The 288,358-nt window shown below is 41.8% G+C and overlaps 3 protein-coding genes across 4 annotated transcripts; 2 read left to right on the top strand and 1 right to left on the bottom strand.

Annotated features, from left to right (window-relative positions):
• Positions 1 to 67,079: 67,079 nt before the first annotated feature.
• ADARB2 (adenosine deaminase RNA specific B2 (inactive)) lies at positions 67,080 to 183,013 on the top strand. Its single transcript, XM_075706579.1, has 9 exons — positions 67,080 to 67,101; positions 75,378 to 76,285; positions 119,030 to 119,144; positions 135,908 to 136,076; positions 143,017 to 143,168; positions 161,461 to 161,629; positions 173,400 to 173,581; positions 179,777 to 179,955; positions 182,837 to 183,013. Exons 1-9 carry the CDS (start codon positions 67,080 to 67,082, stop codon positions 183,011 to 183,013), a joined length of 2,073 nt encoding a protein of 690 aa, XP_075562694.1.
• Positions 183,014 to 227,240: 44,227 nt separating this feature from the next.
• Positions 227,241 to 273,310, bottom strand: WDR37 (WD repeat domain 37). Of its 2 annotated transcripts, none has more exons than XM_075704578.1 (14): positions 273,275 to 273,310; positions 265,616 to 265,793; positions 261,514 to 261,610; positions 258,851 to 258,946; positions 258,618 to 258,682; positions 253,215 to 253,350; positions 251,734 to 251,805; positions 249,640 to 249,684; positions 246,335 to 246,411; positions 244,734 to 244,971; positions 244,066 to 244,207; positions 232,262 to 232,396; positions 231,468 to 231,582; positions 227,241 to 230,074 (listed from the first exon to the last, which is right to left on the bottom strand). In XM_075704578.1, the coding sequence occupies exons 2-14, from the start codon at positions 265,751 to 265,753 to the stop codon at positions 229,943 to 229,945; spliced, it is 1,488 nt and encodes a 495-aa protein (XP_075560693.1). In that variant the 5' UTR covers positions 265,754 to 265,793; positions 273,275 to 273,310; the 3' UTR covers positions 227,241 to 229,942. The 2 variants fall into 2 exon arrangements, with proteins under 2 accessions (XP_075560693.1, XP_075560694.1); XM_075704579.1 differs by lacking the exon at positions 227,241 to 230,074 and adding an exon at positions 231,363 to 231,416 and having other exon boundaries at positions 231,528 to 231,582.
• Positions 273,311 to 281,914: 8,604 nt separating this feature from the next.
• IDI1 (isopentenyl-diphosphate delta isomerase 1) lies at positions 281,915 to 286,839 on the top strand. The gene is made up of 4 exons (XM_009489428.2): positions 281,915 to 282,075; positions 283,102 to 283,194; positions 284,528 to 284,658; positions 285,786 to 286,839. The coding sequence occupies exons 1-4, from the start codon at positions 281,934 to 281,936 to the stop codon at positions 286,101 to 286,103; spliced, it is 684 nt and encodes a 227-aa protein (XP_009487703.1). The 5' UTR covers positions 281,915 to 281,933; the 3' UTR covers positions 286,104 to 286,839.
• Positions 286,840 to 288,358: the final 1,519 nt, after the last annotated feature.

Here is a 288,358-nt window from a genome sequence, read left to right as displayed (position 1 = left end):
TAAAAAAAACCTCAAATCCCCAAAGTCTAAACCTTGACAAAAGTAGTTCAAAAATCCTGTAGCATCCAGCTGTTTCCATGGTTTCATATCCTGTGTTCCAGTTTTTAGGGTGCTATACAGGATGTGAAAGCAGCCTGGAAAAAACACCCTCCATGAGAAAAACCTTTATTTCAGTTCCCTTTTGTATTGTTTTGGTTTATTCCAGCTGCTAGAGCTGGGGGGTTTTGGTTGGGTTGGGGGAGGGGGGTGTCCCTTCTCCCTCTCTCTGAAAAAGCACTGTATTTCAATTTGGATTTGAATACTTCAAAGCCCTCAGAGATCATGGGGCTGTTCCCACTGTAGACAATAGCAAAACTCTCATTGCCTTTGGTGGAATCTGGACTGGGCCCCAAGAAAGAAACTGAGGGAATAAAGCAACATCTTTTCACAAACTCCCTTTCCCCCCAGAAATAAGCTAACATAACCACCCTGATGCGACAAATTTATTAAAAGCAAATAGTCATCTTGTGCTACAAATCCTTGTGAATACAATGTTTTGACTAAATGACATTTAGCAGTTTTGTAGCTTTAATGGTAAAGAAAACACTAGCAGCTCAGTATTTAAACCTCTGTCCCATGGTGAATATCATTTTCAATATCCTGTAAAAATTCTTTGAAGTGTTTGTATCCAGACTGCCCCAACGGATTTACTCAGAATTAGTTAATAGTGAGAAAGCATTGAACTAAATTTATCGGTTACGGTCTCTCATGATCGCATAAAAAATAAAATTAAAAGGAACCCTCTATAGAATACTTTATCAGGCTTGGTAATGGCATCATCTCTGACAGTGAGGCAATAAAAGCATATTAGTGACCCCCTGATGAAACATGTTTACAGGCAAAGTCAAAGAGATTGATCATTCTATCTGGAAAGTGGCATTTTCCTTCTATGCACTGTTACTGCTAGTCGCGGAAGCATACTGATTGGCTAACACATGAAAAGAAGGAAATGAGTGAAAGGGGACACAATTATCAAGTTCTGCTCAGCTTTTCAAGGAAACTTGGGAATCTTTTCTGTTCCCAGCATGAACAACCTTGTTATACCAGTAATGTTGCTAGCGCTATGAAAGAGAGCCAAAAGGTCATAACCAAGACTCCAGGTGTTGTTGTGTTGGGTTTCATACAGGTATCATTCCTCTGAGAAGTGTTTGCAGTATAAATAGGTAAGAGAGACAAGATGAGAAAAGAAAAGGGAACAGTTAAGGAAGAGACTTTCCCAAGATCATAGGAAGGCCAGGGAAGAATCCCTCCTCTAGTGCCATGAGGCCATGCTGGGCAACCTCTCCTTAGCAGTCAGTGCTGGGGTTTTCAGATGTGATCTTTGGGATATTTTCTACATTTTCATACTCTCATATTCAAAATCCCAAGCCCTAGTGACACACCGATTGTTTTCTGCAGTTGCATTGTCTTGTAGAGTCCTTTTGATCTGTTGCAGTGTCATGGTTTAACCCCAGTCAGCAACTAAGCACCATATAGCCGCTTGCTCACCCTCCCCAACCCGCCAGTGGGATGGGGGAGACAATTGGAAAAAAAATAAATAAAACCCATGGGTTGAGATAAAGGAAGTTTAATAAAACAGCAGAGAAAGAGAAAATAATAATAATGATAAAAGAATATATAAAACAAGTGATGCACAATGCAATTGCTCACCACCCACTGACCGATACCCAGACAGTTCCCGAGCAGCGATCATTGCTCCCCGGCCAACCCCCCCCCCCAGTTTCTATACTGAGCATGACGCCATATGGTATGGAATAGCCTTTTGGGCAGTTTGGATCAACTATTCTGGCTGTGCCCCCTCCCAGTTTCTTGTGCACCTGGCAGAGCATGGGAAGCTGAAAAGTCCTTGACTAGTGTAAGCAGTACTTAGCAACAACCAAACCATCAGTGTGTTATCAACATTCTTCTCCTACTAAATCCAAAACACAGCAATACACAAGCTACTAGGAAGAAAATTAACTCTATGCCAGCTGAATCCTGGACAAGTTGTTTTTCTCATTTTAAATCTTTTTCAGTCTGTTACTCTGTCTCTATATTTTTTCTTTTTCTAGTTGCTTCATTTATTATTTGGGCCAAAAATGGCAGTTTTTGTATTGTATACATGACAGTGCAAATCGCATTCTTTCCATTTTAACAGCTCACTTCTCAAACGATGGACCAGTGCTCTATTAGGAATGGATTGGTCTTGCTCAGAAACTGCCCTGCTTTCATTCACTCCCTTTTATAGTTTCTGTAAAATGAAACAAAAAAATCTATGCATTTCTGAACCCCTCTTGGCCCTCAGCTCATCTCCTATCTAAATAAGTCAAACATCACCTGGAGTGTTTCACAGTGCCTCTGAGCACAAACCAGAACCTCATGCTTTCCCTGACCCTCATTACACAGTCAGTGTGGCAGGCATTGCTACAAAAGAGGGTTCTTAATGTAAATATATTTTTCCTGCTATAGTTTTCACAAATAATAATTGCTCAATGATTAGCCAAGTAGAGCTATTACTGCTATAAAGCTCTCTTCCTTGATTTTCTTGAGCCGCCTTCTTCTGCCATGGAGAAACCTTCAGCATCCACTCAGCCCTTCCATGTGGGTGTGTGTTGTGGGGTGAGCAGGGGAGATGGGCAGCCCAGGCTGCATGCAGGACAGGGAAAAGGATAGGCTCAGGTGGGCTGTCTTTGGAGCATGACAGTACATGGATTGGCAGGGGGAACAAGACAGGATTGTGTGTGTCTGGCAGAGCTTGGCAGGACTGGGGATAGGTCAGCAGTCAGGGCCCAAGGACAGTAGCACTGGGAATTCATGTGTGTGGAGGAAAAGCTTCAAAACATTGAACATTTTTAAAACCTGCTCTTTCTGTTAGCGTACTGATTGTCTAAAAGTCAAAATGATCACAATTCTGGGTTAGTCACTCACTTCGGTGTCATCATCCCTATTTCTTTGTTAAGGTCCAGCTGAATCATTGCCTGGCTGAAATAAATAAGACATTAAATATGAACCACATAGGTGCAGGTAAGAAGAAGAAAAAACTTTAAAAAATTGATTAAGACAACAGTTTTCCCTGTTTAATGTTTTGCCAGGTCAGCCGGGTCCCATATACTTTGTTGCTCCTGAGTGCTCAAGATGTGTCTAAGGTAGAAATGCCGCCTTCTAGCTAATCAAGAGGCTGCATCTTTTCCTGCCATGTGGCAGGAAGATCAACCAGCCTCGTGTTTGTCACCTTGCATTAAATTACTAAGCATTATTGTACAAGGGGTTGATGGAGAACATGATGAAGAGGATCCAGATGGCCCAACACATGGTGACCTGTCACATCAGCAACACAGATTGATAAGAGTTGATCAGTTCAGTTCATCACAGACCACCCTTGGCTCCTTGTTCAGTACTATGTTTTATTTTTAAGACCTTTATTTTCACAACTTTCAACCGCCTGGATCTTGACTCTTTCCTTGACCCCATTTCTCACTGTGCTGATCACCTATGGCAATAATCATCCATGGCAAGAAGTTCTCTGGAACAACTACTGACAGATACCAGAACAAGACATCAACAAAAATGACAGGACCTTCTAAATGGACCTCGAACCAGAGTCAAGGCTAAACATCAAATCAGCCATGCTCCTGGCAACATCTAGAATGAGGTATAGAACCATATAAAATACGCGTTTCAACATGTCATTTCCAAGACTCACAGTCTTGGAAATTTTCCCTTTCTCACAGGGAAATGAGAGAAGAAAAGAGAATATTAGTGAGAAAAACAGGTACAGAAAACCAAGCAAAATTCAGGTTCTCCCTGAAAAATATTTTTAGAGGGACAGAAGAGAATCTGCTACCTTTTAATATTAGCAGACTTAAAGCTCAAGTGGTGAAACAGTCACCCTTTGTAACAGTGGCTGGGCAGGGGACAATTTGGTTCATATATCTTAATAAGGAGGATTAGGAAATACAGAAAACATAAGCCTTAAAAGCATTTTTAAGCAGAACTTTTCCAAAGACTGTCATGAGGCTTTTGCTTTAACGCTTTATTACTGCAGCACAGTGTTGTACTGTGAAAAGCATTTCATCATTTGCAAGGCAGGAGGTTGTTGGCTCCGACAAGTGTCATTATCAAAGACAATTTTCACAATGCATTCAAAAGCTTCATTAAGTGCCTGCCTGACAATAATATTGGCCCTGCTATGTTCAGGCACTGGAATACAGATCCATAGCTGACTACTGTTTCAGGCATAAGAGGTGAATATCCATCTTTGACTTGCAGATTTATCTAAATTCGTCACATTGCCTGTAAGACACAGGTCAATGTTAGTAGGTCTGTGTGGCAAGAACCTCCCAGTAGTGAATGCTTTTTGGCTAAAACAAAAAACAAACACAAAATTACATCAGAACTGGAAAGTAAATTAATCATTTCTTCAATCAGAAGAGAGCAACGGGAGACAAAATAACGGCAAAGCTGTTTAAGGTTTAGTAAAACTCAGTATATCAGATCTTAAATCCTTTCCTTACCCCACACCTCAGCAAAAGATGACCAGAAATCACAGAAGGTTATTTCCTCTATTTAAGTAACTGTTATGTTTAGGGTTTACGAGAAATGAGGAAACACCAAACAAATATAAAGCGGACATACTCGGAGAAACAAAAGGGGGTTATATATCCAAATTAAAAACCATTTCTGGGGGATTTGGATACTGTGGAATCTGTGGCTTTAAAAGAAAATAAACAAGTCTCTCTGAACATACATTTAGCTGGGACTGTGGACAAGTCACTTAATCTTGTGTCTCAGACAGGCTGCACAGTGTAAAACGAATCGGAGCCATGTGGGCAGGGCTCATCAAGTAATTAAAACATCCAGGCTTGTCCTCTGGGGACTTTGAGTGGCAAAAAAAAGAAATAAAGAAGTAGGAATAAGGGGACAGATTTGAGTGAAGGGGAATGGAAGACTCCTTTTGAAGGTTCATGAAAAAGAAGACTGATTGTCTTAAATGCTAAAACTTCAGTGGATTAAGCCCAATTTAGGGCCTGATTCAAGTTGTGTGAGGTAGAAATGAACTTTATTGTCCTCAGTAAGACAAGAGTGAATGTGATCGCTAATGAAGAATTGGTATATTGTGCCATTAGGCTGAGAAGTGCTGGTATGACAGTCCAGGTTGAACCAAGGTGAGGAGTGTTTCTGCACCCGTTCAAAATCCACCTTTCCCCAGCATTACAGGTTTCTGCTAGATTTTCCTGGAAACAAACAGTGATGCTGTTTGTTTCAACAGTCTGGAAGCCAAGAACACCCACTCCTGACCTTGAGGCTGGGATGCAAAAATCTATGCCGTTATCTCAGTTTGTCCTGAAACAAGGTGGAGGAAGTTACTGAGAAGTATAGGTTGTATCTAAATTAATTCTTCATCAAAAGATACAAGAGTTGTCCAGCCAAGCTCCTGTTTCCATATCATAAAAGTGTACTAGAAAAATACTCATGTTGAGTTGTCCTTTCAGCAAGTTTCTGAGCCCTACATGAAACAAGATATTCCCACCTCCGTTCTGCAGCTAAAGGCTTATTCTGATAACAGACTGCTCTCTATTCCAGCTCACTGCACAGTGGAAAGGCTTGGATTCAGTCTTTAAGGGGCATTTTCCTTCCAGCCTAAATAGCACTTGTAGTCTACTTAGGTTGTGGATTATGTATTTTGCTCAAATGTGAACTCCAACTAATTTTCTTTTATTTTAAGACATCATAAATATGTGTAGGGATCATATTTCCTTCTTATATATAATTGCCCTGCATTTTATCATACTATAGAAATGATACTTTGCACTCATTTAGTCCCTCATACTCCGGGGTCTTAAAGGATAGATAAGGACTCTTTTGTTGATACTAGGAGAGTCAAAACACATTGGGGGAATTTCAGTTGGATATTTAGTCCTTCTGAGCACTTGAAATTCCTCTATGAGTCATGCACATCTTTTGACAACTGATGCATAAACAGCATGCCCAGGGTTGCACAGTAAGTCCCCTGGTAGGATACAGGACCAAGCTTAGAAGATATTAGTCATATGTGCCATAGCAATTGGTTCATATTCTCCTACCTAGAAAGCATCAGACAGCTCATCACAGTCATCCTTCTTGTGGTTTCAAGAAAGCTAAATTAGTCTCATCTTATATTTAGAAATCAGAGTATACAGAAACCACTTTGTCTTGATGCAAATAAATATATTTAAGAAAAAATGTTCTAATGCTTAGTAGCATTGGTACCACCCAAAACCCATGAGTTTACCAGAAGATCATCCTTCCTTTTTATAGTTCTAATAGCAGCATTGCCCCCTTTATTTTTCCAGATCCACTTAGGACATGCCCACATCTTTAACTGTAATGTCTGCAACTATTGCAAATTGATGGGGGCAGAGAATGGCAGCAGCAAAGTTGATGACATAGGCAGAAAGCTGTGGCAGCTGATATGACAGTACTAATCCACTAAAATGACACCAGTTTATTGCCATTTTTCACAGAGTATTACCAGAATAGCTTTTGCTACCATTTGTGAGTAAAAAAGGAACAGTATGTTCATGGCCTTTACAAATCTTTATAAGCCTATTTTTGTTTTCTGGGGCTCAGGAATAAACCTACCAGAGCTTTAGTCAGCTAAAGGTCATCTGTCAGCTAAAGGTGCTGGGCCTTAACTTTACTGTCACACTGTCAGAAGTTAGCATTGGGGAAACTTGCGGTTGCAGGGGAGTCCAGTATTTCAGCATTTTATCACTCAGGCTGGCTGAGGCACTGTAATATTTCTTCCTAGCTTAGAAGATCTCATGGGATGCTTGAGCAAGTGTCACCTGTACTAAACCCAGCACTGCAAGTCCTGGGGGACATGTTTCAGAGATGCTTGTTCTGGTCCCAGTTAATGAAGGTAGGTCCTAGTGGTCACTCCCAGCTACCTCAAGCTAACATCAGGTGAAAATCACTTTGTCTAGCCAGAAGAAATCTGGTCTGGTATCCATTCTATTGCATAGCATGAACACTCAGTGTTTCGCCTAATTTTATACACCTACACTGGGAATGTCCAGAGCTGAGCTAGTGTCCCCTTAGTCTTAGGTGACAGCAGGTCACCAGCAGTTTCCTCTGTGGTCAGTGAAGAGAAATAGGCACTTTTCATGTGAGATTCATCTTATCTATTTTAATTTACTTCTTTGAAAGGAGACAAATCATTCCCAATGCTGTTTTGAGTATATTGACTCTTTGGTGAGTTGAGCTGATTGAACATCCCAGGGTGCTCAATTCATCTGCATGGGATTAAGCTGGAGATGAGGCAGAAAACACCACAGTGCCCACAGTGACACTGGACACCTAAGTTTAGGACACTGCATCCCACTCAGCCTCACCTCTATTACTTGCTGACTGCACGATAGCATTGTGCTTTGTCAGGTTTTACCAGTGAGAACACCAGCACAGATGTCAGCCTTCCATGAGCAGCCAGGTAGCAACCACACTGGCTCAGACCAATCACTTATATTCTTCATATTCTTCAGTAAATCATCTCTGATGATGGCTCTATTGGATGTCCAGGGAAGAGTATAAGAATAGGGAATGGATATAGCAATAATTTCCTGGTGTACATTCTCAGCTTCCTGTGATCTGCAGCTCAGGATCACAAGTCTCTGTATGACCTTAGTCACTCCTGTTAGAGTTTTCTTCCGGTAATTCATTTAGTTGGTTTTGGAAACCATTTACTATGCACAGCATCCTACTGCAAGAATTTCCACAGCTTAACTATGCATGGTGTAAAAAGTGTCACCTTACTTTGTATAGTGTCTGTCCTGACAAACATAAGTCATTAGCTGTAAGTAGCTAGTGTTTTTCCCAAAGACTGAACACTGGATCCTAAGGGACCACGTCTACCTCTGGGAGCTAGATCTGTTCTCCTGGTTGTGCGACTAAGCACAGATCTGCTTTTATTCATGCAGTAATGAACAGGATGCTGTGGGTGCTCCCTGGTGTTGCAACAGCCACTCTGATGTCCTTGAAGATCATAGTTTTCCAACAAATGATCCCTGGCATAGTACTGCTATCAGGGCCTAATAACTGCACCTCCATACATTTTTGTGGAGACCTGGATTTGAAAACACCACCTGTTAAAGTCTCCGTTCGGCTACACATATGACAAAATATACAAAGAATAAGAACATGTCTATCTATACACACAGTTTTGTGTTTGTGCTTTTCTATCTCTGGTAAGCAAAGGTTCACTTTAAGGAAAAGAAAAAAAGAGGAAACATGGAGAGGTTTAGAAGGCAAGCAATGAATCGTGGATGCGAGGGAGCCCAGCATGCAGTGTTAGAGTGCTAGATTCAGGGAAACCAGCTTGCATCTCTCAAGCATATGCTGCTGGAACAACGGCTCCAGTACAGAGAGCTCTGCTCAGAGGCCCTTTAGAGAGGCAACCTATAGGGCTGCCATCTGTCCCATTTCAGGCAAGGAAAGCTTGTCTTTTCACAGGAACAGAAGCTGCAAACTGATTGCAATCATGTGGGGCTGGGGTTTCCTTGCTGGTTTATGTTTTTAAGAATGACTGGCTAGATAACCCACTGTTTTGGATCAAATTATAAACGTTCACAGTTTGACTAGAATGTTCACATTCCAGCGATCAGTGTCACGCAGGTACCCGAGTCCTGGTAGCTGGTTAAAACAGTTATGATCTATGTGGCATTATGAGAAAATCCTACACTGGCAATGTGTACTGGCTTTTTGGAACAGTCTTTTAAAAATAATTTAAGAAAAAACAGTTTCTTCTGGGATAGTAAATGGCAGAGAAATGCACTAGGTGACCTCTTGAGGTCCATATCCCCTGCTGTGTGGTTATCCAATAGCTAGAGTTCAGGCCCAGGGCTCCTTCAGCTTTTTCCAGAAAATCTTCCTGAGGCTCTGAATAAAAAACACTAGTGAATCAGAGAAGAAAAAATAATGCCCAGAATATAGCTAATATGTCTTATGTTCCTGTACCAGTACCCAGGTTATGATGAACCTTTGTGTGGTTTTCCTGCCTCCTTTGCAGGAACCTTGGTGTGTTCAGGAATCATCAGTAACTTCCCAGCACCCTTGTGGATATAAACCCAGGATGCTGGCATCACAAAGTACAGAAGAACCAGAGGAAGATTAAATACTGTAGTTACAATTTACTCCCGAAGTAATGGGAATACACTTAAAACAGCACTCATTTTCAGAGTTGTGATATTATTGCTTTGACTGCAAACACTGTCTCCCTAACCAGGTCATCTGAGTGTACAGAAACATGCTCTCTTCCTTATAGGATACAAGCAAATGGGTGAAATTAAGGGCGTGAAGATAATAGCACACATCAGGGGAAGAGAACTAAGCTTTTGCTTCAAAAACATTTTTCACAGAAGGGTCTAGTGGGATTTGAAGTTTTCTTCTGAAAGTAGGTAAAAGTTAGAGCTTTCATTTGAGTTTCACTTTATGTGTTCATTTCAACCCACAGCTCAAAGTGAAACTCCAGGATTTGGGGAAATGAGCAAAAAACTGAAGATGTGCATTAAAATGTCACGTGCAGAAATATTCCAGTTGGGACCTTAAGGCACCATCCCTTTTAAAACTACAATGGAGTTTCGATATTTGACCTACAAAGATTTGTTTGAAACTCCAGCCTTAAGCATCCTGTCCATCACAGGGCAGCTGTGAGGTTGCAGGACCGTCTCCTTCCTTTCCTACTGCAAATGTGTCTTATGCACATTGAAGTTGGAGCAGGAAATGCAATAAATGCTAAAATACCTGTCATCTCCTCAAAAAAGTGTTTTCCAGTAGCAATACAAATGATATACAGACATGAAGGCTTGAATTTTTTATTGGTGTATCATGATACTGGTTACACTAGAAGCGTATTTGAGTGTGACGTCCGGCCGTGTGATAAAAAATCATATCACATTGAATATGCATGTAGAGATAAAGGGAAGAGAGAACAATGTCTGTGGGGGAGTATCACAGTTCAGCAGCAAGCAAAGACAAAGAGATTTGGAGAATAATGTTTTACATGCATTCTGTTAAAGAACGTAACGGCCTTGTTCCAAAAGGAAAAAGTTCCTTTTCCAGCTCAGGAGCCTGAGCAACCTCCTCCAGAAACCACCTGGGGTTGAGGAACTATAGGGTGGGTTGTTACTGAGGAGGACAGAGCACCTTAAATGCTCTTGGGTGCTGGTCCTCTTCCCATGTGTTAGAATCACAGAATCATAGAATCGTTCAGGTTGGAAAAGACCTTTAAGATCATCCAGTCCAACCATTAACCTACACTACTGTTGATCTTTTCAAGGCAGCAGACTTTTGCCTGGATAAACAGGAATTTCTCGGTCTTGGGCAATTTCCTATCTTTTGAAACGTGCAGGTGTGTGAGAGGTCTTTGTGCCTTTAGCAAGCTGAAGTTCAAGTAGAGGAGCGTTATTTCTCGCAGCATAAAATTTCATGAGCTCTTATTGTCCCTTCAGTGAGAGGCTGATAGGACTTTATATATCAAAAAGAGGAGAGGCTATTCCTTCTTAGGACAGAAGTCAGATGATAATTTCCAAGTTAAGATTTTAAAAGAAATGTCCATAAACACACACACATTTTTTATTTTTATTCACAACTATTCAGAACATGGTGAGAGCTGGGATAATTTTTATTTATGTTTCCTCCCATCAGCTGAATTCAGAAATTGTTGGGATTTTATCTACAGGCTTGTTTTCATTCAAAAAGGCTGAATGGGAGTTAAAGATTACAATTCCAAACAAGCTTTCTTCAGGAAGAATTTCTGAGCTCCAGGGGGGAGTTTCTGGTCAAAATCAAAGGTGCTAAAATAATGCAGGAAGCAGAAGACCCAGATCCTGTTGTGTTGTTCTTGACAAGATCTGTTTTGTCCCATGTCTGAATAGAAACAATCTACGCTGTGAAAACAGCTGTTTCCAGCAGAGCTGTACCAGTCTACCGGTGCCTTTGGCCTTCTTCCTCCACTGGTACTGAAGATTCCTAGACCTGTGTTTTCCTTGTCTTCCCCATCTGTTTCTTTCAAAAAAAAAAAAAGTCTTCCTACAGTATTAGAAACACTTTGCAGTTTACTGGTTCCTCTAGTCCTTCTTCTTTTTTTTTTCCCCCCTTTTCTGTTCTCCTGTTCAGACAGATAAAGTAGTCCAAAGTCAGCAGAGGTTCAGAAAAGCAGATTGGCACACCAAGGATGGCCCTGGGCTGCATCATTCCCACTGATGACTCCCCTCAGCAGTTACCATGTTAGAAACTTTGTCAGAATTATTCAGTGAATAAATATAATTTCCCTGCTAATCTGAATCTAATGTTGTAAAAGGGGGGATGGAGACAAAAGAGGGGGTTCAACACTGCCAGCCAGAAATAGGAAACCAACAGTGCCCCCTTCTTTTATTTAAAGTCAGTAGACAAGAGGGAGAATCTGCAAATTAGACCATTGCAGCCTCTTCCAGAAGCCTTGGTGTCTTTGGTGGAGCACAGTCCTTTTCACCTGTGAGAGCAGCACCACTCAGTTTATAAACCTAAACCCTCTTGTTTGTGCAGTTACTTAATCACTGTAAAACTGCGCATTACTGTTGTCACACGGCTATACTAAAAGGAATATTTAAAAGCAAACGGAGCTTAAGGGTAAGCTAGGGTTTGGTGATCTGCCAAGCTGAAAATAGCATTTAACAGGCTTTTAATCTATTTCATAGGTTATTGTCCCCATGAGTGCTGTTATAGTCTACAGATAAGAAAAATGAGAACAAAGGGTTATTTTCACTTACAATTCAGCAGCTGCTGGTATTATTACTGTGTCATTGGTAATCAAACAGAGGTACACTAATAATTGTATCCTTTAAAATGCAGTGTGCAGTAAATATTTGTTGATTTAAAAATAAGCAGGCTGTAGAAATTAGACAGCTCTTTCTGTCAAAGTTAGCAGATTAATGCTCACAGAGCCAAGAACCACCAAGAGAGAAGTGCCTGGCGTTTGTGGAAGATTTTGTTGATCTCTGCAAGATTGCTCAGGTCTGTTAGCACCGGGGAGAAAAATAGATGTTTGAAGTAAAAATGCAATTAAAATCAGAATTAAACACATGTTTTTGCTTTTGAATCCTAATTTGTAGATAGTATGTAATATAGTGTTTTATACCTTAGAGATAGGCAATTACCAAAATAACCCTCTCCTTGCATCCATTTGACTTGCTGTAATTACCAGAATACACAAAGCATGAGAAGACAAACTTTTATATCTTTCTGCTCATCAGCCCCACTCAGGATGGAGAGCAAGGCTTTCCCTACACGCTGCGGAGGTGTCGTGGTTTAGCCCCAGCCAGCAGCTAAGCACCACGCAGCCGCTCGCTCACTCCCCCTACCCCGGTGGGATGGGGGAGAGAAGCGGAGGAGTAAGAGTGAGAAACACTCCTGGGGTGAGATAAGAACAGTTTAATAATTGAAATAAAGTAAAATAATAATAATAACAATATGCAAAGCAAGTGATGCACAATGCAATTGCTCACCACCCACTGACCGATCCAGACAGTTCCCGAGCAGCGATCGCTGCTCCCCAGCCAACCCCCCCCAGTTTCTATACTGAGCATGATGCCATATGGTATGGAATAGCCCTTTGGGCAGTTTGGACCAACTGTTCTGGCTGTGCCCCCTCCCAGTTTTCGTGTTTACCTGGCAGAGCATGGGAAGCTGAAAAGTCCTTGACTAGCATCAGCAGTACTCAGCAACAACTAACCATCAGTGTGTTATCAACACTGTTCTCATACTAAATCCAAAACAGAGCATAATGCCCGCTACTCAGAAGAAAATTAACTCTATCCCAGCTGAAACCAGGACAGGAGGAGAGGCAGATGGCCCAACAGGATGGTTTTCTCCATGTTCAGCAGCACAGGGAAGCTACTGGAGACTTCATTTTGCTTTGTAAGGGCAGGAGAAGGGAAAAGAGAATTTCTAGAGTCTGGCAGGTTCCTTTGCTTGCAATTGTGCCTCTCCCATGGAAAAAGCGATACAGTGTAGGCTGGGATGGCAAAACATCTTGTCCTCCTCAGTGTCTTACAGTTGTCTTCTTAGGACTTGCTCATGCTGCTTTTGAGTGTCACATCCTGGAGAACCTGAAACAAGACAGGAGCACGCTGTGTTCATGGTGCAAACTTGTAGGGTTGGACAGGCCTTAGCAGAGAGAAGTGACTCTGAGGAGATCAGATGTGTTGTTATCTTTGTTGCACAGCAGGACACAAGGTGTATGAGTGCATTTAGCTTAATATTAGATGCCTACAGTGCAGACTTCCCCACTGGAGCTGTCTAGAGTCAGTGAGGAGAACCTGGCATTTCTGGTGCCTGTGTTGGCTCTTCCTCATGCAGGAGAGGATGCGAAGAAGGATCTCGGGGAAGACAGATGAGTCGTGTTATACCCATGCCCTGTTTCTGGCCAGTAACTGTAAAGGAAACACAGAGTAACTAGCTCAGATGAGTTCCTTCATTCTGGAAGTGCCAAAATTATTTAGGAGACTTTCCCTCATTTTCAGAAATCACTTAAGCACATATAAGCCTATATGTTATTAGCAGTCAATAGGATCTGGGTTCTGAAAATGGCATTTCAGCTTTGAAAGCACCACACACTTACAAAAATGTTACCTAAGGTGACTTGCCCTGGTCACACGGTAAAACAGGCATAGCTCTGAGCCGCAGAACACTGCTTTAACAGCCAGCCTGGCTTTGCTCTCCACACTGTCCAAATGCTGCAATAGCAAAAAGTCTGGCTATTTTGATTTGATGAGATTTCTATTAAACACCTTGAAATGTTTTGGGGTCTTCGAAATTTTATATGATAGACATAATAATAATCATCATCATCATCATAACAATAATAATAATAATACAGCAGCAGGCTCCAGACAGTGTTCCTGCTGTGCTCCAAGCTGCATGCAACAGCTACTGCAACTTTCAGTAGCCAGGGATTTTCCCCCTTAATCACCCTTTGGTTTTGTAAGTGAGGAAGGTTCAGACAGTAATAAACTGAATCTGAGCTACACATCTGCTTTTTCAAGTAGTGTTTGGTGTAGGGGCAACACTGACAGATTTCATTACAGCCTCCTTTGCAGGCGTTGATGTATTAACACTGTCATCTCACATGCAGTTTGGATGAGAGAGCCCCTGAATGAAGCTGAGAGCTTCTGATACCAATGTGGCAAATGATTCAGCGCAGATCATTATACGCATTGGCCTGTTATCTCCTCGACGACGTGTGAGGCTGAGAGTGAGCTGTCTCTTTGGTTCATTATTTATTTTTCCTTAGCTCGGGGTTCTGCCAGCCAAGCAGCCTGGAACAGAGCCTAAGAAGCTGTTTCAGGTACGGCACAGTGCGTGGAGGAGACGGTGTAAGATCGTGGCACTCACAGCATCTCCACTTAATCTGGACCGCTGACCCCATGCCTCTGGGAAGCATGGATGTCTTGCCGTCTGTTTTTTCTGCTGAGGCTTTTACTGGGGCCAATAGCAGGCATTGTGGTACGACGCTTCAGAGAAAAGGTCTGCTCTCATCATCCTGTGCCTCTGTTGCATCTTGCATAAGGGCAACTTCAAGCTTTTTGGCAAACATTAGGCCTTTCCCTGCTCCCCTCGGATAAGCAAAATTAGCTCTGTTTTGTAGGTGGGGAAAGTGTAACAGCAAGATGAGGTCATTTTATTCAGGTCATGTTTGAAGAGCAGTAGCAGAACTGGGAATAAAAAGAGAAATTGCCCAAGCTGCTGCAGTGTCCAGCTACACCAGGGATGAACCCTGTCAGGCTGGAGACTCTGGGACATGCAGGTGAATATTTATTTACAGAAAAACGTAATGGTTAAGAACTATGAGCACGGGATGTTAGAGCATTTCATGCAAATCACTTGGGCTGGTGCTCCAAGTGATGCCTGCGTTGTGCCGCGCGGTGTGTCGAGGGCCACCCACAGGCTAGTGCCACCAGTGCCTGGCGCCCAGCACGTCCCCGCGGGGGGCTGGAGTGGGGCTTGGCTGGTCCGGCAGCTCAGGCTCCTCCGCGCGTGCCATGCCCTCGCCTCCTGGGCTCCCGCGCTCTCTGAAAGCACATTGTCCTCCTTGGTACAGCCAGTCCCTTGGCTCGTGTAAACTGATAGCGCAGTCTTATTTCAGTGGAAATAGGCCGGGTGAGTCTAGCCAAGAGTCTGGTTTGTATCTCTCACAATAGGCTTTAGCTTTAAAAAGCCAGGGTTTTTCTGCTTGTCAAAAAAAGCAGACAAAAGCTCCGTCTCTGACAAGAGCTCTCTATAAGCTCCAGCAGATTTCATTTCATCTTTGCCCATGAAGAAAGCTGTATTGTAGAGCAGGGTGGGGATAACTCATGTCAAAAGCTTTTTAAAAGTTACTTTGAAAGTATATTTCATCTTCAAAATTTAAGTGGCTTATCCAACTTGTGGCAACTGAAATCGGCTTTCCTTATCTTGGTGTATGGTGTCCCTCAGCCAGTCACCAAAAACTGTTCAGCTGAGGCAGCAGTCTGGGGACATCAGAAAAGCGAGCCTGGAGCTGGCACTGCTGAGAATGTGTGTGTCGTGACATGCCACAGCCCTGGGAAGGGCATACAGGTGCTGGCACTGTATGCCTTCTGCTGGTGTCTCTGGAGATCAAATCCGAGCCTGGATCTGCAGTGGGAGGTGAAGCTGGTGGCTTTATCTCAGCCCCTGTGTGACCACAGCACAAAACTTGTAGGTGGTTTGGCAGTTTATTTTGGGTGGAAGAAATAAGAAAAGCCCATGTCTGGCATCATAAGGATGTTTCAGCTGAGAATTCATAGCAAAACAACCAGGAGATATTTGTACACATCCCACTAGCATCCTGCATGGCTGTAGCTACTGTTACAAACACTTTATTGTAATAGAGTAGGGTTAATTTGCTTCATAATTGCTGTCTACAATCCACTTCTTGCCCAGCCAAACCTGCCCGTATGCCACTGCATGCTGGGTACAGGGAATTATTGATGAAAGCTGAGCAAGACACCACATGTGGCGAGCTAATTAAAGGGGTCCCAAAACAGTGACTATCCATGAGCATGGTAAAGTATGGACGAACAGAGCCCAGGGGAGTATATTCTGAAATTAGATGCACAAATTTCACTGGAAGTAGAGGAGAAGCTGAGTAACTGAGCTCTGCATGTCAGGTTGAAATCTCTTTCTGTACACATTAAGGCTGACTGTTTGCTGAAAATGCCTCACAACTCATTCCATAATAGCAGCAAATAATCATTGTTTGTGTAGACAAGATGGGGAAAGGTACATATAACTCTCTTCCACAACTCCCCTAATGCTGTTAGGGCATTTGTCTATTTTTACACCAATCTAAAAATGCAGTCCCTGAAGGTCACTCTTTAGGAAAGGTCTTAATTAAGATTTCTGCCTGCAGCAAATCGTATGAAGTATAATACATCACGCTGTAGCAACCTAGATACAGATCATTGGCTACCTTGATCCAGTCATGTGGTATAAGCAAATATTACCATTTTCTTATCATCAAGGATCATTTTACAATGTGAATAAAAAAATAGCAGCATCCAGGTTTTTTTAAAATGTCCATGAAAAGGCAGAAAAATATCTGCCATTCAGGCTAAATAAAGCGTTCACTTAGGGAATGAAGGTCAAATGGAGACATATACTTTACTGACAGAAAATGCAAATCTTCTTTGCATCATAAATATTAAAAACAATACTGTTTAAAAGGTCTAATTTATTTTTATTGAATTAATTTCCTTCCATCTGTTTTTCTGCTCTTTCCCTCTGGAGCTCCAAGGGCTATACTTCCCAAACCAAGGACAAATCCTCTCTGCCTGCCAAGCCTGAAAGTTCAGTTTGGATACATTTCCAAATCAGAACTTTTAAGCTCTTTTTTCCAAAGAACCCAAAGCTCTAGCTTTGGTCAAAGGCAAAAGCACCTATGCAGTACCTCATTGCTGTGTCCATCTCTTTAACCCCTTCCCCTCTGACTTCCAAACCTTCCCCCACAGATTTTTATGGGAGATCCCCCATGCATTCGTGAGGTTGAACATACATGCAAAATCCACTCCTTCAGAGACAGTTGCAAGATCAGTGCCGTAATAATCACCCCTTTCAAGTTTTCCAATTTACATTTCTATTCAGCAAAAATCTTCCATTTTTCCTTGGGATATTCCTGTCCGTGCACTACCAGCCAAATAAATATTTCAGTTCTTGTCCTAGTGAAATTATTTCAATAGTGAAAAGGAGCTTATTTTGGAAGGCTCTTACTTCCCCAGAATAAATTTTTTCTGTTCAGACATACTCAGGGATACTAGCTGGAAACACAAAAGCACTCACCTATTGCTGATGTGAAACTGCAATCCCATTGCAAGGAGTAAGGAAGACATGGGTGCATATTAGCAGAATGGGTGAGTGGTTTAATAAAGCATGAACTAAACCCAGCCATTACTCTGAAAGGTTGACTTATCAGGGATGATTAAATCAGAGGCAGGGGACTAGAAAAATTCACACAACTACTGATCTTCTTTCCCCTGCACAAATGACAAGGTAGAGTCAAACCAAGCCCCTGTGGCAGGCTGATCGTGGAGTTTGTTTTCAGCTGGAATTAGCTATCAGCAAGACCAGAGGATATCCATCTCCCTGCTTTGAAAACAGGCAGCTTGCTGGGGGGAGGAAGAGGGAAATCGAAGCTTTCTGCAGCTGTGATCTCTTCCCTTCCAGTCTCTCATGTGTGTTCTCAGCACTGCTGAAGTCCAGCTCCATCGCAAAGCAGAAAGGACTAAGAACTAAAGAAAAAAGCTTTTCTTGCAGATTTTCCTTCCTAGCCAGATATTTCCCTGAAGAATCTTTTTCACTGAAACCTTTCCACCGAGTAGTTCCATGTTACCCCAGTAACACTTTTGCCCAAAGATTAGTATTTCCCAACTATCTGTCCTTCCTCTTCCCTCTACCACATCGCTGCAACTGTTTTGGCTCTCCGTTTCCACTGTCACAGCTGCAATTACAGGGAGCTGGCTCTTGCAAGAAGATTCATGGGTCACTTCCTCAGAATGCCTCCAGAAAATACATGGCAGATATCCACTGACTACAGGAATATGCAGCTACCTTTCACAGATCCCACCTTCCCCTAGGAATATTAGGGATCCCAACCTACTAGATCTGGCCTGGTATATATACCAGGAACAAAATGTTCTGGAAGGGCAGCAAAATCTGAATTTGTTAGGAGCTCACCGGCAGGTGTTCTAAAACATCTAATATGGTTGAAATGCCTGGGAAAGGCAAGAGGGAATGTGCATTCACACAGAATGGCGTCCGCATGGGTCTATATCCCAAGCCCAAGCTCTGTCCCTTCTCTGAGTTGCAGAGAGACTGCTACTTGCTCTGCATAATATGAGCACTTGAAAGGAAAGGAAAGGAAAGGAAAAGGAAAAGGGGAAAAGGGGAAAAAAAAAATCTGTTTCATGTTTAAAACTAGAACTTACTTTAAGGTAGTTTTCCTTTTTTATTTATTTTGCAAGAAAGCATTTCTCATTACCAGCTGACAAGACAGTGAAGAACAAGTTAGTGTTTTAGCCTTGTGGGTCATAAGAGGCCAGTAATCAACCACCCCTAGAGTCCTGGAAGCATTTAATATTGAATCTTTATAAGGCATGGCAGCATATGTGGCCTTGAAAATGTGAGGGTGAATAACAGCAGTGGGTATTTAAAAGATGCCTGTCTTTAAAAACAGGACAGTATTCTTCCTTTCCTTGTATGCAAAATGTTCTTGTGATACGAAGCAGTTAGAAACAGATGACAGTAGCATTTCCAAGCAATCAGGAGTACAGCAGGCTAACTGCCTTCTTGCCTTTCTTTCATTATTTAACTTCACTGTCATGTTCAGGGAAGGTTTTAGTAAATGATGTTCTGCAAGAAAGATGGGTGATAGATAGATGGATAGATAGATAAACAGATAGGAAAGTCTTCACATGAGCAAGAGGCAGTTTACCTATGACTTTCTTGCATGTCACTTTTTCAAACATATTTTCAAGGATTTTCTTCTCCCCTTTGCAGCCAAATGAGAGAAATATAGCCTGCACATGAGAGATAATATTGTCCTGGGAAATATCCAGTGGATTAATGTATTTCTACTGAAGCTAGCAGGAAATTGTGTTTCAGTTTGTGCTTATGGGCTTATTGTGAATACGTCATATTGAGAACAATTTGTTAAACAAGAAACATAGGGTGTTAAAAAAATCAAAAGGGAAAATAAAACAGAAATGTCAGGTTCTATAATAGGCTTGATATGTATCTGTATTGTCAATAACCCTGATGCCAACGACTGACTCCCTTCATTCTTGTTTCATAATGAAACAAAACCAACTGTGGTTTTGCGTGTTATTTATGGTCCATCTCTAAGCTTTTCTATGTAAATTATTTCAGTGCTGTACTCTAGCAAACAGCCTTTTGATGACATCATTATAGACAATTAGTTTTATACCTTAATTAAGTAATAAAGCTTTATCTGTAATGCAGTTACTTTTGAGCAAGATTTACCTTTGGGATGGGAAAACTCTGAGTATGAACAGGAGCCCTGAGGAGTCAGGTCTGAGTCAGGGGCGTTAGGGCACAGTAGATGGATGGCCCTAGTGAGTCAGGCTCCAGAGAGACGGGATCAATAAGAAGTTGAAGTAAATTGTGTGCCCAGGGTCAGCCACTTATATGTGGCCAGGATTTGATAGAAAATGGCTCCTTTTTTTATTTGTTTTTGGTGAAGCTACAACATTGTTCATTCCCTACTTGTAGAACATACTATTGATGGAACCCCAAATGTAGTCACTATTGCAGCTGGGCGAGATGCTTCCATAACCACCTCCTGCCTCATGTATTCTCTGTGCATGAGACTTCCTAGGATTTTTTCAGCTTATCCAACAGCAAATGGGCTTTGCAGCATGTGATTAAAGCCTTTCCTATTTACAAAACCAGATCTTGCCCTTTTGTTGTAAATTTTTATATATATATATATATATGTGTGTATATATATATATACACACACATATATATATATGATATGAAGCCAGGGTAACCCAAAGTAACTAATGATGCTGGGCACTCACATTTTTTTCCTGCCTAGCACAAACTATGTCTAAGAGGCTTGATTTACAGAGGGCAGAGGATCTGGTCCTCCTGCTCTCCCTTTGAAAATCTAATATTTTGTTTCAAACCACTGACAGCAGATCTGCATTGGCACTTTGAGCTCTCAGAATGTTCATGCTGGGGTGTCTATCTGTGTTGGGTGCCAGTTCCTCTCTGTAGGTGACACCTTTAAGTAAGAGTTCTTCCTGCTACTGACGTGTCTGATCCTGTTTCCATGGAAACCAAGGTCAGATAACAGAAGAAAAGGTTAGGGGATATTTTTTTCTTAATTATTTTAAAATCTTCACATTTTTTCTTCTTTCTGCTGCCCATTTTCATAGAAAAGAAATCAAATATGTTCTATTTCTATGTATTATTTATGTGGCACGTCCTATATGTGGGCACACACACACACTCATGCACACATACGTATATCTATATAATAAGAGATCTCTCCAAAGTTTACGTGGCATTTAACAGAGAGAACCATAAGTCAGCTTCAGATGTTTTTTCTTGTTTACATCTCTATCTTCAGCTTTAAAAGCACAATAAGACATATGATGCAATGCAACATGAGCAACGGTAACCACCCCAAGTTATAATAGTGCTTGTGTAGTTTTGACTGCTCAGCAGTTGAGACAAGTTACTTTGACATTGGAATTAAACTAATTACTCCAGACCAGGATCATTGTACCATGTGGGGCAGTTATAAGGACCACTTCCCTGTTGCATCATCAGTCAGGTTCAATCTCTGGTCCTTCTTCCTTCCTTCCATGGAAAAATGGCCTATTTCTAAGGGGCCTGAGAAAAACAACTTCTACTTGCTTCTTAGCAATTTGGGGATATGGCATTGAGAAAGTGGCCCATGTCACCACTGGAAAACAGACTGGAAAACATGTCACCACAAGAAACAGATTACTAGAGCTGATAGCGTATGATATTTTATGTGTTTGTGATGGGCTCTGTCTCAGCTAATGTTAGGCATGGGGTCTGAAGAACTTTTTTCTGCAGTAAAATGATAAGGGAGACAGACAATTCCAGAGGGAGTCTGCCCTGTCCTGAGCCAGAGGTATTGAAGGCAATTAGCTTAAACATCAACCTTTCAGGTGGGTAAGGCCAGATAAAATAGTAGGGTAGGATTTCAGAAATAGACACTGAACAGTACATAAAGGAAATGGGTAGAGATGGCACATACATTGGAAAATCATCCCTACAGATATCTCTAAATTGGGCCGAATATTAAATACCAGAGCTTACCTTCATAAATGTAATGTCTCACATTAGCTGCATCACATATTTACCCTTCTCATATCTGTCTATGGCAAAAAGAAAGTACTTTTCTAGATCGGTCCATACAGAAGATTTCCCATTCCTGAATAACTGATTTTTGTAAAAAATAGGAAAGATGAGGCTTTGTCTCTGCTTTCATGCTGGCTGGCAGGAGTTTTTATATCTTGGCTTTTTATTTTATCCTGAAACTCATATTGCTATCAAGGGCACACTCTACACTGCAATCAGTGTATAAAAAAGCAATTAAATTCCTCCTGGGTGTCAGAAAGTAACCTGGCTGTCAGCACTAAATGCGCAGAAAATCTCACGTCAGTCAGTAATATCAGACATGTGACCAAATGGACAAGGTAAGAGAAATGAATGTAAGGGGCTGATGCTTAACCTGTATAAGTTCTTTAAGTTTGCAACCGGCCAAGGAAATGGAGTTTTTGGATGCAAGTTTTGAGAGGGAGGATAGTGACTGTGGATGTTCTCATGTGCCGGGGATCTAGTCGGTGCAAGAAGAGAAACAAGTAGTCATAGGCCCATCTATTCTGCCAGGTAGATGGCCCACCTTTGCAGCTCTGAGTGCACGAGCATGCAGGAGGCTTCCCCTACACCTCAGTCCTTTACATGTCCAAGAATAAATGGAGACAGTCAGAAAAAACAGGTATGGGACAGAGTCTGTAAGTGTCCATTAGCTGGCTGCGGACAAGAATAAACCATTCTCGGTGTTTCTGGGTAAGCATGATGGACTGCTGGGATGTGTTGTCAGTCTGCCCCAGAGACCCTTCCCTGAGTTTCAGCCTTCTCCCTGAAAATGCTCAGCTGAGGCAATCTTTGATACAAGAAACTAGTTAAGGTGAGTGTCGTCAAATCACTGAGCTGGAACAGCACAGAAAGCCTCTTTGCCTGCTGAATGAGCATTAGGCTCAGCCGGAGCCAGAGCAAGGGAGCGGTGCAGAGATCTTTTGATGAAAACTGTATCATTGGAACTTTGAGCTATTGTATTAATTAATTGGGTATGCAAGTCAGGATTTTCCAGCCACTAAATCTTCATAACAGGTTATTCATGAATAATTTCAACCTGTTTTTCCATTATTAATAATTATTTGTGCAACAATATGACATCAAAAGCCTTAATAAATGTAAGGCTTCATTGTTCTGGACACTCTACCAACAATATAATAAGGGACAACCTGATAAGTCTTATTAGTGGGCTGAAGGAATTAAGCAGCATTACTGGGAAAAAGTCTGTTACCATAAAAGGACTTAACTGTAGAAAAATGTTCCTTGTGTTTCCCACAGAACTGTCTGGAAGTGCAGAAGTGCCTTGACCCTACTTCCAGAGGAATCTTAGGCCTCTCAGGCTGCCCAGAAATATCAAAAAGAGGTGCAGGGACAGGATGACACGACACTACAGTGATGGGGAAAGGCAGCTTTTGATAAATCTGGAGACATGAGGTCTCTAAGCAGTCAGGTATGGGTTCAAGCCTCAATACAGACCAGGAAGGTCAGACTGCAACATAAGGAAGATCTTTTGTAAGATGGACGTTACTGTAACTAGTGCTATCTTGCTTTTTTTCCATAGGAATTTTTTTCTCTCTTTGGCCATAGACTCTACACTGGGCCGAAGAAAACTTTCCTGATGGAAAGTTTAGTGTTGTCTAAACTCTTATATCCCCACAGATAGCTTTGGTTTTATCGAGGTGATGATTTTATCCAGGTGATGCTTTCTTACAGCCAAACTTAAAAAAAAAAAACAAACCCACAAAAAACCACATGGCTTTCTCTAGAGCTAACTGCATAACAAGTGTCATTTTTAACACATATTTCAGCTAGTGATAGGAGAGACAGGTGATCTGGGTAGCTCACAGGTGATCAGATCAGAAAAGGCAACAAACCCATCCCTGAGACTCATTATTAGATGACTACTGTAAAACTGTAGCCAAAATATTACATTTGAAGAGAGTTTAAACAGCCATTTTCTATAAGGTGACTGGACTCATGGAGTGGTACAAAGTGCTTTGGCTTGGTAGACTGATCTTGAACCCAAACTTACTGTCTTAACCGTGTTACACATCATGGTGTTTTGGTTTTAGTGGGCCTTTTTTTTAATGTACATATCTTATTCTGATGTTCCTTGTACCTCATTACGGAGGAAGGACCAAAACTAATCCTTTCTAATCCCGATAAATTTCACAGGATCTTTTCTTTCCTTTAAAAATACTATAAGACTGTAAGCTGTAAAAATAATTTGCATTTTTCTGCCAGTTTAGGGACCTTATGCTCAAAAAAGAAAAAAAAAAAAAAAAAGAAAGAAAGAAAAAGGATTGTTTCTGACAACCATACCGTCCTAACATATTAAAAACATATTGCCTGAGAACTGATGATTATAAGTAGCTGGCATTGTAGCTCAATACATTAGTGTGCTAGTCTTTGATTCCTCTATAATTATAGAATGAAAGCTTCAATCACTGCATTGGGTGAGCACTTAAAATTACAGCTGAGGTAGTAAATTACTGGTCCTCAATGTCCTAGTCAGACAGATTGCTTTCAGTTCATAAAGAGAAATTCAGTGTTGTGTCAGAGGCAGATTCCCCAGCGAGCTTATTGTCTTCTATTTAAAACTAGTAGGTGAACTAAAGGAATTATTAGAATATTTTACAGCATAAGCAACATTTCTTATTTTCAAAAACAAGCAGCACTAGTGTTGCCTCAGAATGTTCACATTGTTCATATTGATTTTCGTTTTACACATCCCCAGGAACAAAACGTACCAGCTAATAGATTGGTTTTATTAGTTTCACTGGATGCTGTATCAATAATGGGTTTAACTCTTGCATGAAGGTAATGTGCTGGGCCTTTTGAACCTGTTGATGGACATTTGGTTCAAAGTGTCATTCTGTCAGTGGGAATCCTAAGAAGCACAAAAAAAACCCCAGGAAACACGGCAGTGAAACACTTGTTCTAAGTTTAGTCTTCTGACAAATTATTATCTTCTAAGGATTGTTTTTGAAACATAAAATAAAAATAGGTATCAGTCCTAGAGGTTAATTTTACCCTTTTAAAGTACTGTAAAATTCTCTGAATGAAACCCTTTTGCCATTGTCTAGGGCAATGTCTGACAATAATGTAACTATAGATTGAGAAAAGTCATATACGCACTGCGTCCACTTAAGCAAGACAGATTTGTGAGTTGATCCAAAAGTGTATTCTCTTAAACCCATATTTAGGTGTGTAAGTAGCTACCTAACCTAAAACTGAGTAAATTCAATGGGCAACTTCCTGTTGAATGTCCTGGCTTACAGTGTAAATGGTCCTGATTTTCACATCAACATGAGTTTGAGATCAGCAGCACTTCAAAAACCAGAGGACGTGGGTAATTTGAGCCTGACTTCCATCGACAAAGTGGGATGCTCCTGCTGTAGCTCTTGGAAAGGCAATCACTGCATCGCCAGCACAAGCCTGTGCTCTTCTGCCTTGAGGGCACACAGACTTGAAATGATCACGGAAGGCAAATGTGCTCTGGATATGTTTGCTGAAAAAAAGTATTTCCACGTTGTTCTAATTATGATTCAGTCTCAGCAGAAAGGTCAAGAATTAACTGGGCAATGAGATGAAATTACTTTCAGAAACAGCTAAGTTGGTGCTGAAATATATTTGTGTGGTGCTATGAGGAAATGTTCAAAAATTCTTAAAGGACGCAGGAAAACCTAAGTGCCAGTGGAGCTTGCCTATGAAAGTTAGAAGTTGCTTGGGATTTTTTGGCAAATAGACCAGTACTTAAGTAGTCAGATATCTACCTTATGAAAAAAAATCTATCAGATTAAGTTAAATGAAAGCTCAGCTAAGGACACATACTTTTCAGAATGCCTGGTATTTTTTCACTGTCCTGTACTAATATGAAGCTTATGTGCAAGTAGTAGTAGTTACTGTCTCAGATCAGTTAATATCTTGAATCTTTCATCAGAATTATTAAAAAAATAGTACATGACTGTAGGGATAATGCAGAACATAATCTTGAAAGATGAAAAACTCAGTTCTGAAACTGAAGATATTTTAGATACAGTATTAAATTCACAGGATGATGCCTTTTAACGGGAATGAGAAGGAGACTTTTTTGAACAGCAAAACTAGAAGATCAAGACGGCCAATCTGTCATGAGATAATTTCAGCCATGAAGAAGCTAGGCATCAGTTCAGATACTGTGAAAAATAACTCTGTAGTGTACGCTGTACACTCTTCACTCCACAGCTGAGGCCAGATAGGCGGCTGTGTCAAAAACATCCATGTAAATATACACAGAAACTTGCCCAAATGCCTCACCAAGAGAACAAAAAGGCATATGTATGACCAAGATGCATGTTTGCATACAGTCACAGTGGTGAAAACAGGGCTTGGTGAGGTATTTTTTTGTGAATTAACAGAGAAGGTTACATATTTTGCAAGAAGAAAGTACAGTAACAATACTCACCAAAAGATTAATTCAGCTCTTATTTTGCTCTTGGTTCTCTTTATGCAAGCATTGGCTGTGGTATGTAGAAATGAAAAAATATTGCTCATCTGGATGACCTTTCACACGAAAGGTCTTTTGATAGTTATCTGGTAAAGTCAAAGGATCAGAGCATTGTTCTAGAAGAAGGTGGCTGCTTACAGTTTGAAACACCTCTTTTTAGCTATAAAAAGTTAAATGGGAAATAAAACAAAAAAACCTAATCCTTTTAAAACAAATACCCATTGTTTTTCAACATATCAAAATAGGCTTGGGAGCTTATCTCTTTTGCTGTTAGACTGTCTCATTTTTTTCAGTGTGCTTGTAACCTCATTGTTCTCTTAATCTGGCCTTGTTGGAAGCCTACACTTAATACCAACAGAGCAAAAGCTACTACCTTCCTATATAGAAAAACCATATTTGCAGTAGAAAGCATTGCTTCTTTTCTCTAGATTGGGATGTATGTAAAAGTGCTAAAGGAAGAGACAGGAAACCTGTAGTGATTCCATAATATTCTGAAACCATAAACAAATTTGATTAAATTCCAGGCTGTTGGGATTTCTTTACACATAAGTTTTCAAGTCAGAGAAAAATTCTTACTGCTCAGGTACATGGACTAATGGTTCTGAGGTCAGTGTTCTTGAGTTTGCTTTGGATTTGTAAGCAAGAGCTTGCTGGAGAAAGGAAGGGAAACAGGCTGGTATTTTATTTTGTTATTATTACAGGCAGAAAAATCCACTTTACTGCAGCATGTTTTATGGAGTGAGTGAGATGAATATAATTACATCTGCCCACGAGGTGAATGACTTTTTATGTATTGAAGATACCTACTAAATGATAAAGAGAAAAAGTTAATCATTCCATAAGGCTAAGCTTAAGTTTCTATTTACAACACATACCCCAAATTAATAGAAACTTAGCACAGAATAATTTAGGTTGGAAGGAACCTCTGGAGGTCATCTTGTGCAACCCCCTGCCCATGTTGCTCAGAGCCTTGTCCTGTCAAGTTTTGAAAATCTCCAAAGACAGTGTTTCCACAGCCTCTCTGGGCTACCTGATCCAGAGCTTTCCACCCTGGTTGTGTTTTGTTTTCTTCTTTGTATGGAGTCAGAATTTCCCTTGCTGTAATTTGCAGCCTTTGCTTGTCCATGTTTCCACTCTGCCTCTCCCAGCATATTCTGGCTCTGCCTTCTCCAAAACTCCCCATTAGGGAACAGGGACAGCAAATCCCTTCCCCTTGTGTTTCCCACTCCCATTGACCTCTTTGCATCCATCGTGTGTGCCAGCTCAATGCATGAATACACCAGCTGTGTATTTCAGATGCAGCTTCACAAGTTTCACAGAGATGGCATAACCACCTCTCTTGACCTACTGGTTGTGGTCTTGCTAATGACAAGTCTTTCAGCAAATCCTTCTGCCTCAGCACTTTTCTGCTTGTGTAGGAAAAAACCCTTTAATGGAGATAACTCAAGACTTCAAGCAAAACTAAGAATGAAATGTCAGATTGTCTTAATTTTGAGGATAGTGAGAGCCACTTTTGCTGTCCCGTCTGAGACACTGGAAATGGATGACAAGAATTTCCTGCATGAATTCTAGCTTTAGGTGCAACAACAATGCTTACATTACAGCACACATATGAACCTTGGTTTGAAATCACCAGCAAATCCCCATTACCTTGATTAATTTGTTCCAGCTGACTGTTTTAAAAGCGTCATTTAGTTCTATTTTGAATTTAGTTTCAACTTCTAGACTTGAATTTGTTTAAATATCTTTATCTGCAAGGTTGAAGAGTTGTCTGAAGTCAAATTTCTGTCCCTCATTTGGGTTCTTAAAGAGTGTAATACATTCTGTAATTGTCTCTTTACTTAACCAAATACTTTGCATTCCTTAAATAATGTATAATATAGCATTCTCTCCAGTCTCAGAACCATTTTCATTATTCTTCTCTGAACCTGCTTAAGATATCATCTCTGTAGACACCTGAACTTACTGGAGCTCTCTGGCACTGGCTGTACCACATCAAATACCATGTACTACAACTTTTCTACTCAGTGCTTATGTATCCCTAGTAATTCTTTAACCCTTGCTAGTTAGAAGTTCATGCTGATGGCTTACTCACTGTTTCTTAGGACAGAATCCCCTATCCTGTTAGCAGAGTTGGCCTTCCTTGTTTCTCCCTGTTACATTTGAACAGCTTCCTCAGAACAGCTGTAGTTATCCACAAATGACCTAAACTCCATTTACAGTTGGTGGAGAGAAACTAATAATTTTAAGGTGCAGTTTATCTCTTTATAAATTAGACATCTTAATTGTTTGAATGAATCACACACTAAAATTTCCTGTATCTCCCCATTGCCTCTTCACATGGTTAATGTGTTCCTTTCCCTGAGGAGAACAGGAATCTCTTCCATTAATTTCTGTAGAATTTTTATATGCCTTAAATATAAATATGTATGTGTTTGTGTGCAGATACATAGGTGCACTTACAACTATACAGACAACTTTCTAAGTGTGTGTAGGATTGAAAAGTGATGCTATGTCACACTGCTGAATGCAAAGATAAATAGTTGTTGTGCTGGAGAGCTTCTGTACAGCTTCCCTGTACGCACCAGCAGTACGAATCTGATGAGACAGTTATCAGTTTCGTACCAACACTTACTGTCCTGTGAGCAGCTTGGGCTGATAAGATGCTGAAACAACTGATCCGAAAATATACCATAATCTTTCTCTGCTCTCTTTTTTCAAAGTGACCTTTAGCTAAGCAGCTATTTAGTTCATTTCTCAACTTAAGTAAAAAAATAGTAGGGGAAAAATAACATGACTTTTAATGCAGGTCTTCTAATTTTCGAGAAATGAAGTTAATCTTTTACTATCATTCTTCAGATCTGCGCATTTCTTTCAGTTTACTTAATTACATTTCTGTAATTAAGCAGCATATAGAATGAGCATTGGAATAGTTGAATGAGCATATAGAAAGAAAATGCCTTTTCCTGTTTTAATATTGTCAAAAGCCTCCAAAGTTTCTCTTTACTGCTTCTGTTCCAAATACTTGAAACACCTTCCAGTAATTAATATACTGTCTAGTCGATGTCATCTATTATTCCCTATGAAGACCAGTCCTGCTTTTCCTACTGATTTGTTCTTACTAGTGACTTCTGTGGTAGCAGAACTGACCCCTGTAAATACACGGAAGTGATGATTATACAAGGACATTTTTAATAAATATATATGTCAGAAAAAAATCTAAATTGAAATAAGACTAAGTGTAACTGTATGATCAGATTTTATGAGGACAATGGTAGTTATTAATTCCTTAATCATTATATATTTACCAATCTGAAATATATTGGTACAGCTTACAGAAAATGCCTGAAAACTGGAAAAAAACCCCAACTATTTCTCTTTAAAAAGTATGAAATTAGGGAAAAAGAGACAGGTGAAACTATGCGAAGCCATATATTTCAATGGAATTTTCACTTACATTCTTAACATTTTATTGCTGCTAGGTTGTTTATGTCTAGCAGCGGGTTAGTACAAAGTGCTGGCTTTGCACATGGGATTTATTTGCAGGAAGTCTTGAGTGTAGGCGCACTCTGCTCTTGTTATGGAGAGTTGCAAAGAGTCACAGATATCTATTAAGGACATAACAGGGAATCTCAAAAGGCAGTGATATGTTACTTTGTCTTTCATCCTAAGGCCAGCTGAGGTGTTTTGTAATGGTAGCAAGCGAAAGAAAGAAAACAGAAAAAGAAAACTGACCTTAAAAAGTCTTCGTTAAGCTAAGCATGTTCCTGGCTGCCACATTTGAAATGCTCTGGGTTCAGCTTTGCCTTTTCAAGCGTTTATGTCAGTAGCCCCCAAATGTGCTGCCTCACGGACCCCAGTCTTGAGCAAAGCAAGACATCCAGCAGCACAAGACTTGGTGCTTCCCTTTATCCTCAGTTTTAAATTCTTAATGTCTTCTGTCAACATCTAGCTTCAGACAGGCTCATAGGCAGCATCCTCCTGGCATGGGAATGGGGAGTCACTGGCTCTCATATTTGCCACTTCAGCAAGCGCTGACAGGCGGGAGAGGACCAGAGGCAAAGCAGCTCCTCGGCTCCACCCCTGTTGGCATTGGCCAGCCTCCATACGGCCACGCATTGCACAGTCACATCCTCGTCTCCACACTGCATCTACACCTACAGTCTTTCTGGCTTTTTCAGGCTTGGCTTTCCTCAAGCGAAAGACCTGAATTTCATCAGAAACCTTAGCCTGACTTTTTCTGTGGATGTAAGGTTTTATTATTATTATTATTTTCAGAATACATCAGGACTATAAGAATTTTGAGAGGAAAAATCTAGTTGGTGAGACGTGATTTCCAGGAAAACATCATGCCTGGAAATCCAACGAACATAATGCCTTTTACTGTGTCCCATGCTCCTAAAACCTGCAAGAGGTGGTGTCTTATCCTCTTTGTGGTGAAACTGAGAAGATTGTGTTTTCCCTTGCATCAAGAAAGATTTAACAGGGGAAGGTTCATGTCTCTTGAAAACCTCAGGCAAACCTTTCCTTTTCACTTTCCCTCAAGTTTTTTCCCTTGACTTTACATCATACCCAGATGCCTGCTTGCTTTACCATGATGCAAGGGCACTTCTAAAGCCACATCTCTCTAACTTACAGGATGTTTTGCTTCACCTTCAGGGGTCAGATTAAAAAGGAAGGAGAAAGAACCATTGTATTTAAAACTTTTCATGGGTTGAAGCCCTGAAGCTACACTGCTACTGTAAATAAGTGATAACAGAAAGTCTCTGTGACTTTACCCATTTTTGTAGAGCACATATGACATGGTTAGAAAATAAATGGGCATGAAAGTATCTGTGGAGTATCAATTAGATAAAGAGAAGGTTAAACCAAAAAAGGCTTCCTCTTTTTTATAATGAACTTTCATTTCATAAAATACTAAGTCAATAAATTAGATTGAAACTCTTTGGTCTTCTTGTAATTATATATTACAGATTATCCCATCTATTAATTATCCAAGAAGAGATCCAGTAATATAGTAATCAGAGCTGAATTACGCTCTTTGGGAGCCGAATCCCAGTCTTATAAATGAACTCTTTTCCTGGAAATTCTATTTTTTCACTGTTGCTGATATATGGATTCAGATCAGTCCTGTGGGAGAAAGGATTGTTATATTTTTAAGAGGCAAAGGAAAAGGAAACTTACACCATTAATGATGTTCATTTATTCCAGTTTGAATAACTTATACAGGATATATTTCACTTAGACTCAAGTTTTCTACTTTGGATAATTCTCCATGATTGGGTTTTTTATCTCGGATGAAATTTACTTATGCTTAGAGGTTTGCATTCACTCTTACAATACCTTTTTCTTTACTTATAATAAACTAAGGAAAAGACAAGTAGCCTTATTAAAAATACAGCCCCAGGAAGGTAAAATGAAGGCATTGTGAACAATTCCCTTAAGAGATCTTCAAATTGTCACATTATGGTGAGATAAAATATTAATACAATGAATACAGGTGCTTTCTCCAGCTATTAACAGGAGCTTAACTTTCCATCAAGAGCCTAAGTTCAGCTGAATCTCTGTGACCTAGAATCCACCATGTCCTTTATTTACTAATAAATATGGGAAGGGATTGTTGCTATTTTATTGTTTCAGAATGACAATGGCTGTTTCATTTGCAAACCTAGACAAGTAATCAAATATTATAGCCACTAGCAATACCACTCACAGCAAATTAACATTGTATTTCCTCATCAATTACCTACTCCTTAAAACATTCCAAATTAACATTTTAAATTCATCACATTGCTGTTTTTTAAAGTAACATCTAATGAATAAATTCCTGCCAGGTGGTGTCTGATATGCAGCTGGCAAAAAAATATCGAAGCAGCTGCACTTTAACAAGTAGCCTTCTTTTCACCTGCTAACAAGCATCTGTCATCTGGCTGTATGGATAAGCAGGACGTGGATTTTGCTTGTAAATAAATTGTACCTGTGAGAATCGTGTGGTGCAGCTCTTCCCTCTACAGGATAAAAAAGAAGGGAAAGGACCCCTTTAGGACACTCTTTAAAGAAGTGTTTCAACTTTGATGTAAACTAAAGTCCTGCTAACCTAGATCTTCTACAGCCCCTCTAATAAATGGACAACTTTCATGTCAAAGCCTTTAAAGGACAGAGGGCACTGGAGAACTTAGAAAAAGGGAAAAGGGGAAAACACAGATATCACAGGTTTTTGAGGGGAGCTAAGGCAGAAGTTGCAGATGTGGAAAGGGAAGTGTTTTTGTTCATTGCAAAAACAAAGACCTTATGTAGAAGAAAATGGATTTGAATCCTTCATGGAGACCATCTCAAAGCTTATTCCGCATTTTAAGAGCCTTTCTTTGGCTTTTAAATAGATCTGAAATTTTCCAGAAATTATTTGAGGGTCCATGTTTAAACTCTAGGTCCTGTCATAAGGTCACTGTGGCCCAAACTCAGATCATCTGCTGCCAGTGCCCGTATAGTCTCAACGCTTCTCCTCTACCTGTCTGGGCAGCCTGTGATAAGCTGGCTGCTCGTTTAGTTGTAGCAATCAAATGAGGTAGTCCTAGAAACTGCTTTGGATGCTGTCCTCAGTTCTCAGACCTCTCTACACTGTGAAGGGTCAGAATAAATTTATTGGAGCAAGGACTGTGCTCACTGTCTCAAAGGCTTTATTTGAATTTAGGAAGGTCTAAATTCTGGAGAGGACCCAGAAACTTAGGTAATGTCCACAAAAGGAAAGTTTCAATTCCTACCTGCTTTTCTTTACCCAGCAAAAATCTGGGGAAAAATGACTGCAAATGTGTACATCTTGGGAGTACGTAAGATAAAAAGCAAGGGCAGCTGATAGTGATTGCCTGCAACAGCATCCACCCCACATAAATCCCCCTTCTCCACCCTTCACCCCAAAGTGCCAACACACAGTCAGTCACCATCAGCATCAACCTGCTTGGGGAAGTCCTCCTCAAACGCTGCAGGGAGCAGGCCTTGCTCTGGCTGCAGAGCACTCGGGTCTGGCACCCCAGGGACAAACATCACATTTTTTCAGAGATACCAGCAGTCTCAGGGTTTCCACACCTCTCACAGCATGCTCTTGGGCAGAGGAGCTAGCATAAAGCTGTTGAACTAAGAAAACCTGTGTCATGGAGAAGCAGTTTTGAACATGTATAAAACAAGAACAAAATAGAAGAGAAAAAGTAATGGGACCACAGAGCAGATTCCCAAGTAATTTTCAAGTGTGATAAAGAAGGACTGGAAAAATCTGGCTGTGCTCTCTGTACGGCTGGTGCCTCCACTTCCATCCTTTGCACCCTCACCCTCCGCCTCCTTCAGCCCATCTTATTTTTGTACCATCACTCCAGACACCCTATAAACAAAGTCATGCTTAAAAACCAGGACAAAAGCTTTCCAGCACCCAGTGGTGTCCCAGTCGGAAGCTTTCTACCTAAGCACAGGACATTTCCATTGCAACTTAGGAAAATGTGAACCCGTCACAAATATCGAAGCCAATCCCTGTGAGTCACTGCTGCATGGTATCATCATTAATTGCAAGGATCGTTGCAACAGCTCATAGCTGGTTGGGGGGGAAATGGTTATATTCAGCTGTTGTTTTATTGAAGGAGCTTTTCTTTTGGCACATAGTGTTCAGCTTCGCAAAGATAAAATGCCATCAGTGAGTTGACAAAAGACAGGTTTGAGGTCAGAAATCCAGTGTAAGCTTTCTTGTCTTTTTGCATAATAAAATACTCTGTGGCTTCTTTCTTCATGGCAAGCTGCTAGTCAACAAAGCAGATCATAATAAAAATATTTACACTAATAAATAGGAAAAATAGCTAAATGTCTGTGTATTCTCACTAACCATTTCTTTCTCATGATAAATTATATTCAAGCAAAAGTAAATATCAGGTCCTGAAGGTTACTTTAAATAAATAGGTAATTTAAATGCAACAGTAACTTCCTCACTGCTTGGTGTTTATTTTTAAAAAGACCGCTTATCAGGAGTATGAACTCTCTTTCCTTTTTCACAGCATCTGAAGGCACATACCAAGGTCGCTAACTTTTGACAATGTGATTAAAAGTCTGTCCAGCCTTTTTCTAAATCTAACCTGAACGAAAGATTCCCTAAAAATTATTTCCCTTTTAGAGGGGAAATCAATTGAGTTTGAGAAGCTGGAAAGTGTAGATTTTTGCTTGCAGAATAAAAACTTTTCTAGTCTGCAACCATGAATGCTTGGTTGAGTATTCAAGATTCAGGTAAAGAATGGTGGAGGATTAGAAGATGTTTTGATAGACTGATGACCCTTGCACAAGCTCCATCAGCCTGGAACACAGACACTCTCAATTTCAAGCTGTTTTCTACCAAAAGTGGGAAGGGCAGCCCTCAACAAGTCATATACTTTCTCTTGGATTTACATGGGCTATAAGTACTGTGGGTTTAATCCTACATACCTGCCCAGGGCATGGCAAGATTTAATTCACTTGTATTCAAAAATATTATACATAGATATAGATCAATAGATAAATACACAAGAAGCTCAGCAAGCTATATGCATGTTCTACCTGAAGCTTATTAGTAAAACATAAGTATGGTGCTGATACCCAGATAAGACTTCCACAGGATTTTTTTAGCTCTCCCAGGTCTATTTGTGTCAGAGTCGTCAGAGGCGTACAGGAGGGAGGAGAGGAGAACCCTCCTCCAAGGGCAGCTGGGAGTGGTGCAGGGAAAGCACAGCCCTCACTTTGGCAGTTTGCAGTGTCCCTTGAGACAGGTAGGAACATCGGTTCAAACCCGCTTGAGTTAAAGGTGGCATTACCACCTTGATCTCACACTGCCAGGGTTTTCCCAGCGGTATTTCAATGTTAGGGAACAAGCGAGGTGATGGATCGCCCTCTCAGGTGTAGCGGGAGCCCTCAGAGACCAGCTGGTATTTGCAGCACGTGCTCTTTTGACCCAGCAACATCAGCTTACAGGAGTGCATCGCTCAGGTCATGCTTGGCCTTTTCTCACGGTAGGGCTTCAGAGGTACCATTAAATTTTCATCAAGCGACTCTGAGGAGGTGCCATTTGTACCTTAGCAAGTGTGAATTAACATATCCATGACGGGTCAGATTCTCCGGGGTCACATGCAAAGGGAAATGGGAGCTTGTTTTTCCAATGCAAGTTCACTTTGGTTTTTGTTTCGCCAGATATTCCAGGATTCAGAGCCTTCCCTAGGTTGATTTGTTTAGAGATGGTATTATCAACGGCTCAGGGCTTGCACCACTTGCCTGTTAACTTATATTGCTATTGTAGGGGACTCTGCCATTCCCCACACAGCCTGTGAATGATAACAGCTGTTTTATCTGAGGCTGTGCCTTCTCCGCTTTTTAAGCTCTTGTTCAGCAAAAACTGAGTTTAAACTCCACAGTTTAAACATTACTTATGTTGCCAACTGAAGCTTTATTATTATTTATGAACTTATAACTTTATAACTTCACCTCAGATAATAATTCAACATCTTAGATAGGTTTTCTAATGCTGTTTTTGTGTAATTTATTGCAGTCTTGATATTATTTTACCATTAAAATATAATATTACTCCCTACTTTGATTATAATGATTTATATTTCTGTTTTTAAAGCTGCCTGTCTGAGTAAGACTTGGAAAGACATGAGCAGAGGAACAAAATGTTTTATAACTCTTTATGATTATCAGGAGTTTATCCCAAGGAAGTTCAGTAGAGTTTCCTTTAAGGAGATTGTCCTGTTTGTGATTTACAGGAGTGCTGTTTGTGTAGTCAATTTTTATTCCCCCGGTGTTTCAGAAGATGATATAGGAATCAGTGCATGTCATTTCAACTCTTTTGAAGGAATTCATGAACCTTCAAGCTCTTGTCTGCAGTAGATTACTTCTTCGCCCATTTGGGAGATAATCAGCTACCCAGCTTCATGTCATGATAATTTTCTCACTGTAGGTAGCATATGTAACTGCTCTTGACCTTCATCCCCAGGCCTGGCTCAGAATTTGGGCAAGCCTAGCAAGGACACATCCCACATACCCTACGTGGTATTTCTGTGGCCTTGCCAGTGAGCACTGCTTTAGCTAATGGCCTCTGAGTGTTTGCATTATAAAACCCGCTTACAGAGGTTGATGAGTTCATGGTACCTACATTTTGAAGCTTCATATATGTTGAAAGCTGAGCAGTGATCCATCCCTGGGCAATTGTTTTACCCAATCTTTTAGTCTGAGTCTTCAGACTGCTACGAACCCTTATCTGTGCCTTGTACGATTGTATTTGGTATTATGTTCTTTCCTCTGTCTGCAGTTAAGGTTTTATAGCAGCTGTTGGAAAGCTGGTGTTTCAGCATGAGAATTTTTTTACAACCTGTACAGCAGTGCATCCCTAGTCTATCAGGAAATGTGTGTTTATGGTCAGAAAGGTGCATCCACCATTCCTAGCTCTTTTTGACATGAATAGCTGTGCTAAAAGATTTCAGGAGGATCTTCTCATCTGCTGTGTCAGTGGAGCTGCTTGTACTTCTGTCAAAGTTCTGGCAATGATACAATAAATATCAAGGCCCAGATGGGACAGAAAACTGCAAATGGAAGACGCTGTGAAATCACCAGGACCATCTCTTTGTCTGAGCACAGTTCATGTCAGTGCCATGTCCAGAGGAGTTGCTGCTCCCCATCAGGAGGACATGGTCCAGTATTTCCTCTGGAAGCAAAGAGAGAGAATGATGTCCTGCATAAAAAGAACTGCTCTGATATTAAGTCAGGCCACTGAGCCTTTTCAACACATTTCTTGTGTTTTTCTCTCAGTATGAAAGGAAACAGCCATGGAAATCATATGAATCAGAATGAACTTGCAGGACATAGCGTGCAGGGCTCTGAGGGGTTTTTGTCACTGCTCTATATGATAACATTGTATAAGATCTGGTTAGAGTTAAGTATACAGTGAATTAATAACCTGCCCAGCTTCTTAATCATACAAATAACAGGAGTTCTCTCTGCTGCACATGGAAAGCAAATTAAATTTTCACTGTCTACCTCTCTGTGGCCCAAGTTCTCCACAATTCGTAATGCACATTTCTTTTCTGAATTACATAGTGTTTTTTGAAAACAAGCCCAATCACTGTTTGCAATCTAGGGCACCTGGAAGCCTTCCTACCGGAGTTTCTGCTCCATAGGTTTTGCCAGAGTGCATCAAAATGTCCTGCTAGTGACCCAGCTGACTTCTGACCCATAACGCGATGAACACCTCCTGCCATTCGTCCTACTTAGCGATGGGAGGGAAAGCAAGGCACTTTCCTCAGCTATGGCAAAATTACACTGATCAGGACTTGAGGATAAGCGAGTATAATGCAGGGTCTGAGATAGACACTCATCATCATCTCAACTGCTGTTGAGATTAAGATGCTTCTTCAAATCCAGAGACAGAGGATATGAATGTAAATTACATTTATTATCTGAGATGTCTTCTAAAAATAAGAATTGTATAATAACAATAAATTACAAGCAGCACCCTCTTCTAAAATTACCCATCTCATTTTACAAAAGTGCTAATTTGCTTTGCGTGTGCCCTTTTAAGTAACTGGGTAAAAAATTACCCATTAAAATAGTTTCATGTAAACATAAGCTGTTTACAAAAGGGGAGGAATGTCATTTTACAGTCTTCTGATTTTCTATAAACACAGGGATTCCCTCCCCTACACATTTGGAAAAAGTGGTGTATGGGACTGATATTATTAACTAGTCTATAACAAATGAAACCATGTAACAACTATACAGAGTCTTATGCTTGTCTGCTATACTTGACAGTTTATACTTAGCAGTGATTCAACTGACACCACCAAGCAAGCTTAAAAACTAGGCTGTCACATTATGTAGGGAGAAGGTTTATTCCTTAAAGATCTGTATAGAAGGAGCATTTGTAACCAGCCCGCCCTATTAAAACATGTTTGGCAGTATTTGGCTTGTGTGCACAGCAATAAAAAACCTTCTTATTTCAGTGCATCATATTTTATTAACACTATATATAAAATATTTCCAATATTTATCCTAAAATACCATGATTCAATATATACTGTGCTAGAATACATTTTGTTACTGAAATATCTGATTACAGACACATTTTGTTTGGAATCTGTATCTCATTTATCTTTTTTAAAAGATTTTTTCTTTGTTTCTTTTATCTTTTTTCCTATTCAGGCAATAAAAGGAGAAAATTGCATCTTAGCACACTGGTATAACAACATTTTATCTTAGAAATGGCCTGACCATATTCCAACAACACAATTTTGCAGGGAGATTTTATGATTTTAAATTCAGGTCTCCAGGTGAAAGTGCTGAAAAGACTGATTTAGTGAGATTGTTAATTTAAAATAGCTGCTTAAAGAGTAATTTAAGAGCAGCTAGGAATCTTAGGTGTGTTTAAGTTTTGTTTCTTTCTCACCATTCAGCTGCTTTTAAGCCAAAATAGACGTTGCTGTGAGAAGGGAATTAATTCTTTTTTAATATTGATCCTGCAGTAACAATTAGTACATCCCAGACCATTATATTGTATAGACATATGCACAACCCAAGTGAGGCCTAGCAACTATATAGTACTGAAAAAGTCTTGCTATTTATTTAAAGTATGGCCCTTCTCTAAGGTCACTGTTTGAAGTAGACCACATTGTGCTCATGCACGGTAGTAAGGATGGCTCCCTGATTTCACTGAGCTGATGATATTATTAATGGCCTGTATCGCATTTTACATTTTCTTATTATATATGAGCATGAATTTCATCAATTTCAGGCTGCCCTGTTGAAGAAAGACCTCAGGTCATTTGTTTAACTGCATGATTTCTCCTCCCAGGGGAAAAACAGAATCCAGCAATGAATCGCATGCCCACTCAGTGTGAGAAATCACAGCCAGTCGTCAGCCATCCCTCCCCATTTCTTTTGCACAAAGTGTTTCCTTCAAAACCAGAGACAAAGAAAGAAGTGGCATCCAAGAAGGACAAGTGGATTTTCCTTCTAATTTGGTCTCTTTCTCCTGGTTCATAGCAGTACTAGGAATCACAACTGTGGTGTCCTGCACAAAGTAGCAATCAGATGGTTAGTATACCAACCCATATCTTGATTTTGGGCAGTACAGTCTGTTGAGGAACGTTATTAGGCATTAGAGGGTATTAACATTGTTCAGCTTCAGGTATTTATTTAGATGCCTATTGGTCCCAACAATCCATATCTAACTCATATTTGCTGTCCTGTGGTTCATAGTCCTTCCCCAATGGCCAAACCATGTGGAAGTTTATGAGTCTGTTCAACCTTTGCTTCAGCATAGCTGGATCTTTTTGAGCAAAATACACTTATCATTCAAAATTAAAAAGCATCAACCTTGTTTCCATCATAGCAACACTGATTGTGTAAGTATGTAGTCTTAGAAAACTTCCTACTTCTGTCTTCTCTTCAGAGAGCCATACTCCACTACCACCATCCATTTTTGATTTACTATTAGAGCTCAGTTCAGAAAGATTTTGACTGCATATTAATAACACTGGAGCTGTTAGGACAGACACTTCCTTAAAAATTAATGTGAGCTACAGGTATGGCACTTCCAGTTGTTCCAGTACAAAGGCAGGTTTTCCTGTGTGCACAAGTGCTTGCTGGAATTTACAAAGTGCAGTTTGTGTGTTGAACAAAACTGGTGTTAAAATTGGTGAGAAGCTGTGCTAACCAACCTCAGGAGAGTTCATCCAATTTTACTGCATAATAATCCTTTCTAAGCCATGATCATACAAAGGTATATAATGTTATAGGTTTCATTTTAAAATTTAATAGAAAAAGTGCAAGGTTTTTTCATCACTTAAAAAGCAAATGTAAACACTCTCAGCAAAAAGAGATGTTTTTCCCTTCAGAATGCTGTTGTGTTTTTTTTTAAAGGTACATCCTAAGCCTAGTTTTACTGACAGTTAGATACAGGTTCAGAAAAGTAGAAGTGGAAACTTGAAAATCTTTTTGTTTCTCAATTTGTGTGGAAAAGATATTTTTCAGATAGATAACTTTTCTCTTAACTTCTCTAATAGCAGACAGCAGAGTAGTTTATTCATGTGAACACAAAGCATTAAATCCTGCAAATGTATTTATCCAAATATGTCATTACCTTATTTTCCATCTTTTCTTCCCAAATTTCATGGATGCAGATATGGTGAGATTAATATAAAGTGCTATGTAGCAAGAATGAGTGTAGAATGTCTTCTTAAGGAATCTTCTCCTTGAAGGAGTATACAGTCAGTAATAAATCAACATGCTGCAGGGTTACCTGAAGCAGCTGTATTTCCATCCCAGAATATAGAACCTTTTTATTTAAATGAAATAGCTGATTTAAAGGAAGAATGTAAAACTTGAAATGACTGTCAAGTCATCCCATCCCCAGGGGAAATTTAGATGTACCAGGATACTTTAAGAGTTCCAGCACTGATTTTTTACCCCCTCAAAGCCATTGCAATTTAAGATACATTCTTGGAAGTCCCAGATGAAGTGTTACTTCCCACCAGCATATTTGTCTTAAGAGATAGTAAAAGCCTGTCCTCACTGTTGTCAATAACAAATTTCCTGTCAGCTCCAGTATGGCCAATGTTCCCTTGTGGCTGCTGCTGTAAGAACCTTAAGTCTTAACAATTTAATCATTTCCATAAAGACTGTAGCAAAATTACAGGGGCAGGGATGTGACAGTCCTGAACAAGTACATGGAAGTCATAGGAGCAGAGGAAATTTAAGTGCCTATGTATTACATTCCACATAAAGAACCACAAGATTAGTCCTCAGGTTTAAAGATATCACTTAGTAAATGTGCTATCACCATGTATCTGAAGTACGTCGTCCGTGTTATACTGGTTAATAGAAGCAGACAAGTGTTGCCTACTGTTGCTTATTTTTCTTCTGCCTTTACCAAATGCCAAAGGGATTTCAAATCCCAGCCCTAGGTAACTCATAGGTGATCTTTGAAGCAGGAATAAAAATATTAAACTACAGGAAGTCTGTAGTGGTTTAGCCCCTGTCGGCAACCAAGCACCACACAGCCGCTCACTCACCCTCCCCAGGTGGGATCAGGGAGAGAAGCGGAAGGGCAAAAGTAAGAAAACTCATGGGTTGAGATAAGAAGAGTTTAATAATTGAAATATTGTATAATAATAATAATAATAATAATAATAATAACAATAATAACAATAATGAAAAGGAGAACAACAAGAGAGAGAAACAAAACCCAGGAAAAAAAGACAAGTGATGCAACCGCTCACCACCCGCCGACCGATGCCCAGCCCATTCCCGAGCAGCGATCGCTGCCCCCCGACCAACTCTCCCCAGTTTATACACTGAGCATGATGCCATATGGTATGGAATAGCCCTCTGGCCAGTTTGGATCATCTATCTTGGCTGTGCCCCCTCCCAGCTCCTTGTGCACCCGGCAGAGCATGGGAAGCTGAAAAGTCCTTGACCAGCATAAGCAGTACTTAGCAACAACTAAACCATCAGTGTGTTATCAACATTCTTCTCATACTAAATCCAAAACACAGCACTATGCCTGCTACTTAGGAAGAAATTTAACTCTATCCCAGCTGAAACCAGGACAGGGTGTTTTAAAGAAAATAAAAATTCAACCTTGAGTTCTCCCATCATGCACCAGTTTCAGCCTATGGTACTTTTGTTTTCTATATTCGCTAAAAACTGACAACTACAGAAGCAAATGGCATGATCATTTCCATAGGTGCTATAGTCCTTTTTCACAGCCAGCAGAGGTTATAAAAAGCCCTAACACACAGAGTCCCCCCAGAATTAATCCCTGCAGGAAGAAAGGGTTTTCAGAAATGTCTGTCGCATCAATTTTGCACTAAGGCAAACAGAAGTAGACAAGTAAGGAATTTTAAAATAAACTTTTATTTGTTTGACCCTGATGGAGTCAGTGTATGACACTGAGAAAAAAATGTGCCCAGACTTGTAATGTCCTATGAAGTTTAAATCAAATGATGCTAAAATTGGGTTGCCTCTCAGGTTCCTGGCTTGTGCTGTCTAGCTTTGGCTTTGATTGTAAGCAGTATCAATCAAATTCTCTCTAAACTGACCCTGATTTTCTGTTCCACTGAATGTAAAATATACAGAAAGGCTCCTGGTAAAAGCTCTTCTCATCAGATTTCCTCCAAGGCTTTGCAGTTCTACAAGGAATGGGATGAGTAATAGAAAAACCTGCAGGGTAAGGAGAGAAGGGGGAAAGTGAAATCTCTGGGTTCCTGGAGTCCCAGCTGCTCCACTGGGATTCTCAGATGAGATAAGAATTTATTTCTGGTGTATGTGTAACCACCTGCTGAAAACCTGGGAAAAGATTATCTTCCTATGTGAAGGTCTCTCTTAAACTAGAGGGTAGGAATTGGAGAGCCAAGGCAAAATACTTTGGCACAGACGTTACTGACCTTATGCAGCCTTCCTCCATTAGCTTCCTGCTAACATGTCTGCCTCAGCCCCACAATGTTTTTCCTGGGCACCTTGAGCTGCCACTGCTTGGACCAGCTTTAGTTGTGGAGTCTTCATCCATGGAGATATTCCAAACCCAACTGGACATGGTCCTGGGCAACCTCCTCTGGCTGCCCCTGCTTGGGCAGGGGCATTGGACTAGATGCTCTCCAGAGGTCCCTGCCAATCTCAACCATTCTGTAATGAATCCTGCAACCACAAAGCTGATTTTCAAGCCAAGACCAAGAAGTGAGAGACTTGGTGTTAATCCTATGGTGAAAGAGGAAATAATAAAAGCAGTTGTTTTGTTTTGAGTGTTACAAGGATATAATTTTGATATAAATGCAGAGTCCAGCATCATACTGCTGCTCTCCACAACAGCTAAATGTTCACTGCAACCATTTTTTAGAACATAATCTCATTTAATGCATACCACACCTCTGTGTTTAGCAGCCATCTGAAAAGCCTAAATTGTGTGAGAACACTTCATTATCAAATTAGACTTTCTGTGAAACCAGCTACATTATGGGCTGTTTAATCCTCAAATTATTCAGCTCAAAATGTGCTTTGCAGTCATGGAAGGCTGTCTTAATTTTTAAGGATTCCCTCAGCATATCTGTTCTGGTTTACTAGGTTGCTTGATTTTTTTTTTTTTTTTTCCCCAAAGCAAACTAACAGTCTGTCATACACAACTTTAGCAAGGTTTACCCCATTGGAGACATGAAATGGATTTAAGGAAACAAGACACACTGGCAGCATTCTCATATGCTGTAATTTAGGCATTGACAGGAGTGAGGAACATGCTCTTCCATCACGTGTGATTGCCAATTCTGGGCCTGATTCTTGCAGTTCTCACTCACAGAGGAACCCTTCTTGCAAATAATCCTAGTCAGGATCATAGAATCATAGAATCGTTTAGGTTGGAAAAGACCTTTAAGATCGTCCAGTCCAACCATTAACCTAACATTACCAAGTCCACCACTAAACCAATTAAGGGTAGAGTAGCAATTTCATGTTTCCTGGCTTGGTGACTGGATTATTTTTTAATGAAAGTAAAAACTAGGAATCATTAAGATTGGAAAGGATCTCCAAGATCATCATTCCAATCGTCAACCCAACACCACCATGCCCACTAAACCATGTCACAAAGTGCCACATCTACCCGTTTTTTGAACACTTCCAGGGATGGTGACTCCACCACCTCTCTGGGCAGCTTGTTCCAATGCTTGACTACCCTTTCCATGAAGAATTTTTTCCTAATATCCAATCTAAACCTCCCCTGGCGCAGCTTGAGCCCATTTTCTCTTGTCCTATCGCTAACTACTTGGGAGAAGAGACCAACACCCACCTCACTACAACCTCCTTTCAGGTATTTGTAGAGAGTGATAAGGTCTCCCCTCAGCCTCCTCTTCTCCAGGCTAAACAACCCCAGTTCCCTCAGCCATGGTGCATCTTGGGTTTTGTTGGCTCTCACTCAATACCCTCCTGAGACATCTGTCTGAGGGTGAGTCTCTGACACTGAGCAAACTTCAGTTCTGCTTTTCCTTGTCAGGCTTGCTAGTATTGCATCTGTTAGACTGAGCTGAATTTTGCTTTTAATAAAATTAGTTGCTATTTTTCTTATCTCTGCAAACTGGATATTCACAAACCAGAGGCAACCTAAAAAATCCAAGTCATAAATAATCACAGCTTCCAAATATTGTAATTTGGTACCGCCTAGAGAGTATGTTTGGATAAAAGGAGTGCTGTCATCTAGTGGTTAGGGGGCAACTCATGTGAGACAACAAGAACAAAGGAAGCCAGTTTTTAGGTGATGCTAGCTGGCATATATTGGCTCAGACCATCTGAAAAATCTGGCTCAAAATTGCAGTTAACATCGCAGGTTCCCAGAAAATAAGGAAGGTCTGCTCACCTTGTCAGAGCCCTAAACTATTCAATAGCTGCATATATCAGAGAGGATAACACTTGTTTGAAGGTGTTCAAATTACTAGGTTGGTTTTGGTTTAAATATTTCACATGTAATTCCATTATTAGCAGAGGCAAAGGTGTGAACAGTTTTCTTTCTCTTCACACTTATGGAGTATTCTGGATCACAACACACCATTAATTTTAGGCATAATTCATGTGGGACTCATGTTCAAATGTAAAGGAGCACAACCTGGACACTTGGAGTAATCTTGTGACAAGTTGGTAAACATATACTATGTTATTATTGTTGCAGTATAGATAAGGTGATGGTTCTTCCTTCCACAGTCCTAGAGAAACAATGTATGGCCTGTTACTCAGATCAGTAGTTTCAAAGGATTATATGCCATTAAGTAGAAAAATCTTTTCATTATTTTGAAATGGCTCACATTAAGTGCAAGTTACACTGGTGTATCACCAATCATTCAGATTATTTATAAAAATGTGTGAGTACTTAATTAACTACAGACAGTTCAGTCCAGTATTTTTGGAAGTTACGCGCCCATTCAATGGGCACGGGAATGCTTCCACTGTGTTTCATAGGCTTTCTCATATTTCTGAAAGCTATTTATGTATATATTGCCCAGCCATTAATAGAACCTGAAATTCACACCTTCAATCAGACCTGCACTCCTGTGCCAGAATAGCTCTTGACTGAAGAGAAATGGCTTAAATTAGTCACAAAATCAGAATTTAATGCAGTAAAGCAATTTATAATAAGAAAATTAAAAAATCAGACTGGAAAAGAAATGACTTCCAACACTTTGATTCATTGGTAAGGAGATGAGGTAGAATAAACATAACAAATCATAAATCACAGGGCTGTCTCTCAAGAAGATGATCAGCATGAAGAACTATGGGAAAAAACATTCACAGCCTGTATTGATCAACCCATATAAACACCGAGGTTCCTTTAGGATCTTTACTTCTCCCTGACAAACCAATCTGTTTATGGTCAGGTTCCTGACATAAAAGACCTAGCGTACAAAGGCAAGTGTTAAGATCACCACATGCACACCAGCAAGTGCATGTTATGCCTCCTGCATCACTCCTGTACCATCAAAGAAAACCCACCCAGCTGTAGAAGCAGATGGAAATGTGCACACGGACAGCGAGGACAAACTGTCTCTTGCTCAAGTGATTTGGTTTCTTCTTGCAAATACAAAATGTCTGAGGAGAGATTACACTGAAATTTCTGCTTATAAAAAAATACAAAAAAGAAGCAAACCCACCACTGATGATCCTTGGAACAGCTGGTAGTTTCTACCAGTTAGTCCCAAGTGGCCACCAGTCGCAATTTGTGACTAGTCTTGTCTTCAGACATCTCAGGGCAACCAAAATGCGACAGGATGACAGATAGTCCTTCCAATAGATACTGACAAACAAATTAGTGCAAAGATGCTTTTCATAGCATACCAGATGTGTTGAGTTCTATCATATGGAACAAGGAATGAAAAACTGTCTACATCCCATCTGTGCTTTTTCAGTAATCACTGATGCACTCGTTATGGAGAATAAGGTACAGTAAACATTTGGACTGGGTTTTACGTGTGAAATAAATGGAAAACTCCAGGTCTTGGCCTCATCATCGGTGTCTAAATCTTTTATACTAGCAAGAATACCTTAAATGCCTGGGAGAGAGATGTTCAGGAGTTAGGGTATTGTCCTGGTGATTAATTGAAAAATTATGCAAATACCAAAAGAAAGGTTTATGCAAATTGGAATAGACTGCAAAAATACACTTTGCTTCCGATCGCATGCAGGGCTTCCAGCCTGTCATAAAAAAGCAATAGGTTAAAGAATTGCTGTTTGGATTTACATCATTTCCTCTCGTGGGGCTTATCTGTCCTCAGACTGTTAACCCAGATTTAATTCAAAGAGGCTGCAATTGCAGCTGCAAGAACAGCGTTAAAATGGAAACAATGAAAAGTGAGTGCTCTCGGCGGGTGATTGAAAGGCCCAGGGCACTGCAGCACATGCATTTCTAGCCCACTGTAAATGAAACCAACATCTCTCAGGAAAAAGGCCCTTTGTGAGGGTTGTCCTTCCATTCAGAACAAAAAGCCGCTGGGCCTGAGCAGGAGCAGGAGGCGGAGGGGGGGGAGAGGTACAGTGGTGTATGCCAAATACCCATAATGGGAGAGTGCAAATAAAAGGAGCAGGAGACCTGCTCCAGACCCTCTAGAGCTTAACCCACTTTTAGCTCTTTTACCTTAGATTGAACTGTTGTGTCATTTCCCTACGGTTTCCCCCCAAGAAATCATTTCCTAAGAGTTTACAACTAGGGGACCCGCTTTTGTCTCCCAATGTCATCATCCTCTGTGCCCTGACCGGCCCTGGTCCCTCTCCGCATCAGCGCTGGAGCTCACATGGGGATGTGAGAGGACGTAGCCACCCCAGCCCACATCCCAACCCGGATGAGCGCCTGGCTGCAGGATCTCCTCTCAGCGCGGAGGGTTGCGTCGCAGCAGCCACTTGTCCTGCCTCTCCTCTGCCCGTGCCCAGGGCACCCCGGGAGGCGGCTGCGCCAAGAAGACACGCAGCCAAGCCCTGTGGCTCACGGCACCCTCTCTGCAGTCAGGCCAGACACCAGAGGCTCTCTTTGCTCACTGGCTGCATTGCCCGTGGCTGCGGATACATGCTCACCCTTTTCTCCGCAGCCACTCTCAGCCCTGCAGACACGCAAGCTCTCGCCTCTCTCCCACCATGACACTCGGCCTCCCTTTCTCGTCGCTGCCCTCTCTTCCTCCCCTTGCTCTATTGCACAAGACCCTTATTATTGCATGAGAAATAATCTGTTTCTCTGAAACATCCGGTTTGCTTTCTCTTTGCCTTTTGGTTGGATAGACAATTATTAATCCACCTCCTTTTCATAAAGTAGCCACAACCACAATAATAAAGTCAAAATACGATTTCCCCATAATATAGTATAATCTCTCCCTTTTCTTTTTTGCCTTGCAGATGGTACACCTCTTAGCATAAACAGCATGTTAGCGCACTGATTCCAGATGCATAAAATAAGTACATGTCTTCACATTTTCTCTCTCTCTCCCTGAACGAGTGTGTGTGTGTATATATATATTATCCTTGCCATTTAATTTCCTTGCTTTTCATTTTGATTTCTCTTTTAGGACGACACAGAGTTGTCATAATCCATCTGGGATTTTATTCTTCATCATACAAAAATGTTGCTTGAAGGCCAGTTTTTACTTGGCATTAAGAGACTGAAGATCAGACTAAATCAGAGTTTTATAAACCTCTTATAACAAAATCCCTTCAGTTGTAAATGTGTTGTCTCAATAATTAGATAAATATACCAGACCACTTGTTACCAGACTAGCACAGGAAGTAATTACATTATTTCCTGTGACTGCATGTGATGCACCAATTCACCATCAAATAAGAGGCTCTAGTATCTGTCTATCTTCTTCTGGCATTGTTGTAAATAACTCTAGTTCTAAAAAGGGGTTACAACAAAGGCTCTATTAGAAGTAAAAGGCATTTAAACAAAGAAATATAGGAATATGCTGTGTGGACTAAAGGATAAACTGGATGTATTTTGGTAGGTGAGGGGGTTTAAAATTCTCATTTGATCATTTACAGAAAGCTTCTGACTTGATTGTGAAATGTTTTCTCTTGTGCTTAAATTTCATGCCACAGATTATTAAAAATTGACTTTGCAGTATTTATTTTACTTATCTACTCCAGCCAGGCTGTGCTTAACCATAAATTTTGTGAATTATTAAATTTTAAAAGCAATTTGTGTTGGATTTTATACTCTAGTTCTGTCTGTGGGGATGTGCACCTCCAGTCCTATCCTGAAGCTGAAGCACTTTGATTCATCTTTAATCTGAACAGTTTTAAAAGTGCATGTTCCAAGATGTAAGACATGATGATAGTCTCCAGTGTAATGCTTAACTAACTGCTTGTTAGTTTTAACATTTAACATATGATGAAAAATAACTAGTTTCAATAGGTTATCTGAGCCATAACAATGCTCAGCATAATTCATTCAGTCAGATAACAAGAACTATTTTCGAACATAATGAGAAGCTAATAAAGGTCACTGTGCCTACAAACACATATACATCACTATTAATTTAACAGTACCGATGCCGAACGCATGCATTTCAAGTACAAATCTCTTTAACTGAAACTGCTTGATGTTAGAAGAAGGAAGGCAACTGAATAAATCTTCAGCATTTAAATTAAAGCTTGGCCCAAGTTACAAAACTTAAATCTAAATCAGGAATCAGACTGGTACTAGAATCAGACTAGATTTTGACTAAGAAGCCTGAATTACCCAATTAGATGTGTAAGGGCTAAAGTTTAAAATAAGACCTGCCTTTTCCTAAAGCTTGAAGTTGAGACCATTTTCCCTGTTAAAATTAAGGACAAAGCGGAGGATTTTGTGTTTAAGTTTTGGTGCCTCCTTTTTGGTTTATGCAAATAGATTTCCAGAAAAATATCAACACCTTTTCAGGATATTCTTAGACTTCTTTTATAAACTGAGCCAATGTGAAGGTGGGAAATTTGAAATGTTATTGTTGAAAATTGAGAACTGTTTTAAAAATTTTGTCCTATCACTGTCTAGGGGACAACAGCAGCAGATCTCTTCAATGCTGTATGCATTAAATGCAAATACTGATTTGGGATTTACTTGGGTTTTGCCAGTACGTTGGTTTCAATGATTTTGTCAAGAATTTTGCTGCCAAGTGAGATGCATTATGGCATTTCCCAAGTCATACAGGTGTGGCAACAGAAAGAAGCAACAACTAATATGCAGCAAATAGATTGTGTAAAATAATTGCTAAATGGATTATAGAGAAAAAGACTAGAAAATACTCCACGTACAAACCTCTATTCTAACTAGGTCCATAAAAACAAACTAAAATGCTAAGGTCTGGAGGTGCTCCATATAGTAATTAATGCCAGGTTTCAAGGTGAAATTGTTGTAATTATACAGAGCATTGGCCAGATTGGTACATTCAGTGTTGACCTCATTGGTTTTTGTTTGTTTGTTTTCTGGTTGATTGCAAAATTGATGTAATTATTTACACGAGGACTTTTAATGCCTTTTTTGTGCGCCACGGAGCAAACAGTAAATCCCCATCAGCCTGCTGAGAAGCCTGTCAGAACAGGGCAGCATGTAAGAGGAAAGAATGGAAGGAAGCCTTCCTTCTTCTGGTTCTATATTGTTCTGGGAGAAGCTATGATATTTTTGGCTTTTTCAACAATACTTTAGAGCAGACCTTCAAAAAGAAAATCATCCTTGTAAGCCGGGAAATCCTATTCTTCTGATAGGCTTGTAGGCAATATCAGGGATAGTTGTGCATCCTAAATCAAAATGGGATGTCTTTCTAAACACATATTCTGTGCTGCTCCTTATAAAGCCACCATTCATCCAGTTCTACCTCTCTCCAGATCTCTGTATGGCCCTGGTTTCTCTTCTACAAGCCTACTTATTATGGCTTTAAAAACCCATGAGTCTGCCAAGCCTTACTCTTTAAAATAAATACAAAGATTTTCTCTTGGACAGGGGAACTTTGTTTTAAACATAAGTATCTTAGCTGGATGTCAAAAAATCTGAGGTGTAGATGGCTCCTATATGTGTTTAGGGGTTTGGAAGCTATGATTTACAAACTCGGTGCCTGTGTTTGGAAAACCACAAAGGTTCCTTTAAATATATACCTGTATGCATGCAAAAGTGATGTGTAGGTACACTCTCTCAGAGACATTGTCCATAGCAGAGCTCCAGGGGTGTCCACAAGATCTGAAAATCATTGTTGTCATGTGCTAAAATCCCTTTGGATGACCTTGGCTCTTGTCTGTAGATGGGAGGCAGCTTATGGAAGAGACTTTCCAAACCATAGAGGATTGCATGCATATCCATTAAAATTGAAGATATGCAGCATGGCTTTGAAAATTTCAGAGCATCCTTTTGCCAGCTTTTTCTGAGTCACACCTTGAAACCAGCTTACAGTATCTTTTCATTGACAAGAGTGCACATTGAAAGGACAAATCTACACAAAGGGCTATAGATAGTAGCATTGAAATTAGAATGTTACAGAAAAGCCTCTGTCAGCAGAGTCCTCAAAATAATAGTGTCGAATGACCTTCCTCTATGCTTAAAAATACATGCTGCCTATTTTAGGTCAGATATCTTTATTTTCTTTTAATTATGCCACATGTAATGATGTTACCACAGGGAGTCATAACAACGTATTTTGGGTTATGCACACTCTGAGTCAGAAGTTGCCATTTACAACAGGCTGGAAGCCTCTGGGTGCAACCCCAGTCTGGACATTAAAAAAATGCAGAATATTCTGATCCATAACATATGTTTCTTACTAGGTTGTTAGAAATAAACGTGACCCCAAGAGGTGCCTGGGACTTCACTGATGGAGCTATGGCGAATGATGCACATTCGGGAGCCGTGTTCTGTTGCACTCTGAACACTGTTATTCCTTTGCCCACAGATGTGCTGTTTGTGGTCAGATTTCTTCTGCAGTTCATTCCTAAAATCCATGCTAACTAACCATAAAACATCTTTGTTCCATAGAGGACTCTGCAGATGAAGGCAGTGTTACTTCTGCACTAATCCAACAGTCATCCTTTAACAACCTGGCGCTCGCACTTGTTACAAGTCAAGACAGTCAAAGTGGGCTTCATCTCATCTAAACTTAGCCACTATTGTGCTAAGCATCAAGCTGACCAGGCGACAGACTCTGGGGCGGTCAAGGGATTTGATATGGTTTAGTCTTGGGAGGTTCTCTGTTCTTATTCACTAGGAAAGGAGGTCCACTGCCATTCATCAGGAGCAGAAATGACATCTCTTTTTACATGGTAAAAAAGAGTATTGACATAACTTACTCAATGGATTTAAACTGGGGATGTAGTCATGCAGTCCAGACCTCCAGATCTCTTCACCAGCAGCCTGGTTAGAGATATGCCAAGTGAAGATCTAATATGCATCCATATTAGAATAGAAGCTTTATTGTACTTATTTTCTACAAAGAATTCTGCAAGCTAGCATTTGTATTTATTATTAGTTTTATAAAGAGATTTAGAAATGAGTTTTACATTTTACATGTCTTTAGGATAAAAAGAATCATAAAAATGTTCCTTTTCCAACTCATTTTCTCTGTGTGCAAATCACTCCCTCATTGTTTTCATTTCTGTCAGGACACTAAGCATATCTGTTAAGAGTCAACAGATAGCGACCCTTGTTATGTGACTGAGAAATAGCTTTTGGTAACCTTATTGGGTGACTGGAGACAGATTACAGCAGAGATTTGCAAAGCAGTTCAGGGGACTTCAGGGATCAGTCATCTGCAAAAGCACTGGAAAACTGCAGTTTGCCTTAGGTGGCTGGTTGCACAGCATGAGTAGTGAACAGTCAAAACAAATAGTTTGCATAGACTGAAATGTGTTTACAAAGTGCATTTGAGCAAATTCTACTGACAAGTATATCTGGAAAAATCAAAGTCTGATACAAACAGAAGAAAAAGCTTAAAACCACTGAGCAAATTAGGTACAAATCACTCTCTCAGCAGTAGACACAAGCTAGACAGATCCCAAGCTCTACACATATCATGACACAGACCTCAATCTGCAGCCTGAACCACCTTACAGTATCAGGGCCATATGGAGCGTGACTTTATGTTCTTGTTGTCCCTTTGGGGGGAAGATATGGCTTTGTTTTTCTCCATTTCTTTTTGAATTGAACAAGTTCATTTTTTGCAAGTCATTTGTGGAAGTGACGGAGGTCACATTGCAACTCTGAAGTTTTGCCACTCAGGGCTGAGGAAACTAACAACGGGATTGTTTGCATTTAAATCATCAGCATTAGACAATTGCATTTATCCTGAAAACCATCTATAAAGTCTGGAAGCAGAATAGTGGAAACAGACTTTCTCCCATAAAACTCTGTTCATTGGAGATTTACTGTGTGGCTACTTCTAGAGACAAATTGCCACCTTTTCTTTCTCCCTCTCTCTCTTGCTCTCTTTTGTTAACAAATACGAAGCAAATCCATCTGCTGAAGCTCAGCCAAGGCCAAAGTGCTTCAATTTTCTTAGTACAAATGCTTCTGGACACTCTGAATGGTCCTGAACAATCAAATGCCTTGGAAAAGTTAATAAATATAGTTGCAATGTCTTGGTCTTTAGCCATAGCACTACAGATGTGACCCCATAACACCAAATACATTGCACTGTCCTGGATTCAGAATTTGAACAAGAATACTACAAAACTGAACAAATCAGAGCACAGTCTATTTCTAATACTGAAGAACTGAGGTTATAAGTATTGTTTTGCTATACTGACCTAGCATTTACATATGGTAGCGTAACAAAGAAACCATCCACCCTGCAGGACGTCGGGCTGCAGGCTGGCCCCATCAGAGGGTTGCTCAGATGAGCCCCATGGCAGCACCAGCTCTTCCCTGTCCTGGCACTGGCTGCCCGCGGACGTGTGCTGGCTCCTTTGGTGACCGTTCGCTGTCACCGGTCCGCAAAGGGGTTGTGCTCAGGATGGTGACCCGGCGCTGATGGTAGGGGTACGCCTGTTACCGTGCTGCAGGGTCTGCTGGGAGGTGGTCACGGGAGAAGTCACTCGCTGGCTGTTCACAGTGTCTTTGCTGCGTATCAGAACCCCGCATATTTTAATCAATAGGCTTGGAAGTCAAGCGAGGCTTTGGCGAGCACAGTCATTAAGTGTGCGATTACTGCAAGGACTGGTATTTTGGGTGGATTAGTGCCTGCCATAATTCACAGTGGGGAAGAGAATGATTACTGTTAAATGTTCATTATTATTTTTCCTACATTGAAAACTCACTGGTCTAATTTAAAGGTTAAAATGTATGTAAAAGAGCATTAAAATATACATAGAAGTGGAACTGTATGTGCAGGGAGCCAGACTGTATTAGAAGTCTGCTGACTGCCAGGTCCCTGAGGGCACTGGCGGGCTCCCCCACCCTGCCCACAGCCCAGGACCCTGCTGCAGCCTGCCCCGGGGCCCTCAGTCCCAGCCCCAGGAGTGCCAGTCTCCAGCCCTGGCACAGCCCTGCTCTGGATAAATGTGGTAACTGTGTCCCACTGGATAAAAGGGTTTCCCTTCACTGTCATCCCCCAGCTAGCCCATCTCTTAAAAGACATGATCCCTGCTCCCATTTCCTCTCAGTCTGAAAGACAGGGTCTGGACATCAGTCCTCAGGAAGAAGTCCCAAACACAAGAGGTCCCTCCCAGTGACCTTAAGCAAGCTCCCCAAGCCCTGAAGAGGGATGGGATTTAGGATACACTCTAATCTTCAGTGTTTATTACTGACTGCTTTGATCAAAACCTCACCAAGAAGGCTGTCACCTGTGTACCCCTTTTTGAGGTATCTGATGCTTTCCAAACCTAAGTAATTCTCTTAGGCACTGATGCAGGGTTACAGGTTCCACTTTGGAGGCCACAACCTTGTGCCTCTATATTTCTATACCATCCAACTACAGGTATGAGCCTCAGCCACCTTCTGACACTGTGTTGTGCCTACGCTCTTGTGCCATTATTTTCCCTTCTTATACCATCCTGTGCCTGAGTTTCTGCAGGAAGAAAACCTAGATGCAAGCCAAGGAAGACATTTCACAGAAGCAAGTGTGAGAGGTCTGCAGGTGACCAAACATATGACGTTGGTTTCATCTGACCAAATGTTTACCTGTATATCTAAGCCAGTCACACAACTTCCCCTTTGTAATCAATGGAGTTTAAGGCATGAGTCATCTTATCCTAAAATTCAACTCATTGTCATTAGAGTTTGCCACCAGTGACAGAACAAACGGTACATAGCACCAAAAGAGTAAGGTTTTGCTGACAGTGAGTATACCCACAACTGCAGTAGTTTAAATCCTGTAAAGAGGTAGCTTTTATTTTCTGGTGGTTTAGGAGAGGACTGTAGTCATGTTGCCCTATCAACCCATCCCTAGTTTGTTAGGAGCTCATTAGCTATGGCAGATACTGTGGTCTTTTGAATCGGTGCAGTTCAAATAACTCCTGCTTTACCAGAAAAGAGGATTTTCTTTGTTGTTGTGGAAAGAGGGAAGATGGCTTGTAAGAGGGAATAAAAGGTACTGAATTCACATGACTAATGGAGTTAGATACATTTGAAGAGTGTGAGCTACACATTTTCTAGTAAAGGGTCCCTCTCCTCACCAGGATTTCCTTTGCCAGAAGGAAGAAATTTTCAGATTGCTTTTGCATTTTGAAATGAAAGAACAGAGCATGGGAGCTGTTTTATAATCTCTTGCTGAGATCAAAGGAGAAGGGAGGTAAATGTGTATGTACTTCTTTCTCTGGTGCTGCACCAGCTATTTAGTAGAACTAATGGAGCCTCCAGTGTAGAAAAGGCAGAGATTAGCCTCTTCATCTCTGCTAACTGTTAAGAGTCCAAAAGGATTAATATTATTAAGAGTGAATTTCAGCTAGAAAAGTAGGAAGGAAATTCTCTCTTCCCCCTTTATCTTTTCATCTTTGTTTCCAGAAATAACTCTGAACCGTGGTTTTCAGCCTCCCACCCATTCCTATTTTTTTCTTCTTATTTCTGAGTAAAATCAGACTTGGAAATATCTAACACCCTGAGAAGCTTTGACTTTATGGAATTTTTGTCCAGCTTGCATGAGAACTGTGAAGTACTAACGAGACTGAATAGTCATGATAAGTTTATGGGATCAGATCCTTAACTGGTTTGAAACTGTTATTCCACTGACCTCAGCTGGTACAATTCCATGTATGTTTGTGGACTTCAATAAAGCCACGCAGACTCACTCCAGCTGAGGATCTGACCCGTGAAATTATGGAGTCTTATCCAAAGCATGCTGAACTTCGGTCATGAATTGGTCTTCAAGGGAAAATAATTGCTAATTCAATGACTCCCACTGTTTTTACTGCAGCTGCTAGTAATTCTGTGCTGCAGAAAATCTTTACTTTTAACTGGTGAATCAAGAGTTTCCCCAGCAGCTTCAATACACAGAAGATCAGAGGTGCAGAAGTGTATACACAGTCCTCCAAATGTTATGTATTAGAAGGCAAGCCTTCAAGGGTCAGTCTATGAAGCAAAAGTGACATACTCAGGAGAAATCTTCCCAGCTAGACATCATGCCTTAGTGTCCTATTAGCTTTTCTGGTAAATGGTGGGGAAAAAAAAACCAAACTAAAATCCTGGTTTAGATGGGACTTTTTGATACATACAGGATTGACATAGTCAGGGTTAATTTTGTGTAGAAACAGCCTGAAAGAGCTCACTGGAACCAGTTTTCAGCGTACCAAAACAGTAACCCTAGCATGTGTATTGATGCTGCAGCACCATCCAGACAAACTGGTCCTCAGAATTGCAGAATTTGGAGCTGAACAAAGTAAGCTCAGGAGGTTACAGTTCTGCTGTTCCTCTTGGCAGACACTGAAGGGAGATGAGCAGAAAAGAAATGCGATAAAAAGTAAATGGCACTTTCCTGCTAAGCTAATCAGTTCTGTTTGAGAACAGAGGGCCGTGCCAACTGCAAATCAATGCACTAAATCACTTTCGTTCTTGTGCGAGTTCTGCTGCCATGGCAGCTGCTAACAAGGGAATAAAGAAAACTGTTATTGGATATTTAGTAGACTTTTTAAGTGCTTGAGTAAAATAACATATTTAATTTAATGCAAAGTTATAAATGTAATTGGAGTTTATGGACATTATAGCAGGGAAGAGAAGAATAAGATTCCTCTTCTTTCTGCACAAAGAGCTGTTTTATGTTCCCAGACCATCCTTATCAAACTCTGTCTGTGGTGTTAAAGAGCAGCTTTCCTGTTGGATTTTACCACTTCATCAGTTTATTAAGGGGTAAACACTGAGATAATAATATGCCTGATATTTGACATGGCTTGTAACATGTTCAAGTTACAGAACAGGACTAACACATACTTACTTTAAGATGAAATGAATGTACTCTAATGCCGTAGGCTATATTGACTAAGTCTTCCCTCACCATAAAGAAAGCCTACAGTGACTGCTCCAGATGTAGATAGGTACAAAAGCATGTGTAGATTTAACCAGATAATCCCACTTAAGACAAAACCAGCACCCAGAGGATTTATTCAATGATATAATATTGTATACTTTTTGGTTTTTTCTGTTCTTTTCCAAATAATTCCCAAATAATAATCTTTCTTGTCCCTAGCTGTGACTGGGACTAGTCTCTTTCTATGACTAGCCTCTGGGAATTATCAGTGATATTATTAAGTTGCTCATAAGAAGTTGCAGTTTTCCTAGAAAGCTCTGTTTCTGCAACATTCTCAGAATTCTCTTAGCCTAAAATACAGGACTCACATCCCTGAACTCCCAGTTCGAGTCACTGTTGCACATACAGAGCAGCCCAACTTTGTCATCATTTAAGTCATCAGTTGTAGCTGTGCAGTGAAATGCTTTATATAAAATACCCACAGGCAAGCAGTAGACTGCCTTCTCTTTAATTACATCAATCCTCAATCACCCCAAAGCAATGCCATCCTTGGAAGTACTAACTCTGACAGGTAGTACTTCTGGGAATGCCATAAAAATGCCAGCAAAGCAGCAGTGGCAGAGAAAATAAGCTGCCTCATCTTTGGAGAATTATTGGACTGTACTAACATTCAAGGGTACAATGTCAGCACAATGCAGAAAGAGTTAGACACATAGCCCCCATTATTATTGTTGATGGGAGTCAGGTGTCAGGTTTCCTTTGCATCACCCTGAAAACTTAGCCTTCTTTGTAAAGCTTTAGCCAACTTTTCCTTTGTCACCACTCTTAATTGAGGGATAAGTTTGAAGCCATTTGTGCCGTGATTGATTAAAGACTTAAAAGGTAAAAAGAAAATACTAACAAAGTAGCAATGATGAACCTGAAGCTTTCAGACTCTGTGCAAGCTGTGATGGAAAGCTTAATAAATATTAAAGGCTCATGCCTTAACAGGTGAAATTGGAGCAGTTTCTTTGTAGTAAATGGCACTGTAATACCAGCAACACCTGGGACAGCCTCAGGGCAGCCCCTTTTAGCTGTCTCAGCTCCCACAGGGTCAAATGGGAATTTAAGTGCCTAAATACTTAAATAACTGGCTCAATTAACAGACCTGACTTCCATCAGTAGCATCTTGTCTGAGAAAGCCCTGTAAATCTCAGCCCTCTTATATCACTTGGAGTTAATTGTTTGCTCTCAATAACCACACGTATCTCAGTAAAAGCATTCCTAAATTATAAAGGTAGTGTCTTTAACTTTCTGCCCGCAGACAGATTGGTTAACACAAGACTGCCTCATGTTATAAAGGATAAATCAGGGCAGGATTCAGGTTAAATATGCATTATTATGGAAGTACAAGAGAGAGAGGTCATACTTGGCTGGCTTACAGTAGATGAACAGAGAGCAGATTAAACAAAGCCTTTCATCACTAATTGCTGACTGAACCTTTCTGATGCAGGCCATTCATTTCCTAATGTTTAAGCAGGTATTCAGTTTGGGAAGGAGGTGTTACAGCTCAAAGGGGAGTGCTGACAGGCTCACTGGCAGTGTCTGCTCTCGGCTGGGGCCGTTCACATTGGTCCTTTCATCAGTCAGGCAGAGGAAGTGAACAGCTATATCCATATGTGCATTTGTAGGCATTACTGCAGGTTGGAGAATGATATCTTAGAAGAACCAAAAGACCAGTTTGTGTTGAGGTGAAGCACATCAGTATGCCCACGTTAGGTGGTCCACACATTACACAGTGAAACTATCGTCTTGTAAAGTGTAAAAGAAATACTTAGCTGTTCATCTACACTGCACCTATACAAACATCTTCTTATAGTTTCTCCATGTGCAATAACTCGTAATGTTTACAGCTTTTTGAGTGCCCTCAGCATGAGCCCTGTGAGTATAGAGTCCTGATCTTTCCTTCAGTAACATACAACCCAGTTTCTTACCTAAACCTATGTGAAGATCAAGGACTGAAACAGTATCAAGAAAACCTGTCAACAGCAGAGCCTTCTTGCTGAGGCTGCATTGCTCAGGGAAGCAGGACATCTCCCTCGACACCATATGATCCAGCGACAGCCACTGATAACACCCACCAGAACACAGGTCAAGACTTCTTGGCAACACAGATGCCCAAGGTAGGGTAGAAATCATCTCTCCTAACTTTGGACATCCATAACTTAGTCATTTAGTCCAAGCCAATAGTCCAGGTCCCCAGTAAAAGGAATAGACACCTTCTGAGAAGGATTTATTGTACTTATCTCAGCAGGCATTTATCTGCACATGTCCCTGTAGATGCCTCCTCTCAGAAGGTGAAGTGAGTCCCTCCTTGGGTTGTTAAGCCTCTCTAAGCCCCTCAGGTAATGGCTTGGAGACTTTGAGTTTGGAGAACTGAAGGTGGGCTTTAACTCTGTGCTGCACCTTCTTTGCCCTTCTGCATGCATGGCCCTGAGACACGGTCTGTAGCAAAGCCTGCATAGGCAGCTGCTTCACCTCCCCAGACCTCAGCTCCACTGATTCCAGAAGGCCTTTTAAATAACTTTCATACTCTTTCTTTGGCATAGACCACTCATGTTTCACATGGCCATAATTCAGTTAACAGGTTTAAATTAGTGATGACCAAACATCTCTTAAGCCAAATTAAGCATTATCATATAGTTTTCTGCCCCAGTTTAGCTAAGTTTCCTTAAGTAGTGCAGACCTGTATGTAGACATAACCTAATGAGAAATTAACCTGTTCAACTTAATACTGGCCATACTAGTCTCCCATGTGACTGAAGAAGCCCTTCAGTTTGCCTTAAATGTGAAGACAGATGCTCTTTGATAATACTGTTTGATACATAGCTGGCATACAGTCAAATAGTCATAGATAGTGTTAATCATGCAGACTTATTATATGCTTAATAAATCCACTGGCCATTTTTATGGTCTCCATTGCAAGACTTCAGCCCACAGGGCTGAGCACTGGTGGTTTTTACACAATCATTCTGTCTTGTGCTTCCCCTTTTTCTAAAGTGATGACATCCCAAAAAAGGGAGGGAAAAAAGAGGAAAAAAACCTGTCACAGTTTATAGAATGCAAAATAAAAATATTTCCAAAATGAGCATTCAAATAGCTTAAGAAGCTTGCAAAGACATGATTTTTAAACTGCCATTTTCAAGCCACAGCCAGATCACTTAGAAAATACATAATATAATACACTCCACAGGCAGACGGAGATGCACATAAACTGATGATAACTCAAGAGTTTTTATCTCTATGTGTCCTCAAGCAAGGCATCAGGAGAGAAAAACACTCTTGCAACAAAATTAAATAGTTTTAGATCTAATTTTACTAAGCTGAACTAGATTTCAGATTGATTTCTGTGGAATCTAATAGAGAACAACACACATACACATTGCCTTTCTTATAAAAAAATCCATCAACCACCTTGTGTTTTTACTTACTATGCTCTTTACTAGAAGTAATAAGAAACTAATATTTCACAACACAGCATGTTTCATTCTGTAAATGGTGTCTCATGGTAAAGGAGCTTGGAGTGGGCTGTTACGGAGCGCTGAAGTACAGCCCCTGAGATTTATCTACTCAAATGCCTATTTACATCCATACGGTGAAACTGCAGCTGAAACCCACTATCTCCATCTGGGAAAGGAGGAGAAGAGAGTTGCAGGACATGCCACTGTGCAAAGAAATAATGTCGCAGATGCTGCATACGTTGTCTAAGGCCCATGATGTGATCAGTTAAATATATCCCAGAGGATATATCTTGTATCTCACATCATATTGGATGGATCCATACAAATCACATGCATGGCGCTATTGCTGGCCCTTTCTGCTTCCTAACTGATAAATTAGATGTTGCTTTCACCTCAGAGTAAATGAGCCTGGCCATGTGTGGAGGCCCTGGTGGGATGCAGGGCTGCAGAGCAGCCAGAGCACAGGGCATGAACCTGCCGTGCATGTTAAGGGTTGGATCATCACCGGCAAAACATTTCACATAGCTTCCCCAAAAGCTTTCCAAGGGTAGCAGTTCTGGGCCAGTAAATAGCCAGAATAGGATGTACAGAGGTAAAAGGATTAGTCCAGTTGCCAGCCCCCTGAGCTAACTGGTGTTTCACATTCAATGTTCTCTGCAGTATCATAATACCATAAACTGTTATTGCTATTTAATATAATGGCATTTCAGAGCTCTCGTCTTGGACAAGGATGCCATTTTGCTAAGCACTGAACAACAGTAGAGCAGAAAGAACTAGATAAATAAATGATAAAGGCAGCAAGTAGATCTACTCACAGAAGACCCCTGCACTTGGCAGGCCACGATCATCTTCCAGACGAGGCACAGGGGAGGTGCTTTTGTGCATGGGCGCCACATCATACTGGACAGGTCGTTGCCCTGTTTCAGAAGAAGACTTCATGGCTCTGGGTTTGCACTTCTGACTTCTAACTCACAACACAACCTGCCTCATGCAGCTGAAAGCCTTTGCCTGAAATGCTGACTATCCAAATATTCCCTGGTTTTGTCTTCCCTTTGGTTATCAGACAAGAAAAAATGTGTTCTGATATTTCACATCTTCATTTCAGGGCCCTGCTGAAGCAGAGAAAAAAAAACAGTAATGCTGAATATTTTTTTTTTTCTTTTAAAAACCTAAATTCCTTAATCTGAATATTCCCTTGTCTCCCTGCTTTTAAGAAAAATGTTCCAAGCAAAAAATCTTATTCAACCAGAAGGTTTTTCTTTCAGCATATTCCTCTGCTACCTCCAAGAAAAGCTTTCCTTACTGTTCCCATGTGGGCCAGGGTGGGATATCACCGCAAAAACCTTGGATTGAAAACCAATTATAGCAAGCAGATCTTTAGTAACTGTCCACCTCAGAGACCATGCTCCCAGGAATCCAAGCAGCATATCTGCCGACAGAAACAGTCCCACATATTTTAACCCTTTCATATCCGCCAGTATACAGGCTTTTTTTTCCCCTCTCAGGCTGCTCAGTTAGAGGTTCTGCTCCAATTGCATTGACGGGTGGCTCTCAAGGGCTCATGATGCCAGCAAGACTTCACCTTCAGACCTCCCAGTGTAAGGGTGAGAAACACAAACCAAGGAGGAATGGGCATGTGTTAATAGCTCCTTGCAAATATGTGCAGGTTTGAATTTATCCTGTACAATGCAATGCACCAAACTGGAACTCCTCCACCAGCCACACAGCCGTGCCAAAGCTGCTGCTGTGTCCGTACAGAAACACAAGCCATCTGAAGGTGTCCAGGGCAGCCACGCTTCTAACTTAAACAGCACAGCTAGAAGGGATGGACAGAGACAGTCCTCCCAGCCCCACTGGTGCCACAGGGGTCATTCACAGGCACCTCAGCACAGCTTTGTCAGGGTGGGTATAAAAGAGCATCACACAGAGCCTTCCTCCTTGTCTATGAAGCCAAAAGCACTCAGGCAATGCCACTGCAGCCCTGCACACTCAGAAACTCGTGACGCAAAGGCTGGTTCTCAAATTCAGCTGTAGAGGCTGATTCTGACACCAAGCAAGTAAATCCCTACCTGGAAACTGGCTGTTTAAACTAAGTGATGCATCATGGTGGCTGTACAAACCATCACTTAGAGGGCTGTGAGCCCTTCTCAGTAAGTGCTGTGCTTTAAAGGCATTGCCATTTTCCCTGCAAATTTGCCATATTTTTATTTTGTGTAAAGAATCCCCTCGTCCTGTCAATCACTGTCAGCCCAAGCCTGAACTGACTAAGATATGAGAAGAAAGATAGAGGATCATCTCCTGATGTGCAGGCTCTCTTCCCTCCCTGTATCCCTGCCTTTCAAAATAAATCAAGGCTAACACAACTGTAAAAATGTAACTATTTGAGTAGCTGCAAATACTGCTTTAGAGAAATAAAAATAAGGTTTTTTTCAAGAGGTTTTGCAGCTGAGTTTACATTATTAGATCAGAATTGACCCTTCCTGAGTAATTTCAAACTCCATGCAAAGTATTTAGGACTGACTTATAATGTCCACATTGTGTTTTTAAAAGAATACTATTAAAGAAACGTCTGACAAGTAAAGTAGCTTACGGTAATCAATTAGAATATGAGAATGAAACTAATTCAGTAAAACATTGCTAACGCTGATCTGGCAAACCACTGGTAGCCATCTGTCTAATCCTTCTTGTGTTTAGAAGTTGCATTTAAAAAAAAAAAAAATATTATTAATAGTGCTCATTAGCTGCCAAGCAAAAGAGCATGCCACAAGCTTCTGCTCAGAGATTACCTAATATTAGCAAATACTACTCCCTTTTCCAAGTTTGAGCTGGAACCCGCTGCATGATCTCAAGGCCAGGATGAGTTTTTCTAGTGGGGTCCACAGGGATACGAGAGAGACCGTAAGGGGTGGGCCCAAGGACAGGTGCATCACGCTGCCGACGCCGACCGCCTTCCTACGGCCCTGCAGCACCACCGGCTCCTCAGCCTCCCCACTAGACAAACTATTCCAGTGCTGCACTATCCTTACTGTTAGGAAGGGGGTTTGATGTTTAAAGTGAATTTTCCTTGGTGCAATTTAAGTCCATTACTTCTAGTTGTGTTAATGCACATGGAATACAGTTTGCTCCTTTCTTCTATGCAGTAGCTTTTTATGTATTTGAAGACTGTTGTTATGACCCCACTCAGTCTGCTCTTCTTAAAGCTAAACAATTTGTCCAACATGTATAAGGCCTGATTTTTAGAAGTGTTGAGCTCCTGCTATTCCCATTGCTTTTATTCAGGTGATTGAGAGTGAAAGAACTTCAGTACATCTGATGATCAAGCTGTATTGTCTGGTGCCCTTTAAATACTGATAGGTATGAAGGGCACAAATACTGTTTATAGCTGTATATGTGTATTCTTGTGTTCACAATAAAAGCGTATTTATGGGAACTGTGACCAGTCTTCTGACTGCATCCACAGGGCAAGAGCAACTTCACAAAAAGAGCAGATTTTAGTGGAAACTTGGCTGCATTATATGCCAGGCTTTGCTGAATCATTTGGACTAAATAATTTTCTTTTTTTACTGCAAAACATACCTTGGCCAATAGTGTTTTGATTTGTTTAAATAATTTATATGGCTACTTTCAAAACAGTGTTCACAATTATTTTTTAACTATTTGCTGTTGGAAAATATACTGAAATCCTTTTCCATCCCAAAACAGAGGAGAGTGAGGTTTCTTCCTATAATGGGCGTCTCATCAGGAGAAATGGTGATTTTTGTGCTTAGGGTACTGGAGCAGAGTTCCACTTGGCATCACTTGGAAGGATGTTTATATAGTGAATAAGCTACAAAATATGATGCTATCATCTTGTGTTGTTTGTTCCAGGGTGGCTAGAAATAAAGCCCACTGTACCTGCTCTTTGTCTCTCCATTTCCATTGTAAATACAGCTTCCTTTCTGTCCACGTAGGCCATCATGAAATAGCTCCTTCATGTCATCAGAGGCTTTTGGTACAATTGTAATGCAAGCAACAATAGCTCCTTGTATTGGTTCTCATAAATGTAGGGTTATGTATTCTGCCTTTCTGGAGAAAAGAGTTTTTGAAATGTCTTGGTTTTTTCCTCTTAGACCCTCTCTCCTAGCCTTGAAAAATAATTTCCTCAGAAAAATACAGAGAACATTTACAATTACAAAGTAAAAATAGCTGCTCTAATTTTGGGCTACCTGTCATTCTTTATTTTTTTTTGGGGGGGAGGGAAAAAACCACATAGAAGGAGAAGAGAGTCAGAGAAAAAAGAAGGCTTTAAAGGTATTTCTCTGTATGGCTTTTCATACCCAGCCATGTCTTTATTCTTATTCAGAAGATTTCATCAAACTGCTGGAAATAAGAATAATTGTGATGGACATTAAAATACACAGGGACCATAAAGTGTGAATACACAACTTTTCTAATCTTGTTCTGAAATGGTAAACAAAAATAACACTGAATTTCACCATTGACAATAAAGCTGAAGTAGTGTCCTATGGTATATATATGGTAATAGGCAATAACGTGCAAAAGATGAAAGTGCAAATCATACCAATAGTTTTATTCCTAGCCAGATTATTTCCCTGTAAACACGTACATTTAATTATCCTGTCATCTATCTTCCCCTACTCCATAGGCTCAATAATTCATCTGTGCTACCTTCATACTACAGCTCTTCTCCTATATCGCTCACTCACGAACCCTGCCCTCCTCCTCCTTCCAGACACACACTAAATCTTCCATTGCTCAATGAATGGATTGAAATATTAAATTATAATCTTTATCGTCTGTACTGATTGAAGGATATCCTGTTATTAGGGCCTGCCTGAGTTTGGTTGACACGAACCCATCCATTGCTGCTCTAAGAGTGCAGTAAATTTTACAGGCCATCCCATTTCTCTACCACACAAAGCAAAGGCACCAGCAAGGTGTTTGGGGATAGGTGGGAAACTAACAACAAAAGCTTAAGATGGCTAAAGGGTCCCTTAAGGCATAAGGGAAAATAATATGATAAATTTTAAATCCACATTGTAAATGTCACCTATCTATTGCACAAAATTTGTTGGGGTGAAAGATAAATCATAGTATATTCCTTTACCTAATAATAGTATAGTATAAAACTACATGGTTTTGCTTTTTGACTGATGGCAGGAGTAGGCATTAGCAACCTCAGCAAGAGAGCACATATCCTCATTGCTTGGTTAATGGATTAAATCTCTATAAAAAGTGAGAATATTTTCTCAGAAAAGAAGTTTTAAGCTTGTGTATGACATCCAGTGTCTTGAGGGTTAGTTCTGAAGGTCTGACAGCCATCAGCAGTCAGGCACAGGCGGAGTACACTTCAGCGCACTGCATCTCAGTGTCCAGACACAACAGCCCTTGCTGATGCTGAAGCCAAGGACTGCCCTGATCCTACATCTATCATCTGAAGCATTCCCCTTACCAAATGTAGCCTTTGGATTAGGTCCCAACAGCCTACACTCGTTTCACTTTAATCACAGAAACTGTTTGAGAAGGTCAGGAGTGAATAACAGCCTTTATCCTGATCACAACCCAACAGTCTCACATGCACTCAGATAGTGTCATACAGAGATACCACATTTCTCAGCAAGCAACGCCTTAGCAAAAAGTGTCAAATTATTCACTTAGGAAAATCTTTTGGCTAAAGCGTTCATAAATAGCTTCATTCTTTTGGTTCATGACATCACTACAATCCCTTAATGAAGTTGTAATTCAAGGAAGCTAATTTGTGCTCTAATTATATATTAGTCTGGGCTGAAAGGTTTCTGGATGGAAAAAGGTTTTCTTCAGGCAATCTTTCATTCCGCTTACTGTATTTACTTAATAAAAAGCAGTCCGCTTTTACTGTGGTTTTTCATAATAGAATTGAGCTGTAGTGTTACCTAGCTAAGGGCAAACATCTGCAGTCACTTTTGATGGATTCTGATAACAGTCTTTAACAAGAGCAAGGATTATTTGGAAATGTAGGAAGAACCAGGCAAAAAGCTAACAGATGTGCTGCTGAAAAAGTTTAAGAGCCCATCAGCTGGAATGCCTTCCAGATCAGTGGTAGATTAGCAGCCAGGTAGTTTAAGGAAATTCAGAGAAATACTTTCTTACCAATAAAGAAAGTCCCCATGGAAATAATTTTTCCTGTGTCACTTGAAAGGAGACATTCTTGCTTTGGTTTTTGATACTTCTGCCACGAGATGAAAGCCCAGTGTTGTTCACAATGTGCAGGATTCAGAGCATTTCCACCTAACTGAGGCTTTCTAAGCAGAGAAGTACTTTAGGAAAGCAATTAAGTCCTTCAAAGCTATGGATCACCTTTGTAAGGTGTGTTTCTGTTTCTTCTGCTACCTAAGGTAGACAACCTGTTGATGCAGGTCCTCAGCAAAGCACACATAGTTTTTCAGGAGGAATTCAGCTTAAACAAACTGAATGACAAACTAAATAAACTAGTTAACAAACTAAATAAAACATGTATCTTCAATATATCCCTGTTTCGTGTGCTTGTGTTAACATCAACTTTGTCCAATAGATAAATCCTGAGCCAAATTTTGAGCTAGTATAAATTAGTATCAGTTCTCATTTTGCCGAATCTCTCCTAGCATCTAATGCAGAGGCTGATCATGGCACTAGAAGTAAATTTCTGTGCCATCTGCTATCTGCAGGATAAACAGAATCTGCAGGTAGAAGGAGCTATACTTAATACAAATGTGAATAAGAAGGATTTCAAATAGGATTCTTGCTGTTTGGATAATAGCTTCCTGTGCACATCATGAAGGTTTTCCAAAAATCAAATCAACAATTTCTGGAAGCATTAGAAGCAGTTGTAGTCTCTTGTGCCAGCAGCGCTTGAGCTTTCTCTGAGACTTCTGGTTCAGCCTCTGTGAGGCAGCAGAAACAAGAGGACGTGAGCTGATGGTCCCATCCATTAAAGCAGTTCTCATGTCCCTCCTCCCAGGGCTGACTGCCTCAAGCTCTCACCCTTCTCCCCCATTCCCAGCTGGACCAGCTCAAGAGTCAGGAAAAACAAAAAAGAAACAGACTTGACAAGGTGTTTCACCTGAGAAAAAGTGTGGAGTAGATCAGAACGCATTGACAAAATACTGATTTTATATGTCTCTTTTCTTTTGTTTTCTTCTAGAAAAAGTAAGCATACTGTCAACCTTCATCGCACCCTTCAAGTATCTGAGTCCTGGCACAACCACCATGGAAGATGAAGACAATTTAAGTAAGCATTCTCTTTTCTTTATAGACAGATGAATAATAAATTTTAAAGATAAAAGCTTTACGGTGTAGAGGCAATTGTGGAAAGGAGATGGATTTGCAAGTATTGGCAGGCCATAAGCCCAGTCCTCATGTAAAATGCAAAATTCCCTGATGCTGAGTGCAAACATGTTCTCCAATCTTCAGCGAAGGAAGGGTTAATCTCAGCTCACCTTCCCACTTTTCCCTGTACAGACCTTGGCATGGTGGGGCTGTAAGTGGTGTGTCACAAGTACAAAGGAAAAAGTTCTTAGAAGAGGGAGATGTTTACATTGAGGTTTACAGGACTGTGGAGCTCCTTCTCCTTTCCTGTTTACGTTACCTTATTTTGTTCACTTGCTTTTCTCCCAGTCCTTAAAGACAGGACATTTTGATGCTGTGTCTTCCCTCCCTTTATGTTTTCTTGATTACAAAAGGACTTTTTCAAAAGTAAAGACTGCAGGAACAAGCCCTCAAGTTGAAAAACTGTTTTCTCATTTACTTCTGTGATATGACCTGGAGAACAAAAATAAAAGAAAAAAAAAAATAAAGAAAGAAACAAAATCCAGTTTAGAAGAGATGGTTAACCAGGCTTAAATAAACTAGTTGTAACCCAAAATTTAGCCACTGGATTCTCTTGGGCCCTTACACCTGAACAAAGTCACTGACACTCCCTGAATGGTGAATGCAGAGCTGGAGAAAAGTGCTGCTGGGTTTGAAGGAGTTGTGAAGTCTTCAAAACACCAAGAAGCCTGGGAGTGTGCAGTTAGGACTGAATAACCCTCAGTAAGCCCTCACATTTATCACCTAGAAGCAATTATTATGTTCAACCCAGCCCTGCTTATTGTAACACATCTTGAATCTTAAAAAAAGAGGGAGGGAAGCTTTCTGAACCAAATGAGCAACTCTCTGAGTTTTAGTATCACCTACCAGATGGGTTTCTTTTCCAGCCAGACACACACTGACATGCTGCCCTATTAGAGCCCGTGGGTGGGAGGAATGGGCTTTTTTTTTTTCCCATTGTTGCTAATCTGCCTTGGTTTCATCATGGTGTGGCACCAAGGGGAATAGCTGGTGAAGGAGTGAAGGAGCACAGCCCTCTGTTTTCTGCTGCTGAGTGTCACATGGACATCACACCATTCTGCTGCACAGGGACCGGCAGGCTTTTACATATCTTAGCAAAGGCAAAAAAAATCCTGAAAATCCTTCAAAATTGGTCTCAGGGAGGCTACATTTTCAGGAAGAGATATGAGAAGTCACACAGGAAACATATTATGCACATGACGAGCTTGTGCCGGCACCTCCTGCGTAATGTTTCCCAAATGTGCTGCTTAGCTATTTTTAGGTAACGTAGGAAGTTTGTACAAGCCAAACACTGTAACACCATTTTCTTATTGCTGCTGTAATGCCAAGACTGCTTCGTGCCGGCACCGGCTTTAAAATAGCTCACATGGACAGGGTAAGCTGTGTTTTCTGAAAAAGAAATAGCAAATTTCACTGTTTTAGGGAACATCCTGCCTAGTCCTCTCTTGGGTCAAACATACATTGCAGTGATAAGGCAGCAATTTGTTTCTTGGCACATACAACACATTTTTAGGTGTTACTATTAGAATCTTTTTAAAAAACAAGACAAATTCATTTTAAATTAGCCATATTTCAGTGTTCACTTCCAGCATAGTGGTATAAATCGCACTAATTTCTATAGCACACATGTACCTATATAGTAATTTGGCATTTTAAAGAGCTTCAGTGATTTGCTCTGAATAAGCAAAACCTTCTTCTGTGCTAACAATTTAACAGCAGCCTAGGAGAATGCTGGCAAGATAGAGAAGTGGTTTGTTTATCCCTGTAGTTTTCTGCTCGCTGAGCATCCTGTGAGAGTGCCCTGTCCCAGACTGTGCTACATCAATAGGCAGAGTCCCACTAGCTGAAAGGGATTCAAATTCTGTTTCACATTCCTTTAGGCCTTCTTTACAAAGGGAGCCCTGCCAGGTTAACTACACATGCATTTTCAACTGGTGATTATTAGCATATAGACACTATTATTGTGGTTTACAATCCATGAACTAATACTATAACAATGTATCGAAGGCACTAAGCACCTTTGGAATGGCATTTTAGGTAAACTGATCGTCAATCTCTGATGAAGACCTTATCTTGAACATGCAAGAAAAGGACCACCCTATTCATTCCCAGAAGTCAAAGTTAGCTAAGCATGTAAGAAATGTCATGCAGGATTAGAATTAAGAAGTTTAGCTCTGTACACTGTCTTCAACATTTGCTGTTTGTGATGCACTGAGAAAAATGTGATCTTCCCCTTCGTATATCTTTCTAGCACCCAGCAAGAAATTTACTCAGCTAGATTTTGCACCTGAATAATCATATTTCTTAGACATCAACAGACCTGTCTAGTCCTCTCTGGAGCCCACTGATACTTCTGATCGCAACAACAGCCAGGGAGTTCAGTGATTTAGTGTGTTGTCAAAAAGTGCACCTTTTTATTGCTTCAAGCCTGCTGTCTCCAGTGCTTGGATTGCATGAAACAGTGAATAATCATGCCCTGTTCACTGCCTGCCTGCCTGCCTTTCATGATGTTACGGACTTCTGCCTGTCCCTGATCTTTAATCGTTCCATCCACACTGTGCCACGGCATCAAGGCAGACTATCACCAGATACAGGTACTTACAAATCTAGGGTGTACCTCCAGCAGGAGCGTATGATTCCTGGGGATGTCATTGTGCAATACTGCCATATCCACAGACTTGGTGCAGCACCCTTCTGGGGGTATGTACCTCTCCCCAGTGCCTGCAGGGGGACCTGGTGGTGATGGTCCCCAACATACAGATTTCAGCCACTGCAACAGTCTTGCAGGATGAATCCCGGCCCCAGATTCAGTGTATTGAAGCATATTCAGTTATGAGCTGGTTGGTCAAAGTCCCCCTCAGGCTGCGTGAGGCACCAGAGCTTTTGATTGCACAGTGTAAGACACAGCAGGGACCCTGCCTCTAAGAGAACAGTGAATAAACCCTTCCAGCAGTCAGAGCCCCAAGCAATCTTCCACAGAATCAAACCCCCTGTTTTTGTTTTGAAACCTGTGTCTGTTGCCATCGTTTGGATTTCTCCCATGCCTAAAGCTAAGCTATAGTCTGGTCCTGATTCAGGAAGGCATGTACCTAGATCCATTTCTGCCATGGGCTGCCTACATTTTTTGCTGCATGCGCTTGCTGACTTGGAGTCTGAGTATCATCTAAGTTACGTCACTAAGTCATTTGAATAATTTCCCTAATTGGTAAGATCTGTACTAGATGTGTATGGATTTCACAGTTATTTCAGGTAATAAGGTGGGAAAAGTTGAGTATCTTCATTCTGGAACAGCTAAAGGCAATGGCAATCACCTTTCACAAATTTTTCATCTTCACTTTAAGCAAAGTCCTAAACTTTTTTTGCACTGATAATGCTTCCCTTCACAGTGTGGTGTTACACACCAATAAAATCTAACAATATTGTTTTAAACAGGCTGAACACCACGAGCTGGCAAAGAGGGTTCAGCCGCACAGAGAGATCTGGGATGGTTTCCCTTAAGTAGACTTCTTTCATGAAGGTTTAAAAATACATATCTGTGTGTTTTCATGTAAAAGAGGAAGGAGTGATTTCTGTTGTTAGCTACAAGTTTATTATTCTAAAATCAAGAATACAAACTTAAAAATCCTGGCAGAAGTGTTCCCAATCCTCTGTTGTGTATTCAATAAGTGTATGAAAATGCCATCTTGCTTGCAAGAGGAGACTGCCCTACATTGTATTTGATGTAGCAGCTGACCTTGGACAAAGGTACCATGGCTCTGGCTCCTGGGTTCATACCTATTGCTTCTGATTTAAAATATTTCTCTTTCAAGTATGCCAGGAATTGTGGAGGTCAGTCCTTCTAACCTCTGCAGTCAATGTGAAGTAGATGGACAGCAAAAATGTACCCTACATAAGCAGGTCAAACAGGGGTTAGATATTAAAACGCAGAAAATAAAAATTAAGTCCTACTTGTATTGTTGAAAATGCGTTGGCAGCAATCTGGTGTTTACTAAACATTTCCAAAGACAGTAACTTCCTGTGTCAGAGCTATCAGTTGAATCAGAAGTTTGCTATACTACAGAGTTTGCAAATTCTTTCTTTCAATATCATAGCTTTTCAATAATGTACTGCCGTTTGTAATTCAATAGTAAAGACCCCAGCCAAAATGAAGATGCCACCTACCACTTCTCCTTTCCCATCCTCCCTGGAAGTTGGCTTGGCAGCAGAATAACCTTCAACAGGAACAATATTATCTCTTCAAATGTAGCGTGGAGTATCGGATGGCTAGTTCTGCAGAGCCCTTATGACCCAGAGACGTAGGCAGTGTCATTATTAGTGATGCATTATAGTTCTGAAAACCTCTTGATGATGCAGACTCTCTAGGTTAACTCTACTGTGCATAATGACCAAAAGGAGAAAAACATGAAAAAGTAGAGAGAAGACTGAGGAATAGTGCATAAGTAAATCTATTTCAGTGTTTTCCTCTCTCCCATTCAATTATTGAAGCAAATACAAGACTGCAATGTCTCCTTTTGCTTGTGAAACTGCAAAAATCAATGAATAAAGTTACCTTAGGAAATATTACAGTGCAGAGGTGTGGGGCTTTTTTAGAAAGCTTACACAATAAATTAGAAACTATTGCCAAAAAATTGTAATATTTTTTTTTCTCCTTTTTTTTAACTCCCACCCCTTACAATTTTATTATTCCCCAACCTTTCATCATAGGAGAAACATATTTTATTACCTTTTTTTTTCCCCCAAATGTAGAGAATGTGTTTTGGGAACTCAAAAGCAAAGACATTATGAGAGATAACAGGACTGAAAATGATCCACAGTTTTGCATTTTGCCTGTGTGCATCCTCTGACTTACCCCTTTCCTTTTTGTGCTCTTCATTTCTAAAATTGCTTGTGATTGTTCTATTACAGCTGCTTACAGTATTTATCTTACATAGTTTGGTGTCATTTGCCTGCTTTGTCTGATTTTCACAATAGAAGTACATGTGCCACCATTAGAGAGGTAATCTTATGTCTTCTACACAGAGGTCTCATAAAAGACACATTTCAAAGACCTCCTATTTCAAAGATACTTGAAAGTATAAAGTAATTTCACATTGCCGGGCAGCTGCCAGGTATCACACAAGTCCATCAGGCTCACAGACTTTCTGAGGCACTCACTGAATTTAGGCTGCCTCTGATTTACATGCCGTGATGACTTTTGGCCTGCTGCAGCACTCACTGACGTCTGTGAAGAACTGAGCTATTTCCTGGTGTTTCAGGACCAGGTTCTCTAGAAATCTGGTTGACTGTAAGGGTACTTGCATGGATTTCCTTTGCTGTGACTAGGCCAAAACATACCATAAATAGAGGCACGTCACCGACGTGTCATGCCCAGTGCTGTCTACATATCCTTTGTGCCTGACCTCTGGAAGTTTTACACTTGCATCTCTGCATTTTTTCCACTACATCAATGCAAACTCCCTGTTGGCCAAAACCTAGACTAGACAATTTCATAGACAGAATTTAAGGCAAACAAGTAATGTTTATTTTATGTTGCCATGTTTTTAGTTATCCACTGTTTTAGTGAGAGTGATTAAGGTAAGATGTTAAGGTCACACATTTATGTTCACAAATCTGTGGTTCTCTGACTATGAAAGAAAAAACAGCTGGAATAAGACAATATGAATTATAAATACAAATAACCCCTCAAGTTTTCCTATTCAGTGGTGCATAATCAATACAAATTCTTTTCAAACCTGAATACTGTGTGAAGCAAGAGCTATCTTTCTTGTCATGCTTCCTGACTACAATATAATTATGTACCATAATTGGCTCTGTAAAAACCTATTAGGTAAGATGTGAGAGGAGGTAAGATGTGAGAGGAGGTGTGAAATACAGAAGCAAACCTGCTTCCTGCTAAAAAGTATGTCTGAGTCAAAATATTTCACCTTTATTTAAAAAAGTGCACACAACCAAAGAGGCATATTCTGAGTGGGGTGGAAACATGAGAAAGGGTCACAGTGGAAAATGGCTGGCCAAAGCCACTGCCAAGCTAAATAGAGGAACGTTACAGTTGGCATCTCCTTCCCCCTCAGATCAGAGTTTCCATAAATAGAGTTGTGAACTCGATGAGAAAAGACCACATTATCCTTGTGTCTTAGTTAACCTAACCTTTTAAATGTCTGATTTCCAGAGAGGCTGGTTTAAAGATGTCATATTTTGTACAGCTGAATGCCATGTGATGAAACTTTTCTTTTTCTATTATGTATTTCTTTTTCTTTCCTTCTTCGCCTGTCTTCATTCTCTCCCCTTAGCTTCAGAAAGTAAAAATTAACTAGTCACTAAGACCTTAATTTGTCAGTTCACGTTCTGCCTCAGCAAAGCACTGCAGCACATAGCTCTGCAAGTAACTTTGGTGAGACATAGACATAGGCTGGAAGCTCAGTGTGTGCTGAAGGGTTTTCAGGAAAGGGAGCCTAAAGACTCAGTCCTGCAAATGGGCCCCCACACATGCATCTGAGCCGTGATTTTTACTCATGTCTAAGCAGTGAGATGCTTTCTGTGAAGTTGCATGAGTGCAGACTTATTGTTCTGATGGGAAAAAGTCCTTTGATATTTCATACAAGTGCAACTCATCAGGATATAAAGGAGGTTCTTAATCATGATGGTTAGTTCCACATAATTCTCTGCAGGCTCCTGTGCATCTGTCAGCCCAGCCTAATACTGGGCTGCAGCAAAGACACACCGCTCCAGCAGAAGCTCCTTGAGGCATAGCCGGCAGCTCACCCCTTGCAGCCAGCTTGTACATCAGGGTAGAAAGGAAACCAAATATGGCCACAGCCCTGCAGAAAGTGGGAGGACCATCCTCTGTCCTCTAAGGACCACAGGGACCTTCTCTGTGCTTGGGACTCACGCAGCCTGCGCAGGTGGCATGCTCCACACTCAATGCTGGTTGGAATACAGCAGGCAGCCAGGCAGTGCTCTGCTCAGAAAGGGATCAGGTGCATCACTCCACAGATGGGTTGCTTCACAGGTTGGTTACACTCACGTTTACTTCTTCAACTTGTCTCTGCCCCAAGGAATGCACAGGAGGACTGGAGGATGTATCGGAGGTGCAATACATTTAAACAAACTCATCAGGAATGACAGAAATGTTACAGGATGCTTATTTAGACAGCAGCACATTTTCTGTCTCATTCAGGACATCAGTGAGATGAATCTCTGTTCTCAGTCATGCATCTGCTGTAGCAAAGAGCACTGCCTTGCGTCATGGGTGTTGCACAAGCATAGTTCAAAGCAATGTGTGATTCATTGGCTCAACAACAACAGAGTGCTCCCTCCATAGGTCCCCGCTGTCATTTCATTCTCTTCTTGGTGGTCCTGGGAGTCACCCTCTCCCATTGCTTTTCTTTACATAGATTATTCTTTACATCAGTAATTACTCCCACCATGATGCTCTGGCTTTTCCTAGTCTCATTTAGATTTATCTAGAATTTTTGCAATATTAGTGGTACCTGATGCAGGAGCTAATAGTATCTGCGATTGAATTTGACAGAAATACACTCACTTATTAAACTGGAATCTGAGTCCAGACCAACTTATTATTTCAAACGTTGGGGAGGTCTGTGAGATCATTTCTTAGGCTGGATTCATGATGCTGGCAACACAAGACTCTATGGTGTTAGTAGAGCCGGTTAATGTATTCATTGCAAATAGATTATTCAATGCATTTGCCCATTTTTCTGTTTGTGAATCATTTGTGAATCATTTCTGATTTCTAATAATGTGTTCATAAGCATTCACCCACATGGATTATAGAAAAAAGGGAACTTTGCAAACCATTCACTTTTTACTAGTAATTATCCAGTGTGAATGCAGTAGATCATTTAAGTCACATGGCCACATGGCATCAGTTATGCTTCATCTTTGAATCATGTAATCTGTTTTTAAAACAGGAGGCTAATGACTAATACAAGTAGAACTTTAGGGACAAGTAAACATTCAGGACATGCAGAAAATCTGTGCTATAAATCATCAACCAACCACCATACAGGTATTTGAGGAAAACCCCCAAAAAGGGCTGAGAAAGGATATCTATGATTAACTTTTTTTTCTGTTTTGGCTATTCTTCCAGCCCTAGGCATAATGTCAGCTACTATGATGACAACTGTAATGTGAGGTTTTTTCTTTCTTTACTGACAGGTACCAGCAGTGCAGAAGTAAAGGAAAATCGAAACATTGGCAACCTGGAGGATCATCCGATATCCTCTAATGAGAGGGCAAGAGGGGGAACAACTAGCAGTAAGAGAAAAAGACCCTTAGAGGAAGGCAATAATGGCCATTTCTGCAAACTCCAGCTCATCTGGAAGAAAGTCTCGTGGTCAGTGACGCCAAAGAACGCTCTGGTTCAGCTACATGAACTTAAACCAGGTTTACAATATAAAATGGTTTCCCAGACAGGTCCAGTGCATGCTCCAGTCTTTGCTGTTGCTGTGGAAGTAAATGGACTTACATTTGAAGGCACAGGACCCACAAAAAAGAAAGCCAAAATGCGTGCTGCAGAGCTAGCTCTGAAGTCATTCGTTCAGTTCCCCAATGCCTGCCAAGCTCACTTTGCCATGGGGAACTGCATCAACCCATCCACGGACTTTACTTCTGATCAGGCAGACTTTCCAGATACTCTGTTCAAGGAGTTTGAACCATCTACACACAGCGAGGACTTTTCAGTCTATAACCCCGTTAATAACGAATTGCTTTCCACTGCTTATCGACACGGGCGCTTACTCTGCCATACGCTGGACTTAATGGGCCATGGTAAGCAAAACAAGCACAAGATGGCATCCAAAGCGGAGAGCGAGAAGAACCCGGTGGTGCTGCTAAATGAGCTGCGGTCGGGCCTACGGTACGTCTGCCTGTCAGAGACGGTGGAGAAGCAGCACATCAAGAGTTTTGTGATGGCGGTGCGAGTGGATGGGAGAACATTTGAAGGCTCAGGACGTAGCAAGAAGTTGGCCAAGGGTCAAGCAGCGCAGGCGGCCCTGCAGGCCCTCTTTAACATTCGGCTGCCCAGCCACATTCCCAGCAGGAGTAAATGTCACCATTTGCCACAGGTGAGAGCTCCTGGGTAGCCACCACCACGCTGCAGGAACTCTTTCGATGAATGGGATCGGTATTGCTGTAGCTGTTGTTGTTCTACCAGACGGTTCCTTTGCTGTTATAGCAAGTACCATGCCACAAAATAGCTCTTTTCTCATAGAAAGAGCCAGATGCCACAGGCAAAAGCTTGAAAATCATGTCCTGAAATCATTGGGTAGAATTTGCAATCCTTTCCATAGGAGGCATAGATGAGAGGGCAAAATGTAGGTGGAAATACCAACATTTCAATGTGCTAGAGAGAGTGATAACATTGACACAGGCAGAAAAATCAGGTCATTCTGTGGTACAGCATCTTTCTTGACAGAAAGGAGCCCATAGACAAAGGGATGCCCCATGTCCTCTTCTTAGAGTTAAGTTTTGACGAGGACAGTGCCGTTCAGAGGAGGCAGCAATGACGAGGAATGTGCCTGTGTCAGAGCAAACTCTCCAGACAACTCTGCCACTAGAAAAGTTAAGAATTTTTGTTTATTATAGGCTTACTTTTGGGGTTGTTTTTTTTGTTTTCAAATATATCTCCAACAGCACAAGGGGTAGTGAAAACTGTAAAGTTTTCCTGGAACAAATGTAGAGATTACTGCTGTATTCATACAGAAAATATAGATCTGAGGTACATACTTAGCACATCAAAATGTCATAGCTGGTCACATGCCAAAGGCTATCTTAGCATTACTCAGACTTGTGTCAATTTTCTAAGTTTAAAGGAAGCCAGGATTTGCGGACATTGGGAAGCATTACATGGGTTCAAGTAATTTCTTGATTTGTTTGTGTTGTCAAAAAAGGTTTGATCCACCAGCACCAGGAGGTGATCTACCACTACAAAGCTCCCTTTATGAAGGGAGCTGTTAATGTCCAGGATTTAATGCAAAGCACCGGGAGCACTAAAAGTCATTCTGCTGCTGGCTTGCTGTGAGACCCTAGGCAAGTCATTTAAATCCAATATGCCTGTAATAAAAATGAGCATATTACATGAAAGAATACTTCAAGATCCTTAAGTAGTGTGTAAATGCAAATTATTAGTAACAATTCTCATTAACATTATTAAAGATGTTCATTAGATGTTCAAGGAATTTTATAGGATATGAATCCTTTAGGTAACATGATTGCCTGCAGGACCCAGGAATTATATCTGGTGACCCAGTAGTTTCCTTCCTCTGTTTCCAAAAAGGAAACATGAGAAATGTAAGAAATTCTAAAATAAGTCATAATCCTCCACATCTTTCTTTTAATTCTGGTTTGTAAACTCCATGAACCAGTGGGATAATAACATAATTTAATAACAGCAGTGATCTTCACAGAGTGCTTTGCAGATATTTTGGAAGCCTTGGCCAACCTGGCAGTTCCATCCTCCCAGTACTCCTCCAAAGTACTGATAGTTGTAAATAAGCAATCTATGCTTTTTCCTGACCGAATTAATTCTGGTAAAAAGTAGTTTGTTTTGATGAAGATGCCTATCCTTCCCATGGAAACCTAGCACTTGGATATAAAGAGGAATCTCTAGTCAGTGAACTTTGCTGGGTGGGTTGGCAGGTAAATACCATGCATCCATCGACTGGTGGTTTGTCATGTTCTGAAACTGCACCACAAGTATCATTGCCTCAGTTCCTGAGCTCTCTGAAATATTCCCTGGCTGCTTGGCTTCACGATGATCTTCTACCTGAATATCACAACTTGCCTGGGTCCACAATTGTTCACTAGGTGACACATTCTTCAGTGTATATTCCCTTTTTTATGGCCTTTTCTCCTTTCTGTAGACTTCTGCCTTCCTTATCTTCTTCTCCTCACTGTTCTGGAAGTATAAATGTCAGTGAAAAGGTGTCACTGAACTTTCTCTGTCAGTATTTTTTGAGTGGTTATGTATTGTCCAACTAAAAGATTACTCAGGCACTTTTAATGCCAGCATTCAGCATATTAATTGAGAGATAAGCCTTAACACTGATTTTTGCTCTCATCAATAGACACAGCAGCCATGACACAAAACTCGAGTGTGTGTTACTCACTTAAGTCATAACTCAACTTCCACTGAAACCAACAGACATATTTCCACTGACTTCAGCTGGGCTATAGCTTAAGCATTAAATCCAGAAGCATCTTTACTTGTTCTTGCTGTTATGCAGTATCTCATCAAGTGACTGCTCACTGCTTCAGTCAGCCCATCTGGCTGTTTGGTCAGTTGAAGCAGTGGGAACCATATAGGGGAGAGCGTAGTTCTCACTGAGCTGTGGTCAGAGCCAGCTGCTCCAAAAGTTGTTTCAGCTCCTTCATGTCTCCCTGATCTTCTGCAAACCCCATTTTCAAGGACACATTTCAAGGCAAGTTTTCAAAGTTATTCCTACTTAGTAGGCTCAGCTTGGTTTGTGTCCAAAAGTGTTTAAAAGCAGGAGAGCACCCTGAAAGCCAAACAGTTTAGGGATAGAATTTGAAATATTGGGGGGGGGGGGTGGGGGGGGGGGTGTGATTTCTTCACAGAATAAAGAGTAATTGTTGTCCTATCCATCCATTCACTCTTTTCATGTGCTTGATCGTATTTGTTAGGATATCAGATAGCTAACTCATTCATAGTAGGGACAGACAAAAAAGATCAGCCGTAACAGTTTCACCTATATTTTGAGTATTCTGTAGAATCCAGGACTATGTTTGTCTCCGCCCTTACAAAGAGTATTCCAGCTTTGCATGTCTCTGTTCCTGTTCCCCTTGCTGTTATCAGTGGTGTTCAGAGGCCAGAATTTGGCTTTTCCTGATTACAGCCTGACTGGAAACAGGAAAAGACAAAAATCTTGTAATACTGGTAGTCTAATTGTGCTGAACTTATGGATTTCACAGTGTCCAAGAAATTGTCAAAAAAGTTCAGATGTCCTTATGAGCTGGGCCTCCCAACCATTGACATTCCTGCCTTGCTCACTGGGGCTCCCAGGGGACCTGGCATCCCTCAGCCTGGGCCTCAGGCATGCCCTCGGACTGACAGCCACCTATCCTGCTAGCCAAGGGAGAGTCAATGTAAGGTGTCAAAAAAAGCACCATATCCTCCAGTCTGTCCTGAGAGGTGCTGCCTACACAGGAGGCTTCCTGAATCACCAGGAAATGCAGAGCATAGATGTAAAATCCTGCCACCTTCACCTCTTCTCATTCAGGCAAAACAAAGAAATACAAGAAGAGAAAAGCCAGAAATAGATTAATTCCCTGGGGCAGCTGCAGTCCAACTTGCTGCTTCAGCTCCCTCTCCTGCGCCTCACCTGCCAATGCTGAAAACCCACCATGAAATCATGAGCACTTTACGATACCGGTCCTTTCTTAAAAAACAATCACAGTGCCTCTGATTTTCTTCCCTGTGATTGTTCCACAATGTGTTTGGGCTGCCTGCAAAATTATACCCAAAAAAAACCCAGAAGCATATTACAATTTACACCAGGAAAAATTTTTAATCTCATAATTTAAAGCCAAAATAATTGAGATTGTGGCTTCTTTACCACCATCAACAGTGCTTTGATCCACTTCTGTAATTCTCATACAGGTACAATGATGGCTGGGGGACCTGAGCTCTTGGCCATGTATAGGGTGAATAGAAGGTAGCTGAGGTAATCCAAGAACCAGCTAAAATGGTCACAAGATTTGCCCATCAATCTGCTAGCTACTGTTCTTCCTCAAACCAGATGTCTTATCTGTGTTATGCCACTGAAGTGCAAGATAAATACTATTGATGGTCTGAGGCTGGGGACACCACGTTGATCAGAATAGCCAAGATAGGAGCCTGGAGATCTGCTAAACTAATGGCAGAGATAAAGTAAGTTAGGAGAATGGAAATTAGAAAGCATCACTGTGCGCCTTCTCTAAGTCACTAAATATGACTCCTTGTTTCCTAGCAGACTTGGTCTGAACTCATATTGTCTATCAAATAGTATGCAATTTCTTCAATTATCAGCTTTTATGGAAGTCTGACAATTGTTTCTCCACACCTTGGGAGCTAATGTTCTTATATTCCAAAATAAGAGACGACATCAAAGGGTGCTGACCTAACCAGCCCTAACGAGTCTGCACTGGTCAAAATACATCCACAGACACCCAGGCTTTCCGAGCGCAGTGTGCTCATTTCAGGAGATCAAGGTGACCCCCAACTGCATCCGAGCTGTTTACAAATAGTTTTTCTAATCTTGTAGTCCTTCTAATCTATCTCACTCAGTCTAAACAGCATTCTTACTGCTATAGAGCAAAACCATTAATTAATATTGCCATAACAAATTAGTTATAGAGGGGTCCTAAATTAAAAAAGAATAGGTGTGAAAATCACATTCACTCCACTTTGAAATGGCTTAGTGCTGCTGTTGCTGGTTTGCATTCAGAGCCTCCAGAGCAGTAGTTGTCAATTTATTTGTTTAAATGAAACCTCATTGTCTTTTGTGTATGTATCATCAAAAAGCAGCAGTGGTTTTTTTTTTTTCCTTTGGCAAATAAAGCTAACCACTTGAATCCAGTTAAGTCCCCTATTTTCCAAAAGCTTCATTTGCAGACCAAAGCAACCTCAGTATCCCCGTTGCAATGATTCTTTACTCCAAGCAGGTCAAGGATTCCCACCAGCTAACTTCAGGGTCACCTTGGTGAACAGTGTCATGGTAAGAACAACCACCGTGTTGGAGAAAACCCTGGTACCCCACGCCTCTCATCCACTTCCCTCCAGAAATCTGTTTCTCTGTGTTGCAAAAGTGGTTCATTTTCATGCGGTATTAATTGTTCCTGCCTCCTTCACTTTATTGGTCTCACTATCCTCATTTGCCAACTTCCTTGCAGCCATGCCTTCTCACCTGTGTCACAATTAAGCTGAGGTTGGCAGTGATAGGTTTGACTCTGGTGCGAAGAGGTACAGCACTCAGATCTGGCATTGAGCTTGTCTTTAAGTCCTACGTGATATAGAGGATGCTCAGGGTTTTCAGAGCATTAGGTATGCTAAACAAAACTCTTCTAATGGAGTTGTTAAAGTCTAAATATAGCCCTCACCTGATTAATAATACTTAGGAGAGCTGTAATAATGGTGATAGTTAATGAATGGCTGTTCTTCATTTACAGAAGTGAAAAAATAATTTTAATATCTTCAAGGAAAAAATCTTTAAGGCTGAAAGGCATTTTTCTCAAGTGTAATTATACTTATGTAATTTAAGTTTATAAGCAACCCAAACCCCTTCTTCCTCTGAAAAAAGGAAAAATAAAAATATCTAATTTTCCTTTATAAACACCCTGAAGAGTCCACTGTGATTGCAGTGTATTTAGAGTGGGGTGAATCTGATTTAGCCATCTGACTTGGCTGCTGGCTGCTCATTTAGTGTAGTTGCAAATACTTCATGCCATCCATACATCCGCAGAACCAGAGTTTGATTTCTTCCCTTTGGAGTCTAGTTTGCTTATTAAACATGGCTAGTGAGACACAGCGTGGACTCTGCTGACTTCTGCTATTTACCGCGATGAACCAGCCTTGCCTATCCAGGAAGCTGATGGTGTGGATCTGATTTGTGAAGAATTATGACTTGTGTGACCCATTATGGTGAGACAGTTTGTGCAGAATGATTAGGGCTCCAGCAACGAGCAGCGCTAGTTAGTATATCAAAGCTGAATCCCAGCCTGGTGTCATCCACACATAAAACTTCCTTCTAAACCAGACACTCTTGCAGCTGTCAGAGTTGCCTTTGTTGCTTTCTGGCTTTGTAAATGAGCTAGGGACACTTCAAAAAGCTCCCAGCAAGCTGGACCTCATTAAAGCTCCCGCTTCGTCCTGGACTTGCATCCTAACATTGTTTATGATGCTTCATTATTATCTACTTAATACAAGCCATGATCGTTCTGCTCCGCTAAATGGAGCTGTAATACAAGCGCCCGGAGTGAATTTTTCTTTGGTCTAGTTCCATGCAAAGCCTTCTCTGTTTGAGCTGGAGTGTTACAGTCATGCCAAAACTGCGTTCGTTATCTATTTTTATCTGTAGGCACATCTAGGAAGCCTTAATTATTCAAACAGATTTTTCCTTCTATGTACAGAGTATCAGAAGCAAGCTCCTACCATTTATTTTACGATGACTACCTCCCTCTTGTGGTCCTTGTGCCAACCGTGTGGCAGGCAGATCGTCGCGGTGCGAAGGGAGGACTAATAACACAATATGCCAGCGCACCTTGGAAGGGCGGCAGCTCAGAGCCTGCCATTTCCTTAGTGCTGCTGCTGAGAAGCCCGGTGTCACAGGCAGCAGAGGGACTTCTCCCTTCCTGCTGAAAAGCGGGGAACGTCTTTGCCCATTTCATTTTATTGCATCCGTTAGCCTTTAAATAGTGCATTTGTATAGTAATTTTGGAGAAAACCAACATTTCTCCGGCCCCTTTATCTCAGCTAAACTGTTCATGCATACTGCAATGTGGAAGGATTATATACATCCACATACACACACACGCATACACACACAAAACAGTATGCACATCATAAAATTCAATAGGTGGGATATATTTAGGGCTTAATTTTAGGATTGTTGAGAATTAATTGTCAAAGCAGACTTTAGGCTCGTTATAATGGATGTAAAAGGTGATTTGGTGTTTAGACATTTATACAACCAAACAAAACTAGAGAATTGGCTCATGTTCTTTCAGAGAGTGAAATCCTTTGTTGTTCATTTAGTGCTTCTTTATATGAACATCTTACAAGTGAGTTTGGATCTCTAATGGGAGCAAGTTTTGGAGGTTTTTTTCACATGCCTGACGCATGATATGAACTTCTGTTAAGATAAAATATTTTTACAAACACCTGAGAAATAGAAATGGTAGATAAATACGCATATTCACTGGGTAAGTGAGGAAATTATCCATCTCCTCTCATCACAAAGTTTTATTCAATGAAAACAATCAATATTGTCTATGTCTCATGATACCCATCAGTTTCTTAGACTGAATTCTAAGAAACATAAAATATTAATACATTCATAAACATTTCTTCCTCCACGTTACATACTTCAATATTATCTTTAGACAAATTCATGTTGCTTTTTCATCCTTTCTGGTTTTCTAATTGATAAGTCAGAGTTTACTTTCCAGCAAGCTAACCATTATTTCCTATTGTTCTTCTGAACTGGAGTAGACATTTGATATGAAAGCACCTGAGCGTGATTGCTCTTAACCTACTTGTCATCACATCTGCTGCAGGCACTAGCTACGTAATCAGACCTGAATTCAGACAATGGTACCTTAAAATCAGTGCTACACTGAGATGTCACCCAAACGAGCCTATGCTACTGAAGCCACACTGATTTGCTGTATAAATTCCTTGTGTGCAGTTTCTTCTCACTCTTTATCCGGTTCACCTCTAAAAACTAAAGGTGGAAAGAGAACATTCCCTGAACAATCGTACTCAAATGAATAAAATGAACATGTTTTGGTTTGTTCAGGGAAATAGCCTAAGTGTCCCATGATTTCTAGTTTCTTCTGTTCGTGTCATTTCATTGTTGAGTTCCTATTTTTAGGCCATCTTCTATGAACTGGGGCTATTACTCACAGAAATAATTACAATCAACTCCTTTCCCTCCTATGTGGGTCATTGCTTTATTAAGTTAAACACAAGGAATAATGTGAGTCTCCAAGGTCTTGTGGGGAGGGTGAAGTCGGCTATACTGGCTTAATTTCTTGTTTGATAATTAGTGTCTATCCAAATCAACTCTGCCCTATACTTTTAAGGAATAATCCTCTCAGGGATATTGGAGAATAAACTCATTACTCCTGAATCAGCCCCCTCTTTTATTCCAGTGCCTAACGACCCTTGTACACTCATAATATGGACAAGAGTTCATAACAGCACCATAAATATACTCTTAGGGCTTGGTTGTCCTGGTAATTGCAGAGAAACAGTGTCCAAGAGAGGTGCAGAAATTCAACACGCTTGTTTAAACCTGATTCAGCTACACAGAAACCCTCTGCAAACTCAGTCAGTGGCCATCAACGTACAGCAGCCAAAAATGTCAAGCTAGAAAACAACAGGGAGCAGTGGTTGATAACACAACAGGCGTAAAGTCAAGTTCCTTCAAGGCTCATGGTCATGGCAGCAATGAGCTGACTGGTGCACACCAGAAGATACAAATCAGAGCCACACTGAAGCTTTTGCATCTGAGTATCAACAATTCAGATGAAAATGGAAACAGATCACATAACTGTTAAAACTGTTCTCTGAGCCAAAAGTTAGCAGTTGCACTGCTTGGAATAGCAGCATGATTCACCCAAAATAGTGTCCTATAATAATGCTTACAGCAGCTCGTGACATGATAACATGGAGAGGAGAGGAACAGCCCATGAGGGTCACCATTCTGGAAAACACCATAACAGATGCTAAAGGTAGTTATCAGCTCCCACCCAAGAAAAATGAAAAAGCCCTGGAACGTACATTCCTATGGATCATATGGATCATTGAGCTTGCAGCTCAGCCTGAGGGTTTTGCTATTCCCAGCCAGGACTGACAACACATTAAAACACTGTCATATTTTGCTGCCTTTTGTAGCATTGCATGTGCTCAGCTAAAGGCTCAGGATTTTTTCTTTCAGTCCACAGAGGGAACTGACATTGTATTATTAGTGCAGGCTGGTTGCTATGACTTTCCAGTACTGATTCTGGTCATAGCCCTGCTCTCCCAGCACATGCCTTTGGTGCTTGATGACTTGGGGGTCTCGCTGGCAAGTTCATCTTAGCATGGAGATCATAATATAGAGTTACCTGGTTGTTACCAGAACAGCAGGCATGAGTTCTTGACAAAAAGATATCTTTGCCCATTTTGTGCCTATCTTCTTCAAAAATACACCTTCTTCAGTGCTGTAGCACATTTCTGCTGATCATAATTCATATATATCTGTCTGGTTCTCTGATGGTTTAGGCCATGCTCTGGCAAGTATCTGAGCATGGCTGGAGGAGTCTGTGGATTGTATTTGCCCTTCCTCTAGGTGTTGGCTGCTAAGCAGAGGAGACAGCAAGACCTCTTAAAAAAAAATTTATTTGCTAAATAAGCAGATTATTTTCCTCAAATTCAAAAAAAAGTTCTGAAAAACTACAAAATGTTGCTATATGAACCCACAAGAAGAAATTTTTTTCCCCCTTTTTTTTTTTTAAGTATAGGATATTTTTGGTCACAATCATAATAATCCTACTGATAGGAGATGCCTTCTGCTTTTGCAGGGCAAGAACTTTCAGCTGCATGTTTTACATTTTGACTTTAACGGAAAGCAGAGTACAAAAGGGATGAGGCTGCTGCTGTCACCACATTCTGGAGAACACTGATGGGAAAAAAATTAATAGCATTCCCCAAAACATTGACAAGCTACAGTGCCTAAATTTTCCTTTTAAATCCTGTAATCATAAAAAAAGAAAATAACATTACTTTCAGATTTACTAGTCTTTGATGTAGATATTTTGAAATCTTTCCCTCTCTGAATAGGCAGGAGCCTAAAATGAATAGCTAAAATATAAATTTTCAGAAAATTACATCTTTGCCTGCATCTTTTCTTGGATGTTTGTGAACTTAGAGAGATCTTAAGCCCTTTCTCTCTCAAAAAGGGGAAAAAAAAGTTCAGTCTCCTTCATATGTCAAAAATCAAGCAAACAAGCCAAACTAGAAAGTCCTTACAGGCAGACTAACATCCTTGCCATGTAAATGAGCTGAAATCAAGCAGATGTCTGAGCAAAGCTTCCCCGTGGCAGAACAGGAGCGACTTGTGCAAATCTGAGGGATCTGTTGAGGAGCCCTCGATAACAACAGGTCACCAGATAAACGCCAATGATGCTGAACTGAGCAGCGTGAGAGAAAGAAACATTGCAAAGAGAAGCTGAGGGGAAAAAAAAAAGGCTTCCAGGCTGGCTTTGACAGAAATTGATCTGAGCAAATTAAACACTCGCACCGTAGTGGTTAGTAGCCATTTTTTTTTTCTTCTCCTTTTGAAATGCAAGATGCCGGTGGGGAGATCAGCGCCGGTGGTTTGCCTTTCTTAGGCAGCGGTATCTGGTGTGTGGGAGCAGGGCTGCTCCCAGCTGCAGACGTAAGGGGAACTTGGTAGGGTCAGGAATAGAAGCTTAAAATATAGAAATTACTCCATCGAGGACCTGGGAACAGTTTTTCGAGGCGAGGGGAAGAACCAATACCTTTGGTGAAAATCAGGCAAAAACCCCAAGTCTGGGAGGGAAATTGTTATAGCACAGTCCTGAACTGCAATCCTCATGGGGATATGCATAGGGGAATGCTCTGATGGTAGCTGGGAGCTGTGTTTTGCTACCCATACCACATATGGTATTGTGGGAGCTTATTTCTTTGCACATATACTTGCTAGCATTACAAATATTAAAAGTTCTTTTTGTGGTTGGAAAATTAAGGTGAATAACTGAACCAGCATAAACTAAATTTGCTCTGATATACGTGGGCATGAAGCCACAAAACAATGTGGGAAGCTAATGCCTTTATTCCATATTCCCACAGGCATAAACCAGAACAGAATTTGAACCTGTGGATTTACAGTGAATAAAATATCAAACTTATTCTGCAATACGTTGCAGCTGTTTCTCATTCCATCGTGCAGCTGATAAATACCTAATCTCCAGTTCAGGCCTCTCTATTTAAATAAGCACAGTAAAAAGTTTAGCTATCTCTGACTGAACTACTTCAGCTGAATATCCTTAGTTCACCGCTTCTGGCCCCTATTAAATGCAGTTCAGATAAATCTGTTTTCTACTAGTATTTGTTTCTCTCTTGACACAGTTGGTATCTGCTCCTGCTAAAAGCTTTCAGACTGGAAAAAAAATCTGCTGAAAAATACATTATTTAGTAAGCATAACTAAGCATCACTAATACTAGGAGGACAGGATTTCTTCTGTTTTAACTGTTAACAAACACATTGCTCTCTACAGGCTGTCTCACCCCACCATTAAAATTTTGCAGAGCTGGGACCAAAAAAAAAAAAGGGGGGGGACTACATCTTTCCCTGTAGCACAGCAGGCAAGCAAGAGCTGTGAGACACCCTGGATATTCTGCTTACTCGCTCATCTGCTTTACGAGCTGCCGGTGTCAGGCAGCTGGCAGCTCCGCACGCCCGGCTGCAGGCAGTGAGCGGGCAGCTCTGCCGTGCCCGTGCCCCACGCGCCGCTGGCATGGCCTCCCGCAGCACAGGGTCACATGCGGCTTCCAAAGTCCTCCGCCTTAATTCCCTTTCCTGGCTCTGGTGGTCCTGTTGCTGGTTTCCATTTTCCCTTCTGATGCTCCCGTTATTAGGAATGGTCGCCTCTCTCCTGGCATGCCTCATCCAGGCAGGAACAGGCTGGAGCTGGCAGTAAGAAAGCAGCTGTGAGAACAATTCAGTAAAATTTTAGGTCAAATGTTAGGCGCCCCGTCCTTGCAGTAATCGCTTGCATTAGAGCGCATTAACACAATTGCACTTGCAGAGAATTAACAGTGATCTGTGCAGAAGCACAAAATCAAGTGCAATAATAATACACATGTATGAAAAACAACATGATTGCTACCTAATTAATTAATAACCAGTTACTGATTAAAAGGGGAACATTTGGAGCCAAATGTGTCCTTGACAACACTAACAGGATTGGTTTAGCACTGATTGTATTTTACAATCAGACATATAAGTGCAAATAATTGCTTCCACTATATCATGGAATTAGTTCCATGACAGTTCAGCTGATTACTTCAAGGTTTTATCTGTGTTTTGTAGCTGCAAGATCCACTACCATTTTGCACCTTGCTAGCCGGTAGAGAAACACTCTTGTCTGTTTACATGTATTGCATGTAATGTAGCAGGAGAAGCAGAATCAATACTGTAGATATATACAGTACCTGCATCCAAAGGTTACTGCGCTTGGAAAATAGCTGATGAAGACTTGAGGTAATGAGCTGAAACATCCTGAAAGTAATTCCTAGCAGCACTAAAGACAATAATATAACTTCGCCTGACATGGGTAATCCTCCGCAGACTGAAGGAAGCATAATTTTTTCTGGAAGGGAGTTTTGTGGTCCACTGAGAGTTTGAGTGAGATATGGGATATACCTTATGAGTGAGGAACAGGTCATAACTCAGGAGAGGTGGAACCTAAATGAAGTCACAGAGGTCGTTCTTATTTTATCACTGGGGGAAATATGCCCTGTATATCACTCAGCCTTTTCATACATTTAGTTACTGGGATAATTCTGGGCACAACAGATTGTTCGTGGTTTTTTCATCTTGATTTCATGAACAGAAAGCTTTTAAAACAACTAAAACCAATTTGCCCTGTGAGTCCAAAGCTACACTTCTTTACAGATAAGTTTAATGAAATACATGGGAACTCTGCGGTTCATGTAGGTTATGGAGCTATCGGCTAAACATTTTTGTTCTCTTCCAGTACATTTTTTGCTGCTGCTGCAGCACAGAAGCTAGAAGGACCAATGAAGCAGTCAGAGAAGTTTGCCCATCCTTTCATCTCCTTTCATGGTAGCAGCCATTCATGTAATGTGAATATTTCTACAGAAGAGATTTCCACGCATGTTTTCAGACTGCTTTCCTAACAAAATTAGTTTTCTGTGATCATGCTTTCTGCTGCTTCTAGTAATCCTTGAGACTGTTCAACTATATTTGATAGCAGCAGATATGTCAAGACACTTGGTCTGTATCTAAACAATATAAAAATGGGGACTTTGCAGAAGCAAGAGCAACCTTGCACAAGGAACAATGCCGTTACCCCCAAGGCAGCAGCCAGTGGGCCAGGCAACATGTTGGCAAGCCATATTGAGACATACTGGTGTCTCTGGTCCTGTTTAGTGTCTTCGTAACACATGGGGCTTGTGCATCCTCTTTTTTAGAGGTATGAGTCTATTTGAACCTGCAGAGTCACAGAGGGTGTAAGAGGAGTTTTGAACTTAGTAAGCGTTTCCCTATAGCTCCATGTTATCAAACTATTTCTTAATTAAAGCCTACACAACAAATTGAATTAGTGTAATCATTATATTGCTATGGCTGTGACCTGAAACAGGTTTTGATATGATGCATCTCGATTTGTTCCCTTCAGGAGGCAGTTGGACTTTTTCACTTAAAATGGAATTCTTCAGGGTGGGGTGGGAGTTGTGTAAAACTGTGGCCATCTGGCAGTCTCGTGGAGCACCCAGTTCTGACCTCAGCATCAGGCAGGGATCCTTTTGCTGGCAGTACAACATTGACCCAGGCTTCGAGGGTATCACAGGTTTGGCAATGCCAAGCTGCACCTGTACCGAGCACAGGAGCCCACAGCAGTGTGGACCTGGCTCCGGCATATACACACCCAGAGCTTGTGCAAAAGCCCCTCCTGCCCTGCCTTGGCAGCTTCTTCCTCCCACGCCAGCCCTGGGAAGGCTGGAAGAGGAGTACTGGCATTTGCTGCAAATGCGGCATCAGTGGGATAGCAGAGGCGTACCACTACAGGGGCATGAAGTCTCTGCATTTTCTCTTGAGGTAGCCTGGCTGCCATGGACATCTCATACTTTCTATAGAGTGGTACATTACATCCAGAAGTCTTGTTTCTACAACACATATGTGGGCACTCTAGCATCAATTAGCTGTCAATATAGGAATACACAATACAAGGAGGAGGCAGATTTCTGTTGGGTACGTTTGGACTTCACTGTACTAATTAATTATTTTCATATAGAAAAGTTTTCTCTTTTATGAGATCTGTGGGCATCTTCTTGCTTTGTGCTGTACAGAACAAAGTAGCGGGTGACTTTGTGGTAACCACTGGGGCACAGTCCTACTGAACCAGGGAAACTGAAATCTAATGGGTTCCCTGTGGATGGAGAGCCTGAGCCCATGTGTCAGTATGGAACAAAACTGGATAGGGCAAATATGAGGGCAGCCATCTCAGTGTTTGATTGGTGCGCCCAAGGGAGCAGGTAAGATAAAAACATTGTTTGTTTTGTTTGTACCTATGCTGGTAACCCAAAACTGATCATCTCAGTTTAAGTCCATTCTAGTAACAGCTGTGAACAATTTCACTGTTTTTCAATGCAGTGTGTTGCCAGTTCAAAGGACTGTTAGTAATCCTAACAAAGCTATTTCTCCATCTCTCAAATAGTAAGACAAACTCAGACATAGAATTGTTAAATTTTCCTTTTTTTCTAACGTACCTGGTTCTGATTTCTGAGGGGCTCAATTAGCAGAAAGCAGAAGGTTGAGAAATGGTTGATTAGAGGTTCAGGTATAAACTGGAAATATAGTAAGTCAGATGGCTGTTGACGAGTCTACTGTGGTATATTTGTTATGGGATAGATAGGGCAGGTGCACAAGTCTATGGGGCCAGATGGGATCCATCCAAGAGTATTGAGGGAGCTGGCAGAGGAGCTCACCAAGCCACTCTCCATCATCTATCAGCAGTCCTGGTTAACAGGGGAGGTCCCTGATGACTGGAGGCTTGCCAATATGTCACCCATCTACAAGAAGGGCTGGAAGGAGGACCCGGGGATCTACAGGCCTGTCAGCCTGACCTCGGTGCCAGGAAAGATTATGGAGCGGTTCATATTGAGTGAACTCAACAAGCAAGTGCAGATCAACCAGGGGATCAGGCCCAGACAGCATGGGTTGATAAAAGGCAGGTCCTGCTTGACCAGCCTGATCTCCTTTTATGACCTGGTGACCCACCTGGTGGATGAAGGAAAGGCTGTGGATGTCATTTACCTGGACTTTAGCAAAGCCTTTGACACAATCTCCCATAATATTCTCCTTAGGAAGCTGGCAGCTTATGGCTTGGATGGGCGTACTCTTCACTGGGTAAAAAACTGGCTGGGTGGCTGAGCCCAGAGAGTAGTGGTAAATGGAGTTAAGTCCAGTTGGCAGCCGGTCACGAGCGGTGTTCGCCAGGGCTCTGTTTTGGGGCCAGCCTTGTTTAATATCTTTATCAATGATCTGGATGAGGGGATTGAGTGCACCCTCAGTAAGTTTGCAGATGACACCAAGTTGGGTGGGAGTGTCGATCTGCTGGAGGGTAGGAGGGCCCTGCAGAGGGACCTGGACAGGCTGGATCGATGGGCCAAGGCCAACTGTAGGAGGTTTAACAAGGCCAAGTGTCGGGTCCTGCATTTGTGTCACAACAACCCCATGCAGCGCTACAGGCTTGGGGAAGAGTGGCTGGAAAGCTGCCTGGCCGAAAAGGACCTGGGGGTGTTGGTCAACAGCTGGCTGAACATGAGCCAGCAGTGTGCCCAGGTGGCCAAGAAGGCGAACAGCATCCTGGCCTGTATCAGGAATAGTGTGGCCAGCAGGAGCAGGGAGGTGATTGTTCCCCTGTACTCGGCGCTGGTGAGGCCGCACCTCGAATACTGTGTCCAGTTTTGGGCCCCTCAGTACAAGAAAGACATTGAGGTACTGGAGCGTGTTCAGAGAAGGGCAACAAGGCTGGAGAAGGGTCTGGAGCACAGGCCTTATGAGGAGCGGCTGAGGGAACTGGGGTTGTTTAGTCTGGAGAAGAGGAGGCTGAGGGGTGACCTTATTGCTCTTTACAACTGCCTGAAAGGAGGTTGTAGTGAGGTGGGTGTTGGTCTCTTCTCCCAAGTAGTTAGCGATAGGACAAGAGGAAATGGGCTCAAGCTGCGCCAGGGGAGGTTTAGGTTGGATATTAGGAAGAATTTCTTCATGGAAAGGGTGGTCAAGCATTGGAACAGGCTGCCCAGAGAGGTGGTGGAGTCACCATCCCTGGAAGTGTTCAAAAAACAAGTAGATGTGGCACTTTGGGACATGGTTTAGTCTAGTCTACCCTTGATTGGTTTAGTGTGGGCTTGGTAGTGTAGGTTAATGGTTGGACTGGATGATCTTAAAGGTCTTTTCCAACCTAAACGATTCTATGATTCTATTTCTATGATTCTAAAATCCTTATTTAGTAAAAATGAAGCCAGTCAATTTTGACACTGGATTAAACAGGAGCATTTGTTGTATTTGGCAGCTGTGGAGGGGTTTGCAGTTTCTTAGAGAAGGGCAGCTGCGATGAATCTGAGTGGTTTGTGTGCAATATATAAAGAGATGAATGAGCCAGTGTTAGGAGAAAACTGAGTAAGTCAGTGTACTGGTTTTGGCTGGAATGGAGTTAATTTTCTTCATAGCAGCTAGTACGGTGCTATGTTTTGGATTTGTGACCAAAACAGTGTTGATAACAGACCGATGTTTTTGTTACTGCTGAGCAGTGCTTACACAGAGTCAAGGTCTTTTCTGCTCCTTACCCCACCCCACCAGCAAGTAGGCTGGGGGTGCACAAGAAGCTGGGAGGGGACACAGCTGGGACAGCTGACCCCAACTGACCGAAGGCATATATCCCACACCATATGATGTCACGCTCAGCAATAACAGCTGGGGGAAGAAGGAGGAAGGGGGGAAGTTCAGAGTTAAGGCACTAATAATAGACCTATTAAACTGTCTTTATCTCAACCCACGAGTTTTCTCACTTTTACACTTCTGATTCTCTCCCCCATCCAACTGGGAGGGAAGGAGGGAGGGAGAGGCTGCATGGGGCTGAGCTGCCTGCCAGGGTACACCCACAATAGTGAGTAATACTGAGACACGACTGTGAGAAGCATATAAAGTCACCATTTATGAATCTATATTGACATACTGGTTTCCATTGAAGCCAGTGGCAAAATTTTGTTGGGTACAGGTTCCATGTTAGAGGACTACATTTAGGGAATATTTGGAAAGGAAAAGGCTGAGATACTACAATTTAAAAACCACATTGATGGCTGTTCTCAAATAGCTGCCTGGTTTCCATTCATACCTTGAGGGGCTAATCAATAAAGCATAATTATCTCTTCTGTTTATAGGGTGATGCTTGTTTTCAGTTTGAATTGAGAACTATTGAAAGGCCATATGAGGAAGACCTGAATGTATGTGTCAGGATCAATTCAGAGTTTAAATTGTTTATAATGGCTTTTTAATGTCAATGCAGATATCTCTGAATGGCCTAAAGAGAGGGTGACAAAAAAATAACTGGCCATGTCACTGGCTAGTTTTGCTTTTGTAGTTTAAAGGGACATTGTCAACTGGAAACCTAGGCAAGGAACTAAGCATAGTGGTACTAAGTACAGCATTTTGCATCTTGCTGCCACAGCTTGTGATTGTTTTATTTATTTTATCTTTCTTTTATCCCTGATTGCTATTGAAAGACTCAACTTTAAAAAAAATGGAAAGAAGATCACTAATTATGAAATTTGTTGAAATTGTGAAGCTGATCATAAAAGGTTTTGATAAATAGAGTCACAGAAGAGTTGAGGTTGGAAGGAATCTCTGGAACTCATCTAGTCCAGCCCCTGTTCAAGCAGGATCGGTTACAGCAGGTTTTCCCAGCCCATGTCCAGTTGTGGTTTGAATATGTCCGCAGATGGAGACTCTACAACCTCTCTGAGCAGCCTGTTCCTGTGTTTGACCATCCTCATAGAAAAAAAAAAAAAAAAGTCATTTCTTGTATTCAGATTGAATTTCAGGATTTTTAATTTGTGCCCATTGCCTCTTGTCCTGTCACTGGGCACTACTGAGAAGAGTCTGGCTCCCTTGCCTTCATTTCCTCCCATCAGGTACTTATGGAAATCGATGAGATCCCCCCAAGCCTTCTCTTCTCCAGGCTGGACAACCCCAGCTCTTGCAGGCTTTTCTCATATGAAAGATGAAAGTCTCTTAATCATCTTAGTTGATCTTTGTTGGACTCACTCCAGTATGTCCATATCTCTCTTGTACTGGGGAGCCCAGCACTGGACCCAGCACCCCAGACATGCCTCACCATTGCTGAGCAGAGGGAAAGGATCACCCCACTCAGCCTGCTGGCAATGGTCTTTCTAATGCAGCCCAGGAGGCTTTTGGCTTGCTTTGCCATGAAGTCAGATTGCTGGCTCACAGTCAGCTTGCTGTCCACCGGGACCCCAAGGTCCTTCTCAGCAAATCTGCTTTCCAGCTGGTCAGCCCCCAGACTGTCTGGGTGCATGGGGTTGTTGCTCCCCAGGTGCAGGACTTGGCAGTTCTCCTTGTTGAACTTCATGAGGTTCCTGTCAGTCCATTTCTCCAGCCTGTTGAGGTCCCTCTGGATGGCAGCACGACCCTCTGTCATATCAGCCACTACTCCCAGTGCTGTATCACCAGCAAACGTACTGAGGGTACACTCTGCCCCTTCATCCAGTTCATTTATGAAGATGTTAATAGTATTGGACCCAGCGCTGAGCCCTGGGGTATGCCACTAGTGACATGACTACAACTGGACTTTGTGCCACTGTTCACAACCCTCTGGTCCCAGTCGTTCAGCCAGTTTTCAGCCCAACTCACTGTTCACTTATCTAACCCATATGTTGTCAGCTTGTCTATGATGATGTTCTGGGAGACTGAGTCAAAGGCTTTACTAAAGCCAAGGTAAACAATATCCACTGGTCTGCCCTCATCCACCAAGCCAGTCACCCCACTATATAATGCTATCTGGTTGCTCAGGCACTTTCCCCTTCATAAGTCAATGTGGACTGCTCTCCCAGTTTCCTTCTTGTCCCTCATGTGTTTAGAAATGCTTTCCAGGGGGATTTTGGGCACCACTTTCCCAGGGATGGAGGTGAAGCTGTCAGGCCTGTAATTCCTGGGATATTTCTTCTTGTCCTTCTTGAAAGTAAGAGTGACATTTGCTCTCTTCCAGTGTTCAGGAACCTCTACCAGTTGCTATGAGAAGGGGCAGGAGAGAACAAGGTATTTTCCATTTGGTTTTCCTCTGAGCTGCAAGTTGCTGAGCTAATTTCAGGAAAATCTGTTGCAACACTTTCATGGTCAGTGCTGTGCTAGAAGCTGGATGAGAAGATCAAAACGGTCCCTTCTGGCTTTAAAATCTTGGGTTTAAAATTACTTATAATTCTGTCAAGCCAAATACAACACCTTTTTTGTAAGTTGATCATTTCCCTTTAGCATGATTACTTAATAGTCCTAAACACTCTTGTTAATAATGTGTGACAGGCAGCTGTGGTGGGAATGCTTCATGATTGCTCCTTATGCAATATCATGCTGGGATTGCAGACCCATGCTCTGCTGTTTATGTTATCTGTACTTCAGTTCAGACATGTTTTATTATAGTACTTTAAAAAGGAGAATGGAACATTTTATCATATTTTCCTGCCAAACCCCTTGTGTCTATTTTTTTTCTTAAAGAATTGTTTTTATCATCTATCTTTTACTGTGTATCATAGCATTATCTTCACCTGCTAAGGGAAAAAATGAATGGACTTAGAGTGTACAACAGACTGACAGCAAATCATAGCATGGATGTTCCCTTCAGAAAGACAGTTACACCCTAGATGGCATAGTGACTAAATAACTCTTTGTGAGAAACACCTTTTCACAGACAGTTGTTAAATTGAAGATATTACCAAAACAGAACGTAAGAATTATTGCTTGCTCTGTGATCATTTTTCTTTAGGTAAGGATATCCACCTCTTTTTTTTTTCTCCTTCTATAAGAAACAAACTGAAAGAACCAGCCCAGTCCTCAGCATCATTACAGCACCATTACCTTTTATGCTGACTTAGTATTTTCACTATAAATCCTATTTTCCACATGAGTCTTGAGATCAGGGTTCATTTGCAGTCCAGGCCTGTTTGGGGGAAAATATTTTTTAATGCACTTTGAGGACTGAGCCTAGCCCTCTTAAAATTTACAGTGGAGTGACATAAAAATGAATTATTTCAGGTGCTTTCTAGTGTTGCTATTTCATTGCTATAGCAAAGAATCTAGATCTCAGTTTGAAGTTGAGGTTTTGATAACATTTAATGGAAAATTACTATAGCTCTGCGTAGGTTAGCGTACATATATTCAGATGAATGGCTTAATTCATTTAGAAGGGTGCCTATTTTTTCATAGCAAATAAATATTCCAAAAACTTTACTGTATAAATACAGTACAAAAACCCGAGTATTTCTGGTCTTCTAAAGACTGCAAGGTGCTTTGTTTTATGAGGAGATCAGCAGCAGATCAGTAATGCAGATAAGCAGTTCTACCTATTTTAAGCCGAGTAATGACATAGTAAATTTACAGAAGAGTGTCCACTCAAAAAAACCCCAAAAGTAGCTTGTTCCTGCTGAGACACACTGCAGGAGTGCACCAAAGTCTACTGGAGATGAAGGCAGCTGGGTTAAGCTAACAACCACAGTAAAGGTGATCTGAAGCCTTTGCTTTGGAGCAAGGGCTGGATCCCTGCTGCCAGCAGAGCTGGGCATTGCTGAGTTGCTGCTGGGGATGGCAATGTCTCCAGCCAGCATGGCTGGCTCTGGGGGACGAGGTCTGGCCACAGCTCCGGCTCCCATTAAGGTCCACGCAGTGTAGCTTAAGGGAGGAAAAATGTGTTTCCAATCTTATTTCCAACTCAGAGCCCCCCATGTGCTCGGGCAGCTCTTTGGTTTTATGCACAGCTGCCTGGGGGCCCTGCAGTTCCCTCTGGCTCCTCATGCCCAGGAGGTCCTTGCTGTGTGCCACCATGGTGGGCTGCACACAGGATCCCTGGCTGCACACACAGCAGCTGTCAGCTCCTCAGCAGAAAAGGGCTCCTACCTGCAGCATTCACGAACGCCAGATAAATCAGACTCCAGTCCAGTCCACTACCTGCCAGGACAGTGCTACATATTGGACAGGCACTGCCAGGTCCCTAATTAAAGTCTAGCCCTGTTTATTACCGAATGGAAGGCACTAGTGAAGGCCTTGCTGCATGGCATAAATCATCTGGATTTAGCCAGGGTCTGTTCCTATTGCCCATAATATGTCGGTTCAGCAACGTCAGTATGCAGCGACAGGAGCAGGGGTAGGACGCAGTTCTCCACCATCCGAGCTCTTGCGCTTGCAGGGGTCCTCGCCCTGGGCACTACGGCAGCTCACACTGGGCAGCGGACTTTGCTTCATCCATCAAGTCAGTTCTCAAACACACAAAAACCTGTCCAGCAATGTAGCTGGAGTTATCCTGGCATATATACCTTGGATAACCAAGTCTTGTCAGCCCAATTCCTGCCTTCCAGAGCCTGAAGGCGAAATCAGTATTGACTCTTGCTTAAAAATGAAATAGGGGAGGAGGAGAAAGCTTTCATTCCTGTCTCCCTGCCATCTTGTAAGTACATAACAATAGCACAGCCACACATGGGTTGCACTGGTTTAGCTTCACATAGAGTTTAGCAGCTGATTTAAATTCAGCAGGTGGAAGTTTTCTGCGTGGACAAGACTCAAATTTATAGGAAATCAATGGGCTTAGGCATTTCTGAAATCCTCACCTGCACCAGGCGGCATGAAATCAGAAGGATTGAACGCCTCTCCTACGAGGACAGGCTGAGAGAGTTGGGGTTGTTCAGCCTGGAGAGGAGAAGGCTGCGGGGAGACCTTATTGCGACCTTGCAGTACTTAAAGGGGGCCTATAGGAAGGATGGGGACAATCTTTTTAGCAGGGCCTGTTGTGACAGGACAAGGGGTAATGGTTTTAAACGGAAAGAGGGTAGATTTAGACTAGATATAAGGAAGAAATTTTTTACAATGAGGGTGGTGAAACACTGGACCAGGTTGCCCAGGGAGGTGGTAGAAGCCCGGTCCCTGAAAACTTTCAAGGTCAGGTTGGACGGGGTTCTGAGCAACCTGATCTAGTTGAAGATGTCCCTGCTCATTGCAAGGGGGGTCAGACTACATGATCTTTAAGTGTCTCTTCCAACCCAAATGATTCTATGATTCTATGATTCTATGAAATTCTCTAGCACTGGGGTAAGTGACTACATGAGGTGCAGGTCAATGCTGTCAGGCCAGCTGACTGATTCTAATAAAATCTGTTTTCTGCCTCCCTGTTTACATCCCCCCTCTTTTTTTTTTTTTTTTTTTTTTTCCCAGATACCAGTGTTAAAATGATGTCAGGATCCTAGTTTCATCAGGCAAAGATTAGGGGCAGAGAGAGATTGAGAGGGCTGTTTGCAAAACTGTCAAGAACACGGAGCAGTCCAAGTGTAAAATCTATTCACCTTCACTTTATCCTGCTGATGGGTATAATAAGAAAATATTTTTCATTCATCCATCAAAAAAGTTAGAGCTATTTACACATATATATATGCAGAATGCACGATGTGATTTGGCATAAATGCTTTAATCGCATGCATTTCAGATGTAACCTGCTTGTAGCTCCACAACTGGGAGTGTAAGACATCTGTCTCAAGTGCAGGCTGATAATAAGCATCATGAATCTTCCCTCCAGATCCCGCAGCACTTCCTGGACGAGGGGCTTGATTTGGCCTGGGCTTTCATGCAAGGCTTTCACTGAAGGCAAAAGCAATTCCATGTGCAGAAGAACCCACTGCACCGCACAAAGACAGCCACTTCTGGGGGGCAAAGCACTGCAACTTGAGCCAGAGCCTTGCTGCCAGGAGAATTGTCTTTTTTCTCCCCAAAAATACTTGAACCAAGAAATGATAAATGAGCACAGAAAATGTCATGATATCATTAACATCCAAACAAAGAGGGAGGACATGTTCTGTGAAAATCCTCTGTAAAATTTGTGTGGCTTTATCATGCTTTTAAAGGAAAGAAAAAAGGCATCTGCTGCTCCAGCACACCGCAAAACACAACATGTGGAGAATGATAGAAATGCACAGAATATTATTTTGTGGTGTGTGGAACGGGCAAAAAGTCAGTAAAATAAGAAACATTGCCCATTTGTAAATGGAAGATAATTTTATTTCCTTATACTCATAAAAATATTTTCTTTTCTATTTCAACACTGACAGGGAGAAATGGCTTAAATCTAATATTGTGGTGTTAACCAGATGAAAAACAGCTTTGTTGTAATTGATTTTGCTGAATTTCACATGTATACACACACGTACACATACTTGTAATTGCAGAGGGATAAAACAGGCAATTTTGCAGGGTCATTTGGATAAACTAATTTTCTAAAATAAATCTTCAAAAATAGCTTTTTTTCATAAAAACTCAGACAGGAAAAATAAATGTTAAAGGTGCCTAGAAATAAAATTTTGAATCTTAAATACTTCCCACAACTATTTGCAAAATTGTCAGAAATGCTCCATGTGTCTGGTCAGATACTAGTTAGTGGGAATTTTTTCATTACTGCCACTGGAATTTGATCCAGCCATATTTACATAGATGGATCACATTTGAAGAGGGAGGAAAACATATTTTGTTTTCAAGATTGTCAGGTTTTGATCTTGTTTTGTCTTAGCTTTACAGACATTTATGGAGGAGGATTTTTTGCTTGAAAATTGTGAATATAAAACTCAGTATATTTACACTTTTTGAATGAAGTCCAGTTGAAATAAGTGGTACAAAGTAAAGTTCATATACAGTGAAAACCTCTAGCATTAATTACTCCTGAATGTTTGTGAGTACCCAAAATCCTGACATAAAAGCTGTAATTTCTATGCAAAGTAGATAGGATGATTGAGTTATAATTAAAATGGTAATTATACCCTTAATGCTCTGTATTTGACTTTTCAGAAAATGTTATGCTCCAAGAAAAGCTATTTAAAGATCAGAGAAAAATGTTTGAAAAATGAATGTATTCAAGACATTCTAGATCTTTTAAAATCCAGTTATTGATTTTTACATGCTTTCATGTGTAGTCTGAAACATTTTCTTCATTTATTTTGGTCGATGGAAATAATAAAAAATCATTGGAACGTGAAAAGCTTAAACGAACGCAATATTCTCCAAGCTGATATTTAACACGATAAATATTTGAAATGTTGGAGGGCAGGCGACAGCATTCACTGGCTGACTGAAAGCCTGGCCTCCGTCCTGGTGACGCCAGGGAAAGAGCTGGTGGGAACTCAGCAGCCCTGCAGTTCCTCCCTTGCCGGTTCGAGACGTGTCACGCTGCACCCCGCACGGGATAAATACGACATTTCCTTTGATCCCTCATCGACTCCTTAGAATTAAAAACGAGAGCACCTAAAGCTGCACATCAAATGTCAGGAGTGGCAGCCTACTGGAACCGTATCAATATTTGATGATGTACGGCTTGCTGGGAGGCGTAGGAAATGCTGGCCGTAGCAGCTGTGACACCCGGGATGCTTTGCGCTCACCCAGCTGTGGTCATGCCCAGAGCTGTGAGAAAAGCATGGTGAGAAGGCACCTCCATGCCTACGTGGTGGGATGTGCCTGCAGATCTGAGAGGGGACTGTGCAGCAGAGCAGGGCCATTTCCAAGCTACTGCCAAGCTTGTTTTATTCAGCGCATGTGCACTCGCTTGCCTGTGCAATTAGTATGTCCAAACTGGGATTACGAGCATCTTTATTCACTTTGGAGTTGGTACAGCAGTGCCTTCTGCTGCTCAAATATAGAGTCCTCTGAGTAAGGCAAATGAGGGCTGTCCTAAGCTAAAAGCATTTACAGTAAAATCAGTAAAGTTGTGCAGTCTTAGATGCTTGGGGATTTTGTAGCATTACTCACCAAAAAAACCCTTTGCCTCCATTCATCTCTTTACTCCATGTAAACCATGAAACCACTGTCCTGGTTTCGGCTGGGATAGAGTTAATTTTCTTCCTAGTAGCAGGCATAGCGCTGTGTTTTGGATTTAGTAGGAGAAGAATGTTGATAACACACTGACGGTTTAGTTGTTGCTGAGTACTGCTTATGCCAGCCAAGGACTTTGCAGCTTCCCATGCTCTGCCAGGTGCACAAGAAACTGGGAGGGGGCACAGCCAGAATAGTTGATCCAAACTGGCCAAAGGGCTATTCCATACCATATGGCGTCATGCTCAGTATAGAAACTGGGGGGGGTTGGCTGGGGAGCAGCGATCGCTGCTCGGGAACTGTCTGGGTATCGGTCGGCGGGTGGTGAGCAATTGCATTGTGCATCACTTGCTTTGTATATTATTATTATTATTATTATTATCGTTATTATATTGTTATTATTATCATTACTATTTTACTTTATTTCAATTATTAAAGTGTTCTTATCTCAACCCAGGAGTGTTTCTCACTCTTACTCCTCCGATTCTCTCCCCCATCCCATTGAGGTAGGGGTTGTGAGCGAGCAGCTGCGTGGTGCTTAGCTGCTGGCTGGGGCTAAACCACGACAGTCACTTACCTTGGACTTCATGACTTTTCATTCTTATTAATCTTGTGGATATGGTTGGAAGTTTTTCCTTATGTCCCAGAAAAAAAGCATGATAGGGAGGTTTTAGGTCAGAGTGCCGAAATGTTGTAATTTCTGTAAAATACACAGCAGTGATTTCCTAGTTTCTAGCTAGCTTTCTCTAGCATGAAAAGGGAAAAGAGCCAGGGATTTCATTGTTGCTGATCTATTTTCTGCTCTTATTCCACCCATGGGTAGTGGTAAGGAGCTCTGGGCAAGCTCTGAAATTGGGGTAAAGCTGAAAAGGCACTGAAACAAATGAGCTTAATTCCTGTTTCGTGTGGTCCTTCTTCATCCAGTACCTGATCCAAAGCCAGGACTTGCATTCATCTCGCTAACTGATAGTCCTCCTACTAATGCACAATATTCATCTGTTTGCAGAAAGTCTCCCATCTGATGGCAGGGATGATCACATTTTCTAGTGTACGTGCTGAGTAACATCCTTGGCTTGATGTTGATGATGTTGATCCTCAACGCTAGGCCATACCACCCAGACCCAGCATCGCAGATCTTCCCTACTCATGCCCTGCATGCCCTGTAATGCTCAGGATCCCATTCTTCTCTGAGGGGACTAGAAACAGCAGCAGGAGAAAAAAGAAAAAAAAAAAATGTCCAAAAGGTACAAAGGAAAGGAGTTAGTGTGTGATAACAAGATAAACCTTAGTAAAGAGCATCTCAGAGTGATTCAGAACAAATAGTGAAAAGCCAAAGGGTGAAAAAATGGTAAACAAGCAAGTAGCGTGTGAGAAAGAGTAGAGAAATCTGGGAGGAAAGGCAGGGGACAAGGGCTATTGGCTGTCATCTTCTCTTGCTTTTCTGCAAAAAACATTTGTAGTTTTTTGTCTGTTTCAATATCCCATCCCTTGTTTCATACAGTGGTTTATAGTCGGTCTGCATTCCATAATTGAGAGCTGCTATTTGCAATCCCCTGCAGTAAGTTCTGAGTGACTGATTTTTAGTCATTGAGATTTTTAGAAATAGTACTACTTAGCAAAAGGCATGCTACGGGTATACATCAATGCCATTTGGCCCGAAAAAATGTGTTGGTAGGCATCACTGATAGCCATTAGCTATTCGAAATTTCTACAGATGTAGACTGAAATTAAATGCACAAGCAAATTTTTTAAAAGCTTTGCATAAAAAGTTGAATTCATGAAATAGCAGAAATATTCCACTTTTAAAGACACAGGAAGTCCAAACCAAAACCTTCTTAAGCAAAGGTAAATGTTTCTATGGATTTCTCCAAGGTTTGGCTCAGATCCTGAATTCTTTCCATGTATAACACAACTACACTCTGGCAAGGAGGCTTTACGGGGGGAAAAGGAAAAGCAAAAACTTTTCTAAAGTTATCGGTGATGGTGGATTTAGAAGTTGGATTTTGAAGTGCTTTACCACTAAAAAGAAAGGATGTTGGATGGCAGTCTCAGCCATGTCCAATTGGACTTGCCACATGGAAATGAATGTAGTTTACCCTGTTCTTACTAACTGAGGACCTCAGCAGCTGTGGTTCCTGTGCCAAAACTGGCACAAACGTGCCAGTCATTAAGAATTCTTTCTTTCTTCTTTATTTTGTGCTTGTCCATGCCTTTTAAGCTGGGGTTTACATTTTAGGCTTTCTAAACTAAAATTCTCAAAGCAGATTGTGTTATGCTCCCTTTAAGGGACTTTGCTAATCTCTTAAGAGAATTTTAGAAATGTCTGTGGTATGAATGCTCCTGGATCCTTGACCTTCCTGGGAAAGAACAAGACCATCAGCTAAGGGGGCTCCTTCTCCCTTATTCTGTATTGTGTAGAACAGCTGTGAAGGTAGTGCAAGCTGCAAAAGCATTTCACTCTTACCAGGTACTGAACCAGAACCAGAATCAGCCCTTGGCCTCCCTAAGCCCAAGTAGGACATTTTTTCCTTAAAACAAGTAGTCCTTAACGGCATTGGTGTTGCTGGCTGTGACAGAGGCTCATGCCCAAACACTGTTTCCCAGGAGCTGCCTCTGGCCAGTGATGTACAAGTCAATGTCTGCTGTACCCTTCTGGTGGGACAGCTGTGTACCTCCCCAGAGAGCTCGTGGCTCTTGATTTGCTACCAGGCAGGACACAAAGCAAGCAACTGCTGCTGGAGCTACGGGGCGGAAAGTAGTTGTCCTCCCTCCTGCAAGGTGCAACAGCCCACGCACCCCTCCACCTTCCCAGCAGGGCAATCGAAAAGGCAAAATTAGCAACTTAGCCCATTTTTTTAAAATATAGAGGGACACAGATGGAAGGATGGCTTTGTGGTGTCATCTTCCATTGGTGTTGAACATGTTGAATGACTGGGTTTAAAGCTGAATTTCACCTGCAAAGGAAATAAGTGTTCACTTTGTCTCTTTGATGGGGGATGAGCTGTCCCGTGTTGCTGACATGCGCACATCATGATGGCAATGCTTTGCTTTGCCACAGAGATTTACATGCTGAGGCCATGAGAGAGGTGATCCCTGGGGTGCTGCAGGCAGATAAATGCAGATAGAGAAACTGAGGCACAGGGATTCGATATCTGCTTCAACAAAATGGTTACAACTTCTGACCAGGTCTGTCATGTCTATACCAAAAAGCATTAGAGACTTATGTCCTTGGCATTACATAACATAAGAACACAACCTTATATCTAGTTTGGGCCTGCAATGAGACTGAGCTCTTCAAAGGCCTCCATCTACCTACCTATGCAACTTTGATACTTAAAAACCAAGGGAAGCTCAGGTTTTGTCCTTTTCTGTGGTATGACAATGCATTTTGTAATGACAGTAAGTTCCCTCAAGTGTCTCCCAGTTTTGTACCTTGAGAGATTTCCCATCATCCTTGTCCTGAAAGATATCTTTGTACCTCTTTGATGGGAGTTTGTTCTGTGGGTTATTTTTGTTCTAGCTGCACAAAAACATTGACCAAAAAAAAAGTAGTAAAGCCTGCGATGTTAAAGTCTGGACAGGGAAAAAAGGAGTAACACTACTACATCCCTGTTAGAAGCTGGTGAGTGTTAGTCTTCCATCAGTTAAACCCTATATGTGCTAAAGAAACCATAAAATACATAACACATGGCATAGATTCTAGCAAAACAGTTGTTGAGATGTGTTGGAAATGTCAGCTAAAAAAAGCCTCCTTAACCACCTTAATATATATAAAATGGCAATCTACAGTTTGGCATGACATATGCATATATATATATATATATAAAATACGTGACAAAATACAGCTGTACCACATCATTTTAGCCAGCAAGGGTAAGACTTTCTTATTCTGTTTGTTTTCCAGGTCGCAGGGTCTGTGATAATTTCATTAGCTGCTGAAACATATTTTTACTGTGTTCCAAGGACAATGTTAAGTGCGCAGGACTCCTGTTATTGGCAGTGAAAATTAATATCTAGGACATTTCAATAGGATCTGAACATTTCACTACAAAAGCATGGCAATGTAATGAATGTAGAGCTAAATGGGATTTAGGAGAGGGGATTTTATTCCATTTTCTGGTCTAAGGAAATCACTTTATTTTGATCACTTACTACTGGTACCTATTCACTATTACTACAGCACTGAAATTGGAGGGATAGACAGCCGATTCAATCTGCTGCTGAGACCCAGTAGATCTGGGCTCCCTGTACGGTCAGGGGAGAGAAATAGTCTCTTACATGAAGAGATGGCCAGAATATGGCCACCATTCAGGGGTCTTGCATGACTCCGTGGGCTGACCACTGGAAATGAGGGTAGCTACTGAAATGTTCACCTAGAAATAACAACCCCGTTCAAAAAGGGGTTCATTCAAGCAAACATTCAAGAAAAAGTGGAGTGCTCAGTTTCCTAAACCTACCTCTCTAACAGCCCCTCCTGGCATAGCCAACTGCCTGGGGACCACTGCACTGCTTTCCATCAGGGCACCCTGCCCCTAGGGACCAAAGCTTGTTATCCTTGTACATTTTAGTATTATTAGTCAAGGAGACAAAAATGTATGACATGACATTGCATCCTTTCACAGCACAAACTGAATTGAACCGTCTCTTAATTGCCCATGGTACCCCAGGACACAGATAAAAGACTAATATGCAGGTTAGGTTTTAAGACCTTACTGGATTATAAGAAGGAGGAAGAAGAAATGTAAGGAAGAAGGAATATGAGGAAGAAGAAATAAAGAAATCCTGTGTTGTCTGTGGAGGACAGAGACTCTGAGGTACAATTGTGTTGCCCAGCCATGTATTACCCAGCCATTTGTCAAGAGAGATATCTTGGGGCACAATGTGGAAGTGGCAAGAAACCATCAAACAGAAGAAAGTGGCTCTATGGAGCTCAGGGGTGGCTTGAAGGCATACAGCTTCAGTGAAAGGATTTTTTGGCACTTTGACACAAGAACCATAGAATCATGTTTCCCAGCTCGGTGACCTTGCAGAGCACTGTCTGCATCACGAAAAAGAAAATGTGCTCATTTTGGCTGTCATCGCTGTATGGGCAAAATATTATTATTATTACATTACTTCACCACTAACCAAATGTTAAAATGCAGTAGATCACTCCTCCATTTCCCTGCCAAGAGATATGATGGCTTTTCTTTCTCTCTCTCCCCTTCTCTTTTTCTTTTTTTTAATCAGTTTCATTTCTAAACAGACACAGAATTTGTTGCATGAGTCAGACCAGTGGTGCTCAACCTTGGCAAGGTAACTCAGCGGTTTTAACGTTTTGTCAGTTGTAATCAATGACAGCAAGTCTGATGTTTTTAAATTCCTGTCTAAGGTTTCCTTCCATTTACCCTACAAAGCACAGAATCTACTTGCAGTGTATAGCCCTGCAGTGAGGAAGGAACAAATGGCTGGCCAGGTCTGAGAGTGCGTTGTGTGCACTTGTTCGCACACGTACACACACATGCTTTCATGCCCATGTTGCTCTGAAAAGAAAAAAAACCCACAAACCACTGCTAGAGGAGACTTTGCCAACCTGCTACTCACCTGTGAAAATGAACTATCCAGATTAATTACCTGACAAAGTCTGGACCACAGCTGTCAGCTCAAAACAAGAGTAGTGTGTCAATGAGAAACAAAACCAGAGACATGCTGGAAGGGCTTTGTGCGCACCAGCTTTCTTTTTTTTTTTCCCACTGTTGCTATCACTTATTATTTGCCTTGCAGTCATACCGAGGCTCTCTGGCCCTGCAGCATGGCCATGTTGGGATAAACTCTGCACAGATGTGGAGCAAGAGCGCTGCCAACCACAAGGCTGCACAATTATAACAGAATCAGAAATATCAGCGAGTTGGCTGCAGTACTAACCACTGCCACCAGTATCACACCGATGGTGGCTAAAATGATGATAGCTGCATGAGCTTCATATTGGTTGGAGCTTTTTACTCTTCCTGATCCCTTGGAGGACTCAGAAGTGGTACCAAGAGCAGGTAGTTTTTCTCCTGGTGTAGACCAGGCAGAAGCCCTCCGTGCTTGTGTTGCTGAGTGCAGGATCTGGCTGCTATCAGGGCTCCACATGGCCACAGGACCAGTGCTGGCTGTTTTACCACTCGTCTTCCCATATTGCCTAGGTCTGGAGCTAGGCTCTATCCAGAGTGGAGGGATGGGCAGGACAGTGCTAATCCCATGGTAAGCTAGGCCATGAATTAAAGTAAAACAGTACCTTGACCCCCACTTGTATCAAAGAAGTCACATGCATGGCTTCACCAAAATGTTCCCATTTTACAGATTGGAAACTGAGGCAGGGGCTGATGGCAGACACTCAGCTCAAATCCCCGAGCCTTCACCCACCCCCTTCCCTGCCTGCCTGTCAGACTCATAAATGCTTCTTTGAGCTAATTTGACCATAGCAAAAACAACACTATGAGATGCTGCAGTTTGAAGCCTATATACAGACTTGGGAAAGGTCCTGATCCTGTAGCTGAAATATTTGCAATGCAGGCAAGGGCGACCTAGGGTCGGCAGTGAGTGAGTAAATCACTGCTCAGCCTGGAGCTCCCTGAACTGCTACCCCATCCATTACACCTCCAGTTGTTTGCAAAGCCTTTCTCCACCCGGGGGGAATTTTCAGTCAGATGCATGTAGAAATTCTCAGATTACTTTTATTTTTGGGGGGAGGCAAGGGGATTTAAGTGAGGGGGGGTTTTGTTTGTGTTTATTTCTCCCCTCTGAGCTGCCTTTCATTGCACATTTACTAGTTCTGGAAGACAACACCCTGCTGACACTTAGAGAAGCATCAGTGAATAAAGTCTGTTGTACAGGCTGCAAAGCCATCTGGACTTTCTACTGAAAAGGTTGGACATGGTTTTAGGCAAGATTTTATCACATCTGAAAAAAAAAACTTCTGCACTCAGTACCTCTTCCAAGGTTGATGTCAGATTTTTTTTTTCTTTTGTTGGTTGCAAAACAAAAAAATTGACAAACAGTTGGAAGGCAGTAAGGATGGAGATATAAATCTCTAGAGGAAGCTTTGTCAAAGGTAGTGGAGTATAAACAAAAAATAAATTAGTTTTGGTGTTATCAGAAACTGGACAGACTTCGATTTGTATAATAGTTTGTCTGGGTTTCCAGACCACCTAGACAATGCTTCTGTGAGGCTAAGCATAGATTCACTCGACAGAAGAGGTGGGGGAAATGGTTACACACATAATCACAGGAGGAGAAGGGATGAAGAAAGACAAGAAGACAAAGGTGCAATGGCAGACAGCATTGAAATCCTTCACTTTTTTGCTTTCATCATTTTCAGGGGCTCCAAGCAGCATGTTTTACCTTGCTGTCCGTATTAGTCAGTTCTTGAGTCCAAGAATTTTGTGTAGTCCTTGTGTGCTACAACCTCCCCCAGGTTTTGGCAGGATAGTTTTGTAGACTGAAAAGAGTAGCGCAAGGCTGGTGTGCCAGTTCTCCTTGCTGAGAAACCCTGTGAGCAGAGCAGGAGGGAGAAACATGCTGGATGTAATTTGCTGGAGTGCCCTTTAGGTTATGTGCATCTTAGCAAGGGAGCTAACATCCAGCAATTACCTTAAAAACACAGATTGGTGACACAGTTTTATGTATTCTGAGAGCTGGGTATGAAGCTGGTTATTCCTCCTTTCTCTCTGGAATTGCTGTTTGAATTTTGGGAGATTCTTTCTTACCCCATGGCTGTACACAGAAGGGCAGGCATGTAATGCCAGACACCTTAGAGATCCTTAGAGGTATCCTTCCAGAGGTATGGTGTGCTAATAAAAGAAATTTATTCATATTTGTATTATGCCTTTTTTTTTTTTCCCCCTGTAAGGGATGAGTTGCACATTCTATTTCTTGTCTTTGACACTGACTTACATAAGTAAAATATTAAAGCTTATTGTCTCTCAATTTAATCATTAATTATATAGGAATAAATATATTTACCTATCTGACATGAATTTTTTAGGGTTTGGTCAATTTGTAGGTAAACTGCTTTGAGATTTCTGTGTAAATAGTTAAATAAAAAGAAATAATTGGTTTTGAACTTAATTACTGGGTTTATCCATTCATTATTTGTCTTTTTTTCCCCAAGGAGCTCTTCTTTTATTGCCCACAGTGAATAAATCACTTAAAGCAACTCTCTGGTGATGAGCAGGTTCTCTTAAAGATTTTATTTGCAGCAAGAAGTGTGACCTGTAAGTGAAAGCTCTATCACAGTGATCCGTGGGCAGATCATTTCCACTCCTCTCACAAGTACAGTCCCAAGGGAAGGTCATCCCATGGAGGGCAGCCCCCACAGGGCCACTCCACAGTCTCCTGGCCTCACGCTCAGTCCTTCCCTGGGTTCTTACTTAAAGACAAGTCTGCTAAGGCAATGGTTTTTGCCCAAAAGTGTTGTCCCAGGGTTTAAAAAGACCATTCCCGGGTTCAAGGTGTGGACACTTGTTTAGGGGTTTCTTGACTGGAAATGGATGGGAGGGTGATGGGGAAGTGATATTTGGGTTTTAGAGCATGGGCTAGAAGTAATGCTGAATTTTTAGCTTCAGATACAGGTTCTCAGCAGATATAAACCAGTAAAACTCTTAATTTCAGCAATGTTATGGTAATTACTTGTGTTTGTCCAGTAAGGGGCAGCAAGTCAGAGAGGGACTGGTTTTAGCCCTGGCCCCAGGCACACACCAGTTCCAAATGGCTCTGTTGGGTGCCTGAATGGCAATCGGGATTCAGCAGAAATCACAGTTCTGCCTCTCCTGGCACAAAGCCACCATAGATGATGAGAACTGTCCCTGCTAATTACACGTTTGAGGAGAAGCCCAGAGAAGGGTGAGGTAACATGAAATGTAGATTGCCTTACCACCCCTCCCAGCCAAGGGAAAAGTTGTTAGCAAGGTTACGGCCGGATTTCGAGAATCATTACAGCAAATGACAGCAAGATCTTTAACAAGAAAGGAAAAATTCCAATGTCTGTATAGTAATTGCCATGCAGTGTATTATATGCCTTGCTCTGCAGTGATTCAGAAGGTTGAATTGTGCAGTGCCTTGCTGGGATCAGCAGTTCAGAATAGATTAAATTTGTTTTGGACACTGCCTGCACCCTGCTTTATCTAACAAAGCATATGTGTGATGGGGAAGGCTCTTAATAACGCAGCCCCTTAATGAGAACCATAAACACACAGGCGTAGATTTTCAAAGTGATTCTCAAGGGATTTGAGCAAACATTGTTCTCTCCCTGCTTTGAACATTTACCCAAGAGCTGCTAACTGGTTAGGCTTTGGGAAGAGAGTGGACTTCGAACAGCCAAGAGTATTGTATGTGACAAGGGTTTTGCCACCTTTAGTTTCCAAAGGATATTCGTTTTAATGCAGCTAAGAAAGATAAAGCGAGGAAACAGAAAACTGAAAGGACATTTCTCAGACAAAGCACTGATTTTATTAGAGAGACAGCTCATAATATGAATCTAAAATCTAGGTTTTTATAGAAAGCATAAAAGCCTTTTTACAGAGTTAGCCATTCCTAGGCACTGGTGGCTTTATAGAGCTTTTATCTAGTTAAACAAAACCCATTCGTGCTAATTTAATATCTGTAGTGTACAACAGCTTGACACCTGAGGCTTGTCCTAAAGCAGGCACAAGGCTGCAAAGCAAATGCTACTTCATTGTTTTGAATTATTCAGCAATTGCAGCCAACCTTATGTGTGCCTCTGTAGGAAGAAGACTTTTGGGTTAAGGATCAGTAAAAGGAAAGAAAAAAGGCAAACAACCAACCCCTCCTTTCTGGCATTTGTTAGCAGGTGCAGTGTTGACTTCAAGAATGATTCTGCAAAATTGGTATGGACATTCTTCATTACCGGAGCGATAAATGCAGAGCTGTACTCAGAAGAAGCAAAGCTGGAAACTTAGCATGGCCTTCTTCAGGGAACAACTGTTCATGTCGGTGGAAAAGCTTGTTTCCTCTAAATTCATTGAAATGGTACTTATTGGTAGCATCTTTTTAGAGCAAGATGAATGCAGACAGCAATGAATCAACCTCAAATAGAAGGGCTCATCTGTTAGCATCCTAACATTAACACACTAATGTGAATTTAAAGATTCTAATTAAACCTACATACAAAATGTTTTCCTACTAAATAGAAACCCGTACTTTTTGGAGGAGCTGGGGCATTTGGATTTGACAGCATTTCCTTTTTCAATAGTATGCTTATTTTATGTGTTCTATTTTCTTTCAGTCACTCCAGGGGTTTCTGAAACAAATAAAAAGACACATTATATTAAGTTTGATTGATTCCCTGTAGTCAAGGGATATATTGAGAAAACAGACCAATTTTTTTCACTGAGCTCTTAGAATAAATTCCTGCTTGATCTTTGTACTTCCTACTGTTGCTACAAATTTCTTTTGAGATATTTAACATTGATTAATCTCATTTAAAGGATCACATAGTAGTACCTATGAAGCTTTTTCATTGTAGCAGGACTCACATCACAGCTATCAGTTTCTAAATTTGTCCATCCCTCTCCAAATACCCCAATAAAACTTGGTTTCCCCCCAATTCAAATGTGATGTTTCTGTGAACAAAATTCAACATTTTAAGACAAAAATCCTACGAACAGTGGCACAGTACCTCTTTGCCATTCATGACTGAAAATGTCACTGAAGAGATTTAAAACAACAGGGAGACTGTTGGGTACCCTAGTAAAAAAGTTTCAGACACAGTGAAGGACTTTTAGCTTGCATTTAGCCACTCAGGAAACATCAGAAGTGAGAAGCCTACTGCAGTCTTTAATCATTGCTGGAGCATATGCTGGATATGTGACCAATTCATCAAAATCTGATAAAACGGTTTTTAGTAGACCACACATTCATTAGAACAGGGTCGAATCTAACACCCAAAGAAGTTATTGGGAAACCTCCCAGGCATAAAGGTGCTGAGATTCACCAAAGACAGACCTTAACTAACCTTCCCATTCTACCTTTGTCTCATCTTAATTTCTCTGTGCATGCCGTATCCTCCCAACCCCAGGGCAGGGGGTGGCTATCATCTTCATAAAGCCATAGGTTTACTAGGAAACAAAAAAACAAAAACAAAAAAACAAATGGGTGGAAGAAGGAGTTTTCTATTCTGACTCCCATTCTGCCGTCTTTCAGGGCGTTTTGTCATTCTTTCATCTGCCACACAGGAACAATCTTCAAACTCTGCCTCATACAGCAGCCAGCACAGTGCTGATATTTGGTAAATGATCACTAATGATATAAGCAATGGTGTGGAAGCAAATATGTTTTGTGGGGCCTGGGAAGTTAACAGAGCAATCAGCCTCCAGCTGGGGCGAGGGGAGGAGAGGGAAGTAGCCAGCAAATAATCGCTCTGAGCCCGGGAGCCCATTGTACAGTCCGGGTGAGTCAGCCAAGTCAGCCGAGGTCAGCTGAGCCACTAAGGAGCCTTCATGAATGCAGAGAAAATTTGGGACATTTGATGATTACAGAAATAAAGAATTCATTGTGGTAGCTCAGCATCATATGTAGCTAAAATATTTGTAATATGACTATGAACAGATGGGGGGATTGGTGAAAGTGATTCTTTTGACTGAATCAATAGGAGCAGTTGATCTTCTCCATCAATCTTGGTAAGAAAACCGTGAGAATATTCAGCGTCAGAAGTGCGTTATTGGAGTTTTCATTAGAAGCTCAGTGTGGGAACGTGTTCCCAGCTGCTGCCTGTGCAGCACACGCCCAATCCTCTCTTGAGAAGCATGAATGAGAAGACGTCTCTGAATCAGGATGTACACAGGATATAAGAAAGCGGTCAGCTGAAATGAAAACACATAGCCAGACAAAATAAAACCACGTCCATCTAAGATAAAACAAAGCCCATATATGTTGGCCCTGAGGGATGAGTCAAAAACAGACATAATGATCAATACTGTAGGAGTTATGATCAGAGAGAAATAATTACTGCACATCTCAAGGAAAGAACCACAATGAATTCCCTGGCAGCGTCTTGTTCTTTGAGTAATACTCTGTAAATGCCTGTGCATGCTGAAGGAAGGCTGAGTTATGAGGGGCTGTGGACTGCAGCCTCCAGTCTGGCTGCAGGAGTCCTTGCATGACCCTGCTTGGAGAGTCTCACCACCGTCAGTGTCATTTCCCTCACAGTTCCCTTGAGAGGTGGGTAAAAATTTTACCTCTGGAGAAGTGGGACTCATGGCAAAGCAAGTGGTTTGCACCGAGGCTGCCAGGAAGCAGGGCAAGGAATGAACCCAACCCAGCCTGCAAGCCGCTGCCTGTGACCCGCTGCCCTCCCTCCTTCCACAGGTCACCCCTACCTGTCTGTTCCTCTAGGTCCTCGTTCAGCCCTTTCCACCGTGCTGGGGGAGCTCATGGCACTAAATTGATGCTGGAAGACTGATGGTGGAGGGCAGCTCATGACCCTCAGCTATTTCTCTTCTCAAGGTTGCATCTTGAAGATGATGTAGTACCTGGGAAGAGCCTGACTAATTCGTTGGCTCGAGGGTACAATCACTTAGCGATGAATCTCCAACTAGCTACAGCAAACTTATTTACAAGCCTGGGAAAAAGTGTGTTGTGTAGCAATTTGCTACACACCCTGACCAGGAGCAGCGCTTCGGGATTGATATTCTCTGTGCTGTTTTCCTCCCCTCCCATTTAGACAGTGAGAGTTCTCTGCAGGAAAAAAACCAAACTCCTGCTGTCAACAAGTGCATGTTTCCCCCTCGACCAGTAAAAAGAACTAGGTGTGCATCTCCTTTTATCTGTGAAGAGAATTGTGAACTTAATTCAACCTGATCCCCATTCATCGTGTTCAACATTTACCCCCCAAATGTCAGTGATTTTCTGGAAAATAAAGTACTTGGGAGACAGGAGAAACAGAGCCCTTGGTGATATCTGTATAGCAGAATATTTCTTCCCATCCATATGCAAATCTAACCTTTCTGATATTTCAACCCTATAAACCCTAAGACAGGATTTCAATAGAAAATGTTTACTAAAGGCTTTCTCCTTTATAATCTATTGATTTTAATATCCTTACTACTCCTGTTGAATGTCAGTTTTACCCTGAAGACTCCCATTGCAAACTTGAACACATTTAATTATTTATACCATTGGAAATATTAGTGCCGAGAAATGACTAAAAGTTTTTGGTTCTGTAATGGTATGATCTAAAGTTTGATTTTCCTTTGTGAATAACACAAATAATTTGATATGGTAATCAAGGACAGATGAATACTTCAGACAACACAGTGCAGTTTTAATAGTAATGACACCTATTTTTCATTTTTCCAGCCTCCTTGTATGTGTTAAAATATAGCTTTAGCTTATTAAGTACTGCAGGATCTCACAGTCTTTTTTCAAAGTGAACAGTTCTGCATTATGTTTTCTTCCTGTTCAGGCTGCCAGGCATCTGAACAAGTAACTGTTGTTTCCACCAGTGACAGCAGGCATTTAGGTAATGTGCATGGTTTGAGTGCAACCAAGAGCAGATTTGCCCCTCGGTGTAGGTCTAGCAGTCCTGTTTGCCTTACTCATATCATTCACTGTATTAGCGAGACCGAGCAAACTTTTCAGCTCAAAGAAATTCTCTCTGAGACAAATATTGTTTGTACAGAATGATCTATGTGAGGACCTATGAAAGGTAAGATTTTGATAGCACGGCAAACCAAAGCAGGGGATTTGAAAGAAACTCAGCACCTGGAAGGTCAGTTCTTCCCCAGAGCTGTGTTTTTTCCTCCCAACACGCACCCAAAGCCAGCATGGCCACGCTCACCCTGCTTGGCCAGGGCATGGGCATGCTTGAACTCCCATTCTTGCCGCTTGAGCCTTATCTGGAACATCTTAGAGTCAGGCCACTGGCTTCAGTGGCATTTTGTATCAGACCCCAGTTTTCCAGAGGGATCAAACCCCTAAGCATAAGCCCCTCCTAGGTCCAGCACTCAAGAGGCATTTGAGCATTTATTCTCCTGTGTGCCTTGGTAAAAATTTTCAGAGTTCTGGCTGTCCATAACTTTTTAGTTTCTTCTCCCTTGTCCCCCTGCCTCAAGCTGCCGTTTCTCTGCCATTATGTGAGCAACGCAATTGCATGTACCTCTATTAATTGCACTGAATTTCTCTTTCACAAAGAAAGTTTCTACTCTTCTTTTTCCCCCATCTTCTGAAATTTTCCCTTTCTCTACTAGCAACCTGATAGTTGTTCAGAAGCTGCCAAGATGTATTTGGCTCTTGTATTTACTCCAGATGGAGACTTTTATTTTCACTTGTATCTGGCAGTAGGAACTGTGGTATCACCAAACACAACTTTTCTCTGAGATTAATTGTTTTGATAGTAGGGAATAACAAAAGAATGGTTCCTTTTGTGTATGGTTTTAAGTTATTTCTGATGGCAGATAACATAGTCTAGCCTGTATCCTAAAAGTTCAACCAGGCTCACAATAGCCGTCAATAGCTGGATTTTTCTGGTTTATATCCCATCAGGAATGATCATTTGGATTATGTATCTTTTAGTAGCCTAGGATTATTGTTTAAAAGTAAAGCAAGAATATCTCTGGAATGAAATCCCTGGTTCTAAACTGAGCAAGGGTAAATGTACCAACCCTTATCTCCACTATATTTGTCCTGTGTGCATTAGATATGTTTGTAACCAGTTTTGATTTCATAGAAACATTGAGAACCAGTCTAAAGGCTCTAAATAGGCAGAAATGCTGTCACTGATTTCATTGCACATGACTAGGTCAAGCCAAATAGTTGCTCTGGTGTGTGTTAGAGGGGAAGGCAGTGTGCTACACTTCCTGTAACATATGGGTATAGGTCAGGAATCTAACACCATAACCAGCTCTGCCACTGGGCCAGCTTTCAGGGCCAGAGTATTCAAGGCCCTGAAATTAATGCTGTGCTACATGGATCAATCCTTATGGTATCAAATCTCTTATGGGGCTGAGCTGTGTATCTCTTAACTCTTTATTTTTCTCCATCTGCAAAAATAAACTGCTCCTTCTCCTCCTTTCTGTTTTACTTTAGAATATCGATTTGGAAACTTAGGCCAATATGATAGCTTGTAAATGACCTCTCAGATTAGACATTATGTTTCTGGTAGGTTTTCCTGCATCCTATATGTATTCATGTATGTCACTCCTTTGCTTCTATTAATTTCACTGGCATTCTTTTAGGCAATGGATTCAAGATGAAAAATATTTGCCTGTCTTATTTTAGCTAAGAGGCTTCACATTTAACGGAATTGCAGTTCTTTAATGTCCCAGGTCACTCCTTGAGATCAGCGAATGCCGAATTCCTTATCGCCTCTAAATGTTATCTGAAGTCATGTCATTATTTTGCCTTTAGTGAGTCTCTTTGCTCTCTGGCTTTGGAACCTACTGCCAAATGAAGTAAAGAAAGCTCTGACTGTGGGGATTTCTAAATCCAAAGTTAAAAGTTATTTGTTCTATTTAGCATTTTTAAAATGATTCTTTTAGGAATTGTATGTGCCTCTAAGCTAATTAACTCTTAATGAGCACAAAATGCCCTGGGATGCAGATTTGGAGGGTACGCTAGAAATGCAGGCATGGATTGGACTGCAGTGCTGCAGGAGATGAAATTTATGATTTGATTCTTTTTTTAAACGATGGTGCAGATAGTTTTATTGAGATACTCTTTTTCTTTCTTTCTTTCTAGTCTAAATAAAGCGGATCAGATTTTCAGTCCACCATATGGGGCCAAGTTATATCAGTCTTGCAAATACACTTTAGCTTTCCGTTATGGATGAAGTCACTCTTCAGTAGGGAAAACAAGTTTAGAAACAAACTTTCATATTATGAAAGACAGGCAGTGTTCCAGCGCTGAGCACTTAGCCAGAGCATCAGGAAATCAGAACACCTGGCTGTGCCCAGCTCCGTGTTATTCCCCTGGACCAGTCCCTCACCCTTTTAGTGCCTTCACTCATTCATCTGTAAAGCGACTATAATTGCATTTATATCACAAGGGTGCCTTGATGCTTGACAAATGAGAATTGACCCAAAATTCATCCGTCAGAAGCACTGTATGAGCAATACCTTGCTCACATGGTGGTTGTGGACAATTAGATTAGAAGAGGTATAAATGCAGTCAAAGTGAAATTCCATTTAGGAACTGTCGAACTGTCAAGCTGTTCTTGATAATTTTTCTTAGTTTTCATCTAATTCTAGTGTAGAATTTTGCGTGCGTCTCCCAGAAAGGGTTTATAAGCCTCTTTCCTTCTTTTGCAACAAGCCAGCGCATTATATTCCATGTTATATTAGACTGTCTTTTTGTGCAAATGGTTTGTTCTCAGAGCAATACCTTGGAAAGCTGTGCTTAGCAAAACAAAGAAAAATTATTGTGTCAAAAATATACTATCCTCTATGTATTTGAACAAATTGCAATCATTTACAAGGATTGTACATGGAAAAAAATATTCCAGGTTCTATGAAAAGGGGGTTGCCTAATTGTTGTTATGTTTTATTTAATTAGATTTTTTATATTTGCTATAATAATGTTTAAAAATTAAGCTGACTTCCTGAAGCAAACTGTAGAAACATATGGTGTACAGCCTGCAGAGGCTCTCAGTGGCAGTAGTATTACCAATAATATTTGTGAATTAGAATCTGCTTTCCTCTGAAAAATAGCTGTGTGTTCTCCCAATTTAAAATACTGTGTTTTCACCAACATGTTTTCATCACCATTAACAGTTTTGGGAGAAAAAGAATTGATATGATTTTCGTAAATACATTTCCTTACTTCTGCATGGCTGCGGATCTTTCAGCCTCTCCTCCATGTGTGCCATGAACCCACTTAAAGAAACCAGGTAAATTCAAGGGGGTCTGTTTTACCAGGACCTCCCCCCGGGTAGCTTAGCCCAACACCAGGAGAAAACTGGAACTGTTGCTTGATCAAGCCTCTTTTCCTAACAAAGGGGCGATCAGTCGGGGCTAACCAGATTACAGGATGCTAGGAGGTCTCCTGTCAGCACCCCAGAGTAAGCTCCAGACCCCAGGAACTGCTTCTGGAAGGATTTGTAGGTACAGCTTGGTTTCCCACAAGAAATCATATGGCTAAAAAAAAAAATAAAAATCCTTTGGATGTTACTTTTTTATGTTCAGACTTGCAAAGCACTTTAACAACTCATACTCAGAGTGTTCTTCTGACTTATCTCTAATGTATGCTTGAAAGGCTCTATGCCAAACAAAGTGCAAAGATTAAGTAAATGAAAAGATATTAAATGTTGCAGCAGGGAAACAGTCCAAGTAGTGGTGTTCTCAGGAGCACCAGAGCTGATTTAGGTTCACATTCATCCATACACGGTCTGCAGAATTCACGTTTTAGACCTTTTACTCTGCTCGGCTTCAGTAACTGGCTTCCCAAGGCTCTCCCTGGTGACTGGACTCACTCAGACCTGAGGGGTCAGACCACACAGTCTCTAGAGCCCAGTCCATGGGAAAATTCGACCTTTCAACAAAGCTGCCATGCTCAGGAGGAGACCTCAGCACTACTGCACACCAGTGAACTCGTGCAAGAAACATCTTTGGTAGGATGTGCAAGCAGAGGTTCCCCTTCCCTTCCTCCCAGTGGCTGTAGAGGTGGACACAAGACAGACCATGGTGCTACTCTGACAGCATCAAACATAGCCCAGATTTCTGAGCTGATTGTTTTAGCTCTGTAGCTGCGAGTCATTAAAAACTCACCTTGAATGCAGAAATAGGTGGTCCTTACCTGTAACCCAGGCCTCAGCTCAGCTCTCAGGCTTCAGTGGGCTAATGGAAATTTTCAGTGGGCTCATGGAAATAAGTGGTTTGGTGGGACGCACGTCCACCTCTTCGGCTCGCTACAATAACATGTGTTAAGGACCAACAAATTTCCTGTGAACTGATCCTGGGCCAACATCTAGGAGGCTGAAAAAAAGTCAACCTTGAAATCTTCTCCCTTTACCACTAATTCTAGTCAGTATGGGTCTCTAGTTTTAATACAGTTCTTTTGGCCATTTCTGAGGGTGATGCGGGTAGCCGACAGAGATTCTCCTTTTATCTTTGCTCAAGTAGGTGGTATCTAATTCTAAAAAGGTCCTCTCAGCAGTTGACAGCAGGTGACTAATCTGCAGAAACGCCCAGGTTCCTCAATCAAAGAAAGTGAAAAATTCTTTCTGACTGTGTCTTTCAGGATTTTGCCGACTCCGTATACCAAATGGTTGCACAGAAGTTCCAGGAGCTGACAGACAATTTCACTTCCATGCATGCACGCCACAAAACTCTTGCAGGCATTGTGATGACCAAAGGTAAGATACCCTCTCATTTATTCTCCTCTGGCATTTTTCATGACTAAGTTATACATTATTTACCTGGTCCACAGTATTGAAGGATGCCTTTACTCCCACACAGAAAAATAAATAGTAATGCAGAGAAAAGAAGCATTAAATATTTATACCTCAAGTAAGTTCACACAAAAAATACTGGCAACAGAGATAAAGATTTATTCATAAATATGTCCGTACATTGCTTTGTTTACAGGACAAAATACAGACTTGCCTGATTTTGCATTTCCTAATAGATGGGGTAGTTTTAGTTATTAATAAAAAGTTGTATTATTTATTAATTGCTTTTTTTAGATCTGGAAACAGCAAGCTCTTGTTGTACAAGCCTACCATAAACCTTGGTTTAGACTTACAATAAAAGGAAATCTCATCCCATTTCCTTTCCAATCAAAAGAAACAAAACCTAAAGCATGCATAGTTTTAATTCTGCTCTGCTCTAACTGTGGGAATTACTTATACTTCTCAGCAGGGCCAAAATTTTATATTCACCCCTGCTAGGACTTAACTGATGGACACATACTATACTGAAATCTTTAGCCCTTCGATGAAACTGTTGCATAGGCAGTCTTTTTTTCTTTGTGAGCATACCTCAGTTGGGGCATCTCACTATTTATGAGGATGTCAGCAATGGAGATGCTGCCATAAACTTCATTCTCCAGCATGGAGCACTGGATTGAGGTTAGAAATGAGACAATAAGCTCAGAGGGGAAAGGCATGTATAATTCATCCAGGCTTGTCTTACTCTTTCCTTTCAACAATTGCATTAGCTAGATTCAGTAGGGACATTTGTGAATATTGCAAGGCGGCAGGATGGAGACAGGATTATCTGCTGGATCTTTTCCAACCACAGAACCTAAATACAGCTAAGAGTTCTGTGCAGAGTAACTTATTCTCCTCCTTTCAGATGTGAAAAGAGTGAGCAATCCTCTCCTGAAATTAGAAGTAGAGAAGTCGACATAAAAGTCTTTTAGACCTCTGGTTGAAACTGAACTGTTCCTTAGCTAAAATTGTTATTATTTTGCTTAATCTGTTTTGGTTACTTATTTTTTATATTATTTTAGGATCTGGAATAATGGATGAGTCTTCCATTTTTTAAGTGCTGCACAGACACAGTGTTGTACAAACACAAAACATGGTATATAAGTCCTATAGACCACAGGAGACATATTCAGTACCAAGAAAAATAGGGAGAGTGTGATTCACTTTGGGATGTGAAAGATGCGCACTAGACCCAGCATACCAGCTGCCATGTCATAGTCAGATTTCTTGACTGTGGCACTCATCAGATTCAAACAAAGTGCTGTAATTTATTTAGAGTATCTCTTTCCAAGCAGGAGGACCACAAGGAAGAATGTTTAAATGTGCCTTCTATAAGAAGCTGAGTTACGGGAGCCAAGAATTGCTGCTTTAACCATTTTTCGAGGGGAGATTGTACCCAGCTCAGTGTTTCTGTTCAGTTTTCAGTGTGTATTTTCCCTGTTAGAATTTCATCTCATTCCTACCTTGCCAAGGTACAGCCCCTGCATTCTTTAGCACAGGCCTAGACCTGCTTTAAAAAGCACGATGAAGCCAATGCAGCCTCATTGCTATATGACCAAAGCAGCTGCCATATGAAGGACAGTTTAAAACCCCACACCATATGGGAAGGGAAGTCACCCAAAGGAATCATAACTTCCAAAATTGTGCTGTGCAGTGCTAGGGAAGGGAAGGGGCATGTCCAGACCGCTGTTAACCTTGCTGGGCAGTTGGGGCTGTCTGTGTCTCTTCTTTGGGGAAGGGGTGAAAGTGTCCTGCCACTGGGTTTTTTATGAGTCTTATGCCCTTACCAGGATTTTACAGATTTGTATTTCATATTTCTTCTTAGTCAGCGTTAAGACAAAGTATAATTTTACTTATGTTCACAAACCATTTCCCTCAAGGCTTCTTTTTTAATTCTGAATTTCCTTTTATGAATTCCTTCAATCTGTCAGCTATCTAATTTGTCAATATCTTACTCATTTTGTGGAGCCTAGAAAAGAAATTCACAGATATGAAGTGATTCACAGAAGATGCAAAGCTAGAAAGAGCCTTATCTTGGTACATTTTCCAGGAAGATTTTAGTTCCTTCCAGCACAGGAATGTCTGCCAACCATGGCAAGATGAATCATTTGCCATTTGTGTCATTATTTTCTGTACTAAAGTTGTAGATTTGTGGTCTGTTCCCCACCGTCATTCCCAGAGGTAGCAAGGATCTAAACAAGCTCTGTTCAAAGATGACACAGACAGGTTTTCCACATCAAACACTCAAATAAGTACCAGTTTCCTGTGTTTTTAACATAGCATTTGGCAGAAAACACTTAGATCTCTGCAAACAATTTACTAATGACATCAACAAAAAACAAATCTGGTAATGTCTTGTTGTGTTTAGTACTGCACACAACTATAACAGACAAAAATTAATTTGTTTTTACCTTCATTTCAATTTAGTGTCATCCCAGCTAGAAACAGATTTATCTGTGCTTGTACACTTTTCAGGCAAAGCTGGTAAAAAGCAAAATGTGATTTTGTGATAACTGCTGTTAAGATAATACAAAATCTCTACAGACAAAACAGAAGTGTGCTAGATTGGTTTTCTTTTCCTGAACTCTGACATTTTTTCTGCCATTTCAGTTTCCCAGGGAAACCAAAGAGATTTACATTTGGGTGCTGTAATTGACTTATGCTGTAGCACCCAGGGCAAATTCTGAAGCAGGAGAAAGAAAAAGATGTAGAAAATGATGTTATTGACTGACTGTGAATGTTCCGCAGTAATAAATTGCTAGTCAGAAAAACAGGCAGTCCAATGTACTTAGATATGCTTTGCTCTGAATTCTGATGAAAAGTTAAAATCTCAATGCATTTTTGTGAAAGTAAGTTTTCAAAACATTTGATTAGTAGACTTCAAGATAACCTTGAAAAAATGTGCCTAGGTAGGAGCAAATTATCACACTGTATACCAGCTGATGTGATGTTATCTGATGTAATATAATAATTGAATATAATAATAATTCAAACACTAAAATAACAGATTCTGAACTAAACATTTCAAAGATAGAAAGGTTGAAGTAAATTATTTAACAGTTCTCCAGTTATAATGTGTTTGAAATCTGCCAGTCCTCTAACACGTTCTAATTTTGTCGAAACACATTCAGAGAAGACTATTCTATCAAAAATTGTTGATTGACTCTAGGAAAAATTGTTTAACAAGTAAGACATTGCATTCAAATCTTCCATGTAAAGCAAGCCGTATTCCCACAGAATATCTTCAAGTAGCACAAGTTTTATTGCATACCGAATGTCCACAGTAGTTCTCCAACTTCTCTGAAGGTATCATGGGTTCACATATGGTAAATTAAGAACACCAAGTGACCTGTGGAAAATGCAGTCTGTATAACATCATGTCATACACAGACCATCTCCTCAGAACATGCATATCCAGGCATGTGATGGATGGAGTTAACTTTCATCATAGTGTTCCGCATTTGTAGTTGAAACACCATTGATAACACCAATGTTTTGGCTATTTCTGGGCAGTGCTTGCAAAGAGTCAAGACTTTCTCTCTCTTTCCCACCCCCACCCCCTTCGCCAGCAAGTAGGCTGAGGGTGGGCAAGAGGGGATATTCCATACCATATGGCATTGTGCTCAGCCGTAAAAGCTGGGGAAAACAAGGAGAAGGGGGAGACATTTGGGTTTATGGCATTTTTCTTACCAAGCAACCGTGAACTATCATTATCTCAATCCACAAGTCTTCTTGCCTTCCTTCTATTTTCTCCCAGTCCCACAGAAGAGGGGAGTGAAGCAAGAGGCTGGGTGGGTGTTTGGTTGTTGGCCAGGATCAACCAATATTTCATTTCAGGGTGTGCAACAATAGCTGGACATAATGTTTCTTGCTGTCACAGATTAAGATAACCAACCAGCTCCCCCCTTCCTATGTGACTCTGTCACTCAGGTGCAATTGGGACATCTTATTTTCACCCACTGGCCTCCTGTACCTTTTTATTGAGACATTTGCAGAGAGAAATAATATTTTTATTATTATTATTATTATTATTAGGCCAGTTGACACAGTTGGAAAAAACCAAGGGCAAGTAAGCTAATATTTTCTAACACAGGCCAACAAATGCGAAACCGCAACACTGTCACGTACCTCCATCCCTGATGCATGGAGTCACAGATTACTGGATGACAGGAGGCTGAGGAGCCACTGGCGAGAAGCAGTTCTTGCAGGGCTCAGTGAAGAGCACGGTCCCACCACGGGTCACCAGGCAGGGCAGCCAGCTTTACCGGCACATGGGTCATTAGGGAGAGAGCATGGACAGTGCTGCCTGTGCCCCGGAGCTGCGAGATAGGACACCCCAGCCCAGGGCAGTGCGGGGTGGGAGGTGGAGGTGTGAGCTGCACACCAAGTGCTGCGATCTAAAGGCAGGTAGCATTTGCACTGTTTATTTACACTACAGACAGAGTTTGCCTTTGCCAGCCCTGAACAGATACAGGCATACATTTGTGCTCTACCTGAAATCACTGGACGCAGTAAAGAATTCCTGTCACTCAGTGCAGAGGTGATCTATTATTGTCCTTTTTCCAAAAAAAACCCTCCCATAATCATTATGGACAAAATGAGACTGCTATTTAAACACTATTTTCCCATTTGTGTTTGACAAATCTTAGCAGTTTAAATACTGATAGGAACTTTTTGTCATGCTTTCTGTTAAAAATGAAGCATTAAGAAAGTTCAGTCCTTTTCACAGGAGCATGGCATTCATAGAAAAAGGTTATGAGTTGATTTCTCACTTCAATTTTCTCTCTTCTTCTTTCTTTTTTTTTTAGGCTGACAATCTTTTTGATGTTAAAAGCAAACTAGGAGGTCTTCTCAGTTATTTTGTATGAAATAAAGATGAACTGGACAAAAGAGCCCTAAATAGCAATTTCATGCTGTGATAAAAGATGGGAAATTATCATCCGTATCTCATGGAACAGATCTTAATAATTGCTAAGTGGAATAACAGAAAAAAGTAAAGTTGACAATATGTCTCCATGGATCTTTATGGTCATATTAAGACTCATAAAGCCTGACGTCTAAGTACAATCAAGAATATTGATGGCCAATTGATTTCTGATCCTTAGTTTAAATAGGAAAGTTGTAAAGTAGTAAAATACAGTAGGAAATTCAGGCCCTATGCAGAGTATCAATCTGGTCCATCCCAGGTGGGATTCAAGTAGCTGAACCAGTCAGAGGAACTGTGATTAATTTACAGATTAGTGCCCAGGGCAGATTGCTTCAAGAAGAGACTTACAGGAGTAATTTAGGCTCTCGGGTCCCATTTGCATAGTCAGATGGATGCTGAAAGCCTGGTCCCAGTGAGACTCAGGGTTTCAATGAGGCTTAGATTCCCAAGATGGAAATTGGGTGCTCAAACTGCTGACAGGCTTTTGAAAACTCTCATGAGGTTTCTTCACCTTCTGTTGCCTAATGCTCTGAAGGACATGTCAGAAAGTCTTTTGGCATTCTTAGAAAAATTATCCAATTCTTACCTGTGCCCAGGCTGACACATCACCACCAGATGACAGATTTTCTCAAAATATTTTAAAATAGGTAAATAGATATGTAGTTAGAAACCATATACTGCACTCTTTCTCAGAAATCTGTTTTCCTTTGGTTATAAACCTTAAACCAATAATCTTCAGATTCTCTCTAAATAATTTCGAACTCCATAAGAGCATCTCTCTTCCACAGCTGCAAGTCTATTCCTGGATTTTGTAATGTGGACCTATAATGGGCAGACTAGGACCCCTGCAGACCAACAGATTTAGGTTTCCAAAATCCCGCTCAGAGGACGTCTGAGTTTTTGCAGTTAAAACTGTGGCTCCACCAGGTTCATCACTTCTTTTGAAATATAGGCTTAGTCGTGCCACTGCAAGCACTCCCCCTACAAAAGCAACATTGGGTGTTTCTTCATCTCTTCTGTTAAATCAGTGCTAAGGAACAGAAAATAGTTCAAGATACATTACTTAGAAACAGAAAATATGAGATGGGACATGTTGCCTGCTGTGGGGAAAAACAGGTTCAAGGTCATCTGTCCAGGCCTGATTATATATTTTACACTAAACAGAAATTAGATAAAATTCTTGCACTATTCATTAGATAAAATTCATGGGAGCAAGTACAGAACCAGGGCTTCACTTCTGGAGGTGAGCACCCCAACCAGCATGTCACACAGCCCCTCATTGCTGTTATTGGCTAACCTAACGCTGTCGTCTTAGCTGTTTGGTAGCAGAGGTTCAGCAAGAACAGGAATAAACACCCCTCTCATATCAGCAGTCTCAGGCACTCCCATGGGAGAATGACCCAGCCTGGGAAGTGAACTGAGCCCCCATTTCCACCTGCTGCACAAGCTGTAGGTGTCTCCAGCACTTCTTACTGGTGCCTTCTGGGCAGCTCCAGCAACAAATTTCTTCCCTGCTATGCCCACTGGTTTTTCTGGTTTCCATTTCAGAGCAGCTAGCCCTTGTCAGACACTGAGCCTTTTATCCCAGACCATTTACTGTCTCTGGACTTAGCTTTTGGTTCTTGCTCTTTAAAGAATATTTCTGACTGAAATAGTAACCAACACCTCTCAAAACCTGGATGCAGGCAACGCCCTGGCTTTGTGTCACATATAATTGTATTGGCCACAAGGATGGATATAATAACATAAAACATGGAAATGAAAAGTAGGCACTTCTGTTTCCATCCTTAAGTGTGTGAAGCAAGGAGCTGGAAAGTTTGGACTTTCATTCTGTTCCCTGATAAGCCAAACTGGAAATTGTCCCAATCTCAATACAAACAGTGCATCTCATCCTAAAACCAGAATTTTCTTGGGTGAGTAAAGGCTTAGTGACATCAACCATTGCTTTTACTTTACTGACCTAGTAAAACACATAGGAAGACTTTTTAAATGTAAGTACACTTAAGGAAAAAAACAAAAGTTCCTCCTGTATGTGTCTGCCAAAATCCACATTCAGGATTTCACCCTTTCTCACTGCAATTAAGGATCTCACTGGCATGTAAGACTGTCAATTTACTTAATGCTCAGGTATCAGTGGCACAGCACTTACCAGAGAAAAACAGACATCTGCACTCAGGACCTGTGTAATGGTTTAACCCCAGCCAGCAGCTAAGCACCACACAGCTGCTCGCTCACTCCGCTCCCAGTGGGATGGCGGGAAGGGAATTGGAAGGGTAAAAGTGAGAAAACTCATGGGTTGAGATAAGAATAGTTTAATAATTGAAATAAAATATAATAATAATAATAATTTTAAAAGGGAAAATAACAAAGAGAGAGAAATAGAACCCAAGAAAGAAAGTGATGCAAATGAAAACAATTGCTCACCACCACCCGACCAATGCCCAGCCACTCCCCGAGCAGTGACCCCCCCGCCAACCTTCCCCCCAGGTTTATTGCTGAGCATGACGTCATACGGTGTGGAATGTCCCTTGGTCAGTTGGGGTCAGCTGTCCCAGCTGTGTCCCCTCCCAGCTTCTTGTGCATGCCCAGCCTACTCACTGGTGGGGTAGGGTGAGAAGCAGAAAGGCCTTGACGCTGTGTAAGCACTGCTCAGCAATAACAAAAACATCCCTGTATTATCAGCACTGTTTCCAGCACAAATCCACCACATCGCCCCATATTAGCTACTATGAAGACAACTAACTCTACCCCAGCCAAAACCAGCACAACCTGGCAGGGAAAGTGCAGTTCAGTTGTTTTAAAATTAATAATTATCTGTAAGCCCCTACACAGCTCTGTTCCTGATGAGAAAAACAGTGTTCAAACTCACACGAAAGGAAATGACTCTCAAATAACATTGGTTCTGCCACTATCAATTTAGGTTAAAACGAAAATCCTCGTGGATTTGGTATAGGGATGAAGCATGCAGGGGCCTGGGCTAACTGTTCCATCTCCCCCTCCCGATTTCCAAAGCCCACATTGAGGAAGGGAAGGGAAAGCAAAGGGCACTGGTGCTTGCAAGCACAGCACTGTCTCCTTCCACACTCCTCCAAAGCAAAGCTGATGGGATTTCATCCTTTCTATCTGCTAAGGGGAGGAGAGAAATGGACCATAGAAATTAGAACTGGGAAAGACCACTAAGTCATCCAATCCATTTCCCTGCAAGCGCAAGATTGTTCCCCATGGTGCATTCCCGAGTGCTTTTTCCGGTCTAGATTTAAATGAAACAATTAGCAATGGGTCTTTCAACACTACCTTGGGAGACCAATCTAGTCTAATGGATCTCATTGTTAACAATTCTCACCAGTTATTCAGCCTGACTTTTATTTTCTGTGATTTCATCCCAGGTCCTCAGTTATACTGCCCTAAATTGTCCATTTAGTACCCACCTCTCTCCTTGGGTTTGGACCCTTCAGATATTGAGGCACTTATACCACTTTCATACGTGTCGCTTAACAAAGGGTTATTTATTTAATTTTTGTACTCTTTCCTGCTGGGTCACTCTCCTCTGCAGCCCTCAGCATTCTCCCCCCTGTTTTCTGATTCACCTCCACTTTGGCAACCTCCTCTCCATTCTTTTCTGAGCTGGGAAATCCTCCCTGTGAATGAGACTTACTGGAAAGACCTGCATAGGAACATCTTGCAAAATAGATTAGTGCAAAAGTCTTTTTTTCAGGCACCCGATGATGTGATCAAGCAGTTCAAAACTGGCTCATGTCAGAAAGGGATTTTGCTTCCGGGGGAACTGAATTTGGTATTTGTTCACAAAGAAACACCCCGTGGTATTGGGGGAAGTTTACTGTGCCTGGCTGTGAAAGGAGAGCAACAGCCGCTCTCAGACAATACCCTGCACAAAGGGATCAGAGATCAGGGTAGAGAGGACTGCGCCTCTGCCCCTGCTCGTTCACTGACGAAGATGAAGAGCACTGCAGAGAATAGCCTTCCCTAGGCAGCGCAGTCAGACGCAGGATTACCCAACACATTAATAAAGGAAGAAAATACGAGGTCTTCAGAGGCTCCCTCTACACCCTCTCTTTCCACAGAAATACAATATATTCACTTTCACATAACCCACAGTTTGACGTCAGGAAAAGAAATCCCTGCACAACTCCAGCATTTCAAAGACTACATTACATTTATACCCCTAAATAACTTTAACCTCACTGCTAGCAACTTCTTTATTCCCAATATTTGCTAGCTATGTATTCGCCTTTTGTTCAGACTTCCTCTATTACATTTCATAAGCCCTTAACATGCTTCTCCCTTCCCAGGCTTTTGGTCAGCACTTTTTCACATCAGCTGCTCCCATCCACCTCAAGGCTGCTCCTGGGGACACCCAGTTGCAAGCAATGGGATACAGCCAAGGTGCTCACTGAAGTCCCAGTCTCACGTTTGTCACTAAAATGATCACAATCACCACCACTGGTACAGCAGTAAATGGAGAGAAAAAAATGAGCTGCAGCAGAGTCTTTATGGCTGGCAGATAAATCCATACTGTTAATAGCTATATGCATACTGTTAATCATGCCTGCTGTAGACAGTTCTTCTCATATGGCTACATATTCTTTTTTTTTTTTGTAGTCACAAGTGTGGTTTTATTCTCCATGCAGAGCTGGGGACAGCAGAGCTCCCTGTGTCAGGAGTGCATATTCTACATTGAAACTGAAGGGCAGGGTACGCCATGCCACACACACCAGTCCCTCGATCCTCAGGTCCCTCCTCGCACCTGCATCTTGATTTCAGTGAAATTTCTTCAATTTCTTGAAACCTCAGAAAAGAGGGGGCTATAGGTGCATCGCCAAGTTATGGGGCAGATGGAGGGAGATCAGACTGATGGACCTGGGTAAACACATCCCCCGCTTCTAACCATAGACCTACCCCTGTGCAAGCATTAACAAGCAGGGACAACTTTTTCAACTCCTTTTCAGAGAAACATGTCCTTTTCCTGCTTTTTCTTCAGGGAGGAGATGGCGAGCAGAGCTCTTCGCCTCTTTCGCAGAAGTGTTTTGCGTGGGACGTTGCCCCACCCAGGGCAGCAGGCACAGCCCGCAGCTGGGCAGTGCAGTCCCCCGCAGGGCTCTGCACGGGCTCGAGGACCTGCCTTGGGGCAGTGGGGCACAGGACAGTGCCCACAGCACGTCCCCACAGGCAGCTTGTCCAGCATCATTGCCCTTTCATGCCTTGACTACCTCTTAGTACAAAATTAAAGCCATTCTAAGGATGTGGTAGAGCTGCCAGGGGAAAAGATAACAAAAAATAATGCGGGACTTGTCCGTGCTATGTAGCATCAAGAAATTTTTCCTTCCCTAAACAATCCTGAAATGGAAACCTGAACCTATTCAGCTATGAGTAGAGGGTATTAAAAAAAAAAAAAAAAACACCTCTTCTCTGTGATCAGAGCTCTATTAAGCTGCCTTGAAAATTATTCCAAATACACTTTTTTGCAGATAACAATAGACAATCCTTTTGACTGATTTGTTAAAAAAGGTAAAGAAAGAGCATAAAATTATTGCTTATCAGAGAGAGAAGCAGCACCATTTAAAATAACATGAAATTGTACCCCATGAATTATTCACAAGGGCTGGTGTTACACTATCATTATTTCTGGCTTTCCTTTTTACCACGTAGGATTTTGTGTCAGTTGTCTCCAACCCAATAGAAAAGGTGCGGTTTTTTTAATTAATCAAACCTGATTTTTCTGATTATTTTTTCTAATTTAAAATTAATATCTTCCAAGCAGTGAGTTGCCTTCATGGTGTCATGTTGAAAAAGAAGATAGATTTCATTACCGCTAGCAGGGTCTAAAACATGCAGCGAAATAGACAGTTGCATACCGACTGGTGTTTCTCCACGTGTTGCGCCAGCTGCTGAGAAGCCAAAGTGTGATCCCAGTTGTATGCTGGCATTAGCAGTTGCAAACTCCATCCTGTTCAACGCGAATGAAGCCCACTGAATTTCACAGAAGTTCTCCAATATACAGCCTGTGTGATTCAGATTTGGTGTCAGCAAATGTAGTTTTCTGATTGCATGTAACAGTCAACACCTCTTGCAATTACCGAGTGATTTTGATTTTCCTTTTCCAATGCATAAATATGCAGGGCTACAAATTCTGTGTTATGGAAGGTCTTAATGATCATAGCACACTACAAGTGAGAGTAACTCTATTAAAGTCAGTAGAAACATTGATTAGACTAGCCAAAACTCTGGTTTTATTGGTAGATCTGTGTCTCGAAGCAGATGGGTGTAGACAGTTTGCGTTTATGGCCATGACTGACTGAAAATCACAGCTCATAACTGTCGTCTATAAGATGTCAGCCAGTTCTCCATGTCCAACTTACTTGCTGAGCAAACCTTCATATATTTTCTTGCTTACTGTCTCTTCTGTCAGCATCTTTCTGAATCATTCTATTGCAAACTTTGCAGCTGCAGGACCGATGTTTTGGGAGATCATGTAGGGAAGACAGCATTGTTTGCTTTGTGTGTGTAATAGCCCAGCTCAAGAGAATATGACCATCCATGAATATATTAACATTAATACAATTATCCTTAATTGTTGTGGGGAAAAAAACTAAAAAAATTACCTCAAAAAGATTAAACATCAGGGAAAAAAAAATTTAAAAGGCACTAGATTTGCTCTGCTCACCATCTTATGATCTGGGGAGCTTTGATTTGCACATGGTATTCAGTTACTTACAATAAGAGAAATCTTCCCACAAGCAGCTGTCTACAGTGTAGAAAGCTGTACTTCTGTTGGCTGTCTACAGGTCTTCAGAGTTCATGAAAAGAAGCTGGGAATATTGAGACGTAATTCAGACTATCCAAAAGCAAATATCTAAAACAGGCCAGATGAATCACCTCCCAGGAAAGTTCCTCTCCATTGACTATAAAGAGATCTACAGCAATTAGCTCAGCTACAGACGTCTAAACTCTAGTTATCCAGAATAGCTGAAATGAACCCCACCGCTAGTGTCAGCAAACTGAATATGGCTCATAATAAAACACATTTTCTTTTCAACGGCTCAGCTGTGATATGAAAGCCTGGACTATCACAGACACAGAAAAAATGAACATTAGCAGGGTCAAGGTCCCCCCCTGCCTGGCTGTGAGAGGAGACCCTGCCTGCTGGACCCTGGGGACGGGGGCTCAGGCTTTCAGCAGAGGACGAGAAAGACTCATTACCTCACCACATCATTAGACTGAATCTGTGATCAAAGACAGCGAGTCATTTATGGGTACCTTTTTGTTCTATAATGCAACTAATCAATTGGCAGAATTTTTGAAAATAAAATGTGGCAAATTCCGTTCCCGCTCTCCCGGCTGTCCCCATCACATCAACACAGCATTAGCCAAGATCCAGCCGGTATGCTGACACAGCTCCCCAATTTCCTTTCCCCTGCTCCATTTCCTTTTCAAATTGAAAACTATTAGGAGTCTTTAGGCAAATAATAGAAAGCTAATGCAGGTGCCTGTTATAAATTGTTCGCTAGTTACTTTTAACCTAATGTCTCCTCAAACATTACTTCGCAGAAGGCAGCGAGGGAAAGAAATGCCTCATGAACTCTGACAATCAGTGGGTCAGGAGTTAAGGTCATAATAATGTAGCCCATTTCTTCTTGTTTGTCAAATGACCTGAACACAGATAGATCCCTGGGTCTTTCATCTGAGACTGGCTCCCCTCAGTAAGAACATGGGTCTTACCAAGAGCAATCCTCCTCTAGGATCATACCCTGCTGTACACCCCAAAGCAGGGAAGGTGGCATACCGCTGATGGTGCCAGGTTAGTGCTAGTTTAGCATTTTGACACACCCAGCACTGTAGCTTTCCTAGGCAGAACTGGATGATATATTCCATCTAGATCTGCCACATGTCTGAGGTTAAATAAGTCAATGCTTAGGAGGTAGCTTGACATTCATAAATAGAAATTACTTGAGAAATTTGAACTATCCTGCAGGCAAAATAAAACAGGAAGCAAACATTTATAACAAAATTTACTAATGGCTGTTTGTTATGCAAAATAGACAAATGTTCAGAAGTGCCTATTAATTCTCAATCACTGCAGCAAGTATCTAGGCTCAAGAGTTGGAAATGCTGTCTGAAATGCCAATGTGATCAGTCAATGTTAAAATTTGCTTTCATCAACTAGGCATCACATGTCTTATTCTCAGAGACAAATTCCCTCTATGTTCACTGGAAATAATAGCAAGCATTTCACAGGGGATAAACCTCCAACTCTATGTATGTACAAAACAAGGCATGCAAGAGGACAATCTGTTAGCATATATGCTCCTGAACAGATCGGGCAAATGTCAGGTTGTTGGGAGTATTTCTTATCATGCTGGGTGCCCTCACATGCAGCAATGAATGGTGTTGCATTGGTCACAGATCACTTTCCCCATTTGGCTCCCCAGTGAGGTGTAAATATTTCAGAGCTAATGCATAAGTCATGTACACCTGTGTTTCTGAGTGCCATAGCAGTGAGACATAACTCTTGGGTATTTCTGAGCATGGAGGAACATGGATTATTTTCTGTCATTGCAAATGGAAAATACATGGAGACTTTTAATGTTTAACACTCAGACTGGTTCTGCAAATTCTTGGAAACCGTTGCCTCCAGCCCTGGGCAACATCTAAGTGATGTACTGCAAACACATACAGCTTGCCAGGACTGGCAGACACACCAACCTGTGTCCACATGTGACTAGCTACTGGGGCCCCATATCACTGAAAGCCAACATATGGAGTTAATTCACCCAAAAATGAACACCCCAAGCACACTTGCTTGTGTGTTCGGGTTGTATGGGTGGACATTGTGATAGCAAATATCATCAGAGGCATTGATATTATCGCTACATCAATAGGTGCTGGGTGCCTTTGTGTTTAATTTCTTAATAAATCCAGACCTCACAGAAAATCCTGGGTGCATTCGTCATCTTATGCTCATGCTAAAAAAGAGAGTTAAGCTTATTTATGAATAAAATATTTGAAATAATAAAAGGCATCACACTGTGCACTGGACTGATTGGTCGGGGTGAGTAATGTATAGCTCCTGGAGAGCAGGATGGCTTCCCCAGATGGTTTGCTCTGTATTTGCAGAGCCTGGTGCTTTGACCGTGAGGTGAAGGCGGGGATGGGGAGGCACATTAGGGGTATGCTTATGTAAGGAGAAGGAAGTAGTTGGTCTCACTGCCCTGAGACAGAGTTTTGACGAAGGTCCTCAGGTGCAGGGTGGCAGGTGGAGAGGCTCATGGGTCTCTGAATGAGAGAATTGCCTCTTGCTAGTGTACTTCTGCTGTGCTGAGGAAAATAAGACTCTCTGCACATTGGTCAATAAATAAAATAGAACCAAAAAATAGTTGATTCTTATCATGAACCTTCCAACCAGGAAAATACTACATACTGTTCAGGAAAGCATATGCTACCTCTTGAGATGCTACGTGGGACTCAAACACCTCTGTTGCAGGCAGTGCCTCATGAAATGTTTGGTGTTAGTCCATGTGAAGGACACGGTTAGCTAGATGGACATGTGTCTGATCTAAGAGACCTAATATTTTTCTCATGAAAGCAGTGACCCTAAGCAAAGTGACCTCAAAGCAATTCTAATGTACAGAGTATGAATACCTTTCTTTGTAGGGAAGGAGCCATTCGTCCACCTCAACTTTTTATCTAGTAATAAAACTGGAATAAACACAAACACTTTGTAACTGCATTTTTCCACTGCATTCTCCCATGTGCTCCCATCTTCACCTCTCAGGTTTTCTAGATTGTCAGCTCTTTTTTTTTTTTTTTTTTAAATACTCCCAAGCACTCTGTTAGGGCCACATTTCGAGTAACACATAGAGATTCTGGCACAGGCATACAGTGATGAGTATTTTGTCACCAGTACCTAGAACAACTTCTGTCTGAGACTGTCACAACTGGGGGTCAGGTGTGATTAACAGAAGTTTTCGCAATTATACCTCTCCTACAAATGTCAAAATGCTGCAATGCCATAATACTACTAAACCTTTTGGGCTACTGATGTACCTATCATATTGATATAGGCATGAGATAATTTTGGTATCATTTGCTGTTATACATATTAAGCATGGCAACAGTGTTATAGCATGCCATCCACCACTTAGTCCCAGTGCTATGTAGAGATTATGATTGGTCCTATTTACAAACTGGGACATCACTGGCAGCACCAGCCCTTTATGTTTAAAATATACTTTCCTTATCCATTCAGCTGTTTTCTCATATCACAACAATGGATCTTATGAGAGAACATGGCCCCAAGCATGGTGCTTCCAACTCAGAAAATCTCTGCAATTTCTTGTTTTTTCTGCCACTCAATAGGCTTCATCATAAGACAAAAAAAAATATTGCTGACTCTATAAAATAATTCCTAAAGCTTTTCTACAGCAAAAGTAACATCATAGAAACAGCATGATGGCTGTTTCTGATGTAAACATGGCCCATGGTGAGATTGTTTCCATTCCCCCTATAGGTACTTGCAGCTTCAGGCCTTAGTCACTGACTTGTCAGACTTTGAGGGCTTGATTTGGTTGCTTAAACATGGGCATCCATTTCCACTGAGTCACTTTATGGATGTCCATGTGAGATGTGTGAGAAGGGTGCAGAACCTCCTGGACACCCCAACCTCCCTGGAGTGGCAACCAGAGGTTAGGCGGGACATCGAGGGCATCTCAGGTGACATTACATGGGCACAACCATGCCAATCCCAGCAGTCTGACTTGCTATACTGTACGTGTGTTTACCTACACACAGTCACGTACATCTGTCAAACACAGTCCAACACTTAGGTTACTTTGGCACATCTAGAGGAAGCATCTGTCAGGCAGAAAAGTCCTTTTTCCCAAGAGTTGCTCCTCTGTTCTTTGGGATTCAGAGAGATGTATCCTGAAATGTGCTGCTCAATAGGTGATTTCAGTTTGGGCTGAGTTAATTTTTAATTATTCTTTGAAATTTTCCACAGAGCTGAATGAGCTACATTTTAGAGCAAAACCCTGTTGAAGTCTGTAAGCATTTTGCCACTGACTCCAGAGAAACCAGGATTTAATCCTAGAAAGTGTCTATCTGGGCCAAGAAAGGCATGTCTTTCAATCACTATCAGCATTATCTGGAGAGGCAATGGAGGAACAAAGCTGGTCTCAGTGATGAATGCTCCACCCCTGGGACCACAGTGGAAAAGGCACCGATGTAGCTGCTCTGGGAGAAACAAAAAGAAAACTGGACTGAAAGTCAGATCTGTTTGTTCTCTAAGATTTTTAAAGAGCAGCTCCAGAAGTGTTACTTGCATTTTATTTAGTACTTACAGTGCAACAGCAATGAAACCTAACATTACAGGGAGTGTGTGTTCCCACCAGAAAATATCTTCAACAGCTCATAAAAACCTGGCCATTTATCAGCACTGCAGGAGTTCTTTATTACCTCCCTACAGCATGTGCTCTCCTATCATGTAGTTATTGATTTAACAAGTAAACTTCGTGGCCAGCTTTTATCTTGGAATTAGCAGCAAGACTGAAATAGAGCTCTTATTATTCTAATAAGACAGAGATGTGAGATTCCTGCATATTCCAAAGGCCATATCATCACCTTTACAAGCATCCCATTAGGGCTGTCTGGGCTGCCACAACACAGCGTGGGCTGTGCGATCTTTAACAACTATGATATCATACTCACCCCCGGCAATTTCGCAACCCTTTTGTTTTTCTTCCTACAGGTTTGGACATCAGGCAAGCTCAGGTTATTGTGCTGTCATCGGGTACCAAATGTATAAATGGGGAATACATTAACGACCAAGGGCTTGCGGTCAATGACTGCCATGCAGAAATTGTGGCAAGAAGGGCATTTGTTCACTTCCTCTACTCACAGCTGGAGCTACACTTAAGGTAACTGAATTCTGTTGATGCTTGGGGAATGTTATATGGTCTTCAGTGGAACAGATCCATCGTCCAGACATTTGAAATATTTGTTTCTTTATGTTGTTGTTTCTGAGTCTTTGGCTGATGAAGGATCAATACACTGCACAGAAAAAAATGAGAGTTAGATACTCTAGAGTGTTGGGTCATGAGCTCCTTCAGCTGATTTTCTTTCAGTAGCTATTAGATATGACTCATAAAGTTGAGTTTTATGAAGCCTGATGACTTTGTACAAATCTTTACATGCAGGCTTATTAGTATCATTCACTGGACAGAGACTGGAAGGGGGTCATTTTGCTCACTGCAGACATTCTCCTGTTTTCCTTGCTGCTGTTGAAATGTCTCTAGGAAGTGATTTATTGATCATTAATGCCTTCATTGACTCACTAGAGAACCAGCGAGTGTTAACAGTACAGTAAACTTTGTGCCAAAGTGCAAGATGCTATCACTCATGCCTTCTTTATGATGTTTTAAAATGTTATAGCATTGTAGGCTCATTACAGAGGAATTATTGTTCCTGTCTTAAGCCAAACCCACCTAGTTACCATTTAAATGGTTAATGGGTCATACACTGTCTGGAAGCTGGTAACAAGTGAGGTACCACAGAGGTCTGTCCTGGGACCTCGGTAATCATGACTATCAACGATCTGGAAAAGGCTATGTAGTGCTTGCTTATAAGGTTTGCAGAGGACACCAAATTGTGGGGAGGACCAGTCAATATGCTTGAGGCTAGGCTGCCATCCAAACAGGCTGGACGACTGGGCCAGCAGGAACTTTGACAGAAAACTCAACAAGGACAAACGGAAAGTACTGCACCAAGGAGGAAAGAATGACCTGCAACAACACAGGCTGAAGCCTTACTGGCTGGGGAGCAGCTCTGCTGAAAAGGGACAGGGTTTGCAGGCAAACAGCAAGCTGAACATGAGACAGCAGTGTGCCTGGTAGCAAAAAGGGTCAACAGGATCCTGGGCTGTATGAAGAGGCATTCGAGGAATGTGATCATCTGCCACTACTCAGCACTCATTAGACCACATCTGCAACACCATGTACAGTTTTGGGTCCCCCAATACAGGAAGGACATCAACCATCTGAAACAGGTTCAGCAGAAGCCACTTCGATGCTCAGGGGCCGGAGCACTTGGTCTGTGTGGAGGTGCTGAGGGAGCTGGGGCTGGTCAGCCTGGAGGTGGGATGGCGGACCCAGCACAACATATGTCAACAATACAAGGAAGTGGCATCTTTACCAAGGTGAAGAAGACGACAGACAACAGGCACACACACTGAAACAAGAGAAGCTCAGTCTGAATATTAGGACAAACTGTCCCCATGGGAATAGGCAAGCAGTGAAACAGGTCACCCAGCAGGATAGTACAACCTCCCTCCTGTCTTGGAGGTTTTCAGAACGTGCTCTGAGCAGGAGGTTGGGCTAGAGATCTGAGGTCCTTTCCAGCCTGAATTATCCTATGATCCTATGAAAACCGAGCAGAAGTGAAGCTGAGGTGGCATTTATTATATGGAAGGAACTAAGGAATGAAGAAAGGAAAAAAACCAAACAAAACCCCCATATCTATAGATCATTATTCTGCCCTCCATTCTTTCTTGCATTTTCATGTAAATTTATCTGAAGGCCATTAACTTCAGTGCAAAGATTCCCTTTGACTTCAGAATGTTTTGCATCAGGTCACAGACACAAGGATTAACTTGAGCAGGATTGTGTGTTTTTGTGAGTACCTATGATACTGTTCCATAAAAGCAACAGTAATAGTAATAATGATTATTTTTGCTTCAGGCTAGGGTTGAAGGCAAGAGAGTATATTGAGTAGATGAGCTTGGCTAACAAAGGGGGACAAAAGCCTTGAAGGGTTTAATCAAAAGCAATATTCTCTCTATTTCAATCTGAATTGCTTTCAAGTTTACATTAAATAATTATGTTTTCAGCAGTGTAGCAGCCCTAGTTCTTGCTTTGTGCTACAGTCTCTTGGGAAACAAGTGCTACCACTGTATCTTAAACTATTGTATTGATCCACCTCCCTAACATGTTCAGTCATATTATTATTTTATTTGGATCAATGTTAACAGTCTTTCATTAAGACAATCCTCAGTGCAACGCAAGCTCTGTTCACAATAATTCTCTGTTCAGCCAAGAGCAGACACCACTGCTTCCTGACCAGCACACAATAAAAATCTCAACCAAAATTGTCAAGCCTAAGCACCTTTGAAAGACAGAGCTGGAGATATTGTCAAATCAGACTTTGCTTTCTTAAAGTCCATAGGGAAGCAAAACTGTGTGATATAATATATTCTACAATTCTAGTATTTATTGCTACACTCAGTTTTATGCCATCATTGGGAGTTTTGTCATATGGCAAGAAAATGGGCATGCTCAAAATGAAATGAAAAACACATTTTCTGCACATTGCAGTCACATTTACCCCTTTTTCTCTAGAAAAAGAGAGACAACTCTCACCGGCAGAGTAATCACATGGTGCTAGCACATAGCTAAAAGTACACATTTTTTAGGACAGACATGTTAACTCAGCTCCACTAGGACTCCCTGCACACCGCTTCCTCAGGCTTGGGGGAGACACAAACATGTTTTCTACATTGTTATGCATTTGCATTAACCTCGCCAACATTAAAGTTCTTTCCCAGGTCAGGAATATGTTGTACAAAGTCATATGTGAACTGAGACCAAAAAGATGGTTCTGTAACCCAAAAAAAGAATGAAAGCATAGTTCTTGCCTCAACAAGCTTAAATTTTCCATCCCTCCCTATGGAACAGGCAAGTTTGTTCTGTGGAGAGTATTCCCTATTTTCCACGTATCTTCCTCCCACCAAGCCTACCTGTTCAAATTGATCTCCGCAGCTGGATTTCAAACTTCAGGAACTTCCAGTGCAAGAATTATTTTTCTATATGATGCTGTCCTTGAAAAGGAAACACTTTTCCAGAATTTACAAATACTGCCATTGAGCTCAGTGAAAGCAAAACAAGTACCTGCCTGAGTGTAGCAAGAAGGCTTCAAAGAGCAGGGACAACCAGGCTGGAGAAAGCAAGGGCCAGGATAGACAATTAATGGCCAGGAGAGGTGGATGCACTAAGTTGAATTTACTTCTTGACACCTTACTTGAGATGTCTAAAAGTTAGTCAGCCAAGTGTGAGCTAGATCCCCAAGGCTCCTTTTATTACCAGTGGAGAGTGATGGGCATCTCTGGAGCGGGACTCAGCAGACCTATTCAAGTATCCATTGTGGGTGAGATGAATTGCCATGTACTGGGACAAATTTTTTTCCATTTCTGTAAAGAGAGTGTAGGGTGACTGCTTCAGATATTTAAACTGTAGAACAATCCCATCCGCAAGCCAAAGTTGCAGCAATACATAATTTTTTTTTTTCCTTCTCTTCATATTGCTAAATATTAGAGGTGTGACTTTCCTGACTTTTCTTGGGAGAGTTCCAGAATGGGAACTTTATCCTCTCAAAGAAGCAAGAGTGATAAATACTTCAAAAGGAAACTTTCTTTCAAAAATTCATTGTCTAGAGCTTGAGTTAAATAAAAGCTAAAAGCACAACTAAAATCTGACAGCTTCTAACCAGTCTGATTAAAACCCCTACCCTTCCCAGATTTCATTTTTATGACAACCATAATCCTCCAGTTCTCAAGACTTTCACGAAAAAGATGAAAAGTAAGACGTAAATTTTCTAATGTACAAAGGAAGGACAAGAAAGACCTTTTGAGAAGCTTTTTCTAAAAATCACCATCAAAAAGTACACAAATGCCATAGTCTGACTCTCTTGCAATGATGGCAGTAAAATTCACACTGATTTCAGTGGGATTATTTATACCAACTGGCCAATAAGGAAGAAAAGAAAATCTGACTCTTCTTTTTTAAAGAAAAATAAAACTAATAGCTTATTCTTAAAATAAATCAGCACCATAGCGGCCTTGCTGCTGTACTGGCCCTGCAGGTGCCAGAGGGATGATTTTACCAGAAGCTAAGTTCTTCCAGCAAGCCAGATGTAACCACTGTTTATTTTACACATAAAAAGCAAGGAATAGTCTTCATCCAGTCCAGTTAAGTTTTCTTCCAGGAAAACCAGCTGCTTGTTATACATCTACTATTTCTTACTTTTGTCCTGCTAGCCTCTCAATGGACATAGCTCCTTCCCTTTTAAGCCTGCTGTTAGTTTCTCTAGGATGCCATGCTGTAGCATGTAGTGCTAGAAACTTCCCGTACATACATTGACATGCTAAAAACAGCCCCTCTGCTCCTCTTTTAGAGAGTGAGGCCTTGTTTCAGCAAAACACTTCACATATATTAAACCATGAGTACGTGCTTAAATCTTCTTGAAGTCAGCTCAAAACATATGCATGTGTTATGCTAAATAATGAACTTAAGCACAAGATTAGAATTTAGTGTATTCTTAACTGTTACTCTTGAATCAGACTCAAATCCTAACCTGCCCACAGAAATTCATAACAGGCAAAGGTTTAGGGACAAATTCTGCTCTTTTAGGCACCACCAGCACGAGGAAATTACTCTAATAATGAATGACATTTGTGGGCTCACTGTGGTCTTCTCTCTCCATTGCTTTGTACAGGTGTGTATGGCTGCACAAAGTGGCATTGCAAAGGACTGCTACTGCAAACTCATTCTCCCCATCACAGCCCAAAATGACCATCCCAGAAGGAAGGTTAGAAGTATACAGGTGCTGGGGGACAAATGACTTTACAGAAGTGCATCTCATGCTCTATTTGGCCCAGTTTTACAAGGCCCCTGGATCCCCCTGATGTTTGAAATCCCCCAAGCCTCCCATGCACAAGACTCTCTGCAAAGCCGCCGTAGATGATATTGCATCCCAAACTCTTTTATAACGATAGTCTCAGAGTTTTGTTATTAAACCTATTCAGCCACTGCGCAGGGATGAATCTCATGTTTGAGTTCAGCCCCCATAAAACCATCCCAAAGGCAGGTCAGAACCGTATGCGATACGAATGATCTCAGCCTCCTGGAGGAAGAGTCAAGCTGCCTCGCCCTCCAGCCCTGCCATCTATTTTTAGAGCAGCTGTCTATCACACAACCCATCAGCCACACTGGTCACAGACCCTTCTTGGTACTCGGGGAGAGGGAAGAGAGCAAGGTTAATCAATGAAAAACAGTAACCAGTAAAACCAGGATGGGTGCTGATTACTGTCAACTCCTGAAATCCAGCCCAAAGAATGACTGCTCCAACCCTACATAGCAACTGTTTCTAAGTACTGCAAGCTGCCCCCCCACCTCTGGTGAGGTTTAACATAATAATAGCAGGCATTAGGACTGCACAGCTTTGTATTCTCCCAGCTGATTTTGCAGTGAATGATTTAAAACTAACTGCAATTGCTCTAAAGTCCAAGCAGCAGGATTTACAGGTATTTTATTATTTCAGAGGCTTGTATCAGGGCGATACTATAATTAGTGCAGTTGGGAAATTCCACCACAGCCAGCAGAAAATGAAGGAGCTGCATGTGGCAGCCCCGGCTCAGCAGCCGGAGTGGCTCCCTGTCCCTGACAGGCAAGCTAATGTGCCTGTAAATTCCTCCTGACAGCAAACGCATCCCGGCATCAAAAAATGACAAAGCACCCAAACCATGGAAGAGTGACAGCCAAACAGCTTCAATAGCACAGACGCTGCACTGGGAGAAAACAAGCAGAGGCGGCTTGGATTAAAGCCAAGGACTTGCTCCGAGGCTGAGTAGAAAGCGCCCCTTTTTACTCTAACAGGAGGCAGAGAAACCAGCAGAAATCACCTTGGTTAATGGGCTGTCCTATAGTGAATTAAACGGGTAGGATTCTGACTTATTAAGAGCCCCCTAGGAAAATCATTACCTGCAGGTGCCATTCTGTTCAGAGATATTTCTGCAAAAAGACCCTTGAGTTTTTGAGGGAAGGACCAGGGAAAGGAGTCTCATCATAATTTCACTAATCACATTTTCACCTTCAAAATGATAATCACAACCATCACCCAAATGTATGTATTAGAGGCAGCTGTCTGTCAGAGAAATCACCCATGTCTTCCCAAATGTAAATCATCTGAGGAACCGCACGGCAGCGTAGCCTTAATGCGAACTATTGCTGCAAACGGCAGGACTGGGAGGGTTTGGCCTCCCGGGCAGCTGTTGCTAATGGAATATGTGCGCTGTGTCCCCATCTAGCTGCTGAACCACTGTGAAGATAAAAGCTTCATCTTAATAAGTATCTTTTTCAACTCAGCTGAGAAAAGCCTGCACAAGTTTTGTCCTCACTTTTCAGGATGGCTTCTGATTTCCAAAAATGCCAAGTGACCAAGACACTCCAACGTTGCTGGCTTAGTTGGAGCACTCGTAGGTGGCTCTGGTTGAATGCGGAAGAAAAGCAACGCCTGGGAAACAGGGAAGGTTGGCAGGGGTCATAAAATCTGGGTGCTTCATTAGAGGCCCTTTTCAGTGCAGCGTATAAACACACATCTCGGTTGCAGTGATGTTAATGGGATTTAAACACGTGCCTAAGCACTGTGATGAGCAGAGCTGATTTGTTCACATAAGAGCCTAAGAGAACTTTTCCTTTCTTCATGCACCAGAACCTCTTTAAAATCGCTGTGTTTATGCATCCGTGCATGTGAGGAAGGAGAGTTACCCTTCAAAAATCCACACATCTTATCATTAGAATATATTCTAGGTAAGCAAGCCAAAAGCACTGTGACAGTTTTGACCCTCTTCACACATTTCTTCACTTGGAGAAGCTTATTGTTTTTCTCCTGTTGTCACTAGGCGAAATATGTGATGCCAGGTGCTAATAAAAACAAACAAACAGAGGGAGAAAAACAGAGAGTGAGAGAGCAGAAATGTTTCTGATTTGGCATGTAACAAATGACCTGGAACTTCTTCTGTGATCATAGCAAACGGCGAGAAGACTGGGAGCGATCAATCTTCGTGCGATTAAAAGAAGGAGGCTACAGGCTGCGGGAGAACATCCTGTTCCATCTGTACGTGAGCACTTCACCCTGCGGAGACGCGCGCCTCAACTCCCCCTACGAAATCACAACCGACTGTAAGAAAAAAAAAAATCTTCCCTCTCCTTTTTCCCCTTTGCATGTTTTTTTTCCTTTTCTTTCTTTTTTTTTTTTTTTTTTAAGATCAGTCCTTCTTTCTTTGTTTGCTTGCAGAAAATGTGTTTCACTCAAGAGCAGAAACACCGTGGGCTGTGTGGCTTGTGTGTGCCTGTGCAACTGGTGTTCGGTCCTGCATACTGGGGGAAGGTCTACAGGGAAAATAAGAGCTGGGCAAGGCAGTGGGAGACTGCCCTGTGTGCCTGAGCCTCAGTGGCTCTGCTAGGGAGTAAGTCCCCAACCGTCTAGCAGGAAATGCAACCCTAACAGTAAATAAATGCCTTGGGAAGGGTCCTCACAATCTAAGAGATACCTGGAGCCGTGGCCGTGGGCTGGACCAGAGGATCCGGTCTCCAGCTGGGGATGCATGGACTTTTCTCAAGGTTTAGGCAGTACATATGGGTAGAAGGGCTGCATTTACACCAAACCTGAGCTGTCCAGGCTTCAGCGGCTGGAGTCTGAGGTAGAGCCATGATATGATACGATACAATACACTACAATACAGCACATCTGTAGTGTTGGTTGAAGGTCAGACTCTCTCCAAATACCAGCTGCCCTTGCAGTGAATAATGTCAGAACCCTTCCGGAAAGGATCCTTGCCAGGCCATCCTGCCTATGTCAGATCAGCCATATGGCCACTGCATGACAGATGGACTAGATGAAGTCCACCACGCCAGCCTTGGAGTCCCTGGGCCCATACCTATGCTATTTAAGTAGAAACATGGTTTACAAGGAATTTCTCCTCTAGAGGTCATCCTGCAAGTGAGGCAAACAAATCAGATCTTGAGCCAGTGTGGATGCCACTGAGAAACCTTCAGAGCTTGTTGTCCATGAAGAGACATCCCATCTCCACCACATGACCCAGTGCCCTCACCTCGTCACCCCCCCAAACATGCATGTCCCTGTCATTGCCCCACCGTTGCAGAGGCATATCCTTGTTGTGTACCCGCTGCACCAGCTTTGCCCCTGCCACCACAGGGAATGCCCCCAACAAGGGACAGGGGACTTGAGAGGTCTATGGCTTGTTATCACACCTGCCTGTCACTCCATGATCCAATGCACGATGCGCAAGGTGCACTCTTATCTCTGCCCTTGGGTATTGCTTCTCATACACACATTTTACAGTGCTGTAATACCCACAGTGCTGGCTGCTAAATGTACATGTAATGAGAAATAGTCCTTGCCCCGACTACCTTGAGTGTGAAGCAGGCAAGACAGAAGAATGGATAGAGGAGAAAGCATAGGCACAGGAATGTAAAATTAATCATCCAAGGTCACGCAACGACCTAACTTCCTCACAGGCAAATCCATCAGATGGTAGTTTCACTCCTGGTTCTTATTTGTACAAGTTATTTATTAACGATCAGGTATTATTCTCCCCAGACTGGAATCTTTTTGTCATGTGTGAAACAGCAGCTTGCTGGGGCGAGAAAGCAGAATGCACTTATTCAGGAAGGAAATACACTTCCTTACCTGACATGATTTCTACGTTCTGTCAGCAGGATTTATAAAATGAAGCAAAGCAAGTAAATGTTTAAAAGGCAAACAGTAAATTGGCAATTTACTGATGAGGTAACAAAATGAGGAGATGCAGCATCGTCTTAAAAACAAAATTAAAAATAAAAAAGGAAGTGCCTATGAATATCAAAAAATAATAGTGATTTTGGCCTCCCACTTCATGTGTGTATCAAGAGATATCTAAAAAGGCTTTATATTTAGTTAAAGGCCCTCCTGTTTTCCAGAAGGCAGCCTTCATGGGACACCCCTTACCTGACATCAGAATCAGAAGCACCAAAATCTGTGATTATTTTTAAAATGTGGTCTATTCCTGAGAACAACCAAAGACTATCTAGGATGGATTCTGCTTTTTCATGCCTGAGGAAGGAAGTGCTTTGGGCAGCTGATGGCCAGTGCTGCTTGTTGATATGCAGCTGAACCCAGCCCTGGAGGTGAACCACACTTGGCTCATGGATTGCTTCAAAAAGCACGTAAATCAGCCAGCTAATGAGGGAATGCTTCTTCAGATTAGAGTACATATAGGAAGCTGTGTTTAAAAATACATAACCACGCAACAACTGACACTCATACAGTAAAAATACGTGGTCACAAAAATACTTTTCAAGCCAGTTGTTACAGCAGTTCTTGTCCCAATGCAGAAGCTGAGGCAGAAAGGGCTGTGTGGCTTACCCAAGGTTACACAGTGATTCAATAGCAGGACGTGCAGAGGCGCTACATGTCATTTGTATTTCACTCTTTTAAGCAGATCCCTCTACCGTTGTCCTGTGTTCTTAAAATAATTTAGCACTGTATAAAAAGCCATGTTGCCAAAAGCTGTCATTCAGTGAGATAAGCATTTCCTTTTAGCTCACATTATCCCAGAGACATCTGGGAAGATAAGTATTTTGTAATGTTTATCATTCAGATCTTCTCTTTTTTTTTTTTTTTTTTACTGAAGAAATAACCTTTCTTTCATCCAGTAATGACAAGAAACTCCAGATGAATGCTGTTTCATTTCTTAAACAACAAAGAAGCCTCTCCTAGAGCTAGCGCAAGCCATCAAACGTTACTGATTATTCTCTAAAGATGCATTAACATTTAAAAACAGTGTCTCACCATGTGGTTTCTGGTTTTGCAAAGGAATATGATAAACCTTTATCAATATAGGGAGTGAGTAAAATCCACTTCTCAAATCTCCTTCCAAATATTTCCTATTATCCACCATGTCTTCCCAGCACCCCCAGGGAGGCCTCACATTTCCTTCTTATGAGCTTTGTTCTGGTAAGCGAGGAGATAAGGTAGCATGCACTTGAAACCCAGTTTCCTTCTTACTGGATAGTGCAGGGTACCAAGTTAGCGGCATGTGTAAAAGTCTGACCTCACCATGGTTCATGTGAACAGCTGCAATGCAGAGGAGAAATCCAGGGAGCCCACACCCATGCCAGGTTCATGCAGGAAAGTAAGAGATTAGGGACAGAAAGAGAAAATTTCACATTGATTTGCAGTGATGCCTTTCTTGAATCAGAAGTGAACTGACTTGTTTGTTGATACATCCTTAGCCAGCTCTAAAAGAGAGGCAAAACCCAGCTGGACCAGGGCTGCTCTGAGCAAGGAGGAGTTTTCTAACTCTTTTTTGGTGCCTGTAGGTCAGGAAGCTGGAAGAGCTTACAGGGAATTCAAGTGAAGTTGAAGTTTTGGGAGAGGCTGGTACAATCCAAGAGAGTAGGGGAGGAATTTGAGGGGAGAGGTGCAGGAGTGGGTGACAGTGGGAGAGGAGACCAGCCAGGGTCAGTGGTGTTGCAGGAATAAGAAACTGGGAAATGCCAGAGGGGTTTCAGACAGTTGTGAGAGTTTTTATGGGTTTGTCCTGGCTCCTTCTCTCCAGCCAGTCTCCTTCCCAAGACTCTTTCTGTCATTTTCCAAGGTCACCCACAAGGTTGTAGCACAGCTATATGCTGAGGAAACAGCACGTTCCCAGTATCCTCAGCACTCTCTAATTGCTCCTTTACACACTCGGCTTCTGCCCCTGCTTCATTTCAGTGCTGTAGGTCAGGGAGCCTAGGACAACAACTCCTTTTCCAGTACCTTCTCCCTTTGTGTACATCCAAGCAAGGTATGCCTGGATTTCTGACTTCTCCTGAGGGCAGTATCACAGCACCAAGTTACCGTGGGTTTCCTGGAAGTTTCAAGGGGGCTGATGTTTTCCATTACAGCACACCAGCTCCAGCTCCTGAGGTGGACCTGCAGCCATGGGGACAGCTAGCGCTGTAATATTTGTTGCATGTTTTACACCTTCCCCTGAATCTAGGGCAAACCACAGAATAATCAAGCCCTTAATTTGCTAAAGTGCCTTCCTAGCTAATTTAGGACTTCTTGACTCATTGCCTTTTTTTTTTTTTAAGAGCCTCTTGAAAAGCAAAATGAATTGCTTAAAAAATGAGCTAATAAATCCTTCACTTCCCCACTCCTCCTTCCCTGGCAGGATTTTACCTCATTGACCATCTTTCTTCTAGAGGTGTGTTCTCTCTTTTTCACTACATGGATTGCCAAAGCAACACAGAATTTGCCCCAGGGTTTGTCTCCATTCTTCTCCCCTGGGCTGCTTTTCCGTCTCTTGCTAACATGCTGTATTGCCTTGTACCATTGACTCCTTGATAGCCCAGCTCCTGTTTTATCCCACACTCCCTTTAGGTCTGAAACACACCATTGCATCTGCTCCACATGGGGTCTTCCTCCTGCTTGTCTATTAACCTACAGCTGTGCTGAAGCTCTCATGCACACACATTTGACAGAGCTCTCATCTAAACAGGATCCACTTGCAATCACGTGAGCTGGATCATTGCCTTGGTAGGTGATGTGACCAGGAGAAGATGTGCACTGCAGTTTTCAGAGAAGTTGGGGAACTGAAGAGTACCCAGCAAGACAAGTTTGCATTCTGTACTTCAAGTGTGCTTTCACTGTGCAAACCTGTGCTTTCCCTGCCTGTGGCTCTGACTGCTGGATTCTACATCCCATTCTCACATAAAATGTTCTGGGTTAACCCCCAAAGCTGGGGCTGCCTCAAAGGGTTGCCCTGCTCACACTGCAACTCAGCACTCTGTGTTCAGATGGGGCTGCCCCAGATTGCATCAGTGTATGATCCCCAGATCAGAGTCTCTGTAAGTCATAGCCTGAGCAGAGTGGCTGGAGAGGGCCAGGTTCAAACAGAAGCCATCTAAGGAGCCTGTCTGTCAAAAAAAGATGGACACAAATGACCCCCTGTGATTGTCAGGAAATTTTTAGGCCCAGAGATCTGCATTCAGGGTCCTGCAGGCCGGTATCAAGATGCAAATACAATGAGGAAGTTTATGGCACCAGCTGGGCTAAAATCCCTCCCAAAAGCATTGGGTTTTGTGAACGTTATTGGATGTGAAAGGGGAAGAAATCTGTGCCTTCCTTCTGCCAATCCCATGTTTGTTTAAATGGACAAATTCTGTTCTTGTCAGTAGATGATAAAGGGGGAAAAGCATTTCAAGAACCATCTAAATAACTCAGTGATCTGAAAAGAAAATAGATATCTGTAACTACAAGAAAATGAAGGTCCTAACACATTACTGCCCCTGTTACAAAAATCAAGGGTAACCGTAGGTCATCCCTTGGGCTTGGGCACTATTATTTGTTTCTGTTGTACAAGTGCTCCCAGATATCGTATTGCTCCGTTGTGACTGCTGGCCTGCTGCAGCTTGGGAGACCATATTGGAAATTCGTAGCTAGTCAGTGCATGGTGCAACTTCCTCCTAGGTTGCAAAGTTGATTTTATGCTGATGAATGGCCCGTCTGTGGAACTGGGATGAAGGTGCATTATATTCCTATTTTTCATATGACTGAGCAGAACAATACCTTGGGGGACCTCAGAACAAAATTATCATAGAGAACCATGGCCAGAAGTAACACAAAAGAAAAAAATGCACACACCACTGTAGGCTGCAGCACTGAACACTGCCTCAGGAGAAATAATCCTAGTATTGGATGAATTATTGTGGTCAGCCCAGATTGCTTTGTCATGTAAAGGATGCTGCAGAAATTGCAAACACAGCATGAGGCTGTTGGATTACTTCAGGGGCTAGGGAACTGGTTATTAAAGGTGAAGAGAAATTGTCCTTTTGATTCGTTGAGACTAGACTGGAATGGAACCAAAAGGTTTGGGTTCAGGGTGTGAGCACAGCACCCTTTGTCATCCACCTCGGAGATAAGTCCTGTTTAAGCAATGGCCCCTTCCTGCTTGTGCCACTGACACAGCCTCAATTTACCCAAGTATGTTCAGAGGAAATGCAAAGACTTTCTACAGTTAACTAGAAGCTGGTCTGTCAAGGAGCTTACGTCCCTGCTTGGGTCTGTTAGCAGTCACTGGTTTTATAAGTAATTGCCCTGTTTTCTAACTCAATCCTCCCGGGCTGCTGAAATGCTGTTTCAGAGTGTGGCTGCTTTCACTCAAGTTAACTTGGTAGGGAAAGCATGGTCACAGGGCTGTCCCCTCTGGTTAGTGCTCTCCGTCACTTACACACATCACCCACGGCTGGGAGCAGAGGTGAAGTGTGCTCCTGGCCAGGATGGGCAAAGAGGAGAGCAGAGCCCAGCCCAGGTGTAGTGGTCCTCTGTCCCCCTGAGCACTGCAGGTCTGAGCAGTGGGCTGATTTATCTCAGGGCTTGCCAGGTGTGGAGGTGGTGCTGCATGTAGCCAGTTCAAAGATTTCTCCCCAACATCCAACATAAATCCCTGCTGGGATGGGGGGAGTTGCCTTCTTCTGAGGCAAGTGGGCAAAAGGATTTCAGGAGAAGGAAGTGTGGCTGAGACGGATCAGTGGGACCCTGGGACAGGAGAGCCATGGAGACGATGGGAAAGTTTGGCAGGGGAGGGGTGGTGTGATGTTCAGCTTTGATGGAGGGAGTGGGCAAGAAACAGCAATGGAAGGCCTGTGAGGGGTGGGGGGACTCTGGAAAGCTTTGGGATGAGTGGAGTTCCTCTCCTCCCAATGCACAGCACCCACACAGGACCTGCAGGCACTGGTTTGACCCATCTCCAGCACTGTAAGAAGCTTTTCCTCCCCCAGCATCTCCTACTCACTCTCTGCTCCTCCAAGGCTGCAGGGCAGGGAGATAAGAGAGGAGAGATCAAAGACTCATGTCAGGGGGATCAGAAGGAGCAGAGGCAGGGACTGGCCAAAGCTCTTTGCTGTGAACCCTGCAGCCCTTCTGATGCCACCTGAGGGAAAAGCTGCAGAAGCAGCAGCTGTTGCATCTCCATGTTCAGAAAGACCCATTGCTCAGACAGAGAAGCAGTGCCAGAGGGTCTGCAAATATGTGGTCCAGGTGTTCTGGCTGCTGGAAATCACATCATTTTTGGTAATCCAAAGGAGAGGTCTGATGCCCTACATGGCCTGCCATGCTAAACCTTTTGCCAATCCCTAGGGTCAGCTCTATCCCCTAAACCTGACAGAGAAACTAGTGATGTCCAGGCTTAGAAAGAGTGTGGTGAGATTGTGAAAGCACTCGTGGTTTTATTGTTGGTATTATCATGCTTGATCCCATGTCCTGGTTTCAGCTGGGATAGAGTTAATTTTCTTCCTAGTAGCTGGCATAGTGCTGTGTTCTGGATTTAGTATGAGAATAATGCTGATAACACACTGATGGTTTAGTTGTTGCTAAGTACTGCTTACACTAGTCAAGGACTTTTCAGCTTCCCATGCTCTGCCAGGTGCATGAGAAGCTGGGAGGGAGCACAGCCAAGACAGTTGACCCAAATTGACCAAAGGGATATTCCATACCATATGATGTCATGCTCAGTATATGGGGAAAGCTGGCCAGGGAGCAGCAGTTGCTGCTCAGGGACTGGCTGGGCATCAGTCTGCAGGTGGTGAGCTGTTGCATCACTTGTTTTTTTTTCCCCTGGTTTTGTTTCTCTCTCTCTTTGTTCTCCTTTTCATTACAACTTTTATTATTTTATTACTACTACTACTACTACTACTACTGTTATTATTATTATTATTATTTCATTTCAATTACTAAACTGTTCTTATCTCAACCCACGAGTTTTCTTACTTTTGCCCTTCCGATTCCCTCCCTGATCCCACCGGGGGGGAGGGTGAACAAGCGGCTGTGTGGTGCTTGGTTGCCAACAGGGACTAAACCACAACACCCCAGAATGCACCGCTGAAAGAGGTTCTTGTTTTGCTACATTGGAAGTCCTAAAGCTTTCAGTTCCAACTAATCGACCTGTTAAAGTTTGCTTTTGCTTCATATTTTGTTATTAATCAACATGAGGCTGGGTAGTTAGGGTTTTAGTGGAGTTTTGCTAAAGCTGACTAGTGAATAACCACTTCACTTCACGGACAACTTTTAGGTCTCAAAGTACTGACTGGCTGGAAAGAAATCAAAACCTGTCAGGCAAATTTTTGAAATAAAATATTTGTGTGAAAGCGGGATCACATCCTGTATTTTTCATGTCTCCTGGTCAGCAGCACACTAACAAGGGGTAGAGAAAAACCCTACTTCATTTCCTTCCATGCCTAGTTCAGGGTGAGCATTTTCATTCAAGGCCACTTAGTCTCAAAGAAGAACTTGAACCTGTATTTCCCAAGCCCTGGATCAGGGCTCTGGTGAATTCACTATCAGCTGAGCTAGACAGCTCCCTTTCTTCAGTCTCTGTTATGAAACTTTGTCAGATCATGAGAAAGCTTTGACAATGCATTGAAAATGTCCCAATTACCTCTTCTTGTGATATTCTTGGCTGCTTTTGCTTATTTGGGTTTTGTTGGTTCAGGGGGAGTTTTAAAGTAGAAAATAAGATTTTTTTAGAAGGATGTGTCAGCACAATATGTGTCTATCTGGGAAAAGAGGACGAATATGCTGGAAACTATGGTTTGCTCAAAGCCAGCATTGGCCACAGCTTTGAAAAGCTTTCATGTAAAGCAAAATGTGTTTGTTAGGATTCAGGGAAACAGGTTTCCACAGCTATAATCAGATCCTAATTTTAACAGAATGCTTGAATAGCCAAAGGGAATTGCACTGTACTTATTGATTCTGCTTTCTTATGGGTTTTGCTGCTTTGTAAAACACTGCATTTGGACACAATGTTCAGCTGTGATAAAAAGGCTACATTAATCAGCAAAAGGCCATGGCTGAGAAGCTTTCAGAATAGTAGCAGAAAATTTCACCAAGAAAAGCTGTTTGTCCCTGAATTTGTCCAACCCAAGGAATAATAACATCTGAGGTTCTCCAAGGTGCCCTGAATCAGGGACAAAGAGACAGCATGCTCCTGGACATGGCTGCCCCAGTTCCACCCCCAACATCCCACACCCTGCTAGAGATACGTGCCTAATTACAGCACATATTTTGGGTGGAACAGATCAAAACATAGTTGGGAAGATCCCTGTGGGCAAAAACTACACCCACTCAGATCTAATTTGTCTAATTTACCTTTCCACTGGGTGGGAGTCACAGGTAAAGCTCATGAGCTGAGTTTTATAAAGCTTGTTAAGCAACTTCAGGTCCAGTTAAGATCTCTGCGGGACTTTTGAAAGTCCTTAGGCTCCTGGGGAGTTTCTTAGAGTCTTATGAAGAGAGAAATCTGAAGACAGCTGCGTAAGAGTGACAAACAATTTAATCCTAACTATGACTCTGCTGGTACTTCTCTAGCTACCCTTGAGCAACTCACCTTACTCTGGTCATTTCTATTTCCATACCTGTAAAATGGCAGTAAAAGGTATCCAGCTGTCACAACTTTGAGGAAGGGCAATTAATGCTGAGAGTAGGATATTAAAATGGAAAGCATTATATATTCTAAGCACTATTATATCATTATTCAGAATAATTTAGTAATTACAATCCATAGATTTTTAAGGCCAACGGGGACTATTTCCTGATGATCTGGATTGAATTTCTCCAGCCAGAGACTGTAGGACTTTACTCAGTAGTTTCTTTCTACAGCTCCAGAAGCCGAAGTTGAACCAGGGTATGTCTGGTGATACAGCAGGAACCACAGCCTCTCTAGGCTCATACCAATCACAGGGGGGGCTGAATATCTGTCAATATTATTGACAGATTTCTGTTGTTTCTGTCTCATGGGGTTCATTTTCTGGTTTCATATTTTGCTGACTTCTTTCACAACATTTTTCTTAAATCACTCTTGAAGATTTGAATTTCCAAACAACAACAAAAATGCCAAAGCCACATGAACAACAGCATGTTTTGTTGATAAAAGAAAGAGGGTTATGATGAATAACACATTCCCTTCATGTTTGTGTAAACTTTTTGATTAAAACATGGCAGGGGAGAGAATTTTCACCAAATGGGCAATTCCAGTGATGTTGACAATATTTCACACAAAGTATATTTAAAAGATAAAGCCTAGTTTTAAAAGAAAACATTTTTCATTTTTAAAAAACAGGAAAAAGATACAATGACACATAGCTTAGGACATAGGTGAACAACTGGTCCCCACTGGCCTCCGACTGATGGGGCATCTCGCTCTCCACACGCAGCTTCCAGCCACTGCCCTGGCTTTGCTCAGCCGCTGACCCGGGCACCAGCAGCAGGTCCCCACACTGTCAAAGATGAGCTGACCATTGCTGGAGACCGGCTAATGTGCCTCCGTGGCTGGTGACAAGGCTCATGAAGGCTTCAGAGGCAGAAGTTTTCTCCATCATACAGTTCACAGTGCCAGCAGAGCCGTTCACCAGGTCTCTAGACTTTGCTCTGCAGGGGCAGCTGTGCTTCCAAAGCAATGGCGTTGCACATCTGATTTTAGATGAGAGGAGCAATTAGTAATTAAAAATAATAATCTTGAAGTGTTTGCGTTGTACTTTCCCTGATTGCCACATGCACAGAATCTTAATTCCACTGATAAATGTTGTGCTTTTGGCTTCAACATACTAATGCACTTCTACTGCAGAGCAGGCTGGTGTCTGCAGCCTGCGTTTGTAGGTGGTATCAAGGATCTCCTCCATGCCTGACCCAGTACTGCTCATTCCTCTTTGCCTGTAACAGTTATTTATAACTCTCAGAGGAAACGGTGCATGACTTCATTGCCAAAACAGTTGTTTTCAAGAGAATTTTAACTAGTTACTTACATTTTGATCCCAGGGGTTCCCCAAAGACAGGTATTAGAGAAAACTAGTTTATAGGGTACATATTTTGATCTATTTCTCACATTTTTGTCCCAAGGGGTTAAAGCTTGCTGAGAGACCAGGGCTTACTTAGAAGTTAGCACAATGGCAAAATGGATTTAATGTGTTAGAGTCCTTTTCTTCACTCTAGCAATTAGTTTCATAAAGGTATTCTAGCACCTCTCCCTAAGATGAGCATTCAACACATTTCATATTATTCTCCAAAAATAATAAAAAATCTTTGCAAAATGCTATGTCACCTGAACAGATGAAATTTTGTCCCTCAGTGATCATATGTGAAGGCATTTTGATGGAACAAAATGAAGAGTTTTCATTAAAACACTCGGTGTTGAACTTTACTAAGATGGAGTACCATTCTTACACCCTTCCTACAGTTACTATCTCTAACAACACAGCTCAAACCAAAAATCGTACTTTAATTAATATGTACTTAAAACAGATAAGGACAAAAAATGCAGTAATTTCCTTTCTGTTCTTTTGGATTCAGACCTCAAGTTTTCCCCATCACTGATTCTTCTTATGGATTGAACACTACATATTGATGAACCATGAATGGGCAAATTGCCTTTGCTTTCACACCTTGTCTGTACATCACTTGAAACTATTGGCAGATGAAAATTTATGGAAGAAGTAGAAAGATTCAAAAATGTTAGTTGAAGATTAATGGTGAGGAAAAAGATTAACACACTGAAGGTAACATTTTTATCAGGTCATGGTGTGCCTGATTGCTGTCCAAAGTCAGGATTTCAGCCAGGAAAGGTGCAGGGAGGGGGGGGAAAGGTAAAGAAGTTCAGTTTCAACTGTTAATTTTCATTCCACAAATTACAGGTGTCCCAAGTTTTGTAACATTCTTAGATAAAGTATGTATTCAGTGTTTATATTTGTATATAGGGTTCAATGATATGATCCAAACCCCAGATCTGCCCTCACGTAGGCTCTGGGAGTGAGCAGAAGAGCTCCCCTGGGACCACATTCAGATGCAATAGGCCTCCTGGCCTACATGTTAAAAGTATATATTGACCTAAAGGGATTCAACTTGACATACTTTTAACCCTTGCAAGGCAGATGCTTGTGTTCCCTCCCAGGAAGAATGCATCCCTGCACTTGCTGCAGAGGTAGTACACAAGACCCTGACAAGACCACTGCTTTTACCTGTCTAGCCCTTGGTGTGATGAATCAGCAGGCTGGTCCTGCTTGACCAGCCTGATCTCCTTTTATGACCTGGTGACCCACCTGGTGGATGAAGGAAAGGCTGTGAATGTCATCTACCTGGACTTCAGCAAAGCCTTTGACACAATCTCCCATAATATTCTCCTTAGGAAGCTGGCAGCTCATGGCTTGGATAGGCGTACTCTTCACTGGGTAAAAAACTGGTTGGGTAGCCAAGCCCAGAGGGTTGTGGTGAATGGAGTTAAGCCCAGTTGGTGGCCAGTCACGAGCGGTGTTCCCCAGGGCTCTGTTTTGGGGCCAGCCTTGTTTAATATCTTTATCAATGATCTGGATGAGGGGATTGAGTGCACCCTCAGTAAGTTTGCAGATGACACCAAGTTGGGTGGGAGTGTCGATCTGCTGGAGGGTAGGATGGCCCTGCAGAGGGACCTGGACAGGCTGGATCGATGGGCCAAGGCCAACTGTAGGAGGTTCAACAAGGCCAAGTGTCAGGTCCTGCACTTTGGTCACAACAAACCCATACAACGCTACAGGCTTGGGGAAGAGTGGCTGGAAAGCTGCCTGGCCGAAAAGGACCTGGGGGTGTTGGTCTACAGCCGGCTGAACATGAGCCAGCAGTGTGCCCAGGTGGCCAAGAAGGCCAACAGCATCCTGGCCTGTATCAGGAATAGTGTGGCCAGCAGGAGCAGGGAGGTGATTGTTCCCCTGTACTCGGTGCTGGTGAGGCCGCACCTCGAATACTGTGTCCAGTTTTGGGCCCCTCAGTACAAGAAAGACACTGAGGTGCTGGAGCGTGTTCAGAGAAGGGCAACGAAGTTGGAGAAGGGTCTGGAGCACAGGTCTTATGAGGAGCAGCTGAGGGAACTGGGGTTGTTTAGCCTGGAGAAGAGGAGGCTGAGGGGAGACCTTATCGCTCTCTACAACTACCTGAAAGGAGGTTGTAGTGAGGTGGGTGTTGGTCTCTTCTCCCAGGTAGTTAGCAATTGGACGAGAGGAAATGGGCTCAAGCTGCATCAGGGGAGGTTTAGATTGGATATTAGGAAGAATTTCTTCACGGAAAGGGTAGTCAAGCACTGGAAGAGGCTGCCCAGAGAGGTGGTGGAGTCCCCATCCCTGGAAGTGTTCAAAGAATGGGTAGACGTGGCACTCTGGGACATGGTTTAGTGGGCATGGTGATGTTGGGTTGATGATTGGACTGATGATCTTAGAGGTCCTTTCCAACCTTACTGATGCCTAGTTTTTACTTTCATTAAAAAATAATCCAGCCACCAAGCCAGGAAACATGAAATGATTACTCTACCCTTAATTGGTTTAATGGTGGACTTGGTAGTGTTAGGTTAATGGTTGGACTGGATGATCTTAAAGGTCTTTTCTAACCTAAACGATTCTATGATTCTATGATTCTATGAATCCTACCCTCAGAAGCCACAATTCAGCTTTGCACGTTGTGAGGGAGTTTATTCTTTTTTCCCTAAATCCAGTCTTCTTTCAGAATATCCCTAAAGTTTCTTGCTTTCAAAAGCTGGCCCACTGCATTTTAGCCTCACTCTCTGCTGGTCATGAAAGCATGACACAGCAGAGATTTATTTGCCTAGCCACCCCACCCAGCAAAGGAGACACATCCAAAGCAGTCAGTGTGCCATGATGCTCACTTCAACACTTCCAGAAACAGTAATATTGCACATTTATACAGCATCTGCTTGAGGAAAGTGTCTCTCTAACAACCATCAAAATACAAAGGCAGTCATATGTTAACACTTCTCTTTCCACCCCTTTGTTTCAAACCACTCTAAGGAAGCTTTATAAACCATGCTGATGAATGGAGGGTCCAGCCCTGAAAAAATGCAAGATAGGCTGGTTTATTTCTTCTTTCATGAGGAGAGAACAGCCTCCACTGAAGCAGGGAAATAGAAAATGAACCTCTGAGGCAGTCATGCAAAATTTCAGACAGAGCCTTACTTGTGTGATTCTGTTTAATCACCATCCATTTCCTCGTCACTCTTCAACTAAATAATAAATATGGAGTGGCTTTTTTCATTACCATTTCAGCCAGAACTGGTCCTGCAGAAAATATGAAAATAAGGGGCGAGCCTTGAAATCAGTGGGTTTCACTGATTTTAAATACAAGGCACCTGTGTAAATTTCTAATCCAATAATTAATAATCCAGTGCCTTTTTATCTTAGGAACTCTCATGAGTAATTTCCACATCTGAGTGTAGCACACATCATAAATCCACTCCAAATGATTTTTAAATTTGTCCTTTCCAATTCTGGTTTGAATTGACATTTTGTTCTGGTTGAAGTGGCATCCTCAGACGCCTTCTCCCCTGCAATTAGTTGAGATTAAGCAGTTGGAGAACCAGCACAGCAAAGATCAGAAATGCTCATAGTCACTAATGCTTTGATCATACTGAACAGCAGAACAGCAGTAGGCTGTAGTTTGTGACTTTAAGTTGCATAAATAAATATATTTCTGAGACAGCTTTAAAATGATCCATAGCAGGCTGTGCCAGCAAGTGGACTGCATTTTTTTACACTGGCAAGCAGCTTAAGTGCTAGAGTCTGTCTGCAGCTTCACTGCAAAACACACAGAGCATCATTTTTTTCTTTGTTCAATATTTATATCTTCCCGTGCTACTTAATGACATGCTAAAAAAGAACTAAGTGTGTTCCAACTGCATATCTGGATTTATTTAATCATTGTCAATCTGAAAGTATTCAGAGCTTTGGGTTATTAGTATTTTATATAAATGCTACAGATCATCTTTTGGAGCATGTGTGCAGGCTATCCCAGTAATGTGAGCAGCCTGAGACAGGCAGCACAGCACAGGGTTTTAGTCACACCCTATCTGTTGAATTTAATAGCAGTTGAGCAGCTAAAATCCCTTATCAGTGCTGTGGAAGTGTATCCCAGGGTGAACATACGCTGGCCACAGCTGCCTGAATCCTATCACCTAATGCCATCTGCTTGGCCGCACCCTGGGTAGAACACACATTATGGGGAGCAAAGTTTCACACGTGGGCTGAGTTAATAGAAGCATTTGGGAACTGAGATGGTCTGTGCACTTGCACACACTTCCTAAATGCTTTTAAAAACTTTATTATTCAGTTTCTGGTACTTGCAGGCCAGGGCTGAGATGTTACAATAACAACCAGGTATTGAGAACTTTGGACTTTTTATTTCCTTCAGTCCTGAGGGAAATGGAGAAGACCATATAGACAAATAAAAAATTAAATAAGCAGACCCCCCACTCTTACAGAAATGTTTCAGATCTCTTTCCCCTCAAATTGTTGGTCTATACTTTAAATTCCCCAAGTGCTCAACAGTTGTTTGCAGGGTTGTTTCTTCTTCTTCTTCTTCTTCTTCTTCTTCTTCTTCTTCTTCTTCTTCTTCTTCCCCTGAACTGACTCTCTCCTTATCTCTGTCAGCACATTGTGGGATGCTTTGCCCCTTACTAGGTAATATTTATATAGTGAAATCAAAGTCACATAAACGATGGGCTGCTCACCTTGTCATGCAGTCACTAAAATTCCCTAGTAGTTACATGTCCCTTTGCATGTATGCAAAATGTAGACCTATCAACGTGGTGAACTGCCCAAAAAAGAGTAATCTAGGAGACCAATGCACCTACAGGGGAAGGTCGGAGTGGGAGCTGAGAAAGCAAGGGGAATGTAGAGAGAGATGGAAAATGGGAAGAGAAGACCTAGCAAGGAAAAGAGTCTTCTAAAAAAAAATTGAGAAAGAAGCACTAAAATTCATTTTTTCCTGAGGGATTTCCAGTAGGTGGACTCCTGTGGTAGATTTTTATTGAAAGGAGAGCATCTGGTCTTCATAAATAGTTTTTGAGCAGTACCCTTAAATGAATTTGCAGAAGAAGGAAGCATCATTATCTTCATTATACCTGTGGGAAAGCTTAGGAAAAAAGAACTGATTTGCTTAAAGTCAAACTTTCTACCAGCCAAAACAGCAATAGTGTCTTGAGTCACTCTTCACTGCTTCCCTGGCAGAGGTCTAGCTCTGCCGTGCCATCAGTTCTCGGTGTGTGCAGACTAAGGCAAAGTGGTTTTGCTATACATTTCTTGCTGTTGCTCAGTCAGATGTGTTTGCTAAGCAGAAGTGATCACTTTCTCCTTCTGTTGTCCAAATTTCATGGCACCTTCCCCACAAGTCTGTTGTTTAGTAATAAAAAATGCTGCTCACCACTGCTTGAAGTTTTTAAAAAACGTTTCCCCACCGAGTCCCAAGAAATATATGGACCAGTTCCCAGATAGCTAATCCCATCCAAAGACCATCTTCTGAATGATACCGCAGGAGGCATCCCAGGCAAGAGGAATGTACATAGGATCAGCACACATGACCGTGAAAATATTTTCCTAACAGTGTTGTCACAGCCCAGCAATTTGAGGGGAGAGGGATCTGAGAGTTTCTGAAAGTTTGGCATTTTTGCATATTGAAGTTTTTATTTGTCTTCATTGGCTCTTCCCAGTTTCCCTCAGGACTGACATTTGGGAAGCCACAATACTCCAAGTCTGGTGGTTACCCCAGTGTCTCAGATTGTGAGGTGCTCTGTGACAACTGGGCACAAGCACCCCCGCACCCTCACTGGGACACCACTGCTGCTGGGGATGGCAGTGCAATAACCACTCTCCCACAGACTCAGTTCCCAAAGCAGCACAAACAAATCCTACAGTATTTGCAAATGTTTCAGATATGATGGAGCCTGGTTTCAGGTAGGAACTGGTTTTGACCATGACTAGTCAATCCAATTGGTACCTGGTCCAGCCTGCTGCTGGCACACACATCCCCATCTTAAATTTTAACAGAGCAGGAAGGAAGTAAAGAGGCAATGATTGGTGGGGCCTCAGCTTCCCATCTGCTGGCAGATCACAGCTGACTCTCTGGTTCTACATGTGTTCACTGCTTCTGCTAATCCCAATGGGCTGCAGCGATTTATTTTCCCATACCATTTTTGTAAAGCATCCATTGGCAGCAGCCAAAGTCAATCAATTGCATCCACCAGAGCTTGCAGCACAGACAACAGTCATACAAAGCAAAGATGATAAAAAATGACAGAAGGAGAGAGCAGGCAGCTAGGGAGCGTGCACGGAGCCTGCTGCTCACAGTCAGAGGTTCAATCAGCCCCGCAACCTGGGACTCCCCTGTGCTACTTGGTGCCAGGAACCCAGGCAGCCCTGTAGCCTGCTGAGGGCTGAGGAGCATCACCTTCACAAGCAGAAGCCTTCTGGTCCAGCTGAGGGGCAGGCCATGGAAAAATACACTGGAGAGTTAGAAATATGGGCAAAAGCCATCTGTAGAAGCAACGCTCCTTTTCCTTGAAAGCAAAGGCCATCATGTACCGTCTTTTGTTATTTTCCTTTGAGCTAAAGGGAAATTGTGAAAGGTCTGCTTCATGGAGAAGGTGTCCTCCAGTGAAACCCTCTGAGAGTAAGAGGGTGAGCAGACCCAGAGGATTCCCTTGCTCCTGCATTGCTGTTCTTTTCCAACCAAAATATCCAAGGGTAACATAGCAGTATAAAGAGGGTAAGAGTGATTTTGATAATGAAATTCTTTTTCATAAAAGTGAAGGTGAAGTACTTTAGAAATGTCATTATCTTCTACACTTACTGCATATCTGCAGGACTCAGTTAAGTTCACTGCTTGTAGCACAGGACAAGTGCGTTCCCTGCTTGCCCTGTGCCACCCCAAAAGCAGCTGCCTTGCACTCAAATATATAATATCACAGAAGTGACAGATGACAATTGCATAAAAGATATTGGTGTGACACAAAGCAGTAGTGTACCTCACTTTAGGGAGATTATAAAGGGAATTTAAGCAATGAATACCTACCAAGTTTTGATTTGCTTTTGATCCAGAGTTTAAAACCTGAGCTTTTGAGAATTTTGCAGTGAAATTTCATAATAACAAACTAGAACCTCAGTTCTGAAATTATTCAGAAAATGCCACTGAATATGACACTAGGGTATTGGACTGGGTTGTGTCAGGCAGGTGAGACTTCAATCACACTCATTGAACCAAGGTTTTCCACATATTCCCCTGACAGCTCAATCCTATAAGCATGGAGTAAAACCAAGAAATTGTACTGCTTCATTAAAAACCAGAGCACCTCTGTTCTTCTAAAATATGAAAGGGAATGGGAACAGGAACATGACCTCAGCGTGTGCTGTGTGAAAGTTTTGATTGATGTGAAAAAACAACCATGCTAGGGATCACATACTTTTCTCCATTGTGCTGCAATCTTGGGCTGTAATCTCATCTAACTTTGCATTTCATTTAAAGGACCTCCACAGGTGGTTCTGCAAATACAAGCTATGGCATCAATGCAGCCCCTCAGTTTCTTTCTAAAAATATTTAATTATTGCCTCTCGTGTTTATTTTGCCCAGTGAACAGCAGCAAGCACATAGTGAGAAAATACCGTGGGCACCTCCGAACAAAGATTGAGTCTGGAGAAGGAACCATACCTGTCCGGTGTCATAACGCAGCTCAGACGTGGGACGGCGTGCTGCTGGGAGAGCAGCTCATCACCATGTCCTGTACAGACAAAATTGCGAGGTACCGTAGCACCTGATGTATATACATCACAAAACTCTTTGCATGTAGAAAGGAAGTTTGATGACACAGAGGACTACGGCTACTGGTGGAGAATAACTAGCAGGTGCTGAAAAACCCTGCAGAAACAAAGACTTCCTTTGTATGCAAAAATAGACGATATAAATAGGTCGGAATGTAAATAGGACATTTTCCCAAATTCTTCATGGGTCATTAGTTGCTTTTTACAGTGTGACAAAAATATAAACCCTCTTTGCAGCATTTTTGCCAATAAAATTTCAGCGTGCAAATAAAATACATCCACTCTGCTCTTATTGGCTCATTTACCACAAAACTTGCAAACCAACCATCATGCAGATAAACTTAGCTCGTCTGCACCCTATTGGAGAAAGTGCTCTAAAAGCTGCTAGGAATATTTCTACTATTTTGAATGTCATTGCAGAACTTTCATGTCACAGCCCCCTCTGAGGCTTTCTGCTCTGCTCTGTAAATACAACATATCTTTATGTACAATAATTGCTGTATAATAAATATTTCATAATTATTCCACAGTGGCACATAAAATGTAAATACATTGACCATTCTCAATTTAGGATGTTAACTAACAACAAATGATAGCTATCACAAACTGAAAACAAAGTGTGTGCATTTGGATGCATACTTATACTATTAGTATATATCTATACATGCATGTTTACTTATGCTCATAATTATATATATATTATGTGCATTAGCTATAGATGCAGCTCCACATGTAAAACATATTACATTATAGCTATAAAAATGTAAATGTTATGATCAAATTCTCTGCTGGAATATCATGCTGAAGAACTCAGTTAAATTACATCAGCCAAGAATTTGGCCCAATTATTAAATGCCAATATAAACATAATCTTTCAAAAAAAATCAAGCTTTTGTTTAATGCAAATGCATAAATTATGCTCTTAGCTTTAACCAGATGACCTACTGAAGTTAAATTAGTCTGTAGGCTTAGCAAAGCCTGTCATTTTGCCAGAAAAATCTATGACTGAACCAGCAAATGGAAATACTAACAGACTCACAAAATCTGCCCTCTGCTAAGTGTAATCATCACAACTGTTGTGTTTACATGAAGGATAAAAAGCAACTTCTGCTATGTTTTCATTTATTCATAGAGAGATAACAGAAAACCCAAACGGTTTTCAGTGGATGTCCCACGCTGTTTTCAGATGCAGTTTGGTTTTCCAAATTCAGACTCATATGGACTCAAAAAACTAAACAAATTTAAGTTCAAGAATGGAAATAGTGCACTCTCTGTGGTTTTGAATGTCATTAACCAGTGAATTATATATCAGCTTTGCAAACAGTATTATATTTGTTATTGATGGGGATGTTGACTGTAATGCACAGTCTCAAAAGTTGGGTTTTCTCCAAGCACATCTGCTAAGCATTTTCAGTGAATCCTTTCCTTGTTGCCACATATCTAAAGAGCATTAAAGTCGGTGAAGAAAATAAGAATCTACCACAAAGTTTTTCCAGGATAAAAAAAATCTTACAGCTCTCATCTTTGATATTATTATTGCAATAATTGTATGAATTACTGCAATTTTTATTATTTATTTGCACTATAACTCAAATGGGCATGGGATTTTCCTAGACAAAAAAAAAAAAAATCAGCAATTGTTATTCCCTGTTTTGAACAGCAAATGTTTGTTCCCAACAGGGACAGTTAAAAGCTCTGAGGCTTTTAACAAGGGAGTGGAAAAAGCAACATACATAGGAATGGTGATAGTGTTGTGGCACTACAAATGCTTCAGAAGTTTGGATATTTGCGTGTTGCATTGCACTGAGGAAATCTGCAAGACATTTTGGAGAGCAAACAGCCTTGCATGCAACGATGGGTCCAGCTAAAGGGTTGCTGTGGTGAGAGCAGCACAAGCCTGTGCCAGAATCAGCAGCCAGTGCCTCAAATACAGGTCCCAAAAGCCATAGAGTTTCAGTAGTTTGGTTTAGGGCTTTTTAATTTAACAGGGCAGCTCAGTCACTCCAAGTCCGGTTGGCCTTTCCTACTGCATCTTCTTGACAAATTTCCTAACCCTGTGTGTCTCCCAGGCCGATCTGCTGGCAGCTGGAACAGGGAAACTCCCCTCTGTCCCAAAACAAAACACAACACTTCCAAGCACCATGGGCTCCTTGGTCAGGTTAAGAGCTCTGGTACAGGAAAAATTGCTAGAACAACTGCTGAATTAGCAGATGAAAGGAAAAGATCATGTAAGCAAGGAGATTCAGAAATCGATGAAGGCCTAGAGTTTCAAAGAAGAGGGAATGGTCATTCCTAATGACGGGGAAGGATAGAGATGGGAAATTATCATGGAAGAGGTTATCTGTGGGTCTGGTGCTGGCAGCTTCAGTAACTAGAAGTGATGGGAACCAGGTAAGGGATCCAAACAGGGATTTTGAGGAGAAAAATTCAAAGTTAGTAAGAACAGAGTATGGAGTTGAATGTAAAAAAAAAATATCCTTTCACAAAGGAAACTGAGAAAGGGAAATGGAGTCCAGAGAGTGCTGGGGGCATCGCCATGGCATGTGCCATGGTGAAGGGTCTAAAAGCTTCTGGAGACAGTGCCCAAGGATATCTAGAGACATTCCCAACCCTGGCTGCACTTGGAGGTCATGTCTTTCCCTTTCTTTCTCTGTCACAGTCACATTGTGAGACCTGGTTCTGCACTTTCATTTCCACCAGGCTCCTAATTACATATACTTGTGGCACGACTTCTGTTCGGTTCACGAGTACTAGTTTGGGAATCACTGTGCTAGTGAAAACAACGCACCAACACTGCAGAAAATGTTCACAACACCAAATCTTGAGTGGCAGAAAATAAGAGGTCCCCTCAGAGCTGGCCACCGATGACAATGTTGCCGGAGATTTTTGGCTGCTATAAATGTTATATAGAGCTTGGCAAAGAGTGGTGAGAAGATATGGCATCTTCAATAAACTTTATCCCAAAATTCAGTTTATCACATTAAATATGATCTACAATCAGTTTTTATCCTTCTTATCCTCACATGTAAGAGGAAGAAATCAAAGGTTTCTTCACCTGACCTTTGTTCCACCACATATGGGGCTGTTTTCTGCCTTCTTCACCAGTGGCCTTAGAAAGTACAGGCAGGAAAGGAGTTCAGTAGATGAGGAGATTGCTGTGTGAGGGCCCTTTCCCCGCTCCTGCCCCCAGTAGGTGGTTGCTGTGCCACAGTTCAGACTCCAAATATTTGCTCTACCACATAGAGAGCTGACCGTTCAAATGTCTGCAGGATGCAGGACTCTCGTTGCACATCATCTGGACTTGGCTCGCAATGAGAAAAAAAGATCTCCAAAGCTTTTTTTCATGTTTGCATAAGCAAGATTTGACAAAAATCTGACTTGTATACTTTGGATTTTATTACTTGTAAAAGCCCCTCAGGAGCACTGGGCTATTAGAGAATGTTTCCTCTTGAGAACCTGGCCAGTAGTTGCTAAATTATACATCATTTTACATTATTTGCAAAGGACATTGCTATCCGAATATCAAAGACCCAAGAACGGAGCAAGTTACTCAGAAAAGTGAATAATATTCTATAAATCATGTATCTAACTATTTATGTTCTCTCTTGCTCACAGGATAGCCATAAGCAGAGAGTGGTTTAATCAGATTTATTTGTTATTCAAAGGCATTTAGCAATTTTTATTACTATCACCACAAGTTTGAGAGAATTTGATGCTTGGTATGCATTATTTGGGCTCTGTGGCTGTGTTGAGATTGCAGGATAAACGGCCTGGTATCATACCTATTCCCTTACTGAATTAAAGCACAAACACTTCTGGCATGAATACTCATGTTATTTGGCTCAGGCAGGGAATTACGAGGTGAAATTCTGCAACTGCATTATAAAGGAGGTCAGACCAGATCTTGGTGGTTCCTTCTGGCTTTAAAAACCTATGCATTTATATGTGCAAATTTAAAGTTTGGGCTCTGTGAATCCCCAAATAACCCACCCTAAGAGATTGTTAGCTTTTACACTCACAACTTCAGCGAATCTCACAGTGCAGCTGAAGTGCGTTCAGCCTCTCAGTGCCACAGATTTTAGGATCAAATCCTGTTCTTTGGACCCAAAGTTCATTAGTTACACTAACACCTAAGATTTCGACCTCCATTTTCCTCTGTAATGTACACTGTTATACACTTGTGAAAAAGCAGCAATGTCATGAGCAAAATAATTTTGGAAATGAACAGCTGTTTGGGGAAAAATTTGTGTCATTTAAGATTTTCTCGGTGCTAATCATAACCTATATTAAGACCTTTATGCCAGCACAGACATCACAGACTTAAGGGAATTTAGGCTTTTTGAGGCAGCAAACCTACTCACACAATGGGCCAAATTAAACCTTTTTTTCTCCCTCTCTTACACTAAGGCTGGATGCAGGAGCAGCTTGTACCTTTGCTTATTGTGTCAGTGCAAGGTTAATGCTGCTGCTGGTGGAGTCTCTACAGTTGCTCAGGAGCAGGCAAATGTTTGAAGGAAAATTGACATATGTATACACATACACACACAGGCATGCACACACACAGGCACACAAACGCACACATTTAGGTGAAAACAAGGATATCTCTACAATTCAGCTCCTCTTTCAGGATCTAAATGCAATGACCAAACATTGGGAAGGTTCAGCACCAAATTCTGTCTTGGACCCTCAGAAATGTTCACACCAGAGAGGACTGAGAGGCACTCAGGTTCCCACTAGCTGCGGGGGTGAGCTTTGCAGCACTCCTTTGGTGCTCTGGGGACTCAGGGACATGGGCTCTCTGTTTGTGTCCCCTTCAGGGACATGGCCTCCAGCCCAGCACTGAGCCTCTCCTCTTCCCTGCACAACACTGCTGGCTTCCCACAGCACACAAAGTGTGTCCATGTATGCCAGATTTGCAGGTGATCGTTCACACAATCAAATACATGCATCTATAAATAAGAATTTCCACATGTCTCTACTTCTTATTCCTACAGCAGAAGAAATATGAAAGACTGGACAAAATATTAAATATCCATGCACTTGTCTTACTCAAGTCCCTCTGGATAGACTTGTAGGGGAAAGTCAGAGTCTACCACAGGGTATGGAAACCTCCTTCCCTTCCATAAGGTTTGCCCTCTGATTCATGGAAACACTGTCTGAGCTTCAGCCCAGCTTCCTTCCACCACGGCTCATCCCCACCTTGCACCCAGTTTGATAACACGTACTGCCTGTTCCCCCTTCTGCATAAAGTTTCCTGTTCTGTGCTATGAACTCACCAAGTTTATACATCTCATCACCAGCACCTGAGTTCCTTTTTCTTCCATGCAGAGAAACTGGAGAAATTATTTCTCCCAGCATCAACCGACCCAAAACAGAAGGACGTCCCCCCCCAGATAGCTGCACAGAAAGGTTTAAGGATTGCCATTGCCTGTGCTTTGGCAGAGAATTGCAATAGTGCTGGGAGCACGTGGATGCCACCACAGTGCTCCACAACACAGCAGACCCATAACAAAAGCAGGCGTTCCCAGGTCCTATGTTGTCACATCACCTCCGCTGCCATGCGCACGCAAATTATTTTGAAGATCTTGATCCAAGCACTCAACACTAAAGTTTATTTAAAAAATTAGTTCTTATCTGGGTGTCCCATTACAGACTGACTTGTGCAGTGCACTGGTCTTCTGCAAGACCCTCTTCCTTGATGGACCTTTGCAAGGGGACTGGAGACCTTAAGCCATGGCCAGGGTAGAGCATGTTCCTGCTCACTGGATATGTAGCTGCTGTATTTACTTCGGAGAGATGCCAGCTTTCTGTGCATCAAACTTGCATCTACACACACTAATCGTGTACAGACATAGTTGTAAATGCATGAGCTGTGACATTTGTCCTCTTTCAGAAGTGGGCATCTGCAGCTCCCCTTGCAGGGTGCAGGATTTGGATGGAACAATCCTCATAAACACTGTCTTTATATATCAAATAAAAGACAGAATTCAGTGTTTATTTTGTAAGCTCTGGCCTTAAAATTGTTTTCTTACTACTGCTTCTCAAAAGGTCACCTTTAAAAGACTGTGTATTTTCTTGCCATGAGGTTAATGGTCATCCACTTCCACGTACTTCACAAAAACAGTGACATTAAGCCCAGAGGTTAAATAAGACCTTGAACATCTAAATTATACCTCACCTGTAAAATGACACTAACAATAACAAAGGACTGCAAACTTTGCATTACAGCATTGACAGTCTATTCTTGTCCCATGGCTAAGGTCTGTGGATTATTTGGGCCCATGAGCTAGAGGGTAGGAAGGAATCTTTACTGACAATATGTTCAGAGTATTGCAAGGCAATGTAGTCTTAAGGCACTGTTTCAGGATATAGCAGTGGGAGTCTGAAGTAGCATTTTACAAGATGACTTGAGCACATTAAGCTGTATTTAAATGTAGCATATAAAAATGCAAGACTAAAAGTCAGTGTTAGAAATTGGCATTCTTAGATCTATTTTAGTGTTAGCCTGTCGACCGGAGCCATTGTTAACAGAAGACTGAGCCTGACAAGGTAACTCTTAAGAAAAGCTACTTCAAAGGCTGCATATTAATGTAAATGAAAATCAATTAACACAGCCAGTTCTTCAATTAGAGATGATTTGTGCACATGATTTGTAATTCTCTCTCTTAACCCCTTTCTGTGTGACTGAGATTTCAATTTCAATCTTTCACCACAAGGTATGTTCCAGAAAACATATATAAACCACCTGCTGTTAAAATACAGATCAAAAACTAATGCGCTAGTTCCAGTTTCCAAACCAATAATAGCTAAATGGTCGTATAAATAGGAACACCACAGGTGTTCTGCTGAGCACAGGCCACCGTGAATAACAATTTATATTGTGTGAAACATAGGTGGAAATATTGGTAATAGAAACTGTGGTACAGGAGGTTAACAACACTCCAAGCGGGTAAGACTTAAAGCTCTTAATAATGACCAAAAAAAAAGTGTCCTTTATAAAAAGCCTTAACAAAACAAGCTTTGAAATTCATCAGCAGTGCTTTTTAATGAGCAAGGTTTCCAAAGGTCCCAAGGAGACACTTCAGTCTCACCGAGCTTCAATGGCAGGTGGACACAGTTTCCCTGAGATGTTTCGAAGCATCGTGCAAATTTCTCCACATCTCAGTTTCAAAAGGTTTTGAGAGCAGGAGCGTGTCAGCATTTGGCTTTGAGTAATGCTATGTGCAAACCAGTGCTGGAAATACTCGGCGAAGGGGCTCCAGGTGTCACACCATGTCTCAGCAATGGGCGAGGAGCCACGTGCTGACCTGGGAGGCTGCAGCCCTTTGCAGCCCTGTGGGTTTGCCCCCAAGCCCCTTCCCCAGTATTTTTATCATCCATATTTTGGTTGGTCCCAGGGAGGGGCCGCAGCCAACTAGTGTGGTGAGAAGATGCTGCAGCATGCAGGTGTGGAGGCTGTGATGTGGTTATGACTTGGGGACGCATTTCCCTGCACGCCTCGCCGGTGGTCCCGGGCTGCCAGGAGCATGGGTGCTGGGTGGGGGCTCTGCGGGGGCTCGCCCCCAGCCCACCCCACATCCAGGGCCAGGGGAGCACAGCGTCTAATTACAGAAAGGCTGCCTGCTCTGGGATGCCTCCCAGCTCATCGCTGGCATTTCTGTGATTGACAAACAGGCAAAAATATGTTTATTCAAGGATTATCTATATTGAAAACTGGACGCGGGATTTTGTCTTTGTAAACAGTGCAGTAATATCTGCTGTTTGAACAAAAGGAAGGGTGTACTTTCCTTCCATTTAAAACACCAAAAGCTCCCATATTTAAGTGAAAAGGGGAGACATTTGGTTTTATTGATCCTGCTTGCTAAAGACTTGGGGTTTTTTAAATAAGATCTGTGACTAAGGGAGCAGTGGGTTGATTTTCACTTTATTGAAAGGGTTATTACGAAGCGCACAGCATATAAGTTATTAGAGAGATGCGTGCCTTTGAAAACAGCCCTTAAAATCGTGCATAATTAGGAAAATTCTGAATGATCCAGCATATTTCCTCATAGCGAGAAAAGTCACTTTGATATATTGAGAACCCAAAATGTAACACTGCATTGCTCTGAATAATAATTTTATTTTGAAAAGCCACATTTTAAGAGAGCACTTTGTTACAGATGGGAACACAGCTACTTTCATGGACCTAAATTAGGCTACAGAGAAATAGCTCCTTCAGAAATGAACACCCTTATTGATAATTTCACTATCAGACAGAACTTTCCCTATCATCTACCTACAAATAATCCCAGAGATATTCAGATTTCAAAGGACCAAGTCAGTGCATTAGCCATGTGTGTTGGTCAAGGGATGTACAATACACAGGATAAAAGACCTTCCCCCAAATATTTGTCAGTTAAATCTATTGTTTATGCAAAATACTGAACTGGCTGCCCTCCAAGGTAGGTCTTTTTATCCACAGAGCAGAAGCAGAATGAGTAAGTGAAAATTTCCCCCATCATTAATGTGCTTTTACTATGCTCTGAAGGACAAGAGTGGCAGCACAAGGGGCTTATTTTGGGCAGCTCAGCACAAGACCCCTCTCTTCCTAGGATTTAGTTGGATTCATGCATGTGCTCGGGGCTGCTTTCCAGAATGAGACAGCTGTCCAAACACTTTGCTGAACCTGGGCTAGACTTGAAAGCAAAGCTCCTTCTCTGCTTTTTCATCCCTCTTCTCTGAATGGATGCTCCAAAACAGTGCTGTGTCAAACTGGGAAGTGGCCAGCATACAGGTGGCAGTGCCACCACCCTCATCCCGTTTCACCACCACCATCGTGGACACCAGCCTTGGCATTGCTCAAGGAGACCCGCAAGCAGTCCCCACTGAATATTGCCTTCTGGGTGTCAGCGCCTTTTTTGATTTCTCTGTCTTTCCTACCATAGGATGCTGTCTGGTTCTGGGACAGTCTCTTTTTACACCACCTTCTACCCATCAGGCACAGCTTGCTCTCGTGCCCTGTATTTCGTTATGTTTCTTCTCCCTTGTTTTTTTCGTCTGGCCCCTCCATCCAATTTGCCTAGTAGCTGCTTATACCTTGAAGTCAAAACCCACCGTGACTGATATACAAGTTTCATTGTGCCCTACACGTGCTTGGGTCTTCTTTTGGGATGGGAAAACAGGGTTGTCTCAAGGAACAACTGTTGTATTCAGAAGCCATGGACTCTAGCTCTGCCTCCGAATAATACAGCAGACTTCAGCAAATCATACTGCCGTTCTGCCTCGATTCCCTAGGGTGTATAAAAATGGGGTTTTACCTCACAGCAGCACTGTGAGAATTAATTAATGTTTATGAGATGCTTTTAATACATAAGGGATGACCTGATCATGCTTATATTATGATTTCCAATAACGTGATTCCATTGACATCCAAATCCTTTTTTACACTAGGATTAACATGTTCAGAATGAGGCAGAGAAACATCTCTAAAGAAAAGACAGGTTCCTTGCAAAGAATTTAAATTAAATAATCATTATTACCTTGTAATTTATGATCTGAACACAATCCCCTATTTTGATAAATAAAACTCAGATGATTTCTTGTGATATGTGTATTGCTAAAATTCAAATATTGTTGAACATATGTTGTTTTTCTGTTTAGCTGCTTTTTTGTCTCCTTCAATCAAATACACAAAGTTTTTTTTAAGGAAATGTCAAAAGTTGAAAAAAAAAAAATCTTACAAGTTTCCATCTGGACAAAGTCATCACTGTCTAATTTTTTTACTCGCCTTAGAAGCTGGTCAGAGGCATAGTACTGAACTCAATTCTATTTCTTAATTTTGCATTATTAATTTTGCATCATGATAAGATATTTACTCAAAGAGGCAGCTAGTTCTTTCCTTTAGAAGTGATGTTATTTGCAGGAATGACCACACTTTTTTTTTCCCAAATGAAGTTATGCAAATCTGATGGACTAAAGTAAATGTTTCATAAAACCAATGACTGTTTAAATTGTGGGACTAAATTGTTTGTATATAAATATTACCTTTTATATTCCATTTGAGTTTTATGTAGATGAACACATTACTTTAATGACCTGCATTTACAGAGGGAGACAGGGAGAGTCTGACTCTGAAATCCTCAGCAGCCAGATGGCTGCCTTTTCTTGCATGAGATTAAAAGATGTTTCTCATTCACAGCCCTGCTTCACAGGCAAATTAATATAGCCAGCTAAATTGCTTGTGTTTTTGGAATAAAATTTAAAGAGAACTTTTTAAAGCAATTGGTGTCACAGGTTCCTAGAGCAGATTGCTCTCCAGGTACAGCATGCTGGTTTTAAACATTCAGTAATTAATGGAAAGTATTCCATGTTAATTGACTGCTTCAGGAAAGGGAAATATAATGACTCCTTATTAATCATGAAAAGAGACATACAGCACGGAGGCACTGCAATAATTGCACTAACGGTTGAGAAATGTTAATTAATGAAAAGAACAATGATGTAAGAAATTAGCTACATAATGCTTGCTGCTGATGGAGATTGTGCTTTAAACACATTATTTAGCATGGCAGACACTGGATGTTGCCTTAAATAGTAGGCACCTCTTACCCTTTCCTTCAGTCAGCTATGGAATTCCAAATGTTGCCAGTGTTTTGGTTTTTAATGAGCCAAAAGACACTCTCCAAAACTACGTTTTCTGAAGCATTTTCAGTTTGAACTCCTGAACTCAAAACTATTCAAACAGATTGACAGCGTTCGACGTTTATAAAAATATTATCCAAGTCTAAGAGAGCATGTTAGTGTTTGTGTGGTGGCGAACAACTTCTTCTTATATGGGCTGAGCTAAATAGGTTTGCATAGGTAACTGCATCATGACTTTTTTCCCTTCTTTAATTTTTCCACTTTTTAACTGGAAGTTAGAAGTCAGAGTGAGCATCCTGCCATATTTGTGCCTATCGTGATGTAAAAATTCATACAATATGAAAATGCAGAACAGTTCTGGCAACTAATCCAAGAGCAGTAGTATGGAGCTCAGTCATCAACAGATTGAAGGCTCCAAGGTTTCCACCATCACTCTGTTGCACCTTTAAGACAGCAACAGGGTGAGACATATCAATCATTCTGAACACTGCAGAGCAGATCAAACTATTGGTTACAAATAAATTGCCTGAAAGTGCAGCTCTTCAGGACCAGGCTTTGATTCTTATGGATGTCTTCACACCTGCATGATCATTTGTGCAAGGAAATGTCAGCCTTTGAGGCTTTCAAAAATTATTCACAACAATTTTGTGGGAATTTTGGCCACCCAAGTCACATGTTATGTTGGCTGTATAGCTAGGGGATGGTAAGACAAAGAATAAATAAAAGTAGAATAACAAAAGCACTCATTTTAGATCTACCATTGCAAGCATAAAATTATAGATGCAGAAAAAAAATGAAATTCTGCTAAGACATGCTAAATGAACATTCATCGAACACAAAATGCTTTTATAAAGAATAACTCTCAACAGGAAGCCTCTGTTTGCAATAACACAAGACAGAAATACGTCCCTTAAGTCAGTGGCGTCACAGTAATCGAAAACCATCGCAGAGGGGGAGCCAGTCATAGGTGTATAAGAACCCAACAGTGCAGTGCTTCATGCATCATAGGACAGGAATAGTTTCATCCCTCATCCCTCCAACCCATGTGCTGGCCTTTGCTGATTTTCCCAGGGCAGCTCTCTTGTGGCCATTCCACCCATGTGTTTTATTGCTCCTGAATTTCTTTTCCAGGTGGAACATCCTTGGGCTCCAAGGTGCTCTCCTCAGCTCCTTCATCGAACCCATGTACTTGCACAGCATCATTGTGGGAAGCCTCTACCACACTGGTCACCTTTCCCGGGTAATGAGCCATAGAATAGAAGACATTGGTCAGCTGCCAGCTTCATACCGGCGCAATCAGCTGCTTCTCAGTGGTAAGCAGACACCTGCCTGCAAGACAAATGATCCCCTCTCCCCTCACTAATTGTGCTGGTCACCAACAGGAAAGTTTACTTGTTTGTAAGTAAACCATTAGCTCATGCCTTCTTTTTTTGCTGCAGAGTATGAATTTGTAGAATGAAGAAACTGATGCATTTAAATCCAGTTCCTTTTTCATAAGCAGTGACCACAAAAAGGATCAGTAGTGGATATAAACTGACTAGGAAAACAAACACTGTACAAAGAATGCTCAAAGTGGAAAAAAGTGTATGACTAAGTAAAAGATTCCTAGACACCAGGGAGGAAGTTTTCAGTAAATTTTAGGTTTAACTTTCTCCCGTCCCGCTCTCCCTCACCCAGTGAACACAGGAATGTGCAGAGTCAGGAGAACCAGCCCTCATATCTCTGCGCTGTGCGTGCAGCCGTGCCACCGGTGTCCCTTACTCAGAGCCCCTGCTCCTTCACCACTTGCTAGCCACTTTGTTTGGAGCAGATGGCCGTAAGAAAATGACTGTTCATTCTTTCAGGAGACCCTGCCTGCTCAGCAGACCTCAGGGAGGCATTGCTGCCATCTGACTAGGCTGCTGCCTGTCGTGTGAGCATCTCCGTGGTTTCCAGCTATCTTTTGGACTACTCTCACTGTCACCACTTCTCCTTCCCAGCCCCTGTCCCTACCCCAGGTCTCTGGTCCTTTCTTCTCCATCCCCCAAATCTTGAATGCCTTCAGATCTTCATGAGGCACGTGAGTGCTAAGGGCCACCAGTTCTGCACGGGATTGGACCCTTATTTTACTCTTAGTATCTGATAACTGTTCTTCAGGAGGATTCCCTGAGACACCAATACTATGTCAGGGTTAGAGAGTTGGGACGTCAGGATGCTTTAGTGGAATACACCATCGCCTTTCAAAGTCCTCTAGGTTTCTCAGTCAGGGGAGTGCTGTTTTATCCCTTATCTGTTTCTTTTTTTTTTTTTTTTTAATGTGTCCCTGTGACAAAACTAGTTTGGCTGAAGCAGAAGTGATAGTTTAGCCACTAGGGAAATTCTCAGGTTCTGTGTGGGAACATCTGGGAAGTGTAATGTGGATGTATATCATAGAATCATAGAATCGTTTAGGTTGGAAAAGACCTTTCAGATCATCCAGTCCAACCATTAACCTACACTACCAAGTCCACTCTAAACGAATCAAGGGTAGACTAGACTAAACCATGTGCCGAAGTGCAACATCTACCCGCTTTTTGAACACTTCCAGGGATTGTGACTCCACCACCTCTCTGGGCAGCCTGTTCCAATATATGTTATGAGGTGAGTAGGTCAAAAGACTTATCCTTGTTTGAACAGCTTATCTCCATGTTTTAACTCTTCACTGCAGCTAGCCAAAGACTGTGCACTGCAAGTATGAAAGAAACTGTGCTCCACACTCCTCCTCCACCCTGTGTCCCCTCTTGTCCCTCCTGCCCTGGTCCAGCATGGTCATGACTCAGCACCCTCTTCCTTCCCACGTCACATCATCACATCGTGGGAGGGAGGAAAGGACTCGCAGCTGGTCAGGCAAAATCTCCCTATTTCCCAAACCTGGCTGTTATTTTGGCAACACACCCCTGTCTGCCAGAAGCCTCTGCATCTCCCACTGGGGAAACTGATCTTATCCTGTGCCAGCCCTAACTCATTATAAGTCCACTCATAGATTAAGATCAAAATCACACACACTTTCACTGTGTCTGCAGGATGTACAGGGAAACCCACTTGAATTGTTGAAGGACTGAAAACACAAGAAGTGATTAATAAGAGATTTAACTGCAGAACAACTATTGCTTTGCTGGGTTGGCCTTGCAGTGTAAAAACAAAGGCTCATACTTTGCCCAAGTGTGTATTTATGTCCAAGAGTCATCGCCAGAGATTTCAAGGGAGTTAGAAATGCACCAGAGGGGGCCTTGTGTCACTTTAAATATCTGCATGTTTCATGGCTGGCTTCCTCCTTCCTGGAGACTTCTGTTTGGAAAAGCTTTTGCTTTGCTTTTGGTTGTGTTTGTGGGTTTTCTTCAGCCCAGGAGAAGCAGTGGGAGGAATCTGCCTGTCTCTGTCTACATTGTTTTTGTCTCTAAAGCCATTATTTGTAATCTTCCCTACCTCACAAATCCCAGGGAGCCAACACTGCTTAAAACTTACACTGCTGAGGCTTGTGCTGCATTTCTCTTACCTGGAAAACTGCGCCGACAGCATATCCAATGACTAAAGAGATGGGCACCTAATAAAAAGCCATACCAAATGCATTAGAGACCAAACCTCAGCGATCTCAGCCAGGCAACTCCACCTCCCACACTCATCTTGGAGATCAGGCCAGCCAGGGATTTCAAATTGCAGGAGTCCTTCAATTACAAGGATGCCAAATATTCTGTCACTTGATCATAGCAGTACAAACATTTCAATGGAGAGGAGAGTCATGGTGTGTGATAAGATATCCTGAGATAACTCTTTGTCCCCACAGAAAAATAATCAGTGAGGTTTTCCACTCACACCAGTCCCAGCCAGATGGAAATCCACTCATTCACTGGGATTAGTCTTGGGTGTATTTTTTAGAAGAAAGAAAAGCCCTGCATCATTTTTATTTCCTGTTCTCTTAAGATTGAGGCTGTTCTAAAGGGTATCCTGAAGAGGTGTGAGGTTTTGCTAGGAGAGAGAGGAGAAAGGACAGATTTGAGATCATATTGCACAATACTCAAGTTCATATGATTTGTACAAAGACTTTTCTTTTCCTTCCAGTTTCTATGGTCTCCTGTTGTACTCTTTGTTGTGTTGATTTTAAGGAGGATGTTTTACATAAAGGAGAGAAAATTATCAAGATTATTTGGGTGTTACTTTTCAAATAAAACCAGAACAATTATTTGTCAGAAGAAAAACATGAAAAAAAGTGTTAAAAAAGGATCAAAAACAACTATCAGAGATATACCTAGGCTCTATATTTGCATTTGTCATGAGTCTCATGTTTTTTTACTTTAAAGCCTCTTCTCTTGCATTTGGAAAATTAAGTGAAAATATCTTCTACTTACCTAAATACATGTACTTATATATGATAGCTAGGAAGAGAAAGCATGAAAGCCAGACCAGCACGGAGGGTTTTCCAGGCACTGGGGCAAGCTCCTGGCTCTCACAGGAGTCCACTAAGAGCAGAGGGAGGTCCCAGCCTGGACAGGGGTGTACAGCCCCCGTCTGATGGGCACCCACAGCCTGCTCTGTCCTCTGTGCAGCCTTTCCTTCTTTTCCTCTGGTCACCGTTTTCACAACATTTTTACTTATTAATGGCCTGTAGCAACTTTGCATGGCAGGGTGTTTGCTACTGTGGTTTTTGGCACTCAAGTCCTATAAGCTTTTCAGTGCTATCTCGACAGAGAGTGATGCATAGTGTCAAACAGCTGATTTTGATCTATTTGCATCTTGTTCTGTATAGAGGCGTTTGAATAGTGCCAGTGAGCTATCTGATTTTCAAGCTCTCAGTTTATATCCTGTTGCCTAGGTGAACTGGAGTTTTAGAAGCAGACAGATCTGTTATCTCGGGGGGGCTGGGAAATTGAAGGAGGTATTAATATGACATGAATGTGTTTACAAATCCTGGGTGAGGTTATGACTTAGCTGTAATTCTCTTCTACACATGGTAGCAAGTTCAGTCCCAGTGACGGAGATGATTTCTGCAATTCCAGCTTCACCACCAGTACAAAGTGGTTGTGCTGTATAATTTTTTCCCTTCAATGGCCACCTTTCTCTCTCTGTATGTGCTCAGTCCCATCTGGCTCTTGTGGCTCCCTCACAAGGCAGAGAGGACCACACTGGAAGGAGCAGAGGGAGCATGTCCCTCACCAACATTGCTTCCCGTGATGCTGAGAGGCCCCAGGCAGGAGGCAGGAGCTGCCTGCAGAGGCAGCGTCTCTGCCACAGCTGACCCTGCACCACCCTTCACCTCTCCCTGGTCTCATTCAGGGGTTTACCAAGCTCAGAGTGTTTAAATGCAGCGATGGATGCCAGATTCCCACCAGCTCCCATCTCCTCCCATTCTGCCTGAGATCAGCAGATGCTTATGGTGTGCAAGAAGGGGCACTTCGGAAAGGATGGGCTTTCATCTCTCTCCTTTAATGTCCTCCTCTCGGAACAGCTCATATCAGTACTTCTGCCTCTCTGCAAAAGTTCTTTGAAACTCTTCAGCAGAAAATGCAAAGGACCAGTCTCTGTTGCTATCCACCCAGGAGCAATGAAAGCAGGTCCCCATCAAGCTGTGCAAACCATGACCTGTTGCTGGAGCTGCTGTAGGCAGGTGTTCTGGTGGGAGTTGCCATTTGGAAGCTGAGACTCAGTCCTGGCACTGGTCTGTGCTGGGGCAGCCATGCCAGGCAGCCCCTGCCCACCAGCACAGTCCCCACCTGCCTGCTCACCACAGTGGTTTTGGTTGTCCAGGTTTGCAGGCTAGTGGCCCACACAGCAAATTAGGGGAGAGGGACTCAACAGCTGGATGCCGACACATCATCTGACGCCCGCAATTTCCAAAATATTCAAACTGCTTCAGGTCACTCTCTCTTCTCCAGCCTTGGAAGCTCCCAGTGTTGATTCTTTGCTCCCAAAAGCACTAATGAGCAGGGAAAGGCAGAGCTCACTTGGTTGCATTTATCCTGTGTTGGAAAATAAAGCAACCATTTTCTTTATTTCTCTTATTTCCTTGCAAAGACTAATCCTTACCTGGTTTCAGGTACAAGAAATGAGAAAGTGACAGGAGTCGTGGAAAGGTTGAACTACACTAAATGGTTAAGAAGAGACAGGAATTACCTGATTAAAAATAACTCTCTCTCATGTACACACCCACATCTGGCCTTGCAGCCCTGATATGCATTTAGAGCCAAGGGAGGTCTCACCCATAGAGTCGTAAAATCATAGAATCATAGTTGCATTGAACCATAGAATCATAGAATAGTTTGGGTTGGAAGGGAAACTTAAAGGTCGTCTAGTCCAACACCCCCTGAAATGAGCAGGGACATCTTCAGGTCAATCAGGTTGCTCAGAATCCCCGTCCAACCTGACCTTGAAAGTTTCCAGGGACAGGGCATCTACCACCTCCCAGGGCAACCTGTTCCAGTGTTTCACCACCCTCACTGTAAGAAATTTCTTCCTTATATCTAGTCTAAAACCCTTGTCCTATCACAACAAGCCCTGCTAAAATGTTTCTCCCCACCTTTCTTATAAGCCCCCTTTAAGTACTGCAAGGCTGCAATAAGGTGTCCCCAGAGCCTTCTCTTCTCCAGGCTGAACAACCCCAACTCTCTCAACCTTTCTTCATAGGAGAGGTGTTCCATTCCTCTGATCATTTTGTGGCCCTCATCTGGACCCACTTCAACAGGTCCCTGTCTCTACATGGAGGCTTTGGACTCCAGTATGTGATTCAGATGTCAAAAACTGGCCATATGAATGACACAAAGGTCATGGAGTCACACCAGGTGACCAAAACCATCTTCACTGTAGCTGTCTAAATAAGATGCATTCCACTTAAAAATATCCAAAATATTGCCATTAGGACACAAACTAGCTGTTGAAGAGATTGTTGCACCCATACAGGGTAGGAATCTTACAGGCAGACACAAGGTCATGAGCAAGAGTTTTCTGTGTAGCTCTGTGATGTCTACAAGATCATTAACTTGGATCTAATAAACTCTCTGTGATGATGAAATATATGTTTGGTATTTTCTTATCCCCCATTTGTACTCCCTACAATCCAGAGTTCCCGTCACAGCAAAGGCCCCAGCAGATAAATACATTGGACCATGGAAAGCTCACCCGGAGGAACTCATGGCAAAAGCACTTTGCTGCTTAGTTCCTTTTAAAGACCAGTTATCCCATTAAAGCCTTTCTGAAAGATTTCACTCAGCAACCGTAACACTGCTGTCAATACCATGCGCTACAGTCTAGTGGCTTTCCTTAGGCTAACAAAAAGTTTGCCTGCAAGGTGGAAAAAGATCTATAGGAATTGCTAAATTATGTCTCTCTAAGGTGCTTGGACTGGTAATATTTAACTGATGGTGACAACAGCATGTGCAGTGCACAATGCCAGCGTGTTCGCTCAAGGAGGTCTCATGTGCCACAACAACCCACCACATGTTAGCAGCCTCTGAAGGTTTTGAGACCTGGATGTTACTGGTGTCCTTGTCTCCTGCCAGGGGTTAGTCACGCTGATGCTCGACAGCCTGGAAAATCTCCCGGCTTCAGTGTGAACTGGATTGTGGGGAACACTGACCTGGAGGTTATCAATGCCACAACGGGGAAGAGGACCTGCGGGAGTCCCTCACGGCTCTGCAAGCACATGTTCTTCACTCGGTGGGCAAAGCTTCATGGCAAGGTAGGTCTGATGCACTGACAGTACACTGCCACCAGCCCTAGGTGGGCTAGTCCTTAACCTGGAGTCAACCCTGTTTTAGCAATCTCATGATGAAGCTGCAGCCTCCGCAGTTGTCCTCTGTCCCTCCTGGTAGGGTCTGGGAGAGGATCAGGAGCCAATAGTCTGTGGGGTCAGCTATGGGAGCTTAAAGTCCAGAGAAAGCCAAGGGCAGAAACCCAGGTGGGTTTGGAGGGGAGATTAGTGTTCTGGCTGTCCTTGGCGATGGAGCCATGCTCAGATGAGCGGTCAAAACCCAAGAGAGTGTTAAGGGACCATACAAGCACAACTGGGCAATCTTTTATGCATCTCACCCAAAGTATCCCTTTGACTCTAAGGGGAGTATTCAACTCACTAAGTCTTAGAGGCTTGAGGGAAGTATTTCTCATTGTCTTGGAGGCATCTACCTCATTTTGTCGTTCCACAGGGGTTTAGACTCCCAACATAAACAGCTCCCAATCTCACCCAAGTTGGCTGACTAAATCAGGTGCTATGGATTGCCCACTCCCCTCATCTCCCCCACTCTCCAGATGTGCTGATAAATCCATACAATGATAGAGGTGCTCCTCACAGGGTGAGTGGCCAGGTGCCGAAGGTTCTCCAATTTCATTACACTCAGCAGCAGTACAATTTAATGGCATTAAAACTACAAGTTGTACTTCATTAAAATGGCCAGCACCCCTTGACAGCCCTGCTTTCTCTTGGGAGGATGACCACAGACTCCCCTTATTTGAAATGGCACCGAAATAACCTGCCCTCACACTTCATTTCCCACACATGGGACAGTGGCAGGACAGACGGATAGCCAAAAACTACAGGGTGAAACCTAGGAATGTAGGGATGTATAGGAAGAAGCTTGATGTGGAATAAGGAAATTTTCTTATCATTATTCCTGGTTCTGGAGTCACAATTTCTCCTCTTGTCTGACCCTTCAGGGAGGTGCTGGGGGAGAGAATGGCACAGATACCAAGGTAGTGAGCCCAATCCCACCACTTCCAGGAGATGCAGCAGGGAAAACTCAAAGTGTCTCTTCAGCCCACCTACTTTCACTACTAAAATATTAATTTTCTTGTCAAGAATTGTCCTGCAGTCCATGTAGAGTGGGAGAACATGAGGACAAGAAAAAAATATTTTATTAAGTGCCATAACCTTTTTACCATTGGGAAATGAGTGGAAAAGAACAAGGCAGGGTAATGGCAGGGAGGTCTGGAGCCACTTCCACCAGCGAAGCCATTTGTGAAGGCAAAGGGCCAGGCAGGGTGGGGAGGTATGAGGACAAGACCAAAGGGGTTGTTCTGCTCTGCAGGAGACCCCAGGGAAGGAGGCTGGTGGGACTCATCCCAGCCCAGGCAGTGGCATGACCTGTCCCAGCAGGGACCCCAAGCCTAGGGGGAACAGAAGGGACCAGCCTGGACGTCGTGCCCAGGGACTCCATCACAGTTCGGTGGCACAGGTCCCAAGCTGTTTCTTGCACAACAGGTGGCATGGGAGGGGGGGTGAGAAGCACTCCTGCTGCCCCCAAAAAGGAGGGATCCTCGTGAGAACAAAACCTGGGACAAGTCGGACCACAGAGCAGGCTATGGCCAGGACTATGGCCGAGAGAGCTGGACTGCACCTGGCTGGCACCGGGGATGGGGTTGGGGTGAGCAGGAGGGAGTAACTCATGGCTGAGCAGGGCACTTTACTTTTGACAAAACAAAGCGTTTGATAATGTCATTGGTGTCCACCTCTGGGTGACAAGGGGGCAGCTGGAGGCTAGGCACCGCCGGCCAGGCCAGCTTGTGGCCCATGGATGCCTGGGCTGTCAGCATCACCCTCCCTTGCTGGCTAAGCCCATACACCCCGGGGTGCGCTGGCACCACCCAGACTGGAGCAGCTCATTTCAGGCTGTGCATTCACCTTTTCCTTTAATCTGTCTTTCAGCATCTCTCCTTTTCAGAGACAAGGAAAACAGTGTTGTTTGCTCTCCAAGGCTATGTTTTGAGGGTGCTTTTTCCTATGGGGTGCTATTTCCCTGGCTTGTAAGCGTTGGACTTTCACCATTCTGCTTGCTCTAAGGCATTTTCCAGACTTCAGTTCCTTTCATATAATGTCAAAACCTCACTGCTGGTTCAGCACTGTTAAGCCTTGGGCAGGTCAGAGGAGGTCGTTTCTTTAGACCTCGCGCAAAGCGAAGGGTGCTTGCTCCCATGTGTGCTCTGGGTGATGAGGGGCAGTGGACACATGTTGCTGCCTCCCCAGGCAGCTCCTGGCAGGCAGCTCCGGTGTCCCAGCAGAGCGCTCGGTTCTCTCGCACCAGCACGAATCTTGATACCTGATTTCTGCCCTGTCCTGGGTAGGTTTCACAGCATCTCTTATGATAACACATTAAAGAGGGAAAAGGGGATAGTGTGGGAGGGGACTCTTCTTGTGTTTCTTGGCGTTACTTGGAAGCACTGAGCTGCTCTGCTTCCCAGGCTAAACTGAGCACATTCTTTAAAGATACCCAGAAAGGACTTTTTCCCTTTTTTTCCAAAAAAAAATCATCTTAACTGAGAAGTAGGGTTTTGCCTTTGTAAAACACACCAAGATTTGCTACCACCTATGCCCACTCCAAGGCAAAGCTGTTTACCCCGTTCCTCTCCGCAATGGCTTGAAACCATGTCACAGGCATTTATTGCTTCCCTGTTTTTTTGTTGTTAAACCAAAAGCAAATACACAAAGCACAGTGATAGTTTGTTTGCTGCTTATGAAATGTAGACAGGAAGATTATACAGCTACTGAAGCCTCCTGTTTCTTTTGGCTCATCAGTTGATTTTTTTTTATTATTTTATTTTTTTCCCCTTCCCTGATTTTTGTTCTGCAGCTGAGCACACGAATACCAAGCCATGGAGACATGCCATCAGTGTACAGCGAGGCAAAGCTGGTGGCTCAGACGTACCAGTCTGTCAAGCAGCAGCTGTTTAAAGCATTTCAGAAAGCCGGTCTGGGCACCTGGGTGAAGAAACCCCCAGAGCAAGATCAGTTCCTACTAACTGGATAAATCATTTGACACCTTTGCTACACGACCGGATCAAATCAGCTCAAGAGAAGGCTAGGCAGGATGCGTGAGCCGAGAGAATTGAAGCAGTTTGAGATTTAATAGCAACCTCCAAGGGAATATTTGCTTTTAATTCTGTATTGGAAATACATAAATAGAAATGTGTCTGATGCACTGAACTCGACTTTAGAAAACTGCTTTTTCATGATACCCTCCCTTCCCAAGAATGTACCTGCCCACATTACAATACCACCCCCACAAAGATTCTGCTTTTCATTGTTTATTGCTGTTGGTTATTACTGATTCGAGGCATTAGCAGGCCACCTGTCTGATCCAAAATAGAGTTTGTTTTTCCTCACACAATCAGTGCAAGAGTCATCATTGAATAATGGAAAATAGTGAGCAAAGATGGAAGTACCCCAGGCACATGGCATGACAGCAGGTCTCAGAGCATCCATAATTATCCATGTTTAACCTCTATGCAAAAACCATCCTGTTAGCTGTCTAAATCTGTGAAAAAGAATTTGGATCTCAAAGATATGCAGCATTTTTAAGCTCCGTTTTCCACTGCTGGCTCTGAGCACAAAGCTGTGCATCAGGATTCCCTTGGTTTATACACTTACTCCCTCTGATGCCATGGACAAACCACTTCCCACCAAATCTTCAAATCTGGCCACAAGTTTTGCATGCTGCAAATTTTAATTATCCAGGCCCAGTTCATCACACATGCCCTTTAGACACCAGCCGGTTGGCAGATGCTCTTCAAGGGGGCGATTCAACCCTGCGCTGCCCGCGGAGGTGCACAGCTCTGCCAGGGCTGCTGGTGAAGTCCGGTGTGATGATGGAGGCAGCTCTGGAGCTTCAGGTAGCTGCCTAAAACCAGGCAGGCTGCAGCCAGTACCCAGAGCCTCAGATTTCAAAGCTCGTGAGGATCCACGGCTCTAAATTAAGTGGGTGTGAGCTCAGGATGTTCCGTACATCTGAAAAATCACAGGGTTGGGTAGCCGCAACTAAGACATCCCAAACTAGAGAGCACATTTGATACTTGGCGCTCTCCTGCCTCAGTCTCCATCTGTCAAATGGGGATAATAATACTTACCTGCTTCACATCTAAGGAACCTGGCAGGAACAAAGTGGTCTGGTCATGTGCAATGGTGTAAGCCAGATTCTGTCACTCTTGCAGTGAGTTTTACCTCCCCACATAGTCCAATTGACATAAGTGCAGCAGATGCAACTACAGGCTTGGGTAAGGTGTTACTCAATGTAAGAGCTTTCAGATTCTAGCTCTGTGTAAATGCCAAGTATTGTTGTTGTTGTTATTATTATTCATGTCCATCTACAGTTTGAAAAGCAGGTTCAGTTTTTCGGTTAGGAGGCAAATAGCACCCAACGGTTAAATATTTTCTTCATAACCGTGGCTGGGTCTGGTATAATCTCATCTTTGAACCATCCCAAACCTCATCAGAATGCAGAAGATACAGTCATGGAAGAACTGAGCTTTGATAGTCCCACTGCAGAACCAACTTTCAAATGCCCTGAATATTTCTTTCAGTTTTTGGTTTTTTAAATGACAGGATTTGCGGGTATATAACTACTGTTTTCTTTTTATTCCTGTGATTCTCTTTAAATCTGTATATAACATGCTGCTACTGATTTGTGATAATTGTCTTGGTATTTTCTCAGAACTGTCAAGCTGAGTTACTTTTCAAACAACACAAGGCTCATATTTTTCCATGTAATTTCCTTTACACGGGAAACTGTTCCTATCAATAAAGATAGATGCTCTTTGTATAGGGTTTATCATGTTTGGAGAGCCATATACAGTAAATACATTGTTTATTGATGCCCACAATAGAATAGCTACAGTATTTTGATGAGATTTTATTTTTAGATTATAAACTACAAGATGTATCTATAGTGTCTTGTATAAAAACAATTGTGATAAACTAGAATTTTTAAATTAGATAAAACAAAGCTCTCCCCTTCCAGAAATCTTTTCAGCAGAATAATACATTCCATATTAACTACCAAAAATATTTTAAAAAAAAATCCTTAGAGTAGAAATAGTTAAAAGACAAAAAAACAAACAAAAAAAAACCTGAGACATTTCAATAATGGAAGCATTTTGTGGTAACCACTTTGTCAATACTTTGACCACTTTGTCAGCTCTTCTGATTAACATTCAGAATATTTTTGGCACCTTCTGGAACTTGCCGGTACCTCCACACGGTCCCGTCGCCTAACACAGCTGTCACTGGTGCAGACCTGGGCAGCAGAGGTGCCCAGAGGGGCAGCGGCGGGTGGAGGGTCAGGCCCACAACTGGAGGTGCGGGAGAAGCTGTGGGTGATACTGGCAGTGGTGGTCCCAGGGGCTATGGCTGCTCCCACTAAGGGAGAGAAACCACAGGGCAAACGGAGAGGAGGACAAGGTTTCACATGCGGAGATCCACAGGGCAGGGGGAAGCAGTGTCTTCTACTTTTTCCTCTCCAAGTTAGTCCTTATCTAGCACACAAGAGACCTCAAGGCTCCTCCTTACATCTCCCTGCCCTCATCCACCCTCCTCCAGCCCTGGCATGACATCAGCTCAGCTAATACATATAGCTCTACAGGCCGGTATTGCAGCTACTGTGACAAAACACCATGCCTGGTTATTTTTAAGGACAAAAATAAAAGTGTGGTGGGATTGAATTATCCTTTGTTGCAAGAAATACATAAATGCAATCCTGGATTCAGCTGCCAGAATGAATTTAGTAGTGGGGACCAAACCGAGTCCCCACTGCAAGTGGGAATCAGCTGACATCATTGAAGGCAATAGAGTTGCACCTGCTTGCACTAGGGTTGAATATGACCTTAAATGGCTACTTCTTCTCATTACGTGCAGCGATAGAGTGTGATGGGACCACACCCCAGAAGCACACATGACCTACATGCAGCATTTCCTGAAGCAAAGGAAAACTTGCTCGGTAGTAATTCTTTAGTGACAATTCTGTACATAACACGCATGAGTGAATGGCAATACTGTACTAATGGATGTACATTTGTAATATTTGTAAAAAAAAGAAACAAAAAGGACAACAAAAGAAAATAAATCTGAATTTACATATGTGAATTTGCTGCTAAGTTCTGTAAATTGCACTTCAGTGATACCTGATAAGTGAATGTTTCTGTTAAGTGAATAAAATGCCAAGTAAAATTGTTCTTTCACTGTTTGTTGACCATTTTTCACTGTGACTTAGCAATCAATTTGAATTTGCTCCAAAATGTTAGTATGTATTTTTATATGCACCTACTGTAGATCTACAGACAACACGTTCTTATTCAGTTTGGATGTGATGCATCGTAGGAATCACACACTTGTATTGAGAGATGGATATGCCCACTCATGAAGAAGAAGCCACGCAGGGACACAGTCTTATCCTGGAAGAAGAGTGAACTGGGTCCAGCTCTGATTTCATACTTCCAGGTTACTCTCAAAGATCTTTCTCAATAAAAATTAAATAAGTTTTTGCAAACTTACATTGCATGGGACTTGCTGTATAAAGCTGCTTAAGAAAACTAAAGTGATGATCAAAAGGTCAGTACATCTCTGCAGATTTCTTCTTCATTGGTGGAGTGGCTTTGGTTTATTCTTGCTTTAAACTATCAGTATTCAGCTACAGCAGACTAAAGCCACACTGAGCCCAAATGACACCACCCACACAAAGGTTTAACATGAATTATTGTATGACGATCACCTGGTGCCTTGAGATGATTTCCCTCTGCCAGTCCACCAGAGATCACTGGTGTTACCAAAGCCTCCAAAGCCTTTCAGAAGCACCCACTGTCAAAGTATAAATACACTAACAGTTAAAATTGTCTAGAAAGAGATTTCCCTGTTGCCGTCCTTGTGAAGATTTGGCTCTGAGACAAAACTGAGCCTGACAGCTCACAAGGAGCCCCACCAGCTCACTGGCCCCATAGCTCTTTGCTTGCTCATGTTGAAGAAGTCAGTGCCGGATGCACACAGACTGTCCCATGGATTTCTCTCCCCAGCATAGCAGGGCAGGGGCCATGCATAGCTTTATTTTCAAGGTAAGACTCTGCTGCCATTGCATTTCCTTAGCTTGGGTTGATGCCATCAGGTATTTGGGCATGATAAGGAGGAGCAGGGAGAAGAAAGCATTTGCAGGGTGAAGCTGTCTGTGTGGAAGAAAGTCACCATGAGATTACTCGATTCTGCCACCCACAGTGGATTTTTGCATTGAGTAATAAAAGTGACAGATTCTCAGTATTTGTAAATCTCAAAGTGTATTTGCACACATACGTTTTACTGCTTTAACTGGATATAGGCAAAGCAAACCCCATAGTCTCACTCTCACCACAGCTTTGGACACAGCAGTTACTTCCCTGTCAGTAAAAATGGTCACAGCAGTGTAACACTGTCCTAAATAGGAAGGGGAGAAGTTACACCAGTTGAAAGGCAGTTTGTGCTGCTATCCACCCTCCAGATGATGAGCTTATCATTATTTTGGTGTTAAAAAATATAAATGCCCAAACTCTTAACTTGGTGAAAGCCATGCATAACATCAGCTTTCCTTGCAGAAAGGCTCTGGAGGGGACGTGCTGAGACCAGTGCCGGTGCAGATGCAGGGAACAAGCACAGCTTTGGCCATGAATGGCAAAGGGTGGAGGCAAAGAAGTCCCCACAGGGGCTTCCCAGCAGCCTGGCAGCCCCTCAGCCCACTCCTGGGCAGTTTGGCCATGGCTGAGTTCACAGCAGGCAGTTTCCAGCCTGTTTTCTCCTCTAAAAGTAGCTGCTACTACCCAACCATGGCAGACACCATGACACAATTTGGCTGCTGAAAACAGCTACAAAGCGGTCATTAGGGTAAATTGTATGGATGGATTCTGTGTTTAATCTCATTAAGTTTAAAGGCTAAATACCAGAACTGCATTTAAAACTTTACAGACGTACACCCCAGCGTCGTCAGGCACAGTTACTTCTTTTCCAACTGTATATTGGAAAAACAACAACATAAAACAAGAACAAGCTGATATATCGACTAACACAGGGCTTCACAGAAGTGCCTGTTTCTCAACTAAAATAAATAAGTCCTGCTGCTGCAGTTAAACCTTGATAGCCATGCTTGTGTGTTGAAGAATGAAATAGCAATTTAAGAGCTTTTTAAGCCTTTTGATTCATTACTGTTGTTCTTACTTTCCAGCCCTGAGACCTGATTACTTTGGCTAGTTTCAGCTTGACCACGTGTATACACCAGTTTAGCTGGTAATCTGGGTGAAGTCAGAGAAAATCTGAGACTTTTTAAAAGGTAGTGACAGTCTGTGTGGATGCAAAAAAAAAAAAAAACCCAAACCCAAAACAACACAAAGACATACAAGCACATGCACACGTATAGACATGTGTGGTTTCTTAGTACTCCAAGGCCTCCTGAATAAATAATGTGGCCTTGGAGAAAGGAGATTAATAATCATTGCTTTTTCAGCAATGAAATAGTTCTGCTCAAATGCTTCATTCAGTCTGGCTCTCCTGGTAATTAAATCCTCTATTAGAGAAGTTTATGTTCTATTTTATCAACTTCCTTTGCAATACAGAATCACTTTCACTAGACCATTAACGTCTTGTTCTGCTGTGGAGAGGAAAAGGTCCCGTTCATTCTCCTCTGGCCCTGAACAAATGCCTTCACAGCCTATACTGCCATGAAACAATCCAAGCCAAGAGAAGAGAGCTCCTTCCTTTACACCCAACATTACCAAAATAACCTCTCCCAAAGAAAAATAAAGATATGAAGAATGGTAGACACTGTTGGGTCTGACCAGTTCCTCTGATAGACTAACTGATGCCTACCTCTCCTTCTCCTGGGACCTCAAAGTCACACTCAGGTGCTAGCCCAGGCTGCCCTTCACAACCAAGGAGGTGGTTTAGCTGCAGTACCCTTCCCTCCAAGCATCACCAGCCTACCTACACCCAGCCTTCCCTTCCACAGTGTACTCGTTGCTACAGATTGTTTTTATTATTTAATTTCATTTTAACAAGTAAATTAAGGTGTTTAGTCACTTAAAAGTGTTAATTCTTAAATCTATAAGATAGTTTTACTGTTGATTCTAAAGTAAATTGTTTTTTTCTAAAGCACATTGCTTATTCACATCCTGGTCTCAGTTGTAAAAGGAAGCATTTCCAGAAGTGAAAACAGGCGCTAGCACCCTGTTGACACCAAAAGCTCCTAAAGTCATGACCATCACACAGAACAGTGGGACTTGGACTCCTAAATCTGAGGTTTCAGTGGGAGATGAGGTGATATTCAAAAGGGACTTGTTAACCTACCTGTCATTGTCAACACTTAAACATTGTTGGGTACCAATCCCCTGCTCAGCCACCAGCATTAAATATCCTCTGGAGCCTACACATCTTCTGGGCGTGCCTTGTCTTGGCTGCCTGGTGTATGGCCTGGTGCTCATCCCCACCATACTTTGACCTGTCCAGATTCGTGAACTACACCTACACATCCTACTTGTGGTCCTCTCAAAGCCTCTACAAGACCACATCCCAGCAAAACAGGAGGGTCCTTTCTCATCGAGTAACTCAACTGATAAACTCCTCATGCTGCTGAATCAAGGGACAAGCAAGTATCGTAATCACCACAAAGTCAGGCACTTGGGAAGAAAGTTATTGAGAGGCTGTATCTCATATTTACATCATTTTACACTATATGAAAGAAGCTAAATTATTTGCTATTATAATTTAATAATCTTTTGACATGAGAGAGAACAAAAAAGACATGATAAGATAGCTGGTTTGGGAATACTTATTCAGGAAAGGAGCAGACCTATGTTTTTGTCCAGGTTTACCCTCCCAAGTGAGGAAGAGACCAGCAAGTGAAGACCCCCAAACCAAGCTTAGAATAGGGGAGCTCCTGCCCTCCAGTCAACTAATTCACAACACACAAAACCCCTTTGTTCAAGGCCCATCTTCACCTTAACCACTTCATCCACCCAGCAGTTAGCTGTCTGGTTTGAATCCATTTTCTAAGCATCCTGGTTAAAGTGGCTCCATAAGACGATTCACCACACTCAGCACAGTGTCTCAAAGATGTGGAGAACTTGCCCTCTCGAGGGTCCGGCCTCTATCCACTGATAGGAGAGTGAGTCTGGACTCCTGCATTCAGAGGACTGTGCATGGGGAGGTGACTCCCAGCCAAAGAGTCTGCAAGCCACAGGACCTTCTGTTTCTCCATTTTAAAAACCATTGACTATTCCTTGTTACAGGGACCTGGCTTTTGAGTATTAATACTATTAGGCTGTGAGAAAAGAAAACAGTACATATATATGTGAAAGAGATCAATTTGCTTTTCATGTCAAGTGTGAACATCTTCAAATTCTGGAAAGAAGGTGTTCCGGGTATAAGGTTTGGTGGCTGACTAAATTAACATATACTGTACATATTTAGAGGTTTGGTTGGGTGCCGAGCCCAGAGAGTTGTGGTGAATGGAGTGTCGTGGTTTAGCCCCAGCCAGCAACTAAGCACCACGCAGCCGCTCGCTCACTCCCCCTACCCCGATGGGATGGGGGAGAGAATTGGAGGAGTAAGAGTGAGAAACACTCCTGGGCTGAGATAAGAACAGTTTAATAATTGAAATAAAGTAAAATAGTAATGCTAATAGTAACAGTATAATAATGATAATAATAATAATGATACACGAAGCAAGTGATGCACAATGCAATTGCTCACCACCCGCCGACCGATACCCAGACAGTTCCCGAGCAGCGATCGCCCCTCCCCGGCCAACCCCCCCAGTTTATATACTGAGCATGACGTCATATGGTATGGAATAGCCCTTTGGTCAGTTTGGATCAACTATTCTGGCTGTGCCCCCTCCCAGTTTCTTGTGCGCCTGGCAGAGCATGGGAAGCTGAAAAAGTCCTTGACTAGCATAAGCAGTACTCAGCAACAACTAAAAACATCAGCCTGTTATCAACATTCTTCTCCTACTAAATCCAAAACACAGCACTATGCCTGCTGTTAGGAAGAAAATTAACTCTATCCCAGCCGAAACCAGGACAGTATCCACCCCTTATTCTATACCATCTACGTCATGCACAGGCCCTCCCCTTTCCAATGTGTTCCAATTAATCACCACCCCTTTCCCTATCTTGATATACACACAGATATCATTCCCTTCGTCTATGGCCCATCCCTCTAAAATGTCCATTGAGTTCATTTAGCCCATGACTTTGGGTTCCATCTGTCATCACAGTCTTTCAGAGCAGGACAGGTGGTGTGCAGTGTTGGACTGTTGCATGCTGAAGTCAGTTCTCATTCCAACATGGTTTCATCAAAGTTCATTTTCCTTAGGCTGGGCAATTCTTACTGCAATACCATTGATGCGGCATATAGCAATCATAATATATAGTATTATATACTTAATATTAACCTACTATATTATTATATTAACATGCAGTTAAGAGATAACATATAGTTAAGAGATAACATACAGTATTATAAAGCAATTAATATTATACAATTCAGTTCATTGGCTATTTTCACCCAAAATCAAATTCCCTTGAGGTACACATTGGGCTTCCCCATCCTTTCGCATCACCCACCAAGTGCACCCAGGTCCTTGAGCAAAAGCAATCCCACGAATGGGTTTGCCTTTGCCAGAGGGGGAAGTAACCCAGACTGTCTTCCCCAGCATATTTTTCATGTGCACTACAGGAACTTTATCTCCTTCTACAGTACGTAGAAGTTTTGATTGGGCAGGGCCAGCTCGATTGGCAGATCCCCTGGTGTTGACTAACCAGGTGGCTTTTGCTAAATGCGTATCCCAATGTTTAAACGTCCCACCACCCATTGCTCTCAGGGTAGTCTTTAACAATCCATTGTATCGCTCAATTTTCCCGGAGGCTGGTGCATGGTAAGGGATGTGATACACCCACTCAATGCCGTGCTCTTTGGCCCAGGTGTCTATGAGGTTGTTTCGGAAATGAGTCCCGTTGTCTGACTCAATTCTTTCTGGGGTGCCATGTCGCCACAGGACTTGCTTTTCAAGGCCCAGGATGGTGTTCCGGGCGGTGGCATGGGGCACGGGATATGTTTCCAGCCATCCAGTGGTTGCTTCCACCATGGTGAGCACATAGCGCTTGCCCTGGCGGGTCTGTGGGAGCGTGATGTAATCAATCTGCCAGGCTTCCCCATATTTATATTTTAGCCATCGTTCACTATACCCAAGGGGCTTGAACTGCTTGGCTTGCTTGATTGTAGCGCATGTTTCACACTCATGAATAACCTGTGCAATACTGTCCATAGTTAAGTCCACCCCTCGATCACGAGCCCATTTATACGTTGCATCCCTTCCTTGATGGCCTGAGGCATCATGGGCCCACCGAGCTATAAATAATTCACCCTTATGTTGCCAGTCCAAATCCACCTGAGCCACTTCAATCTTAGCAGCCTGATCTACTTGCTGGTTGTTTTGATGTTCTTCAGTGGCCCGACTCTTAGGTACATGAGCATCTACATGACGAACTTTTACAACCAGGTTCTCTACCCGGGCAGCAATATCTTGCCACAATGCGGCAGCCCAGATTGGTTTGCCTCTACGCTGCCAGTTGCTCTGCTTCCATTGCTGCAGCCACCCCCACAGGGCATTTGCCACCATCCATGAGTCAGTATAGAGATAAAGGACTGGCCACTTTTCTCTTTCAGCAATATCTAAAGCTAGCTGGATGGCTTTCACCTCTGCAAACTGACTCGACTCCCCTTCTCCTTCAGCAGTTTCTGCGACTTGTCGTATAGGACTCCATACAGCAGCTTTCCACCTCCGATGCTTTCCCACGAGACGACAGGACCCATCAGTGAACAGGGCATATTGCTTTTCATTTTCTGGCAATTTATTATACAGTGGGGCCTCTTCAGCACGTGTCACCTCCTCCTCTGGTGATATTCTAATGTTTTTTCCTTCTGGCCAGTCCATGATCACTTCCAAGATTCCTGGGCGACTGGGGTTTCCTATTCGAGCCCGTTGTGTGATCAATGCAACCCACTTACTCCATGTAGCATCAGTTGCATGATGTGTAGAGGGGACCCTCCCTTTGAACATCCAGCCCAACACCGGCAGTCGGGGTGCCAGCAGGAGCTGTGCTTCAGTACCAACCACTTCTGAAGCAGCTCGAACCCCTTCATATGCTGCCAGTATCTCTTTCTCAGTTGGAGTGTAGCGGGCTTCGGATCCTCTGTATCCCCGACTCCAAAACCCTAGGGGTCGACCTCGAGTCTCCCCTGGTGCTTTCTGCCAGAGGCTCCAGGTAGGGCCATTCTCCCCGGCTGCGGTGTAGAGCACATTTTTAATATCCTGCCCTGCGCGGACTGGCCCAAGGGCTACTGCATGAACTATCTCACGTTTAATTTGTTCAAAGGCTTGTTGTTGCTCAGGGCCCCATTTGAATTCGTTCTTCTTCCGGGTCACTTGATAGAGAGGGCTTACGATCTGGCTGTAATTTGGAATATGCATTCTCCAAAACCCCACAACGCCTAAGAAAGCTTGTGTTTCCTTTTTGCTATTTGGTGGGGACATAGCTGTTATTTTGTTGATCACATCCATTGGGATCTGACGACGTCCATCTTGCCATTTTATTCCTAAAAACTGGATCTCCTGTGCAGGCCCCTTGACCTTACTCTGTTTTATGGCAAAACCAGCCTTCAGAAGGATTTGGACTATTTTCTTTCCCTTCTCAAAAACTTCTTCTGCTGTATTGCCCCACACAATGATGTCATCAATGTACTGCAGATGTTCTGGAGCTTCACCCTGTTCCAGTGCTGTCTGGATCAGTCCATGGCAAATGGTGGGGCTGTGCTTCCACCCCTGGGGCAGTCGGTTCCAGGTGTACTGAACACCCCTCCAGGTAAAAGCAAACTGGGGTCTGCACTCTGCTGCCAAAGGGATGGAGAAAAATGCATTAGCAATATCAATTGTGGCATACCACTTAGCTGCCTTTGACTCCAGTTCATATTGAAGTTCTAGCATGTCTGGCACGGCAGCACTCAGCGGCGGTGTAACTTCGTTCAGGCCACGATAGTCCACTGTTAGTCTCCACTCCCCATTAGACTTTCGCACTGGCCATATGGGACTGTTAAAGGGTGAGCGAGTCTTGCTGATCACTCCCTGGCTCTCCAGTCGACGAATCAGGTTATGGATGGGAATCAGGGAGTCTCGGTTGGTGCGATATTGCCGCCTGTGCACAGTTGTGGTAGCAATCGGCACCTGTTGTTCCTCAACCTTCAGCAACCCTACAATTGAAGGGTCCTCTGAGAGACCGGGCAAGGTGGACAACTGTTTAATTTCCTCTGTCTCCAAAGCAGCTATACCAAAAGCCCACCGGTACCCTTTTGGGTCCTTGAAATACCCTCTCCTGAGGTAGTCTATGCCAAGGATGCACGGAGCATCTGGGCCAGTCACAATGGGGTGCTTTTGCCACTCATTCCCAGTTAGGCTCACTTCAGCTTCCAGTACAGTTAGCTGTTGGGATCCCCCTGTCACTCCAGAAATACAAATGGGTTCTGCCCCTCTATAGTTTGATGGCATTAGCGTGCACTGTGCACCAGTGTCCACTAGAGCCTTATACTCCTGTGGGTCTGACGTTCCAGGCCATCGAATCCACACAGTCCAGTAAACCCGGTTGTCCCTTTCCTCCACCTGGCTGGAGGCAGGGCCCCTCTAACACTGGTCACAGTATTCGTTGTTCACTTCCTGTAAATGTGAATCAAAAGTTCCCTGATCAAGGTCAGGAAGTAAAATTAGCCCTCTTACTCTGTCTCGGGAACTGCTCACTGGAAACTGGAGCTGCAATTTTCCTGGGAGAACCGCCTTTTCTAATAGTTTTTCCTTGCAATTCACGCACCCGTGCCTCTAAGGTTGAGGTGGGTTTTCCATCCCACTTTCTCATGTCCTCTCCATAATCACGCAGGTAAAACCACAGGGTGCCCCGTGGTGTGTATCCTCGATATCCTCTCTCTTGAGCATAGGGGCGTTGACTCCTAATGGCTGAGACACTGGTCCGTGCAGGTGGGGAGTAGGACAGATCCTCTCTGAGTTGTTGGAACTCTTGGCATATTTTTTCAGACAGTTTTTCCACAGCCGAGACACAGGCCCGTAGGGAGGAAGAGAGCTTTTCTTCGTAGTCCCGGAGTTGTCTAGCCACTTCATCCACCGTTGGTGCCTCGTCGTCTTTCCAGGCTAGTATTGCCAACGAGTTGGAATACGATGCTGGTGCGCTCCGTACCACCTTCCGCCACATGGATTGTGTGCACCTGACTTCATCTGGGTCTTTGGTTAACCGCTCATCATTCAGGTCACTGTAAATCACCTCCAGCACGCCTAATTCCCTCAGGTACTGGATACCTTTCTCTACGGTGGTCCATTTGCTTGGGCGGTATAAAACATCCTCCTTGAAGGGATACCTTTCCTTCACGCTTGACAGAAGTCGCCTCCAGAGGCTGAGCGGTTTTGCCCCTTTTCCAATTGCTTTGTCAATGCCCCCTTCCCTGGAAAGGGATCCCAGCTGCTTGGCTTCCCTACCCTCTAAATCCAGGCTACTGGCCCCGTTATCCCAGCATCGGAGCAGCCAGGTGATGATGTGCTCGCCTGGATGACGACCAAAATCTTTTCGCATATCTCGCAGCTCACTCAGGGATAGGGATCGGGTGGTCACCATCTCATTTATGGGTTCTTCCTCCTCTGGTTCTCGTGATGGCCCTGGTTCATCTTCATCCCTTACTAAACGAACTGATTTCCTCGTGTATTTTTTCTTCTGTATAGGGGCAACTGATACCGGCGCAGGTTGGTTCTCTGGTTTAGCCACAGTGCCTGGGGCAGGGGTTTGAGTAGCTGCAAGGCCTGTAGTGGGGGTTGGAGTAGCCACAGTGCTTGTTGTTTTGTCATCAGATCCAGAGACCTTCTCTTTCTTTTGAGGGTACTGATTAGCGTTGACCACGGCTCGATAGGCATGGGCCAGTCCCCAGCATGTTGCAATGATTTGTGTCTCTCTGGAGCTACCAGGGTGACAACATACTTCTTCCAAATACTTTACTAATTCTTCAGGATTCTGCACTTGTTCAGGGGTGAAGTTCCAAAACACTGGAGGTCCCCACTGCCCTAGGTACTTGCGCATACGATCCCACACACCCTGCCACTCATAACTATCCAGCCTTGGGGTAGATCTTTGGATGGTATTTTTAAACTGCTTACTGACCTTTATCAAAATGGAAACAACATTCCCAAGAATTATCAATAGAAGTATCTTAACTGCCCAGGGGTGTTCAAGATACAGGAAAGTTGTTGTAATGAAGGAGGAAACATCATAGAAGAAAGCAGCAAAGGTGCCATTCTGTATTTCCTCCACAACAAGCCTCTCAGAGTAAGAAGTATAATTGCTAACTCTCTCTATGAGGTAGTACCCGAAGTACAGTAGTGACTTCTGTATGAAACCCAAATACCAAAGAATGCTCAAGGTCAGGGCTTTGATAAGGAGCCTCCCAAGCAAAAGATCATGAATCACTGCAGAGCATAGCACACTACACAAACTGACAGCAAGCTTTAACGCGTGCTGCAAAAAAAAGAACATGGTGCAGATCAGAAGAACTAATATCGTGACCGGCAACTGTTAACAGACTCCTTAATACACCCTGATTAATCTGTTGTTATCTCGTGCCCCACGTTGGGCGCCAAAAAGGACTGTCGTGGTTTAGCCCCAGCCAGCAACTAAGCACCACGCAGCCGCTCGCTCACTCCCCCTACCCCGATGGGATGGGGGAGAGAATTGGAGGAGTAAGAGTGAGAAACACTCCTGGGCTGAGATAAGAACAGTTTAATAATTGAAATAAAGTAAAATAGTAATGCTAATAGTAACAGTATAATAATGATAATAATAATAATGATACACGAAGCAAGTGATGCACAATGCAATTGCTCACCACCCGCCGACCGATACCCAGACAGTTCCCGAGCAGCGATCGCCCCTCCCCGGCCAACCCCCCCAGTTTATATACTGAGCATGACGTCATATGGTATGGAATAGCCCTTTGGTCAGTTTGGATCAACTATTCTGGCTGTGCCCCCTCCCAGTTTCTTGTGCGCCTGGCAGAGCATGGGAAGCTGAAAAAGTCCTTGACTAGCATAAGCAGTACTCAGCAACAACTAAAAACATCAGCCTGTTATCAACATTCTTCTCCTACTAAATCCAAAACACAGCACTATGCCTGCTGTTAGGAAGAAAATTAACTCTATCCCAGCCGAAACCAGGACAGGAGTTAAGCCCAGTTGGTGGCCAGTCACAAGCAATGTTCACCACGGCTCCGTTATGGGGCCAGCCTTGTTTAATATCATTATCAACGATCTGGATGAAGGCATTGAGTGCACCCTCAGTAAGTTTGCAGATGACACCAAGTTGGGTGGGAGTGTTGATCTGCTCGAGGGTAGGATGGCCCTGCAGAGGGACCTGGACAGGCTGGATCGATGGGCCGAGGCCAACTGTAGGAGGTTTAACAAGGCCAAGTGCCGGGTCCTGCACTTTGGCCACAACAACCCCATGCAGCGTTACAGGCTTGGGGAAGAGTGGCTGGAAAGCTGCCTGGCTGAAAAGGACCTGGGGGTGTTGGTCAACAGCCGGCTGAACATGAGCCAGCAGTGTGCCCAGGTGGCCAAGAAGGCCAACAGCATCCTGGCTTGTATCAGGAATAGCGTGGCCAGCAGGAGCAGGGAGGTGATTGTCCCCCTGTACTCGGCGCTGGTGAGGCTGCACCTGGAATACTGTGTCCAGTTTTGGGCCCCTCAATACAAGAAAGACATTGAGGTGCTGGAGCGTGTCCAGAGAAGGGCAACAAGGCTGGAGAAGGGTCTGGAGCACAGGCCTTATGAGAAGCGGCTGAGGGAACTGGGGTTGTTTAGCCTGGAGAAGAGGAGGCTGAGGGGAGACCTTATCGCTCTCTACAACGACCTGAAGGGAGGTTGTAGTGAGGTGGGGGTTGGTCTCTTCTCCCAGGTAGTTAGCAATTGGACGAGAGGAAATGGGCTCAAGCTGCGTCAGGGGAGGTTTAGATTGGATATTAGGAAGAATTTCTTCACAGAAAGGGTAGTCAAGCATTGGAACAGGCTGCCCAGAGAGGTGGTGGAGTCACCATCCCTAGAGGTGTTCAAAAAATGCGTAGATGTGGCACTTTGGGACATGGTTTAGTGGGCATAGTGGTGCTGGGTTGATGGTTGGACTGGTGATCTTAGAGATCCTTTCCAACCTTACTGATGCTTAGTTTTTACTTTCATTAAAAAACAATCCAGCCACCAAGCCAGCCACCATGAAATGATTACTCTACCCTTAATTGGTTTAGTGGTGGACTTGGTAATGTTAGGTTAATGGTTGGACTGGATGCTCTCAAAGGTCTTTTCCAACCTAAATGATTCTATGATTCTATGAGGGAGTTTATTCTTAACATAACTTTGCTGCCATTAAAATCATTGAAAGGGTCACTACTGGCAGCAAGCAACAGGATTAGGTCAATACCAAATTCATGTTTCAATTTAAGAGCTAAAAGAACTGATTCCATATGAACCTTCTTTTTGTGCCAAAACTTGGTTCGTAGCCCTGACACAACTGTACTGACTGGAAAACCGAAATCATCCATCTCTGCCATCCGAGCCTTTGCATTAGAATTTATTTGTGGTGGCTCAGCACTTTCCAGATCTATTTTTTTCATATCTGATCCAGTAAATCTTTGACCCTCTAACAAGTGGAAATACACTTGAAGAACCTTTCTCATTATTTGAAACATTTGCTGTACAAGTTCAGCTCTGTTTTCTGTGTGTGTGGCTTTCCTAAAATATTCTTTTATCTTCTTTTTCAGTTACTTAGGGGGTGAGGCAGAGATCAGAAGGAGCTAATCTTTCCATCTACTTGTCGCATTGCCTACTGGTCTCTCTTGAAGAACTGCGGCAAAAGTGAAGACTCAGTAATTTTGAAAATAACCACTCAAGGGGTGATGCGGAGATCACTCTATCCCAAAAGTGTCAGTGAAAAAGAGAATTGGCTCACTACACTATGGGATTGTTCAACTAAGGTAAAACTTTGCCACCTTAATGCAAATCTATTGACTTCAAAGGGCTCAGACAAGGTAACTGAGCAGAATTCAGTTTTTCATAAACTGAACGGGGGAACGGGGGAATGGGGGGGTTAAGGTCGCATGAAAAAGGTACATGAAAACACTTCATCATTCTCTCTCCTTGTACTTCACGGTGCTACTCAATGATTTGCACCACTGAGCGCCAAAGCAGGCTGCCAGTGTCTCTAGACAAGGCTGGCTGAAGATTACCCTGCGAAATGACATTAAACTGATGAAGCATTTTAGTGCTTATGGGATTGGCCAGGGAGTGCCATACTTTACTCCTGCTGCTAATTTCTCTCCTCTGTTGTCATCCTTCCTCCAGTTTTCATAGGGGGAAAGCTCTATTCAGCCATCACAGGTAAGATTAGACAGACCTTCATGGGAAGATGGGAAGGACACTTTAGCATGTTCCCCCACATATCACGCCAGTTCAGTACCTCTGGCCCAGGACCAGGTCCATAATGTCATTTTAAGTTGTAGCTTTTTTTTCCATAAACATGATCAGTTTCTGGTGCTGCGTCTTTCTCCTTGCCAACTCTTACTACAAATTTCCCTGACAGAAAGCTACACGATCATGTCCCAAACCAACTGTTTTCAGTGTCATAGTGCCACTGAGGTCAGGCACTTCTGGGTTCCCCAGCTAGCACTGCTGAGTACCTGCTGCTAATACAGATAAAACAACACATGGAGAAACAGTAAACCAAATTAAAAATACATCTTAAGTGAAGCAGTTCTCTCCATCTTTTACACGAAGGTTTGCAATAGCTCCTGACTTCACTGTTATTGTTATTATTATTACTGGCTGAATAGTTTGACAGTCTTTCCACCTTGTAAGCTGTCTTTTTTACTGCTAGAAGGGTCCTAAGCTGCATGGGGACAAGTTGCTGCAGAGATGTTGGGTGTGGAAATTACTTGGGGTGCCCCATACTTGTCTTGTGCCTGCAGCAGCTGGGGAGCTGCACGTGGTCCTTCACCTTCACCCAGCCCTGTGTATCTGCTCCCCCCACCTGCAACAGGGCTGTAGGAGCCTCCATCAGAGGTGATTAATGTATTATTGTCACTGATGGTAAGATAGATCATGCTTATGAGTCATACTGGCCTTTAATATCTGCAAGCCAGAGAAAAGAAAACAGCATTAATTTATATTCATTAAAATATATTAACAGACTAGAGCCCTTCAGTGCTTCGCATCTTTCTCCCAGAGCGCTGGCAGCAGCAGCCTGCACTAGGGAAATGGTAGGAGCTGCCCAGGAAAAGCAAGCAAACAAACCAGCCACCTCCGGTTCACTGGGACTGGCCTTTGGTTTGCTTTCCAAAGGAAAAAAAACCTCAGTGTATCCAAGGAAGCGCTGTAGCCCACAGGCTGCTAGCTTTGGCATATATATGTGTGTGTGTGTGTATGTGTATATATACATATTTTTATATATTTGCTTAAGGGCTCCATCCTACATGCTGAACCAGGACATTGATGCTCAGGGGCCTTACAGCTGGCCAGAGCCTCCCCTACCAGAAAAGTGGGCTACGGGGCTCTATGTCCTGCTGTTTAAGCAGTAGTTTCACTTGCATTTCAGCCAGGGCTGCCTCTGAGAAAAGCATTGCTCCCTGCGTCATTTGCTGCCCCATTGCCCTCCCCCTGCACTACACTGGTGCTGGAGTCTGGGCAGGTCCCCAGTGCTGCAGAACAGGAAAGCTGATCCTGCTGAAAACCTGGTCACCTTTTAATTCTCTTTTTTAGCCTGGGATATTATTTCAGAGAAGGTCCAAGTGCTCAGTCTGGTTCACCACAGCACCACACATGCACTTGTGCCGACACGGTGCAGAGGGCAAAAAGGCAGGCAGGCGAAGGGGCCGCTCTGCACAGTGGCGGTGGTGCTGCCAATGCAGGTCCCCTGACACACACGTATCTACACTCAGACCATCAGCCCTCACCTCCCTGTGAGCGCACATAACTGAAAAGAATTTACAAACAACACTTGAGAAACGCACGTGTTCACATGTGAGGTCCCTATTTCTTGGAGCTCCTCACTGGAGAAACTGCTGTTCTCCTTGTCTCATTGTTTTCTTTCCTTGGAAAAAACTCCTTATATGTCTAAATGCTTTGTGCAATGAGAGCACTATTTGCAGAAGAGATCATAGAATCATAGAATCATAGAATCGTTTAGGTTGGAAAAGACCTTTAAGATCATCCAGTCCAACCATTAACCCACACTACCAAGTCTACTCTAAACCAATCAAGGGTAGACTAGACTAAACCATGTCCCAAAGTGCCACGTCTACCCGTTCTTTGAACACTTCCAGGGATGGTGACTCCACCACGTCTCTAGGCAGCCTGTTCCAATTCTTGACCACCCTTTCCGTAAAGAAATTTTTCTTAATATCCAACCTAAACCTCCCCTGGCGCAGCTTAAGCCCATTTCTTCTTGTCCTATTGCTAACTACGTGGGAGAAGAGCCCAACACCCACCTCACTACAACCTCCTTTCAGGTAGTTGTAGAGAGCGATAAGGTCTCCCCTCAGATACTAATGTCTTGGGAGAAGCTGGAAAATCTGCACATCGCAGCCCATCAGCAGCCTGTAAAGCGTTCACCTAGAGCATGTTGCAGGGGGTTATTCATGTTGATGTGTGGATGGGGGCTTCTTTGCTGCCTGTTCTCACTGAAATCCACGGAGTGGTTCTTCAGACAGGCACCGTGATATGGGCACCTACATTTAATACATTTCTGTCATCTGGAGAACTGTGTTTATTTAGGGATGTGACCATTTAATGTATTTTGGTTCTTTTTGAGATTTTTCATCTCTCAGCATCACTCACTGCCGGCTCTCTCTAGTTCCCTCACCAAGCTGGAGCAGGCATACACCGCGAGGAGGGATGGGTGGTTTATAACCCAGGAAAAGGCAGGAAGCAGAGCAAGGCCTATTCCCACATGCTTCTTTCCAGGTTTCAGGAAAGTCACATGAATGTCCCTTTGCCTCCACGTGGTCAATAAACACTGAACTGTTGTTGAAGTCTCTTTATGAATACATTAGGGCTAGAATCGTAAGCGTTAGGCTAGCAAACACAAAACCTTTTTTTCCCCCGCACCTGAAGTCAAGTCAATACCTGCTGTTAATCAATAATCAAATCAAATCAAAAATCAAGCCAGTTTTTTTTATCTCTGTGTACATTCCTGAAGGGCACAGCCACACGATATAAGTTCGGCCAACCTCACTGCTTGCTGCCCCAAAAAGGGGAGATCCCCTTTTCTGCCTCCCTCCACCTTCCTTTTCCTGCTCCTGCTTGCACCTCCTGCCCTCTCCCTGCCATCCTCCCAAACTGCTTCGAATCACTAAACAGGCAGAAACCTGACACAGCAAAAAATAAGATAAATGTCTCAGGCTGGGGAGCTGAAGTTGTTTTCTGCAGGGTGAGGAGGCTGCAGAGCCAGGGGAAGCTGGGAGCAGGGCAGGGGTGCTGGAGAGGGATGGGGACATGGAGAGGGGATCTTCCTTCCCCATGGCAAAAAGCTGTTAGGTCTGCAGCCTCATCCTTAAGCACCAGTGGTTTCTGCCTTTTCCCCCCCTACCTTGCAATACTGCACATTTCTGTCTTTCCTCACGGCCTCCAAGTGCCCTGGAACCATCCTGGGGCAACTCCAGCCCCATGGAGGAATTGCAACTGTGATGCCTCTGCCCTGGCAGCAGCCTCAGGCTCCCAGGAAAGGGCAGAAGTCAGATGAAATACCAGGAACTGCCAGCCCCAATAATAAATGGCCAACAGCGGCATTCGCAGGGGTGCTGGAGAAACAAGGCCAGGCTTTTGGAAATGCCGATCTCTGCATACAAGATGGTGTGTGAAACACAAGTGACAGGAGGACCAGCCTGGCAGCCCTTCCTGACCCTTCCAGCTCCTCTCCCCTCACCTCCACTGAAAGTGCCACAGCCTTTCTAGGGCATTTCTTAGGCAAGGTTGAAGATTTTATCCCTAAAAATAGATTTTTATACATAGGTGAGATATTTATTGTTCCTACTAGGCCCATATTAGCCATAGTACATCCAATCCATCCCCTGTCCTTATCAGAGTAGTGAATGGCACATCATTTTTGTGCTGACCCCTTGCTGATGGGAAACTGAGGCACAGAGTGCCATGGAGCCATGGCAAAGTCCTGCAGGTGAGAAGTGCCTCTGCCAGGCCATGCACCCTTTGGCCGAACACCTTGCTCCTCCGTTAGCCTTCCTGCCTGCCCCAGCATGGAGCCTGGAGCAGGGAAAGGCTCTGCCCCGGTGAGCCAGAGATGGCATGCCATGCTCCTGTGCAGCAGGACTACCTTAATTTCTTTAACTGCCCTCAGGAATCACTTGCCTCGGAAGGCTGGGGAATCTTGTTCTCGCAGGACTTTCAGCGTCACCTAGACAAAAACCTGTGAGGAGCAGAATGCGTGTGTCTGATTCGGTCCGGTGGCGAGGCCACTCTGGATCATTTGAACTGGTACCCTAAGTTGCCTGAGCTAACACACCAAAATGTTTCCTTTCAATACGAACTTATCTGTGAAAGAAAAAAAAGGATGGCAGCTAGCCAGAAAGGGTTTAAAATAACACACATTAAGAGAAATTATGGAATATTTAAATGTAAAATCTATTAATCTGTTATACCATGTTATGGTGTGTAAGTGATAGCCATAGCACATTAGTAATGTATATTATCAACATGTATATACACACATACACACGCATAATTTATAATAGGCACAAATAACTATATACCATGATGCACCACCTTATGTAACCCATATTTTTGGCACATCAGAAAATAAGACTAAAAACCCACAAAGATAAAATTCCCTGGAGTTTCTTAGCACTACACAACTATATATTTTTTATTATTATTTATAGATATATAAGAACAAAAGTTAACTAAGAAATGTCCCAGTTTCTTCCCAGTGGCAGTTCAGCATTCCTGTCACCCTCACACAGGCGAGCTGTGGGGAAGCATCCAAGGCGGTGGTCCATCCAAGGCAGGAGGACCTGACTCTCACGGTGCCTCAGCACTACTGTGCTCAGGAATGATTTAAAATGAAGCTTCCAGGTGTACGTCTCTCCCTGCCTGCCAGTAGCTATCTGGCATCCTCCGTGTTTTGCTACTGGTGTATTTAGGTGCAACAAGTTTTTTTTCAAAACTTTCTATCCATCACCCATAATGTATAGCTGAAGTGTTTGGCTCCAGTACATTTACATGGTAATCAAATCATTAGCCTGGGGGAGGCATAACACATTAATGACTTTAGAAATGTTGGTTAAACTCCAGTCCTGATCAAAGAGACCAAAATTTATTGTCATTCCTCTAATAGCCATGTGGTAACCAAAATGAAATCAATTTGATGAAGATAATTATGTTCCCATCTCCGTCACCACACGCTTAGTACGATTAGGTGGAATGAGCTTCCCCTGCTAGCAATATGATACTGTTAGTGCAGACTGAAATATTTCAACAGCACCAGCCAGGAAACACCTACTGAAACCACTATTTTTTTAATCAGAAACTGCTGGTTCATCAGAATCTGAATGCTCCCAGGAGTCTCCATACCACACACGTAGGTCCTGGGCAGAGCTTACAGGTGGACCCTAACAGAGGTCTCCCCTAGAGCAGAGGGCATCATTTTAGGACATTGCCTGGGCTGTTGGACATGCACAGACGGGTCCTGCATCTCCTCGGGAGCTTCCACCTGTTCCTGTGGGGCTGTGGAGATGGTGCCCACCCCAGGGGCACTGCTGGTCCCTCCCTGCTGAGCCATGGCCAGCAGTCACTGTGAGCAGGGTCAGCAGCTTTTCAGTGATCCCACTCACTGTGCCAGAGCCAGGTGCGGGAGGATGATGAGGTGAAGCTCTGCAGGGAGGTTTGGGGGCAGGAAGGTGGCTGCTTGCAGCAGGGATGAGGCTGGGGAGCTGGATGCTCTCCCACCAGCTGGGATGTTTGCACACTCTACACCCTGCATCTCCATATGCCGAGCCCTAAGCACAATTATTTTTCTTGCTGAGAGGCCTTTGTATCAGCTTGGTGCTGAGCAGGAAAAGCAAATTAAATCTTTGCAGAATAAGAAAACCTTCTTCCAGCTCTGAATGGGTTGGGCTCAGTATTCCTCTTTGCATCAGTTTCATAGGCAGAATATATTAGTGCCCGTGTTAATCAAATAATGGAAAACCTGATTTGTTCACATACTCATTAACAAGCGGTCAAACTGCATTTCCAGTTTTCTGAAAAATAGTATATTCCATTTGTGAATATTCAGCTGATACTCATTTAATTTATTCCAAATGTTTGAAAGTTTCCGTAATTGCATGGATTTTAGCAGAAATGACCCATATCTTTTCAGCGCAGACCTTCAGCTACACGATAACTGTTGCCAGCACTTTGAAACAGAAGTAAAGATTAAGTGACTTAGGAACCTAAGATTGATTTTTGGTCAAAGCTTTTGAAAACTGCTCTCAGAGTTTCATTCCCCATCTTTTAATAAAGAAGATATTTTGTCCCTGACATGATCATGCACTTGGAAATAAAAGTCTTTGTATTTCCTCAGATTTTAAAATCCTCAGAGTGTCCATATCTTAAAAGCCAACTTACCAAAAGAAAATTTATTACAACATTTCTATACAATTTCTCTCTTCAGATTTTCAAAAAGACCCTTTACAGAGTTGTAGTCCTGTTAGGTGTAGGACATTTGACACCGGTTTTCCAACAGCATCCATTGACACCATAGAGAGAAAGATTTTATAGATGCAGGAAAGAGAGGCCCAGAGAAGCTATTTGTCTAAAATTAAAGCTATTTTATGTTATTTTATTTTCCAGGTGTGTTCCCCTTTGTTGCACTCAGAGTCCTCCTTAGGCACATTTTGGACAAATGCAACCTATGTCTCCACATCTGAAACTTCCAGCAGAGCAGGTCTGGCTTCTTCAGAGAGATTTTGAGGTCAAGCAAATGGGTAATGCTGGAGGGTAGGATGGCCCTGCAGAGGGACCTGGACAGGCTGGATCGATGGGCCAAGGCCAACTGTAGGAGGTTTAACAAGGCCAAGTGTCCGGTCCTGCATTTGTGTCACAACAACCCCATGCAGCGCTACAGGCTTGGGGAAGAGTGGCTGGAAAGCTGCCTGGCCGAAAAGGACCTGGGGGTGTTGGTCAACAGCCGGCTGAACATGAGCCAGCAGTGTGCCCAGGTGGCCAAGAAGGCCAACAGCATCCTGGCCTGTATCAGGAATAGCGTGGCCAGCAGGAGCAGGGAGGTGATTGTTCCCCTGTACTCGGTGCTGGTGAGGCCGCACCTCGAATACTGTGTCCAGTTTTGGGACACTCACTACAGGAAAGACATTGAGGTGCTGGAGCGTGTTCAGAGAAGGGCAACAAGGCTGGTGAAGGGTCTGGAGCACAGGCCTTATGAGGAGCGGCTGAGGGAACTGGGGTTGTTCAGCCTGGAGAAGAGGAGGCTGAGGGGAGACCTTATCGCTCTCTACAACTACCTGAAAGGAGGTTGTAGTGAGGTGGGGGTTGGTCTCTCCTCCCATGTAGTTAGCAATTGGATGAGAGGAAATGGGCTCAAGCTGCGTCAGGGGAGGTTTAGATTGGGTATTAGGAAGAATTTCTTCATGGAAAGGGTGGTCAGGCATTGGAACAGGCTGCCCAGAGAGGTGGTGGAGTCACCATCCCTGGAAGTGTTCAAAAAACGAGTAGATGTGGCACTTTGGGACATGGTTTAGTGGGCATAGTGGTGCTGGGTTGATGGTTGGACTGGTGATCTTAGAGATCCTTTCCAACCTTACCGATGCTTAGTTTTTACTTTCATTAAAAAATAATCCAGCCACCAAGCCAGCCACCATGAAATGATTACTCTACCCTTAATTGATTTAGTGGTGGACTTGGTAATGTTAGGTTAATGGTTGGACTGGATGCTCTCAAAGGTCTTTTCCAACCTACACGATTCTATGATTCTATGAAACAGGTGGGAGAGGAAGATGGGAAGAAAGGAAAACAGCAGCACTAGGGCAGACAGGACAGTGAGCCACACCAATCTCACCCAGTGACAGTGGTGGCAATGGGCCCCACAACTCCTGATCTGCAGGCTGGGACTGTAGGCAGAAGATCATATTGCTCCTTGTAGAACTGAACCTCCTAGATCTCTCTCCTGTCCTCACAAAGGACTATGGATTACTCTTTTCATGATGCATATAATAAATAAATTAATATAATAAAAATCCATCTAAAGCTATGAAATATGAAGACATCATATCTGCCTCAGGAAGGTCCTGCTGCTGGAGGCTGGGACAGTATTCCCAAGAAGTATCACTGCTTGCTTGTCCTGTTCTTACACTCTTCTCTAAGGGCATCCATTGTCTGTTGTCAAAAACAAACAGTGGGGTAATTAGAAGTGGTGTTGGTCCAGTAAAGCCATTCTGTAATGTTTTTACATTAATCTTGTGGATCAGGACTAAAGCAGGTATCCCCTTGTGCTTATTCTGGCTTGTTTTGTGGCGCTCATAATATTTTATTAGACCTTGCTAGACCTTGAGGCTGCTGCTTTGAGGTTTTTTCCAGGTGGAGCTACTGGTCTGTGTTGCAAGCAGAAAATAACCTCAACCAGAAGCTGAAGAGCACAGTTTATGTGCAAGGCGCTATGCGTATCCGCTGTAGGTACATCAGGAATGAAGGCTGTAAAACAATTAGACCCCAAAAAGGTGATAGAAATCTCAAAGAAGAAACTCATGAATTATTCCTGCGCTTAATCACAATCTCTGGTATTCTCAGAGGAAATACTATGGTGAATAAGCAGAGCAAATGATCAAAATTCTTGTGTAATGAGCCCTGTGTTAATTGCCCCACTGTCCATTGAAACACAAAAGGTACTAATGAAGCACACAGTCTCATCATCCCCCGACTGACTTTCGTTAGGCCTCTGTCTAAAAGTTATGTATCCAGGAGAAACCGTGGGATACAGGGAACTCCAGTAAAGGGATTCATCTCTCACCTGGAAGTGAAAAGTCCTTACTGGGACCTGACTCAAAATGGGCCGTATCAGCTAAATTGACCTGTTAGCACACTGTTGGCCAACGGCCAGAAGTATGAAATAATCCTCAATTCTTTTCCACATTAAAAGGTGGTGCACAATGGCCTCAACCCCTCCTCCTCCATCATTCCCTTACCACCTTATAAGCCACCAATGTTCAAGATTTCGCAGCAGCAGGAGGGATAAAGGCTGGATTTTTCCTCTGTTTCAGTGGGACACTTTGCTATCACTAGAGCTCTGGGAGAGTTTTTGCTGGCTGTCAGACTAGAGGATTTAGGAGAAACCATCCTACTGAGTATATTAGCTGTAACCCAGACACACCCCCCGCCATGTGAAGCTCACCAGGGTTACCACAACCAAAAACCAAGGCAGGTGAGAAGCACATAACTTTCAGAGCAGAGGCTGGGCAACAGAGTGGTTCTGGCAATGCTGAGCTTTTGCTATTTATTCACCATGCAGGGAGGGGAAGGAAGGCATCTGGAATTTCTCTAGACCTGCATGAAGGTTACTTTGATCTTCTGAACTGAAACTCACTCTGACTGAGATTTCCTTAATCAACCAATAGTTATTTTGACATGGCTCCTCTGGTTCTCCAGCCAAATGCCCCAAAACACAGAATAAAACCTTTGTACTTTTCCCACATCATGGATTCAAGCTGCAGTGAGAGCTCGCAGAAGGGAGGAGGATGTGGAAGGCAGGTGTGACCATCCTGTGCATACACCAGGTCGTGGGATGGACATACCAAATCCATCCCCTCAACCCACACTGTGCTGGAATTGGGTCTGGAGGAGCTGCCTTGAAAGACTCAGCCATCTGCTGTTAGTTGGCAACAGATAGTAAGAACAGTTATCCTTCCCCCTTCCTCTAAAACCATTTCTAGATGAAAAGGTACTTCAAGTCCAAAGTATTTTTGTTTATAAAGTGTTTAAGGCACATCAGTCGCACTCACAGAACTCATTTCAAACAAACGAACAACCTTTGAAAACATTTTATGGACATTATTTCCTCTCCAGCTGAAGAGCCCAATTCATCTCTTGAATTTAGTCTTATGTTATGGTCTGATTATTCTCAGAAAGAATTAAATTGGAGGAGGGAAGAAATGAAGGTATTCCCTGGAAATCCTTTCATTTTATTAAAGCCTCTGTTATTGCCTGTGTTGTGTTTGTCCAAACCACTTGTCAAGATTTCATTACCCCAATTTAAAACAGCAGCACTATGTCTAAATGTGGTTATGACTGAAAATGAAGGTACTCTGCAATATTCCCAGAGAGAGTAGAGCACGCTGCTTTTCTGGGCTGAGCTTCGAGAAAATAGGTTATGGATAACATACACATTCTTCCATCAAATATCATGCTACAAAACGGTGCTAATATGCTAAAAGAGAATTTACAACCCCAAAACATTAGTGAGTCAGATAGAAGTTACGCTTTTTAAGCCAGGAATGACCAACACTAATCAGTACAGAATTGATCAAACACTATTGATCATTAAGGGCCAAAAGTGAGCCTGGCCCTCTATGAGATTAAATAGCAGCAGCAACTTCTCCAAAAGAGCTTGTAAAGAAAGACTTGGTAAGAAATCAGCCCCAAAATGCACAGGGCCAACAAGTCCCACCACCTGCCAGTCGACATCGTTGGGCACACATCACATGTGAAAAGGAGGATTGGGCTTCAAGGGGCTGAGAAAGAAGGGTACAGCCCAGCTTACTATAAGGCAGGAGTGGAGCACGCACAAAAATTGAAATATTCGAGAACAGTTGACAAGATATCTGCCCAGAGCCAGCTTTCAGGAGCAGTGGTCTGCACCTTTCCCCGTGTGACCACTTGCTTGAGACCTGCAACAGGGAGGCTTGAGCAAAGCCTGTCACCTTGGGGTGATGGCCACAGGCTGGGCAGAGCCGTGGTGGCCCCGCATCACCTCCTGGACAACGCACATGGAAATACCACACTATGAACTTCATCATGGTCTAGCTCTGTGCTCTAAGAGGGTCTCATGCCATCATTGTTATCACTGTATGAGATGCTACACAAGAAGTTTTGGAACTCAAAAATTAGGAAAAGAATATTTCAGAGAAATGTTTTGAAAAGCCCCGTTAATTTAGCTATAGCAGGTGTGCAGTCTGAAATAAAAAGGTTGCTGCACGTTTTCCAAAATATACGAGATGTTCCTATTCGATCTCTGCAGGCCAAGGTTTATATTTCTTTAACAAATACATGCTTCAGGACAAACATTTAACTTCGATTTGACACACACATACACAAAGTTAAACTGCTGCTTGGGATGATGCATATCTCAGTGTTATTATTCATCTCCAGCAACTATGTGTTCTTGGTATCAATCAAAAGCAAAATTCATGACTGCAATTCTACTGTGCCCATGCAGTTCGTCAAGTTTAATTCCCATTCCCCATAATTACTGAACTTGTTATCATCCTTTCTCTGTAGGAACATATCGTCTGTATTAACCACTTACCAGAACTGTATATATAATTATTCCAGTTATTTGAAATATACTGAAAATGTGTGCCAGCACAAAGGTAACTACTGTGAAATTCTGAACAGTATACAATATCCAGAGCACATTCAAGTGTTTCATTCCCACCTAGTGACTTAAATATGCATACTTCTACATTTTGTTATAGCTTTTATTATTGAAACTAGCTGGAGTCTAGTGTTGGTTTCAATAGGAAACGTTCAAATCCCAAATCACCTGAATTCAGCACTGTCCTCCTACAACAGTAGTTTTGGCCCCAATTCAGAAAGTCAACCCTGCTTAACATGTAGTTAAATTGATGCTTGAATACTGGTCAATGAAATGGAATAGTTTATGGACTCCTGGTGGCAAAATCATGGGATTTAGATAAAATTAAGAAATAAAACTCATGGGGAGCAATGAGGGCCAGCGACACTGCAAGGGAAGATGACCCCTGAGCCAGGGCTAAAGGTGAGGATGGCAGGCAGCAATCCCACTGATAAGGGCGTAGTCCCATCGTCCCTGAGCAAGGAGAGTCAAGCAGCTCTGGTGATGGAAACAAGGGACAGCCGGAAACCAGGGACAGCCACAGCACAGCAACTGCTGGGCAAGTCCGTGGCAACGAGACAGGTTCATGGTCAAATCAGGAAGACAAGTCTTTGGGTTGGGTCAAGTAAGGATCAAGGGTGAGGAGGGACTGAGATTAATGCAACTCCTGACCCAGAGGGGGCATCACTTGTGGGTCAGCTTCTCATAGCTCTTTCTCACACAGCTCTTTCTCACAACTTAGCCATTTTCAGAGACACCCCATCTAAAGTTACCTCGGCACCATACCCAAGCCATCCCTGAGCAGCCAGACCCTGGGGGCGCAGGAAGAGGTTGCCCACCTATTACACTGCCACTGGGCTGGGCTTCAGTGGTCATGATCCCTGTGTCTGTAAACACAGCTGGGGGTATGGAAGAGCTACACCCACTCTTTTTTATAATAGACTAATGTTCAGAAATGAGCATTTAGAGATGGGTATCCAACGGAGGACACATACCATGTGCCTCTGGCCACCCTCCCCAAGCCCTGCCAGCACACTCTGATTCCCACCTCCCTGCACCCAGCTGCAAAGCTGGGTGGTTTCAAACAGCATCATCCTTATAAACCAAAAGGTCAAAATATTGCTCACCCTCAGCACAAACTATTACCCATCCTCTCTTCTCTGCCTGAAACCAGGAAGGGGAACAGCTTGGTCCTGCCCAGCACAGGCATTTCTAGCACAGACAAGCTGTGTCACCATTTAAACTCTTGTCCGCTCGGTGTCCAGGACAGGCAGGAACAGAGGCTTCATCCTGGAAGGCAACAGAGGTTCATAGATCCACTCTGGGAACCAGTACAGCCCCATCTATTGGACTTTAAAAGCATGACTTTCTGAGCGCCAAAAAGCTATTTACAAGTGACTGCTTATGATCTGCTAGCTTACATTTTTCTCTTTCTAGGAGCTTTGCATGATTTGCTAGTTAGAGGAGCACAAAATAGGCCTAATGACTGTATTCCAAGTTTTCTAAGGCATTTCTGAGGTCTGTAATCTATAAAGAATATACGATTGCTTAGGTTAATAGCATAGAGTGGCTACCACTTAGCCTGGGACTACGTTGTGATAAACACAGACCCAGCTTACAGAGAAGAAAATACATATATGAAGGGTGGAAAAAAGGAAATAATTTTTGGTAGATATTTTGCTTTTTTAACCATCTCTCTTATGCTAGTAAAACCATGATAGCTTCCTATGTTTCAGAACTGCCATTTTGCTAAATATATGTATTTTGCTATAGTGGAAAGAGATGTAAAAATACAAGAGGCTTTTGAATTTAATTTTGTGATTTTGTAAATGTTTCATAAAGCCCTCACAGTTACTCCTCACTCACTGGTAACAACATGTCAACTTAAAACTTTACATATATGCCTACGGAGTGTATGTGGGAATTTCTCCCCCGTGCCATTTGCCTTCAACAAGCCACACACTCGGTGTAAGCTGGGCATAGGTACCTGTTGCCATCACGATGCCTCCTTTTTGGAGGGAGGGAGCTGAGATGAAGTCTCTCTCTTAACACAGCATGGGCACAACCCCTCGCCAGCACATGCTGTCAGCCCAGGCAAGGTCCCAGGTACCCAGTACCACACCAGAAGCATCCTGATGCTGAGGATGGTCTGGGGCACACAGTGAACCCCCAGCAGAAAGGCACAGGCAGCAACACAGGCTATTTCCCTGATTACTCCATTGATTATAATGATTGTTTAAAGCAGGGATCTAAGCAAGCTGCAGGCATGGCAGCAAGCGAGGCGGTGGGACTGCTGGTTATGCTCAGCTGCTGCTCCTCTTGCTGCTGGCTGAATGTTTAGGAGTTTATCCTGTTTAGGGAATTACAGAGCAAGAACTTGGCAGAGTAGACAGCATGAGACAAAATTGGTCCATAAGTTTACAGGGCAAGGTTTAATGAACTCTTAGAGTCCACAGAGGGTACCAGTGCCTTAGGTACCGAACATGTTTGTTTATTGCTCCACCAGTTCTCTGATAGTTAGAGTTTAGACATGTTTTGGCCAACCAAAACAAGTTTTTTGAGGATTTGTTGTTGTTGTTGTTGTAATTCAGGAGAAGGTTTTTTTATTGGGAGATTGATTGGGTACCAAAGGCAGTATTGGAAATATTACTGTATCTGTATTCAAGAAATCTTCTCATAAAGTGCATGATGCTTTCCACCTACACATTGCTTTTACGAGTACAGTTTGGACTGTCCAAATATATCTAAGTGTCAGGTTATTTCCTTTCTGAAGGGAAAAATGACAAATTTTTGGCTGGATTGAAAAAGATGTTTTGGTTGACTTTAAACTCCTCATTTCATTTGGGGACCTTCTTGCTGCTTAGCTAAAAGAGTCAAAGACCGCTTGCTTACTTTGAAAAACCACATGTTACTTCAAAGCAATGTAACCTTTCAGGGGTAGAAATTACTTGATGGGTTTGCACACTATGCTGGTCAACCATAACCACAACATGTAGTTTTGGGAAGTATTTCTGAGAGACATATTACCTAAAAAGACAGCAAAGACAAAGATTTCACGCCATCCTTGAAATAAATCCTAAACTAGTAACAACAAACACCTTGGAGCTGCTTTCACCCATGGGTGTCAGTAACCCCCCACCTGACAATTAAAACAAAACCCCTAGAAAAACCTAAGTCAGGTGCTGCTGTGTACTTTGTATAACCGTCATGCCTAGGTAGAGGCTACGTGCAGGCTGTTTTACCTGTTTGCACATTTATAACTGTAATGGTTCCTGTGTTAAAGTGCTTGATTCAAGCCCATGCCAGCCACAGAGAAAGTCATCAGAGATGCTGGAGTTACCACATCCCGAAGGAGCTTTGGGCTTGTCCCAGCTGTCTCCAGCTGACCCCAGGTGTCCATCTGAGCAAGGCTTTCCTGGTGGAGGGATCTCACCTAACTCCATTATGAACATGTACAGATAATTTTTCTTTGAATAAGGCTGTTCCCATGTAAGTCAGGATGTTTTTAGCCAACTGCTTTTTGCCTAGAGCCCAAAAGACAGGGGTACATGGCAGGGGGAGAGACACTGTACATTTCTATACAGTCAGGAATCTTAACTATGCTGGGAGCTTTTAGAAAGCATGTCTCTTGAGGGACTTTGAATTTTTAACATGATCCATTCTCCCTGGACAGAGGATTGCCCTTAGGAAAGCCCTGTGTTAAATAGGACCCATCTTAGTGAGCCCCGTCTAGCCAGGCGGGGGGAGCCAGTAGTGGGGCCATGACCACCCCTGGCCATCACCACCCCTGGCCATCACCTGGCAGGTTCAGGCTCCCTGCGGCATCTCAGCCTAGCTGCAGACACTACCTGTGCGTTTCCAGAGGGAACAAGGAGCTCTCCAGCAGGTATTACAGGCCATTTTGCCAAGTAGGACTGGCACTGCTGCCGTCACCCAAGCATCGGTGAGTAGCGACTGAGAGGGGAGCTCTGAGTCTGACCCTTCCTTGGATTTGCAGCATGGCCCTGAGCAATGCAGTGCCTGCTCCAGACCAGTGTTAGCTTGATGCAAGTAAGGACCAAGCCCCCTGTAGCCACTTGACAAAATAAAACCATATTCTAGTGCCTCTGAGGAGAGAGTTGTGTTCCTGATCTATAAGAAACTAAAGGGTGTAGGAGAGTTGGATTAAACACTTTGCCTGATTAACTAAAACACTTTACTATCTTTAAATATTTAAAAAACAAGCTTAGATTTTTCTTTTCTAATGCTACAGGTTTTCCATTCTGCTCTCTGCCCACAGTAAGCATCAGCTCCCTTGCACTGGGGTTGATCTGGGCCAGGGAGTCACCTTAGCACCTCATGACACCCCTGGACCCATCACCACCTCATCCCACCACCACCTTGTCCCACCAGCAGCAGTGGAGGTGCAGCACAAGGCAAGCACCAGGCTGAAGCCCCTGTCCTGTGGGCACAGAGATCAGGGCACACCCTGGGCTTGATGGCTTTCCATGGGGTTTTTGGGCAGAGCCATCCATTGCATGGTGTAAAATTACAACCAATTAATCGATAGATGTCATTAATATTTCTAGTAGGAGGCAGTTGTATATTGGCACTAGCTAGCTGCTTGCATCAACTGTCAGCCAGACCTCTAGGGGATGTTTTATTCTCCAGGAAGATTCACATTTGGGCATTCAATGTGCACAATCCCATCCAGACTGGCCCATTAAGATGGAAAATATCTCATGCCTCAAACATACATAGTGTAAACCTAGCTCTGAAGAGCAAGAGAATCTAGTGTATAATTAATGAAAATTATATAAAAATTATATATATTTTATATATATAAATATATAAAAATTATTAAAAAGCAAGAAGCTGCTGTGCCTTTAAAAGAGCAAAACTCTGCTTATACTATTACCTGTTTCTGACAGTTGTGGAGGAAAGGTTAATGAAAGAGGACCAGGTGAGCCAGGGGAAGGGAGGCTCTTTTCTTTCCATCAGCACATCTAAAATCATGCTACATTCATAGTTGTTTTAAGATATTTTGTTGATAGCATTTTTCAAAGCAAATTACCACCACTGCCCTGACAGACCAATTATATTCCCTTACAATGTCCTACAGGCACATGAATTATGAACCAAGAGAGTTTTGCCTAACTCCTCAGACAAACTGAACATACGTAATTTTATTTTTTCCCGTATGTGTATCTTGGCGTGCCCTCTGCTGGCTTTTATTCCTAATGACACATCACCGTGTGCTCAAACCTCCCTCGCTGGGAAATACCTGGGGCCAGCAGCTCTGCTCAGCCAGGGAAAGTTTTTGATAAATGCACGTGATATGAAATTTCTGGAAAAAGATGCACAATAAGGCAGGTGCGTTAGCAACAGAGCAGAACTTCGGTAGAGCTGTGAGATGAGGGCACGTCTTGCGTGGATGCTGAAATTGCTCTCCCCAGACCTAAGGTGGAAGCTCCAGGAAGGGCCAATGGGGTGGCTGGAGGTGGTGGTCCCAAGCGTGCCCACCCAACAGCTCATCAACGAGTCTTTGACATGGGTAGGAGAGATGGCTCGGTGGCCTCCAGGCACTGACAAACACCATCTTCTGGCACAAGTCAATCACATATCTGTTGTTCAGCCAGAATGTTTCTTTCATTCTTCCCTGAAGTTTTTACATAGCTTGGTGCTAAGAAAATTATTTAAATTGAAAAAAATGGAAAGATAAATACCAAAAATTAAGAATTCAGCCTTGCGTATTATTTATTAAATTATGCAGCTCTAGGGGCAGTGTCAGAGATTTCCTCATCTAACGTCTTTTAAGTGTATGTAGATTGCTGAGGAATTGCTCATTTTTAAACAATGAGATCTTTCAATTGAAAGGACCAGGGAGCATATGGGCAGGAAACTGCAATCTTTTCCCTGCAGAGCCATTCCCAATGAAGAAGAAAAGACTCGTTTTCTTCCCAAATAAGAAAAGAAATCTCTCTCTGCTCTCAGATACCACATGTAAAGCCAATGTTGGTACTGGAGCTACATCAGTATAAAGTCAGTATCACAGAGAAGAGATGGGCTCTCTTATGGGGAAAAATGGTGCAGTCCTATAGCAGCACTCGTGGCACGCAGCACATTTTCTGTGTAAAGCCCTTGGGCAAGACTTATTCTCCACACACCTGCGAAGGGCCGATCGCTCAGCAAGCACGTGACGCTGTGCCAAAGCCTACAGCTTTCTGATGGCCAGAGCTCACCTGCAAGTCTGGCAATTCACTGGTATCTCACAGACCCAAGAAACAAAGGACAAGCCCCATCACTTCAAATCACCCTGGCCCAGGTAGTCAGATCCCCTGGGGCAAGGACCTTCCTTCCACAGCACTTGGGTGCTAAAAACCCCATGCTCTCGTTTGTCTTCTAGCTGCCCCTGCACAGGTCCCCAGAGAAGGATCCCAACCAGGTCTTCTTGCCCCATCACCACCAGTCCCACCTTCCCAAACCAGGGCTGACCCACTTTTGCCTCAACTGCTGGAGGTCACCCCCAAGACCAATCCCTTTCTTTGCTGCACCGTGGGAAGCACAGATACCCACAGTCCTGCTCCCCAGAGACATACAGCCTGTATTGGAGGCTCCAGCTCACCAGCCACCATCCAAACACAAAATAAGGGGTTGTCCCTGCTCAAGAGCTTATGATATAAAAGAAGAAAAATAAAGCATGAGGGAATAGAGGCAGGAGGCAAGCACCTTTGCTTGACCAGGAGTCAGCAGCAGCACCTTTGCTGTCCTTGGGCTGAGCGCTAGGCTATGCTGCCTCTAACCCCAGCTGGGGCAACAACCTACCCACTGTACTTGCAGAGAAATCCCTCCATGATACTCACCAAATATTTTGTGTAAATTACCTAGTTTATTGGCAGTTTCTTCAAGTCAAAAATTGTGCGTTTGATGGAACTACAGGACTGAAAATCTATGCCTTGATAGGGCTCCACCAAGCTCAGCTGGACTTGCACAATGATTTGACTCGCAGGATCGAGGTCTGCATCTGCATTTTGACATTGTTTGTTTCCAGCAAGAGCTCTGTAACTTGTTGGCAAGACTGACGGTGATTAGAGGTCATTTGTTCTGTTGCATCTGGAGAAGAGGAGATAACTTTAAATACTTGTAATCAGCTTATTAACAAAGTGGATTGGAAGCTAGATACCATTTCTCCTATGATTTTATACCTGTAAAGTTCAGGAAAACAGGTTAGAGGAAAAATCAAAAGGATATTAACTAAAGATCAAGATCAAATTAAGCCGGATTAAAATAGCTCTACATGTTACCAAGTATAACACAAGGCTTTGTTGCAAGGTGGAACGGACATCCAGATAAATTAATCTTTGGCCTTCAGCATGGGAAAATAAATATAAAGGCTATTGACAGAGCAGCTTGGTTGTGGCATCACAGAAACTGCTTAGGAAAAAGCCTGACATGGACTTGTTCACATGTTTGTCTTTACCTTTCTCTGCCCCCTCATGTCACTTTGAGACAGGAAGACACTGAAGGGGGAAAAAAATCCTTCTTTTGGTGAGGTGGGGAGGAGAGTGGAAGGGGACATCTCAGGTGTTGTGGCTTTCTAGTGGGAGAGCAGAAATATGTTACATTTCAAAGACACTTCTAGGTGGTTCAAGGTAAAAACTCAAACGAGCAGGTGAGACTCTTGCAACCACTTGATTGCTGAAGGCTTGTCGAGGCCAACAGCACTGCATGGAGGGATGGGGTTTGGAAGAACTGGAGTATGTTTGGATTCTTAAGAGCCCAACAAATAAGATAGTTATATATCTATAACATCAAACATAGTGTTTCTAGAGCACTCGGGGTGATGTGCAGCAGTACTGCAAACATAGTTAATATCCTGTTGGAGGAGGCCTCATCCCCAGCAAGATTACTGAACAGATGCTCACACTTTTGGCAAAGCCTCTTGTAATCAATAATAGAAAGCACAGCCTCTTTGCTAAGGAGAATATTATCCCAATCTTTCTTAAATTTCAGTTATAAAAAAGCTTCTAGGTGTTTAGGGAATTGGGTCTTTTTTTTAAGACTTAACCTGTTTTCTCTACCTGTGAAAACACCAGTCAGGATCTGCCTGAACTGAGACTCACGCCCACAGCCTCCTCAAATTGAGTCCTCCTCAAATACTCGGGTGTTCCTGCCCCCGGGTATCACTGTGCTGAATCACACCAGCTCCTGCAAAAGAAAATTGGCAAAAACATGTCATCACCCTCCCTGTCCCACAGCTCATTCCTCCTTCTCTCTCACAGATGCTGACTTTATTCAGTTTTTTCATCTTCTAACTCCTTCGCTCACCTTAGTGACTCAAGCCCATCATCTTCATACCCTCTCACCCTCTCCTGTCTTTTCATGTCAGAAGCCGCCCTTCCTTGGAGTCCTCGTCCCAGCCCCCTGTGCAGCCACCCGCTGCCACCAGCGCCAGCCCCGCTGCTCCTGCAGAGCTCCTGGGGGGCATCGGGCAGGGTCCTCCTGCAGCACCGCAGGGCCACACCATCGGTCTCCTGCTGGGCAACCTCTTCTGCAAACACCAGCTGAGCTCGTATACTGATAGCTCACAAACCCATCTCTCTTCAGACCTTTTCCTTCTACCCAAATTCTGGTTGTCCTAATCTCTCTCCACAGACAAACACTCAGCTGATGCTGAAGTAGAGCAGAGCTGCTTCTTTCCAAGCTCCGCCTTGCTCCTAAGTCCTTACTTTTGGTTCAGAGCCCTCTCCCATTCAGGCCTAAATTTTCTTTTTTTTGTTTGTTTGTTTGTGGTTTGATTCTTTTTTTCATGCCATCCATGAAGTCTGAACCTTTCCCTGTTCAGCCAAACTAAAATGCCTGCCTGACCAGTCCCCAGCAATTAAAGACGCTCGTTACATTTCCAAACAAGCACTTTTGTACAGTGCCTCGTGCTGCCAACACCTTTGCAAATCCCTCATTATTTTCCTCCACCTTCTCCTGTCCCTGTGGCTCCCGCATAGCCTGGCACAGTGCAAAGAGCTGGTGTGAAGGGGTGGAAGGGGAAAGAGGGAACGTGCTAAGTCTTGAGGAGCCTGAAAAACATGAAGGAGCAGCCTCCGACTTCCATGTGCATCTGTGAGCACCCGCTCACTGTCTGATGGCTTCGGCTGTGGAGCAGGAGCAACCCTTGTCATGCTATGCTTGCAGGACATTTCAGCCAGTACTCCCTTACTGGCTTTACGCACGGTTAAGGCTTCTATATATTATGATAACAATGACAATATTGGACTAAATAACCTTAATTTTTTGTACAGTGTTCTCCAGAATTACCTCTACCTACTTGCCTCTTTTCCCCGCAGAGCAAAACTTAAGGGCTTTGGATGCTCTTGCCTGGTGATATTCAGATTTTTCTCGTGAGTGCTGGCTTTATGTGCACCATGGCTAATCTCTGCAGAGATATGGCTCTAACTAGCTCTGGGTCTTAAACTTTCCTTTAATGCACTGTTCATAGTTGATCTGCTTATAGCTGCTTCTTTTAAGACCTTGCCAGTATGTTTTTTAAAAGAAAATACTTGTTTGACAAAATAAATCAAATCATTAAAAACACTACTGCAAACACACACCTGCCTGAACATAAAGGAGACATTGCAGTTGAGCAAGAAAAGAAGAAGAAAAAAACCAGGGTTTAAAAGGTAGATACAGAGGCCCCTTCCCGCCTAATTATTCTCTAACTGCAAAATCAGTTTTTGCTACAAGGGCTGCCATGAAACCCTAAGCACTAGGCACACAGCACCAAGGTTTTAATGTGGGCAAATAATCATACGTCCAAGTATTGAGAGCTGGACACAATAATCCTTATGGGTACCTTCCAACTCGAGATATTCTGTGATTCTATGACTGAATAGGAAAGAGACTGCGTAAATCCTTGAAGGCATTCTTAAAAATGCCTCTCCCCAAAAGGGACTCCTGGTCAAAAGAAGTCCTGGGGAGGGATGGTGCACCACCAGCTCTGCAGACAGCTTCCCAGAGCCCCATTTCTTCCACCAGCCTAGTGTAAGAACAGGCTCTTTCCCCCCGATTTCTGCCACCCGGCTCTATTTGGCCTGAGCCGCTGTCGAAGGCAAAGCCCACACATCTCCGTGTGGCTCCATCTCTCGCTGGTACAAAAAGTTACGACCAAGTTTCACTTTATGCCATTTCAGATACAATAATTAACATTCAAAGTCAAGACCCTGTGCCTGCACCAAGGTAAATAGATGCTGTGCACATGCTCACTTTAAGGAAGTTGTGTTTTCTGGTCAAAAACCATCTGGAGACAGAAGTCTGTACGTCCTCTCTATCACTGCCTGCTTTTACACTTGGTTTTAGACACAGAAGATCCCCCTTGGTAGGTCACCTGCAGATGGGCATCCAGTAGTGTCCTCAGGTTAAGCGCAGGAGAGATCTAACTGTAACACCACAGTTTCACAGAAATACAGCACCGGTTTGAATGGTCAGAGCCGTATAAATATATACATTCATGTTTGATTTCCTCTGTTTTGCTCATAATGTCAGAACCGTGGGGGATTTTTTTGGTTTTTATATGTATAAATGTATCTTCAGCTAAACCTTCAGCTTGCTATGGAAAACTTATGCTATGACTTCTGCATGAGTAAAAAGATTTTTGCAAGAGGAGCAACGAGCATCTGAAAGAAAGTGTTTATTCACTGATCAGTAAGTACTTATATCTAGAACTGACGCAATGTAGCTTCAGTTTTCCAACAGTAAACTCCAAGTAGCCTTATATAATTTGGGAGGGAAAATCATCTCTCTGGTTTTCTTATATTTCAGTATTCTTATATTTCAGTTCTGTGCCCAAGAACTTTTCAGTACATTAATTCAGCAACAACATAAAATATATACAAAATTAGGGTATAGTTTTCAAAAACAGGCACCTAAAATGAAGTTTCTAGATCCATATTTAGGCCCATGAATCTGATTTTCCAAACTACTAACCACCCGCCAGACTGTGCAGAACGCTGGTGGGAGCTCAGCACTTCTGAAGGTTGCACGACTCAACGACAGCATCCAACTTTTTGACAGCCTTCTGGCAGAAACAGTTTTTGCAAGCTTCATAAAACATGAAAGGCCAAAACAACATGTCCTGCAATTATACACACTGAAAAACAATCTTAATTAATAATGATATCATCACTACTCCCTCTACCCTTAAACTGCCACTGACGAGTTTTGCTTTTCTTTCATTTCTCTCCCTTTTCCCTAACACTTTAATCCTATACTTCAAGATTTTATCCTACTGTCAACCTGATTCCACTGGTGTTTGTTGTGTACTGTGTCAGATTTTACTCTTTCTTATTGTTAGGATTACTCACCTTACTATATGCTCAGCAATTACAGCCTCAGAGGACACATTGTTTCACCAAAATACTCAGGTTCACTTCTCCATCTGTACAAGGCTGATCTCGGTGACATAGCAAAGATTTAGATAAGGTTTAAAAAACTAACACAGGAATTAAAATCAGATTTCTGCCTTTACCCAAATTAAGCACTTAGAGAAAAAACATTCATTAAAAGTATTAAATGCTAAACCCACATAAGTTTAGAACATTAACTTGATGAAGTTAGCCAGTTATTTGTTTTCCTTTCTGTCAGGTGATGGTTTGGATGAAGGCACAAAATGCCGCCTTTGTGTAAGACTGATACTGTCTGTATTCTTAGGTGTATATTTTGACCAAAAGTCTTTGGGGCCAGCTGGAGTCAGAAGTTTGATCACTGAAGCCAAAAATAATCTTTTTACTTACTTGGATTTGTGAGGGAGGGTGTCAAATTCTGACATCTCAACCAAGTGAAAATTTGAAGGAAAGGCCAGTTTCATCTTTCCCAGAACTAAGACCCTACTGAAAATACAGCGGTATCTCCCTGATGCAATCTATACATTCGGATGCCTCTATTTTGGCTTAGCTAAAGAGACTCCCTAGTCAATTCAGACTAAATTGAAGAAGACAGAATTAAGGCAAGTGTTCAGAGCATCTTGCTCTGAAGTCATGCTCAAGCTTAAAATGCTGAACCTTTCTTTCTAGACTAGCCACATTTTCTCGAAGGGATTGCATAAAACAGCATCTCCTTCTTCCAAATCAATTGTTCACTCAGGAGATTTCAAGTCCAGGAAATCCAGGCTCCTAATAAGCCACATGCCCTGCTGTCATACCTGGAGTTTGTAGGATGGAGCTTGTTTGTACGTAACGTCTGTAATCCTCTACTAAGATTACAAATCCTGGGAGTGAATGCATCAGCTACTTGAGTGAGCTCCGCACCATTACAACACTTGAAATAGAGAACTGCATATATACAATTAAAATTCTGTCTGTATAAGCAAGCAAGTTTTTCCCCAAACCAAGGATATTAAAACCAACAGCCTACTCTTTAAAAAACACACAGGAGATGTTGAACTTCCAGCAGTTTCTATACCAAGCTCTGGACGTAAGCACATCCCAATATCTGCGTTTCCCAGCGAGCTCGGTCCCTGCTGCTTGTCCCTCTGCAGGCTGTCCCTGCCCTGTTCCCACCTCTCCTTTCCCTTCTCCTCCTCAAGTCAGGGGCATCCACTGGGCTCCGGCTTCCCCTTTATCCCCAACTGACCAATAAGTTTCATCTTTTGGACATGCACCTCCTCCCAACCACTCCGCTCTCTCATTCTGCCTGGCTCCCTAAGCTGTCCAATTTTTATTCCAGTTTTTCATTCCCCTTCATTTTTCTTCGTACTCTTCATCTGCCATCCAAACACTTTTATCACAAATTTGCCTCTCTAGGTTTCCTGTATAATCTTATTTTCTTCTCAAATCAGGTCTCCAATGCTGGGTCACCATTCCTGCTTACGCCACAGGCTCCTTACCCTTAGTTTGGACCCCTTCTCCATAGCTCTTCTAGCATCTGAAGTCATTGTCTGCTCCTTTCTGATGTCTCAAGTCACCTACAGCATCACTGCAAATCTAGTTTTTCTCATCAGTTAAGGTGCACAGACTTGATTCAGCCTTCAGTAACCCAGACCAATAACACATAAAACCTTCAGGAAACTTATTAAAAATTTCCATCTGACCAACTAAAAAAAAAAAAAATGAAAATGACAAAATGCACATTCACATCAAAGCCAGCTCCAAACATCAAGCCTCTGCTCCACTGCTAGGTGGTCTCATTTCACAGAGCTGCATACAAGGGTTTCTTTTCATTGGTGTTGTGCTCTGAAATAAACACATAACTAAAAATTGTTCTACCCTGGCAAGAGGAGAAAGATGACAAATACAAGCGGGAGAGGGGAACCACACAAAATTAGTATTAAACTCTAGGGCAAATAGCAAGTGTGGCAAGTTTTGGTGGAAGCAGGTGGAACTGTGCAGTTATCTGCTGTGGGAAACATGGCCTCGAGTAGCGTCAGGCAACATGATTAATTAGCAGTGCTGTCATTCCTGCGTGCAGCAGGCGCCAGCCAGACTGAAACACAGTTTCTGTTTTCAAAATAGTTCAAGCCAGGACTTCTTTCCTACTTTTTAGCTCCCTTCTATGGTACATGCCATCACGGACACTTTGCACCGTTTCCATTTAGCAGAAAGTCCAAATAATTAAATTCTACGTTGAGGACTGAACCACCCTTCACAAGCTCCCAAAAATTAAACAAGGAGCTTGAGCTGCTAATTCAGGCACTTGCGTTAGATTCTGCAAATGCACACCAGCCTCTCCTCTTCACTACTGAGAAATGGCACGTCCTGGTACTAATGAATATTCTCACTCAGAGGATGCTGACAAGCAGCACGCACAGCACATCTGCAAAAAACTACACTTCTCCAGTGTGACGCCTCTCCAGTCACTGGTACGTTTTGACCAGGATTTACCGTCTGAATTAAATGGGATTTCCTCTGTAAGCTCCTGCAAATTACTTATGTTCTGAAAACTATGACCTGTGGGAATTAGAAAAGGTAACAACTCTACTTAAAAATAAAATATCGCAAGGCTGAATAATTTTTCAGTGACATACTTTGGTCTCAATGGAGCATTAAATAAAATTTCTACACCAGTCTAAAGAGTACACCATGATGCATGACAGAGTGGTTCTCCTGCAGCTCTTCTTCAGGTTAGAACACTGACATCCTACTGAAACCACTTATTTGTGCACACCATGTACTCACAGATTTAAAAAAAAAAAAAAAAAAATCTAGGCTTCAACACATAGTCATCTTCAAATCCCCTCCCCCCAAAAGATGAACAGAAATGGCCTTTGTAGAGGGTATGTAACTTCGGTCATTAGAAGATTTAAGGAGGTTACAAGCGTCACAAGTTTAAATCAGCTGCCATAAGCCCTGACTGGATTTAAATCCCTCAATTAAAATTGAGTAAAAAACAGGTTTGACATTCTGTCTCAATTCAGCCCTCGTGTCAGTTGTGCCACCTTGTAACTCTGGTCTTTTATTTCTGGTCCGTATCACCAGCGACACTGACTAATAATAGTTTCCTGAGCACTAGCTCTTGCGGATTCAACGTGTGGCAACAATGGATCCTGAAGCACGCTGCAGGAAAATTCGGCAGGCATAAAGCAGTGCTCTGCACTCAGGTACTGGCTAGGCAGCACTCTACCTAGGCATCCGAAACCTGATGGCATGGCTTACTACGACACTGAGCTTCTGGGGATTTATTTCAACATTGCAAAGCTTTATGTTTTGAATAATATGGGCGCAACAACCAACCTTTATTTTAACCTACAGAAAAACTGATGGTGGGGTTCCCCCAGCAGGGAAGTTCTGCAATACTTTCACTGTATTCTAAATATATAAAATCTGGTTTAGACTTAATTTAAAATATCAATTTATAGAGCACTGTGAAAAGTCACATGGAAACTGCTGCATAATCTGCATAACAAAACTTAATTACAAAATTTTTCATGCAAAACTGGAGAAGACGGTACAAACGTAGGTCTGAGCACCTTTTCAGTCTATATACTTTACTGGCAGCATGACTGATTGCACTACAAAAGTCCTACTTTCAGGGACAGACTTGGTCTTCTTCCAGAAGAGCTGTGCCCATCACTGCCCTGGAAACAGACTTTTTGAGTAGAAAAGAGTGGAAAGTAGATAGGAAGATCCTTTGACTACTAACGAAGTGAAATACTAAGATTAATAGCCAGCCTTGTTTAGTATCTTTATCGATGATCTGGATGAGGGGATCGAGTGCACCCTCAGTAAGTTTGCAGACGACACCAAGTTGGGTGGGAGTGTCGATCTGCTGGAGGGTAGGATGGCCCTGCAGAGGGACCTGGACAGGCTGGATCGATGGGCCGAGGCCAACTGTAGGAGGTTCAACAAGGCCAAGTGCCGGGTCCTGCACTTCGGTCACAACAACCCCATGCAACTGCTACAGGCTTGGGGAAGAGTGGCTGGAAAGCTGCCTGGCTGAAAAGGACCTGGGGGTGTTGGTCAACAGCCGGCTGAACATGAGCCAGCAGTGTGCCCAGGTGGCCAAGAAGGCCAACAGCATCCTGGCTTGTATCAGGAATGCTGTGGCCAGCAGGAGCAGGGAGGTGATTGTTCCCCTGTACTCAGCGCTGGTGAGGCCACACCTCGAATACTGTGTCCAGTTTTGGGCCCCTCACTACAAGAAAGACATTGAGGTGCTGGAGCGTGTCCAGAGAAGGGCAACAAAGCTGGTGAAGGGTCTGGAGCACAGGCCTTATGAGGAGCGGCTGAGGGAACTGGGGTTGTTTAGCCTGGAGAAGAGGAGGCTGAGGGGAGACCTTATCGCTCTCTACAGCTACCTGAAAGGAGGTTGTAGTGAGGTGGGTGTTGGTCTCTTCTCCCAAGCAGTTAGCGATAGGACAAGAGGAAATGGGCTCAAGCTGTGCCAGGGGAGGTTTAGGTTGGGTATTAGGAAAAATTTCTTTACGGAAAGGGTGGTCAAGCATTGGAACAGGCTGCCCAGACAGCAGAGAGGTGGTGGAGTCCCCATCCCTGGAAGTGTTCAAAAAATGCGTAGATGTGGCACTTCGGGACATGGTCTAGTCTAGTCTACCCTTGACTGGTTTAGTGTGGGCTTGGTAGTGTAGGTTAATGGTTGGACTGGATGATCTTAAAGGTCTTTTCCAACCTAAACGATTCTGTGATTCTAATAGCAACCTTAATGCAATACAGAAAATAGCAACTTGAAAAAAAAAAAATTGTTCAATGTTTTAATGCATTTTGAATCATAATGAAGAAAAACATTTTTACATCTAAAAACAAATTAGCAGAATAATAAAAAGTGGTTCCACATAACTTATAAATTCTTTTTCCAAAAAGGTGGTTTTCACAGATTTAGGCAACAAATAAGATGTTTCATTCCAGATCGTTCTGATTGTAGAGTATACACAAACTTTGTGAAAACTGATGTGCATTACTTGAAAGACATAAAAGCTTGATTTTGCCCAGTGATGAGTTCTCTGTGAAATTCTGCACAATACTGAAACTGCAACTCTCCTCCATTTTATGAAATGCTGGACATTGTTCAGTGCTGAAAAACACTTTAGAACATTCAAAGCCTTGAAATGTTTTCCATGTATTTAGTCACTGTAGTATTATTCACTACCACTGCTCATGTGTGATTTGCTTCAAGGGGAACGGCAGCCTCGGCTTAACCTTCAGTACAGTATATAAAATCAAGCTCAGTGATAGTTCAGTGTTTAGCTGATTAAGTATTAGCCTGCTCATAAGAACGTGGCTCTAGCACCTTGTTTGGTTGATTTTTTTCAGTGTGAAAGCGTGTAATCATCCCATTCCTGGTGCCAGAGGACAGTCCCTCTGGCGATGTAAAAGTTTTGCAGCAATGATGATTAAACTGCATAGAGTCTAGCGGTCCTATATCACATATGTATTAGAGAAGCTTGAACAGAGAATTTAGTTTAGCAGGACCAAAACCAGTGAACCTCTCCCCGACCTCAGGTAATAAAAGGATAGTCATTGCTCAAGATACTATATGCAGGCCACGCTGGAGAAACTGCTTCTACTGGCTGGAGAGACATTTTTCTCTTTTTTTAAGCAGCATCAACCTGTGTCAAGTTCTCTTTGTTGCCAACCAGAAGAAAAAGTGAGTCTTTTTTTCTTACAGAATAAAACCTGCAATGCAACATCAAATGGTTTTACCCAAGAGTTAAAAACCCAGGGGAAAAAAGAAGTGAAAATAAACTTTGACACCGTCCTTTAACCCTTGTTATCAGAAGACTTAAAATTCTGCAGCTGCTTTCTCCAACCTCACTAGTTTTGGTATTTTAAGATTACTTCAGTACAATTCTGTATATATCTTGTATCTAAAAAGAAAAAAAATTAAAGAAAAAAAGAACAACCAGAAAAAAAACAAGGTATCAAGCTGCTACAATGACCTGTACTATAAAGATACTACATACAGTCTCCATTAAATACCTTGAGCTTCCTCAATGTCACACTCCAAAACCATTTCTAGGACCCCAGTTTCCCTATAATTACTCAACGAAGCATTCACCATCCCATCCCATTGCACTCCAATGCCACTGTATGTTAGTTAATGGGAGAACCAGTTAGCACATCTGCCTTAAACAGTGCTGTAGAGGACATGAGCACAGCTATAGCTTCACATAATCATGAGACAAAAAGTTCCCAATACTTAGCTTACGCCAACCCACCATAAACTTTGGTATCATAATGGGTGTAATAATCATAAACAATGATACCCATTGTAAGAGTGCACCCTTGGCTTACCCTCACCCTTCATCTTACACTGTGATATGTCAGACAGTTAGGGGCAGTATCTCCCTTTAGCTAAAAAGAAGTGTCTGTCTGAAGCAGACTTTTGTTCTGTCGAAGACATCAGCTGCCACCTGCATTTACTTCTATAATCAGCAGCTGTGGTGCAACACCCCACTGCCAGTGCAAAAAAAGCTAAGCACAGTGAGGAGCAAAACCAGAGTAAGATCATTTGGGAGAAAGAAGGGAGACCTATGTTAACTACCCCCTTTTGGAACACAATAGGGACCGCAGCAGCCCTTGTCACGGCTGAGAACAGAAAGGTGACAGATGATGTTTACTTATCGTATTGCTCCATTAGCTTTAAGTGTTAATTATCTTAAGGATCACATTTAGTATGATTGTCTTTCCTCTCATGTCAGAGATAGTACTTCAGCCAGAGACCAAAAGTGCTTTCTTCTAGGCTACAGAGAGATTCAATGCATCTTGACCAACATTCATTTTTGAGGTAGTACTCATTTACTTTGTATTGCTGGCTCAAAATAAAAATATGGGAAGTGAACACAATTAAAAGTGTGCTCACTGTAGGTATATTTAAAAAAAACAAAAACAAAAAACCAACCCCCCAAAAAAAACTTATTTCCTTTCTGGGCAGATCACCAAAAAGAAGCAATCCTTCTTACAAAGGTCAGCTCACATTCACTGGTAAAGTCAAACTTTCATAAATGGTTTATAACAATAGCTATAAACTAAAGTGCTTCAAAATTTGCTTGACTAGATTTCAGTGATTAGAATCATAATAGTCTGGATTTTTGCTAGCATGAAATGCCATGAGATTTTACAATCACTTTATATAAGAAGGGCAGAAAGAATATTTTTCTTTTTCAAAAGAAAAAGTACAAAAAGCATTCCAAATAAACCTGGCAGTCTATACTCACTACAAGTTGCTTGCATTTTCCTTCTCAAATCTACTGTTTCTCCAGTAACTGGAATAAAAATGGAGTTGAAGTTGCACTATACTGCAGCACTAGAAAAAGTATTCCAAATCAGATGCAAACAGGAAAATGTTTACAGTCATACAACTAGTGAAATTCACACTTCATTTCAATGTTTTAGCCCTGCAGATTCTTTTTAACACAAGGCAGATATGTAGAGTCATGGGAAAATGTAACAGACTGCTATACACTCTCTACATTAATTACATAAGTTTCACATTTATGTCACGAATGTAATGCCCTACTGTGTATCTATTAAATGCTAAATAACTTATGAACATTTATGTGCTCTATGCAACAGTGAACATATTGACCAGTGGATGCCAAAATATAAAAGTTCATACACAAGACAAACTAATTTTAAAAAAATCACATTTTCTGTACAATTCATGCAAACTGTGCACAATGTGGTAACAAGAACAACATTTGCTAAAGTCTCCACTTATGGAAGAGCTTTTACAGCGATAGCAGACCAGTGCTCAGAAAAGTCTGCAGAAGTCTAGAAGTCCATGGCAACATAAAACGCAAAAATTCTTCCAGCATTTCATTTTTCTTGTAACAAAGCAGGGATGTTGATGTTCCAACCAATAGCCTGACGATCAAATCCACACGTGAAGAGGTTACATATTGGATGGTCCTCGCTCCATGCTGAGCAGCATACCATTCTTCTGTGGCCCTGCAACAGTTCGGGAGATAGCAGTATTACTTGCGATATATTTTGAAAGCTTCTATGTCAAGAAGTTAGTGCGACTCAAACTGCAAACTTGCTAACGCTCACACTAGTTTTTACGAACAGTACTTGAGAATCTTAAAGGTCACTGTCACTTCCATCTGCAAGGTAAAAAATCTTCATAACAATGAGACTCCTTAATACCAGCACCAGATCCATAATGACAGAAACATACTAACAGGTGCATCAAAACTTTTGAGTTTTCCAAGGTAAGTTTGCTATCTAATTACATTTTATTTACAACAGCAAATCAAATTTTGATTTTAGCATTTTTATTTATAAAAGCAATCTTAAAATATGGAACTATTTGCTGGCAACTACTTTGTTATAAACCTGCAACATTAAGTGTCCATCACGTTCATAATTCAGAAAGGATAATACGACAGCAGGAGGAATGTCATACTGAGGAAAAGCAATGCCTTATCTATTGTTCAAGTCCAATAGCAACAAAAATACCCCAAGAAGGATTCTGACCAACATTTACGTTTAAAAAAAAAATTTAAAAATTGCCATGATTTCAGTAGTGTCAGCCTGCATGGAAATATTAAGACCAAAAAAAAAAAAAAAAAAAAAAAAATCAAGACAAAACAATAGACTAAAAAAAAAACCTAAACTAGAAAAAGACTAAAAAAGATTAAATAAGGCTTAAAACCCCTTCTTAAATTCTGTCAAGAGCTGCTGAATCCCCCCACAAAAGCTTATTGAAGTGCAATAATCCAATTAATTTCACTTAGTCTAATTTGCTCCATTAGTGATGCTTGCCATGCCAAATAGCACCACAAATGCACAAAACTTGATGGCTGCAGCAAGGATGGTTTAGTACTGGGTACCAAATATCAAGAATGTATGTGCATAAGCACGGAAGGAACAAAATAAAATTTATCACCAAATCATACAGGGTGAGTTCACAAAATTCCCCCTTTTTTCCTTTTATGTTTCTTATATAACAAATTAAACACTGTGTAATTGAAAAAAAAAACCTTAAATTTCATAGTGAGTCACTTTTCTTACACAATTCACATCAAGACACTAAAACACATTTGAAATGCTCTTACACATTTTTTCCATTTCATAGAGAAGGCAGACATTAGTTTCACTTTAGTAAGGAGAAAAATTGTGATGAAAACCAGTTGAAACATCATTTCCAATTCCAATAAAAAAAATTCCAAGTGTTACTTACCTGCATGTTGATCATTTTCAGTAACTAACAATAGCATATTTGTACAGACAAGTGCCTTTCAGCATTTGTTCAGCTTTTAAGCTGGAGAGACCAAATCCTAGTTTTAACCTTGTATGAAAGAAGAACAGATATACTTTAAGGCTATAAATATTCAGTTACCTGTCTATTACTGCGAGGGAGGCGTGCTAATCGCACTCCTGACATGTCAAATAATCTAACCTGTCGGTTGTCATGTGGAAGGGCGATGATTCTTTGGCCAACGCATACGTTAATCCTGCACAGAAGAGACAAAAATAGGTTATGTACAAAACAGTGAGCCTGGCAAATAGAACTTGACAGTATAAGTTTAAGCTCATGAGAAGTGATACAGCTGAATTTTTCCTGATTAGAATTCACAAGTGAACAAAGTATTAAACCATTAAGGTGTTTTCCGTTGTACTAGATGCTCAAACAGCCTTAACATCTGCATCCCATATAAAAAAAAACCACAGAAAAGCAATACGATGTATTTACTGAAAATTAATGTTGACTACACCTGCATTTTATAAACCACTTCAGACCTTTTTCAAAATCTCGTAAAACTCAACTTTAATTTTAGTGACTAAAATTAATTGTATATTCAATGAATTAATAGAACAGACTATTTCAGTTGGAAGGACCTACAACGATCATCTAGTCCAACTGCCTGAGCAATTCAGGGCTGACCACGTCAAAGCATGGTATTAAGGGTATCGTCCAAATGCCTCTCAAACACTGACAGGCTTGGGGCATCGACCGCCTCTCTAGGAAGCCTGTTCCAGTGTTTGATCACCCTCTCGGTAAAGAAAGGCTTCCTCATGTCTCGTCTAAACCTCCCCTGGCGCAGCTTTGAACCATTCCCAAGTGTGAAAGAAATTAAAAACTAATTAAGAAAACGTGAATTAAGAAAACTAGTAACTCAGATATCTGCTTACCTGTTGACTGCAGAATCTGTACGGATCGTTGCAATAGGAGACCTCATGTTTTTCAAATCCCAAACTTTTACAGTACGGTCATCACTACCAGAAACGACATTGTCTCCCACAGTGAAAACTGCAGATGTCACAGTGCTGAACAATCAGGAGTAAAAAGAAAGACATCAAGCTCTAAAGTTCTTTATTAAACTAGCATCTGATTTGAGTTCTATTTTCTGGGTTTCCTTTAAAATATGTAACTGGCTTTTTTTTTTTAAACCAAAGTAACCTGAAATATTAAAACTCCAAGTGGGTATTTTAGAATAAAACAATATCCTTACAAGAAGCTGTGTCACTTAATGTATATGGGGCTTGACTGGCCCAAGTGCTAAGAAAAGAAGCCCAACAGTGGATAGTCACTCTGGAGGCATCTCTCATATTCCATTGATCCTAATATGAGCTAAACGTGTCCGGTCAATTCACTTTTGAAGCTCTGTATTAATGTCCAGTAGGCTTATCAGACAACCAAGACTGAATCAGTAGCATACAGTACTGTTCCTCCTCTCAAGTGTTTTAAGACTAGTAGTCAAGTTCTTTCACTTTCCATCCAAAGACTTCTCAGGCATTTGTCATTCACAGCACAGACACTGAGGAGATCCAAAATACCTACCCGAGATGTAGCTAAAGCTATTTTGTACACACACCTAAACATGCTGTAATACATACACAGAGCTTCCAGTATAACTCCACTAGCAATAGCTACAGCAATCTAGTAATTTCTAATTGTGATTTCTATTCCTATTTTACAAGCAGCTAAAGTCTGAGTGTCAGATAAAAAAAAAGGCAAGTAGTAGTAAGAAGCATGACCAGACAGTTCTTCAAATTTTACCCATTATGTCTATAAATGCACAAGGACAGCCAGAGAAAGACTCCCAAGAATATTTCTAGCAACTGGAAGTGCAACATATTACTTCCAGAAGAGATTATATAAAGAAGTTTATTTTAGAATTTTATTATCTTTGTATTTTATACGTTCAGAGAACAGTATACTGCTGAGCTCAAATGAATAGTTCTCATGATGATGAGCTAATTTTTTTTTAAAAAAATCTTTTACCTATTATTTCACATTAACCAATTAAAGTTTTTGTACTACTATTTGCATTTTAGTACAGCATGAATTCCCAACTCAAAACCAGTTATTTTCTGCCCACACAATGTACCCACAAAGCATTTTTGTCTCTCTCTAAAATCATTAGGGAAGGCTTCTCAATTCTGTACAGATTTGATTTAATGACCTATCTTGTAACTTGGGTCACGCACATTGATTTCTTAGAATTTAGTAATTTTAATTTAAGCTGTCAGTTGTTACTGTCACTTTGGTTGTTCTGCAGAAATTTGAATTCATGTCCTATCCAAGCTGCTGATTGAGATTAGCACTAGCCAGGTCACAATGGACCAGTTTATGCAAGCCTCTTAATTTAAATTGACACCAAATTAAGTTTTAATTAGGATGAAGGCCGACTTTATTCATGATACCAAGTTTCCTAATGCATTATTAGAGTACAGCTAAGCTACCAGGGAGATGATTACAATAAGAACCAAGAGGTCTTCACCTAATCTTCTGGACTTCATGAACCAAGAGTTGAAAAGTTAAAACATACATGAAGGCCACAACTGATGACTCTCTTTCATCAGGCACCTTCACATTTGGGAAGAAAACTCATTCAAATAGTCAAGTTACTGCAGATAGGGTTGGTACATTCTTAGCACCGAACTTGTCTTCCACGAGCCTGACCTCCATTAAACTTAGCAATTTGTGCTTTTCTCTCCTCACTAGTTCTTTATACAAGCTGCAAAATACCTCAGTAAAATGTTTCAGACTTTCACAGAACTCTATAATGCTGTAACACATTTGAAACAATGTTTATAAGTTTAAAATTCACTATTAAATCTCCATACTTTGCACACACATTGGGAGACTTCTTTGTACACAACAGTATAAGGAATTCAAGTCATAGAAAAGGTCCAGGAGAGTGAATATACAGCGGTTTAGTATTCTGCTGCCAACACGCAAATCTGATCTGTTTTCCCATCATACATTTTATTCCAATTACAGTTGGAATATGTTGTGAAACTGTCTTAAAATAACCCTCCAATTTTGGATGCTTTTTTCCACAACTTTAAACAGCTTTTCCAGCTTCTTTGATCTCATATTGGTTCTCCTTTATCACATATCACTGTCAAACATAGCTAAGTTTCTCTGACCACATAAAGTTCTCTCATTCTTAGAGTTATTTTTCAAATTAAAACATTCCAAACTATCGCCATGCAAACAGAATGCCAACTCTAGGTTAGTTCGACCCTTGCTGCTCCTGTAAAAACAAAAAGACTCTCAAAAGACAACAAAATCCTTTTCTGTACTGTTTTTAGTTTAACTATTCATTCAGACATTACTGGGTACACTAAGAAAAAGTTTGTAAAATAAAATAAAAATGCAATGAAGTTCTGCTGTAGCTCTCTGGCAACTGGGCAAGTGATAGAAAGTCAAAGGGAAGGCTGTTGGGCCATTTTCAGTGACAACTTTAAAGTTGCTTAGTGGTCTTAGTCCTCTGCCTACCCTCGCAACAGCTCATCACTGTAAGGCACTGCGGGCTGGGCTAGGCAATATTTGCAAAACCAGCCTTTTTCATAAGGAGCTTCGAATTCAAAGACTTAAAAGCACTTTTCACTGAACCTACTGTTTATGATGAAGAATTTGGGTCACGGTTTCAAAGCAAACAGTATATGGATGTACTGCATAACAGTCCCAGATATTACACTTTAAAAAAAGGAAGCATTACTCTTCTAGGGGAACCTATGGATACACTCAACTAAATTCTCAAAGACATCTCATTTTCAAAATAAGATTGCAAGACCAGAAGTTTTAATTAACTTAATACCAAGTCTAGAAAGGTCAAAAGCAGTATCATTCTCACAAACTTCACAACTGTAGGGAGCGTTATCAGCACTTGATTGTCATCTGAGTAAAGACCAGGTGGTTTTTTTTTGTTTTGGTTTGGTTTGGTTTTTTGTTTTGTTGGGGTTTTGTTTTTTTAAGTGGAACATACCAAGTTAATATTTGAAAAAAAAAAACCCACATACATTTAAATTCAAGAACATGCACAACACTACTGACTTAAGAAAACATGAGCAAGTGCTGCGCTCTTAGGTTTTCTTATGCACTACAGATCACGCTTTGTCTCCTCTGCTGTGCCAAACTGGGGCATCTCTTAAGGCGAGACATGCATCTCGTCTCATTTTTTGGGTTTATTTTGGGGTTTTTTTTTTTAATTAAAACAAAATAGCAACAAGAAAAAAGGCTTCTTCCTACTTATAAACTAAAACAGGATTTCAGCCCAACTGAAGGGGGAAGGTGAGAAGAAAGGGAAGCAAAATCTGTGTGGGAAGAAAGAAGTTGGCAGAGCAGCCAATATACAAATAAACTTTTATTTGTATTGCCTCCCTAACGCCACCCATATCACATAAATTAAAAGACTTTTTCCTGTATTTGCATGTGGCCAGTTTTATTTTCTGTTTATACTAGTCTTCAGTTTGTTCTAACCCTGTTAAAACTGTGGTTAACATCCCCTTGGCTAAATTAATAAAAAGTGCCAACAAAAGATCATCAGACCCCGTGTTAATGGAATGCTAGAAGACATTAGGTTTTTAATAACTCAAAAAGATGACAGGTATTGTAGGACATTAAAAAAAAAAAAAAAAAAACCCTGGCAAAGAGGAAGCACTCTTATGACACTTCAAACCGTGGGTCCCATAGGGAGTTTGGTGTGCTACAACTATTCTCCAGAAAAGCTTCAGCCTCCGCCAAACCCCAGCAAAACTCATTTATCTTGTCATAGGGAGCAGCCGAGCGTGTACTTCCAGCTGACAGCATGGCACTTCCTCACCACACACCGCTGCCTGGCCTCGAACATCCTGCTCCCTCCGTGGGTCTCAATCAACAGAAATACTGTAGTGCTAGCACTCTTCATTAGGCCGAACAGCTGTCTCCCCAGTCACACTGAGACACAAAACTGTTTTGCATAACAATCTGCTGAAATTTCACACATGGGGGGGAAAAAGAAAAAAAAAAAAAGATGTTGAAAATGTTGGACCGTGAAATGCTGATGCAGAACCCTTATTGGCAATGCACCAAAAGAAGAGTTAACACTGTTCTTTCCATTTTCATTTGCAACTTGTACTGGGGTTTACCGTTGAACACTGGGAGCCAACATGTTTTCGTGCCTGTGAAGAGGAGTCTACTCATAAGCATTAATCTGTGTGTGGGATGAAGTTCTGGAGAAAATGGACTGAAACAGAGCTTTCAGATAAATTTATTCAACGTAGACCAAACTGCAGTTAAACAGCAAAATTTCAGTGCTCAAATATGCCTCTCACTTTAAGTAGTAAATTTCAGGAACAAAACCTAAAGGAAACTGTATTTGGGACAGCATTTCCTGCGCAAGAGTTTCCTTTCTTTCAGGGGAACAAAGCGTGTCCCCACACAGAGCAGGCTGCAGCCTGGCGGGAAGCCATGGCCTGGGTCTAAAACCTTCAGAAATGGCCAACAGTTTGCACATCTTAAAGGACGATGGCACTGGCCAGAGGAGTCCCAGGTAAGGAGCACGCCAGTACCTCCACGTTTGATTGTGCATTCAGGTTTTAGAAGTGCTAAAGACACTTGATTCCAGGAAGAATTCCCAAAGGCTGGTTGTGGATTTATCTCCAAATATCAGCAGAGCTTTTTCCTCCAACTTGAGAAGTGATGAACAAACCATGAAAGAATTAACACAGAAGGGGAAGGGGGGAATTCAGAGAAGACTTAGCATTGAAAAGTCATTTTTTAGCGTTTAAATCAACAATGACTATTCCAGAGATAGGTGTTTCATGACATTTAGAGAAAATTGCCAGTGTCTCCTTTTCTCACTATTCCTCTTACAATAATAAAATGATACAGGACTGAAAACAATAACTAGTTTTTATGAGAATTACTCAATGGCAGGTTAGTAAATTAGTTAAGGTGAAGGTATTTTTAAAATCAATTTCATTACATTCAAGATGGGATAAAAAGGGTCCATTTATCCCTGCAAGCTTTAGAACAACACCACATTATAAAACGTTATGCTCTACTCAATAGGATACAAAGAAAAGGCCTTTGGCTATGCTCTTTTGTGGGTCATTTGAAAAAAATCATAGCACTTTTTAGTGCATAGGTTCAATCTATTGTACTGAAGCTTAAAGCACTCATAAGCAACTGGATACAAATTTATTGCCTACATTTTTTTTTAAAGTGACTGGCAAAACTCTAACAGCTAACACTAAGTACAGTCAAACTTTTTATGTTACATACCCCATTCCCAACACCTAAAGGATTTTTTTTCTTTTAGCTACCAGGCTTTTAATTTTAAGCACTTACTCTTATAAGTTAAGGAGAAGTTTACTCAATCTTTTGTATTTTTATTAATTAGGAAGCAATTTTTATGATAAGGAAGTTCGCCAATGACAACAGAAAATGTTCAAGAACATAAAGGAAACAAAACTATCAAAGAATAGTATCTTTTAAATTGCTTTTTCAGCACGCTGACAACTCCATCAGAGTATTGCGTTGGGGGAAGGTTAGAATAGAAAATGGGGTATTTCAGCTGTGCAAGAGAGCAAAGACAGGTAACCTGGATGACCGGAAGGCATGTAAAACATGCTGGCCCCAGTCTGTCTTGAAAGAGATTCACAAAAAAGCTAACATGGGAAGTTAAACAAATCCAAAGCTGGATGCTTGAGCTATCAGCTAATAAGGCTGCTAATAACTCTGAGAAAACTGTTGAAACCTTAACATGCTCTGTTACATGTATGTAATAAATGTAAACCAAACGGTTTTTATATGTACATGTTTAGAAGCACAAAATTAGGAAAACCTAACCCTAGAACTTAAAGTCCAGGCCATAATCTTCATTTAAAGAATACGCAACATGCAAATGTGGGATCAGAACAGTGTTTGAAAGGCAAGTTTGGGGCCTTTTTCAATGAAATGCAAGAGAAAATAAAACACAGCAGGTAGAACAAGGTAGGAATACTAACAGTAATTTCAGAATCATCTAGTTAAGCAGTAAGGCTTGCGGAGAAAACTGAATGTTTCATCAGAAAAATTTTGCATTTCTTACAGAAGCTGGATTGAGAGATCCACACATGGCTAATGCCTAAGGCATTCTTTGATTAGAAACAACAGAAAAACGGTAGACAAAGCATCACTGATGGCATTAATAGCTGAAGCAAGAACAGGACTATCTTGAAAAGAACAGATGCTTTAAACTGGTTGAACTCCACTGACCACGTCCAACTTGTGACATTTTGCTTGGCACAAAAGACTCCTCTTCCTAGCACAGCTTTAAGTCAAAGGTACAAAACTTACATTTTTAGAACTACATCTAGATATGCTTTTGCTTCACCAAGAAAATGTGGCTTAGTAAGAATACCTAACAGTGACCTTGTAATACTGGGGATATCTAGAACAAGACTACTGTCCAACAGGGATGTCTAATGACATTGCTGCCTGAAGAGAAGGCACTTCCCCCCTGCCATGACTTGGTCTTCCAAGAACAAGACAGACACATATCAGGGTATGAGAATTAAATCTTGCAGAAAAAAGAAACTGGGAAAGCCAGCTGACCTTGGCAAACCTGAGTGTCCATCACACTAAAGCAATTATTAGTCTCTTGATACAGAATGCCATTTTGACATTAATTCCCAATTCATTAAATGTCAGAATTCAGCCCAGCATCCTGATCAGTTGCTGCTTAAGTATTTTTGCATTTTTTAATTCAGATTTTTCCAGCAAGCATCGGAGTTTGAAGATGGAAAGTTGAAGCAAGACATATTTGCAATTCTCTAGTTTCAGAGTTCTCAGGGTGAAGCACAACTTGCCATCCAGCTGCATATTCAGAGACATACAGACAGCAAATGAACAGGAACTTTCCCTTCTCATCTCCTATAGCCACACAACCGGAGCGAAAGGAGAAGGAATATGCTGTAGTCTGAAAGTGCTATAAGCCACCTTGTTCAGCTCTTTGTCAGAAATAACTTAAGATCCACTTTCAGCAATTTTTTTCTCTGAGTTTCCCCAGAAAGTAACATAAAGATACAGATTCAACAGCTAACGCACATTCATGTTTGATGCACTGGCTCAATCTAGCTACAAAGATCAGTAAGTTTCAGAAGTCATAAACAAACTTCATATTTTTTTTTCTGGCTAGGTCAAAAGTACCTGCTCAAAATTTTTTTTTTTCTTTTAAGCCAAAAATGCATTTAATCGCCACGACAAGTTGGTGCATAACTATATCCTGAACAATCAAGAAGCATTAACAAAGGATACTCACTTAAGGATAGCAACCCAAAGCTGCTTCTGAAGACAACATTTTACTCTTTTAAGGATGGTATTTGCAAGTGCAGACTTGGAAGTTCTGCACATTTGTACTCAAGCATTTCAAGAGGTATGTGCCCAACCACTGTATACGTTTGACGGTCACTAAACAAAACACTTCAATATGAACTAAGTAACTCTTCAGCTGCATATAACATCAACATACTACAAATATATAGCAAAAGCAGTGTATGGTTTAAAAGATGTATACGAATCCACTAGGTAATAAGCATTCTGTTGCCAACAGGGTATTCATCTATTTCCAGTGTTACTAAATTGTCAGAACAAATGTATAAAATCTGTAAAGTACTTCACTGGACCTGTAGAGACTAAGATTTTTTTTTTTAAGCTATGAATGGTAAAGATTTCCAACATGGACATTTTAGAAGGCTCCACACATCAAGATAGACTTCAGCACATGCAGAGTTCTTGAAGAGACAGAAAAACTCATCAAGCATATATGCAAGAGCACGTCAATGCCAGAGTTGTTCAAATGTTGGGAAAAGAATGGCCTTCAGAGCCCCAGCAAGACACACTTGTGCAGGGGTTGGCAAACAAAAGCAGAAGTGAAGCTGGAATAAAAATTGCCATGTAGATGACAGAAGCATTTTGCTCTTCAGAGCACCACCTTAGTTCAAATTGAAAAGTTCTAATCAATAACCTCTAAATTCAGTAATTTCTCAATAGGAGAACAGCAGGTGCTATACATTATCAAACATGTATTTTAAAGCAGTATCTGCTGGGAAAAAGGTGTTGGAATTTGAGTCCCCAATATAATTTTTGGAGGCTTTAACTCAGGAAGTCAATTTAATTAACACGCAACAAGTAAGTGTCTGGATGATGATATAAATGTAACCTTTTCCCAGGGCTCTGTTAAACCTCTCATAGACGGATGTGACTGGGGATTAACAGCACTAGTAATATAAATTCCTGTTGGTGCACACACAAAATTAGACAACAACAAAGACTTATATTAAGCAAAAATCAAGTCTTATTTCTACACCATTTCATTATTTTTTCATCAGTAGAGAATAAGCGAGATGAACTGGGGCAAAGAAAAGAAAATGTGACAACGTGGTTTTACCACCATGTGAGCAAGGCACAGGCAAATAAGTCATGTACTGAACTGAAACAATCATATAGAAGAAAAATGTAAGCAAGCAATCTTTACAGATTTGGAAACTTCCCTGGGAAGATGCAACTTCAAAAAAGACCCAAATGTACTTTGAAGACTCAGCCAAATGCAGGCTTGAAGGGCAAAAGTACTACCAATGTCCTAAACTTGGTCTGTGGATATATGAATGTCAAAATATATCAGAAAACATACTTTGAGGTAAAACAGGTAGCTTGTGAAAAAGAATTGGTAATTTGTAGAGAAGAAAATATAGGAAACTTTTATCATCATTTAAGTATCTATTAACACAGGAAACAAAGCTCTTCAAGATAAAATCCACCAGCTAGAAACTGAAGCTAGATAAACTCAGATGAGGGAGGCACAAAAAGTTTAACAGGGAGGTTACCTAAACACTGGGACAAGCAACCTGCAGAATTCACTAAGGGCTACGTTGAAATCTTCATCATTGGAACAACCTAACATACAGCTGGCAATTCTACTAAAATCACCTCCTAATTCAAAACAGGCATCAATGCAAGAAGCTTAAGACAGACATGCTGATGACAACAGATTCCTTCTGGCCTTAATGGAGGAGAATTTATCTTCTTGGACTGTCACAGTAGTAGACTATAAGAAATATTCCACTTTTAATAAAGCAAGCGGTTATATGCTCAGAACACCAAAATAATAGGTGAATTCTTAGTCCACTTAAAATACAAATAATCTCTCATAGCTGGCGTATATACACCTATTTTGACAGAACATCACTTTATAGTACGAGGCAAAGCTCAGCAACTGCTTTCCATTTTCAGATGTCACTTCACTTTATAAAATCATACTCTGCATATAACAGGATTCCTTGGTCCCTCAACACATCCGCATCATTCCGTTATACTCCTCACAAGATAACGCGCCATTTTGACTAAATCTTAAATCTGACTCGTTAAGGCTACGAAAAAGGAAGCCGAAATCACGCTATCCACATATGCCTTTAGTACACAAGCAGTACGCAAAGCGCAACACCGCAGGCAACGAAAAAGCCCGCGCTGCCCAGCAGCTTTAAAGTCTCCATCCCCTCCCTCCCCCTCGCACTTCCAAAGCCAAAAATTGCTTCGTGGTGGCGGGAATCCCATGCCGGATGCCAAGTTTCGAGAGGCAGAAGCCGCCAGCCCCGCTCCGATTTCGGCCCCGGCCCCCAGGACACCCGCCCCCCCCCTCCCCCCCGCCTCCCCCCCTGCGGTTTCCCGCGGCCCGGGCAGCGCGCGCGTAGTCGGCAGGGCGGTGGCGCCACCTGCTGGCGCGGGTGCACACAGAACTGATTCCAAGAGCCTACCAAAATATTAAAAACTTGGAAAATCATTCAAATAGACATTCAGGAAAGCCAAAAAATGTCTCGTATGTACGTATTTTCCAGTCAACAGATAAAATAGTTTCTTCTGTGCTGTTTAAATGTGAGAAGATTGTTACAGTGTTGTTAGAGAGCAATTTAAAAATATCCTGCCAATAGGCAGCACAATAATGGACCAAAAATGAAATCCCTCAATGTATGTCTCAACTGCAAAATACCGAACTCCCATCCCTACCCAGACTGCATTCCCCAGTGAAATACTCATCTTCCATAAAAGAATCACCTCTTCAACAAAACAGAGAGCTGTTTTGTTGAAGCCATTAGCCATTAAACCTTAGCCATTAAACGGTAAAGTCAGTTTTGAGACTCTTAAAAATTAGACTGTATTTGGTGAAAAGGCGTATGTCAATACTAAAAACTCATACATTCAAAGAACAAAATGGAAACAGATAATACAACAGACAAAACAACAGACAAACACAAATATGAAGACAGTTAAAAGCTGGAGTAAGAGTGACCAAAGAGGTTGCTCGAGGTCTATTCCATCCCTAAAAAATAAACTCCCTGACAGTTTATAGGCCTCAGTGATAAGAGGCAAAAATACCAGCTAACACCTTTTACAGTATGCACCATCACGCCAGATCAACATCATTTGGTTTCAGCATACATATGGAAAAACGCTGATGTCAGTCACGTTCCTTTCTCTGAAAAAATGTCCTGGGACAAAGCAGTTAAGTAGCTCAGAAAAAAACGGAGGCAACAACGGACACAAAAACTTCCAACTTTTACAAGTCATTCCAGAAAACGCGATAGAAGAGTACAAAAATGGCATGAAACAATTCTAGGATGCAGACCACAAAATTAAGTTTACTCTTCTATCAGGAGGAAATGGCTACTTATAGGGGATGATTGTTGTACACCAAATAATTTATCAAGCTGAGGAGTCTGGGACAGGGTTTTAAAGAGGTTTTACTTTAGATATAAGTTATCCAACTTCAGATATAAGTTAGCCAACAGCTGGGAGAATGAGAAAGGGGGTACTGAAACTCAGTCATAATGCAAACTACACGTTTGGATTAACAAAAAACAGAAATGTGAATATTCATGGGTTTTGGTTGAGCTGGGACTAAAGATCACCTTTTATTCTGAAGACAGGAGGTGAAATTTTGTTTCTGAAACACTCAAGTTCAAACATTCCAAAATCTTAAAAAAGATTCGCCTCTTTGGGTAAAGTATTTCAAAGTTACTCCTGCGTTTTCCATGTATCAAAGCTCTGATTAACAGAATGGTAAGTCAACACCACAACAGATTCTCATGACTGCGTTTGCCCATGTTCAACAGCAGCCAATATAAAAACTTAAAGCCTAAATTGGCAGTAAAAAATGTTACACCAAAACCACTGTTTTGACAGAACATGGTAATCAGTTCCCTTACTTTAATTTCTTATCTTATGTACAAATTAGAAGCTTTAGCTTAAAGAGTAAAAATTAATCCTGCTTTTTTTTCCCCACTGGTTCCAAAGAAGTAACCGTTATTTCACACTGAGTATGATGACAAGCAGAGGTAATCTGCTTGATCAACTGTGTTACAGCAATACCCCTAAACTACAGGCATAACCAATGCCAAAACCAGCCCTCATACCTTAAATTACCTTTAATTGTAAGGAGTTTTATCTAGACTTACCATATAAGCAATATCACACCAAGAGCCCTGGCTGCTGTTTTGGAAATTAAGTACTGCTGTGTTACATTTGAAGGAGGACAGTTAGGGGTTTCTGTGAAAACCAGTCTCATAAAACAGGGGAATGAACTTAGAACCTCAAAAAGAGCACAGGAACAGTTTTGTTCAGATTAGCAACTGAATACATTTATACTTTTGGCACTTGTAAAAGCTGTGAAGGAACTGTCACTTACTCTGTGTGGCCCTGAAAGACATTCACAGAATGGATAGAAGGATCTCTGAAATCCCACAGGCGGAAGGTTGTATCGCGTGATGATGTCACCACAAGACGTTGGGTGGGATGTGTACAACAATGTGTTAACTCTTGGTCATGCCCTACAATCACAGATGAGAACATGTAAGGTAATGAAAATAAGACTTTTCATTTCCACATACACTTGTAATGAAATGCTGATGATTTTTTCTTTTTTCCCCAAAAAGAATAATAATTCTGAACTCTAACGTTACTACTGCTGTAAAAGTTTAGAACTATATTTAAAAGCAAAACCACCACTACTCACTTCACATGATTATTAAGTAGCAATAACCTGCTACTTAATATATGCCATGAACACAGTAAAAGCATTTTGCAAGAACTTAAGTTTGGCTACATTCAGTTTAAAAACAACTACTTCATAGGATATTATCACAAGCTTGAAAGAACACAAATTCATGCTCAAACGATTAACAAGGTTGGAATTTTAGAAACCATTACAATACTGAGTAGCAGCTCAAGTCTTGTACACACTCAAATTGTACTCCAGAGAAACAACTTAACTTTTCCTAATGTTTCAGTATCTACAAATAATCCCACATATAAAAATAAACCACCAATTCATTTTTTTGTGAATGAACAAAATACCTGTAAGAGAATGGACAAGTTCAGAAGTCTCTACATCATACAGATTTGCTGTCCTATCCCATGACGCTGTCACAGCTTGCTTCCCCCCAACAAGCCAGTCGGCTGCTATAACCACTCCTTGATGGCTTTTGAGTGAAGTTAATGGGGCTCTGACAGTGGGACAATCACTAGAACCATCCCCATCTCCGTCAGGTTCATCTTTATCTGAGAACTCAACTTCATCTTCTCCAGACATTTGCTATACAACGCAAGAGAAAAAAGATTTGGAGACATTCCTTCCCATTTATTCTAAGTTACATTTTACAGTGTAAACGCTTCCCAATCCCCTTAATGTGAAGGTGGGTAACTTAAGTCTGTACAATCCAGCATATGCAGGTATTCCCTATCAAAAACTTACCTGAAGGAATAATACCAGCGAGTTAAATGCAGTTTTAATACCTCCTTCATTTTAAAATCTCTTCTGAATTGTTTAGCTCTGACTATCTGTCCCCTTCACTATGTCGTAAGTCTTTTATATTCCCCTCACTATAGTACCCTTGAGTTTCACTGCAGCACTTATATCAAGGGACTTTTTGTCCTGTAAATTTTTAAGAGTAGGAACCATCTAACAGGACAGTGACTATTTTAATCTTTGGGAAGATGATCATTTACAGCCGTATTTTTATCCATTAGAATTGAAATCATTACATCAATATTTGTCTGCTGGTCAATACACTGTCATCATGCAGTGCTGATGTAAACTGGAGGCAAAATAAATTCTTTTGCTAAGGAGGAAGCTTCGATATCTGAACCCTATTTCATTTATGCAAGACAAATACACTTTTCTTTCATGGTATTTGGATGTGAAAAAGATAACATTTGTACTGCTCTTTCAAAATGGAAATGCCAAATCAAATAAACTGAATCAAACATTTTCCATTCAGAAATGTATCTCATGTTATACAGCCATGTCTTGCTCCTACTCAGCTTACTGAGAAGCTCATGCTATAAGCTATGTTTGTCTTCACAATTTAGTAAGGGTGCTTTTAAGTCAAATACAGCATTTGACAGTCTACAGTAAATACTGACTAAATAAAAGCCTGGGGACAACAATGTCAGATAGTGTGATAAGTGCTGGCAAGGGTCGATTAGACATCAAATTTAAAGATACAATTAAATAAATGCCAAAAATACAAGTCTTTACCATCAGTTTTCACTTCATAGCAACTATAGCTAATACAGATGTGTCAGTAAGTTAAGCTACAAGAATTTAACTAGTTTAAAAAGAACTTCATTATTATTTATGATATGAATTATTACAAAAAAAGTTACTCGACAGTTCATTTACTTACGCATTTATTACCTTGAACAAAAAGTCAATTAATGTACTGGCAGCTGCATATTCTATTCTGTACCACAGAGCTTTGAAAACATGAAGTCTTTTTTATTTTTCAAAGGCTGAAATATACATTAAACTAAAACCTTAAAATCCCACCTTTTGCAATCCTGAAATAAAGTAATTTTTAAATTATGTGTAAATTTATCATTCAGACATATCATGAAACCTGCATCTGATGAAACTGCTGTGCAATTAGTTTGGTTGCAGTAAGTTGATTGCTTACATTGCAGTCTGCAGTTGGCTGAGGTGCAGGCAACTGTACCATGTACCTCCAGATGTGAGCTGTCTGGTCTCCAGATGCTGCAGAGGGGGAAGGGGCGGGGGGGAAGAGAGAGAGAGAGAGACACTAAATAAGGGCATTTCCATGGACAGTAAAAACAAGCTTTAACATTACATTTGGCAACATTGTCTGAGTTGCATCTTTTTCTAACAGATACTATTATGACCTTTTTGGTAAGCAAGTCTCAACATTATCAGTCACTTTCCTGGCTTCAATACTGACAAGAACATAATTCATTATGCAAAATCTAAGTAGCTACCAAATTAATCATTTCTGCAGTGAAAACATCCACTTAAGTACTACACATCAGAACATGAATATCACTGCTGCTCTAATATGTAACATTTGAAGACGGCATTTAATACATCAATGGGTGCCATCCTTCATTTGCTATTTCTCAAAATACTGGGGTTCCTCTTCATTCAGTGATTTCTTCCATTTAATGTTTTTAGCATGGTTTTAATGAGAAACCCAAAAGAGCAAGTGTGAAGCTATTCTGCTTCTGCCTTAAGCAACTCAGCTTAACTAGCACCAGTTTACAGCTCAGTAGGTACCATCTGATTTTAGACTTCATTTTTTTTTTTTTAAATAGACTTATCCATTATTAACTAAGGAGAAACTCAAGATTCTCCTTGTTACGGACAGAACAAACATGCTCTAATATCCTAGGGGTACACTGTTGAGAGTTCTAGATTAAGAAGAAAAACAAATTATTATGAATATGCATAGATCTGGTAAGTGCAATGTACATGAAAGCACTAGGAAAAATATCTCGTCTAATACACCAAGTAAGAAGGACAGAAGAAAGGTCAACCTTGTAGTATTTCTGGTGTCAGTATTCTGGATCAGGGAGGAAGATTTTTTATTTTAATCAGTTCTAAATCAATCAAGTCACACTGAAGAACAGGTCCCCTGAAAACTTTCAATTGAAATACTTTGCAGAACTACCTCTCAGAAAAATAATAGAAGAACAAAAATCTAGCTACAAGCAGCTTTTCTTTGGTTGGTCGTTTTGTTTTCTATAAGTCAGTTTACATAGCAACATTGTTTATGGTACTGAAACAATTACTACAGTTACCATATTAAAACAGAAAAATCCAAATAGCCAAACTTAAATCATCATTAGCCTAGATAGAAGGCATTCTACTCCCAACCTTCCGTTAAAGTGGTCACTGTAGATGCAGAAAGAAGCAGCATTTTAATTTCTAACCTCAGTAATAATTATCCTCATTTTACAATGACTTACCTAAAAGCAGCAAATTGAATCCAGACCTCTTTAATCCCAAAGCTAGTGCCCTAACTGCTGGACCATATGAACCATAGTATTAACCACATTAGACAGTTTTCAAACCTGAAGCTGCACTGATGGTACTCTCGGTCCTGAAAACACCTTTACGCTAAGTCATATTTTCGAGCTGTTTTTTCTGCACACTCAGTATCACAATAGTCTTTTCCTTTAGTTCTGGAAAACATCATGTATTTCAAAAGGGTTAAGATAGAATAGAACAGACTATTTCAGTTGGAGGGACCCACAACTATCATCTAGTCCAACTGCCTGACCACTCCAGGGCTGACCACGTCAAAGCATGGTATTAAGAGCATCACCCAAATGCCTCTTAAACACTGACAGGCTTGGGGCATCAACCACCTCTCTAGGAAGCCTGTTCCAGTGTTTGACCACCCCCTCAGTAAAGAAAGCCTTCCTCATATCCAGTCTAATCCTCCCCTGGCGCAGCTGTGAACCACTCCCACGTGTCCTCTCACGCGATACCAGGGAGAAGAGATCAGCACCCCCCTCTCCACTTCCCCTCCTCAGGAAGCTGTAGAGAGCAAGAAGGTCGCCCCTCAGCCTCCTTTTCTCCAAACTAGACAAGCCCAAAGTCCTTAGCCATTCCTCATAGGTCATTCCCTCCAGCCCTTTCACCAGCTTTATTGCCCTCCTCCAGACGCATTCAAGGACCTTCACATCCTTCTTAACTTGTGGCGCCCAGAACTGCACACAATACCCAAGGTGAGACCGCGGAAACACTGAAGACAGCAGGATAATCACCTCTTTTGCCTGGCTGGCTCTGCTGTGCTTGATGCACCCCAGGGCACACTGCTGACCCATACTGAGCCTGCTGTTGACCAGCACCCCCAGATCCCTTTCTGCAGGGCTGCTCTTCAGCCACTCCTCTCCCAATTTATACTTATGCCCAGCATTGCTCCACCCTAGGTGCAGAATCTGGCATTTGGACTTGTCAAATTCCATCCCATTAATCATAGCCCAACACTCCAAACTATCTAGATCACTCTGCAAGGCCTCCTGTCCCAAGACAGTCAACAGCACCTCCCAGTTTGGTATCATCAGCAAATCTGCTAATGGTGCATTTAATTCCTGCATCCAGATCACTGATAAATGTATTGAGCAGGACTGGCACTAGAATCGAACCCTGAGGAACACCACCGGTGACTGGTCACCAGCCAGAAGCAGCTCCATTCACTACAACCCTTTGAGTTCTGCCCTTCAGCCAGTCCTTCACCCAGCACACTGTGAACCCACTCACCCCACAGTTGGACAACTTGTCCAGAAGGATGCTGTGAGGGACAGTATCAAAAGCCTTACTAATATCCAGAAAAACTACGTCCACCGCCTTCCCTTCATCCACTAGGCAGGTGACCTTATCATAGAAGGATATCAAACTAGTTAAACTCCCTTTGTGAACCCATGTTGACTGTGCCTGATGATTGCGTTATTCTTTAAATGAGTTTCAACAGTACCCAGTATAATCCTCTCCATAATTTTTCCAGGAACTGAGGTTAGACTAACAAGTCTGTAGTTGCCTGGATCCTCCCTCACACCCTTCCTGTAGACTGGAATAACATTGGCTAGCTTCCAGTCGGTAGGGACCTCCCCAGACTCCCAAGACCTTTCGCAGATGATCCAAGAGGGGTCTTGCCATAACATCTGCTAGCTCCTTCGGTACTCTGGGATGAATCCCATCAGGCCCCATGGACTTGTGAACATTCAGCTGATGTATGATTCTAAGTGTCTGTTTTGGAGCAGGTAAGCACAAATGACAATGATATGACAAACACAGATGGGAAGATCTAGCTCTGATTTGTTATGCCTTAAAATAAAAAAATAATTCTATCAACAAGGATACTGACAAAGCAGTAGGAAGAGGGGCTACAACCAAAAAGATGCTAGCGAATAACACTTATTTTTCCATCACGACTAATGTAGCATATGAAAAAACTTTACATACCTGTAAGAGCCACTTGCTCAGCTGGATGAAACTTTATGGAATTTACTGTGTAAAACAAAGTAAAGTTTTAAGCTAGTATACTATAAAAATTATTTCACAATGTTTTATCATTAAAAGCATTGAAAAATCAAGAAGTCTTCAGTTTAAGTAATTTTTTGTAGTATAGCAATCTCTTGGGTGAGATAAGCACAACGGTGTTTTATTTGAGTACATAAACCTATGTACTCAATCACAGAAAGCAGCTATAGTTGATTATACAACAATAGATTTTTTCTAGCAAGTTATATTCTTACTATATATCTCAATACATAGTATTAGTGTTTCATGTTATAGAGGATAAACAAACCACATTCAAGCTGACAGGAGATAATGCTCTGCACTTCCATAAAGAGAATATAAGTATTCGTAACTATTTCTAATGTAATGAAAACTTACTATGTATTACCATCAACTTTCTGATTATTGCTTAAGACTGCAACAACAAATGCCTAAAAACCTAATGCAAATAATACAAATTAGATTTCAGTCCTGCAACCACATGTAATCAAAACATGATTTTTTTAAAAATAGTCCTGCAAGAATTCTATCAGCCTACAAAGCTGCTCTTTTTTTTATTTCAGTGCTTAAGATTCAATTACTTTTCATTACTAAACACTTCCATTTGCAAAATCCATAAGCTTCTCTTCAACTGCTCTTCAAGAAAGAACTCAGAAATCATTTCCATCCATCATACAAATAAAACAGATGCTTATGTTGTTAGGAGAGTGTGGTGTAATTGAGTCTAAAAAGATACTCCTTAAATTGTTCACACTGAGCTAACTCAACAGTACACCAACTGCTGGCACCCAACACCTCTGCTCCATTTCAAATCAACTGTCAAATATAAACAAGGAAAGAAAAGGTTTACTAAATTAAAAATACATGATTTTTATATAATTATTATTTTATTTTTAATAAATTATAGTGTATATATTTTTTTTCTTTTTTTACTTAGTTTACATACAGCTCTTGAAATACAGGTGAGAACTTTTATTATTTTCATGGTTATCCAAATGGCAATTTAAAAAAAAAAAAACAACTATCAGCATGAAAATGCAAGTGGTTGGATTTTTTAAATGTGACTTTCTGGAGGCTAAAGGTACCCTCTCCACACAGTGAGCAACCTGAGATATCTGAACAAATTAAAGTGTTACCTGTTGTTTCTATGCATCTATCTATTAGTGTCTTTGTGCTGTAGGAGCTAGAAATCACATAGCAGGAAAAAAGAAGTAGAACTTAGAGTTGAAGCAGCTGACCACTGTCTGGGGAACTTAACTCTATTTGTATCTTTGCCACAAAGTTCATGAGATGTGCTAGCTGAGTTACTTAACCAAACATACCAGGTCAAGAACTGCATTCCTCATTTTCTGGGTGCACGACTCTACACTCCAGGGTACAATCACTCAAAGTGCTCAACTCTCAACCACAAGTTAAAGCTATGGAAAACCTCTACGCCTTTGGTCTATAAAACGCTATATTGTAACCCATTCTAAGACAGAAGAGGGCTAATCAGGTGCTTGTCAAGTTGGACACCAAAAATTAAGATTAACATCAAAAACACTTACTGCACTGCACCTCTCCACCCAAGGAGGGGTTTAAAAACACTGTTTCCGACGTATTTAATCATGTATTAAATAAAGAAGTGCAAATAGATGGTCACCCAGCATCTGTGGCTTGTATCCCAAATATAACACAGATGCTGTAAAACAGCTCATTTCTGATTATATATGCTTCTCTTGTTCTGCATATGCATGAGACCTCAATGAGTTCTCACATTTAAGTTCTGAGTGTCGTAACTGTGCTTGTAAATTTCTTTATATGGACTTGTTTATTCATTTAGCATTTACAGAACTGTCTTAATACGCCCCTCTAAGAAAGAATCATAGTACAAAACATTCTGTCTATGAGGATTACTGGAACTTCACAATTGACTTGTTAATGGTGTTGGCAAACCTGCAAGTGAAACCACAGTAAACATTTTTGTAGCAGTCCAAAACACATTTCCCCCCTCCCAAACACACTGTTTCCAGTTTTCACAACATACCCTTATCTTACCTGATCCAACATGCCCTACATACTTGACAAGGCACTTCCCTGTTTCTATGCTCCACAGCAAAGCAGTGTGATCTACAAAGATTAATTAAAAAGTAGCTGTAAATAGTTACAAATGTATGGTTTTCACTTTTAACTGATTCAACAAACAAGTTATCTCTGAATGTAGAGCATACCATATGAAATAGACTTCAAATGTAGAAAAGACCAACTCCGCTTGATTATTACCCTATATATAAAATATAAAAGCTTCCTATCATTATAACTTAATATGCATCTCTCAAAAAAAGTGAAGGTGCTGTCCCAATCAGATTAATTTGCAGGAAGTATTGAAAGGCAAATTCTACTTTTGATATTTTTTCTAACTTGGTTACATACTTATGTATAATGTTCGAACTGTGTATCATGAGATTCAGAAAGAACACAGAAAGCATTCAGTGGTGAAAGTCAGGCAGTCACTACAAACAAGAGTTCTATGCACAAGCTACTTAATTCCTGCATAGAAGTCCCAAATGCATATAGGTTACTGCAGACCCTATGAAAACTTACTTAAAGGAAATCACTCCCAATGCCACTCCTTTACCCTGCCACACCATAAAATAATGTAAGTATTTGTAAGTGGGGACAATCTTAATGCTGAATTGGAGAATGGCTGTTTCCAAGTTAAATCAGGACAAAGATAAGATGTCCCACACAGAGATAAAATGTGCCCCTTCGTGGACGCATAAAAATGGTAACAGTTCAGTTTACAAAGCAGAGGTTTCTGGTCCATAATATTTACGTCCAGTAAAGGTCTTCAGATTCTGTCCCAGTTTCAAAAGACTGTCACTTCAAACTGACCAGTTCTAACTGGTTATCGTTTATTTCCCTAATAATTTTCCAAATCCACACAAGATACTAGATTAATTTTTGGATCGCAGTAGATTTAGTGACTTATTCATTAGTCCCTGTTCCCTCTCTTAAGTAGAGAGGAAGGAATCTAGTAAGTTACATAAGATCTGAAAATTAAGATTTTCAGTTGCCCCTAGATCCTTAGGCAAAAGCCAGATGAATGTAAGAATACAAGAATGTGCAAACTATGACTATGTCTACGACTTCTATAAAACAAAGGCTAAACAATACTACAGTAGGAAGTCTGTGGGGATCTCTGTATACAACAGTATAGTATCCTGTGTGAGAGACCTCTCCAAGCAAGCAGCTCCCCAACCCACCCAACAGGCTACAGCTGATCCTAGGAAGAGTGTGGCCTGCATGGAAGTTATCTGGCACGTACTTTAGAAAGATCAGCAAGGACGCCTGAACCTTCTAAAGGTTAAATGTGTTTCAAGGAAAATGCAATTTAAGAACTTTTCAGCTACTGAACTTTTTAAAATCGACTTTTTCAGTGTGGAGCTAAGTATTCCAGTATGCTTTTGATCTACATTTGCTATAGCTTAGGGACTAAACCAGAATTTTCTAAAGATTCAAGCAACACAAAACTTTACCAGCAGATGCAGTTCCCAACACCACTGGTTGAGTTTTCGCGACACTGACATCCCAAATACCATCCCTGTGGCCAACATATTCCTTTACCAGTTGACAGATTGCCCTTGATGTTGTAGTTTTAAAACTGGATACAATCTGAAATAGCAGAGACACCAACATTTTTTTTTCTACATTGACCCAAGATTAAGTAATTATCTCACAAATATAAATAGATACTAACTTTTTCACAATAATTCTTCAGTGTTCTGACAGTTCGCTACTGTCAAAATTTGACATTTGATGGTACGAAAGTGAGTTTGGATGCAAATGTACCTCTTAATTTCTTTTTTTTTCTTGCTTTCTTTTTTAATAATACCCCCCCACACCTTTTTACAGAACACAAGATAAACTATTCTGTACTACAATAACGCAATCTCATTGGAGTAATGAGTTTTACAAATGCAGTATGCACTTCCCATTCAGTTTGGGTAAAGGATTATAATTTAAAAACAACAACAACAAAACCAAAAAATCTAAAAACTTTCCTTGCCTATTCCCAAACAAGTACATCTGATAACTTAAAGACGGTCCATGTTATCCAGTGTAATGTCTTTGAAAAAAATGTACTTATTACATAACTCTAGCAAAATCCAGAAACAGTCCCATTTAAAACACTCGCTGATGGTTTTCTTCAAAACTGCATAAAACTAACCAAATCAAACATTAACCTTAGAGCATATGCCATTTATTAGTTTATTTGTGTAATAAAGCTTTTTTTTTTTTTTTAAGATATGTCAAATTCATCTAACATTTGATAAGCACATTCCCTCAAAGTCAATGCTATCAAGGGAAAACAGAGAAGACTCACTAAATCCAAATTAGTATGTGCATAAGTAATACTAAATGAAAGGAAGAAAAAGTCTAGCAAAATGGCAAAACTACAAGGCACTATAGTACAGGAAGGCTGAAAATACTCAGTCTCTACAAAAAGGAACTGAAATGAAGAAATTCTGCATTTTCAGATGAAAGGGGAGTGCAATATTAAAAAAAAAAAAAAAAACCAAACCACAACTGTCTTGCTGGAACACTTCCAGAGACAGCTGAAATCAAGAGTGGTGAAAGATGACTTCAAAAAGCAAAACCACTGTTAAAAATACCCTATTTTTACCCCACAAGTCTTGAAGCTCATAACTGTTCTTTGAGAAAGACTATCTGAAAAGCTTTGTTAAAGCTAAAACAAAAAGAAAACTTCCATTTGTCCATGTTTTCCTCTGCATGCAATTATGTGCAGGTATCTATCTGACCGATTAAGTCAAAACCTTTAAATGCTTCAACACAAATCACATTAAGACTTATCTACAGCTTAGTAAAAGTTAGAAAATTAATTAAGTCTACATGTCAGATACAATAAACTAAGGTTAAAATCCCATTAGTTTTTGGTATCAAAAAAGAAGGTCTTAAGTATGTCATTAAAGCAAATTACTTCCACAAAGGTTTTTAAAAGTTAAAGAATATCTGCAAGAGCATTCCAAATCCTGAGCATGTCAACTTTCCAATGATGAAATGATAATGCCCTATTTGAATTCCAATTTAACAGCTAATACACATTTCGGTTTCACAGCAGAAGAAGGAACAATCATTAAGGATGCAATGAAAAGAAAATGGGTTAATGGTAAAGTTCATTAGTTCAACCATACTACACGGTTCCATAGGCCTTGAATACAATCCTACAGATGCAACTTTCACATTGAATATAGTCCTTAAACTAAATGGAGTCAATTATGAGAAGTGGAACAGCATAATTAAGTGAACAGTTAAGGACTAATATAGCGCTCAGCTCAAATTCCAAACTTCCAAAACAAAAGTTTTTCAACTCTCAACCCCACACTCAAACTGTACTTGCATTCTGTCTTTCTAATGTTGAGTCAAATCTTCCTGCAAAAGTTTTCTAGGAGAAACTATCTCCTACCCATCAATAAGCACAGATTTTCCAAAACTGCTGGATAGTGGTTCCACTGATCATCTAATGGCAAGGCTGTAAAACTCCTTTCGGAGTATTAGCAGTCTTGAATGAACACATGGAAGATAAGAGTTCAAGAACACTATCTAACACTAAATATCCAGATATAGGTATTTATTTAATGCAGACTTTTTCTACACGTCTTTTCTTTTTTTCTTCTTTCTTTTTTGCTGTCCCTCACTTCACACATCAGCAAATGGATAAACTAGATAGTGCCTGGATTACTTCTTGGTTCCTTAACCATACATGAACAATTTCCCAAGAAAGGAAAGGAAATACTTAAATAACATGCAACTTGCTAAAAAGAGGCCTCTGCACTGCAGAAAATTCTTAAAACAACTTCAGCAGATCTCGGGTTATCATATACAAACACAAATAAGTGGGCAATCATATCTTGAGTGTGTTTCAGCTTTGTCTGTCTTCTTAAAATCCATACAGTTTCATGTACTTCCTTCTATAAAGAGATCTGTTAGTAAGGAAACAATTGTTTACCATGTAAACAATTGAAAACTGAACACAAATGGAAACAATTACATGGCAAACAAATTGAAACACTCTGTAAAAATGTCTCTTAAGTGGACAGGACACATTAGAAATAAGAATGAAAACTCGGTCAAGTCAGGACCAGGCCAGCAGCATTACACTGTGACTAATGAACAAATTTCCTGCAGAGTGAGATTAAGCAGTGAGCTCAAAAACTACACTTCCAAAAAGTTTTATTCCCTTCAAATGCTGGGTGAAGAAATACCTTCCTTTAAGAGTCCTTTTCCTGATCCAAAATAATCAGAGATGCTGGAAGTTAGTTTATGATGGAGCGCGTTATATCATTTCAGTTTATTTTAGGATTCTGTATAAAATGTTAATGTTTTCCTGACAACTGTCATAGCCAGGGATTGTTAACATCAGCAATAACATTTTGTCAACATCAAAACATGAATTTCACATAGTGATTCCTGCATCTACAAACAAATGCAGTTAAATTACAGGATCTTGTCCATTAACATATACAAAAAACTATTTTTAGAGTACCAAGCACTAAATCAACTCTCTCTCTCTTCAGGATTTGGGCACTGTTGGATAACCCCTGCTGCTAAAGGCATCCTTTTCTGATACAAGTTTTGCCAGCTTAATATTCAGACTCCTAACTCAGCTAAGGGGTGAAAAGTATCCAGGTATCGGAATTTTCTATGAAGGACTTGAATTAAACATGTTTACCTCAGCATTTTCCCCAAGAGAATGAACAGATTGCTTTAGTCTTAGCATATTTTACCAATATTAAAGCAGTCAAGTGTCAGCTTTCTCATTAGAACAAGCAAATATTGAAAGCTCTTTTCAGAACAGACCTAAACTCTTTATAGGCTGGCAATCAGAAAAATGTAATCGTGTGCAATTACACAAAACAATTGGTTTGTAAAACTGAAGTCTCTTCTAATTACCCACAAGGAAAAAAGAAAAAAAAAAATTACAAAAAAGACTTCTGCCAAGTTTTAAATTAGGCATACAGTAACAGTATAAAGGACGAGCTGAAGAGAAAAGTTGCAATCCACTACCCCACTGAGTTTGGAACACAACCCATTTTTGGTGAACAGCATTATTCATTCAATGCTCATAAATACAGGCATAATACTTTCAAAGCTGTTAAACTCTTAAAACTCTTCAAATGTCATTTCTCAGATAATGTATTAGGGAACTCCGGCTGCAACCAGCCAGGATACAGCCAGAAAGATCATAGTTTGTTAGAAACTTAGTTACAGCCTTTCCTGACTTTTGGCTATAGTCTCTTCAAGAGACAAAAGGTTGCAGCTTTGACTCTTCTGTGCAGGAAAGAAGAAGCGGTCGAATAAAGCCACTCCCATTAAGTCCAGAAAGGTTTCAAGGAACACACCGGAGAGAGATGCTCTCAACTTTATCATTCTCCTCAGCTCTCCTCTCTACCCCCCAGTAAACTCTGATTCAAAGTTGTGGAAAGAAACATATCAGCACATTCAAACATCTGTTGATTACCGATTGATATAACAGATATGTACGATGTCTATAATAAGGTATTAAATTCTTCATGTTCCACTACTCATGGCTACTTTGCTGTGCATGCATATCACAACACCGGGAAGCAAAGCAGTTACCCAGGAGCCTCCACCCCATACTTCCCAGCTTCCCACGCTGAAGTTGCGAGGTCCACCTGCCTTGCCCGGGAAAGAATACGAGCACTACATTGCAAGCAAGTGAAAGAAGATAAGCATTTAACGCCAGCCTTAAAAAAACCAACCTAACAAAAAAAAAAAAAAAACCCACCAACACCCACACCACACCAACAAAACCCCCAACACTACACTAGAGAAGGTACTAATTCATAACTACATAGTAGGTGTACTAATACTATATTGTCCCTATTTAAGTGGCCTCATTAACAAATTCGCAAGTCATTAACTCTTAAGAAAAAGGGAGAGACACCTCTATGCATCAGATTGGCAAGAATAAAAAAGAAAGTTTGAGAAACAATAAAATAAAAAGGAGTCCAAATAAAACCCAGTAAGTTAGATTATTTCACCACACTACTCAACTTTCAAACTTTCACACTACTTAACAGATGGTATTTCCAAGACACCTGCAGTCTTTCCATAACCACACATTAGCCTGCAATACAGGTCAGCACAGAGATTCTTATATAGTTGGTTCACATACCAGATGCCACTATGGTTTCCTCATATTTCATTTACCCTTAATAATGTATCATGGAATGACCCAGAGGTAGGGCAAGAAGAGCAGCAAGTAAACTCTCTAAGAAAATTGAAAATGGGGAGAGAAGGAGGAAAACAAAAATACCAGACAGATGCAGATGTGCAAGATGAAAAACACCAGAAAGGGTAACTGTGCTAAGAGACCAGGCAAAAAAAGATAGCTAGCTACTAATATGCAAGGCTTGCAACATAAAGGAAACAAACTATTCTAGTCTCATAGCTAAAAAATAAAATTAATTTTAAAAACCCACAAAACCTGTAATAGTACATACACAGATGCCTACTTAAATCCCCATTTCAACTGCAATACCCAAATCTTTATTCAGAAACTCAATACCTACTAAGTTCTCTATTTCCCTCATGAAATAGAATTTTTTTTTAGTTCTCTTTACAAGAATAATCCCACATACACATGTGTGCACACACTCTCTCCCCTCCTCCCCTCCAACATTCATTCTTTAAAGAAGGCAAGCAATTATTGTAAAAATGTCATATAGTGTGGTTGAAGTAATGGGTAATTGATAATCCAAGACAAAAGTACTGTTCCTCATGAGGCAGGTTTACTTAAAGAACAGCACTACTCAGCTTAAAGAAACCAAAATTTACAACTTAAAGACAGCCATGTTAGTACACATTGATAAGTAGAGGTTTAATTTGTCTCATACCTTGCTAGTAGATGCCTTGTAAGTTGTCTTTAATTTCTGAGAAAGCTGACTGGTACTATGACTGGCTGTTGAGACAAATAAATCCAAAGGAAGATATTTCAAATACAGCATTAGCTTATTTGTATAAGTAACTGGTATTAATTCCCTTCAATAAGATTCTAAGTTTTGGCCAGCAAAGTACACAAAAAATAAATTAAAACATACTAGTTTAGGATTCTTTGTGTTTCTCTTACCTTTTGTTTTCAGTTGTCCTTTGCTCAGTTCAGCTCCATCAATTGTCTGTCCTTCGGCTGCTAAACGCTCATTCAGTGTATCAATCTCTCTGCGCACTAACAATAACAAAAATTCACATTAACATGAAAAATTGAATATCATTAACAATTTCATTATCATACTATTTAAGAATTGTTATGGTTAGTAAGTAATGTATTTTATGCTAAGGACAGGAAAAGCGATCAACTATGATTTTATAAAAGCAGGTCTCACCAAGACGTAAGCCAAGACTCATGCTGAATTTTCCAGATATCAACCTTGACCCAGATTCCAAAGAAAGTATTAGTGGCTTCTAATTACTGTTACTTTTACTAATAAATGTGGCTAAGGATTAACAAAACAGCTTCTCTGAAATACATGGCACACCTGTATTGAATTAAATCCAACAGAAGACAGAAAACTTGCAACATCATAAATATTTTATCCACAGAATTAGTATGTCATTTCTTGACAAAGATTTTACTAATCACAAAATAGTATTATTTCCTGAACACCTGCCTACTGTTAGAGTTTCAGTAAGAAAGGTAGTGCAGCAAATGTATGTTCTTATACTTTCAAATACATTAAAAAAATGTAGAATGACATATGCATTTTACATTCAAGTGTTTTAGAAACACGAAATACCATCAAAATATTTTCATTGCACATCAGACAAAGCACATATTTGTAACAAGAATATGCTTTTCTGTCAATTATTTGTAACTCTCACCACAAGACAGAGTGATGGCATAGCTAAAACAAATCAGGTATTCATAAATGATTTCCAGTGGCTGAGCTGGTTTAAAGTTGCTCAACTTCATTTTATAAAGAACATTTTCAGTGGCTTATAGTTTTTTCTCAAAATCTGGGCTGATACTCTTTAAGCGTTCTCCTCAGGTGAAATCTTATTGAGAGGCTTTAACCAAGCAGTTTTTCACTGTTCTTAAGCGTAGGTCTGTCATTCCACAAATTCTTAGGACTTTTTTTTATAGAAGTCATTTACCCCCAAGCTTTCAAATGTGGGAGAATGTGACCCATCAGGAGTATAATTCTTGCCATTTCTGAGAAATTCACTGAAGTCTCAGTTCTAAGCACTAGAAAAGTCAGTTACACTTCCATACCACATCCAAGTTCTTGAAATGAGCAGAGCAAGATTCTCTTTCCTGTGTTCCCAGTCACATAAACCTAAACTTTTATAAAACACAGACAATATGCAAGAGAAGTAAACAAAGAGACAGGCTTGTAGTAACAGATGACTGAAACAAACAAGCCAGGCAGACACAAGAATTGCCTGAAAGGATTAACACTGAAGCCTGGAAGGGATAAGAAAAGGAAGAAACTGGAAATTAGTTGTAACAATGGAAAGGGAACGTATGAAAAGCCAGAGAGGAAAAACCTGAGATTCTCTACGTACAGTAACCGCAACACTAATGTAGGCATTAGACCAAGAACAATAAATAACAGACTGAGCACCAGAAAAGAAAAATTTAGAAATTGTCAGGGGGGTGGGAAGAGATCACAAAGGCTAGGAGTGAACTAGAACTGTGACGTAAAGAAGGAAGATGCAGAAGAAACAGAAATGGAATGGAAGGAAAATAATCATACTCTGGAGGGTACAGACAACTTCACCACTTGTTTTCTGACAAACATTTTTGTTGGGGTGGGGAATCCCTACTTTTCTTGCTACCAGCCAACTTCTCAGCAGGAAGCCGAGAACTCAGTTGTGCAAATTGTCACTAAAAAAGTGTGAAGTGTTGATGATAGCCTTTAACCAACAAATCTCAGGTTTTAAGAGAATAAAAACCCAGGACATTTTCAAAAAGCATGCAGGAATGTTGGGGTTTTTTGGGGGGTTTTGGTTGGTTGGTTGGTTGTTTTTTTTAACATGAGTGTTTGCTTTAACTGTGGCAACAGATTAGGTGTGAAAAAAATTTGACTTGGAGTCAAACCAGACAGATTCCACAATTCAGAAGCCAAGCCATGCAACACAGCTTGCAAAATCCAGCAAGGAAAATTGAGCAGAGGCTTTACTGTATGTGTTGCTTACTTTGGATCCTCTTACATCACCTTGGATCACTTACATTACCGTACAACTTCACTGTCATTAAACAAATAACATTTTTTGCAGATACACCTGGAATCTTCACCCAAGTGCTCGACTTCAGAATTCATACAGTTGCAGGTGCTGGTTACGCAATGTACTAAGTAGTACGATCCAAAACCACCACATTTTACACTTGCTCAAGGAAGACACTTTTCCAATTGTATTTACTAATATTACATCATTAAAATTAAGCCTGTAAATATACAACAAAGCCACAAACTTCAATGGCTGAACGGAGTTACTGCCAGATTAACATGGTATATACCAGAGCCTACAATGACAAGGAGACAGCCACTTTGCCTTCTTTGCCTAAGAGTCAAGGAGGAAGACACACATCAGCACTTACTGCTTGTGTCAAAGAGCTAAGAAAGTGATTTTTCTGAAATGGTACAAACCCCATCTTCAGCTACAAGTCCAAAACAATTCTTAAACTCCTCACAGAAATGCTATGGTAATTACACAAGTTAAGCATCTCAATTAGCACTACTATATCCTCAATCCAAACAATTCGTAAGTTGCTGGAAAAAAATAGATACTCACACTCCAAGTTTTCAATATACAGGTTTTCAAACTCCCGCTCTATTTGTCCAAAAAGTTCAAGGAGTGTATTCCGGACAGAAGATGGTAGTTTGGAATCCTAGAAGGCAAAATATTGGGGTTTATATTTTTCTTTACATATATTTTATGTAGTTGCCTTTCAATCTTAAACTGATTTTAACAGTTCTCTCTATCTCCCATCAAGGAGGGAAATTAAAACTACTACTGATGTAGAACACAAAACAAAAAGCTCTGTGAATCATAAAATTATTCATTTTACATACTGTGCATCACAAAATTATTCATTTTACATACTCTTCTCTTTCAAGGGACAGAATTCAAATCACCTGTAGGGTTCTTTTTTGTTGTTAGTAGAGATAAATTATAAAACCAAGATACATGTACAACTCATTAAAGAAAAAATGTGGAAAAAACGTTTATAATACAATGTTAAGGTGCTTCCAGTTCAAGAAGAAAGAATACCTTTGGTTAACAAAGTAATTCAGAAGTTGACTATGCCTTAGGTTAGGAAATTGTCATCACATAGCACCTTATTACCAAAGCTTGAGACAAACTAACCTTTTAAACATATTTTTAACACCTACCTATTTTTGTCACTAACCACAACTAAGTGTGAAGGAAACTGCAATTTCTAATCCTTCCCTCTCCAGATATTATTCAAGCATCTTCTCTTCACAGAAAGTAGTCTGAAGCAAATTCACAGATGAGGGCTGATTTTTTTCTTCAGCATAATCAACATAGCAATTCCGAGGCACAAAAACAAGTATGTAATAAATCCACTAACACAGGATTTATATAATCTGAGCTCAACACACAGCTTGACCACAAGTTTCTGTTGGCAAGCTATTTAAATTCTATTTATCTGCTTATAAAACAGAGATCAGCATCATATTTTCCCTGAACAAATGCATACCATATCCAAAACAAGTAAGTACTGATTTCTGTTGGGAGTCAAGGTTCTCACTATATCAACAGTTCTGTTATCAAGCACTGTTGAGCACACCACTGTCTGTAGAGCAGAAGACAACTTACTGCAGTACATTGAGAAGCTAGTACTAACAAACATCTTTAAATTTAAACACACCTTGCTACTAAAAAAATGGCAAATTAGAAAGGAGAAAACATGGTCATTAGTCTAATAACTATAATCAATTAATCCACTAAAGTATGGAGCAAAGGATGAACCATCCTTGCTCACAACGTACATAAATTCTACTACAGCTGTTTTATTCTTCAGCTGCTGGTGGACCACAATATGTAAGTTGGCTTACTGCACTTATAATTTATCTAGGTAGACAGCTAGAAACCTTTTTTAGAAGAAGTTTCCACTTAACTGAGCCTTAGCCTAACAATGAAAAAGCTCAACTACTCCTTTGTAGCATATCTAACCCATCACCTCAGAACTCATTAAGACAACATCTTATTACTGGACAAACTTGTAAATAATATAGCTGTATTCAAAAACTGAAAAATATCTACGCAAGGAAACAAGTTACCAAATTTCAAAGTGAAATTAATATGGTATGATGTATACTGCATTATTAATATATCCATGTTCAGCTATCAAATATACAGGGAATGTGCCTGTCAGCAACATCTATGTGTTTTAAAGCAAAAGTATGTAACCTCAAAATCTTGAAATCATCAGCTACAAGCAAAAAAAGAAAATGGGAGTCAGCTTCTGCCACAGCACAAACCACTATTTCAGGTCTGGAAGTAAAGAAGCAGCATTACTAGAATGGGAGTACAAATGTTAGCACAGGACACCACCCAAATTCCAGTGAACTTCATTATTCAACACAAGTTTAAAGATGATTATAGCTTGTTTTGTTCTTAAGTCTTCCAGCAAACCCAAACCAAAAGAAATTGGTTCCATTCCTATAAACTGACTGAATTAGGAAGAAGCATGTGCATACTAGCCATCAGAGGGCAGCATGCGCCTTCCACCAAGTCAGCATCTAAACAACCAGAATTTAATCTTGCTCACATTTTTTAGTCCACACAGTCAAAATGATTGTCTTCAGAAACAATTAGAAAAGCCTATCATGATCCCAATTTTATAAGTTGTTTCTGAACATTAATTTTAAAGAGAAAAGCAAGAGAAACCACTAATAGCCATGACACACAGCACACCTGCTTTGTGCACAATTCAGTTTTATACCAGTTTCACAGCTACTTTAAGCTGTGGCACTGGGCTGAAACAGGCACTGTGCTGAAAGAAGTGGTACTATGCTCCTTATGTCCCCCTAGGATATTTGTTTCTGCATCTTCATCTGCCTCTCACTTGAGACAGTACTTTTTCCCATGTATTCACAGTCAACCAGAACGTGAAACAGATCCCAATTAAAAGCAACTTGAAACAAAATTGATTAAACAAGAAAACTATACAAATGAAACACTATTAAGAGAAACACTGAAGTTAGAAGAATTATTTCCGATTCAATTACCCAATAATTCAATACAGCAAGGTTATGAAAGAAACTAAGTTATCCTAGAACTTTCAAAACAGAAAAAGAGACGTAGGAAAGGTTTTCAGTCTAATTCTCAGAGCCTGAAAAATAAGCAGATCTAAGCCTGCTCTAAAGTAACCAGCATAGTAAAATGCATCCAATTCCTTTTCTCTCTTTAAAGTTGGCATTATTTAAATTAGCTTACTAAAATACCATGTAATAATGTTATCTGTTTATCTGCAGAAGTACTTATCTAGATCTCGCGTGGCTTACATCTCCACTGTGAAGGGGCATTATTACTTTCTACTCGCTAGAATCTGCCACTGGCTGTTCAAGGTTAAAGGTCAACAAAATTATATAAGATGATACATGAAGCATTTAAAACATTTGTATATTACAGCATAATACACTATTACAGAGTTTCATAAGAAACACTAAAACAGCTTAAAATCGTGGTTTACTACACAGAAGTGACAGCATGCCTTGACCTCTCAGCTGCCCTTCACTCCTTTCCTGAAGTAAGGCTGTAATAGTCCAAACGCATGAACAGTTTTCTATCCAAGTTCTGTCCAAGAACGTACATTCTCCAACTTCTAGATGACTAGAAGCAACAACTTGGGCTCTGTTAGCTCCCAGAAAGCTAATGCTGTAATTTACTGAATAACAGATTCAATTAAAAAAAAATTTTAAGAATCTGTCACAACACTGAGAAAACACAAGGTTTTCCCTTCAGAGTACCTGCAGAGTCCAGAAAGTGAGGTTTTGCGTAGCCAAACACTGTTAGCATTTCAAACCACCTCTCTGATAAAAATCAATTTTTGCACCATCTTTGCCAGGCCTGCATTAACATTGCATAGGCAATTTGACAACAAATAGTTTTTAAACTGATGCTTGCTTATCTTTGGCAGCACTACTTCAAACACTTCCTATAGGAGCCTTATCTACAGTTAATCTCAATATTGTTAGGTGAAACACTGCAAGTGGCTCCAGATTGCGTCCACTACACAGACTAACGTGATTAAGAAAATTACAGGTTAGTGGTGGTTGTCCTTTCCGTTAAGTTTAATACATAGAAGATCACACCTTCATTTGAGCCAAATTTAAAAAAAAAAAAAAAGAAAACCACAAACAAAAATTTAAGTTAGCTCACACCTCTGTCAAGCAGGCAATACTTGTTTACTTTATGGAAAGGAACGCAGAACAGCATTCCCACTAATACCTTCCTTATCAGAGTCATAATAACAAATATTTTGGTTTATTCATATTTCTGGGTTACTACTATTCCAAATTCAAACTTAGGAAATCAAGAATCAACCTTCAACTTTAAGGGGGAGGAGGGAGGTGCAGTGAAATAAACAGGCTGTTTCTTCGTGTTTCTTCGTGGTTTTATCATTCATGTAAGAATACACAAAAGCTGATAAAAAGCTCCACAGGTCTGAATACAACCTGAAAACTGTCAACATCCACGTCAATAGTATCCAAAGACAGTCAGCACTTACAAGCAAGAAAGTCTGCTGTTCCTGAAGCTTTACTGGACATATTTCATTACTGAAACGTATTTAATTTCTTCGCAGAGAAAACACTCCTCATAAAAAAGTTACAGAAGTTACCCAAGCAGCCGCGTATTATCTTACCTGCCCTTCCAACATGTCTCTCTGCAGTCCTGCCCGTTCTTGCTCAGAACTGTTGGTTCTTCGGATTGAAAGGCTGTGCGATTTACGTTTCTGCTTTGCTTGGCGAGCAGATGCACAACTTCCACTTTCTATTGGCATTACTTCAAAAAACCAGCTTCACAGAGGCTCCTATGATAAACTAAGGACAAGCATCACACATTACAAATTGCTTTGCCAAACTAACCAGAGTTTAGGGGTTTTTCCCTCAAAATAGACTATTTAGTTGTACTAAATTTTGGAGTTGTTTGGGGTGTCATTAAAAAGAAGGTATCCCTATTACTTACAGCTATTCTTCAAACAACATTACATTCAAAAGCACATATGCATATACACAAATAAAGTGGAATCACTTCTGCATCACTTATTCATTAGCTAACAAACCTCCACAAAAGGAAAATTAATTCCACTACCTTGCTCATTTTGGAGAGCACTAGCAGACACAGCCCCAAAATGCTTCCAGGAAACAATTATTATGCATACTAAATTTCACTGAAATGCATGCAAAATTAAAACCCAGCTGGAAAATGAAAGCAAACAGACATGATAATTTAGGGACACTGTCAGGTTAAGAACGCATTATGCAACATTAAGTGTTAGTATACAAAACTTAACAGATGTGCTTGTTTACACATAAGCAGAAATTAATTTTAATGACAGAAAACTACTTTCCACCATTTTTGACAGCTCATGGTTTCACTGTCTTGGACAGTAAAAGTGACCATGAACTTCGGAGAAGAGTGAAAGTGCACCTGACTTATCAGGTTGTTGCTGTTGTTAATTTCTGTCAGCTTGTTAAAGCCAAATATGCATTTTAATATCCTTAAAAACACCTGACAGTATCACCAAATAATATTACCATGCATGATCTACTGCTTTCCCCTGTTTAAGAAAAATCAAATTATGTTTGATTTCTTGCATAAACATGGAGAATTATGTTCTTTACTGTCAAAATCTTATTTTGTACAAACATTTAAATACTGGAATTTTTTTTAAAATTAAACCTGATATTCAGCAGAAATTATTTTTAGTTTCATGGCGTACCAGTTGTTAAACATTTCAAATATTTTAAGACTGATTGCTCAAAATTTTTTGATCATGAACATTGAGAATAAAAATTCATTCTCCAGCATAAATGACTTCTGAAACAACAATTACAACTTAAAATAGCTGCAATAGTCTGCAGAGAAATAGGAGAGCAGAGTTGGCAAAGCTAACAAGGCAACTGAGCTTCCTTTTAAATAAGTTGATCAGATAAAATTTAAACCAAACCCAGGGCCACTTCCAATTTAAGATCCGCCAACACACTAGATCTCAAGCTAGGAATGAGCACCATCACTATTAACAAGACCAGGCATTAACCAGTTCAGTGGTTCTGACATGGTATTTTCAGCTTTTTAACATATCATAAAGCCAAGGAAAAGCATAGCTTACTAAAAACAGAGTATGCGCCATGAGTAAAAACAGCTTTAAATTTGCTTTGGTTTTTATATCACAAAATGAAAATATATAAGGATATTTACATTTATATAAAAATGAGACCAGATTTAGTTAAGGTTTTAATGCCCATCCTCAAATTTTCTCATTAAAAAACTTGGTATTTTAATTAGCTTTTGGAACACCCAAGTTCCAGTAACCTGACACCAATTCCATCGTGAATCTAAAATAAAATTCAGGTTGCACAATTATCTTGTACTGCACTGAAATTATTTTGTTCATTTCCTCTGGACTCTGCACAGTCCTTCCCTGCACCTAATCCCATCAGAGCTTTTTATGTGTGATTAATCAGTAGTAACTAATTAGCTATGTTCACAAATTAAAGAAGAAAGACGAGAAAGAACTACCATTGGGTAGTTTCTTATTTGACTAGATTTCTTTTTTCATTGTGGCTAGATTCCTCTGCCATAGGAAGACAGGACTGAAATTTAAAAAAGCCCATCCCATAAACAAGTTATTGCCAATTTTCTGGGCTTCACTAAGTATCTTCCTGTTCCTGGACATATGGTCAACAATTAGGAACAGGTTTTCAGTGCTCATCACATTTCTGTTTCTTTTCAAAATATGATCAGATCCCAAACACATGTATATTCCACCCTCCTTCCTATCTCCCTTGGGAACCACTCTTTCAATGGCTTTCAGTTTACTGGCTTCTGCCTACTGGATTCCTTTTTAAGGCCCAAAGCACCAAACTCTTGTGTGCACACACACAGATGTGTTAAACAGTTTTATATCTATATATACGCATAGTTACATATAATCAGATAAATCAGTTAACACTGCTTCACTGAAGATCTGGGGAGGGTGGGGGATTCTAATTTCTAATTCCTGCCAGATACAGCTCCTAAGCTGTAGTTATACACAGAGATGTTAATGTGGTTTATGACTTACCAGGCAGTGTTTTAACTATGTTAACTTCCATTTTCCCTCTGCTGCCAAGCTACTTCATTTTAGAGGACTTTACCAAGAAATACCCTTTTCTGGATTACTTCATCGAATCATAGAATAGTTTGGGCTGGAAGGGACACTTAAAGGTCATCTAGTCCAACCCCCCTGCAGTGAGCAGGGACATCTTCAACTCAATCAGGTTGCTCAGAGCCCTGTGCAACCTGACCTTGAATGTTTCCAGGGATGGGGCATCTACCTACCACCTCTCTGGGCAGCATGTTCCAGTGTTTCACCACCATTATTGTAAAAAATTCTTCCTTATATCTCATCTAAATCTATCCTCTTTCAGTTTAAAACCATTACCTTTTGTCCTGTCACTACAGGCCCTGGTAGAAAGACTCTCTTCATCTTTCTCATAAGCCCCCTTTAAGTATTAAAGGCCACAATAAGGTCTCCTGAGAGACCACTCTTTTCCAGGCTAAACCACCCCAATTCTCTCAGTCTTTCTTCATAGGAAAGGTGTTCCATTCCTCTGATCATTTTTGTGGCCCTCCTCTGGAGACGCTCCAACAGGTCCATGTCTGTCTTGTACCACCGGCTATGATTGGATGTGATTGGCTTTCTGGGCTGCAAGTGCACACTGCTGCCTCATGTCCGATTTTTCATCCCCCAGTATCCCCAAGTCCTTCTCTGCAGGGCTGCTCTTAACCCATTCATCCTCCAGTCTGTATGGATATTTGGGGTTCCCCCAACCCAAGGTGCAGGACCTTGCACTTGGCCTTGTTGGACTTCATGAGGTTCACGTGGGCCCACTCCTCAAGCCTGCCAAGGTCCCTCCGGATCGTATCCCTTCCCTCAAGCCAATCAACCGCACCACTCAGTATCAGTATGTACAGATTTGGCAGCTATACGTTCTAGCATGCAGAATTTAAAGGGACACAGTCAAATGCATGAGATTACATTTTTACACGGTGAAATTCTCACATTGACTACACGGAAGTTTCTACTTTCACAGCTCATAAGCAAACAGAGAAGATGAAGTAAGAAACACCTCCGTTACTGTATCTGTTTGGTAGCAGCACTTCACCTGCAGCCAGTGTCATTGACAGTAACTGCACTCTCCTCATGCACCAGCATGACCACATCACTCATGCACTGTTCTGGAGAGAGCAAGCATGCACGCTCTTCCCCAGGCTCTGCAAGAGGGTGCACACAGCCATAGCAAAGCTGCAACCAAAGAGGCAACAAGCAGGCATGTGCATACAGAGGGTAGGAAGGAGAAGCCGAAGGGGACTGGCTTCGCTGCCTTTAATATTATTCTGAATTCCACTAAATAGCCTTATAAATTTTCAGTAAGGCAGCGATAATTAAAGAGTTTTTAGAACCAGGATGTAAATTCAGTTTAAAAAAGTGACAGCGTCCCTTTAAATATTAACTTCACTTTGACATTTTCAGAATTATTTTGATGCTAATTGCAACGGTAAGAAGCTATAGGTTTTTCAAGAGTAGATTTCACAAAACAGATCCTTGGCAATATGATGCTAAAAAAATAAATAAATAAGGTGCTCATTTCTAGCAGTTACCTGATTCCCCTTATTATGTAAGGTTTTCAAACAATGAAAATTACCTGTCCAGAATATCAGTGTCATGTTACATATCCTATGAAAACCATATTAAATATTGATTAGTGAAACAGTCAGTAGTATACAAACCAGTCAAAGTCTTTCACATTTTTGAAACTTTTGTAGTTAGAACACACCAGATGACGGGGGGGGGGGAGGGGGGGGGGATATCAACACAAGTCAAGGCTAAGCACCAAATCCCAGTCAAACAAAGTAAGAAAAAAGGGCTTCAAAATGACCCATTATATATTGTTAGTCAGATGAAGTTAATCATAACTTTTGAGTGTTACAAACGGGTTCTGAAAAGAGAAGTTCACTAAATTCACTTTCCTTCTACTTAGTAATTCTACAAGTAAGATGAAAAATCACCAGGAAGCATGGGACTCTTGGTTCCTGAACCAAATGAAGCTATATTCACAAAAGCTAAAAATTAGCTATCAAGAGTAAAAAAAGCTGAACAAAAATACGTTCCGAGAAAAAAAGAAAAAAAATAGAAAAGGGAGAAGAGCATTGTATTACTAAATTATATCCAACAAGGGTGGCAGTTCACAAGTACTGTATTATTAAAAAGTGAGCTTATGAGACATATTGAGCTTTCTGCTCAATCATTTTGGAAAATGCTACGTTTGCATAGTGTTCTTCACACAACACTCTGTCAAAGCCCCAAGAGAACAGTACCAAATAAATTTCTGACAGTCAATCAGCAGAACTAGGGGAGAAAAACATGTCCTAGAAAACATCTAGACCATAGGTGATTACTACTTTCTGAATGCAAAGATACTTCAGTATCTCAGTTATCCTGTTTAATTAAACTCACAGCATATTTTACAGTGTGTTAAATTAAAGTTCTGTCACCTACCTTTCTGTAACAGATGTTACCATGTATTCAGTCACAGGAAATATTTCATCAGAGTAACAGTAAAGAGCAGATGTGTAACCAATTACTGGTTTATTCAGCTACAATAGAGAAATGGCACCGAAAGTGCACACACTGGTCTTACTAGACTTAAAAATTCACTGCAGCAATCAACTAGTTCTACTTGCCTACTTCTTCTACTCTTGAACACAGAACAAGCAGACTGCTGAAAGGAAAAAATTCCTGGGGTGTGCATGCTGCTGAAGCCAGGGAGAAAATCTGCTTTAAGAAGTGCCAGAGCACAGACAGAATGGCTACAGTATTGCATTTCCTTTTTTGTTAGCTCAAGACAACACAAGTCTGGAAAGGGAAAGCATCAGGAAGTTTCAGCAACATCTCTTACCCAAGACTGCCCTGCTCCATTTTCTTTAGAGTTTAGCAATAGTAATACTTACTATTTAAAGGATTGTTTTTAAAAAAGCAAAAAACAGAAACAATTTTAGTGTATTTGTGTGTGCTCTTAAATCTCTTCAACAGTCTCAGGTGTCTCACTTTCAAACATGGTTTAGAACAAAATTTCAGTGTATACTACATAACAAAGGCTTTTTACAACAGTAATTATTGTCCTGTGCAACATTAAAACCATAAGATACAAAGATGCCAATTAACATGGGGTTTTTCTCCCCGCAAAGTGGGGAGGGAAAGGGGAAAGAGAATCATTACAGTTATTAAGTTCTTAATTACATGTAACTCAGTTTGACAGCATTACTCATGAGTTAAGGGAATTTAAGTATCAAAGTACGCCACTACATTCTTTATAAATATTCAAAGAAATCAAGTTTAAAGGAGTAAAACTTCCATTTTGAGGTCTTCAGTGAACAATTTGTTTCAAGGATGCTGTACATTCAAGTGCCATTAATCCAATGCAAGCTCCAAGAATACAGCATACCTGAGAAAGATCAGGCTAAACAGACTTCTTTGTATGACTAGTTGTTTTTCTAAAGATAAATATTTAGGAGACAAAGCCATTCCACATCATCACAGAGGATGCTAGAACCACTGGTAAGTGTGCTCAAACCTTATGAAATCCACTCGAGCATTACAACATTTTTTTTGTTCTAAATTTAGTACAGCATACTTTCAAACAAAACTGGGTGTTCCTCGAAATGTAAAAGAGGAAAGCATCCACCACTGAAAAGGTGACAACCTCCCTTCAACAGAAAGCATAGTAAAGAAGCTGCGCCAATGAATTTTAAGTACGTTATACAGCTGGAAATCAACGGTAAAAGCTTTAACACATTAGTAAGTATCTACTCTGAGCAAGCTTCTAACACCAACGTCGAAGCGTAAGCCAGCCCAGTTTTGCTGCTAGGAAGCTTTGATCTTGCTAATTCAACTATGTCAGCAAATGCTGCAGTCACACCAAAATGCAGTGCAGACCTAGCCTGCTGAACAGTCTGCTAAAGCAAGAAATGATACTCTCAACGATACAGACTTATTTTAACTAGTATTATACACAATAATTATCAAACTTGGATGATTTTTTTTAATTTAGACTGTAGAAGAAACCTGCCTGGGTCCACCAATAATCGTCAGACCAAGACCTGTTAAGTGAAATTGCTGATGTCTTGAACGCATAAAACTTTCCTTGGTGATCTATGCTACCTATGTGCACTGAGCGTGCTCACTGTTTCAACTAGTTTAAATGGTACAAGGTAAAATATAATCTTACATTTAACACTAGTTAGTTACCTATGAGTATATATTGTACCTTGTTTTATTAATAGGTATCGATTAGCTGACTTTATTGAAGAGTTCAACAGACAGCATCAGGTGCTGCCAAATTACTTACTGCTGGTTAAATCCTAAAATATGTTTGAAGGCTACTATATTTCCTTAGCTGTCTCACAGACATTTTTGCTCCCATTCCTGTATTAGCAAATCCCTAATAGCTTAGAAGTAGTCTACATGCATGCACACGTATGCAAATACAAGACCTGAGGGTGAGGAATCCTAAGGAAGTTCAAGAGCAAAGGCAGTTTAACCAGGTATTTGTTTAAGGAAGCACTGCACCACATTCAGAGGCCAGAATCCTACTGTGCTAGTCTCTAAACAAACAGTATTTAGGTACTCATTACTGATGTACTAAATTATTGCTACTATGCTTTCATGCAAGCAGAGTGACCTCTAATGTCACTGCTCTTCATTTGGGAATATATTACTTGCTAATAAATTAGAATCTTTTACTGCTTACAAGATCAACAAAAGCAAGTAACTTTGACGCTAACTACAATACATTTAGCAAGCTTTTCTGAAGCACCAATAAATAGCCTTTGTACAGCACATTCTTGAAGCATTTCCTCATATGGCCTACCAGAGAATTACCAAATCTTCCAATATAACATGTAACAGCACTGCAAGTACCCAGTCCTTCCACCTTGAAACACTGTGACATTCTCAAAATAGTCAGTGGGTATCACTCAAGGATGAGAAAATAACAAATCACTCTGGTTTGTAAGGAGACCACCTCGATTCCTGTCCCTTCCTCAGATATCACGTGTAGAGTACTGACAAACTCTCCACACAGACATTTGAAGCGGTGGCCTCCGGAACAGGCCCCTCACCCTGGCCTTCACCTCACAAGACAAGCTACTACTCTTAGCTCCAAAACTTAAAAATTCCATGACGTAAAACAATCCCCATCTCATCTCAAACATATAAAATGCAATATCAGTTAACTTCTCCTTACTTGACACATACTAGTTCTGGCTTGCAATTTCTGGATTTTGTAGAAGTAAGCTCTTCTTTTAAGACACTATCACCACACTCACAACATTTCTCCCATGACTGTACCAACAGTGTCAAGCTCTTCAGTCCATACAAGAGACTGTATCCTTTAAACAAGTCCTAAATTTAAAAGAAAGATGGTTAAAGGGCATGTCTACATTAGAGAGACAGTGTCATCTTAGAAAGAGCTAGCTTTAGATTTAACATGATAAACTAGTTTAGGGACAAATGTACACATAAACAACTGTCATTAAAAAAAAATAAATAAATAAAACACACATTACAGTGGCCTCGGCCTTAAATTCTAATGTTTGGCGCAGGCACCTTTTTTAAAATAATTGCCCAAGTCCACAATACACAAAGCTACATTAGGGCTGACACACAGAGACACAAGATCCTATCTAATTTAAACTACTCGTTAGAAAACATACTTGAGGATTCTCAAGGTTATCAGCTCGCTTTCAAAAATATCACGTAAGAAATGCCAACAGCAGGCCTGCTTGGAAAACAGTTTCAGAATTTGCTAAAGGAGAAAGATACTGCTGTGATGTTGCAAAATGGGTGCCGGAACAATAGACATTTGTATAATTTCAAGGTGTACTCAATGACACTGAATCACTTCAAAGAAGCTGTTCCACCAGTTCTTTACATAAATCTTCCATGAATTCCTGTTACAGAAAGCATACTTTAAAACACTAACGATTTTATGAAACAAACTTTGACAAGCTAGAAGATGTAATGACGGATAAAAACACACGTAGAAGTTTCTCTTTTCTTGTAAGCACCAAGGTGTCCTTGAACAATAGTTCAAGGCTTAACCTGAAAAAGTTTTCCTCGTCTTTGCATAAGCACAATCTTTTCATTTAATTTCCTTCTACAACTGAAACCTAACATCTACTCAACCTCTGAATACATTAGGCATATTAATTCTTCGCTCAATTTTGTTTTCACCCTTCTACAACTGAAACCTAACATCTACTCAACCTCTGAATACATTAGGCATATTAATTCTTCGCTCAATTTTGTTTTCACCCTTTTTAGCTCAGGAAAAGAGAAAAACACTGCAAATGGCTCCTTACAGACATAACTTTTACCCATCTCGGGCAGTTCCAAGTCATCCTCCCGCTACCGAGGCCCAGATCTACCCCATCCCACCACAAATAGCACTTCCCCGCTTCATGCGGTTGTGCCCCACTCCAGGGAATCTGGGCGTTTAACTTTTACTGCATTTGTACATATGTCCGAGGATCTGAACTCAATCCGGAAAGTAATGAGGTTCTACGCTTGGCTTGTCCTCAGGATATGCGGCAGCATATAAACAAAGTTAGCGAGCAGAGCCTCCTCAGCAGGCACCCTCGGTTTTACTGTCCGCAGACCTGGAACCATCCCTACAGCCTCGGGCTAGAAGTGTTAAAAAAAAAAAAAAAAAACAAAACCAAAAAAAACCTACCACATAGGAGGAGAGGAAGAAGGGCTTATTTTCGGTTATTTCGTTTTTTAAGAAAGAATGCGCAAGTCATTTCACGCGGAAATAAACCGGAATAGGACGGGCTGGACGGGGGTGCCGAGGTGGGAGCCCCGCTTTACGCCACGGGCCTGGGGAGGCGGCGGCACCGCGCTGGCAGCGCCCGCCGCCCGCACCCCCGGGACCCCCGGCCCGGCCCGGCCCGCCCCGCCCCAGCCCTTCCTTCCCTTCCCTTCCCCCGCGGCTCCCCCCGCGCCGCGCCGGGCCGGGCCGGGCCGCGCCCGCAGCCCCTCGGGGGAGCCGCTGCCGCCGGCGGCGGGGGGTCTCGGCGGGCGGGAAGATGGCGGAGGGTCTCGTGCCCCGCTACGGGGAGCGGGGCGCCGCGGCCCCCCGCACTCACCTGTCAGCCACAGCCGGGGCGGCGGGCGGGAAGGGGCAGGGCCGCAGACGGCGGGGGGAAGGAGGAGGAGGAGGAGGAGGAGGAGGAGGAGGAGGAGGAGGAGGGCGGGAGGGGCGAGGCGGCAGCGAGGAGCCGCGCTCCGGCAGCGCCGCGCCTCTGCTGAGGAGCCCTCGCGGCGACATCCGGCGGCGGGCGGAAGCGGCGCGCGGCCCCCGCTGGCCGCCATGGCGAGGGGCCGGGCCGCGGCCGCCGCTCCGAGCCCCCGCCCGGCGGCAAGGAAGGGCCAGCGGCACCGGGCTCCTTCGGGGGGCACGCCGTAAGCCCTGGCGGATGGGCGGCTGAGCTCGGCGGTGCGTGCGGCAGCCCTGCTTGTGCCGCGTTCCGCCGGCGGTGCGGCAGCGAGTCCGGACCCGCCGCGTAAACAAGGCGGGCGGGACGGCGGCAGGGCCCGGCAGGCCGCGAAGAACGGGGGCGAAGGGCTGCGCCGCCGCCGCCGCCCCCCCGTCCCCACGGTTGGCTTTGCAGCCTGCATCTCCTAGGTGTTCATTTAATGCCGGTACTCAAAAAGCTGCGTTGTACCTCATCCCAGCTGTTGGCCAGGTGGACCCCTGCGGACTGACGAGGGAGGTGAAACTTCCCTGAAACGCCATTGGAATTCCTTATTTTTTAATGGAAAATACCGAATCTGGACTTTTTTCTACCGCATCTGCAGACGATATGACAGAAACAGTGAACCAAAGCTAACCGCTACATTCTGCAAGTAGGCTGTTCGCTTTGAAGCTTACAACACGTAATTGAAATGTGATTAATTCCTTTGCTGATTAACACTTAGAAGAAACCTTCACCTCAAATTCTTACTCATTGTAGCAGATTGTGAAAGTCAAAAGAGGCCCTTGCCTAATTATTTTCTCTCTTCCTGTAGATTATCTGGCTGCCTCAGAAGAGGTCTGTGAAAAGGCCGCAAGAATATGTGCCTCAGAGTGAGGGCTGAAAATATTACATTTTCTTTTCATGTGCTTCCCAGCTACAAGCATGCCTGCCGTTCTTTCTTGTCTTCATTTTCCCTTCTACCTCCTTTTGTGCAGTCATGTCTTAATTAGAGCTGTACTAACACAGTCAAAAATAGTGTTTTATCTATTTACTAGAATCTTTTTCATCACTGGAGGTCATTCTACAAGATAACCAGCCTAACTGGTTGAGACCTTCCCGTCATTTTAGCCTTTTCCTTTCTTCAAAGCCACCAAAAGGAGAAAGGAAGGGAGCAAAATGAATAGCTAAATGGCTTTAAGGAGAGGAAAAGGGGGGAGACAGAACCAGCAAAAGAAGATGGACAAGAGGTAGAACAGAGTTGCCTGGGAGGAAGCCTGAATGCAACCTGACCAAATGCCATTGTTTGCCACTTTGAATTCTCTTTATAGTTGGTGCAGTTGCAGTTACCTCGGCCATCTTAACCAAGTCGCAACTCCAGTCCTCAGCTATTCAGCTCCTAACAAAACATTTGTTTAAGCCTCATTATTCCTACCGAAATTACTTCAGCCTAATATAATTCTACTGTACCATAACACTTTTAGCTATAAATATCAAGGAAAAGCGAGGGCACAAGAATCCACATTTGAAATTTCCCTGGGAAAACAGTTGGCAATCTTATCCTCTGGAGCAGCTCACTCTTTAGCAGCAGCAGGCAATACAGGGATCAGCATTTTTTTCCTGAAGAAGGAAACGCAAAATACTGCAATAAGGAAACACGGGGGCTTAAACAACTTGTTCCTTGCTACACAGTGACTGACCTGAAAATTAACAAGCCTTGTATGGATGCAGTTGCTTTCTCATAAGAAAAGAACAGCAAGGGGCCTGTTGTCACTCTAGCTCTGTTACTGGTTTGGTTTTGTCATGGCACTACAAGGGTAGCAGGCACAGTGTAATGTATAGGAGCAAGTGCAGAACAAAAGACTGCACCTGCTTTTCACAAACTGCTTGTTTTGAAACAAGAGACATAGCTAGCAATACAGGAGCCTAGGGAAACGGGGGGCAATACTAGTTAGCATCGACAGCTAAGAAGCTTTTTTAATAGGCATTACAGTAAACAGAGTGGCAGAAGTTGGGTTGTCCTGGACATCACCTTCCAGACCACCTGCAGCCCTACTTCGGCGCCCGTGGCTGGACTTGAGGAGACAAAATACAAGGCTTAGGAAACCAGCAACAGAACAGAGTAATAGCTGAATCTCTCAAATCAAGATTTTTCAAACCTGTAGAAGTAGCAGGAAAAGGCAGCCTCCTGTCCAGAGCTCAACCCAAAAGAAAGAAAAAAAAGAAAAACAGATCTAGAGGAGAACAGGACTCAAGGGTTATTTCTTCTTTTGTACAGGAAACCTCCTGATAACTCCCTCCTAAAAGAGCGGTTTCCTATATCATTAATTATCACCTTATGCTGTACAACAACATTTGGAAGCCATCCATCATAGCACTCTTTCCATCATGCTTGAGAGAGCAAAACTAAATGCAAATACAAATACAACATCCTACTTAATATATTTAGCATACATGCATACCATTTTTACTACAAAGCCATCTGTCTTCTCTTAAGTGAGCTGAAGCCAACCCACTTTCCTGAAGTAGGCCTTTTAAGAAAGAAGGGTCAAGTGGACAGCAGCAGATTAGTTAGGACTGGGAGGTATTTGCCTCCCAATTCAGATAAAACCCAGGCTGTTGTTTGCTCTGCCCATAAGTGTATCACTTAGACAAATGTTTTTGGAAGAGCTATGACTCCAAGGCAGAAGCAGACTTCTGAGAAGGATTCTTCAGGAAGACCAGGAACAAGGATAGCTCTGTAGCTGAGAAGGGTGAACTGGAAGGCTTAAGTGAACAGGAAGCTTAAAAAGGGCAGATTGCATGTGAAGGGGGTGGAGGGGAATGTAATTTTCATTGGGAAAGCTGAAAACTGAGGAGAGGCTGATCTCAATAGTCTCTGCGTTCTAGGCTGGGGTCAAGTCCCAGGTTTGTTCGGCGTTTACTTCATCCTGTGGCTTACTGTCTTCTTGTTTAACTTGCTGGAGAATTAAGATATTTTCCTCCAGTTTGGATGGGGTTGCATTTCCCTTTATCTTAGTAGATAGCAAAATTCTGTCAATGTTGCAGCTGTTTGGATTTTCAGGTGAAATGAGAGACTTCCCAGCAGTGACAAGAAACTGGTTTTCCCTTGTTAGTTTGGAAACAGTCAGCAGACTTCAAGAGATGCATAAATTAAATCAAGTTTCAAAGGAATGTGTATGTCATATCAGACATGCTTCTGTTTACACCGGGTGGAGTAAAAGTTCTGAGGTTTCAATGAAATGCACGCCATTACAAAAAATGAGGATATTTTATTTTCAACACAAATAGCTTGTTTGATTGTACAGGGCAAGTCTGGAGGGGAGCGAGAGGGGAGATGATACAGGTGACATAAAACACCCGACCCTGAACATGTCTTTGGTTAAAGGCCTGGGAGGTCCCTCCCTTGTCTGCTTTGTGAGAAGGGTTTCTTTTGACACTCATCCTTTCTGGCTGCCTTTTTACCTCTCATTATCCACCAGGACTTGTCAGACATAGTGCTCACGAACATTGTCCCAGGTGAAGTGCTTTGGTTGTCTGTGTGAGACAGGAACTATAGTGGTTTTTTTGACAGTCAGGTTCTAAAGTGCCTGTACAGAAGTTGTCAGTAGTTACTACTAGGAAAAAAAAAAAATCTCTTTTTTTTTCCCCCCAGTCAATAGGGACAATTTTCTGGTATCCCTCCACTGTGTAGCCTGAAACTGTGTACCATCTGCTCCACGGTGTATGTCATGCGTCAGCTGTGCCCCACATACAGACCCCATCTCTGGTTTTTAGGGTAGAAGTTTCTATTCCAACAGAGCTTCCCTCGCAGGAGGGTTGGTTGTTAACTCTGTTGTCTTCATATGCGATGCTGGTTTGTACGTCCATCTCAGTAGTTAAGAGTATTTTTCGTAGATTTGTGTAGCTCATATTTGGTTACATGAGGAGAAAGATAGAAGAAAAATTTGATGGATTTTTTTCATTTGGAACAGTGAAAACAGCAAGTGATTGATACAGTGACAGATGTTGTATTTCTACAAAGCTCAATTTCCAGTTGCTGTGTTTTCATGCTAAACAGTGGTTCAGGATAAAAAGTAATCTTTGTACATTTCAGTCCTTTCTGAGACTGCATTATTATTTATGTTCTTGTGTTAATCAATATTACATTTGTAATCTCTTAACAAATAATACAGTATTAATGTTCTTACGTTGTGTTTTCTGTGGTTAAAGGGATATGCAGCAGCTGGCATATTCTTTTCTTTTCTTCCCCCCCTCACATTTGATGCTCTCTGCTGGTTTCAAGTGGCTTCTGCTCAAACCAGCTCCTGCCCTTACTCTCCCTTCATCAAGCTCTGCACAAGGGAACCACTGTAAGATACCCCCTTCGTAAGATATTATCTGTCAGTTTGAACATTTTGTTCTGCTAATGATATCTCTCAACGAAAGGCCATCTGTCCTGTTCACAGGAAAAATCAAAACGAACCAGACTGAAATGCTAGAACACGGGCTGAGAGGCAAACAGAAAGAGTGATGCCTCCAAGACAACACGTGAAATGTCATTCCTAGGCCTTTTATGGAATCTATGTCCAAATCTACAGACAATAAACCAGCAAATGTACTCAACCACAGTGGGGTGAAGTTTCTGGAGAGGCTGGTATTGAAGATCCTCTGCCTTTAGACTGGCTATCTGTGCGTATCTCGAACTACCCTATCTGAGCAGTTCATCTTGACGTCTTGCCTACGCTCAATTCCTATCCAGAAACTGGGTGGTTCTCTGTTCCTTAAGAACTTTAGTTAGAGTTAAGCCATTTCAGAGCTTGACTAACACAGTAACTGTCTCCTAGAAACTGTAGCTGTCAGCGACAGAGGGGAGACACCTGGCCAGTGTTGCCCACCTCTGGGAGTGCCACAGGCTGTGCCTTGCACGGCACACGTTTAACCTCTTTAATTCAAGGGATGCTACTATGGAGCACAGAAAAACGTTCCAGATAAAATGTGCTACAGAGACTGCCAAAAAGCCCTGCGACTTTACAGTCTCATGGTTACGGCATCTACCTGCAGGACTGCTCCCAGAACTGATCAGAAATTCAATCCTGGAACTGTTTGCCACAAACACAGGCACGTTTGTAGGAGACGGCACCTCGGCGCAGTCCTTTGGCTTTCATGGATGGGTGAAAATACAAGAAGCAGCGCTTAATGGTAGGAACACTCAAACCTCCGGATTACTAAGAGAAGGTGAAGGCGTCTTTCACCTTTACAAGCCACAGCAACAGCACGCTGCAGCGCAATTTGCTCCCCAGGGGACGGCCTGCAGGCTGCTCTCCCGCGCTGCCCCGCGTCGCACCGATCCACCTCCAGCCTCGCCCCAGCCCGCCCGCCCGCCTTCGCCGGGCCCCGCCGTGCGGCTGCGCGCCCCGGCACATCCCCACGACCATCGGCCCTTGGTGTCGCCTCAGCGGCGGCTGGCGACGCAAGGCGTCCCGGAACCGCGCCTCGCCGGCGGAGCTGAGCTGAGCCGAGCTGGGTTCGGAAGGGCGCCCGGGCGGCCAGCCCTCGGCTTAGCGCACCGCACAAAGGCGGCGGCCCCCCGCGGCCCGCTCCCCCCAGCCGCCGCCCTGCTCGACAGAAATGGCTGCGCCCCGCTGGGCGGGGCTGCGGCCTGACCCGTCTTCCCCGCTCCCATTGGCTGGCTCTCCGCTATCCCCTCTCCGTATTGGTCAGTGCCTCCACCTGGCTGTGCTGCGGTTGGCTGCGCCCCACGCCTTTCCCCTCTGTCACTGTCCGTTCCGCCCCCTGGGCAGCCGGCGCCGCAGTGGGGCGATCGGGCGATGCGGTGACGTTGGCGTTTGGGGGCGCTGCCATTGGCGGCAGCGGGGTGACGGGCGATGTGGCGCGTGCTGCGGCGGGCCGTTGCGGTGGGCCGCCGCGGAGCCGCCGTCCCTGAGGGGCGGTGCTGCCGCCCTGGGCTGTGGGGCTGCCGCCGGGCGCTTGCCTCCGCCGGCGACCTGCGCGGGGGGAAGGCCCGGGCCGAGAGGTGAGGGGGGCACCCGAGGGGCGACGGCGAAGGGGAAGGGGGCTGCGGAGGCAGCTGCGGAGGGAGCGGGCTCGGCGGGGAAGGGGGCTGCGGGGGAGCGGCGGAGCTGGCTGGAGCAGGCCCGCGGCGGGGCAGGGGCCGCCGGGGCAGGGTGTGCGTGGTGGTTTGGAAGCGCCTTGGGCTGGTCAGGGAATCCGCGTTGCTCGGTTCTTACGGGGCGAGGCGGGGGGAAATACGTGCGCACATGCTGTCTGGCGTTATAAACGTAACCGCGTTAGTGTGCGGAACAGGCACAGGCTGTGTGGCGTTTGGCAAGATTTTGATCAGTTCTGGGTGAAATTTGGAGTTGGATTTCTTATACCACCAGGCCATCAAAATGTTACGCTTGCGGTCTGTCCAGTAGCAGCAGCTGCATGGAGTTCAGAGAGACAGAAAAATCTTAAGCCCCTACACATCACATTGCAACGTTTGGTATTGTGGGTAGGAAATTTCAGAAATCCAAAAGCGTGTAAAACTCCAAAATTTATGCACAATTTATACCGTGTCAGAAAACCTAGCCATTTGATCACTTCTCACACTTTGCCCAGAACCTTATAGGTGTTAGTATTGCTGAATGACTCTTCTTTCTTTTGTTTTTTTCCGTAGAACGTGTGCTACTATCACAATGCCTGAAGTCAACACAGATCACCTGGATGAGCAGCAGGTGCAGCTCTTGGCAGAGATGTGCATCCTTATCGATGAAAATGATAATAAGATTGGAGCAGATACCAAAAAAAACTGTCACTTGAATGAAAACATTGATAAAGGTACAGCTTGCTTACCTTCTAATTGAACTATTAAGTCGATTGAATATTTTCAGAAATGTAGTCATGATTAAATTAAAGTCTTGATCTCAGGTGGGTGTTGATCAAACCAGAGCAAGTACTTCCCCACACCCGCCTCCTCCCCCAGCTTACAATATCTAGTTTTAAAAATGCTGCAATATGGGGGAACACACAATTAGAGGCAGTAGCAAAGGAGAGAAATGTGTGATTGCGGATCTAAGCTGTATGTCTTTATAAATACTTTTTATTCACATTTTGATGATAAGATAGTATTATTTTCCTATTATAGATACCTGATTCTATGTAGCTTTTTCTAAAGAATGCCACTTGCTTCTTTGCCGAGTTCTTTTCAAGTAGAAGAGACTTTGGTTTTTAAGTAGTTGACACAGAGTTCTATTTCAAATACTGCTAATAGGAAAGGGTTTTTTAAATTGTTGTCATTCTAATTGATTGTGGGTTTTGTCTGAGGTTGGTCAGATCCGTGAATCTCTTACAGTAGTTTGTGACCTCCTTTTCTGTACTCAGGGGAAGCATCTTCCTGAAGAGTGAGGAATAACAAACTCAAAAGTTGCAGAAAACAGCAATTGTACTGTTTTCAAGGAAGCTTGTACTTCTGCAGTTCCTGAAGCCTCTTGAAATTCTATACAGGTTTTTAGGAATTTTTGAGTCATCTGTTTTTGATTGTAAATTTATGGATGCTAAGCCCTCCTTAGAAGCTTGCCCGAACGTGCATCTTCAGAATGACTTCAGAACTGACTGAATTTAGTAGAACTCTTCTGTTGCATTGGTGTTCTTAGCACTTTTCTAATTTCATAATGTTTTGCGTAAGCTGACATAGAAACCTAAATGATAACTCTGACTTTTTTTATCAAATCCTTTGTTTTTAACATACATGAATTTTAAATTAGATTACCCAAAAATGAGGCTGTTCTAAGCCCTTAAACTGTCTTCATATGTTTTTTTCTCCTCTGTTAAATAGCGCGCTCTTTTTTTTTATTTTATTTTTAGGTTTACTGCACCGAGCTTTCAGTGTTTTCTTATTTAATACAGAAAATAAACTGTTGCTGCAGCAGAGGTCAAATGCCAAAATTACATTTCCAGGTTAGTACTGAAACACATTGTATTTATCAAACTCTTCTATTTAAATCAATATTTTAAAAAATACACCAGTCTAATCTTGCAGTGTAACTCCTTCTAAGGTTTTGGAATTTACTACTTTGGAGAGGAGATAATTCTAAGTACTTTTAAGAGCTCAAGATGTACTTATCTTGTGGATGAAGTAAGATAATGAGAATGCTAGCTTATTGTTACACATACTCTTGGGAACTGATTGTTCCCTGACATGTTTGATCCTGTTTATGCAAGTTTATGCAGAGAGTGTGTTGTTTACCTCCTCTGCTGCAAGACGTATTTAGTGGAGTTGAAGAGATTGCTCTGGTAGCTGTGGAGTGTTCCAGTTCCACTGGTAAGACGTGTAGTTGATGTACAGCAGAGCCCTGCTGCTTGGGAAGCAGTTGTGTTGTGCTTCAGTGAGATATGTGGACCTTTATCTGTGTATGTTTCAACAAATGCTTTTTCAGCTATAGAAGAAGTATATTGTGCATGATTTTTGAAGACTCCTGAACTATTACTATCAAATGCAAACGGAGAGGCATAAAAATAAGAAGTTTACATGAGACATGTTGCAGGAAGCATAAAGCTGTCTGTTTCAGAATTTCGGATGGAAAACAAATTCAAGTGTTTCAAGGGTTACCTCTTCAGCTCAAGGAAGAAAGACTTTTTTTCCTTCCAGGGGAATCTTTACTTTAAAGATTTTTTTTGTCCTCAGCTACTAACTAATGAAATGGTCGAGTGTAGTTTGTAGGTAATCAGACCTTATTTTAGATGCTTTTGATATAGACTCTTACAGATGAAAGGTTGGCCAATCACAGTTATTTTACATAACTATAGGTAATTTTTAATGTACTTGAAGCAGGGTATAGAGGATTTGTCCTTTAAACACAAACCTTAGCTGCTTATTTACTTCTACTAATTGTCAGCTGGTCTTCAAGCTCTGGGAATATTTTCAATATTCTGTTGCATATAAACTGCCCAAAGTAATTTTAATTAGCGTTTGCAGGATAAACGACATCATAAACTGGCTGTCTAAGTAGATGCTGTCTTGGGTGTGAGAATGTACATGTTCATGTGTATCAAACACTAACCTGCAAAGTAGTACTTGGTAGAGGCAAATTGTGGTGCAAAATACGTAAAGAAAAATAAGAGGTGAAAATATCCTCCTTCCTCTCTGACCTTTCTCTACAAAAGAGAAACAAAGCTGTGATGCATTGAATAACTGTCCTACATCTCTGGGTATTTTGGTCTGGGGGGGTTGCGGGTGTTTTTTGCAATGCTTCATACATGTCAAAAATGTACTGATACAAACCTCTTGCAGATTGTTTTACCAACACTTGTTGCAGCCATCCTCTGAGCCATCCACTAGAACTGGAAGAAAATAATGCCATTGGTGTTCGGAGAGCAGCACAGAGACGACTGAAGGCAGAGTTAGGAATTCCCATGGAGCAGGTAAAGGAAGGAAGGAAGGAGAAACGGGAATTCTTGCCAGCGTTTGCCAATTTACAGACTAATTGCATCTGGCAGACAGGGTCAGCCTGAAACCTGAAAATGAATTTAATTTTGGAGATGTAGAAAACTTAGTGAATTTGAGACTTCTTCATCTGTATTCTTGAGTCTCAAAAGCTGGCATCACTAGACAGTATTTCAGAGTATTCCACTGCTTAAACTAAATATGAGCCAAAGAGTAAATCGTACAGTCGTGACAGATTGCGTTGCTTCAGGTCTGACTACGGGTGCCTACGTGTTTTCCAGCTGGGCAGGCTGCCCTCCTTGCGCAGGAGCAGGCAACGTGCCGTCCTTCCTCCGGGCGACTGGTGCTCCTGGAGGGCGTCGCTGCGAGCTGCTGCCAGCGTCCCTGTACAAGTCCCTCTGCAATCCCAAGCTTCCTGTGGGAAGTAGGGTGGCCTGGGTGCTCAGGGTTTCTTCCAGAGTAATCCCACAGCCCGATTCTGGTACCTTCCTTTCTGGTGGCAGTTTGGGAGTGCACAGAGCAGGGTGAGGCTGGCTGAATTATGTTCGTGGTCAAAATCTCTTTACACGTTTTGTAACTAACTACGTTTGTGTCATGGGACACGGGAGAAGCAGCGTGCTACTGGGAAACACGATGATTAGGTTGTCCCCAGAATTAATTACCTGGTTTGCAACTTGCACAGATCCCTGGTAGATGAGGGTTGTGTGTGGTCTGTCAGTACGCAGTTCTGGCCTTGGCTTTAAGTAGCTGCCAAGTCTTTTCCTTGGGAGGTAAAGGGTAGGTGCAAGTGTTTGTGTTCATCAGCGCTTGAGTAAGTGTGCGTTAAGGTCTGGTAAACATTATTTAAAACTTACTGTATAGAAGAAATCCACTCAACATATTACAGGGTGAGTCTGACTAGAGAAATGCTGTGCAATTCATGTCATCAAAGTGCAATAAAAATATTTTTTCATAGTAATTCTTTGTGAAGTAGCACATTGCAATTGTACACTTGGGGGAAAAATAATTTTTAAGGAACAGGGCAATCGCTGGTAATTCTTCTGTAATGCCTAGCAGTGCAATTAGTCTGGTTTGGCACCGGTTCTGACAAGTGTTTTGGTTGTAGGTACCTCCAGAAGAAATCTCCTATCTGACACGAATTCACTACAAGGCCAAGTCTGATGGGATCTGGGGTGAACATGAGATAGACTATATCTTATTTGTACAGAAGGACGTAGCGCTGAATCCCGACCCTAATGAGATCCAAAGCTACTGCTACGTGACACAGAAGGAACTGAAACAGCTCTTGGACAAAGCCTCCAAGAATGAAGTTAAGATTACTCCATGGTTTAAACTAATTGCAGAGACCTTTCTTTTTAAGTGGTGGGATAACTTATCTAACTTGAACAGATTTGTTGATCATGAAAAAATACACAGAATGTGAATAGCTGGGGTAAAAGATGCTGAAGGCTAGCAATGATGTGCTGTCTCTTTAACACTATGGTAACTTGTGACTCTTGAGTGCAGGAAAGTGATCTGTCTGGAGCATGTTTAACAAACAACTTTATACAGAGATGATTATAGCTGATGTTTTTAGTTCTCTCTTCACCTCCTCTTCCCCCCAGCCCTGTTCCTCCTGGGCGACTTAAGCTTAATCTCATGTAAAATGAGCAATGGTAACATAAGAAACCCCTGGGTTCATCTTTCTCCATTACTTTGTGTGATACAAAAGATCCTCAGCCTGTGCGTGTGCCCAGTGTGCACTTACGTCCCTGCGTAAGTACGTACGCTGGCAGGGGAGTTGGGCGCCTCCTGCCCAGCTCGTCGCGTAGAGCACGTACGTTCCCAACCGTACGTGACTACCCCTTCTGAAACAGCGATGACAAAAGCATTTGAGTTCTGCATTGATGTTGAGAAGACTAGTTGCCTGAAGAAAAAAACCCATTAGTTCAAAGTAATCAGGATGATTTTAATTGCAGAAAGCAATTATCTTCAGCTACCATACTCTAATCAAATACATAAAAGCTTAAGTAATTGGATTGTTGGTGTGGACCGAGTTTCCCTTTAAAGTGCTGCGCTGTGTCACAGCTTTAGGTAACAAACACTGGGGGGTTGGTTTGGTCCCCCCACCACCCTTTTCTGGTTAGTTGATGACTGAGTACTGGACACCTCTAAAAAAAAAAAAAAAAGGTTAATTATACCAAATGTAAATGGTACCTATAATATAGGAAGTAGCCCGTCTTTGGAGAAGGGACTCTTCTCCATCTTCCAGAAAACAAAGGCATCTTGATAGAAGCTTTTTTTCCTGCAACATCTGCTGCAATAGTCATTCCCAGACAACTCAAACCCCTTGAACTCCGAAATTCAAGATTGACAGTTTATGGGCTTAGATCAGGTCTTAATTTCAGTTAATCAGAAATTGTACCATAGTGTAAGAGCCAATCCTTTTTGATCTTGCAGTCAATTGCTAGTAATGAGTAAAATGGAAGGCTTTTTTTATTAAGACAAATAATCAAGGGTGTCTTAGTTTGAATTAAAGTTTTTTGGGTTTGTTTGGGGGGTTTTTGCCCCCGAAAAAGCTTAATTGTGGTTTCTTCTGTTAGCAGACTACTCAATCTAGATTTCTTAAGTTAACTTCTCCCAGAGGTGTCTTGATGAAATAGGATGTTGTTCATGCCACTTCTCCTTGCATGTAAAACAGGGTTGTAATTAGTCTGTGTCTGGTTTCAAGGTGAAACTAAGTTTTTCCAGTGGTTAACATGTTTCTCTTTCTCATCGCAATTGTGACTGCAGCACTGAAGCTTCCGTGCGCCAGCATCTCCAGTGGTTCCACACTGAAAGGTGCCAGAGCCGAGGTTCTTGTACGGTGACCCGAATTGCTGCATTGTCTTAAAGCAAATAGTGGGTGAGGGAACAGTGATCCGGTGTAACGGCTCTCCGGGATTCTGCGCAATCGGCCACATTACTTAAGTAATATATTAGACTACTTTTCAAATACTTAAAATACTTTTAAAATAAAGGATTATCTTACAGATAAGAGTGTGATTAAAGTACCTAGCCTAAAACCTTGGACTGATGTTTTCTTTTCAGACTTTGGGCCACATGGAGAATCATCTCTGTCATCACCACACTGTAATCAACAACATCCCTATTAAACGTTGCTGAAGCAGTATGATTGGGGGCAGGAGGGCACGCGTTTATTTTAACAAAGTTCCGCTTTTCTCGTTCAGATGGCCAGCTTGGAGCAAAAGCTGACAAAGCATATTCTGAAGTAGAAATAACGTGCGTAAGGAAGCTGAAAGCAAAGTTTCGCTAAACAGTTCTTCAAAATTCCTTAGAAGTTTTGACATTAAAGTTTTTCTTGACATTGAACTCCTTTGCAGCATTACAGTGTTTTTAATGCTGAATTTATTGCACAAAGTCGATGAGGGCAACAATGTGGATTTACACGTAATGCTCCAATCTGCTGAAGTTGACATCTGAACACTCTTCTTACCCTGCTGTATTTAAAAATAGTTTAAAAAAAATAATCATTTAAGGATTCTTCCCCCTTTTTGGGTTTTTGTTTGTTTTTAACATGCGTATTTCATTAGATTCCAGTTTAGTCTTTAAAATTGTGCATTTTAAGTATTGTTCAGGCAACACATTTATAATGCATCATTTTACTAACGTCTAGATAATTCCTACCTTTTTCTTGAC

This window comes from Pelecanus crispus, chromosome 2 (genome assembly GCF_030463565.1).
Source record: "Pelecanus crispus isolate bPelCri1 chromosome 2, bPelCri1.pri, whole genome shotgun sequence".
Taxonomy (NCBI): domain Eukaryota; kingdom Metazoa; phylum Chordata; class Aves; order Pelecaniformes; family Pelecanidae; genus Pelecanus; species Pelecanus crispus.
Note: the sequence above shows the minus strand (reverse complement) of the source record. Positions and strands in the feature narration are given on the sequence as shown.

Bases quoted from the DNA above. Each gene is read 5' to 3' on its own strand.
- ADARB2 (XM_075706579.1), top strand. From the start codon at position 67,080: ATGGAAGATGAAGACAATTTAA. The intron at 136,077-143,016 runs GTAACTGAATTC...CTGTGATCATAG, and splicing joins CAGCTGGAGCTACACTTAAG to CAAACGGCGAGAAGACTGGG. The intron at 161,630-173,399 runs GTACCGTAGCAC...TTTCTTTTCCAG, and splicing joins TGTACAGACAAAATTGCGAG to GTGGAACATCCTTGGGCTCC.
- WDR37 (XM_075704578.1), bottom strand. From the start codon at position 265,753: ATGCCAATAGAAAGTGGAAGTTGTGCATCTGCTCGCCAAGCAAAGCAG. The intron at 249,685-251,733 runs GTAAGATAAGGG...TGTTTTACACAG, and splicing joins TGTAGGGCATGTTGGATCAG to TAAATTCCATAAAGTTTCAT. The intron at 230,075-231,467 runs GTAACTGAATAT...GAACTGTTGCAG, and splicing joins TCCCTCGCAGTAATAGACAG to GGCCACAGAAGAATGGTATG.
- IDI1 (XM_009489428.2), top strand. From the start codon at position 281,934: ATGCCTGAAGTCAACACAGATCACCTGGATGAGCAGCAGGTGCAGCTC. The intron at 282,076-283,101 runs GTACAGCTTGCT...TTTTATTTTTAG, and splicing joins GAATGAAAACATTGATAAAG to GTTTACTGCACCGAGCTTTC. The intron at 283,195-284,527 runs GTTAGTACTGAA...AACCTCTTGCAG, and splicing joins TGCCAAAATTACATTTCCAG to ATTGTTTTACCAACACTTGT.